The following is a 288,358-nucleotide window of genomic DNA, read 5'->3' as shown; positions in this document are numbered from 1 at the left end:
TATGCAAGCAGGGAGGAATACACTAATTTCCAGGCCACTTGTGTATGGAGAAATGCACTATTTTACCAATGACCATGTAATTAATACTGAAATTTTCTTTCTCTCTGATACCATGTTGTTGAGTATTGAGTTTGCATTAACCATGTGACCTTGAGCAAAAAGAAAACAGATGCATAAGGAAAAGGACAAGCAGCAGGAGAAGTAAAACACTCCCAGTCTGGACTGGATTATTTTAATTATCTGAAAAGCTGAAATGCAAAGGGTATAAAGAACTGACTAAAAACATCTAGAGAGCCGGAAATCTGATAGCTGCATGAAGCAGAACTTGTGAACTGAGGCAGAACAATCCCTCTTCTGTGTGAGGAATATAATCTTGCCTCCCAACAATGACATTCACAAAGTAGCAGAGCTTCATAAAACCTAAGTGAAATCATGTGACAATTTAGATTGGTAATCTCAGATTCCAACATACAATTCAGCCAGTCTAAGCTAAAGTGTGTTTAGGCAAGGTGGATAGATCATCAACACTAGGGGAAAGCTACAGATTCAGGGTTGGGTTTAGCACCCAGAAGGGAATAATCATTCCCACCAAGGGACATTTGTAATGGAAAGAGTCATGAAGTCGATGCTAAGGCCTAGAGACATGGTGATGGACGGAATGCAATATTCTACTTTGCTATTCACTACGTCTCATTTTCCCGTGACCAGTGGCTACTATATGCAGGTGTATTTGATTAGAAGAAACATCATAACCCTGAAGCATAGCTGGGATAGAGTCAACTGAATTGTGTTTGCAGCCTTCCTGACAATACAGAAAAGAAATCAGAAAGTTATCGTGCTACATGCCAAGTACTCCAAGTGTCAGCATCTGCTGCTGGTCCAGCTAAGGAAGAGAAAAAACAAAGATCATCCTTTACTGTGTGCAAGGCCCTGTTCTCAAGTCCTAAGTTCATATAATCCATCACACCACTGCAAAAACACCCATGTAAGAACAACTTATCCTTTTAAAATAGATAACAAAGAACAAAATGTTCGAAAAGAACAGGACCCTGTGGACCCCAGTGTGGCTCATGCACAAGAGTAGGGATCTTTTCCAACTTGGAAGGGAGTGTGCAATTGAAAATCCTCCCTGCTAAGTGGTCCAAATAAGCTTATTTTGTTGGCTGTGGTAAATGAGTAGACTGTATTCTAGAATTTGAATCCAACGTAGAATTCAGCTTTTTCTTTTCTAGGACATAATTTGGACTGTTCAGATTGGATATGCTGTTCAATAGTGAGAAAATCAATGTAGCTCTTTCTATCTCTTCCAATTTAGCTTTTTTGCTTTACTGACATAAGAAACCAGGGTCTCAGCAGAATAACATTGTTAGAGACAGTCAAGAGACGTTGTGTGTGATTCCTGACTTCATCAAGATCATTGGATGCATTGAAATGACATGTGGTTATCATTGGCCAGAAAAGAGAGAAACTGATGAGAGAGTCAACTGAGCATGTTATATTCAGGACGATACTTGTATGTACTTATAACAGATATTTATTTAACAACGATTAATAAAAAAGAGATGGTGTATTTGAAAGAAGGCAACAAGTGATATATAGGAGAACACATTCCAGGGTGTATTTCCTCGATTTACTAGAACAGGGGTAGCTGTCCTTTCTTTTTGATGTTTTTATTATCTGCTTCTGATGTGAAACCTTCGTCTTCTGAAGTCTAGATTGTTGGAATACATATGTCAGTTATTTTACTGAGCAACGCCATTCTTCAAATGCTAATAGGGTTTCATCTTTGGACTTCCTGAGGATAAAGGTGCTTCTAAGGGCATGCCTGAAGAAAGCTTTGCTCTGGATATTCTTTCCCTCTGTTGGTTCTATGTAGTGATGGATACCACTGACAAGAGTATTCAATACATTCTTCCTCCATTTTATGCAGGAACAAACTTCAAAATAGCACAGATTTATTTACATGGGAGCCTTATGTGTTTACTCCTTAGACAGGAGTTCCTCTGTTTAAACTTACTTTGTTACTTTCCTTCTATACAATGTGAAATGATTAAAAAATGATAAATACAAATGTTCAGATCAGGAAGAAGAGAAAAGATATTAAAAATAGCATAGGAGAAACTGTAAAAAATTGTTAAGGTAACAAAATTTTGTTTCCTGTTCAACATATAAACAGGAAGGTATTCTATTACAGCATCCATGTAACATTTTACTAATCTACCATGCATTGACTTAAATAAATACATCTGATCTAAATCAAAATGTGTTCCAAGGGAGTATAATTTGAGAATCATTTGGTTAGGAAGCCCATCAACCATGGGATATTTATAACAAATATTTTCATGGTGATAGCAAAGCGACATCTTAAGGCACAGATGGGAGAAAGATTATGTTGCTTTCCAAAAATGCCTAAGAGCCTCCAACAGGTAGCTCAAATGCTTTAAAGGACAGGTATTTCCCCTGTGGTGCTGTATTATTCCCTAAGCCCCATTTATTATACAGCAAGATAGTTTGTATGTGTTCTTTTTTTTTTATTTTAAAGATACAATATTAAGGTTCAAACTCAAGGCCTTGGATACCACTGATCTGTAGTCCAAGTGTCACCTATTCGTTGATTTCTTTTAGCCACAGAGTTGTATTGTATCTCAGATTTTTCCTAAACTCTCTAGAACAGAGTGTATAACACACACTGTGCCCTAGAAATCCCCATTCTCCTGGCTAGGTCTCTCCAGTGCCCACAGTAACAGCTATGAATTGTCCCAGCTGGTATTACTGATCTAAGCAGATTTTTATTCTTTCTTGGTCAGCTTCATTGTGCCACACAATATTGTGTCAACATAAATAAAGAATGGTAGTGATGGAGGTTGCTTTGAGGGAATTTTAGAATCTTTATGTGTTTGTGACACAAATACATTTCCAATCTAGGCTCTATATTTTATAACTAAATAAGTCGTTCATAAAAGTCCGAAGCATCTTACTTTTTCTACATCTGTAGAGCTGGTGATAGCACACGTAAACTGCCAATTTGGATCAGATATGTTACGGGAAGAATTTGAGTCACAAAATGAGGAAATTAGAGTATAAGCTGAGATGAAGGGAGATCTACCTCTTCCGTCTCAACACTCCATGTCTAGAATGATTTCCAAGTCCTGATTAGAAAGACAGAGTGTGTACTTTTTTTCTAGAAACAGAAATATAAAAATGCCAGGACAAAGCTGTTTGGAGTATGACACCATTTCACTGGCAGCTCTCTGAATGGTAGCCAATACAACAGGCTATCAGTGTTCACCCTCCTCATTACAGAGGTAGAAAATATTGATTACTTGCTTTTCAAGAAAATTACATAATAAATCCAATTGGATTCACTCTTTCCTTTCTTCACATCTGTTCTGACTTGCTGTTGAATCCATTTTTTACACGTTTAAATCAGTCTGTTTTCCCCATAATGGAATGTGGACTTCATATGAGGATCAGGGCCAAATTTGTATCCTGATTATTAATAGATCAGTAATGACGGTTACTGTCTCATGCCTCTCCCCACAGCTGTTTATATTTTATTTAAAATCTGTAAAAACATTTCTATGTAGCACCTTGATCTGTGTAATAATTTCCTTTTGTTCCAAGCTGCTGAAAGTGTCTTTGAACCACCACACGTAGCTATTCATCTATTCCTTCAAGACGGCTTCACTTTCATCATAAAAAAAATGAACATCATGAAAAATGAGCTCTGAAATCAAAGTGAGAAAACAAAGGTGAGCAAGTGGACCCTGTGAGGCAATAGAGAAAGAATTGAGGCAGCTGCTGGAAAACACCAGTCACTATTGCTCTAAACTGCTCTTGTTTGTACCAGGCAGCAGCTCCTAGCTCCACACCAAAGCCTTTCAGAACAATCCTTGCATCCCTAGTCCACTTACAGCCTCTCTCAGAATTCTGATCACTGTTTGCCTCAGTCAGGAACAAGTGTGTTACATTGCCTCTGGTTGATAAGTAGGTAGTTTTACTCCTGGGTATCCTGCTGTGCTTGTCTCCTTTAGTCTTGAATTTTCTTATTGTTCTAGTCACAGAGATCTCAGACCAGCATTCTTGGTAAAATGCAATGTCTACTTTAAAACTTGTCACTGTGCTTGCAAAAATAACTTGGATATGAATCAGAATAGTCATCCTCTGTGCATGCTTCATCGTGATTAAAGTAAAAACTGGGGAAGAGAAGTCTTGAAAATAGAAAATGGAGAGAGAGTACTATTCTGCAAATTGCTCTATCTCCTGTGAATTGCCAGGGAAGGACTCTCCTTTCCCGCTCTGGAAATGATGAATAAGAATAAAAATAAAATGAATGATGGAGACTTCTTATAGTGGTGTCAATGAAGGATGAGGGTAGGTTGGGTTGGGGAGCACTGGGGTCACATATAAGGAAGATGAGAAAGACTGAGAGGAGATAAAATAAACGAGGGGCTGCTGGAGGAAAAAGAGGATTTGATGCAAAGTCAATATATATATAGCAGCCCCTGTCTTATAGACAACTCTAAAATGAAGTTACAAGGAATTTCCCACATCATATTTAATGTAACTTTCCTATCTTGTCCTAGATAAAAGGAAAAGTACAGGTACTTACTGAGATCATGTGTGCTCTTCTGTGACATGGAACAGCTTCTTGTATTTTTTTTTTTTTTATACAATGTGAATTCCTGCAAATAAGGATTACTGCAGGGTTCTTAGTGGAGGAAAAGTAAGACCGTCTTCACGCTGTAATATGTTGTATCTATATGTCTCTACAACCTAAAAAAAAATATAAAAAAATAAAAAAAGAGAAAAGTATTTCAACGTGAGTATGTTTATTTTCATCCCAGGAGAGCCAATTTGTGTGCCAAAATTTTATCTTGGTTTTATGTGCCCATTATTTTCTATTCAATTAAACAATGTGTATATACCCTGGCAACACCCATCTCTCCTGATCCACAGGCTAATCACAAAGTACAGGGTGCACCTTCTTAAAGCAAAGCAGAAACAAGCCATCTGGTTCCTACAGAGAAAGATTCCACTAACATATACCATCAAAACTGATGTGCATCAGAGGCTTCTAATATTTATTCCTTAGAGATCCATTTTTGTGTTTCACAAGTGCTAACAGTAATTCTGAGCTCTTGAAAGGGCTCCTTGAAAATCAAGTTGAAAAATAGTAAGCACCCCAAAAGGGATCATTAAGGGAGATATATTTCCATGTATTAAAGGATCAATTTCCAAAGTCGATTATCCTATTGGTTATGCATCAGTTACCTTATCTTCAGATTTCTTTAAAATAATTTGCTTCTTTATTTTCTGTGCTCTATTACTCCCAAAATACTGAGAGAAGATAAGGTTTGCTCGATAGTTTTTTGTTAACTTGACACAATCTAGAGTCATCAGGAAGAGGGTATTTGCATTGAGAAAATGCCTCCACCTTAGTGGACTTTAGGTAACTTATGGTGCATTTCCTTGATTAATGGTTGACGTAGGAGGGCCTAGACTACTGGGGGAGGTTCTGCCTCTGGAAAGGTGGGTCTGAGTTGTTTACAAAAGCATGCTGTAGTGATTTCCTTCTGGTCTGTTTCAAAGAGAAGTTTTCTTCATGAGGGGTGAAGACTACATTTATCAGTGTTTATAAGGAGAGAAGTTAGATTATTGTTAGAAATTGTGCTGATTTAGTATGTTAGCAGTTGTAGGCCATTATCCATGACTGTCTTAGAATTAAGAAGTTAGCCAAGGGTCCCGTGGCATGCGTAGATTCTCTTCTGTTCAGATTATCTTAAATTCAATTAGAAAGGTATTGTTTACACCATGTGTGCCAGTGCTATACCCTGAGAGTTACTGGGCATGCTCTTCATTGTTGCTGTTCAAAGATGTCATAACTACAACCAATCCAAATGCAGGGTTGTGAAGCTCCATTCAAACAAAACATCTACAAAGTACTCTTTTGCCTAACACTCAGGAAATATCGCAAAACAAGAGGTCAGTCCTGAAAACAAATATATGAGTAACACTATACAGACTGATGAAGCTCTATTTCGAATTACCATCCCCCACTCTCCAACACATACACTTGTAACACAACAATTAATAAGCAGTGAGTCCCTGGTTTGAAAGAGAGTAAGGAAGTTATATCAGAGGTTTTGGAGGGATGAAAGGAAAATGAGAATAAAAATGCAAAATTATGAAAGCTTATTAAGCTATAAGGCAAGGTATAAGAGCCTTCCCCCATAACCTCTGCTTCTGTTGCTTTCTCCATGTCTCTCCTTGAGTCTCTGCTCTGACTTAGTTTCTTTTATACTCTATAGAATGATGTAAACAATTATCTCCTCCTTATGATTTTTTCACAGTAACTGAGAAGCAAATTCACACAGAGTTTTTTTTTCTCATTTCAATTGACTTTATTTTGAAATTCAAACCCAGTAACTATTCTTGTCATAAAATTATCTTGTTATAAATAATATTTACAAGTTTTATAAAACTTATCAAAAGATGTTCAGGTGGTTTATGACAAGTTGGTTGATTTTTCTATTTTAAATTACTCGCATTGCATGTACGTTTTATATAAAGCGTGTGTTGACTGTCACATGCATCTGTTGGGAAAACAGTTAAATCGCTTAGCAGCTTTGTTCACGATCTCGACATTCTAACTGTTTGCTCATCAATTCTGTAATGTTTGTAGAATTTATAGGCTTTATACTCTAGGCAGATTATTTTTCTTTTGTGCTCTATCCAGATTGCTTGGGATAACCAACCTTATAGATCTGTTCTAAACAGATGCACATTTGTATATAACTAATGTATAATACATTATAATAAATTTAGATATTAAGTTTATGACCAGAGGGGATGGTAAGTGGAATTAATGGTTAATGTGTTTTCTGTACAAAGATGTGTTTCTCAGTTCAGATAAGGATCACTTATGTAAATAAGGCAGGTGTGGTAGCACATACTTGAAACCCTATCATTGTGGTTTCCAATTCCAATTCCAGAAGACTCAGGCCCTTCTAGCCAAAATGATGGTGCTCCTTGGGGTAAGATAGAAACCCTCCTTCAAAAAATAAGCAGAGCAAAAGGTATATGCTGCCCAAACCAACCCGAGAGCTGCCTCCTGCACTGACGTGCTTTAACAGTTCTAACAGCTGAGGAAGCTATTAGCAACTGATGGCTTCCGGAGAAACTTTCTTAAGGATTTGACTTGTGAAAGGCTACCCTGCAATAGTCTTACACCTAACAGACAGCATCAAGGATATGCAGTTTTTATTACAAAAGAAAGGAAACTTGAAGCAGGGATTGGAACCTGGTAGGGGATAAGAGAATTATGGTGGTAATGGGTATATTTGAACAAAACACTATATATATATATATATATATATATATTATATATTATATATTATATATTAATTATATATTATATATTATATATTATATATTATATATTATATATTATATATTATATATTATATATTATATATTATATATTATATATTATATATTATATATTATATATTATATATTATATATTATATATTATATATTATATATTATATATTATATATTATATATTATATATTATATATTATATATTATATATTATATATTATATATTATATATTATATATTATATATTATATATTATATATTATATATTATATATTATATATTATATATTATATATTATATATTATATATATATAATTTTCAAACAAAAATTAGTGTAATAATAATGACTAAGAGTATAGGATTATTAAGAGAAGGCAGTAAATGGTCAAGTGTTTCCTCAGTAGAAGGCCTATGATACCCATTGGATAAATAGTGCTTTCCTTAAAACTTTAACAGGATTTTCCAGTATTAGGTATATTCTAAAATTGAATTGAAGTTATTCATGTCCCTAAATAATATCTAATCTGGAGAAAATTTCAAAAATTTTAACAGAAATCAATGAAATTTAAAACACAAAATTCATACAAAAAATCAATGAACCAATAAGATTGTTGAATGAAACAAACTGCTGAAATCAATATGTATTTAGTCAGACCAACAGCAACAACTACTACAACTACTACTACTAGAACAAAACCTGATGTATAATTAATTAACTTCAGAATAAGAGATGATATCTCTACAGACCCCACAGACTCTGAAAGTACATTATATGAAACTCCTAAAACAGCCTGAGGGTAACAAGTGTCAATACTTTAATATGTTTAGAAGTTTTTCTAACAAATGGATACTTAATTTTATAAAATAATCCTAATAAGCTAAGGGTGCTTGGATTGAATTTTAACAATTTATAGATAAGGCTTTGAATACTTTTATCAAAATTTTCACAGGTATAAACAAAAAACACAGTATGTATGTGAAAAGCTTTCTTTGGCTTAACAGTTTTCTTATTGTTGGAAGTTTAGAATCTAAAATCAGGGTGTGAGCATGGTTAAGCTCTGGTTAAGGCTCTTCAGTATTTTTTAATGTAGTTTTTCATGGTATGAAGATATTCCCACAAGCATTTATGCACACACATTCATGTGCACACATGTGCGTGTGTGCATGCGTGCGCACGCACACGCACACACACACACACACACACACACACACACACACACACACACATTTTAGGTGCCCTGTTCTCATTATGCCCTCTAATCAGATGAAATTTGCCTCTGTCTTTAATACTGTTCCGTTTGAGGTCAGGGTTTCAAAATTTGAATTTGGGGCATAAGTGTAGAACATCAACATTTCATTCTTTTATAAGGAATATAAAATTTTAATATACAGAGAAATTGAAAACAAATTCCCAAGAACAATGTCTGGCACTGAAAAGTCTGTCCAACCAGGGGAACTCGTCTAGGCCTTGTTTCAAGCTTTGTTATGGCCATGAGGCAATCCAATTAGGTTTCCCTGTGATTGACATCAGATATTAAGACCCCAAACTCTCATCTTTTCCTTAGACCGTGCTAAGCAAAAACAGATATTCACCATAAATAGCATTGTTAGCATAAACTATCTGCTCAACCTGTACAGAGGCCAATGTCCTTAAGACACAATCACCAGGCAGAATATTCCAGTGCACTGGAACTTCCTCCCAGGAACTGGCTAAGGGAAGATCTGATTTCAGTGTTTTCTTGAGGAAGTGAGTTCTCCCATTCCCTAACCTCCAACACTCTAGTACTTCTAAGACTGGGAACCCACAGGTAGCTGGGGTAGAATTTCATCCAACTTAAGTGGAAATGAAGGAGAGAGGAGCTGAGAGGGCTGATGACCATCCTGACCCCACTGTCTATGAGATAATGATAAAGGTTCAGGTTTGAGTCTCACTGGACTAGCAGCAATGAAGGTGGAACTTCAGGAATGCCCAGAGAACAGAATTTTCTAACAGCCTGTAAAATGATAAACAAATTAAATGTGCTTGGTATCTTTTTATTGGATGTTCTACTACTAGAAATTTTAGCTAATTTTATACAGCAGCAAAAGGTCATAGGAGACATAAAAACTATAATTATATTTATTCAGACACTATGCAAGTAGAAAATCAAGGGGGAATTTACAAAATAAAACTGGTTGTAATTTAAATTGTTAAAATTAAAGTATAGATCACAGTACTAGAATAAATTGAGTTTTATTATTTATCAATAAACAACCAAAGTATATACAAGTAATATTTAAAGCAAGATGAGTCAGTACACAGACCTAGATAAATATCATGAAGATAAGTTGAAGATCATCTACATTGGTGAGAAACTATGTAGTTTCCATAATTTACAGTATGAAACATGATAAATTCTTCTAAATTTCTCTGGAGACTTTTTGACCTGAGATTTTTCACTGATAGTTATAAATAGTTCTAATACATAAAAAAATGCTTAGAGTTGTAAAAAAAAAAATAAAGACAAAATAAAATGAAAGAAATCCTGGAAACAACACTTTTCCTAAAAGAAAAAACAAAACCTGGGGTCACTACTGTGAATACCACAGTGTCTAATGAAAAAGAAATATATATTGGCATTAGAGCAATGAGTTTACATCATAAAATATAACCCGGTAAGTACATCAGAAGAGGGTGAAAAGGTCAGCCTAGAAACTCACAGAAACTCATTATCAGCAGGTCACAACCCATGTATACTGTCAAGTGCTGCAAGAAAGTATGCATTCATACGTAACAGAGTGAGTTTGCTCTGTAAATCACACCATGTTCCAAAATTGGTTTGGATGCAGAAGAGATGACTCAGAAAGTAATGATACTTGGGGCAAAGCAAGACCTTCTGAGTTCAATACCTGGAACCCACAGTAGCCCAGAAGCTCCCCACTGTCCACAATACACTGCGGATCACATCTGTGTGTTCACATGGACAATACAGAAGTTAAAGTAAAAACAAAGTACAGAAATTAAAAATGGGTGTGATGGTGCATTCCTATAGTACTGGTATTTAATCTGTTTAACATCATAATTGTCTACACAGCAAGTTTGATGCCAGTCAAAGCTACATCAAATACTCTTTCATAACACAAGCAAAACCAAAATGGACTCAAATAGTATCATGGAGATAAATATGAAATGTAAAATCTGCTTATATGTGTAACAATCTTACCAATCCTCATCCTAAACCTAACTCCTACTGGAAGTCATCTAAGTACAGCGTGATGGTAGAGTCAGTAAATATGTCATGTCCAGCCTTGATATGATGGGTTGGACCCAGTATCTTGTTAGGTATGTTCAGTGGATAATTCGGGGAAACATCCTTTCCCCCATGTTCTCTTATGCCCTCTTCTCTCCTCTAAAAAACAACCACCAAGGAAATAAAACAAAATCAAAGGATGAAAATAAAACAAACTAAAACCCAAACAAATCAATAAGATAAAAAAACAAACAAATGAAACATGGATACCATTTTGTGTGGGCTAACTGTCTAGGCACAGGTTCTTGGTCCTGATACTATTGCCATACACTGATTCTTTCTCATGGAGTGAGCCTTAAAGCAAATCAAAAGTTGTTCACTTGCAGCAACAATTGTGCCACTATTTCATTAGTACATCTTGCACGTAGGTCTCTGTTGTAAGGTACAGAGTTTACGGGTGAGTGAAATTTGTGATTACTTTTTTCCCCCTTTGTTAGCAAAGTACCATCAAGCACCATGAATGCTAGACAGTAGGGGTGAAACTTCTTTTGGGCTACCAGTTAGATTAAACTATGTCGGATGTTATAAGCAAGTTGTATCTTTGTCAATAGGGATTTACCATTAGGTTATAGAGAGTAACTATTGCCTTGCCAACAGCCCGTGATGTGTGTGGGGCTCTAATGGATCTGTTAGGACAATGACTCAATAAGATGTAACTGCTTTCAACCACTGGAGCTTTTACTTGGTGGCTTAAGCTGTCTAGTTGGGGCATTCTCTCACCCCATTATATAATCCATTTAAATTCCTTTCACATGTATGTATATCTGAGACACTTCTACAGTGGTAAGTTTACCTACTCCAATCCAGACGGCTTTGACTGCTGATTGTTCCCTCACATAGTCCCTCCTCTGCCCTGCACCACGCCTGTAATCCTGCTACTCCAGCTTCTCACTTGTCTCTTTTAGGACCTTACTCCATTTACTCTGCCCTGGAAGATCCCGTCTGTCTCATAACTTTCACTATAGCGTACGTAAGACAGTGCATAGCTGAGGTTTTGGATTTCTGTTCTTGGATGAAAGGTGATATTGAGCAGCTTCGCTTTTTCTTGATCATTAGCTTAGTAGGGATTTTGGCATAGAGCCTTTTCATTCTTTGCCCTTGTTCTCATTGATTTATTTGTCATTATATTATTTACATGCAGAAGTAATTTTAACAATGGTTTCTGGACAAAAACTTTTGGCAGGTTTATATGACTGAATAAAAATTCAAAACCAAACAAAAAATAAGATAAAGCCATGTGTGGCTTGAATTTTGAATTTCTCTCTCTCTCTCTCTCTCTCTCTCTCTCTCTCTCTCTCTCTTACTTTCTTACTTTGTCTGTCTGCTATCTTTTTAAAAAATTTGCTTTACATCCTTATTGCTGCATTCTCTCCTTGTCACTCCCTCCCACAACCATCCCTCCCCCTACCCTTCTCCTTTGAGAAAATGGAGGCTCCCCTGGGTATCCTCTCCCTACCCTGACACATCGGAGTCTCTGAAATACCAAGTGCATCCTTTCCCACTGAGACCAGACAAAGCATCCCAGCCAGAAGAACATATGCCACATACAGGCAGCAGCTTTTATGATAGCCCCCACTCCAGTTGTTTGGGAACAACATGAGCTTCAACAAGAGCGTCTGCTACATATGTAAGAGAAGGCCTAGTTCTCTTGTATGTGTGCTTTTGGGGTGGTTGTTCAGTCTCTGACAGCCCCAGGAGTGCAGGTTGTCAACTCTGTTGGTCTTCCTGTGGAGTTCCTATCCCCATTGGTGCCCTAAATCCTTCCCCTAACTCTTCCATAAGAGTTCCCATGCTCTGCAAATGCTGGTGAGGATGTGGAGAAGGAGGAACACTCCTCCATTGTTGGTGGAATTGCAAGCTGGTACAACCACTCTGGAAATCAGTCTGGTGGTTCCTCAGAAAATTGGACATAGCATTACCTGAGGACCCAGCAGATACAATTCACAGACCACATGAAGGTCAAGAAGAATTAAGAATTAAATCAAAGTTTGAGTGTTTCAATCCTTCTTAGAAGGGGGAACAAAATACTCATGGAAGCAAATATGGAGACAAAGTGTGGAGCAGAGACTGAAGGAAAGATCATCTAGAGACTGCCCTACCTGGGGATCCATCCCATCTTTAGACACCAAAACCAGATACTATTGTAGATGCCAATAAGTGGTTGCTGACAGGAGCTTGATACAGCCGTCTCCTGAGAGGCTCTTCCAGAGTCTGACAAATACAGAGGTGGAACTCCAGGCAATCATTAGTCTGAGCATGGGACCCCCAATAGAGGAGAGAGGGGAAGGACTGAAGGAGCTGAAGGGGTTTGCAAACCCATAGTTAGAACAACAATATCAACCAACTAGACTCTCCAGATCTTCCAGAGACTAAACCACCAGCCACGGAGTATACATAGAGGGACCCATGGCTCCAGCCACATATGTAGCAGAAGATGGCCTTGTTGGCATCACTGGGATAAAAGGCTTTTGGTCCTGTGAAGGCTCGATGTCCCAGTGTAGGGGAATGCAAGGGCGGGGAGGCAGGAGTGGATGAGTGTGTGCATGGGTGAGTGGATGAGTGAGTGAGTGAGTGAGTGACTGAGTGACTGAGAGAACACCCTTATAGAAGCAGGAGATGGGGGATGTGGTAGGGAGTTTCAGGGGTGGATAAACCAGGAAATGGGATAACATTTGAAATGTAAATAAAGAAAATAGCCAACAACAAAAAATAGAATCCCTATGTTCCATCCACTGTTTGGCTCTGGGTCTCTGCATTCATCTGTGTCAGCTGCTGGGTGGAGCCTCTCAGAGGACAGTCTGGGTAGACTCCTGTCTACAAGCATAACTGAGCATCATTAATAGTGTCAGGTATTGGGGCTTCCCCATGGAGGGGCCCAAGTTGGGCTGGTATTGTTTGGCCATTCCCTCAGTCTCTGTTCTTTACCCCTTCCTTGTACCCTTGTATACAGGATAAATTTTGCGTCAAAAGTTTTGTGGGTGGTTTGTTATTCCTATCTTTCCTATGGGTTTCTTGTCTGACTCCAAACGGTAGCCTCTTAAGTTTTATATTACCAATGCTGTGAGTCGTGGCTAAAGTCACTCCCATTGATTCTTTGGCATCTTCTCTATCTCAGATAGCTGCCGTGCTCTTGAGATAACCCCCATCTCCATAACCCCCCAAGGTGCAAATTTCTATTCATTCTCATGGCCATCTGGCCATCTCTCCTGTCTCTCCCCAAACCTGATCCAGAACCCCACTCTAGTCCCCTCACCATTCCCTCTCCCATGCAGATCCCTCTCTCCCTCTGCCTCCTATGACTATTTTATTCTCCTCTTCTAAGTGAGATTTGAGCATAGTATTTTGGTCCTTTGTTTAGCCTCTTTTGTTCTAGAGCATAGCATGAGTATCTTGTATTTTATAAATTGCACCCACTTATAAGTGAGTAAAAATCATGCACGTCCTTTCAGGCCTGGGTTACCTCACTTGGGATGATAGTCTCAAGTTCTACCCATTTGTCTACAAAATTCACGATGTCTTTGGTTTTAGTAACTAAGTACTATTCCATTATGTCGGCGTTCCTTATCCATTCTTTATCCATTCTTCAGCTGAGAGACATCTAAGGTTTGTTTCCAGTTCCTAGCTATTAGGAATAAAGCTTCTATGAACATAGTTAAGCAAGTGTCCTTGTAGTGTGGTATATGCCCAGGAGTGGTACAGCTGTGTCTTGAGGTAGAACTATTCCCATTTTTCTTTGCTTCTTTGTTTCATTTTTCTCTATGAAGTCACAACAAGCAAAGAAACCACCCAAATTGATTTTCAAACTGGTTGTACAAGTTTTTACTCCTGCCAGCAATGCTCACATCTTCTCCAGCATGTGCTATCACTTAAGTTTTTGATCTTAACAGCCATTCTGTCCTGTGGAAGATGAAATCTCAGAGGTGTTTTGATTTGCATTTCCCTGATGACTAAGGATGTTGAACATTCTTTAAGTGTTTTTCAGTCTTTCAAGATTCTTTGTTGAGAATTTTTTGTTTAGCTCTGATCTCCATTTTTTAATGGAGGGTTATTTAATGGGTTATTTAGGTTGTTGGTGTCTAAGTTCTTGAGTTCTTAATAAATTTTGGATATTAGCCCTTGGTTGGATGCTGGGTCGGTGAAGATACTTTTCCAATTTGTAGACTGCTATTTTGTCCTATTGATGGTGTCCTTTGTTTTTATAGATTTTTTTTTTTTTTTTAGTTTCATGAGGTCCCATTCATCAATTGTCAGTCATAAAGCCTGAGCCATTGGTGTTCTGTTCTGGAAGTTGCCTCCTATACAAATTAGTACAAGGCCATTCCCCAATCTCTGTTCTATTAAATTTAGTGTATCTTGGTTTATGTCGTGGTCTATGATCCACTTGGATATGTGTAGGCTAAGATTTTTCAAAACCTACTTTAATTTTGTTCTTTAATGTTCAACCTTGCTTTTAGCCCACCACCCACCAGAGGTAGGAAAAAAATGAAGAATAACAGAAAACAAGTTTTGGGGACCTGTTTAAAAATAGTTCTCTGGAGCTATCCCAGTCTTCATTTTTAGCAGGCCAGTCCACTAACAATACATCAAATATGATTCAGTAGCAGTGGTTTGATCCAGAAAAAACCTTGAGGCTCCACTGATTGGCAAGAGTCAGGGGAAGTGGCAAGAGCAACCAAATAATACCAGTAGTTCTTTGGTGTTTTTCTCTCTATGAAGTCACAGCAAGAAAAGATCAGCTAAGAAAGGAAGGTGAACCACTGTAGGGGTATCACCAGTGAAGACAAGCATCAGTGGAGCCCAATAATGACCAGCAAAGACTTGCAAGGCAAAGAAATACAAGAGCATCATCCACTGTCTTTTGACTGGTGGGTTATATATACTCTCTTTCCAAATATCATGTGTCCTCTCAAGTGTCTACTCCAGCAAGACATGCCATGCCCTTTCACCAGGCAGCTTCCAGTAAAACACTACACGTCTGTTCTCAGCAGAATATCCTTTCCTGTGTCTGCCTTAGCAAACATCCTCTCATAAGACAGTTTCCAGAAAAACATCACATGACACAACTGACTCTCCAATGAAACCAGAAAAATCCCACTTCAGACTTGATTTTGTACAGGGTGACAGACATAGATCTATTTTCATTCTTTTACATTCAGACATCCATTTAGACCAGCATCGTTTGCTGAAGATGCTTTCTTTTATTCATTGTATGGTTTTTACCTTCTTTGTCAAAAATGAAATGTCCATAAATGAGTGGGTTTATTTCAGTGCCTTTGATTCAATCCATTGATCAACCTCTCTGTTCTTGCACCAATACCATGCAGTTTTATTACTATTGCTCTGTAGTGTAGTTTAAGTACTTCCTGCAGTACTTTTAGTGCTCAGGGTTGCTTTAGCTATTCTGGGTTTTTATCTTCTATAAGAAGTTGAAAATTTCTCTGCCAATGTCTGTAAAGAATTGTGTTGCAATTTTGATGGTAATTGTACTGAATCTTTAAATTTCTTTGGTAAGATGGTTATTTTTCACTATGTTAATTCCACCAATCAATGAGCACGGGCACTCTTTCCACATTCTGATATTCTCCTCGGTTTCTTCAGCAAGATATCTTCCTCAACTTCTTTCTTTAGTGACTTGAAGTTCTTGTCATATAGGTCTTTCACTTGCTTTGTTAATGTTATACCAAGATATTTTATATAATTCATGTCCATTTTAATGGGTGTTGTTTCCATACTTTCTTTGTCAGCCATTTATCATTCATTTAAAGAAGGGTTACTGACTGTTTTTGAGTTAATTTTGTATTCAGCCACTTTGGTGAAGTCATTTATTAGCTGTAGAAGTTCTTTGGTAAAAATGTTTTGGGTCACTTATGTATACTTTTATATTATCCTTAACTAGGATACTTTGACATCTTCCTTTCCAGTTTGTATCTCCTTAATATTCTTTAGTTGTTTTATTTCTCTGGCTAGAAATTCAAGCACTACATTGAATAGATAGGGACAGAGTGGGCAGCCTAGACTTCCTCCTAATTTTAATGGAATTGCTTTATGTTTTTCTTTACGTAGTTTGATGCTTGCCAATTGCCAGCTTTGGCATCCATGTGATGGGTAAACTGAGGCAGGCAGCCTTTGGGAGTCAGTGCTAGAGCCACTGACAGGGGTGAATTTAGATACTACAGGGATAGTGCCAAAGTCAGCCATCAGTTAGAGAATTTACTTAGTAGACTTTTTTTTCTGAGGGAAGAAAGCTTAATTAACTGAGGCTGGCAGTAAAATTACAATGTGATTTCACATTAGTTTTTGTATAGTAAATGATCATAGAAAACAGTGTGTTCCACAATACCTTTATAAGAAATAGCATTATGTAGTACAGGTAAAGAAAACAAATTATTCCCCCAAACCCATGTATATTCATAACTAAGCAACATGTTATGGATTAACAAAGTATAAGCAAGCAAACAAGGTAGTTTTCTCAGACAATTTCTTTTACTGACAGGCAACAAATTGCAGTTACAAAGAAATGAGTAATTATTTTATTATTTATCTTTGAAGGTGACCTTGTAAGAATCTTAAAAGAATCACAGATCTAAACTTTTATATAAAAACCAGCCATATCTACCTTATATCCTCAGAACACATATCTTCTCATCAGCAATTTGTAATAAATCATGTAGGAAGCTGAGGACAAAAAGGTATAAGAAATCAATTATCACCAGTCCAGCTTCAGTGACAATCATCTCAGCAAGCAAAGCCATAGTTCTTGTTCTCTGACAATAAAAGGTCCCTAGCTTAACTACCAAGAGTGTGCCTTTCTGAACTTTAAATTGTTTCCTAAGATTTTGTACATGAGAGCCAATAGTAAAAACATCTCAACCTAGCTTCACTAACAATTTATTTTTCCAAGTGTTTACTAAGGTTGTGGTCATTGCTGATAATCTACATCTCTACATTATTTCCTATGGTAGTGATTGAATCACCAATTTGCTCCGCAACTCCTGAAGCATTATTATTGTGAATGCCAGAGATACTGCCCTGTGGTGGACTAGAAGCTCCCTTAAAGTTTCATAAAATTCATAGATTAAGAGGGATGTGAGGGCAGTAAGCAGAATAGAGCTCCATAACAGCATGAAGAATCTCAGGACACCTAGTTCTCAGGGCTGTGACACATGGAGGCTCACCCACTTGGCTGTGGTAACACATGGGCTACATTTCATGATTTCTAAAGCCATTTGCAGTTCTTCCTGCAGGGATCTCAACAGATGCTGGCTATTGGCTTGCTATATATGTACCTTGGAACCCTGATCACTCTAAAATTTTTAACATAAAAAGCTGTTGGATTTTGTCAAAGGCTACTTTAGCACATAAAAAATGATTATATGATTTTTCTTTGTTTGTTTATATAGTGAATTACATTGTTAGATCACATATACTGAATCATCCCTGCAACCCTGGGATGAAGACTAATTGATTGTGTTGGATGATGACTTTGATGTGTTGCTGGGTTCATTTTGTGAGTATTTTATTGAGTGTTTTTCCATTAAAGTTCATAAGAGAAATTGGTCTAAATTCTCTTTCTTTGTTGAGTCTTTGTGTGGTTGAGATATCAGAGTGATTGTTACTTCATAGAATGAGTTTGGCAGTGTTCCTTCTGCTTTTATTTTGTGGAATAGTTTGAGAAATATTGGTATTAGCTCTTGTTTGAAACTCTGGTAGTTTGGCACTAAAAACATCTGGTCCTAGGCTTTTATTGTTGGGTTAATTTTAATGACTGCTTCTATTTCCTTAGGGGTTGTAGGGTTGTTTAGTAGTATACCTGATCTTAATGTAAATTTGGTAAGAGGTATCTGTCTAGAAAAACCATCCATGTCATTAAGACTATCCAATTTTGTGCAGTACAAGCTTTTAAAGTAAGACCTACTGAGGAATTGAAATCTCTTAGTGTCTGTTGTTATGTCTCCCTTTTCAGTTCTCATTTTCTTAATTTAGATACTGCCTCTATGTCTTTTGGTTAGATTAGCCATTTGTCTATCTTGCTGATCTTTTCAAATAGCCTGTTCTAGGTTTCGTTGATTCATTGTCTTGTTTTTTTTTTTTAATTTTTATTTTTAACTGATTGATTTCAGCCATGATTTTGATTATTTCCTGACTTGTACTCCTCTTCTGTGTATTTGCTTCTTTTTTCTATAGCTTTCAGGTGAACTATTTTTGTTTGGTTCAATTTTTATTGGATATTTTATTTATTTACATTTCAAATGTCATCCCCTTTCCCCTCCTTAGAACCCCACTATCTGATCCCCATATCCCTTTTGGTTTTATACTATTTTATTTACATGCAAGTATCAAGGTCAGTTCTAGGTTGAAGAATTAGCAATACAATAGATGCGAATAGTCAAGGAATAAACAAGACAATATACACAAATAGTCAAAGAACAAGCAAGGCAATAATCAAAGTCCCTTGATCATTCCTCCCAAGATCACTGTTTCTAAGGGCTTAACAGAATGACTAAAATATCCGAGCCAACTTCCCGTTCTAGCCCAAAGTCATTTTCATGTCTAAAGCCTACCTCTTTGTTCTAGCCTAAGATTCAAACCCCTGTCAAATTGCTTGTGTGAGAACTTTCTAATTTCTTTATAGATTTATATAGTGCTATGGACTTTCCTCTTAACACTGCTTTGATTGTGTTCCATAAATTTGGGTTGCTTCTACATTTTCATGAAGTCTAGAAAGTCTTTCATTTTGTTCTTTATTTTTCCCCTGACCCAGAGATAATTGAGTAGAGAGTTGTTCAATTTCCATGAATGTGTAGGCTTTCTGATGTTTCTGCTTTTGAAGTCCAGCTTTGATCCATGGTGGTCTTATAAGATACAAGGTGTTATTTTAATTTTCTTGTATCTGTTGAAGCTTGCATTGTGACAGACTATATGGTTAATTTTGGAGGAGGATGCATGAGATGCTGAGAAGAAGGTATATCCTTTCGTGTTTCGGTGAAATATTCTGTTATATCCTTTGATTCATAATGACTGTTAGTTTCATTATATCCCTGTTTAGCTTCTGTTTTGAATGATCTATTCATTGGTGAGAGTGGAGTGCCGAAGTATCCCAGTATTAATGTGCAGGGTCCGATGTGTGAGTTTAACTTTAGCAATGTTTCTTTTACAAATGTGGGTGCCCTTGTGTTTGAGGCATAGCTGTTCAGAATTGAGATATCATCTTGGTAGATTTTTCCTTTGATGAGTATCAAATGTCCTTCCTTGTCTTCTTTGATCAATTTTGTTTAAAAACTTATTTTATTAGGCATTAGAATGTCTACTACAGTTTGCTTCTTGGATCTGTTTGCTTGTAAAACTTCTCTCCAGTCCTTTACTCTGAGGTTATATCTATCTTTATGGCTTAGGTGTATTTTTTTTTTGTGTGTGTGTATGGTAGAGTGATGGATCTTGTTTTTATACCAATTGTGTTAGCCTGTGTCTTTTTATTGGGTAATTGAGTCCATTAATGTAGAGAAATATTACTGACCAGTGATTATTATTTCTCATTGTTTGATGTTCATAGTATCAGTGTGTGTATGTTTGTGTGTGTTTCTTTTGTTTTGGCTGGTAAGAAATTCCTTATTTCCTGTGTTTTCTTGGATGTAGTTATCCTCCTTGGTTTGGTGTTTTTCTTCTAGTATTTTCTGTAGTGCTGGATATATGGATAGATATAGTCTGAATTTGTTTTTTTTTAATATCGTGTGTCTACCATCTATGATTATTGAGGGTTTTTCTGGGTCTGTAGTCTACATTGGCATCTGTGGTTGATTAGAAGTTGTATGATATCTATCTGTCCAGTCTCTTCCAGATTTTAGAGCTCTGTTGAGAAGTTAGGTGTAATTTGGATAGGTCTGCCTTTGTATATTACCTGGCATATTTTCCCTTGGTGCTTTTACTATTCCTTCTTTTTCTGTAGATTTTGGGTTTTGATTATGTAACAGGAAGATTTTCTTTTCTGGTTCAGTCTAATTGGTGTTCTATAAGTTTCTTCTATGTTTATAGGCATCTCTTCCTTTAGGTTGGGGAAGTTTTCTTCTATGATTTGGTGAAAATATTTTCTCATCCTTGTAACTGGGACCCATCACTTTCTTCTATTTCTATTATTCTTAACTCCTAAGTCTTCTTTCTTCAGGATTACCTCGGTTTTTTCTTTCTTTATTGCTTCTATTTCCATTTTCAGGTTTTGGATAGGTTTATTTATTTCCTTCACCTATTTAATTTCATTTTCCTGTATTTTTAAAGGATTTATTTGTTTCCTTTTAAAAGAACTGTACCTAGTTGCATTTTCTTGTATTTCCTTAAGGGATTTATTAATTTTGTCTCTAAAGGCCTCTATCATCTTTATAAGATTCATTGTAAGGTCATTTTCTTGTTATTTAGTTACTTTAGGATACCCATGGTTTGGTGTAGTAGGATAGCTGTGCTCTGAAGACATCATATTGCCCTGGCTTTTGTTGGCTGTGTTTTTTTGAGGGCCTTTAGCTATTTGGATAGCTTTGGTTCCTGTATATTCCTGTTGTAGTTGGTATTGGGATTAGCCTCAATGGTTCTTATGTGTCAGGCCTCTGGGTATCCTTGGGCTATATGCTTCTTGATCAACAGATCTGTATGGATCCAGATCCTCATCTGATGAAGGTGGGCAGAAAGATGCTGAGATAATGGTGGTCCTCCCTGTATAGCAGACTTCTCAGTGCAGCTTAGGGTGCCCCCAAAAACACATCAGGTAGGGAAGAAAGGTAGGGGAAGTGAATCTGAATTTCAATTTCTTAATGATTTGTAATTGGAAGATGCCAAGCTAATGAATTTAGATTTGTAAATTAGTTTTATCTCATGCTTTTCCTTTAGTTTTAAAAAATATTAAATCAACAGTTATTTTTCATCCAATAAATTTTTTAATTTATTCTTTACAGTTCTGTGCAAAGGGCTATGGTTTATTGTGCCAAGTGATTAGCCTGTTGTTTTGTCACATTTTTGTTTTTTGAGGTTGAATTTTTATTTCCCATTGACTTATCTTAGACCATTTGCCAGTGAAATCAATCAGCTATGTAAGAAGGGCTCTACTTGTAAATTTTCAAATTTTTTACTTTGATCTATATGTTAATTTATGTAGGAATCCTGAAGGATGAAAGCATTTATATTAGGACTAAGAGAAAGACATCACTATCAGCCCTACTATTTAGTGCTTATTGGAATGTGACAAATTGATGGGTACTCAGAAAATCATTTTACTTAAGCATAAAATATGTCCACACACACACACACACACACACACACACAGAGAGAGAGAGAGAGAGAGAGAGAGAGAGAGAGAGAGAGAGAGAGAGGTATTCTAACATAGTTTTCCAATATGGAATAATCACTGTTCTCACCTATACTTCACATGTACATTTTAGTTCTTGTATTTTGTTATAAATGTACGAATGTAATAAGTACTTTTTAAATCATATTTTTGTAATGAGAAGGGAAAGTGTATTTAAAACTACTGAGAATTCAGTGAGTTAAAAGGTTTGATAAAGGGTTAAAGTGGTAGACGATATGTATGAACAGTAGATAGATTGATGGACAGGTGATAGGTGTATGACAGATAAACGGGTGATGGATAGTTAACTAGAGATAGAAAGATGAGTGATGGCTGATATACAAGCAGGCAGATAGATGATAGATAGGTGATAAATAAAAGGCAGAAAAGAAAAATATGTACTTGAAAAGGAAGTTTTAGAAACTGTTTAAGCATGATCTTTAGAAACCAACCAAATCTGATTATGACAAAGGCATTTATTTATCTGCAAGCCTGCTTAGAGAAGTCTGTATTCATGCCTAGTGTTTTTTATTTTCTTTCTCCTAAATCTTCTCTCTCCATTAAGGCCTGCACTTAGCTTCATGTTTAAAAGTATTCTTAATAAACCCTAGTTACTCTAGTATGCTTACAGACAGAAGCCTAGCATAACTGTCTTATGAGAGGCTTCATCCAGTAGGCTATGGAAACAGATGTAGAGACACACAGCCAAACATCAGGCAGAGCTCAGGGATTCACATGGGAAAGTGAGGAACAGGATTGAGTGAGCTGGAGGAGTCAAGGATACTACAGAGTCATCTAATCTGGGCCTATGGGACTCACAGACTAGTCCACCAAACAAAGAGGATGTGGAAATGTCCTCTTACACATTTGTAGCAGATATGTGTCTTGGACCGCTCTGTCAATGTTGGAACCCACACTGCCAAAAGCCTTGGGGGCTAAATTGTTAGAGCCCGCACTGCCCCAAGCTGCTCCGGTTCAAGGATCAGGGGTTCAGCAAGAGAGAGAGTGAAGACAGGCATGAAGAATGGAGACCGACAGAGTGTGATTCAATCCCATTCATTCTTCAGTCTCTCTTCTTCTCTCCAAGTCCCTAGTTCCAAGTCCCTAGTTCCTAGCACCAAGTTTCAAGTCCTAATTCCTGTTCTAAGTTGCTAGTCTCTTTCCCAGTTCCAAGTTCCAAGTTTCAAGTCTCAAGTACCTAGTACCAAGTCTCAAGTCCTAATCCTAGATCCTTGTTCCTAGTTCCTAGTACCAAGTTGCTAGTCTCCTTCCCAGTTCCAAGTTTCCAAGCCACTAAGTCTCAAGTTCTCTAGTCCAAGTGTCTGTCTTCTGTCTGCCTCTTGCCTTTTATATGTCTCACTTCTAAGTCACGCCTTTAAGTCACACACCTTTAAGTCTCATACACCCAAGGGAAAATCCTGGGTATCTAAAACAAGATGTTATCAGAGTGTGCTCAGCTGTTGTAAGCTGTTGTAAATAAGTCTCTTGCCAGGGTATATGGCTCAAGATGGCTGCAAGGATGATAGCCACCTACTGTTGGTTCCCCACAGATGTGCAGCTTGGTCTTCATATGGGCCCCCTAATGATTGATTAGGGGCTGTCTTGGACTCTGTTCCCTGCCATTGGATCCCCTACTCCTAGCTAAACTGCCTGGCTGGGCCTCAGTGTGAGAGGATGTGCTTAGTTCTGCTGAGACTCAATGCCCCAGGGCCAGATGGTACCCAAGTGGGGATTCCCCTTCTCTGAGGAGGAGAGAGGTTACCAGAGGGGAGGGGAAGGGATTTGTAAGGGTAAGATTGGGTGGAAAATAATAGGGATGGGGACTGTGACCATGATGTAAAGTGAATAAATATTATAATATATAGTATTATATAATTATATGTTTATATATAAAGCATTTATCTATAAATATAAATTTTAAATATAATGTATAATATATACTATACTATTAATAAACAAATTACTGAAAGACAATCAAACTAGCAAACAACAACAAAAACAAACAAAACACCTTTTTCCCCTATTGACCCATCTTAAAATCCCTTTCTGGAGGATGGCTAAGAGTATCAGCATTACCTGAGTAGAGAGCATGCGTGTTTGAAAGGAACTCTCAAGTTCTTACGGACAGCAACTTGCAGCTTTGTCTCTGCTTCTGTTGTCACAGGTCTATGTCTACTGTGAACTACAAGACAGAGCAGGGTAAACACAGAAACCTGCATGTGCTACAGCAGGGCAGGGTGGGGTGGCCTGGGATACTAGAGGCTGTAAAATGACAAGAATACAAAACAACCAACCAACAATTCACAGATTAAACAGTAAGTTCAAATGTCCATGTGCAATATAGGTGAGAACAGTGACTGATGAAAAGCTAAGAGATTTGCAAGACAAAGGGCATTCTTGTGTGTAACTGTACATAACACTTGAAAACAGACCCTTTACTAAAGTCACATGATGCTGCTAGTGAAATCCCAGGCATATGCTGTCATGAGATGCTGAGACTAAATGGAATCTTTTCTGCATAGCTGAATGAATAAAGAACAAAAATTGAGCACATTACATCAAAAATAAATCACACTTCAATTAGAAGTGCTAATTTTATGCCTCAGTCAAAGACTCTTTAAAATGACGAAGGCGTCAGCAAAATGGGCTGTTTGAACTTCACCCTCTGTCATTACATCCATCTTTCCTTAGAAGCACTAATATACAAAGGACCTGAAAGTGGCCCATAGACCTCTCGTTGGAAGAATAAAGTGAGGATAATGAGGTTAAATTGGATAAATTGCATCTGGAAAAATCAGAAGTTATTTGAGAACTCAATAGGACTCTGCAGGTCTCCTGTATTTAAACCACCACTTACATTTAAACTATTATTTAGTCTAACTTTCCTATGTAAAATGAATGAACCAGAAATTATGACAAGTTAGGATGGAATATAAAATGGTAAAGCAGATAGATTTAGCCACAATGTGAAATCCGTTTTCAGACATAGCTAAATCCCAACACTCAAGCTTCTGCATAGTTATTATTTTATAGTAAGAAAATATAACTGTGATTTGCCGTCCATAGACTTTTATAATGCTATGATAGTGTAGGCTGGACTTTTATAGGATATTTCATGTTTTACTTTTATTGCATTAGTAAAATTGTTACTGATCAAATGCACTATTTCTCATTTTAAAGATCATGATTGATGTGCTACATTTTTAAGTCTAGTCAGTTATTACAAGTTTTTTTTCTGTAGTAGAGAATTTTTAACATGCCAAACCTAAGAATGGTCTTTAAATGATGTTTGGTTCCCTGCTTCCCTATTGAACATGGATTTGGATGCCATAGGTGTTATCAGTTAAGACCAATGCTGTGTTCTAATCCCATTTTTCCACCAAAGACTTCTCTAGAGAATATTAAGCAATTTCATTTAGCTTCTTTTCTTAAATTTTTTAAATCAGAAACGGTGCTATACTAAATTGTACCAATCACATGTGGCTACTATAAATATATAATGATAGTAAAAAGAAAGTGAATTCATGCTTTGCACATAGATTTTTCTCAATACATACTTATTAGTTTGCATTTCTTCAGAATGAGCAAGTGTTAGAGGGACACAGACAGGGTAAATTAAAGTGGGCTCCGTGAGTTGGTAGCTTCTTAGTCTGTAGAAGACACTGAAATGCAAGGCTCAGCTGCTGTCTGAACAGGGCCATTAGGAGGAAAGGACAAAGGCTTTACAAATCAGCCAACCCAGAGTCCCTCTAGCTGACACCCACGTTAGGGACCTGCCACCTTAAAGTGGGTTTGTTATTTTCACCATCTCCACGGATCTTCAGTCATTCTTGGACCTTCCTTTGCGAATGTCATTACAAGAACATTTTGAAACCATTGTCTATGATAAGATGATGATACATCTGCCATTTTGTTAACTGAAATATTACCTCCAGGAGTCCAGGCCTATTCAAACCATATGGGTTTCCTAAGGTGGGTTTATGCCACCTCTAATATGAAATGAGCTGCGATCTCTTCTGTACCCTGAGAGTCTTTTAACAACAAATCCCTTTTCTTCATAATTAGTCACTACTCTGCAACTGAGCACCTCTTGTGTCTCCATAATACACACTGTTTTCTTGCTATACAAGGACTGGTGACTAGAATCAAATGTATTTGTTTATTTATATCTGCCACATGCTACTACATCATTGATTATGCACAAATATAATTTTACTCATACCTGCTTTCTACTAACATTGTTGACATAGGTGGTACTGTTATCTTGTGTGGTAAATGTGGAAGCCAAGGCTTGGAGTTACATTTCCAAGTTTCTATGGTTTAAAAAGAGTATGGCTGGACAGAGTCATATCTACTCAGGCTTCCATGTCCTCGGGTCCCCTTGCAAATATTTTATTTCTGCTTCGTGGATTTGAACAATATGAGTGAGTAACGGGTAAGCATTTTGGACCACTAGTTGTAAGTTTACATATATTTATGTGTATATGTATATGTGTATGTGTATGTGTATGTACGTGAATACATGCATAAAATATATACTTACATATACATCATATATAGTCTATTCATATATGTTATATATAATATATATTCATATGGTATTAGTAACAGTTTCTGCTATGTGCAATGTTCAACAAATCTCCTGACTCTATTTAATGATGATAATTGAGAACTTCAAATCAGACATTCATTCTGAAACTTGCTCCCTTCTTCAACATTATATTCACCGCATCTTATTGTCTCTCTGCTGTGAATATTGAAGCAACCTGCTGGGTTATGAGACTGTTTAATCTCCTATAACCAAGGCCAACTGAAACCTAAGTGCAGTTCTTGCCATTAATGAGCCCATGAAGAGAACTAGAAGAATTAGCTAAATTGAAATAAGCAGTCATAGATGACAAATGTCACTAAGCCTCACACATATATGGTTCCTTAAAAGCTAATTTCTAGGAGAGGGGAATAGAAATGTGGAAACCAGAGGTTGGGGAGTTCTTCAGGAAGAGGTTATAAAGGGAGGCTGGTTGTCAAGCAGTAAATTGTAGTGAAACAGGGAAAATAAGCCTTTGTTGGCTACTAGTGGTTATAGATACCACTGATGTAATATTGAAGCTGCCACAAAGGATATTAAATGATTTCTTCATAAAAGTAACACATACTTAAGAAGAGATGCTCAGCCTACTGTAAGCATCATGTAGTATGTATGTCACTTAGAACCACCAATCAATAAATATTGCTTAGTGTCTATCAAACAGTAGTCATCTTTTCAAAAATTAATTACTTTTAAAATTAGGCAGATAAAATTGTATGTATGTTTCCTGTGTGACACAAAGTGTTAGAGTATAAACACACACAATACACACACACAAACATGTATGAATAAATTAACCTCACTAAGTAGCAAACATATTACATATTTACATGTTTAGAAGAGAGTGCATGCCATTCACTTGCTTTTCATTTTCTACAGTATTATTTATGAGTGATCATATATATTTGTGAAATCAACAGCAGTACCCTGTTCATTTGCATAAAATGTATCAAGTAGATATTCTTAACCTCCTAATCAAGGTCTTTTCCATCAGCATACATTCCACCACTCCCAAAGCACCAAGAGGTCATATAAAAATATAATTTGGTACTTCACATACTTTTTACTATATACCTAAGTAACAGTAAGATGGTCAATATGCCCATTATACACCCCAACATTTTGTATCTTTAAACTAAGTTGCTTTTACCACTTATGAACAATTGTCCATGTGGACAATGGAATCTTTCAAAGAGAGTAATTGTAATCTAGTTCCCAACATAGAATAGGTAGTAAATTTGGAGACACAAATTTATTTTCATGATCTGGAATTTATGTATAATATACAAATTATTGTCCCTGTTTGAAATAGAGAAAACACAGGACAACATTATCAACTACTTTATAAATTTCAAACTCTTTAAGTTGTAATGAATAATCTTCCACCTTGACCCTGAGAAAACAAAACAAAACATCAACAACAACATCATCATCAACAACAACAATACCCAAAGAAAACTCTAATTTGTATCCATCATCTTAGTTTTCTGGCTGGTGCCAAATTTGTTATACATCTAACACTTAAGAGTGGCAAATACCCACCATCCATTTACACTGCTCGTCCTAAGGTTGAGATGGCAGGCATTGATTCTTTTTATTCCTTAAGCCCACCCTTGACAGTATTATGGTGGAACTATGGAAAGATTTGAAAGACAGAATACATCTGTACTCACCATGGATTTTAGAGCATGATTTCCTTTTCAAAGTTAGCTCATCCTGAAGCTAGTCTGGCCATGTGAAATTTCAAAAACAATTTTTAGAGTTTGGATTCAATTTGTCATAATCTGAAACTGTGTTAGATCTCATCAACTTTTTCTACACTTGAAATTTTCTTCTCTCTGAAGTACTGTCTTAGTAAGAGGTATAGCATACATGATATTTTAAGTATAAAGACTGCTTTTAATAAGTTGTATCTTCCTGTTTGATTGTGCTGGAATGGAGAAAAGATAGGATTCCCTCTTCTTCCAGTCAAAAGAGAGGAAGTCCCTCTGTCTCGTGGCAGACATGAGTGATCTTCCAGAACTAGTGAAACTTTTCTTTCCAGAAAAAAGTTAAGCACACAAACTGTAATACTCCACACCTGGATAACGTTACATTGCTGTGGTATTCACAAGCCTCAGAGTGCTGGACATCAAGCAGAGAATGTAAGAGAATGATGAAATGAATCACTGACTTGTGCTCAGTTTCAATAACACAAATATATTCCTCACCATCTTTTCTCTTCAGAAATCATATTTGGGGATATGAAAAGGTAGTACTTTAGTGAAACTTAAAAATGTGTGTATCCTCCTATTATATGAACTAAACAAACAAACATCAGCAAGCAGTCAGCATGCCATAGGAGGGAGAGCATATAGATCAAATACTTTTACCATCTGGTATAAAACATGAACATGTATGAAGTGACATGCTCCGGATTAGACGCTTCTTCACAGCATGTAGCAACACATCCCAACAATTACATTTCTGAGGGAGAAGAAAAATGTGTTGTCAATTAGGAAATGCTATCATAAGATGAAAAAAAAAATTCTGTGCCAACCTTCTTGCTAGGCAATCTGTAAAAACACAAATATCAAAGCTGTTTGTACCTGAGTCACTAATTATTGATGTGATTCAGAGAAAAAGACACCCCATCTTTGTAAGTTTGTGCCTTTGCCTGTAAAACAATAAAGTATCAGGACAGTCAACACAGTAGAATTGACCCTAGAATCCTAGAGTTCACAGATGGTAGGCATCAGTAAGGAAGCCACTGCAAAAGACATCACATTGTCCCATTAGTGTTTTTTGTTATCCCAAGCAATCTATATGTCCTAGCTGTTGCTATACTAGGGCAGAACATTTACACATATTTTATCTATTAAGGAAATTTGATTATTGTACCAAAATAGTGTGAAACATGACTAGTGGTCTTGAAATTGACACAGGACCTTCATGTTTATCTTTGTATGTATTTCTGAGGGAGACAATCCATTAAGGACTGTCATTAAATAAACAGATGCAATGAGCCCACCTGCAAAATTAGTTTATACGCACACTGCTGGCAATAGTAAAGAGAAACTGAACATTGACGTACTAGCTGGGGTGTTTTTTCATAGACTCATCTTTGTAATAGCAAAAACAAACCATCCTGCACACATACTTTGCCATTCATTTATTTATGAACCCTGTTTTTTTCCTTATTGAAACAGTGTGAATGGCTACAATCTTTTATAGAGTGAACAAGTTTTTGAGATCAAAAATGACACTGTGTTTTACATGTTTTACAGACCAGTTTGCATGCCTGCATTCCTGATTTTAATTTAACAGTGTCATGAATGCTTACTTTTTCAATTTCAACCAAGGTAACCAGGTAAGAAATCCAAATGATTGAAAGCAGTGATTGATGCAAAGAGTGGGTTTTGAAGCATTTAAGATACATTTCCGGGCTTGATTTTTGTGCTGGGAAGTAATTTCAGTCTATCTTGAATGTTTTACTTTCTTTGGCTTAGGTACACATAATGTGGAAATGCTTTTCAAAATGTAAAAACTAAAAAAAAAAACATAGCTTGGTTGAACACTAAAAGCATGTACTTGTTAAACGAAGGCAAGCTGATCCCTGTAAATGGGATTGATAGAAAATTTTAACAGGTGTTATAGAACAATTAAATATAAAGCCGGCAAAACATATCTTCAAGAAAAGCCTGTTGTCAGCCTCTTACATTCAACAATATTGATGATCAGAGACGCAAAGCTCCCTCCTAGAGCTTGACAGTGGAGAAGGCTGTGGTCAATTTTATGGCAGGTCCTGTTACCTCTCTACCCAACAGAGTGCTACAATAGTTCCAAGTACTGCACAGGTTACCGGGGAATATTTTCATTTCCATTATTTTGATGATCCAGATCCTGGAATTTGCAATTTTATGAGAAAAATAAAGGATGTGTTTGAAAACGAAAGATGTGAATGTTATTGCTGGGGTTTTACCAGTGTTTGCTTGTGTAGGTTCGAGGACAAGCATCCATGCTTTCTGCAGCTCGCTGGAAGACTGACCTGGAAAGGATGTGGTACAATTGCACTATGGAGAGGTTTTGGAAATGCCTTAGCTGGCCGTCCTTACTAATGTGTGCCAGTTCAAATCAGTGTCTAAAATGGCAGAGGAAGCAACATGGAAGAAATATAAGCTTTCTCACAAGCAAAATCTTCTACTAGTTAGGTCCCATGAAAATTAGTTATGCCTTCTGAAGGATCTACTCTAAAATTCCATTTCTTTTTTTATTGGTTATTTTATTTATTTACATTTCAGATGTCATCCCCTTTCCCCATTTCCCCTCCCTAGAAGCCCCCTATCCTATCACCACTCTGTAGGGCTCTGAAAGGGGTCTTGGTTTTGGTTGAAATGCTGGCTGGAAAGCCTGGAGACCCTACAGGTGTCCATTGCCTGTAAGGGACAGGCATCTATTCCACCGTACTCCCAGAAAACAGGCTCCTAATGCGTGGCATGGAGCTCCATTGACCTGCACTGTTCAGTCAAGTTCAGGGCAAGGCAGTCCCACCAAAAGAGCACAGGTAGACCCCAGGACTATAGGCCTCAGGCCCTAGAGAGATTTACATACTAATGAGATGCCTGAAGGCCAGAGGGCACAGCCAATTAAGCATTCTTCCCCAGCCCCTCTCCCCTCTCTCCCTCCCTATTTAACTCAGGTCTGCCCTGAGTTTCATGGGCGTGCACATCCAGATTCACCCATCATCCTTCATACCAATAAAGCCATTTTGGAAACCCGAAGACTTTCTCGTGTCTTTGGGGACACACTGTGAGGAACCTTGGAGAAGGCCTTTAATGAGATGCTGTAGCCACAACCTCCGTGGCTAACTTCCTGCCTGGAGGAACTTTCAGCATTCCTGCCACCCTCCCCACATCCCTCCTTCTTTTTGCTTTTATACAATTTAATTACATGCAAGTATCAAGGTCAGTTCTGGGTTGACAAACTAGCAATACAGTAGATGAAAATAGTCAAGGAACAAGCAAGACAATATATACAAATAGTCAAAGAACAAGCAAGGCAATAAACAAAGTTCCATGAACATTCACGTGATCACTGTTTCTAAGGTCTCATTGTGACCAAAATATCTGAGACTACTTCCCTGTCCTAGCCCAAAGTCATTTTCATGTCTGAAGCCTAATTCCTTGTTCTAGCCTAGGATTTAGATTTCTGCCCCAGGTTACTTCTTTGTTCTAGCCTAATGTCAGAATCCTGCCAGAATCCCACTTCCTTGTCCTTGGACAATGTCATATTTCTTCGAAGCAGCCCATTTCCTTATCCTTGGCCCATGTCAGATTCCTGTCAAGCAGCCCCAAAAGCTCTCCACATCTCCCCTTCTTTTATTTCATAAACAAGACTGAGCCTGTCTTAGGTCATTCTGACAAGAATGCCTTCCTTACCCATTGTGGAATATGCATTATCAAAAGCAATGCTCTTCTGTCTTAGGTTGGTAAGGCTCTGTGCAGAATCATGCCTGTCCTTGGCTTGCCAGCCTGTTAAATTAATAACTCTGTCTGGGGGTCCATTTTCAGGTTCAAACCATGTACTTTGGGTGCCAACCTGTTGATGATGTTAAAGACAAGCTTTAACAAGATGGACAGGAATAAAAGAATTCCCAGGACAAAAAGGGCTAACATAATCAAGCTGTCTATGCCATTCTTGAAGCCTGACCAAAATAAAAATACTGATCTCAGGCCATGGGTAACTTTATGAGTAGTATCTGCTCCATCAACGTTCAGCAGAGCAGCATTCTTTAAATCCATAAGCTCACTATGCAAAGTCAAAACATACAGTGAGGTGTTAGAATTATAACAAATACACTGCAAGTGTCTTTAAGCTTTTTCCTAATTATAATGACCATCATTGTAAATCTTAGAAGTAACACAAATCCACTGGTATTTGATGTGTCACTCAAGGTGGCTCCTTACTCTGAAACTCTGAACTTCCTTTCAATAATTTGAATAGAATAAAGAGCATCAATCCCTTGTTCCAAACACCTATCTAAATTCTCTTGTATACTCAACACATTAGTAACATTTTTTGCTAAATGATTAACAGAAGTAGCTGTCTTTACTTCTTGTGTCAAAGTCATTGCAGAAGCAGTGATGCTAGCAATTAATGTAATTAACGCTGCTATACCAGCAATAATCAAGCCCACAACCCTCTTGCTTCTGCTTAAAGCCCGACTCACTTCTTCCAGTACTTGCAAGCTGTTTTTCAGAATACCAAGGTTCTGTGATAATCAGGACAATAAAACAAAAGCTGCTTGATAGATTTCCATAATAGATAAACCAGGTTTCAACACACTAACACAATTAGAAAGTGTACAATCAATGCAACTTACATAAAATACTGTAGAAAAGACAAAAGTAATTTTTAACATAAACTTCCAGTTCTAACAGAGCACCAACACCGGTCATTTCTCTCCACTAGAAATTATTCTGGATTAGAGAATTTGAAGAATTTAAGAATATATATTTGTTTAGACATTTTACCAGAATTAGTACATTGTTTTTTTTTTTTTCCTGAAATATCTTTAGTGTGGCCTCAATATTTTCTCCTGACTCCTGCTCTCCTGTGACAAGCCATGGGCTGAGTATGACATAATTTCTGCCAGCCAATGTTATTTAATGGGGAAAAGTAAGATGCTGAATGTGCTTTGCAGTCCTGGGACTTTATATGTTTTTGCAGGTGGCTTCTTCAGGAATTTCCTAAAATTATATTTCTTTTTATAAATTCTTAACAAATGTTTCAATATTTATTAAAATAGTAACAGGGGCTCTTTTACAGGTCAACTTTACCACTTTCATTATTTAGGAGTCTAAGCATGGGGAATATCATGTGATATTCCCATGTGACTAGATCCCTCAGCTTCAGATAATGGAGTCCCCGTTGTAAAGAGGACCCAAAGTGTTGGAAGAAAATTTTACAATATTTGGTATTTGTCCTTTGCTGATTTCCAAGGATCTTATAAACTTTATAAAAATGTCCTCATTAGCCAATATGCTATTTTTTTTTTCAGAAGAAGACACAAAATAAAGTAATTAAACTTCTATTTGAAACCAACTTCCAGAATGTTTTTCTTTGAGGATTTTTCTTTTCTTAACTCCCTCAGGTTGGTTTGTGTAAAGAGTGAAGTGTCCACCTCCAGGATGGGGTGAGTTTATATTAGGTTTAGATAGAATGAGAAATGGTTGCCTTTTAAAAGACATTTGTTGGGAATTATAAAGCTAACAAAAGATTTTGGGAAAAATGTGGAAATCTATTTATAAATAGAAATCTGTGTAGAAAAAGTTTACATCACAATTTAGATAGCAGATTCTCTGAGAAAGGATGATACTCATCGTAGCCTGTCCCTGAATCCCTTGATGTTTGCTGAACACATGATCTCATGGATGGGTAGTAGAAGTTAACACGTACTACCGTGTTCTTGATACTGCATTTGAAGCATTTTCTGCATTTCTGTGTATTTAATTATCAGGGGATAATAACCCTAAGGATAATTAATTGGAAAGAGGTGATGTATAAATGTTAATTTAAATGGTCAAAATTATTGTTAGGAAAGTTTCCATCTCCTTATGTTCAATTCTTTTCATCTTCTTTCTCTGACAAAGACTGAGGTACTGCCTTAAATATTTCAGGACTCTAAGGAAAAAAATTAATATAGGCACTTTGGGAATTTTATACAAATGCATTTTTTACAAAAACACAGAAAATGTAGACATAAAATAATATTAAAATTATTTTGCATAGAAATACCTTGCATATGTTATAAAAAGGCATGCCAATTTTAGATCCATCCTTCTATTTAATTTCCTTTCTAAAAAGACTAGCAGTTTGTGAGCACAGCAGTGGACATTAAAAGATAATTGGGAAAATAAAATTTATATTCAAAATAAAAAAATGTGCATCCTAAAACTCTATGAAAGTCTCAGGTAAATAATTGAATAGCAGTGAATATTCTGATATCCCATGCTTAGACACACATCTGACATCTATTTTTGCTACATAAATTATTTTCAAAATTGCTAAGGATGAAGTGTATAATAGCTTAAACATGTGTTTAACATGTGACCCATGCATTCCTCTACTTAAATGTGCAGGGTACCTAGTGTCTCAGAGATGGCTAATTGTGCATTTTTTATGTAAAATTCATTGCCTCAAAACATGTTACAGTCTTGGTTGTTATTTTCTTTGTGAGACTGAGTGATGAGTAAATTATTGGGAACAAAAATTAGTTTGCACTACTGAATAGTCATTTTTCTTTTGAAAATCATGGCACACTTTACCTTTGTGTCCAGGAGCAAGAAACTTTCTGCCTTTGAAATTATTCCCACCTCAGCTGCTTTTCTTTTAGACCCATGTAAAGGGGACATGCAGAGTCACCCTTCTGTATGTCCCCTCCCTGTCAGCTGACCTGTTGAATTGGACACTCTTAACATTTCCCTAGTTTCAGTCACTGCATTTGCATTTTGATGAAGAACACGGCTAGCAGAGATATGGGTTTCTTTAATAAATGATTGTCTTATGCCTGCAAGCCATTGATGAAATTTTAACAAATTTAGAAATAAAAGATGAGAATTGCTTATAAATGAAAAAAACAGTGTTTGTAGAAGATGAAGCTCTATGTATGTGTCAACAGCCTATGAACCTACCTGGCCTTGAACTGGTTCTAGTCTGACATCCTAGAATTTCTACATTTTGTCAGCTTAATATTACTTTTCAAAATACTTCAATGCTGTTTGGGTTTTTCAGGTGGCATCTTAAGGTGCTTGAACATCGATCATCCTGTAAATCAGTAGCTGTGAAACCCTTACATGAAGCAGGCATGTTTTCAACGTTTCCATGCTATCTGATTAACAAAGCTCACGCCCATACACTTTATGTGCTTCCCTTTTCCAATAAAACCGAAGACACTAACATCTTGCGTCACCTTAGCTGTTTGTCTGTGATAAGTCTGCTACTTTACCGAGTGATGTCACCACCCAGTTTAAGACGAAGACTGCTGGAAGTGCAGACACACATGGGAAAAGGTACCTTGTGGTTATATGTTTATAACCACATTCTACCAATTTAATAATTTTGATAAAATAATTCTTTAATGTTGGAATCATTACAGGACTTTAAATAAAACAGAAATGAATAACTGCCCCTTGGATCTCTTAATAGTTGGGAAATTGCTGTTATTATATCAGAATGGGTCATGTTTTTTGAAACTCTATGACATCCATTCTGAAGTCCTATAAATGTTTGCAGGGCTCTCTGGCTCTATTTTAAGGAGATTTTTGTTTAGGTTTGAAGTATTAAGGTCACGGCGGTCAATTTTCGAAATCTGCAGAAGCTCAAAAGCTCATTTCTATTAAATTTTCAGATCAGAATCACAGAAGGCACATTTTAAATAAAGTTTAACAATAGGTCAGATTTCTCTGCTTTTCTGTATCACTAACAAAAGCAACATCACCATCTAGAATTCAGCTGAAGAAGCTGTCAGTAATACATTCATATATTCTAATCTTTAAAGGTTAGGTCTTCCACGGAGATCAAGGTGTTCAATGACCATGTACATAATGGTTGATTTCCAGAGTGTTATTACTAACTATTTCCAAGAGAGAGCAGTAGTGAATTGCAGTATCTGCCACAGCTATACAGTTTTACTCAAAAGTACTGATTTCCATTTTCAACTTTGTAACCTTTCAACCTATTGACCATGAATAGTGCTCTGCCTCGGTGTGACACATATAAATGTTTAAAGTCTAAAGGGTAATTATCTCTATTCATAGTTAAAACTGTGCCTTGATTCACAATAGAAACCATATGTTCCCTCAAAACACTTCCAATAGGTTAAATAACACCCAGATTAACCTTGAGTTAGTTTACTGGTTAAAATAACAGCAGCATCGTCTTCCAATTCAGTAGTTCATTTATCATCTCTGATCGAGGTACCAGGCCCGGACTTTCAAGATTTAAAAGCTTAAGCTTAAAAAGAAACCAGAAAAAAAAAAAAAAGCTTACAGATGCTTAAATAGACCTTTTGCTGACCGTATCACAGTCTTATCTATTCAGGTATTTAGGGAAGCTTTGGAAACTATTATTGAAAACTATATTCACTTTTCTATAATAGTTAATACCCAAAAGTAGTTTCTTTCTCAAGTCAGGAAGTCATTAACTTGTTGATGTTTCTTAGCATTGTGCATTTGAAGGGTAACTCATAGCAATAGTGGGATTTTTAAAAAAAATGCAAATTGCCTTACTACTTGGATCAACCTAGGGATATAAACTGGAGAAAGAAGCAGCGCTCTGCTAGGATGCAGCCAGCACATCTTGATGCACTGTTAGAATGAGAAATGTCTGTAACTGAGCTAAATGAATTGAACACTAATATAGTTTTCAAATAGGCCAGTCCTCTATATATCCTTACCCTGCTTACAATAATAGATTATTCTCAAAGTTTGGAATCACAATAGCAGAAAATTACAAAGAGAAAAAAAATGTGTGTGGTGGAGTAATATAAAGTTTGGGGTAGGCATTAGGAAAAGACTCTGAATTGCTGGGAGGAAGAGGAAGAGAAGGAGGAGGAGGAGGAGAAGGAAGAGGAAGAGGAGGAGGAGGAGGAGGAGGAGGAGGAGGAGGAGGAGGAGGAGGAGAGGGAGAAAAAGAAAAGAAGAAAAAGAAGAAGGTGGGAAAAAGAGACAAGACACATGGGAAGCTGAATGCCAGCTCACCCTACCCTGCTTTGTAAGGTCACAGATACTTGCGCATTCATAGAACATGTCACCTTCATGCATGAACAAAAAAATGACCTTAATCAAAAGGGGTCTGTGAGTCTCAAAAAGTGGTGAGGTTTTTGTGTGAATATTATCTGTCCATCCAGTTGAAAGTAGAGGATCACTGTAATGCAGACAGAACCTGGAGACCTGGGCTCCAAGGTGATACATTACTATTTTTATGACCCTGTAGAGTTACCTGGGATTAACATTTCTTTCTAGGAACACCATGTGGGGACCATGGGACATGGGAGCGAGAATGTGCTCTGTGGATATGAATGAGTTTTTCCTCCAGAGGAAGCTTTGACAGAACGCACATTCCCTGGTGGCAAGAGAAAGGTATCCTTCCTGCTGTAGAAGTCAGAGGCTCCATTTGTTAGAGAGTGGCCTCTCCTTTACCTTGAAACAAACTGCATTTGGAGATGTTACAATTTTGCATCCATCACTGGCTGAGACTATTTAGAAGTAAGCAGAACCATTCACCCTTAGCAATGCTGGCGCTCACCCAATTTATGCCTGCTTTGTGATTTTTCATATATTCGCCATATCCACCTTCACCATTATTTATGTATCATTTACCATAAAGATGGGACTTAGTAATAAATCTCCTCTACAGGGTGCTATAAAGAAATCCGTAAGGTCTATCTTATTTCATATCTCTGCAGCTGCATCGACTTCCCTTTGCCATTGTGCAGATTACTCTCGGACCCATTTGCCTGAGCGTCGGTGTTATTTATCAATGAGGCCCTGAGTATGTGAATAGGAAGGGAACAATTTTAGCGCCTGTATTAGAGGGATGTGAGCCTCTTGTCTCAGTTCCAGATATTGAAAGTTAACACAGAGGCGGCAGGGCTTTAAAGCTCCCGATACCCAGAGTAAGTTGCTGAAAGTTCCTGCTAAAGCCCTCGAATCCAGAGGTGGCCAAAGGCGCTTATGTAGCATTATCAGCTCAAAGTGAATAAAGGCCCATGACAGTACCAGGGCTTCATTAAATTTTCCAGTCAGCGAGTCAGCTTTTGGATGGGCAAAGGGACACATGGCTAATGTTCATATGTGAAAGGTTGTAGTTCCGTAGATCTGGGAGATTCTCAAACAAGCGCTGTCTCTATCAGTGGAAGAAGGGGCCAGACTGAACAGGAGGCAACCGTGTGTTTATAAGGGTGGAAACAATCAAACTACCTGCGGTATGGACACGGCGAGGGTTGTCAAAGTGTGCTCCTCCGATCTGGCTTGCGCAGTAGTGGGGAGTTAAAACATCTCATTGTAACGTAAGGGATAGCAATGAGAGTTATGTCCACTCAAACAAGACAAAGTATGTCCACACCTCTGCTCACCTTTAATATGCTGACTCTGGTGCAGATACCAAGTGGCCCCTCATAGAATCATTTGGTTGCTAATGATAATGGTTAAAAAAAAAAGTTACACCATTGCCACCTCCACTGCTCCTTGTTCCAACTCAGCATCCTGATGGGCTAGCTCCAAGGGGTCACTCACTTCATCTTCTCCTGAGGATCCTAGGATAACTCCTCCTCAGTGCAGTGGAATCTCTCATCTTGGGTTGTTCTGGTGACTGCTTTCTGGAACTTTTCTGAGCTAATTTCTTGACTATTTGCTTCTGGAGTCTTAGTCTGTGCAAGACAAATGCTCAGAGCCAACTTTAAATTCAGTCAGTTAAACAGCCGTGTTCCTTTCTAAGAATCTCAGAAAGAGCGTTGTCTACTGGCTTTCCTTGTTAAACGGGGAGCTGGTTTTTATCTCTAATGTTGACTGAAGACTTTTCCCTTCAGCCTGCTCTTGTCTGTGTGTTCTGTCTTCCACACAGAGGAAAGAAAGCAGTGATCTGATGTCTGTGGTGGAAGAAACACTTCCTTGCTGGAGACAAATGAAAACAGATCTCCCACGGAGGGAGGGGTCCCTGTCAGTTTCTATGCAGCAACATTAAACATGCTCCTGGGTTAAGGAGCTTGGGGGATTACTGCTTAACCACTTCTTCCTTCAGATCCTGTGGGACACAGAGCTGCAGCAGGAAGCATAGTGTTAGGGAGAGGTGGTGACAGCAATGAGGCTGTGCAGGAACTTCTAGAAGTACTTGCTTTTCTTGCATCCATTTCCTCCATGTTTATTGAACAACTACTTCTTTTGTGTGTAATTTGACTCACTCTTGCAGAGAATTAAAGATTTTTTTTATAAAACCTATGTTTATAAAGCTAAGAATTGAAAGTGGGAGGGGAAGCTTCAGAGTACTAATAAATTTTGTCCTGAATAGAAAAACACACTCAAAGTCATCATTAAAGACCCAGTTGGTTCCAGCTGGGGTGGAGGGTAATAAGCAAAGGCTTCCTGGAAGATTATGTTTTTGATGGCATCTTCAAAGGAAGAAACTTGAAAATATAGTGAAAGGATTGGGAAATGCTAGCTAGCTGTCTTAGTGTTACAGTGCGATGCTTGCTAAGTAATAGATAATTCATTTGTCTAGAGGACTATTGTATAGAAAAAGAGGACAGGGAACAGGTACGAAAAGGTAATTCTGAGTGATTTCATAAAGCTTTGAATACCTAGGGGCACCCCCAGCTTTGTTTTTATTACAATGCTTTCTTAACTTTGGGATGTGTCCAGTGTAATCCCCCAGCATGTTTCACTAAGAATCATATGCATATTCAAAGGCCTTGAACAACACGTCCCAATTACCATTCCAGTAAGTAGTGTTGGTATTCTGTACTCTTAGTTTTTACAATAAAAGTTATTATGTCTTTTAAGGATTAATAGTTACTGATCTAAGAAATACGGACAGACCTATTATTTCATGCCATAGACAGTGAATGCCTCTTATAAATCAACTTTGTCTGGAGTTGTAATGCTGAACAACATGTAGAATATACATTAAAGCATCAGCCTATAGACTGCTGCAAGTGACAAAAGCAGAAAGCAGGCAAAGAAAAGATTGCAGTTCATCAGAATTGGCAGTGGTAATCAGTTAGACCTCATGATATTTTTTGTTATAATTACTCTAGCAATAATGTGGAAAATGTGTGAACTGAGTTAAGCCCATTACACATTTTGAATAGTAAATGGTTTGGAATTTGAAAGAAGAAGGATATTAGTGAAGGTAGAGTGATCTGATGAAGCACTGTCGAGTGTCAGGATTTAAGGTCAGCTGAGACATATCTTATGGGCAGGTCCTTCATAAGAAAGTTTTCTTTCCTGTTTTTTTCTCAATAAAATAATACATTTTTGTGGTCTTTCTTTTATTAAACTCATAGAAGAAAAATGAGTTTCCATAAAAGTACCATTGAATAATATAATAGTGAATATTCTAATCAATGATTTGTTTCAGAGACAGTGGTGTGTGTGTGTGTGTGCATTTGCTTGTTTGAATGTGTGCACATGATTTAGGTGCCTGTGTGCATGCACATTGGTACACACATATGTGTGTGTACCACCATGTATATGTGTTTTTATATGTGTCCATCTGTGTGTCTATTATTATGACTTTTGATGAACATCTTGACAAATACTAAGTCAAAGCAGAGCAAAGGGCTGTGCAGGTCAACAGTACTCCTCTTCAAGGATGCCACTCTCTTGTGACCTTCGGAGGACCCAGAACTGACTTCTTTGGTGAGTATGCAATAAGAAATCCTTTGTGTTATCCTTTTCAGAATGATCGATATCCTTAAGACATTAAAATATCACACCACAGCACCAACCTGTTTGTAGCTCACCTAGGAACCTGCTTGCTTATCTACAATCAAATCTGAAATGATTTCATAGTCTAAAAAATTAATTCATCAGCCCAGGCTAATGGGTGCAGAAAAACATAGATGTGCCTAAAACATTTTGAGAGCATAATACATTTTCCAAAAAATCTCAGCATTGTATTTAATTTTGAGTGGAAAGACTATTCAATTGCCCCCCACACCCTCCATAAGCTAACTAACAAGCCTTCTAAGTAATAAAATGAATTGGCATGTTGGAAGGAGTTACTTAGTGCTGTTCATTTTAACACCTGAAAACTTCTGCCAAAGACAACAATATTAAATTCAGTGGAATTGATTTTAAGCTGTTGTGTCTGACAGGAATTAGCTGAAAGAGTTCATGGCTTTTTGAAGGTTTGTCTAGCACAGATGTAAAACTATGTCCACACTAAGAGGATGGCTTCCTTCCTTTTGACTGACAGGGACCTTGTTCCAAAGAATCTAGAAGTGGAACCCAGTAATTTTTAATAAGATAAAGATAAGAGAGACTGCAGCACAGTCCAAAAAATATACCATTTATAAGAGGCATATCATCAGTCCAGACAGACGTTTTTCTCACTGTGCTTCTGGCTCTAATATTGTAATATGGAAAGTGAAGAAGCATAAATATTCAAGGTTCTATGCTGAGATCAACATTTCGGCCTCAAGGCAATTCCTGCTTGCTTTCCGATGGCTTCAGAAGCTGGCGCTGCTAAGAAGACAACTGCTTGTCAGACACTAATGCTTCTCTAACCTTCCGTGGTCCTGATACAACAACCCTTATCAAGGACATGGATGCGTATCTGCAAGATAGTCTAATGAGAGATCATTGAAGCCTCTAGGAATCTTCACTGTTGTTAACTTAGGAAGATAGGAGTAGCCGTGAAAGTTCTCCGATAATATCGTGGAAGGAAGGTAAAACGTCTGAACTCAAGACGAAGGTAAACTAGCATCTGGAAGGAAGATTTGAGAAAGAAAACACAGTGCTACCTGTATTTGAGGGTAAAACATGGCATCCTTGTTGGAAGGTAGTCCTGATCTTCTATAGCCTGGTGTCTGCCTTTCTCAAAACTGCATGTTGAAAGCTAGGTTGTGCTGTGCTAGTGTTTCTCTGATGACTTTACATGAAGACTCTACCCTCATAAGTGGTAGTTTGCTTTATAAAATAAATGTAGATCTCTTGCCCCTTTCCTTGTGAAGATATGAAAAGTATAATCTCTGAAGCAAGGAAAAACTTCACAAGATAACATACCCACCCCTAGCAGCTACAGAGACTCAGATATTTTGGGAGAGCAGTCCAAGTGAACTGTAGTTTGAATCTTTAGCTATTTTGGATTTATATAGATCTAGTTTGAATTTTTCCAAGGGAAGTAGACATGAAGAATTAATTAGAGCAAATAGTCTGGGAAAAAGCTGGAACCTTCTGCTCAACACGCAGTCTGCAGCATTTGGCAGTTAACATTCTCACGATGCTGTGTTAGCTTAAACTGACTGACCAAATGTTTCAGAGTTTTTATAAGGAGAAGAAAATAAATCTGAGCTCTATGTAATAGGTCAAATGTCACACAGGGAAAAATAATATTTGCCTTGGTTATTAATAATAACTGAGATTTAAAATTTTTCTCTCATGTAATCATGTCATACAGCACCATGCTAAGATATACACTTGTTTGTCTTTGGTGGTCTCAAAACTCTCCATCGAAATTTAATAATAATCTTAGAAATTAAGTCTTTTAGGCTGTTGTGTTGAAAAACTATTACTTCCTCTGATTTGTAGCTGAAACACTATTTTCTTACCCTTGCAGTGCTGCTCAACTTCTGAGCAAATTTTATTGAAGTTAATCAATCCTCCTCAGCTGAAGAAGGTTTTCTGTCTTTACTTTGGGTTAGAGTTGTATTAAATGGGAAAAATCCGCGGCCAGAGAACAATAGTACTTTCTAAACTTGTATTTTTTTTTACATAGGTCCCAGGAAACCATAATGCTTGTCTTCATATACCAATGCCAATGCTGGAGAACTTAAAAGGTTAATTTTATTTATGGATATAGACACTTTTTGAAAAAAGATAGATGGTGATTTCTTCTCATTAAATAAAGCTGATTTGTTAATAAGAGAACATTAGGAATGCCCACCCCTTATTCCCTATCCTTCTACCTGTTAATTGGTTGCCATTTAATAAAATGAGTTTGTAATTATAAATGGATTTGGCCCAATCCTTTTTCCTTATATTTTGATTAACCTTATTAACCTATAGAATAAGCCATACTGAAGCAATCTTTTAATTGAAGGTTTTCTATCAATAAGAATTTGATAGAATTTACATTCTTGGTATTTAGGTTAGAACTCGATTTTATTAAAAATAACAAAACATTAATCTATAAGGTGTCACAAGAACAATTCAAACTTTAATCAGGCCTTGAAGGAAATAGGAAATAATAGTGGCCATATCAAGAAAAAATCTGTTGAAATAACAAAGGAACCTATCATGAATATTTCAACAAATACAAATTATTGATTACCTGTGCTGGTAATCTTATTGCCAACTCAATGTGATCTATAGTCACGTAGGAAATGAGCCTCTGGGCATATCTGTAAGGAATTATCTTGGTTAACTGAGATGAGGATTCCTTCTAAGGATGGATGGCACCATTACCTGGGCCTGGATCTTATGTGACATTGGCAGGATAGAGTAAGCTAAGCACAATCTTTCTCTGCTTCTCCATTGTAGATGCACCGTGACCAGCTGCCTCCAGCTCCTGCTGCCGTGCTCTCCCACCATGGGGATTTTATTCTGGAATTGTGAACATAACCAGTCCCCATTTCTTTAAGTTGCTTTTATCAGACCCATAAGACAGGCAAATGATACAGTAGCTTTCCCCATCATCAAAATCAAGACTTGACATTTGTCCCGGTGCTCAGTTGGGATACAAAGCACTGTAAACTTAAACACTGATTAATGGGCCAAGCAATTTGTCATAACTGACCTACCCACTGAACAGAGATTTACCATTTTGCCCTAGGGGTACAGAGTTAGGTCCTAAACTGCCTGCTAGTCAGGTTAGGAATTTGACCATCTGTTGTACTTTAGAGCTTGGTATGACTCATTTCTTTGGTGATGTGTTTGTTGGGCTTAAACACTGCTCTACTTAGGTATAGTACGAATAGTTTTCTTCAGAAAGTCACTTGGTAAGGTACATCAAGATATGTCTGCAGTAGTAAAGAATAATAAAGCTTCCACAGTAGTAAAGAGAAAGTTTTAGAAAAGTTGTGTTATAAAAATTTCCTCCCAAGAGAAATTGGATAAATTCTGTAGTCTCTCTATTTTCCTATACTTACAAGGAGCTAAACAATAATCTGTAACATCAGACAGATCTCCCATCGCTCTGTTTTGTGCTGCTGAAGTTCTGCAAACCTGTAGGTTTGCTTTGCCAGCAGGATATCTCTGGAACTTTATGAATAAAAGATGCTGGGAGGAGATAGCAAGACTTGAGAAGAGACACAATCCTTCTCACTGCGTTTGCATGTTTCCATTTCCTGGTCTTGTTATGTCGTCCGAGAATGGAAATACTTGTCGGTAGGAAAAGCAGCAGCCCTCAGGCTTTTCAGAGTTCCCTCAAGCACAGGAAATGACAGGACTCCTCAAAAGTGAGAGGTATGAGCTTTTATACCTCTATCTCCAAGCAGAGATATCAGCACCAGCCAGGCATCAGACACTGTTGGAGAGCTATATCTAAGTGATAGGGGCTTATTTTTCTAGATGGCATGTCTATTTTCTGTACTAGTTGCTTCTCTGTCTCTGTGATGAGACACTCAAACAAAAGGCAACTTGGGGGCTGAAAGGGTTACTTTGCCTCACAACCTTAGGTCGCCATCCATCACTGAGTGAAGTCAGGGCAGACACTCAGGAAAGGAGCTAAGCAGAAACCTGAGAAGAATGGTGCTTACTGGATGGCTCTCTGGATCTCTCAAGTTAGCTTTTATATATAACCTACCAAAGGAATGGTGCCACCCACAGAGGGCTGCACCCTCCCACATAAAACATAAGTCACGACAATTTCTTAGTGCATGGCCACAGACCAATCTAATGTTTTAAATGATACTTTATTAATTCTTTGAAAATTTCATACATTATATTTTGAACATATTTGTTATCTATTGCAACTCTTCCTATAAACACCACCTACTCTACATATTCATCAGGTCCCATTTATTGTTGATACGTTTCTATTGCTGTGAAGGCACACCACGACCAAGGAAGCCTATAGAAGACAGAGGTAATTAAGGGATTGTTGTTTCAGAGGGTGCTTCTATGACCATCAAGCAGGCAGTCTTGGTGCTAACACAGTGGTTTAGAGCTTACGTCTTTAGACACAGCCAGTCAGGGGAGAGAGAGAACAAATTGAGAATGGCACGACATTTGAGTTTTGAAGTCTTAAAGCTCATATCCGGTGACACATTTCTTTTCTTTTTTTTTTTTTTTTGTCTTTTTTTTATTGGATATTTTATTTATTTACCTTTCAAATGTTATCCCCTTTCCTGGTTTCCCTTCTGGAAACCCCCTATCACATCCCTCACTGCCCTACAACTATGAAGGTGCTCCCCACCCCCACCCACTTCCACCTCACTGCCTTGGCATTCCCATACACTGGGGCATCGAGCCTTCATAGGACCAAGGGCCTCTCCTCCCATTGATGCCAGACAAGGCTATTCCTGGCTACATAAGTACCCTTTGGTTGGTGGTTTAGTTCCTGAGAGCTCTGGGTGGTCTGGTTGGTTGATATTGTTGTTCTTCCTATGGGTTTGCAAACCCCTTCAGTTCCTTCAGTCCTTTCTCTAACTCCTCCATTGGGGATCCCATGCTCAATTCAGTGGTTGGCCGTGAGCATCCACATCTGAATTTGTCACACTCTGGAAGAGCCTCCTAGGAGACAGCTATATTAGGCTCCTGTCAGGAAGCACTTCTTGGATCCACAGTAGTGTTTGGGTTTAGTGAATGTATATGGGATGGATTCCCAGGTGGGGCAGTCTCTGCTTCACACTTTGTCCCTGTATTTTCTTTAGAAAGGAGCAATTCTGGGTTAAAAATTTGGAAGGCCAAACTGTCTTATCCTTCCCAGAGAGTTCCAGCAACTGAGGACTAACCATTCAAATATTTATGTGGGTGATTTCAGTTTAAGCCAGTATACCTCTCAACTCTGAGATTTTATTTCCTAATTTTCCTATTTAATCTCAACAATTACTCAATTGGTGCTGTCTCTCCTCAAGTGACTCCAGGCTGTATCAAGTTGACAATAAACTAACCAGCCTAATTTAAATCACTGAATATAATACCTACATCCTTAAATTTCCACTTCAATAATAGGTAAAGTTTTATTTTTTTGCATTTTCATTTCTAATCTCTAAGATTTTTAATGGATTAAATATTATTCATGTAAGTTGCTGTGATTTCCATTCTGTAGGTAGAACTTGGTGATTTGAGATATGTCATCGGTAAACACAGTGGTTTGTCTTTAAATGTGTATCCTTTCTTTTTTTGATTTAAGAGTAAAATCTGAAGAGCATGGCAAAAAACGTAATGTGTTTGAGGAAAAACAAATACAATTATATAATTTCCTCAGAAACCATGCTAATACAAAGGTTCAAATTCATATATTTTAATACAATTACAAAAGCAGATTATATTCATTATTAAATGTCTATGTGCATATGTTTTATGTGTATTTATGCATACATAAAGACCTGGAAAACATTATGAGTTGTGATTTATTTTTTTAAGAATTTAGATATTTGGGGGGTAATGCTAATAATCTCAAAGTAAGACCATTCATATTAAGCTGGTTAGGATGGGATCACACAAGTACAAAGACATTATTTAAGAATAAGAACATCATAAATTTAATAAGGTGAGATATGATAGTGGAGAAGAAAAGTGGCTCTCTGGTTCAATATGGTTGTCAGATTTATAAATGGGGCAAATTTGGATATAGGCTTGAGCACAAGAGAACACCATGTCTACTTGAAAGGAAGAGATGAAACAATTAATCTGTGAGACGCAGAACATTTACAATCACCGGGAAGTGACCAGACTAAGAGAAAGTGTGGAACAGATTCTTTCCTACCCAACCTTACCAACACCTAGCCATTTAATCTGAAAAAAAAAAAAAAAACACACTTCTACTGATAAATTTACCCAATTTATGGTATTGTATTAGAGAACCTTGGGAAACTCAAATATGTTATCATACACATACCACACATGCACATATGTTCTATTGGAAACTAATATTATGCTTCAAAGTTTATAGACAAGCTAGCAGAGAAGAATATGATTTGGACACACACACACACACACACACACACACACACACACACACACACACACACACCAGAATTGAAAACTGATTTGATTCCAATGATATTATCTATTTGTGCATGTGCTGTGACTTTGTTAGTCTTACTAACTTAATCATGCACAAGGTGGTGATTCAGTTAAGAGACTGGCTTGTGTCTCAAAGCTTGGATATTTACGAACAATGATTAGAACTTCACTATATCTAGGTTAAAAGTTTGTGCTTTAAATAAAACCACCAAGAATCATTTTATAATCATTATTTTATGATTATATAATGTGTGTGTATGCATGTACACATGTGTGTTATTATATGTATCTACAAGTAGTGGATACTGGACAATAGGAAGGTAGCTTTAAGAAATAATGCTGTATACTTTCTTCTAGTAGACAGAATAAATTTACTCTGATTCATTCTTAAATGTAATTCAGAGACAGTTACTTTTTTATGACTTCATAAAACTGTGAAATACTGTCCCATCCCAGATGGAAGTGACATTTATAACTATGGCCTCATTAACACCTTCCCAATTGAGTTCACAATCCAAAAGGGGTGAGAAATTTTCCTAAAAAGCAAGAAAATAGATTCAGATCAGAGAATATGAACATATTCAGATAGGAAGAGCACTTATTGATGTTATTGAATCTTCAGCCATGTGCGGGAGGTTCCCTGAAGGTCTGAGTACCAGTCAAGAGGTAACATCGATTTCCTGCTAGCTCTCATATGTTTACCACTGCACACACGACAAATATCATCAATATGATGTCTTGAACTTTAAATAAGTGGGTGCAGAAGTATTTTACATTTTCTATGATTTTCCTCTCCATCTTAAATGCTGTTGAAATGCCAAAATTTTTCGAGAGCAATGTGTCTTACTGCAAGAAAAGAAAGTAAGAGTGTAACCTCTCAAACCTTTGCTGATCACGCCTTACTAAGAATTATGAGAAGTCTCTTAGAATTTTCTTTTTAGCCAGAGGGAAAAATGGAAAATAACATAACTACCACAAAAGAAAACAAACAAAGCAGGCTTGGCATCAGTAAACACAGGTATCTTATTAGACACAATCATTTGCACAATTATAATTTTCTTTAGAAATTAGCAAACTGGAAGTGGAGTGCTGTTATAAACTCTTGGGGCTTGCCTTTAATAGTGTAATTCCTCAACCAAGGCCCACATGCTCAAACACTGTTACCATCTGGGGACCAAGGATTCAAGTACCAATTCCCATGGGAGACATTTCATATCAAAACCACCACAGTAAGTGGAGAAGAAATAATTTATAACCACAGTTTCCTTGTTTGTAACATGGAAAAGAGGGTGGAATTAAGGGAGCCTCATGACCACATCCAGATGTAGAATTTAAGAGCAAACGTTACGCCATTGCAACAGATTTGATACATTGACTTAAGACTCAAGTTTACTACAGGGTGCAGATTTTATTCATTTTGAGCATAGAAGAAGGAGAAAGAGAAGAGAAGGAGAAATGTAGGAGGAACAGTGGAGCCTCCTCTGCATAAACCCGGGGGCAGTACAGCTGCAGAAGCATCTCCTGGAGGAGGACCTAATTGAGGACTGTCTGAGAGATGCATCATTGTCTGATGCAGACAATGCCAGACAATCAGGAATGCTGTTTGGAAGAGAAGATTTCTTGGGACCAATGGGACACGGGTGGAGGTTGTTAAAGGAGCTTGCAGGGCATTCAGATGAGCGTGCTGCAGCCTTCTTACCTGCTCTAGGAGTCTGTGTCTTTGATTCCACAGCACATCACCTCCAGACCCCAAGGGCAAGTGGGGTCCGGTGGCAGGTTAGGTCACAGGCAAGAGAGGAGGAGAGAGGGAAAAGGAAAAGGAAAAGGAGGAGAGACAAGACGGAGGAGAAGACAAAGGAATCTTTGAGACATACATTATTTGAATTCAGGACAACACACTTGATTAAATTTTCAGGATTTTGCCTTCTCAGTATGTTCGATGTAGAGAAAAATGGAGATCAGCTCAAGGGGCATTTTTTGAAGAAAGAAGATGCCGGGAGCAACCATAGTGAAATGTCTGTTCAAATGAGTATCTTCTAGTCAACTTTCATGTGTCTCCAGTGTCTACCAACGCAAGAAGACGTAGCTACGAGAGTGCCAATGCTTCTTGAATGAACATTCTGTGATTAATCACGTGAGTTGTTTACAGTGTAAAGTCCTAAACAAATCTGTAAATTACCTGGTTTCTTTGATCTCAGCTATGTCCTTATTAAAAAGTTCTACATTTCTCCGAATCTTTCATTAACTTTTACCATCTTTCAAGATATAAAACATATTCTCATGTTAATGAAAATAATTATTCGTTAGTTGTAATGACAGTGTACACAGCTGACAAAATCAAAACCAATCGAGAATAAAAGCCAATAAACTGACTCGATCTGTACATGTAGGGGAGGATGGGCTTGTCGGGCATAGGTGGGAGAGGAGATCCCTGGTCCCATGAAGGCTGAACACCAAGGGGGGGGGAATTCGAGGGTGGGGAGGTGGGGGGGTAGGTGGGGGCACATCCTCATAGAAGCATGAGGAAGGGGGATGATTTGAGGTTCCTGGGTGGTCGAGGGAAGAGGGTAAGGGGATAAAATCTGAAATATAAATATAGTATCCAATAAAAAACAAAACAAAACAAAAAACCCCAAAACAAACAAAAGCCAGTAAACTACTCTTCTTACCTGTGCACCTGCATCTCTTCTCTCTCTCTCTCTCTCTCTCTCTCTCTCTCTCTCTCTCTCTCTCGTCTTATAAATACATATGTCTGCCATTAAAGTATGTATGTAAAATGTCTCCCACAAGCATAGATGTTTGAACATACAGTCCCCCAGCTTGTGATACTTTTTGGGAATTTGTGGATCACTAAAGTTGGGCCTTGAGGGTTATAGCCAACCATTTCTGACCTAATTCTGACCTAATCCTCCGGCTATCATGCATTGCCTGGTATGAGGAGTATCTTCTAGCCAAATTTCATGTCTTTATGATAATTTTAATTGACTAAAATTTTTCTTCTTATGATTATAAATATTTTGAGATATTTCTTTCATACCGTGTTTTGTGCTTTCCTAAAAGTTCTAGACTATCATGTGGAGTGTCTATACATTAATATAGATAAATATATTTATAAAATTGCATAGTTTGTCAACAACATGTAGAAATTTTATTGACCATTTAATTGACAGAGTTTTTGATTGGTTAATTGTAAAATATTAGATTTGTAATTAATCTGTACCTTTGGTTTCTACATAAGCAATGGTATTTATTGTCAGCCAAGTACCTTTTCTACTACTGATTTTTTTATTCATTTCTATTTTGTTTTATGTTGCTGAATATTGAATTCCTGGACTTATGCATAGATTCTTTACTTACTTTAATCAAATTGAACTAAGTACATTCTTTAGTTTAATATAATTGAAATTATATAAACACATTTTGAAGAAAATGTTTTGTACAGTTTTCAGTTGTCTTCACAGTAAAATGATGTTGGTTCCAGTTTCTTTACAGCTATGTTTTCCACTTTTAAGGGAATGTGTTAGCAAGTCTACTCTGATGGTAGATGAGTGATAGATGAGTGGTAGATGTAAGTGAGTGCTTGTTTCACAGACATTCTTTCTACAACTTTTGAGCTGGGTAGCTCATCTTCAATTATCAAAATGATAAACAATATTAATGCATTTTGATGAAAACACTTTGATTCTGAAACACAGCAGTGTGTTTATGAAATGTGTGCACGCAGTACTTTATTAGGCTTAGCATTTTGAGAATTTTTATTTTGTCTTGTAATTTTATTTTGTTGGTTTATTTTAAACCAACCTGATTGTTTCACTAGAAGGACTTGCTGAAAACCATGATGAACTGAATTTGATCCCTCAAGTTCGTAATAGGAGACGTATGCCTCCTGAAGCTTGGACTCTTATCTCATCATTCACTGTACCAAATGTGTGCCTGCCTCACAGATGCCCACATAAACACAAATGCACACATAAACACACACACACACACACACACACACACACACACACACACACACACACACACACACACATACCACTTTATACAATATTTTTAATAAAAAATATTTTATCAAGTTTTAGTCACTACTACTGTTGTCTATTTTGTTCCTATTTCAATTTCGTTTTTCCTAATATATATGTATATATTAACAATAATAGGATTACCTCATAATTTAAAATACATAATTGAGGGAAAATGTAGAGTCATCAACAACCTTCCTTAGTTGTAGAGTCATCAAAAATTATTATCAGCAATTTCTGATAGTTTATATTATCCATATGGTCTTCATTATAACTAGTATTTATATTTAACATAGTAATAATCTTTCAGATCCATGTCCTTAGATTTAAATATTTACCACTGTTGTCACTTATAAATATTCTCAGATCTCCATTTATAATCTACATCTAAAATGCAGGGCTCTTAGTTCTCTGTGATACAGCTCTGATTTTGTTTGCTTGCTTGTTTATTCTTTTTGCTAGCATCTTTATCATTCTGACATCCTTTAAAAGGGACATCAGTAGACAAAATACTCTAGAGTAACCTTTCTTCGTTAGACAAATGAACCTGAGTGGTTCTGTCATTTACTTTAGTGTATTTAAACACCACTTTGTTTTCCTCTGTCTTTCTTTTAAGTTCTCTATCATTTTGTTGGCTATATGGTTTCAATATGTTGGAAATAGATATGGGATTCTCTTTTGCTCAGCCAGCAAGGTATTTGGGACTTTTGCATCTGACAAAGGTTTATTTCAACCATGGTTTTAATCCTTTATCTCTGTAAGTGCCATTCCTTCCCTTCACATTTTGTGAAAATCCCTCTCTTGAAATTTCCTGTGTTAGAAGTTTTCATTCTGAAAAATGTCTCAACATAGGCAACTTAAAACTAAGAAAGCTTTCTTTTGCTGAAGGTTTTGTCTATGATCACCTTGCTCCATGTCTGAGCTGTCGTGAAGCTGAACATCTTAGCCCAGAGGGAGTGGTGGAATACAGTGTATAGTGGAGCTGCTCCTGGTGGTGGACAGGAAACAGAGACAGGAAGGAAGTGACTCACAGCACATTGTGAACGCAAAGATGCACCATGGTGAACTCAAACCTTCACATGTAGGCCTGTTCATCCTTCTAAATGTCTCTTGATTCATGTTACTACTTCATATTGTTAATGTTTGAGTTCCAGCTTGAATGATCTTATACACACACACACACACACACACACACACACACACACACACACACACACAATTTCTCTATCTTTCAAGCTGTTTATTGTTGTGCCATCTGATCTACCATCTGGCTTCCTTTTTATTTCTGAGCTTTCATTTCTAGAAATTCTACCTGTACCTTTTGAATCTCTCTCTCTCTCTCTCTCTCTCTCTCTCTCTCTCTCTCGTATATGTGCTGCATGCATGTGCATGTGTGCATGTACAGTCATATGTTCCTATGTATACTCTCTGTGCATGTGTGCATGTATATGTAGAGTAATATGTCCCTATGTACTCTGTGTGTTGCATGCCTGTGCATGTGTGCATGTACAGTTATATGTCTCTATGCACTCTCCATGTGTGTATGTGCATGTACAGTAATATGTCCCTATTCCCCAGGTGTGCCGGGTGTATTCCTCTATCATTTTCTGCTATACTCAGTGGAGACAAAGGTTCTCTCTGAACCTGGACCTTGCTCTTTGTTTATTATCATGAATGATCACCAAATTCTAGCAACCCTTTTGTCTCTGCTACTTGCTTCCCAACAGTGAGGTAATAGGTATACATGATTACGTCATGCTTATTTCAAGTATGTTTTGAGATCTGCACTTATGACCTCATACTTAAAGAGCAAATACTTCATCTGCTGAGCTACCTTTCCAGCTCTCACTGTTTTTCTTTAAATACTTATCTTTATAAATTTAATTAGGTTATACTATATCTTACGTTTAGTATCGTGGATATCATCAGCTCTCATTATGTAGTTCATGCAGTCCTTGCAGTTGTGACCATTTTGTCTCTGTCTCCAGAGTGCTGTGATGGCAGATGATAAAATTCTACCTTGGAGATCACTTTGTTATCTTCTCTACTGTATGTGACACCGCCCCCTTCTTTATTCTATATCTTGTCACTGAGACGTCTAATTCATATGTTGTGAGTCTTTTTCTATATAGTGTACAAATGTTTACCGCTGAAATCTTATCAAGAACGTGGTAGCTTTGGGGAAGGAAATGTAATAAAATATAAAAGTTTGCAATTTGTTTTTGCATGTTACATGTTCACAACATGACAAAAATAATCACATTGCCACTGAAGTTTACATTGCCTTGATAAATATAACTCATTGCATAGACTCGTTTCCAGGAGCTGAGGTTCAAATATTGTTTGCAAACAAGGTATCAATAAAATTTGTCTATTTTCAACTCTAGGAAAAAACTTGTTTTATAGTATCAAAGGAAAAATATAGTTATGTGAATTGCAAATGTGCTGCCCTCTTCTGAATGACATCATCTGAGATGACAAACTTAGCCTAATGGCTGGCTTGTAACATCTAGAAACCTGTGGACCCTACAGTGTTCTTATCTGTACTTGCCTTCTACCTTCCTGGCCTTACCATTGTCCTCTTTTCAGTGATCTGGAAGGAAAATAGCAGCTGGTACCAACAAATGCATTCATAATTTCTTTTTTGCCTACAAATTGGGAAAAAGGTCTTAGGTTTTAATTAATTATCTAGCTCACTGATTTTTTATTCTGAATATGAACTTCTGAATATGATTCAGCAGGTAGACTCTTGCCTGTAATCATGACTGCAAGTTGAGTATTATATTAATGTCATGCTCAGCCCTTGATCCCAAAGAAGTAGGGAGAAGAGGGAACTTTCCTTGGTCTAAGGTTAAGGCAAAGATATTGAGAGCATGTTGTCAAATTTTGGGCAGAATATTTTTCCTTTTGAGAAATCACTTAACCTCTGCTTTGGTTTATCTAGCTGTGAAGTGGGGTGTTAAAGAGGTTATACAATTAATATTTCTAAAGTACTCTTTCAATGAGAAATGTTGTGCAGGTGTTAATTATCTTGTCATACTATTATTAACAGTAATTTCAGTGATAAATTTAGAAAGAAACCATCATGACAACGTTTTTTCCTTTTGCAATATAGCTGATTATTTTTACAAAATAGCACACGTGTTGATATAATATAATTTCAAAGTTTATAAAGCATCTTGTCTATGAGCACCAAGGTAGTCACTTTACAGTTTTACCCTATGCTGAATGGAAATTATGATGTGCAAGAAAGCATGCAAAACAGTGATGTTATACTGCTCAGTTGGTTGTGTGTCCTGTGGCTCACATTTTTACTCTTCCAAGTGATCATGAGTGTTAATGGTTGAATATTACTGCTCTGTATTAAGCAGATTGGTTGTCCTCAGTCATTCTCATAGACTCTGATTTCTTCTCTCAATTCAGATGCTCAGAGGCCTTTTACAAATAAATCTTGAGCCAGCATTCTCAGATTGAGCTGGCATAGAAGAAAAGATGTACAAAGAATGTACCTAAAGCAACTTGAACAAGTTTTGTCATCTTCCCATTCCTCACTTTTGATCAAATACATGAGAAGAAGCAACTTAAGAAGGAATGGGTTTTTCTTCCTATGGGGTTGCAAACACCTTCAGCTTCTTCAGTCCTTCCTCTGACTCCTCCATTGAGATGCCCCTGCTCAATCTGATGGTTGACTGCAAGCATCAGCATCTGTGTTGGTCAGGCTCTGGCAAAGCTTCTCAGGAAACAGTTATATCAGGCTCCTGTCAGCAAGTGGTTCTTGGCATCAGCAGTAGTGTCTGGGTTTGGTGTCTACAGACAGGATGGATCCCCAGGCGGGACAGTCTCTGGATGGCTTTTCTTTCGGTCTCTGCTCCACTCTTTGTCTCTGCATTTCCTTTAGACAGGAGTAATTCTGGGTTAATATTTCTGAGATAGGTGGGTGGCCCCGTCTCTCAACCAGTGGCCATGCCTAACCTCTGGGTATGGTCTCTACAGGTTATTTCCCCCAACCCACCAGAGCTCCCAAGAAGTATACCACCAACCAAAGAGTACACATGGAGCAATCCATGGCTTGGCTGGATATATAGCAAAAGATGGCCTTGTCTGACATCAATGGGAGAGGAGGCCCTTGGTCCTGTGAAGGCTTGATATCCCACCATAGGGATGCTAGCTAGGGTGGTAAGGCAAGAGCAGATAGGTGGGTGGGGAGCACCCTCATAAAAGCGGGGGGGAAGGGTGCATGGGATAGGAGGTTTGTGGAGGGGAAACTGGGAAGGGAGATTACATTTGAAATGTAAATAAATAAAATAACAAATAAAAATTTTTTGAAAACTAGGGGAAAAAATGGAATGGGTTTATTGTGGATTACAATTTAAGGAGGGTTACAATGCGTTATGTTGGGGCAAGCTCAATGGCAGGGAAGACATGGTGCCCCGAACATGAGATGGTTAGCTATACAACTATATCTGCAATTAGAAGCGAATACTGACCAGAAACAGGAATCATGTTGTAAAAATCTCAAGACCTGATGAGATCTGTTTATTGCTCTCCTTCATCCTGATGGCTGGGACTTTGTCTCTCAGGGTTCTCCTTCTTTTGTTTTTGGTCACTCTTTATGACATTTGCTATTTAACTGGGATTCCGTTTGTTTACCTCTCCCTTTTCTGTCAATTACAGCCATTATCTTTATTTCCAGTGACCCTACAGAGCCCTATGACCCTTTTGGGCCTGAAGAGCTTTACTGACTATCCAACAGAGGCCTGGACATCAGACATGGACAGTAAGCTAAGAAGTCCGAGAAGTTAAAGAGTGAAGAATTGAATTGCAGGTCTTTGTTCTAGTGTAGCGTTTCTCAACTTTCCTGATGCTGTGACCCTTTAACAAAGTTCCTCATGTTGTGCTGACCCCAACCCTAAAATGATTTCATTGCTACTTCCTAACTGTAATTTTTACTACTGTTAAAAAATGAAACGTAAATATCTGTGTTTTCTAATGGTCTTAGGAACTCCCTATAAAAGAGTAGTTTGATACCCAAACAGGCCAAGAACCACAGGTTGAGAATTATTGTTTAATTTGGAAGCCCAATGTACAGAGATAAATATAGCTCAAGTGGCCACCAGAGGGTGTGATTTATTAAGCATGTATTGTCTGGATTTGGGCTATTGATTATTATGGTAGATCTGACCTATATGATCCAAGTATGGACATTCCAGATTTGTGCACATACTTCAGATCTAATTTCCCAGTCTAGAGCTCATGGTATTATCATTAACAAATAAAATGCCAGTTTTGCTAAAGAAAAATTAAAAATGAAGACTGTCGTAAGCCAAAAGAATAATCCGATGGCTAATTACCAGCTACTCTGTGATGCCTGCTGAGTGTCTGAAAAGAAAATGCTCCCACATATATACATTTTTTTTGATTTTTCAAAAAGAAAGTAAAAATTCAATCTTAAACATCCTCTGCATATTTAAGATAATTAGGATAAATTTTTTCTTCTAATGGTAGCTCTCTTTTATAGTAAAATTGTGGTATAGTAAAATTTTACTAAATTTCAAGGTCTGCTGTGTCAGCTAGACATAACGGTAATCTGTTTCAATTATAGATGTTAAAATTTAATTATATAGATTTTTCAACAGCCAAAACATTCAAATATGCAATTTATAAATATTATACAATAGAATTATGTTTTATTGCCAGTTTTTTTAATCCAATAATGGGATAATATTTGGAGACTATTAACCTGAATTATTCGGCATTCTAAATAATTTCCTCCTATAGACTTCTTTTAAGGCCAAGCCAAGAGGCTTAACTCTGAGAGACATGGATATATCCACTGGAGCAATAAAATACTCACAAGATTTTGACTGTCAAATTAGTCATTAAAGTCACTAAGAATTTCTGAGTCTTTTGTGAGACAATATTTTGGAAAGCATAGCATTAGGGAGAGAGGATTTTCTAAATTCCTTAAGCTCCATTAACATCAAGAGCCTGTTCTAATGGAGTCAAGCTTGAACAACCAGTTTTATTCTAAGGAAGGTGGAGCACTGTAGAGATACATGATGGAATTCTATTTGCCAAAATGAGATACAGAAGCCTACTAAGCTGAAAGGAACACAGATTATGGTACAGAATGTTGGAGTGGAAGAAAACAGTGAGTAGCTTATCTTTTTCCTGGAAGGCAGTCGACAGGATGGTATGTACAGAAATAGGGCAATATGGTGGGGGCTACAAAAGACCCAGGGGTCTGAATATCTGTTATCCACACACGTGTTAGAGGCTGTGATGGTTAATGCTCATTGAAAACTTGATTGGACCAGCCCATGTATGCTCTTTGTTTGGTGACTCAGTCTCTGGGAGCTTCCAGGAGTCCATATTAGTTGACATTGCTGGTCTTTCTGTGTGATTGCCAAGTTTTTGAGGGCCTCAGTCTTTCCTCTATGTCTTCAACAAGGTCACTGACTTCTTTCCAATGTTTGTTTGCAAACTGCAGTCAGCTGCTGGGTAAATCCTCTCAAAGGGCTGCTATGCTAGGTTCCTGTCTGCAGGCACAGCATAGATAGCATCATTAATAGTGTGAGAATTAGAGCCTGCTCATGGGATGAATCTCAAAATGGGCTGGTTACTGCTGGGCCATTTGCTCAGTCTCTGCTCCATCATTGTGCCTGCTTTTCTTTTAGATAGGACCAATTTTGGGTGAAAAGTTTTCTAAGTAGTTTAGTGTCCCCCAATCTCCAGTGGGCATTGTCTGGCTACTAGAGGTGGTCTCTTCAGGTTCCATATCCCAACTGTTGGGCATTTCTGCCAGTGTCATCTGCATTTACATTTCCCTGCATTGATTCCTGGGAGCCTCTCTCATCCTGAGTCTTTGGGACTTCCTAGAGAATCCTCCCATGCCCGATGCCTGGTACCTGCATATTTCCAATTATTCTCCTGGCCCTCTGGGATTCTCTCTTGTCTTTCCACATGACTGATTCTGCCCCCTATTGCTCTAGCCCTCCCCTTACTTACCAAGGTCCCTCCCTCTGCCTGCCATGTTTTGTTACCCCTTCTAAGTGGGATTCAAGTATCCACACTTGAGCCTTTCTTCTTGTTTAACTTATTTGGATCTTTGGGGTATATCATGGGTATTCTGAACTGTTTGACTAATATTCACTTATCAGTAGTATTTTTCATGCAAGTCCTTTTGGGATTAGAAAATCTCACTCAGGATGATATTTTTTAGTTACATTCATATGTAAAATTCATGATGTTCTTTTTTAAAGAACTATATAGTATTCCATTGTACAAACATATCACACTTTTTGTATCCATTTTTTTTTTTTTTTTTGGTTGAGGGACATCTGGGTTCCTTCTACTGATTTTGACAAAGAAGCCAAAACCATACAATGGAACAGGGAGAGTATCTTCAACAAATGGTGCTGTTCTGACTGGATGCCTGTGTGTAGAAAAATGCAAATAAATCCATATTTATCACCTTCACAAAACTCAAGTCTAAATGGATCAAAGACCTCAACATAAACCAGACACACTGACTCTAATAGCAGAGAAAATGGGAAACAGCCTTGAATGCATTGGCATAGAAGAAAATTTCCTGAACAGAACACCAATGGCTCAGGCACTAAGATCAAGAATTAATAAATGGGACATCATGAAACAATAAGGCTTCTATAAGGCAAAGGGTGCTGTCAATAGGGCAAAATGGTTGCCTACAGATTGGGAAAAGATCTTCACTAACCCTTCATCTAACGGAGGGTTAATTTCAAAAAATGTACAGAACTCAAGACGTTAGACTAAAAAAAAAAATTGGATACAGAACTAAGCAGAAAATTCTCAACAGAGGAATCTTGAATGGCTGAGCAGCAGTTAAAGGAAAGGCCATCCAAAGACTGCTCCATCTGGGGATCCACCCCATACAGAGTCACCAAGCCCAGACACTATTGTGGATGCCAAGAAGTACATGCTGACAGGAGTCTGATATAGCTGTCTTCTGAGAGGCTCTGCCACATCCTGACAAATACAGAGGTGGATGCTTGGAGCCAACCATTGGACTGAGAATGGTGTTCCCAATGGAGCTCCCAGTGGAGGAGTTAAAGAAAGGACTGAAGGAGCTGAAGGGATTTGTAACTCCATAGGGAGAACTATAATATCAACTAACCAGACCCCCCAGAGCTCCCATGGACTAAACCACCAACCAAGGAGTACACATGGAGAGACCCATGGCTCCAGTAGCATATGTAGCCTAGGATGGCCTTGTCTGGCATCAACGGGAAGAGAGCCCCTTGGTTCTGTGAAGGCTTGAGGCCCCAGTATAGAGAAAGGCAGGAGTGGATGGGTAGGGAAGGGAACACCCTCACAGAAGTAGGGGAGGGAGGATGGGATAGGGGAGTTGGGGGGGGTTACTGGGAAAGGGGATAACATTTGAAATGTAAATAAAGAAAACATCCAATAAAATAATTTAAAAAAAGAAATGTTAATCATTATTAGTCATCAAGTAAATCTAAATCAAAACAACCCTGGGATTCCAACTTACACCAATCAGAATGGCTAAGATCAAAAACTGAAGTAATGGGCTGGAGAGATGGGTCAGTGGTTAAGAGCACTGACTGCTCTTCCAGAGGTCCTGAGTTCAATTTCCAACAACCACATGGTGGCTCACAACCATCTGTGATGGGATCCAATACTCTATTCTGGTGTGTCAGCAACATCATAATCATGTACATAAAAATCAAAACCAACCAACCAACCAACCAACCAAACAAACAAACAAACAACCAACCCTCAAGCAACTGCACATGGTAGCAAAGATATGGTGAAAGAGGAACACTCTTCCATTACTGGTGGAATTACAAACTTATAAACCCATTCTGGAAATCTATCTGGTGGTTTCTCAGAAAACTGTAAATAATTCTACCCAGCTATACCAGTCCTGGGCATATAACCAAAAGATAGATGCTCCAGCATGCCTGCAGTACATGAGCTCCCCTACCTTCATACCAGCTTTATTCATAATAGCCTTTTTATAATTTTGTAGTTTTTAAAGAGTCTGGTTGCCTTCATTCATGGAGGATTGAGTTTAGGGATTAATTCATATTTTCTGTCTCATTACGGTGTTCCTCTTAACTGTGAATACTATCTCACTGCATGGGTGCTGACAATTGTTGTCAGATATTTACCTATTGCTAAATACTTGAGTTTCTTCTACTTCGAGCTAATATTATGCTTCACGGATGAACTGTGAATACTGGTATAAACAGTTTCACGGGAACTTGGGCTTTCACTCATCTTGAGCAGGCGGCTTGAAATAAAATGGCTGGAACCTATGTTGTGTTTTTAACTTTTTCAGATTTCTACACCATTTTCCAGAGATGATTAATCCTACATTCCCACTGGCAAAGAGTTTCCCAACCTTTAGTGTCAGGGTTTTTTTTGATTATTTATGTTATTGGAGTACATTTGATGTGCATTTAAGGTATTCAACATGAAAATCTGAGAAGATAAATCTTTGAAGTGCTTACCACAATCCAGCTAATTGATATTTCTGAACAAATTTCAAGGATAAGGTGAAATATTGATATGTTTAATGTTCTACTTATGAGATTTCTAGAATTTTATTCATTAGCTATGAATATAGCTCTTCTCACATTGAAGAATATCTCTACAATTTCTCCATTATCTATCCCTTACATCACCACTAGATATTCCGCATATGCGTGGACAAGTGGTTCTCTGTTTAATTTCACATGTATTTGTGATTGTGTAGCATGTTCTGTCTTGCTTTGCTTAGCACAGTGTCCCTGTGTGTGTGTGTGTGTGTGCTACTGCATATAAAAAGATATTCTTCTTCTAAGGTTAAGTAGCACTCTATTATATCGATTATCTGAAAAATATGGTCTATGAGACCTAGCCAAAGGCAGCTAATGCTGAAAGGCCAAAGAAAGATCGCCAAGACAAAATTGCACAGTTAGGTGTGTAAAAGCCTTAAGAACAGAAGTGTATTTTGGCAGCAGCGAATACATGTTTCCTGAATCCTAAAAGAGAAGGATCCGTGAAACACAAAAGAAAGATGAACCCTGATCCACCATAATGCACACACTTACTTTTCAAATCTAGAAAGTTGTCAAATGTCAGTTAAGAGACACTCGATATATAATTATACTATATGAAATACTGGCTCACTATATTGATGTTATGTTTTATTTTAAGTAATTTGTCTTATGAGTCAGGGTCACCTGAGAGTAAATGGTGGCTAACACCACAATGGCTACAGTAGATCAAGCCAAATTCCTGAAGAACTGGCCAGATATTCCTTGTTTTTTTTTTTTTTTTTTTTTTTTTTTTTTTTTTTTTTTTTTTTGTAAATGCAGTTTGAATGTGCCAAGTTGCCAGTGTTTGAACACAGGGTCCCCAGTTGTTGGTGCTGTTTGGGAAGCCTATCGAACCTTTAGAAGGAAAGTCCTGCTAGAGGAAGAAAATCACTAGAGACTGACACTGGAGTCCTGCAGCCTGTCTCCATCTGCTGTATTCTCTCTTCCTGAGTGTGACTGCACTGTGGTCAGTCAGCTGTTTTCTCCTATCCGATGCCCTCCCTGCCTTCCACTATGCCTTTCTAACTGGCTTAGGTTCTATGTTTCTGGAGTTGTAAGCCAAAAATAAACTGCCTCTCTCCTAAGTTGTTTTTGTCAGGGTATTTTATTATAGGAGTTAAACTGGAGCAAATATATTCATGAATTTGTCCATGGGTGTTGAGACACGATTCTTTGTCTTGGCTATTACATACCATGCTACAATGACCACTGCATGTAGATAGCCCATTTACACAATGCGTTTATATCCTTTGGATATATACCTAGAAGTGGAGTGGTCCTTTTATCCTTAAATTTCTGAAGAATATTTACACTGTTCTCCACAGTGGTAAAGTCGTCTTATATCTCATAAGGAGTGTACAGTCTTAATCTTTTCTCTGGGTTTGCATCAACAGTTGCTAGCCATTATCATTCTGATACAGTCGTTCTAACAGGTTTGAAATGGTACACTTCACTGTGGTTCTGATTTGCATTTCCCTGATGGTTATTGATGTTGAACACATGTTCATATACTTGTTTGCTACTTGTACTCTTTTTGATAAATTGTCTATTCAGATCTTTGTTCATCTTTAATTGGGTTATTTGTTTTCTTCCCTTTGAATTGTTTGAGTTCCTTATATACTTTGGATTTGAATTGCTTATCAGATGAAAGGCTAACAAATATTTATTTTATTCTATTCTGTTGACTATTTCTTCGGTGTGTAATAGCTTATTGTTTGATTCATTCAATACCCACTTGTCTACTTTGAGTTTTGATATGTATACTTTTACAATATTAAGAGACTATTTTGAAGAATTATACACCAGCAATATGGATGACCAAGAGTAAATACATAAACAGAAAGTACTACACAGAGTCATAGAGAAATAGAAAATCTAAATAGATAACTAATGAGTAATGAGAAAGAAATAGGAATTCAAACCTGACTATATCTCCTGTGTGTGTGTGTGTGTGTGCATAATTATATATATTAGGTGTTATTTTGCTGGATGTAAAGTTTAAATGATGCTAAATATATTTATACCCTCAAGTATTTTTTAATTCTCTATGGTTAGGTGGTTAGGGATTTCATAATGGACAGGGATTTTGTCTTCTGGTTCTTTGCTGTTAGTTTTGTTTTTTTTTTTTTTTTTTTTTTTTTTTTCAGTCTTGGTGTTTAGACACTAGGCCTCAATCTTGCTAGGCAAATGCTATGCCACCAAGGTGTAAATATAGTCTCTTTAGTTGTTTGTTTTGAATCAGGGTCTTAATAATTTGCTCTACCTGCTCATGAAAGCACTGTATACAGTTCAGAGAGATACTGAGAGTATGATCTTTTAGCTAGCCTCAGCCCCAAAAGAATCTGGATTCATAGTTCTGAGGCACCAGATACTGTGTCATTGCATAGCATTTTGAAATATAGGATTTATTGTTGTTTGTTGTTATCATTACTATTATTATAGTTGCCCTAATATGAAGAAGTATTCAAAAACATTTGGCTTCTGTCTAACTACAATTTAACATCTGGTAGTCCACCTTTGTTTTCTCCATATTTCTATTTCCCAGCCTTTGTAACCATGATACAATTGTGCACTTCTATAAGGACAACTCTTAATTTTTTTTACATGAATGACTTACATAGCTTACTAATGATATCTGTGGTGGCATGATCTCCATAGACTCATGTGTCTGTGTGCTTCGCCATAGGTAATGGAACAATTGGGGGTTGTGTCCTTATTGGAGTAGGTGTGACTTTGTTGAAGGAAGTATGTCATGAGGTAGGTTTCGAGGTCTAAGAGGCTCAAAATATCCAATGTGACATCCTCTTCTTGCTGCCTGTGTATTCAGATGTAGAATTCTAAGCTTCTTATCTAGTATCATGACTTCTTGCATACCACTGTGCTTCCCAGCAGGATAATACTGGGCTATACCTCTGTGTAAGCCAGCCCCAGTTAAGTTTTTTAAATAAGAGTTAATATGGTCATGACATCTCCTCACAGCAAGAGAAACCCTAAAGAACCCAATATTCAATACTCCTCATGTTGCTCATAATCATTAGGCCTGTTTTACAGGGTACATATCTCATGATCTACTCTCCATTCACAAGCTGATTCACACTTTGACCGTTTCATATAATCACTACAGTTAGGAGCACTACAGTGAAAAAGGGAGCACCTAGCTCTGACATACTGTTATCATGCTTTAAGTACATACCCACTAGTGAGACCTGCTGAAAATAATATTTTAGACATTATAATAAAGTTAGTGTGTATATAAAATGCAGGCATTAAGAATTTCATAGTTAATAATTTTGCTTCACTGTATTTATTATAGCAAAAATGTTTTCTAATTTCAATTTTTAAATTTATTAGTCTCTCTCTCTCTCTCTCTCTCTCTCTCTCTCTCTCTCTCTGTGTGTGTGTGTGTGTGTGTGTAAGAAGGGGTTGAGAGACTAAATATATATCATGTGTGGAGGTCAGAGGATGACTCATGGGAGTCAAGTCTCTCCTTTAACCATATGGGTTTTTAAGAAGAAACTCAAGACATCAAGCTTTGTGACTAGTGCCTTTACCATCTGAGCAATTCAGTGGTAAAATGAATATTCTATTTTAAAAGGTACTTTCTGCTTCTAATGAAGTGTGACTCTTCTTACTACCTGGCTTATGAGTAGCTTTTATTCAGTTCTTCATACATGTTTGATTATTTTTCTTAGTTATCTGAAAGCATCACCACATCTTCTAGATACAATGCCCCTTTTAATCACAGATTTTTGTCACATTCCTCTTGATGAATTGTTGGAATAATGTAGCCATTTTGTTGTATTGATAATTTATTACCTTGCGATCCTGCCTTTGATAAATTTTGATTTATCTATTTTGTGTTTTATTAAATTATTTCTATTATAAAATTTAAAAACATAACTAAAACAGCTAAATTCTCATTAAACATTTGAGTGTCCTTCCTCACTTAGGTCATTAATTTGTTGGGGGAATTATCCTATATTTTCTACGTGTTTGGCTGATTTGCTGAGCTAGACATTGGAGGGTCCTTTCCATTGACTTTATGTCCCCTCACTCACTGAACAAGATAGGTATTGTGCATATACCTGTTTCTTTAAATTATGATGCTTTTGTTTATGTAACTTGTTCATCTTTGTACTTGTAGTAATTACCATGGACTAGCTTTCCATCAAAGACCTTAGCAAGAGGTGTCATTGGAACTGTAGTTTTCCATACAACCAGTAGATTACCTTCCTCAAGTTTGGCATTACCAATTTGCCTGAACATGCATATAAGAAGGAAAACACCCTTTAGCTACTACTTCACTCCATGTCCACAAGGGATGAACTTTACATTTAATAATTGTATAGATACTGTTAGTATTCTGTCTAAACTCCACCTCCCCAGTTACCTGGCAACAGCCAGGTATGCTCCTCCCCACAGTTACCTGGCAACCGCCAGGTAGGCCGATCCATGATAAAAGGGGCTGCTTGCCCCCTCCTCTTACTCTCTTATCCTGTTACTCTCTTACTCTCTCTCTCTTACCCTCTTGCCTCTCTGTCCCCTCCCCACCTTCCTCTCTCTCCACATGGTCATGGCCGACCTCTACTTCTCTTCTCTCTTATCTCTTCCACCTTCCTCTCCCCACCTTTGCCCTTTCCCCTGAATAAACCTCCCCCTTGGAACCGCGTGGTCCAGAGTGGTCTATTTTGAACTGCGGTCGGATTTCTTACAGATATCAGCTATAAGATTGTCACATTAGAATTAATTTTATATATTCATTTTTAAAACAAAATTGCAAGAAAAATTGAGTATCTAATGGCAATAAGCTATCACTCAGGAAGGGAAGTACAAAAGCAGGTAATACTCCCTGGCCTCAAGAAGCTCATAGCTCATCCAGATGTAGGGTAAGTACATTGTAATTAAGGGGTGGGAAGGGCTTAGTGGGAAGGGACATGGAAACCAAGAAAGAAGTCTTGGACAAAAGCAGCCAGAGAAGGCTGCACAGAGCTGATCAGGACTGAGCTGAATCTCAATAAGAAAATTTAAAGTTCACCAGGCCGAAAACAGAAATGCATTTTCTTAGCAGTGGGAATGACAGGCACAAAGGCACAGAGGCATGATGGAGCATGGTGTGCTAGGGAAATAACAGCTGACCTTTCATAGCAAAAGCAGAAACGTCAGGGGTGGAGAAAGGACTTGGAGATTAGTCTGGAAAAATAGATTGGGGTCAGATTTTGAAGACATTTGTACTGGGAAGCTGTACATAATTCTGTAGGCAACAAGCCACCAACGAAATTTTGAAACGGGCAAGTCACATGTTCAAAGTTGTATTTCAGAAAACAACTGATGTCAGGATGATGGATGGACTGAAAGCTGTAAAGACCAGGAGGTAATAAAGCTTATTTTTATCGAAAAACAAGAAACAGATTTTGAGGTGTCTAGAATAAACTCAACAAGCCTTTGCCTGTCTACTGTTGCCCCTTGCAGTATAGTTCCAGAATGGCTTCTCCATTAAGCTCTTCCTAGTGACTCTACACACTTCTCAGTGAAATATCAACTCCCTAGAGTACATGTCACACAATGAATGACATATCACCTGTCTGACTTCTGTCCTTGCTCTTCTATCCCATTTGCCCCCTTCATTCCACAACCCTCTCTGCTGATTCTCTTCTCCTATTTTACTAACTTTGTCTTAGGTTAATTTCATCATCACTGTCAAATCTTGGCTCAAATATCATCTTTTAATGAAGATGCTGGTCACTCTGATATTACAAATCTACCATCTATGTCTTCTGATCCATTGCATCTGCTCTGCATTTTCATGCCAGGGCACTTGCATCTCTTTTTGATGTTTTGTTGTTCTGCTTCTTTCCCCATGATAATTTAAGACAGAAATCGTTTATTATGTCAATTTATATATGCAGAATTGTCTAGGACATAGTCTGGCATCTTACAAGTACACAATCATTACTGTCTTTAATGAATGTAATGGCAAAGTCCTGGATGTGGCAATATACTGACTGAGAGATTGACTGATAGCAAAGCTTTAACATGAAGTCAATGGTGTTATGGGCAGGACCTAGTCTGGATATTGGGTGAGGTAAAATAGTGAACCTATTTGCTATACGTGTGTTGTCAGGAAACTGGAGTGCTTTACATGCTTTCACAAACACTGACTGACACTCATTAGGTATCTTCTAGATATTTTTTGCTTTCCTTAAGAGAGAAAGATATACAGAAATAAATAGAGAAAGAAAAAAAAGACCCAGAAAGAGAAAAGGATTAGAAAAGTGGTTCTCAATGTCTATAATGCTGTGCGGCACATGTAATAGTTACTCAGGTGGTTGTGACTCCCAGCCACAAAATTATTTTTATTGCTACCTAATAACTATAGTTTTGCTATTATTATAAAATTTAGTGTAAATATCTGTGTTTTCCAATGGTATTAGAAAATGCGTGTAAAAACGTATTTCAACCCCAAAAGGGTTGTTATGCATACATTGAGAACCCTTGAATTAGAGGGAGAATCTTTCAGACCATTTTTAATTCCAACAAATATTATTAGGTGGGTACCAACAAATATTATGTGTTGAATAAACAGAAAAATGTATTATTTTCTGATTTGTGTGTAGTTCAAATAATATTCTACTCTTCTTATTTATCTTCCTTACTCTGGGCTGCCAACCTTGTAGCTGTGGCTTCTGTAGTCTTCAGCTGTTTCTTGGTGTCTTTGGATTACTGTTTCAGAGGCCATCCATACAGAGATACTAGGTTGCCACTGATAGACACTCAGAGATGGAATGGTCATTATTTGTAATTTTGTTCCTTGAATGAGTCTGGATAATGGACATTCAGAGATGATACTTAGCCCCACATTTTAACAAACCAGGATATTTCATGGCAAGTGGATGTTTTAGAAACCAGAATCTGAGTCTCTGAAGTCCCTCAAAAATGTTCAGTCAAAATTCATTCTCTAATATTTTCAAATAACATTTTCTTGAATACACAGATGCAGAAGCCATGGTCACAGAGGGCTGGCAGTAGTTGCTTTTGCAACAGTTTCAGCATTTCCATAAGAACCAATGTGTCTAAACTGTATATTCTGAAATGTACCTGCTAGGAGAAAAAACAAACGCTAATAGCTCAGTAAAGCTATGATCAACTTGCAGTTCTATTTATTTATCACCAGTGTCCCCTAATCCAGGTCTATTTAACTCTACTAGGAATCATTTTTTTTTTCATTTGAGAAATGACGTCACTGCGCAATAATTTGCTATGACAAAATGCACTGACATTGAACACTATGACTTACAGTCATACAGCTAAAATACTATCACTGTTTTACAAAGGAAGGAAGGATGGAAGACAGAGACTGTAGTGAAGAAAGAGGTGCTATTTCATTCTCAGAAAACTGGGCCTACTGATCTAATAACTAGTTTTGCCTATAAATACTGAATGGATTGCCCCATTGACATTTTTGACCCATGAAAGGGTTGAATCATAAACACTCAAAGATTAAATTCACCTCTGTAATGATGTGTATATGCGCATTCCAGGGAGTGGCAGGATTAGAAGGTGTGGCCCTGTTGGAGTAGGTGTGTCACTGTGGGTGTGGCTACAAAACCCTCATGCTAGCTGCCTGGGAGCCAGTATTCTGCTAGCAGCCTTCAGATGATGTACAACTCTCAGCTCCTCTTTCAACATGGATGCTGCCATGTTCCCACCTTGAGGATAATGGACTGAACCTCTAAAGTGTAAACAAGCCCGTTTAAATGTTGTTCTTATAAGAGTTGCCTTGGTCATAGTATCTGTTCACAGCAGTAATACCCCAACTAAGACAACCTCTAGGTCTGTCTTGAGTAGAAATGCCAACGAATTTTGGTATGTTTTAAAATGTGTTGATAAGTCTATCTTCATCTTAATAGTATTTGCTAGAATCTGTGATGTGATGCCATTAGCATAGCAGTATAGATTATATTCTTTCTATTTTAGTCATAAATTTGGTTTTTATTTCAATTACATGTTTGGAAATTTTACATAGGTGACAATATATTTATTGTCATATTCCCACCCCAATAGTATCAAAATAAAGTATGAATAGACACATAAAGCATAAGTTACAGAGACTAGGTTTTATCATTTTAGCAAATGTCCCACCCTAAATTTAGTGAGAAAATGAAGTTGGAGGTTTCTAACACATGGACTTCAGAAAGCACATTTTAAACACAGCAGAGGTTGTACTTCACAGTAGAAACTTTCAAACCTTTCATCAAGACTGGACTTCACCCACCTGCACAAAAATGATTTAGTATTGGAGTCTGATATTTTCAAGTCAGTTGCATCAAAGCTATGAATTATACTTATTTAAATATTGACTGTGATTTCAATCCACAATTAACCCTTTGTGGTAAGAATGCTATGAATTCTGTGCTGGGATCTTTTTGTATATTTCTCAAAGAGTTGGATTTCCTCTTGATAGTTTTGTTTGTAAAAATGTGTCTGGCCTTTTGTAATTATTGTTAAGTCTTCAAAAGCGTGTCTATCTATATTTTTTTGACAAGTTACTACAGGTTCCTAAAAGAGATTGGAGAGTTTTATGGTGATCAGTAAATTGGATATATTTATATTATTCTTCCTCTGCTGGATAGATTAGTCACTTCAGTATCCATTTTTTTCTCCTGATTCTACCAAGAACTACATGAATTTCCAGACATGAAATATGAAATAGTTTTGAAGCTTTGATCTAATAAAATATGTGTATAGTGATCACAACAAGCTGGTAAAATCAAGCCAGAAAAGGTGATTCACTATTTTGAAACACTTGTCAGGAATATAAAAGAAACAATGATATCCACCTGCTATACAATGTAAGAGTTTAGCGTGTTTTAAAATGTATTTTTTCTATGGATCCAAATATCAAAAAATTAGCAAGTGTTGGGCTGTTGTTATTTCAAGATATTTAACAGATGTAGTAAATAGGCAATTCACTGTAATGTATGCTATTTTAATAAATCATACTTCCCCCTATGATGTGGTGGTTTGGGTGATGATGATCAAATACACGTTTATAAAATGACAGCATAGTTAAAACTAGATTCTATATATTTTCTTGTTTTTTTTTGCTATTTTGATTTTAGTTTTGTTTGTTTTTTTTTAGATGTTGGACAATCTTAGGAACTTCAGCTTCTTACAATATTTTAATTTTTGTTTGCATGTCCATTGCTATTTATTTCAAAGGCAAGAAGCTATGGATAGTATAATCTTCTCTTAGGTAAATTTTAGGTTTCTACAATTTCATCAGAATTTTCAGAAGCTTAATCATTCTTTATCACTTTGATAAAAACACAGTGTGTTAAAAAATGACACATTGCAAAGAAAATATCACAAATGTGATCATTTTGTGAAAACTTTATATATCTCACAGCCCTCATTGGTGTTAGGAGGCATGTGATAAGAAGATTGGCAAGAACCAGTGTTCCTAAGAGGCATCCATTTACTGTCCATAAAACTGATGGACTATTTTCACTTCCTATTTGGGGTGAGAGCCAAATGTGTTGCTGGGCTTCATCTTCTCTGTGGCACCATCTTGTTTGCATTCAGTGGGTATACTAACTATAGATATACCTTTGTATGATTAGAAAATGAAGGAAAAATACTTTGTAAATTTTCTTCTTGGCTTCTAGATGGAGAACTTGCTTTATTTAAATAAAAGTTGAACATAATGCTGACTGAATCAACAGTAAACCACGTTATAGATTAAGTTGCTGAGAGTATTTTTAAGATGCTGTCAAGTAAGGAACAAGTATGTGGGATGATTAGTTTCATAACTGTATTTCTCTACACATTCTACAATATAAACCTGTATCAAAAGAGTGTAACCTATACATAAATGCAAGATTCATCTTTTAATTGGAATGAAAATTTTATAGAATAATACAACTAAATACCACCTATGTAAAAGTGCTTCAGTGTTTCTAGTTTTATAATAAAGAATAAATATTAATAAGAAGAGATTGTCCCAGGACAGGGTATCTAAAGATCTCTTTTGTTCTTCTCAGACACATACAAGTAACCCACAGAGGCACATTATGCTCATTCATATGATTAAAAAGAAAAAAAAAACAAATGGAAAAGTTAAAAATAAATCACTCTTTGGTCAATAGATTCATTGTATGCCTTATCATTTTACATTTAATGGTTTTAGATACACAATTATTTGGAAATAACCAACTGGATCAAATTGGTCTGAATGATTTGAGCTAGATACTTTTAATTGCCTAATATGCTACAAATGTAATAACTGATAAACTGAAAGCCTTTTTACTTAAATATTGCTTTTAATTTAAACATCACTGTGTTAATTAACTCTGGAGTCTAAAGTAACTTCCTCTCTTCTCTCTCTCTCCTACCTACCTCTGTTTTGTATGAGAAAATAATTTTGCCTCCTGTAGAACAGCAAGATATAATGTTGTGGGTATGATTTCGTTTCTCTTGAAGAGACATCCTGATAGATTTACAGTGTTCTTTGCAGCTATTTGTGGCCCAGATCTAAAGGATATTTATTTTTTTCAAAGAAATGATATCTGTTCTGCTCCATGAGACCTGTTAGTTGTTCAACATAAAGCCAAAGGCATTTATTTAAAGAAAGTGAAGCAGATGCCCTCAGCTTATCAGTTTCACTGCCATTAGTGGTCCAAAGTATTATATAGTTTTCCTTGGGTCGTTAGGCAACGTTGTAGTAAGGAAGAAAAGAATGTTAATGTTGGGAATAATTTGTTCCTAACTGGAAGCCTGCAACCATGGTGGGGAGAGCTCCCCAGTGGCCAAGAAGTTTCAGAATTCCCATGTGATGCACAGTGCAGCAATGTGGTCTATGAACATTTCTGCAGATGGCTGCTTAACGTGTAAATTAATCTGACTCGGTAAGGATCATGCCAGTCACTGGCAGCTATAATTATAGATCAGAATAAAATCTTGCTCTACAAATTTGTTCAACCAGAGAACTGTAGCACAGACACAACTTTATTTAAATACGTTAATTATTGACTGTCAGGAATTATGACACATGTGTGCCTCAACCTGTGAACACTAATAGGAATGATACAGCTTCCTGTTAGTGGCATAAAACAAACACGGTAATTAAGAAATACAAGAAAAATGAAACTACGATAAACTCACAAAACTACATATCCATTTCCATGCAATGAACTTGCAAAGTAAATGAATGGATCAAATAACAGACATCATCCAGCAAGGGCATTTGAATGAACCTATTAAATACAAGGCTGATACATTATTACCTGTTTTTTTGGTATCCTTAAAATCAAAATAAAATCCATGGAGCTCTAATACAATCCTTGCCAACTAGCTCAATTCAGAGCCTGTTTGAATTTCAAGGTAACTGCTATGACTGTGTGTGTTTAACAGTAGCATATTTGCACTTAATGAGACACGTATGAATTTCTAGCCTTTATTTGAGTTTAAGAAAGCATCAACCTTGAAAGGCACATCTGTTGTCTTCTTAGAACTAGAAATTCTTCCCTCCCTGTTATCAACTCTAGGAGCAGAATTCTGTAGGGGAAACAATAAGCCCACTGTGCTTCATGAAGTATCTTTGATTATTTTCTTTTTCTTTGGAAGGTAAGCTTTAATCTAGTATTTGCTCAGCTAAAATAAATTCCAATTAAATAGCAGATTAAAAAGCTAATTGAAATATTCATTCATAGAGGAAAGTACAATGGGCTGAGATGCTAGCTTTGCTTCAAATGGTCCTCATTTCCTTTGGTGACAACTGCTGAAGAATATATTAATTAATCTCTTTCCTATGGAATAATGGAGCTTCTCCTCCCTCAGACTGCCAGTCTTTGAAATGAAGGAGGGTGGAACTATACTCCACTCTTGTCACAAGCTATCAAGAGCTGGGGAGGCGACTCCATTAGTAAAGCCCATTCGCACAGGCATATGGGCATGTGTTCTAGTCCCAGGATGCATGCAAAAAAAGTTGGGTGTACTTCTGTGTGATTATAAACACAGCCCCAGGTAGGTGGGGATAGACACATCTGGCCAATCAATATATCTGCCCTGGTGAATTTAAGATTCAGTGAGAGATTTGTCTCACAAATGAAACAAAAACTACAAACGTGCAGAGTGGCTGAGGAACAAGAGCTGACCTTGAGCCCTGTCCTCTGTATGTCGTCCTACATAGACTCATGTAGATATGAGCACATCCATGCACATATAGTAGAATGTAAAGTATGTAAGATAGCAAGCCCTTGGCTTCCGTGAGATAAAGTAATTGTCAGCAAAGCAGTTAACAACGGTGACCCTATAATCTCTAATGTAATAATCTTGGACTAGAACACATGTAAGGAGTCTCTTTCAGTTACAATAGCAAATCATTCTGCAGAACTCTACATCCAAGTGTAGAAGAAATCGTACTGGGTTCTCTAGAAATGTCTGCATGTCGCAGCAAAGCTTATCTCAGTGACATGGATGAATGAAGCAAATTATTTGGCCTTAAACTTTCCTTCTCACTTTAAAGATATGAAAGCTGTACACTGAGATCAATGTTCCTCAACCTTCCTAATGCTGTGACCCTTTAATACAATGTCTCATGTTGGGGTGATCTGCAACCATAAAATTCTTTCATTGCCATTTCATAACTGTAATTTTGGTACTGTTATGAATTGTGAATATCTGATATGTGACCCCTATGTAATGGTCCTTCTACTCCTCAAAAAATTGCAATCTACAGATTGAAAGCTGTTGATCAAGAGAGATGGTGTATATACTTTCATGGCTGGTTATCAGATACTCGAGACTCATTTGAATGTCTGGAGGTTACTTTCTTCTCTCATTGTCATAGGCAGTATCTTTTGGTAGGCTTCGAACTCAAAGTTGATTTACTATAGTGTCATTAATTCTTCTATACTGCAAGTACATTGCTTTTTTCTCATTTTTATTTTTTGTGGATTTTGTACATTTTTGGTAATATTCATCTCTTCATCTTCTCCCAGATTCATGCTACTTATCCTCCGAAATCTTTCTCTCCCTCTCCCCCCTCCCTTCCTCCATCCCTCTTGTTCTCTCTCTGTCTCTCTTTCTCTGTCTCTCTTCTCCTCTCCTCTCTTTTTTCTCCTCCTCCTCTTCTTTTTTTCCTCCATCCAGTACAGTGTGTGTTACCAATATGCTTTTGGATGTTTCTCTTTGTTGCCTGCACTGAAGTTTGATCTAGTGCAGACAATTACTAAAAACAGAAAAGCATGAAGCGGAAGTCTGCATCCCAAGGTAGTGAGGACACACACAAATTATCATATTACATAGGGACATCTGTTATTCATTTACTCAGAGGAAAATCCTAGTTCTGTTCTACCAATCTTAATGGGGTCTCACATGCCCTGCTTTGATTGTGTTGTTTAGTCATTTAATTAAAACAAGAGTAGAAAACTGAATGAAACAAACACAAATGGCCGAGTAGAGATTTGTCTTTCTTTTTTTTATTCTTATAAAAGCAATAAGGCAAAAATAAAAGAAATTCATCCATCATTTCTGTCCTTTGTGTTTGCTTCAAGCAGGAAAAAGATTAGCAGAGATAATCAGAATGACCATTCCAAATGAGAACTGATCCCCAGAGTTCTCACAAGATTGCAAAATCACTGAGGAGTGAATTCTGAGCTTTTAAATATGTATTTTAAAGATTTATTTGTATTTATGTGTCTTTGTATGTTTCTTTCTCTGTGTGTATTACATATGTATGTAGATTTCTGCAGAGTCTCAAAGAATGCTTTGTGTCCCCTGTTCCTGTGGAGCTGAAGTTACAGGCTCTTACTGAGTTGATCTATGCAACATGGGTTCTGGGACCTGAACTTAAGTCCTCTGCAAGAGCAGTAAGCACATTTAATTGCTGAGACATTTCATGAGTTCTGCACTCTTATAAGACTTCTGTAATACTTGGAAAGTACATTTTAAATGTTTCAAATAATAGCCATGTCAAAGAAGCACATCTGTATACTGTACTTGGCTTCAAAGCCATCTCTATTTATTTTAATTTGTTTTTAATGTATTTAATCAGCAACAACAATACCTTTTGATGTCTATAATGTAAAGATATATTTATATGTATTCAATGTACACAAATTCACTGTGATATAAACATTAAGGGCACTAACTAAAATGTGTACTTTTATGAGTTACAGTGATCGATTTATTATCCTTAACCACAATCCCATCCTCTGTATCTATTTATAGATCATAGCTTGTATGTGTATATTTATGTGGGAGTCACTGTGTGTAAAAGCCAGTAACCTAGATTGGGGCTCATGAAACAAGGGTGGAGGAATATTTAAAGAAAAAAGACTGTGGAGGGTAATTGAATACATGTTATGTTAAAGTAAAAGAAGAAGTGATATATGTAGGAAAACTTAACTAGCTTAGAGGGAAAGAGATAGGAGTTAGAATATGAAAGGTGGTGCAACCAATTAGAATTAAAACATAGAGAAGCTGAGAAACCAAAGATTCCCCAAAGATGCATAAACTGAGGGAAGTTTTCCCATTTTTCAAACAAGTTTTGCGTATTCAAACTTGTAATTATCAGTTCCTAAGATGGCACTGAACTCCAATCTGTAGAAAATAAATTTAGTATCCTTGCTGTTTTAGAGTGTGATGGTGTAGTCAGATTCCCATGAGTAGGGCAGGATGAGAACTCACAGAGACAGATGAACACAACCTAGCTCTTTTCTTGATATGTACTAGGTTTATAGTTATAGTTATGGTTAAAGGTTATAGTCAACATTATGGCTTAGAAAGGATGGATTCTGTTAGAGATTCTGCTATAAGCTGAAATTTTAAATAAAAGTCTTGAAATACTTCACAAAAAAACCAAGATGTGGATACTGATATGTTTTCCCAAACAAAATTAAAGACATTTAGATGATAATAAAATGAGTTGTATCATTCAACAGACAATGGTTTTATATTTTGGCTCATAGGGTTTTACTCAACCATCTATTAGAACATTCACAGTGTGCTTTCCCCTTGTAATTGGCATGAGAAGGAGACTTTGAATTGTCTTTCTTCTTTGGTCTTATAAGGGTACATGCTAAGACATTGTTGGGAGACAGTGAGCAGTCAGATTGGAGCATCTTCACCCCTATTAAAGCCAATGTGTAGAGTTATTTACTTTGCCTGTTATTTGCTCTCTAGAAAACAAATAATTTTCTGTTTATCAAAGTAAAGATATCATTTATGAAGCACAAAGATGTGATGCTAAACAATTTTAGTGATTTCACCAATTTATCTCTGAGCAGTTAGAAGAAACCTTCTAATTTTATGGTCTATAAATGTGTCCATGATGAAACTACCTGGCTGATGGAAAGTAACCCACCCAAGATTAGCTTGGTGTAAGAAGAACTTTCCTAGCACTTAAACATTTTGATCTTAGACCCTTGGATTGTGTTTATAAAGTATTTTAATTATTTTTATATGTAGTTAGACATAATTTTAAAATACCATTGAATATTTTAATACAATTTTATAACTAAAGAAGAACTATGTTTCCCGCTGATAAAATCAGAAGATAGTATAATTTAAGAGTTTCTTTTACTTGGCTCACAGTCAATATTTCAAGTGAAGTGAAGTGAAATAAGTTTTCAACAATTTCATTATTTCAAAGAGAAAAAATAGATGTAACTGGAAAATGATTTTTAAAACATTGGCAAAATATTCTTCTGGTTTGAATATTTCTTCATGCAAATTGTCTTGGAACCTCAATCACTTCTGAAATAGTCTGGGGAAGTGAACAAAACAGAAAGTTCTGAGACCTGAAGAGTTTCACCCTCACAAATGGATTAATGCCCATATAAAGTGTTGGAGGCTACAAGTTTGATGGTTCCTTAGCATCTGTCTCCCAACCATCCTAAAGTTGTAAAGAAGGACACCTACCTAGAAAGGGAACGATTCCATCATTGATGATGCCCTAGAAACACTCTTTCAATGATACCTTAGCAGCCATATCAGTGATTCCCTGGTCACGGCTCCATCAGTGCTGTCCTGGCCTCCACAATAATGAACAATATTTCTATTTTCATTATGATTCACCTGGTCTGAGACTTTGTATTATTATAGACTTTTGATAGTTTGAAGTTTTCTGTAGGAAATAAAATATTTTTTTCTGATCTGGGAGAAAATAAATCAAGAAATAACAATATTCATATTACTCTCTCTTTGAATCATCCCCTCAAACGGAATGATAGGAAATGTAAAATGAACAATAATGACAAAATTTTTTCTATTTTGTTTTTTGAGTGATCAATTGAATTCAGTGTAATCATTTAATAACAGATGATCAACCCACTGGCATGGGTAAGCATTATTTACTTATTGTTAGAAATAGTCCTAAAAGACTGACAAATACATGAGATGTGCTATATGAAACTATTGGGAGAAAATAATAGAAAGTGAACTTCTTTCATCTGTAGCTGAGGCCTGAATTTTGTCTCTACTCTGCCTCTACAGTGACCCACAGTTTGGCTCCCATGTCATCACCAAGCATGCCCACTTTCTAAATAATCTGTTTGATCATTTTTAAAGAGGGAGGATTTAACTGTATAATACTAAAAATATAATAAACAGAGAAAGTACTAACAGTTGTTAGTACTTTTGGACTACTATTTGGTCACATATTACTTTTATTTTTATTCCTTCATAACATGCTTCAATTTCTTTAAAATTTTCTAAGCAATGTGGAAAGAAGCTCACAGAGAGTCATACTTTTGTAGGGCAATAATTCTCCTAAAAGAGTCTATTACTTGTTTCTCTATATTATATCCTGTCTCCATTTTCATGATCTAAATGGATATCATCATATTTTGATATATTTATGTACAGTTTATTGACTTAATGAATTGTGAGTGGAGATTACGTCCCATTAATCTCTATATACCCAACCCTTAATACAATGTCTCATTTGTGAGATTTTAATATTATATGCTTAATAAACAAATGAATCACTAGAATATTTATTTTTAGGAATGTGCATACACATGAATGCATGTCTAGCAATACCACGAGAGAGTTTTGATTGCTCTAGAGCTAGACACGCAGGCAGTTATGAACCACGTGTGTGCTGGGAACAAAACTCACATTCTTTAGAAGGTCAGCAAACGTTTTTAAGCCTTGAGCTGTCTCTGTACTCCCTGCACAATCTTACTTGCACTTGTTTCCAGGGTATACATCCAAGGGCTTAACAAAAAATTCATTTATAATGGATAATTAAGAGTAGAGAAAAAATTTCCTGTAGCAATCTATAGTCTGAGGCAGTTCTCATTTCAATGGACAAACACAAGAAAAGGCAAGAAACAAAACAAGTCCCAAATACAGTTTATCTTAAATAAAACTATGGAAGAATTAAACCACATCACAGAGATTCACTCATCAAATTGTAAACTCTGAGAACACTAAGGGAGAAGCAACACAGTTCCATCATAAACAACCCCTAAAATGAATACAGGCAGAAGGACTCACAAAATAAAGGAGGCCAGAGACAAACAGCAGTCTAAAGAAAACAGTGGACCTGGACCCACTCGAGATTCTTTTTCCTACTTGTGTGTGTATAAAATACTATCCAAGAAAGTTAGAGCTCTTTATGATGCTGTTAGAGGCTAAATGCTTTCATTTGAACAGTGATAGTCAGATAGTCAGATGATGGCTATTTTTTGTTTTAGACATATACATAGATATAATCATGGTAGTAAGATGTCTACATTAGTGAGAAAATGGAAGGAGATTACATAGATGGATGGATAAATAGATGATGATAAATATAGATAGATGATATATAGATAGATAATAGATAAATGATAGATATAGATGAATAGATCATAGACAGGCAGACAGAGTATAGACAGATAGATGATAGATTAGCCCATAATTATTATCTCATTATGGTCTTGATGCTTTATTACAATTACTTTTGTATGTTTATTTTTTTCCACAATGAGCCACTTAAAGAAAATTTTTAAAAATTTAAAACAAATGAAAACATCCTAGAAAATTATACATAAGTAAGTAGTTACTCTCTGATAACTTGGATAATAAAGCATTTCATTGTCTTGAACAAGTTTCAATGAAACTTTCTTAAGTTTCATTGAAATCTAGGACAATGGAAACTTCCAGGAATCTATGGGATGACCCTAGCTAAGACTTCTGGCAATAGGGGAATTGGAACAAGAATAATTTGGGAATAAAAGTACAAAATATAATAAAGAATCTTTAAACTTACTGTAACAGCTAATAAGCTTCTGGATAAGAATAATAATTAATGTTGATTTATCTGTTATTAAACTATCTGTGGCTCATATGTCCCCCACAACATTTAAACATTATTTCTGTTGCCCTAGATTTTAATGAAACCATGTTAAGCAACCATGGGCAAGATAATGAAATGCTTTATTATCCAAGTTATCAGATAGTAACTACTTACTTCAAAAGATTCCTATGAAAGGCTTCCTGCAGGTAAGTCTGAAGTAAAAACTGGAATTGAATAGTTGACTCAAGCAGAATAGGGCTTAGTGTAAGTCTGTGTCTACCATAAGCTGTGTGAATGGAGAAACATGCACGTAGGAAACTCATGTTTGTGGACAGAAAAAGAAGACTTACACTAACTAGAAGAAGAAAAATTTTCACAGCTCATTTCAGAGGGAACTACCGTGTAGGCTCTTTGCTGGGATTTGAGCCTGCCATCCCTTTGTGGAGATACTGGACTTGACATAATCCATACAATTATGAGACAATTCTTCAAAATGGATGGCTTACAGATACATGAGTGGACACACATGTCCATATTCTACTTACACTATTACCCCTGAGAACACTAATATAATTCATACAACATTCCTTACGTGATAAACATGCCACTTCATGATTAAACATGAGAAACTAGTTTGCAATATTAATTACTGTGAATACTAGTGGAGTTCCTTAGATAATACACAGAGTTTCCTGCACTCTTTGGAGTTGATTTTGCCTCCAAATATACGTGGAGTATTAGAGTGTCCTGTGACTGATGATTAATGTAAAAATTTCCTAGTTTTTTTTTTCAGTTGATTTTGCGATGTACTGTCCTGTTGTGGTAGGTGTTAGAAATGAAGGTGGGCTGTCCAGCTAGCTCCTGTCATCCTCCATGTTCCCACTCTATGTCCCTGCTCTAACTGCAGCTCTGGTTGGAGGAGCACTGGCTCAGAGTCCACTAAACATTGGCATGACTGTTGCCTCCAACAGTCAGCTCTGTGGAGTCCATGGCTCTAAGCTGACTCTGCCACCCTCATAGTGCTCGGCTCAACCCCAGACAATAACCGCCATTCTCGTGGTACCCAGTAGCAATAGACTCTTAATTCTTAAGATTAACGAAATAGATTTATATGTCAGCAAATACTCAATACACATGATGCCCACACAACCAGAATTGTTGACCCAATAACCTAAACTTGATAAGAATAATTACCTTAGACTGCTAGAGACACGTGTACATTCATGGCCAACTTCTCTCTTCTTTTCTCCTTCTTCCTTCCTCCTCCCAACTCCCAGCTCCACCTACCTCTTCGACTGCCAAATCACCATGCTCCACTGCAAATACAACAGGCAGGAAAAATCCTGCCATACTATCCTCTTTTAAATGTAAGGCATATTTTTGTTTCATTACAAATTATTGAGAAGTTAAATTTGATTATGCCATAGGAAAAATTGTAACAGGTAAGAAAGACATAATATGTCACAAATGATAATCTTAGTTTACTGCACTTTTGAATTAATAAAGGCAAGTTATTTTAAAAATATCATAGATATCTTAGTTCAAGCTGTTAATATAAACTACCATGTTGACATTTTATATGCTTAAATAAAAAATATTTATTCTTTATGGTTCTGAAATAAATAATTCAAGATCTAGATGCTTAAAGATGAGTGTCAATGAAGGACTTCTTCAGAGATTGTGGGGGGAGAAGTAGCAGATTATTTTAGCAGGGCTTTTATTTAATCCAATCATTAAGGGATTCAGGATTTTCCTTCATGACTTAACCTAAATATTCTCCAGAGATTTCATCCAAGAGTATTGGATTTAGGACTTCAACATATGAAGTTAATGGCTATTTATTTGCAAATATCCAGTCCATAATAGAAGCAAACAAAAAATTCTAGATACCCAAGATAGATCAGTAAACAGACTGCTAAGTCTTTCCTAGTGGAACTGGAGAGATGGATCATCTCTTAAGAGTATTTATTATTGTTACAGAAGCCCTGGGTTCTCATCTCAGCTCCCACAGAGCAGCTTAGAACTTCCTGTTACTCAAGTTACAGGATATCTGGTACTCTCTTCTGGTCTCTGTAGGATCCTACACACACATAGCTGCTAGCACACATAATAAATAAATAAATAAATAAATAAATAAATAAATAAATAAATCTTAAATATATATTAGTTATACTAGTTCCTTTTCTGGCATACTTATTAACGGTGACAAAAATGAATCCATACTTATATATTTAGCATATTCATGTTTATTACTAATGCTGGGCATAAAATCTGATATATGTGTCATTAGATAATTAGCCACTTAGCAAGAATCATAGAGAATGTATGCAGACTCTGAGATAATACAGATCAATTTTCCAAGATACAATTACGATAGAGTAAACAGGAAATGTACAACCCTGACCTTGTCTTATCAGGCCATACTCTTGACAGTAGGCAGTCTAGTTTATAGGAACAGACTTTAAAATAATTAACAACAGAAGGGAGAATGCATGTATTCATGATGCTACTTAGACTTATCATGTATTTTGTGCAATAGATGATACAAAGTGTTGCACTCCACATGACTGGAATAACACAATGTTTGTTATAGTGTCACTACCAACAAACAAATGCTGTGCCTTGTGCTGTTTGTCATATATAAAGAGCTAGTGTATCATTAGACAATATGACAATTTCTATGTCGTTTTAATCATATGAAACTACAGGCAATAATATATACACACACACACACTAACTGTAACTATCTTAAATATGTGTATTTGAATTTTCAATTATTGTATACACATCATACATTATTTCTATATATTATTATACACAGACCATGCCTGTAAGAAATATTTAAAATCTATAAAAATCAATTGTAATGACAAACTATGTTTTTGTAGGTAATTTAAAAATGACATTAGTACTTAGGTTGAGATATTATAGATCATATTCATGATATCAAATATTTTAGAAGTACGTGTTCTATGGAATTAAAATAATTCTTTGAGATTTATAGGACATGCCCATAGCCTTATAAAGGAATAAACTGAAGCACTGATGTCAGAAGGAAGTTCACCCTGCCCATAGTGGTCTTCCACAACTATCTCTGAGAAAATGCTCCTATGTTTGCTATATTTCTACATTTATTTTATGTTTCACTTAGCATGTGAATGGTGAATCCATGGGAGTGGTCCTTAAACTAGAGCTTTTTTCTTCCCTACCTGCAATCTCAGGAGCAACCACACCCCTGTTAACCTTGGGGATCTAATGACTCTAGGTTTGATGGTTTGATGCCTAGTTCTACAAAAGCACAGAGACCTTCCCTAGGTATAACTACCACTGGGTCAATAATTTTATGATTTAGAGTGTCCAGTACATTGTTCTAATTTTGTTAGCTCATTTCCTTGTTTTCCTATATAAAACTTGCTTTCTACTGTGATTTCAGGAAAAGTAAAAAGCTTCACTGACTGACGTATAGTTCTTTATAATGTTTGTTAAACCACAGTAGAGATGAGACATGAAAGAAGTCGCTTCATAGAATTCCTAGACAGAGCAAGATTCTGTTCATATGTCTCAGGCTGTTACTCCACAAGGAATTTCATGTTTCTTCATCATCTGACTTTTGACAATACTTAATTTAGCAAATAATAACTATCACTTCCTCTTTGTTTTTTTTCACCTTCAGTTACTACTCAGACATGAGGTCCTATGCTTTATTTGTTACCAGGGCTATCGCCATTCTCATACCTATTCCCATAGGGTATTTTAAATTCTTATTTCTGCAACTCAAAAATGAGTTACTTTTATAAGTAGAATTCTAGTACTAGCTATTGAGATTGAAATTAAATCTCACACCATTACTCAAACAGTAGCAGAACTGCTTTTCTCACAGGATGATGGTGAGTACTTTTTAATGAGGGGATGCTCATAAGGAAATTAGCACTATGATTGTGATGAAGTCAGCTCTCAGTTCAGATTAATTATGTTTCTTTTGGCATTTTTACTTTATAAATAAATAAATTTGACTAAATGGTAAAACTGAAAACAGGAGAAACAGACACCAGCATAGACACACAGATAAACACACACACACACACACACACACACACACACACAGACAGAGAGAGAGAGAGAGAGAGAGAGAGAGAGAGGAGAGAGAGAGAGAATGAATAGACTGATAGTAAGAACTTAACTCAAATAAGGCAGGTGTGCACCGTGCACCTTTGGTCTGTCTCTGAAACAGGAGTTTCATTAGTCTGTATTCCCTAAGACTAAAATAGCAAACTGTTTTCATTGCCCCAGCAATTCATAACTTTATACTCATAGGTTGGTGTATCTTTCAGCCCTCATTAAAGAAGCTTCTTTTGATAGTCATGATAATTCCCACAGACATACATAACTGGTCATTGTGCAGAGAATAAGATGTTGTTTAATGCTTGATACAAATTGAAAACATCTGTATCACAGGCTTTCCTCCCTGTGTGCAGGGATCATTGTATAATAGAGGGTAGAAAGATTTTAAGTACCAAATGTAGTGGGGATCTTTAGTTTCGTTTTGCAGAAAACTACAACAGAAACATTTGTATAACAATACGGAAGAAACTAAACAATAGGTGCCATGAAGAATTAAACACCAGCGACACAAATGTGAAATGCTCATCCAAGGACTGTTTCACACACACAATAAATAGATAAACAAATCAAGTTCGAATTTATTACTTTATTAAATGGTAACTTCCAAGTTATTCCACTGGAATTCAACAGAAAGTCTTTGTTGTCACTACTGAAACATTGTTGTCATCCTGTGGCTGTAATTGTCAACATTGAGACACTGTTCCATCATCATCTTGCTATAATAGATTTTACTGAGGCATTTCATTTCTCTTCTTTCATTTCAGATCATTCCTTTTGTTGCCTGCCAGATTTAGGTCAGCTTTCCTCTACTTTCTTCTATTTATCTGGTCTTGAGACTGGCAGGCATGCTTCTTAATTCTGTCCTGCCCCATCTTTCAATATGTCCAAAGCTTTCACAGATCAGTTTTTGTCTGAGCACTTCATACTTTCATCCTCTGCTCCCGAGAATCTGAGATCCATTGCTATTTTTGCTCCCAGTTATCACACCTTCTCCATTTCAGTCAGACCATTTCACTTTGCTTCTCTCCTCTCCACCCCCTCCCCTCCCCTCCCCTCCCCTCTCCTCTTCTTCCTTCTCCCTCCTCCTATCCCCTCTCCTTCTCCCCTCTCCTTTCCTCTCCTCTTCCTTTCTCTTTTCCCTTTACTGAGTTTTAGAGACTTTCTCTCAATTTCAATAGTAATCAGGGAACTTACATGAATTTAACTTGTGACTTTATTTCACAGAGACTTCCACTTCACCTGTTAAGTTCTGCTTTTTAGTGTTTTCTATCCATTTTATTTAACATCAATGTAATACAACTTATGGTTAAACTAAACTAGAATTCAACTAAATTCTCAACATTTAAGTGCTTGTGGCTGCAACTTAACTCTTAATTTTTCTTCTTTTCCCCCTAGTTCAGGGTTTCTTCCTTGTATTATTTCTTTATGTTTTGCTTATAAGCTGTCCTTGGGAGACCACTGCAACCTAAGGATATGTGTTTACATTACTTTTGACTGTGATAGAAACTTTGTTTATTTTGGTTGAGTTTCCTTGATTTCCTAGTTCTAAACTTATTTGGATACAGTTCTCTGAGTCATCTATTTTACACATATAATACCATCTACCATGAGAAGTTTCTTTGTGGATGAGAATCAACCCTATCTTTAAACAATCATTGGGAATATTTAGCATTTCAAAGCTTCTGTGATATCTAAAATGTTGGAATTATTCTTTCAGTACCCCCATATTGAACTGGAATTCTGACAGGTATAAGAGATAAAGAAGAGGTTTGAATTACATTTGCCTGATATCATAGTACATTATACAATGTACATAGTAGATACTATGCAGTACATTGAAATATAGAAAAATTTATGGATCAAATAATTTATCCTACTTTTGGGAAAGTGGAATAAAAACAGAGTACTATTAACTTGGGAAAAATAACAGAATAAATATCCTTCAGTGAAGTGAAAATCTCTGGTTTCTTTGGAAACTCAGTTGTGTCATGCAATTTTTTATGAGAGAATTTTTTCATGATGCAGACATGTGAGTGGACACTTTATTGAGAACAGACACACAGTTGTTTTTTTTTTTTTTTAACCTGCCTGGAAAAGGTCATGTGATGTTTTTGTAAACAAGACACTTGAGAGAACATGTGATATTTGTAAATGGTATAAATATAACCCAATAGACAGTGGATGATACTGACTGGTATTGGTTCACCTTGCCACGCTTTGCTGATTGACAGCTCTGGTGCTGCCCGCAGTACTAAACTCAGGCGTAGGCCTGGGGGATTAAAGAAAAACTCAGACTTGGATTATTCGTTGTGAGAGAATGCCAATGCCTTTACTGGGCTGGTTCAATGTATACACCAAGCCAGGGAAGGAAAAACACAAACTCAGGAAAAAACAGGAACTCAACTGTGGAGGTGGGGGGTGGGGTGGGCAATAGAATGTCAAGTGTAAATTCCCTTCCTGGGGCATCATCCTTCAACAGGATGTTTTGTTCTTAGAAAAACTGCAGAATGTTACTTTGCAGACAGCAGCACACGAAAAGTCTCAGCCAGGGCAGAGCAGCCCTTTGGGGTCCTACACTGATTATTGTTTGTACTGACTTCACAGAGAGAAACATACAAAAGAACTTCTGGTGGAGTTGCAGCAGCTTCTTGCTGCTTCTGTGGACTAAGATCAATTGGTAGAATCTTATAATTTCTTCTAGATCTAACTAAGTTCCATTGCTAATTTATGAATGGTGTTTGCTAGTGAATCAAGCAATTGCTATTGATTTGTGTGAACTGAACAGCTGATGTTCTGACAACACAGATTGGATTCACCCCAAAGAAATTATTTCTAAACAGATCCACATCCTCCTTTGCCCTATTAACCTTTCCTTTCCACTACCTCTGGTGGGTGGTGGGCTAGAGGATGCCTATGTACCCAAACCATAGTCAACTGTGGGCATGATTAGTAGTGTTTACCAATATCAAGAAGAAAACAATCTTCTTTGTTGGTCTCATGGTATTGGCAGAGATTTTATGAAATGATATGGGGTATAGGAGCAGCTCACTCACCCTTTCACTCCAGAGTCTGAAAAACTAAAAAACTAACTAACTAACTAACTAACTAACTAACTAACTAACTAAATAACTAAATAACTAAATAACTAACTAAATAAAATGCATACTGCTTGAGACAAATGATTTCATTAGGATTCTGTCCAGAAAACAAAGGCCCTCCTGGGTTTCATTCTTGGAATAACTAAGTATAGAGAAGTAAAAGCCAAAGGAATTTCTGCATAGTTAGATAATGAAAATTATTTAAAGTCCACAATACAACATAAAGCAAAGATGGTGTTAATCAGGGGGTAGGCTAACACTTGAGCAATTGTCTCTAAATCAAGAAAACTGGTGCTCTCCTTGGCTGCTGCTGCTGCCCAGGCAAAACAGCTGTCCAAATATTTCTCCAGGTCAATACTGATGGCATCAGGACCTGAGGATAGGAACTCTTGGATTTCATGCTTTAAGATACATGTCGGACCACAGAGGGGAGCAATAACCTTTTGAGGATCAACTGAAAATTTATTATGTCACTATGTATTCACAACAGCACTGTGGATATTTGTCTGAGTGTTCATAATATTAATGAACTGAGTGTTCATAGTACTAATAAAATCATGAAATGTGTGTGAATGTGGACAGCTTGATTATTTTCATACTTATGATCAAGAAAAAGGTATAGAAAATCAATTCTATACAAAAAGCAGAGGCTTATTTGAAATACAACATAACATATAGCATTGGAAAATGTGAAGTGTTTAGCTCTATCTACATCTGTTGCTCCAGTATTTGATCCCTCATCATAGTTGTAACATCACAATACAAATTATGAAAAGAAACATTATGGAAATGAGGTACAATCATCCCTTTATATTAGGATACAAATAACTTGAGCATTTTAAATAAAATATGTAGTCCACGAAATAAAACATGTTTAGTCAAGTGCATTGATGAATATACATTCACTTGTACAACAAAATATGTAACATAAAACTCCTAAATAATTTATTCTAATGGAATACAACTGGTATGCGAACATAAGTGCTATCTACTATGCAAAGTTGGTAAATACTTTCCATAAACTCAGTGCTATTGATTGTGTGTGTGTTTGTGTGTGTGTTTGTGTGTTCTTTTTCACATGCATTGGTGGTGGTAGCATGTACACATGTGTGTAGGCTAGATGTTTACTGGCTGACTTTTGCCACTGTTCTCCAATTTACTATTTGAGTCAGGATCTGGAACTCACTGCTTATGCTTCTCTGTCTAATGAGAGAACACAACGTGTCCTCCTGCTTTTGCTCCTCAGGACTGGGTTCCACTTACATCAGTTTATTAATTTGATGTTGAGGGTTTGAACTCAGTTCTTTACCCCTGTGCAGTAACTGAGCTCCATCCCCACCCTCTGGATTCTTTGAATATAATCCTGTCCTTTCCATGCATTCTAGTCTGCCACCAGGAGCCTCCTTAAGTCCATAAATTCATGAGACTTTAAGAGAAAATGTATTTTACCTTTTTAATTCAGGATTTTTTGACTAAACATGCTTTATTACAGATACTAAAAGAAATATATGTTTAATTACATTTTAAATGCACAGGCTGATTTAACCCTATTTCTATGCTAAAATAACGTATGTTTCATTTTTATGTTCTTGCTTATTACAAGAATCACTCCTTATCTCTGGCTTCACTTTCTGTGGTTTCAGCTACCCAAGATCAATTACAGTCTGAAAATGATAAATGGAAAATTACAGAAATTAATAATTCATAAGTTTCAGTTGTGCAGTGGTCTGAGTAGTGTGCAGAAATATTGTATGCTCAGGATTTGAGTCACTCCTTTGTGGAGCACACAAACACTGTGTGTAACACCTCACAATTGTCTCACTGTAGTGTTTCTGTTATCAGATAAACTGTCAAGCACCCTCTCAAAACTATACCACTGATCACATTCTCTCTTTTTTTTTTTTTTTGTCATGTAGGCATTGCGGTTTCTTATACTATCCCAAGGGTAAGGGTGAATACAGTGTAGTATTTTGAGAGAGAGAATATGTCCACTTAGCTTCTATCACAGCACCATGGCATAATTGCTATGCTTTATTGTTAATTGTTGGTGGCTTCTTGCCTAGCATAGAAGCCAATTTTTATAATCACTCTAGATTGGAAAAATATTGTCTACACTATGTTTAGGATATGCTTCTATGTTGGTATCTACTGACATTTCTGGAGGTAAGAGGAAGCATCTGAATAATCTTAAATATTGCAGACAAAGTGACTCCTTAAACAAATAGTTTGGCTGGAAAGAAGCTTCAGTATTAAATGGACACCTATCTATAAATGAATGATGAAATCAGAATAAAATATTTATCACTTTACTGCATATTCTAAATATTGGCAACTTCAGGGATATTGTGGGCTATGCATTACAGGAAAGCAAAAATTGCAGTAAAACAGATCACAGGCCTTCCCTGCTAGTCAGGTGCATATTAAAGTTTTGTTTATTTTATATTAAATGTGCTGAATGCATTATTTCAAAACAAAAGACAATGATGTGCACACCTTCATTAAATAAAATACTGCCACAAGATGATAGTGAGCATGCAGATTGTTAAGATAGTGGTGCTGGCAGACACCATATAAAAAAGCACTTTAAACAAGAAGAAACTCAAATGTCTTACATGGCTGCAGTATGGAGTGGAGGATCTACCTCTCCTTTGAATGCATCTCATTTGATAATGTCAGCTGAATTTCAGGCAGAAACAACTGGGTACAGCATAACTGAGAGACTGGAGAGTAAATAATAACTCAGCAGGAGCATATCAGAGCACCAGAGATTACATGTTTGTATCATGCCTTGATCTCTTTCCCCTTCTCCAATATTCCTACAATCACAAGTAAGTGCAAAATGAATATATTCATTTCATTATCTGACTGACTACCTGACCTCAATTTATAACTGCATCCAAATTTGTGATCCATAAAACCATTTTTAAGAGACACAAGCCAAGCATTTCTTTTGATAGGTTAATGCAAGCAGTCCATTTGTATAAAGGGAACTTTACAAGTCCTAAACGAAATACATTAAAGAGGTTCAAGGATGTTACCCTGAAGCTTCCATAAAGAAAAAAAATAAAAGTTCTAGAATGCCTCAGGCAGCTCCAGAAGTCTCAAAAACATTATAAATGAGGGAAATACTGGTTATCAGGTTTTAGCTGAATAAATATTTAAATGACACGTTTTACTTACTGGCAACAATCTACAATTCCCGTAGTGAATGCAAAATGTGACCAAATATCCCCCATTGCTTCAATAGTACCTTGGTTTTCCCATAAATTTCAATAAGAAGAATGTTCTTAACATTTAAGTCTTGCTGCCTCACCTCTATGGTTCTCAGAAACGGTTATTTATGGAAGATCAAGGGGGGATGTGCACTAGTAATTCTGTCACAAGGGGGGATGTGCACTAGTAATTCTGTCACAAGGGGGGATGTGCACTAGTAATTCTGTCACAAGGGGGGATGTGCACTAGTAATTCTGTCACAAGGGGGGATGTGCACTAGTAATTCTGTCACAAGGGGGGATGTGCACTAGTAATTCTGTCACAAGGGGGGATGTGCACTAGTAATTCTGTCACAAGGGGGGATGTGCACTAGTAATTCTGTCACAAGGGGGGATGTGCACTAGTACTTCTGTCACAAGGGCTTTTGAAGCTTAGTTATGTTTGCATGCACCTGTTTCTGTTCTTAAAATTCCGGTTTCCAACAGCCCGTAGAGAATTCACACAGTATACTTCTCAGAGCTGTGTGATTTACTTTTCTTTTAAAAAATAATTTTTAGTATCTCTGCCTTCGTTCCTGAAGAGAAACTGAAATTATATATCTTAAGATCACACAAATAGAGAAATGAAAGTTTCTTCTAGATAATTAAATTCCCAGTATTTCACCTTTCAAAGATAAGATGGGGATAGAAAGTCATCATTGTATGAATGTATGTCTGTCAGGTTTCTCATTTTTTTGACAAAATGCCTGACAAGATCAGTGTAAGAAGCGAAGGATTTACAGTCTATCAGAACAGAGAAAGCATGGGAGTGTGAGTGTGTGGTGCTGGTCATGTTACATCTGGTTTCAAGAAGCAGACAGAGATTAATGCTAGCACCCAGCCCATTTCATCTACTTTATTCTTTTCAGGATCCTAATCCTTGGTGTGTGGGACTCATGGTTAGGGCAGAGATTCTTTCCTGGGTGATTCTAGATCCTGTCAGAGAGTCAACATTAATCATCCTGGAGTATAAAAAAAAAAAAGCTTAAAACCTGTCATTAATTTTGTCCTCAGAAAGAGTTATTCTCATTCCCCTCCATCAGTATATCTGATAAGCATAAAAGGAGCAAATAATATCATTAGATCGTCACAAGAAATGGTGTCGTCACTTTCTAATCAGGTAAAAATTAGCTTTGGGGCTTAAAGATGGCTAGGGGTGCAAAGTGCCTACTGTATAAGCATGGAGACTGGGTTTTGATCCTTAGAATGCACATAAAGTTGCATGCCACAGCACATCTATAATCTTAGCATTCCTAGTGTGAGTCGAGAGTTAAGAGAAGAATCTTTGGAAACTCACAGGGTGGCTAGCTTGTCATGTGCACATGGGAACAAGAGATCTGTCATCAAATTAGGTACAAAGTTAGGGACAATATTGAAGGTTATCTGTGTATAACCATATTTTTACACATGAATATTATTACATGAATATATTATTATATTTTATATATTATATATGTGATATAGTGTCATATATATATATATATATATATATATATATATATATATATCACATATACACACATTAATATTGTTCTTGTAATGTACAACCTCTCACAGGAAATTTACAATCAGCAGGGGTTGTTTGTATGGGTTACACATTTTAGTTAAGTTCTGGGCCATTGTATTTTGTTTTTATAAAACTATGATAAGGTGGTATTATTTCAACTCACTCTTGTATAATGAGAGATGTTGTGCCAAACTGTTATCAGTACCTTCAAGACTCTAAGAGGCTCAAGCAAAAATGACAATCTATTAAAATATGAATTTGGCCCACTCTCTGAATGCGTAGAGGAAATAGGTTGAAAAGCATATAAACAGTGGTTAGAAGCCCAAAACACCCAAATCTTTTCTTTAGAGTACTTTCAAAGACTTCATATTTCAATTTTTTAAAGATCAAAAGAACTCCACAAGATAAATTACTTTTTGTGCTTCCGTTTTAATTGCTATTTGCTTTTATCTTCAGAGTTTAAAGAAAGAGAAGGCTATCTCAAATCATGTACCTATTACCTTCTGTGAGTACTTCCTGGAGTGCTTCATAAAAGTTTTGAGTAGATGTTATAATAGCAAATGGACATGGATATGAAACAAATCTTTTATTAATATATTAAAAACAATCTTGAAACAAACACACATATTCAGATCTGAAGTATTGCTTAGAAAAGTATCCAATATTATATTATATAAGAGTGTTTATGTCTTTGAAGATGAGAAAGTATTTTAAAATTCTGATATTAAAAGAAATAATTTTAAAAACGTATTTTTCATACTGACTATCTCAACACTCAGAAGTGTAGTGTGGTAGTTTGGATAGACATATCAACATTTTTTTTCTATTCTATTTTTGCTTTGTCTTTGATAAAGGGCTATGGATCATTAGTGTTTGTAGTTACTGTACCTTGTTGGCTGAATATACTATACGTGTGAGAACTCCAACTTTGGAAGTCTTTTTACATGGAAATATGGGAGTCAATGACATTTATCAGTCTGCAGAAGGGAGGGGATGAATTACCACCATGAGAGCCCTGCCCTGCGCCTGCCCACTCACTGCCTCTCTCTCAGATTTCCTTTCTCTCTTTGTTCCTTTGGAATAATGATTATCTTATCATTTCTTCTTTGACAGTTGGCATGAAAATAAACTCATGTCATGGGGTAATGGACGGACCCTAAAAGAGTCTGGGTCCTGGATATCTGTGACAGATAGAGTCAGAACAGCACACTGCATGCATACACAGTGGCATCCTGGTGTTTTGTGGCATCCAGGTGGGTAGATTCTCAGTGAGTCATGCTGGCAGTGCAGAAGACAGCTTTGTGTTTGGCATTTCTGTCAATCTCCTCCTATCATAGAGACAGTCTGTCTACCAAGAATACTAGGAGTAGAAATGAGGCTGTTCTCTTCTGTGTACTTCTTGTCTAGACTTCAGCCTGAACCCCAGTACTGCAGCTGACTCCTTTGGAGATGAATCCTTCATCCGTGGTGTTATTTTCTACATGCACATTTCCTTCTCCAAATAACTAGTGTAGTTTATTTCCCTCAAATTGATGCCAAATGCTCCTTGTCCTATCTACTCTGTGCTTGTGATGGAAAGATCTCATTAGAGCTTTATATTCCCTGAAAAAAAAAATAGTTTTTTAATTTTTTTAATTCAACGTGCCACTATCTTATTTAAATTTCAAAATTTACCACTATATTTGGTAAAATTTTGTATCCTGCTGTGTATCAATGGTTAAGAAGATAGACATACAATCAAAGAGTGAGTTGGAAGGTTGGGAAAGTGCTCCACAGAAATGGCCCAGTAAATAGACAGTTTGGGTGCTTCTCTGTCTTACCGTTTCTCCTTTGGGTGTGGCACTTCAGTTGGATTTTCTTAAGATGGCTTTAGGAGCAAGGCCCACTCTTAGCTGAGGAGTGACTGCGAATATCTTCTGGCAGAGGGAGCGTCAGTTTTCTTGCATAGTATGTCCCCTGGTAGATCCACCATGTTCTAGTGAAAGCACATATACAAGAGTGTATGGCAGCAGAAATTGGATTCAGTGGGTTGTCGCAATAAGAAAAGAAGAAACAAAGGAAAGTAGGAAGGAAAGGGTCATAATTCTTGGAGGAGTTTGGGATGCGTATAAATAATATCAAAATACCTGGTATGAGATTCATAAATCACCAATATAGGAGAGAAAATGGACCTTTCATTTTCTTTCCCCTTCTCCCTTTCTATCCTAAAGCAAATTACAAACACTATAAACTTTGTGAGCAAGTGTTCCTGCAAGCGAGGCTATACACACTATTTAAGCAGGAGATGAAATTAAGTTATTTGAAGCTTGAATGATCCATGAAAATGAAAATAATTTCCCACTCCAGTTTAGTATGAGGAGAATCTTCAGACTGTTTGATTTTTAAAGGTTAAATGTGCGATTTTTCTTTGAGGTTAATTTTTTTTAAACAATTTTAGAAAGGTATAGAAATAGCAAGAAATTTCAAATGCATCTATTATGTTTTGAGCTACACAAAAATGTTAAACGATTTAATCATTTCCCATGATCTAATTGTGTACTCAGGAATTCAAGTCAGTTGCAAGGCTCTGCTCTATTTTTAGATCTCTTTTTTTTTTTTTCACATTAGAAACTGAGAACAAAGGGGGCAGCAGGTGAACAGTGTCTGCTAATCTAGATACTGGCCACTCAGCCTTGACACAATGGTTCAGTAAAGAAGGCTGAATATTCGAGCAGCTTAGCACACAGAAATGTAGGGTCAGAACATCTCTATTTTTCATCAAGGCAGCTGGGCAGAAAATTAGCCAATTGAACTCCATCTGTCTTTATCTTTCCTCATTAGGTTTCTGAGTGTGTGTGTATAGGTGTGTGTGTGTACACATATGTGTGTGAGTGTTTCATGTGAATGTCTGTAGATGTGTGTTTTTGTGTAGATGTGTGTAGTTTGTGTTTCTTAATTTTTAAAAACTAGATGAATTGTACTAAAGCATATAACATTGAAAAAAAAAGTTATATTATCACATCAAGAGACATTCCCTTAATCCTGCATTGCCATCTGCCATTTGAGCATAGAAACACCAGTCTGAACAATATTATTACTTGCAATACAATCGGTATAGCATCAATAGTGACTGCAAATGGGCAAAATGTTGACTCTCAAGCCTGTATCTAAAATGTATTCTGTATGAAGCAAAATCACCGCCAAAAAGACAAAATCCTTACAGTCTAAGATCCCTGCCTCCTTTTACTGGGATTGAAAACCGTAAGTCTGACCAATCTCAATCTATCTTAGATGACAATCCTTGTAAGAGAAAGCAAAGCAAACGACTGGGTACTCACATAACAACATTGGACAAAGTAGCGATTCAATTAGTCACTGAAAGAAAATCACCTAAGAAAGGAGAAGAGTATTTATAGATAGCTGGTGATGTGTTTGAACATTGTTAAAATTTACCAAATGAGTAAAGAACATGCATCCTCGTATATATTGCTTGTGATCTGAAATTTCACTGCAGGTAAATGGTGTTTCTGATGGTCATGTTTCCAAGTCATGTGACACTCATATTTATGTGCTTTAGTTTTTATTTTATTTTCGTTTAGTTTATACAATAACTGGTCACCTATTTCTTACATGGTTTTGGTTGTCTATCCCTCCTGTCCCCCATGGGCCTTCTCCTCTATCTCCCAGACCTCTGTCTGTACTTACCCTCCTCTATACCCAATACCTCTTTCTCTTTTATATTTCATGTGTGCTTTTGCCTTCTTCACTGATCTAATTACAGCCATGCTTTGAAAGAATAATGTTAGCAACGTTTAAAGTGTATGTACTAGGAGAGAGGACAGCCCAGTTCCCAGGAACTTAGAAAACAGGGTCTCGTGTTATAACGGAGGTCTTTTACACATTATGTCTTGAATGGGGGAGGAGCAAGAACTGGGAATCAGAGAACAAACTCCAAAAACTTCTCAAAGTCAAACTCGAGCAGACTTAGTTGATTGGCTTTAGAGATTCAGTTGAGGTCAAGAGAGAAAGGTGACTGGAGTTTGTTGGCCTGTGTGATGGGGAGGAGCTTGGCCCCATTATTGGAGCAAGGGACCAGAGAGGAGCTGCACCAGGGCGGGAAAGGAAACATAATGAGGCCCATTTGGACCATCTTGGGTTTGGAGTGTCTCTGGGCCAGGCATGCTTCATGTTTTCTAAAAATAAAAGGGCACTGAGGGCAATCGTCTAAAATAATTGTGATATTAAAATATAATTTATAAATGTCATGCCAATGTAAAAATATTTAGCCACGCACATCATTAACTCAAAGCATGCTATTTTCAAGAGGCCTGTGTATACACATTAGGTCTAAGGTGTAAAAGTCTGTCCATTAGAGAATGCAGTGCAGACAATTACATTTGATTTGACCTACCTCCTTGTCCATTTTGGAGACATAGATTAAAGAAAGAAAATGATTTTTGCCCTATTTTACTAACAAATATTTTGGATAATTCTCACATACAGATAATTGGATTTTTAATGTAAGAATCAGTCAGTCAGAAATTGAAGGGAAGAATAAAGAGCGATGAAATAATGAAAATAGAAAGTACTACTTGTTATATTTAATCAGGACTTTTTCTGTTAAAATGTCCAAAATCAAACAAAGGGCTCATTTATTCTTTCCATTGAATTAATATATTAAAATTTCTTATTTTGACTACTAAGTATTTGTATTGGAATTTAGGAGTAAGAATAATACTAAATTTGAATTGTATTTTATATAAATCTATTTAATTTGATTAAATTAAGATTTTATAAATTAGAAATGCCTGCGAAATATTATTATATAAACAGATTGCAAGTCATCCTAGCAGGCTTTTAAAATTCTGGCAACAACAAGAAGCATTGGCTGACAGTATTTTAGGTATCCCTCATATTTTTCCCTATCCAAGGACAAAGTTCTGTAGAATATTAAGCTAATTTTATAGAATTATTAACCAGTTCCTAATCCTAGTTGATCAGTTTACTTAGCTCTCTTGGTTAACACATTCAGTGGAATGCTGGGAGTGAGCACCGTCTCTGTGGTTGCATGGGCTACTTTAACATTGGAGATTCTTCTTTGTAAAGCTGACTTCTCCAAATTACATCTGAGCTTTCAGGGTAGTCATCTGATCTTAGCTACATGCTCACAGGTCACATTGGAGAGAAAGGTTACAGAAATCTTAACTCAGATATAAGTTGGCTCTAGATAATTACCCTCATGTTTTTATGCATATGCTTAATAACAATATCTCATGGAATATTTCCCTTTTATCTCATTTGATATTTGTAGTGACCACAAAAATATTATCATACAGTATGGTCTGGCCAATTTTCCCCAAAAGGAAACAGGATCATTGTTTGCCTAAATTTACCTTGCTGGTAAATAATCTTATAAAATCCAAGATAAGAATCCAGATTCTTTACCTTTATCAAATGTATTTGTTATAGACATACAGAATAAGGACTATTGAGTAGACAATAGAGAGGATTGAAATACTGCAGAAAGAGGAGGGTCACTGCTCATCTCCACTATCATAAAAAAAATCCTAGCACACTGCCTTAGTAAATCTAAGGATTTTTAGTTCAATAGATAAAAGAATTCAAGTTCTTGAAGTCATTATAAAATGTGCTATTTTGATTCATAAGCACAGCTTTTCTATTTTGTTAGTCTTGTTTACATTCAATGGCCAAACTCATTGAAAATTAAAACTGTTTAGATTTATTTATTTTATTTTGTCTGTGAGAGTGTTTTGCTTGTGTATTTGTGAATGTACATGTGTGTGTGCCTGGCATTCAGAGATTTCAAAGGATGTCCCTGGACTCCCTGGAAATGGAGTTACAGATGGTTGTGAGGTGTCATGTGGGTGCTGAGAATTGAACCCAGGTCCTTCGGGAGAACAAGCAGAATGCTTTACCATATCTCCAGCTCCTAAATTTTGACTCATTAAAAAGCAATACCTGTTGGCAGATAGAATCAGCCCATGTGTCAACAACTTTATATAAGAGAATATTGGATTACTCTTGTAACATGAAGCTTAGTGATGCAGAAAAGCGCAGGGTGAGAAACAGGAATCTAAGTGACAGAAAGGGAGAGGCTACTCTGGACAACCCAACTGTGTTTTATTATAGACAAACTCCAGTATTGGGAGATTAAGAGGCTGTGCTCATTTCTCTTTCTTTCCTTCTGTTCTGCTTTCTTGTATGCTATTGCTTTCACAGATGAGCCATTGTGGGAATAGAAAACCACAATGAAATTTAAAAGGCAGAAGCAACGTCCTGTATCACCAGCACTGTTCAGCATAAACAGCTAGAACTTATGGAACATCGTGGTGTTACAGCCTGATCTCTATGCTCAACAATACAATTTTGAAAGGTGTTTAGTGTCATTGGTTCAGAGCGGAGATAAACTAAGCTTCCCTAAAACGAATAATTAAGAGTATCTGCTCCAAACAAGGATTCTTCACATACCCGTTTTAAAATAGTTGCTATGGTATTTCAAATGTTTTTTTTTATATGTTTTGTTTTTGTTTAGCAGAATTTGTGCAAACTGATGAGAAATCATACATTTTTAAAGCTGGATTCAAATGTTACCAGGTTTTTGTTGTAAGCTGGTTTTGTTTTTAACCATCAGCCTCAGTTTATCGTGAGTAAAGTTATAAGTGTGTCTGCACCACAGGGCTCTGGTCGTTTATCCATGAAATGACTAATGTAAATCAAAGTTAGACACAGCTAGATGGTGTTGCCCCTTTGAACATTCTCATTCACTTTATAAATTCCAATTTCAGTTGTTATTCTGTGACATTTGGGGACTCCAGCACATATGCTAATATTGACCCTTCTCATAAATGGCAGTGAAGGAGCATTACAGCTGACCATGCTGCCACATATCACTGTAATTAATTGTATGTAAGGCTCAATACATTCTGACTCTGACACCGATTCCAATAGTAGCACAAAAGATTTGAGGTATCACCTCTGTTTCCTTTTACCTTTGTGGACACCAAAGGCTATGTATAAAGAGTTGGTCACTGGGGCTTTGAGCCATTCTTTCTTAATCAACTCAAGAACTCTAAGTAAATATAAAAAATTAAAATACAAAGAGGTAAATATTTTTATTTTTTTATAGCTCACTATGTCACACTCAAGTGAAGACAGAGAAATGATGTCTTGAAGCAACAGGAAAGATGTATGCATATTCCTTATATAACTCATCTTTGTTGCTTCCTGGACACTACAGTGCCTGCTTCCTTATCTGAACCAGGAGAGGGCAAAGGAGACCCTAGCATTGATATGGTTGTTTCTGAGTTCTGTCACACTTGTTGACATTATAAGAAATGCTTATTGTTGAACTATAGAACTTGCATGATGTTTTATGAAATTATCCACAACAAAGCGGTCTCTATCTTCACCTTATTACTAAATTATAGCTTAGCAGAGACTGAACTACCTAACATTCTTATTGGTTCTTTATTATAGGAATACTATTTAATGAGACGATGTTAACAGAAAAATACAGATTTTATACTAAATAGTTTATAAAATAATAAAATTTTTAAAATAAGGGTACAACTTATCTACCAGGCCTGCCTTATGTTCTGGATCCCTTTCTTCCTTTGCTCATTCCCTTTTTCATTTAAAAGTATAAGAAATATAAGGTTGTCGTATGAGAAATAAAGAAAGAAATAGTTTCAGGTACTGGGTTCAGAAGTGGCTGAACACAGCACAGGCTCAGCTCAGCCTCAGCTCCTCATCATTTAACAGTTATTGCATATGGTTTTCTGCATACAAATGTCTGTAGATACCCTAATTATACTAAAGAAATTATTGATTATTATTACCAGAGTTATTATGGCCAAATTTAAATAACTAATAAGATTGGGGAAATATCCAGATGTAATCCAGATGAGATTTCCCCTTGCGTTATCATGCTGAGCTATCTTTCCTTTGTGTTTGCGATGAGGCAGAGTGAAGCTGATAAGTGGAGAGTTTCTGACAGGTCTCAGATATAGAAGAGCTTAAGTTAGAAAAGAGACTATGCAACTCCAGGAAGCTATGCACTGGAAACTGATAAATTTAGTGCATGGTCAAGGGCACCCTCCTAATGGAAGGTCATCTCTTCCCTGAATTTCTCATACTGCAGATATTGATGCAAGAAAGGGAATCTTTTCTGAAACGTGTGCTGTTGATTGTAGAGAAAAATGAGACTGCAGATGAGTCAGCAAATTCTGGACAACTAAACTGCAACTCAGTGTCACAAGTGTAGGCAAGCACGGACAGCATTTGAAGAATATAAATTATAATACTTGATGTTTATGCTCTTGGTCTTTAAGCCATCTATATTATATGACCCATTTTGCCTATTAACTTCTGTGTGTCAGAGAGTTAATGTTAAGATGTTTTTCTGTTAAAGTGTGAGAGATTTTGATATATATATATATATATATATATATATATATATATATACCAAAGAACTGATGTAGGTCAGAGAATGCATTTGTTTATGTGTGCCTTGACCACTGCTCAAGGAGGAGCCCATTCATCGTGATCATAGAGAAATTGCTGCAGTTCTGAGTCACACTGCTGTCACAGGATAGTGACTAAACTACAGACCGCCCTTTACTGTTTCTTTTATAAGGAATAAAGAACATTTTCCTAAAGACCTGGAACAAATTTCTCTTGATATCTTTTTGCCAGAAGTGTGTCACATCACTCAATCAATGACAAGGAGAATAAAATTATCATAATTGACTAACTTAATCATTACTTGGTCCTGAGGAGCCTAAAATGAATAATATACATAGCTTGTCCCTTAGCACAAAGTTAAGACTTTACATATACAGATGGTATCCATCAGTCAACATACAGGCCCAGCAACACAGTCTGTGGAATTAGGAACAACTCAAACTCAGCCCATTATGACAACTCAAACTGAGCCCAGTTTTAAAATACAATTTCCTATGTGAATTGAAACTATTTTAGAAACAAACAAACAAAAAAGACATGAGTTTCTCTGTAATTTTGCTCAAATGCATCCTTAGAATTGTTTTATAAATATGCCACTATTAATTTTATCAGAACTAATACATTAGCTAATAATATAAAATTAAATAATATAAAACAGAACTAAACAAAGAATTCTCAACTGAGGAAACATGAATGGCCGAGAAGCACCTAAACAAATGTTCAACATCCTTAGTCATCAGGGAAATGCAAATCAAAAAACCCTGAGATTCCACCTCACACCAGTCAGAATGGCTAAGATGAAAAACTCAGGTGACAGCAGATGCTGGAGAGGATGTGTAGAAAGAGGAACACTCCTCCATTGTTGGTGGGATTGCAAGCTGGTACAGTCACTCTGAAAACCAGTCTTGAGGTTCCTCAGAAAATTGGACATAGCATTATCTAAGGATCCAGCTATACCACTCCTGGGCACATACCCAAAAGATGCTCCAACATATAACAAGGACACATGCTCCACTATGCTCATAGCAGCCTTATTTATAATATAAAATTATATAAGTAATAGTTCATACTAGTATAAATAGTAGACTATATATATTTAAATGTGCATTACAAAGACAGAAATTATTGGCTGTACTGTTATGTGGCTGAGTCTTCTATACTGCATCAGAGATTGTCACAATTTTCTCTATGTTGTGGATTGCTGTCTCTATGCTCTGATCCCTCACGAGTGCCCATAATCAGGTAAAATCTTAATAGGTCAGATAAGGCTAGAGCCTGTGACTGGGCAGTAGAAGGAAAGGCCAAACTGAGAGTTTTAGAAAAGAAAATGGGAGAGATGGAAAAGAGAGTGGGATGGAGGACAGAAGAAGATACAAGAAGGAGAAGATGGAGCTGAACCACATGGCCCTAGGAGCCATAAGTAATTGGGGTTTCATAGATGAGAAATAGAGTAATGTAGAGTACATTTGCCTGATCTAGGTATGTGTTGGGGGCCGACTTTTAGCAGAAAGCAGCTATCAGCTTTGTAGCCATCTTGAGCCATATACCCTGACATGAGACTTGTATTACAACAGCCTACAACAGCTGAGCACACTCTGATAACATCTTGCTTTGGATACCCAGGACTTTCCTTGGGTGTGTGAGATTAAAGGTGTGTGAGATTAAAGGTGTGTGAGATTAAAGGTGTGTGACTTAAGAGTGTGACCTAGAGATCAGATTTAGAGACAAGACCTAAGGGCATGATTAAAGGTGTAACTTAGAGGCGTGGCTTAGAAGTGAGACATATAAAAGGCAGAGGCAGATGGCAGAGAGATATACTCTTTAGGGAGACTCTTTAGAGAGTACAGCTAGACTTGGGACTTGGACTAGGAAGAGCGACTGAAGAATAAACGAGATTGAATCACACTCTGTCTGGTCTCCATTCTTCGAGTCCATCCTCACTCTCTCTCTTGCTGAACCCCGACCCGCTGACTGGAGCGGCAGCTTGGGCTGGGATACAGTGGCCGCCAAACACAGGGCAGCCCGGGCCTCAACATTTTGCTTGGCCAACAGGTATGCAGCTTGTACAAAGCTCAATTGCACAAAACTCAATTGAATTTTGTGTTCTTTGCATGGGCATTTGGGGGTTGGAAATTTACCGTTATAAATCTGGTATATTGCAAGTCCTTGGTGTTATCATTTTACAGGGCTAAGGGGAAGAGCAAGTGGCAACAGGCTTTTTGTAGGCTTGCCACAGGTGGCAGATGGCCAGGGAAGTGAGCAACCTAGCAGCAGCTAACTGTGGAAACCAGGGCAAGACTGCTGCATGGGGCTGGCCACGGCGGCTTGGCAAGACTGCAGGTGCTGGTGCCTAGCCGGTTTAGTGTGGGTTGTTATTATTATTATTATTATTATTATTATTATTATTTTAACTACACGATACAACTCTAAACATTTACCAAGGTCTTCTGTTAAGCTAATGGCAATTTCTCTTCTTATACTATCCTGTCCTAAATATAGCTCTTAAAAAAAAATGAGAGCTGGAGAGCTGGCCCCACCCCTCACTGGGGCTGCTGCTCTCTAGAGGAGAGCAGTGCTGCACTTTGCCTGGACACCACCATAGAGCTGGCCCTGGTGCTGTGGGCACCAGTGAGCTGCCCCTAAGTCAAAAGAGCAGGAAAGCTTGCCTCATCCTTTGCTTGCTGCTACTGTGGCTGAGCTAACCTGAGCAGTGCTGGAGAGCTGATCCCTGCACATGCAGGAAAGCTGGTGGACTGACCAACTCAGCTTCCACGCATGCCTCAACATCCACCCCCTCTATGAACTGCTGGAACATGTGAAGGGGCTGATCCTGCAGATCTAAAGCTCCAGAATCTCTGTAACACAGGATGTCTAAGAGGAGTCCTCGTGAAGATCCAGTATTGATAGTGTAACAGAGACCTCAAGCCTTGAACCAGACCAATGACTCACTGAAATGAGTGTGCAAGTAAAGATGTTTGGACAAAAGGGTGTATACTGTGGGACACACTGTTCCACACTGTACTATAATACAATCTTTCACAACAAGATAGTTTTTGTTTGTTTTGTTTTACATTGGGGAGGGGAGTGGGATTGGGGTGCATGAGGAAAATTCACAAAGGATCAATAGAATGTTTTAAAAAATCTATCAAGATTATTAGTTTTGGGATGCTTTACTTTAAAAAGACACAACAATGAATTCTATTAAACCATCTTACACAAGGTCATAAAGATGTACTTAGCTTTTCGTATACATTTATTGGTTGTTCAGTTTGATCTCTGTATAGTAAAATAAATAACCAGGTTTGGGAGAAAAAAAGGAAAGCATTAGCTTCTATAGTAAAGTACCTGGTAATAAAAATATTCTTTAAAATTTACTAAATTATTATTGAGAATTTATATTTTAATATACTCAATACTAGCCTCCCACCTGCCTCAGCCTCTTAAAGGCGATACTTGTAGGAATATGCCAGTATCTTGGCTTCTTTAACTTACGTAGCTCTGGATGGTTTTAACCATATTTCAGTAGAACACAGTGATAAATAGTACCCTGGCATGGCAAGCTGCTTCCATGTCCTTTCATTGCTACTTAATGGATTCTTTTTTTTCCATCCTTTCTCCTTGTTTCACTCCTAAACACTAGATAGGATAGAAAAAAAAAAAACCTAGAGGGGAGAGAGGAATTAGGAAAATCCCTGAATCTAATTTCTTTCTTTTTGTTTCTTCTTTGACCAAGGCTACTAACAAATCAAAATCAACCTCTCTAATAGACCAACAACCACCCACCCTCCTCTCAGGGTCCTCATATTTATGTCCCCTCTGAAAAACATCACACAATTGGAGAAATTATCTGCAGCTGGCAAAACTATACTTCTACTAGAGCAAGAGGCAAACCACAGTCAGCTGCTATGGACAGTACAAAGTAGCCCTACACCACTGCACCTAGGATTATAATGAAAGCACATTCTTATAATATTTCTGTGCTTTTTAAGGAAACCAGAATTCCTGAATTCTCAGAAGTGTCAATACAACACTTAGTCTTTTCATGGCTTGAAGTATAGGACTAATTTCTCTAAGTCTCATTAATAGCATCTGCATAAATGGATCCTATGGTCCTTTTTAGATTGGGTTGTTGTGAAGGGTAAGGGAGAGAGAAAAAGAGAGAGACAGAGAGACACAGAGAGAAACAGAGAGAGACAGAGAGAGACAGAGACACAGAGACACAGAAAGAGACAGAGACAAAGAGACAGAGGGACAGAGAGACAGAGAGATAGAGTTAGAGGAGACAGAGGTGAGAGAAATGGAGAAAAAGAAGGGGGGGAGGAGAGATCCATAAATTTATCATTAAGCTTTACACATTCATTACTGACATCCATTCAGTAGTAACTGAGACTTTCTGTGCAGGTGTCTTAGGAATTGTGTCTAAGTAGTTAGTTCTCTTCAGTGGATTTTATTCTTATAGAAACCAAGTTCCAAAAGTTGTTCTTTCTTAAGTAATCCAAAAACATCAGTGCAATAAAAACACAACAGTGCACATTTTGATTTCCACGTATTAGCTCTTAAATGCAGTCTTGTCTGAATGGAAACATACTTCGTTTTAGCCAAAGAACAAAGAAGATTGGAGCAAGGAAGAGAAGGAAGGAAAAGGTAAGAAGTCTCTGTGCTCTTCCCGCTGGGCCATCTTACTCTCTTGCCTTGCTTAATTTACTAATTTGGAAAAAACTTTCAAACCTCTTGTAAGAAGAGCATTTTAGAGTCATTTTATCAATGCAGGAAATAACAAGCAACCTGCCTACATGGGTGTTACTTGCAATGTTCTTGGGAGGCAAGTTCAAAGCCTGCCTGGGCTACAAAAGGACTCGGAACAGTGTAGCACATCTCAGAATAATACAAAGGGATAGAGATACGGCTCAGTGGTGAAGTGGGTGCATAGTATATATACTTAGTATATCTGAGGTTGTATGCTGGTTTGACAGTACTCCAAAATAATATAAAAATAATTAACAATAAGCAAATGATAATTTAACTGACTTCTGAGGGTAGAACACATACCTATAAGAAGATATTCAATTATTTCTATAGAAATTTTATATAGGAAAATTTATTCTATGAATCTGCTGGCACAGAAAGAGATAAAGCATGTGACTTACAACCCGAACATAGAGAGGAATCCATGGAAATGGACAGGTCTCCGGATGACTTTGAGAAGTTCTGCACATGAAGTGCTTTCTTTCCTCAAGTGTTGTCTGGAGTCAATATTCCACCCTGAATCCATCCCTTCCACACTTGAATTCTATTTACTAGATTTAATATATGTCTGTTTTCCAGGGTTGGGAAAAGAGAGAGAGATTAACTTATTCAAATCAATTCTTTTCCTTCCTAGATCTTCTTTAGAGTTACCTGTTTTGTTTGTTTTGTTTTTGTTTTTTGGTTATTGTTTTTCTTTAATTTTTTTCTGAATAGCAGCAACTATTCCCTCAAGACCACTATGGACTACTTTCAGATAAGACCCCAGTAGAGGCTCATCTTGCCAAGGATAGAGATTACTTTTTGTTTTAACCCTACAGGGCTCCTCCTTTCCCTCAGTACATATCAGTTTGTATTGTATATTAGGAGGTTAAGAGACACTTCTGATCTGATAAGATGGCCTAGCATATAAAAGTGCTTGCTGCTCAAACCAGAAGACAACAGTTATATCCTTAGAAGACACATGGAAAAACTGCATTTAATGACCCATGCTTCCACAGAGAGACAGTGGTTAAAGAAAGGATAATCACTCAGAGGCTAAATGATAAACAAACCAGAACTGATTGATGACAGACACAAGAGAGACATACTGCTTCAACAAGTTGGAAGGACACAACCAAGTCCTGAAAATTGTCCACTGAACTGCACATGTGTATGGCATTTAGCATGTAGACACTCCTCCATCCTCCTACCCTCACCCCTCACACACACCCACCAACACACACACACACACACATCCATCAACTCACACACACACACATATCCATCAACACACACACATCTACCAACACACACACACACACACACACACACACACACAAATACATCTTCCCACCCCAGATGCACACATGCACCAACACAACACACACATCACACACAGCCACACACACTCACACACACACACACACACACACACACACACACACACACACACAGCCCCCCTTCCTCTCCCTAGGCCATATACATCCAGAGGTAGGGGACAGAAAAGAAGAGCAAGCATGCAACAGATTCATCCAAGAAGGATTGTTGAAGACCCAAAGAGATCAAGGCTTCAGGTCTCAGTGGACATATCTTTTCTCTAAAGACTGTTCCTTTGAAAACTGGAAGAAACTGACAAATACAGTTGGAGGAAAGCACCTAGAAACACATTCTTGATTTCTAAATTCTATGATGCAAAATTCTACCCATAAGTTCTTAAGACAAAAATCTAACTTGGGCATATGAAATACTCTTGTTTGATTTATTCCAAGAATTAACCTTTTCCTCACAGAGAGCTGGGGTATCTCTCAGCTCTGCTAATCTGAAGGATTTTGTACATAATTGCTGCATTGCCCTACTCAGGTAAGAGACAAATCAGCTCACTCTGTAGCCTCCAGTTGTTTCTGACACAAAAATAGGACCCTTGGCTGCTTTTGTGTCTTTTTAACAAGTATTTGTTAATTTTTATAATTTGCAGAGTTTAAAGAACAGCAGTTCTGTTTGTGTAAATCACAAGATTTAATTAGAGAAGAAGAATCCAAATGGTGCGAATAAAAGTCTTTGCATAATAAAATATTAATTGCCTTTTAAAATACAACTGTGATCCAGTATTCTATTACACTCTGGTGGAAAGTGCTGCAGGCAGTGCTGTTCAGGACCACAGCTCCTCTGCAGTCATGGCTGCCTCAGAAGACACTAGAAGGCTACAACAGTGTCTTTGCTGCATTGTTGATGAGGAACCTTCAAATCTTTTTTGGCAGCACTTGTACCATTTTCCATAAGCTGGTGAGTTAGGCTTTAGAACCTTGTGGTCTTTTGTACGTGTTCCTTCATACTGGTAAAGTCTAGATTATGGTGAAGATGAGGATTTCTTAGCACTTGTAAGCAAGAGTTGATTTGGCTTACATAAGTTAAAGGAGTTATCTTGTCCTGCCATCAAGGAGCACTGATGCTCAGAAGGCCTTCCACTCTGCAGATTGCACTGCATGTGAGACCTCTCTGTGCATTCTCCATAGAATACGCAGGGGCATCCTGCTCACATCTAAGTGGATTTCTTTGATTTCCAGTCATCCAAGTGTTTCCGTGTCTATTTTCAAATCAAATTTCATGGAGAAATTCAGTTGTGAGTGAACATTGTGCTATGTTATTTGTTAATATGATGTTCTTTCCAAACAGAGTGAAAAATGAATACATGTAAGTTCTCAAGTAAAACCTTGAAATTTTGCACAGTGTTTTATAATGTGAAAAATGTACTTCAGATATATTTTGTACTTGATCATAGCAATTGTCCTAAGAATCTCCAGGAGCAAGTAGTACTTGACATTGGAAAGGAATTCATAAAGCTTAGTGCTGAACAATTACTGTCATCAGTACTGTTGAAATTGATAAATTTAATTCTCACAAATATAAAATAATTGAAATTAAAACCTTTATTAGATATTTCTGTAATCTCATAGTTTTATTCTAACTTAAAACTTTCATTTTAAGTTTAGCCATCATCCAATTATGTATACATCAATTTACTAAGGAAATACAATGGTACAAGTATTCATTGTCTGAAGTCATTATACAGGTCATGGAATACGGAGCAAAGATCAAAGGAGCCATTAGTACCAAACTCCTAGAGCATTCCAGCATTTCAGGTAGGTATTTTGAGATGTAATTTTACTAATATGTAATTATTATAATGTTGGGGATGAAGAAATATGTGTGTGTGTGTGTATATATATACATATATATATATGTGTGTGTGTGTGTATGTATACATATATATATAATTTTAACAAACCACTTATAATAACTAATTTTCATTTATTGATAGAAAACGACAAATATTATTTTCACAGAAAAAATTAAAAAGGTTTATAAGTCTTACTACAATATCTAAGAATTTGCATCAGAATTGACTCCTTTGGATATAAATTTTAATCAGTTTATATCATTAAGTACCCATATAGGAGAGTCATTCTTGGGAAAAAAAATATAAAACCATGCCTCTGACTCCAGCTAGCATAACTCCTATAGCAGATATTTGTTTCCAATAACATTTATTTATTTTTATTTTATGCATACTTTATTTTTTCTATTAATTAATTATTTTATTTATTTACATTTCAAATATTACCCTCTAGTCCCTCCTCCCAGAGCTCTTTCCTCATCCTCCATCCCCTTCCCCTTCCAGTTCTGAGAGGTCTGCACCCCTAGCATCCCCCCTCCCTGGAGCATCAAGTCTTTACAGATTAGGTGCATCCTCTCCCAGTGAGGACAAACAAGGCAGTTCTCTGCTATCTATGTGCTGGCCTCAGACCAGTCCCTGTATGCTTTTTGGTTGGAGGCTTAGTCTCTGGGAGCTCCCAGGGATCCGGGCAACTTGACACTGTTGTTCTTCCTATGGGGTTGCCATCCACTTTGGTTCCTTCAATCCTTCCCCTAATTCTTCCCTGACCTCAGTCTAATTCTTGGCTGTGAGTATCTGTATTTGTCCCAGTCAGCTGCTTGTAGAGCCTCTCAGAATACAGCTATGCTTAGGCTTCTGTCTTCAAACACAACATAGCATTAGTAATTGGTGTCTGCTCATGGGATGGATCCCAATTTGGGCCAGTCAATGGCTCAGTGGTTAAGAGCATTGACTGATCTTACAAAGGTCCTGAATACAATTCCCAGCAAAGACATGATAGCTCACAACCATCAGTAAAGGGATCCAATGCCCTATTCTGGTGTGTCTGAAAGATCAACAGTGTATTCATATACATAAAGTAAATACATAAATATTTAAAAATGACGTGTTTTTAATCATATCTATTCTTCTATAGATACAATTTATACTTACTGTGGATTATGTGATATGATCATATTTGCCTTTATGTGTTGCCGAGAATAAATGTAATTGCATCTAAAACTATGAAATAGAATAAAGCCCACAGTAAAGTACATAAGGATCAGATGAGATCAGACTCATCCAGGACTTCAGAATTAAGGCCAAGTGACAGAAGAGACATCACAAAACTTAAGAGCTACTGTCCAGTGAAAAGAGCAATAAATCCAGTGAAGAAGCAGCATACAAACTGGAAAAGAATTTCTGCCAGTCACATATCTGAGGGAGGATTAGTATCCAAAATGTACAAAGAAGTCAAAATATAATAATAATAATAATAATAACAGAATCTAATTAGAAACAGGGATTGTTACTGAGCAGTCAGTTCTCAAAAGAAAAAATAAAAATGACTAAGAAATATCCTTAGTGTTCAATTTCCTTAACGGCCAATGAAGTACTAACCAAAATCACTCAGAGCACTCCTGAAAGTTTCTGTTTGTGTCCTTTCCCTACCTTGTCCTGCTCGCCTAACCCTCCACTCTTTTCTCTTCACTCCCTCATTCTTCCCTCATTCCTTTTCTTCCTATTCCTTTCTTCACTTTGCGGTATTCTCTGCTTGTCTTCTTTTCTCCTGCCTTCATTGTACCTGCCCTCCTCTTCTGTTCCTGAATAGAAACCTATCCTGTCACCTGTAAACTGACAAGCTCTTTCAGATTCGTCACCTGACATCGTTCCTCGTGTCTGTGGTAACTGTATTCCAAACACCCTCTGTCTTAGGATTTCTATTGCTGTTGAGAGAAACCATGACCATAGCAACTCTTGATATTTACTTGGGTGTGGTTTAGAGCTAAGAGCTTTAGTTCATTATTGTCATGGTGAGAAATATGGCAGTTTGCTTGCAGTCAGACATGGTGCTGCAGAAGCAGCCAAGAATTCTCAACTGGATTGGCAAGCAGCAATGAGAAGTTATAAAATGTTCTTCATTCCGATTGGTAAGCAGCATAGGGTGAAAGTTGCTATTAGGGACACCTAATGAAATCAATCCCTTCCTAAGTGTGGCTTTTAACAGCCTCATAAACTAACTGGCCTCCTTACCCTCTGCTAATGGCACTTCCTGTTGTTGTTTGCTTGCTTGTTTATTTTCCCATTTCCTTCATTTTTTTTAAATCCACTGATGAATTACTTGGGGACTACCAATTATGAGTTTGTCATAGGCTGCATATAAAAGGAAGCACTTTCACTTAAGGATGTGTGAAGCGTTTCTTAACAGCATTTCCATGAAATATTTTGGATCGGGTAAAATGTGGAAAATATCCTTACACAAGTTAGAATAGTTAACATTCAATTAAATATGTCCTAGACCTTTCCAACAATTCATATCACCAAAACAGGAACTGTGTCACACTTCTTCCAACAAGGCCACACCTGCTAATAGTGCAACTCCCTATGAGCCTCTGGGCCATTTTCTTTCAAATCACAACACACTCTTTTAATAATGTTGAACTTTTCAGTGGAATCTGTTAATTATAGTCACCGTTCTGTACTCAAAGAATAGGATGTGTTTTGTTTAACTGTAAGTTACTGATCATGTTCTTCTAGAAAGCTACTGTGAGTTTCTGATGACTAGTCTCTAGTTCAAGGGAATCAACTTCAGACTTGACATAAAATGAGTGGTACTTATCATTCCATAACCTTGATTTATTAAACATGATGTCTTCCAGATTTATCCATGTCACCTGGACAAGATTTTTATCAATTTATTAAATTATATGGCTAAATGTTATTCATATGTGTTTGTATGTATCATCTTGACTACTGTGCATAACAGTTCAATACACATGGGAGTGATGAAATATCTCATTTTAATTCTTCATTTTAATATCAAATATTCCCTAAGTGCTTTCAGATATTGGCCAGTTATTATAGTCTTTGAATGTTAGAAAAGTTAATTATTCTGATCCTGCATACGTTTGATTTCTTGATTTCTTGTAAAACCTGAATTGTAGAGTCATCAACCCTAGAATTGAAGACATTTTGCCTTCTGGACACTGTAGAATTAGAAAGGAGCTCCAATTCTTCCCTTATCTTCAGGAATCTGTTGATGAACCTTTGTCTTTCTTACTTAGGAAAATAATTAAAATGTTTTTTAGACCCCCTGGGCAGATTTACAGTGTGTTACATCCTATGGAGCAGGTCTTAAATCCCAGAAAGTGGCTGGTTACTTCCATGAGGTTAGTGACACTATAGCAGCCATGGGCATATCTTGCCAGACTGCATATTTTTGCAATCCAACTCTAGTTCACGTATGAGAACTTGATGCTTTCTTTCCAGAAGCTTGCATAGCACCTTCCCATGCAACTGGAAGCTAACAAGTAGGGAGGAAGCTTCCCTCTAGGAATCCCAACTAGATACCTGTGTCCTGTGGCCAATGTGTGTAGTATCATCAGCAGTAAGGTACTACCCTCATGCTCTGATGGGAAACCAAGAGCAGATCAATAGCCTGTGTTACTTGGGGGTTTTTATAGGCACTCCTGTCCAATAGTTCAAGGGAAAGTATCACACAGCTGACTGTAGGGATTTTTATTTACCAACCTATGGATTCTGGGATGAGGAAAATCCTAATATAAGTATGGATGATTGTAATTAATATTATGACTCCAATTGAGTTCTTTAATATCAATACAAACACACACAGAGACATACACACAAACAGACACACAAACACTCACATACACACACAAACATATATATGTATATATCTGTAATTGTCAAATATGTTGCAGAAAAAAATAAAGAGCCTTACATGTCTAAAAAGACAATTCCCTAATGAGAAGGCTTTCCAGAGATGTAATAGAAGATAGAGAACTATTTTCTCTGGATAGACAAAGACATAAGCAAGGTGGAAGTAATGAAACCTTATTTTTACTGTTACAGTTTCCCTTGGTAATGACTGGGCATCCATCTAGACTTCACAGGCAGTCTAATCACAACCCCTCCTCCAGAGGCCATTTCTATCTGTCTCTGTTTCTCTCTAAAAGGCTTCATGGAGGTCACCAGATACCAGATATTGGAATGTAACAGCTCAGACAAATTGTTTCTGTGGAAGCTAGGTCATGTGGGTTACCTGAGACTGGAAACGAGGTATCTGACACTGCAGACAGTTTTAGATGGATCTCCAGCTCAAAATGACCTTTGACATCTAGCCTCCATTTTCATTTGATATTTTATATCATATTTTCAAAAAAGTAGCTAATAAGATTGTTATTTTTCCTAACCCCTTTGCTTGGTACGACTTACTCAACAGGTAAGCTATGGTTTCCAGTTACATTAGACAAAACTCTTCCCCCATGGTTTTCTGGGCCCAGAGTCTGTGGTTTTCCAATTCCCGATGTTAATACTGACTAATTTTTGCCTATGTTTGCTACAGACTTTTAGGTAGCAGTTTCGTAATCATCTAGAGCACATTAAGAATCATCCCATTTCTATTTGGAAGCACAACTCTCTCATCTCAGTGTGTCCTGGACCATGTCCCAATTAGACTGTGTTCTTGCTGTCATATTCTGAGGGTCCACACTACCACATGATTACATTATCATCCTACATCTTTAGGAGATCTGGAAATAAAGTCTAGCCATGTGCTGGGGAGAAGAAAACACCAGTCTTCCAGCTGTCCAAGGCAAATAGCCACAATTCTGTGTTAGGTTGTTAATGTGTGTCATTTAAAAAATATTGCCAGGAAAGCATTTATACTACATATCTGCCATACAGTTTGCCTACAGTGTAATCAGGGTCAGTGGATAGCCAGTGCTCTAAAAGATAATAAATGGCCCCTGTCCTCAAATATATACATTCTCTCCAATAGATTCACTTTAGTCTCTTCTTTCTAATACCTCTCAACAGTTTTTTACAAAGAATTTTGCCTTAAATTAAAACTTAAGAGTTAAAGCAGGCACCAGCACATGGTTGCTGTAATGCCCAGTTTTAGAGCCACCCCCCCCCAGCTTCAAATTCCATCCCGTCTCTAATTCCATATTGCCAGAGTATTTCAGAGGCAATATAATCTTCAGTTCATTTCAAATTTCTAAGCTTCCCTAGGGCACCCATCTCTCTACAGGGTGAAAGTAACTAGGAACTTTGGTCCAATGCCATCCACAGTTAAAGTTCACAGAGGGAGAAATTGCCCGTGTAGAAACCACACTTTCAGTACTGGTTGCTGAACATAAAATAACTCGGGCCTCCAGGGTTAATGGTAACATTAGAATCACTTGAGGCTCAGGTAAGAAACTTGTAATTAAAAAGGAAATAGAGTTTGAGATACAGCTGAATGTTATTCTAGAGAAGCACACTGCTGTATTTCCTTCTTAGCCTTGGAGCCAAGACTCTGAACGTGCTGGAGTTTTTGATACCCAGAAAACGTCTTTTGGAGGGTAAGGAAAAAGGGGGGTTATTAAATAGGGTATTGTAAAAAAAAAAATCTGCCCTAAATTTTTTGAAATAATTGCAGCTGGCTTGTCGCCTATTTAATTCCTCTACTTTTGTTGCATCTTATCCAGATTTTTCTCTTCTCAGTTTCTTGGGCAAGGTGATTTTGACCTTAGGTTTTTTTTCTACAACATACCAGTCTTCCTTTCCCTAAACTTTATGGGTCTTTCTCCTCCATTTCTAAATCTTGGAGTTTAACTACTCTGGAAATATAACTTTCATTTTTAAAATTCTTTTAATAAGTAAAATGTTTTGGGCTAGTCACAATATTTTTTTATTTCTTCTTGCAATAGACAGAAATAAATGCACTGTCATCTGATAAAGATGCAGTTTGAAACACAGCTGTCTGCTCTGCTCTGTGCAGACCACAGTGCATCCCAACCCCTTCCTGACTACTAATACAATTTAAAATCCAATTAAAACCCTCACCCTCCTCTTTAAGTCAGTAAAGGCTTAGGGATCTCATCTCTTCAGAAACAGCCTGCTCCAGTCAACTTGAATCAACACTTAACTCCACAATTGTTTATTCCTAGGTTTAAATTGAAAAGAGCTCAATGGAGTCATTGGGGGAATGAAAACTCAGGAGCACAGACCTCCTACTTTTCACAGAGCCACTGAGGCCTTCTCTGTTAAGCCCAGCATGGCACAGGAAACTTCCTTCCAGAATGTACCCACTAGTGCAGAGTCTGCCAATATTCATTTTCCCAACTTACATCCATATGGTGTAAATGAAGAGGAGAACTTGACCTCCCTCTGCTTCTTATGCTCACATGTTTCTCTGATCTCATAACTATGCTGAGCACTTTGAACAGTGATAACTTTAATAAACACCTCAGAGTTCTGTCTTAGGTGCCTGCAACTGCTAAAGACAGGCACCCTAGGTGACAGAAACACAAGGACACTTGAGAACTCACTCATGACATAGGAGATCAGGTGATGTCCCTCTCACCCAAGAACCTAATTTCATTCTGACATTGGGCTAGAACAAAGAACTAATTTCAGGCAGGAATCTAAATCTTAGGCTAGAACAAGGAAGTAGGCTTCAGACATGGAAGTGACTTTGGACTAGGACAGGGAAGTAGGCTCAGATACTTTGGTCATCCTGATAGTCCCTTAGAAATAGTGATCACTAGAGTCTTCACAGAACTTTGTTTAATGCCTTGCTTATTGTTTGACTATTTCTGTTTATTGTCTTGCTTGTTTCTTGACTATTTACATCTATTGTATTGCTAGTTCCTCAACCTAGAACTGTCCTTAATATTTGCATGTAATTAAAATGGTATAAAAGCAAAAAGGAGGAGGGAGGATGAGATAGGGAGTTTCTAGGGAGGAAAAAATGGGGAAAGGGGATGATATCTGAAATGTAAATAATGAAAATATCAAAAAGAAAACCCTATTTTCAGGAATGATTTGCATTTCTCCTGTTTAATTGCTGTCCCTCTTGATAATTCAGCTCTGCCAAGTACTCACTGGTCCAGAACCAGTCATTCTTTGAGTTTGTGCACACCGTGTTAAGGGATTAAGAAACAGAGAGGATTATTTACCATTTAGAAAGGTAAATCCTGGAAGAGAGTCCTGGCACCAAGCAGCATTCAGTTGCTAGCTGGGGAGTTTCTTCCCACTCAGATGGTTTAGAAGCTAGAAAAATCACAAATGTGGCTTCAACCCTTGACTGTGAACCCAACCCACCACTGCATCTGTCCTCTCCGTGCTTTTGTTTGGAGGCTAATATATAGAGCAATCCCTTTGCAGAAAATTTACATGTCAGGAAAATTTGCAAAGCACCAAGAGGAGTTTCAAGTCCTTTCACTAAGTCCACAGGGTTCAGTGAAAATAGAATCTAATCAACCTGTAAAAATTGAAATCCCACAACTACTGCAAGACTTGATTTGATTTGAGGTATCTTCATTTTGATCCCCAAGCAATAAAATGAATTGACTCTCTTTCCATGGACATTATTTGCATCTGTGTCTGCTCTGTGCAGCCTCCATCTTTTCCTTCTTTGACTTACTCCTTTATATGTCAGTTTCTACCTTCACTCTGGTTACAGCTTCTTTCCACATTAAATAGAAAGGAAATTTCTCCTCTTATAGGTGTTATTTCGGTTTCTATGGCCGTCATTTTAGAATACTCTTGCCCTTGAGTTTCATGATATTCGACCTAGTTTCCATGGTTTTATGTAGTCTTTGTGAAGAACCATTAACCATTACTCCAATTAACTTGGAATCAGAACATTTTCTGAATTCTTAACAGTATCTGACCAAGGTTCTCCTGTGTTGAAAACAATCCAGCACAGCTTGAAAACTGGTCTTCAGTTATCATGGTCACAATCACTGTTTTCCAACATGAAAATGTTGCAAATCGATGCAATGCTTTACATTTGGATAAAAGTATTAACAATATTCAGTTTAGCTTTAGAGCCTAACTGGGAAATGGAGTGACATACTTTGTTGTTTAAAAAGCTAAAATTCAAAAGAATCCAGGGTATAGAGTTTGGATTATTGCTTACATGGCATAGTATATGTCTCTGCTTTCCCACATAATATGTAGCCCACAGAACTACCTAGAAAATATGTAAACTAACAGTGAATATTATTCAATTATATCAGATGAGGTCATATAAATTTAGTTTTGAGATAAATATTTTGAGGAAGTGTGTTATTTTAGGAGGGTTTTGGGAGTCTTCCTGTAGGAGAGTTTTTGTTTGACATGACACAAATATGAAGGTACCTGTTGAAGATACATTTGAAGAATGGGAGATCTCTCATTATGATATTCAATTAAATTTATGCATATATTTATATGTATATGTTTAAATATACACATATAGTATATGCAATAAAGATTTGTACAAAATTTGAACATGTTATATTTATTCATCTTTGAAAGATTTTACAAATTTGATTTATCAAGCTCACATATGCCTCTGCACTGATACCACTTTCGGCATGGCGCTTTGTCTTACTGTGCTATGACAACCATATCTTTGTTATAACAGTACTATATGTTCCCTAATATGCCAATGCAAATATCTCTGAATTCTAAGGAAATCTATGGCTACATATAATGTACAAATTTATTACAGGAGAAAAAGATGAAATCTTTCTCTAATGAAGAATATGTGAATACGATGATTAGACTTCAATGTTCTTTTTTAAAATTTTTTTACAAGAATCCTAAATAACTAAAAAAAAGTACATGGGTATATATAATTTATTGTCATGTTCCTGTGACAATATGAATAGCAGGCATACCCTCTGGCGTTCTGGTTGCCCACAGGTTCAGTTATGAATAAGGAAAGCATCAGGGAACTCCCTCCTACCCATGCCTGTTCCTGCTCTCTGTGTCAACTCTTACAGTGGGAGGTTCACTTGGGTTTCATCTTCTCACTTAACAATAGAGGAGCAAGGGGAGAAGAGGAAACTGCTTAATGTGGAAGAATTTGAATTGATCCATTGTCCAACCCAGCAGATCCTACTAGCTTCGTCTCTACTCATCCTGAAACCAAACATGGCTTTCATTATTTCTCTTTTTCAGCCCCCTCCCCACCTTTTCATGGTCAGTAGTTGTAGCTTCACAAAAGGAAATCATAACGTTGTATTTATATAGGGTAATGTATTTGGGTGTTGTGCATGTTTGATGCTATGTCAATAGGTCAGTTTCATTATTGCACAGTTCTGGGAGATTTGTTTGAACACTTTTATTTTCTAGTTTACTCCTATATGCTGCTGTATACCGGGATACTTCCTATAACCTAAATTCTGAGGAGACATCACAGAGCAGATTTCCAAATTGCCTATCCCCATCTTAATCACACCATACTGCATGAGAGTCATTACTTTGAGTGATTCTGTTTCCTGGTCTTGTTTCTCATCCCAGAGCAAATATTTGCTTAAATGGTAAGAACCATCTGTTGCTTATAAAAAAATAAAATAAAATAAAAAAAACCTTTAAGCTATTGTTTTAAAGTTTCATGCCTTTTAATGTTTTTCTATTTATTTCCTGCTGGTATGACCATATACACTGGCAGGAGAATTCTTCGGTGGATACTAACATATTCATATTCAACATTGGATCCAGAAAGCATGCCATAATAAACAGAATTAACATCTGTAAAAAAAAAAAAGAGAGTTTTAAATATTTATGGAGAGTTCATTCCTGGGCTGAATCCACCTGATGACTCCAGTTATTCCTGATGTGGTACCATGTGAGTCTTTGAATAGATTTTATTATGGGAGAAGTCTGGAGATGGAGCATTAAACAGATTATTACTTTGTATTTCAGATGTGTGGAAGAATATTACTCATGACAATTTCAGCACCATGCAAGGTATTCATAGAAAAGTGATGGTCTTGTTTTAAATTGGATACTTGTCAGGTGCATTGTGAGAATAATGTTTCCATCGTAGAAGTATCCACCCATAGAATTTTAATTGATACTTTACTGTTTTACATTAATGTTTAGTTAAAAGTTAATTGAAACTGATAATTGTGAACCAGAACAGTATCACATTTATCCCCTAGAAATAATTATACATGAGCCCATGTTTCCTCTGAATATACTGGTTGGTCAGGAAGCTGTGCTGAAGTGTTAACTTTTTTAAAAAAACATTTTAAAGTGTTCAGCTGGCCTGTTACAGGCAGTAACCTTGAGGTCATATAAGGTTAGCACAGGAAGATGCCAAAATATTTCATGTTAACATAAATTGGTAAATAAATTATGGATAAGATTTAGATAGGCACCTGAAAGTGTCTTAGAGGTCGTAGGGTCTCATCTGTCATTGCTTTGGGAACTGAATCCATTTTTAAAATCTAGTGATATAGCTTAGTGATTTCACTGCCCCAAATTCACAAAGTCCTAGGTTCAATCCATATCACCAACAAACAAATAAGCCAGAGGATAAAGTGCTTACACGATGATGTAACTTGTGTTGAAGCAGGTCCAATACTAAGGCCCTTTTTCAGAAAGTGCTCAGAGCAGTTTGAAAAATGGCTGAACAGGCAGAAGCTAAACAGTGCAACCAAGCCTCTTAAAGGACGCTTGTTGACAGATACCAATTCTTCCCATTCTTCTCATGAACAGTAAGAGTGTTGAAAGAGTGATCATATGCAAAATATTTTCATTTGTTAGGAAAATTATTGTTATTGTGTGCTTAAAAAGTTTATAGGAAGAGAGGCTTTAGGCTTTAAAAAAATTTAAATTATGATGGGTACATATAATTGTCCAATGTACTGCGATTATATTCATTCCCTTTACAGTCTGATATCCTCCCTCCTTTCCTGCTGAACCCCTCTTCACTACTTTGTTGCCCAGTAGTTAAGCCATTGGATCCACAGGAAATGGTGTGACCTCATTGGTTACTCATGGGGAAGGAATTGGCCTCATGGGCTCCTCCTCTAGAAAATATAGGGCCTCATATGCTCCTGCTATATCTGCTTTATATTCTCTGTCTCACATTTATTGCTTTACAATTTCCACTAGGTCCTAAAATCAGTATTGGACGATCTGTTGTCTAGCTGATGAAGCTCTATTCTCGGGTATCATTAAAGAAGGACTTGAAAGATGTCGTCTCAGTACTATTTTGTTTTGTGAGAGTTTCAGATCCTTATATGTATCTATGACAATAGTACTATAAATTCCCAGTGCATGTTTAACTTTTTACTGCTCAGAAAAATCATCGTTTGTTTCTTGTTGAATGAGGAGGTAATGATCCTGTTGAAGACATTAATGATACATGGGTAGAGTTACCCAGCACATAAGTGCTCTGCTGTCAAGAAAATCCCCTAAGAGAATAAATCCAATAAGCAAATAAGTAACTTGCCTCATGGGACATTTTGGTTTTCCCAATACCAAAATAAGAAGTAAATTAAGATTTTATCATTCACAGACTTGCTATAAACAAGAAAATACAAAAATGTATTCAAAAAACAGAGAAATCATCTTTAGAATGATTTCCTTTTCTCTAGATATATGACCATGAAAGCTACAGCCTGAGTAGAGTTCCACAAGAAAAAGACAGAAAGTTTTGTTGTGGATAATAGGCACTTTTGTTCCTCTCCATTATTCATGTTTAATAATAATTATTGGCTTAATTAGCTGATTAGGTAGTTCAATATTCAGTTAAACTTATAGTACTACTTTTTTAGTATGCATGCAAAGTGCAAAGTTCTAACGGTATGTGTGTGTGTGTGTGTGTATACATAAGTGTGCATGCAAATGGCTATGCAATTATGGTGACCAGTGTTAGATGTCACATGTATTCTTCTATTGTTCTTTACCGTAGTTTTGGAAACAATGGTTCTTCCATAACCACAGCTCTCTGATTGGCTATATTTGTTGTCTGGAAAGCTGGAAGACTCATACCTCCTTTCTAACTCTGCCAAGCTTTGCATGTAGGTGCTTGGGTCTAAACCCATGCCCCCTTGCATGTATAACAGGTATGTTTGAGGATGAGCCATGTCTTCACCTTCATTTTAAAATTATCTAACAGTAAAATAATATGATCAAAATATGATCAATGAAGGATTTAGTATTTCCAATTATTCAAACAAATTCAGAGAGTTGCCAAGGGCTATGTGTCCTCTAGCTGACCGTGGTGAGATAAAGAATCTAATACTGTGGGTGGATAATGCATCTAAAATCTATAAAATATAGGTAAATAGAAGGCTCAAATGCCATATGACGATAACTATATTTTTCTACTTCATTTGACCCTATGAAGAAAATTTAATGACTATTTTATAGAATGCTTTCTATACTTTAAGTACTGCATAGGGTAGGGTATCAGTTTGATTTACCATGAAACATTCAAAGGAATATGTTAAAACTAATTGGACTAATGTCAGTCTTAGATGGTGCTCTCTAACAGAATGCCATTAGCCCTGATGCCACGCTGACAAGCATTGCCCAAGGGCATCTTTTATTGTAAACTTTTGCTAACCTGGGTTTTTGATGTATGAATGAGTTCACATTAGAAAAAAAAAATCTCAGGTTTAGTGTGATTGTGTCCAGTCTATGTTGAGATTTTCAGAATTCTAACTCTAAAAAATTTTAATGTTATCATCTCTTTAGTCATTTTCTCTTGTTCTAGTGATCATGATTTGAACATTTATTGGTGATTTTGTTTTTATTTTATCAGTTATTTCTCTCATTGTTGGGACAAAATCACTGACAAAGGCTGCCTTAGGATAGAGTTGGACTTCTCAGGCATGAAGGGCATCAAGTTCCCTCTGCACTTAGAAAGCAAAAGATGGCCAATGCCCATATTCAACTTGCTTTCTTCCAATTTTGAAGTCTCAGATCCCACCAATGGAATGATGCTCCCTACCTTCATGGTAAACCATCCATCCTCAGTTAACCCTTTGTTCAAAAACAGTCATAGATACCTAGAGGTATGTCTCTCGTGCTATTCTAAATCCTATCATATTGACAATCAAGATTGGCAATTCCAGAGGTCATCTGATTGTTACAGTATGTAGATGTTAGTCTAGGAGTTAGAAGCTTGCAATTTCTCACCACACAGCTTTATTCTAATGTATTTTCCATTTTATTGCTATTTATTCATCCTCCTATGTCTGTGTAACTATCTGGTCTCATCCTGTGATACTTTTATTAATGTATGTAAATGTTTGTACACATAAACATGAATAAATACATACCCAAACACATGTGGTCAGCGAATGGAGGTAGTCTTGCCATGTTTTCTTGTAAAGAGCAAAGAATCTGCTCTTATCCTGCTACCCTCTCCTTTATAGAATCATCCTGTCTTTCTGTCTTTCAGTAATAAATGTCTCAAGTGTTGTTGAAGACATTTCTGTTCCTGATGAATTTACTGTAAACTCTAGTTTACATATACACATAGGCAGGACCTAGTTTTACTATTGCACTACAAATTATGGAGCTTATGTACCATAGGTGCCAAAACACTGAAATCTACTGATAATTCTGCCTTGAGTTTTGTCTAAGTATGTGTGTATATATGGTGTGCATGCATGCATATGTGTATGGTTGTTAAAAATCAGTTTATGTGTTTCTAATTACAGCTACATGTAATTAGAATACAGCTACATGTATGCTGAATAGACAAACATATTATACACGCCAAGGCCCTAAATTGGTGGTGGCATGTGGGTTTTTTATTGTTTTTTTCCCTTTGGTTCATTTTGTTTGTTTGTTTGTTTTTTATTAAGTCACTATATCTCATTGAATCTAGACTAGAGCTCTTGATTTCTGATCAATTAATCAGTTTGTCCCACAGGTCTTCTAGCTCTGCCTCCTGAGTGCTGCTTTTACAGGCTACTGCTAGGCCTCGTTTTTCTTTGCATGCTGGGTATTCAAACTCAGGTCCTCATAGTTGGAGGAAAGTGATTTTATCCACCAAGCCACCAACCAATATTGGTAATGGCTCTCCATTAGCACAGCTTCATGACACTGGGTAGAATAAACTGAAGTAGTGCATTAAACCACATATTTCTCTGAAGAGGAAAACAATAGGTAAACTCTGAGGAAAATGAGAGGGCATATTTAATTTGGGGAAGAAATATTCACAAGGATACAAATGTCAACCAGGTGTGTCAGAACTTAGAGCATGTATCCTCACCTTAGCTGGCCACTCCCCACAGTCATGGGGAATCATGGGAATAATGGTAACATGGCTGCCATTCACTTGCCACTTCCAACTTTGGGCAACAATTCTGCTACAAATTACTTATAGTACTTTTAATAGCTAAAAATTTCTTTTGCTTTGAAAATTATTTTTCTTATATATTCAGACTTATTTCTTACTTTATATTCTCAGAACCTTCAACTATGCCATTAATCAGAAAGAACAGATATACTCTGGTTGACAAACTACTGATATCTTTGAAGTCACACCTTTGATTTCAGTAACTATGTTTTTTTTTAATGGCCTACAATGATTAGATCCATTCTCATGGTAAATACAGATAACAAAGTCTATTTAATCTTAATTTTCTCAACTCTTTCAAAGTTAAGAAAAGATCTTATCATTTCTGACACTGGTTAGAAATTATATTTCACATGGTAAAGCAGTTATAGGCACAAACTACTCTATATATGAAAATAATACTTTGTGAAATAGTTCTCTGTTTTGTATTTAGTTTATTTCTGAGGTTTTTGTCCCACTGTGTTCTCATGCTTTGATTCCTCAAGAGCTTCATTCAGAATTTCTGAATTATAAAGATCTCAAAACAGCTGTGGTATGAAATCTGACCCTAAAAACCAGGGTAAAAGGAGAGGGCCCATCACAGGCACACTGGAAACATCTATTTAATCAGTGGCAAGGAAGTTTACAATTAACTTTAAAGGGAAGCGGCGACATTATAGTGCACTTTGATGGACAAAGGCTTCATGGCTTCTCTCCTCAAGCTGAATGCAAAGTTAAACATCCACACAGATGTAAAAATAGCTGTCTATGAAATGCCATCTCTATGGTAGTGAGGGGAAGAGGAGCAAGGTTACATAAACCACCATGTGGGAGAGATGAACACAAACTGAAGCAGGCAGAATGAAAGCCTTCACTACAGTTCTGTGGTACAGACAGTAACAGAGAACACAGAAAGAAACCCTCTGCTCATAAACATAGGACAAAAATGCATCTGACTGAATGTCTTTATGTAAAGCTTGGAGAAGCAAGGCTGCTTAATACTGCTGCAATTATTACCACAACTACCATTTTTCTGGGAGTGGAAAGGTTGTTTTTGTTTTCTTAGGTTATTGTAAAGTGTATATTAGTAAGCAGAGCCAGTCCCCTTAGGTAAACACCAATCTCATCATGTACGTATAAACATAGATTTAGCCATTTGTAGAAGTAAGTTTATTATCCAGCTAAATAGGGAATGTGCTGCTCCTATCAGTACATCCTGAGGAGTACTCGCCTGGTGTTTGGGAGGTTCTCAGTAAAGATGATATGCAGTGAAGAAAGGATCAATGTGTAAGATTCATTAAAGGTGGGCATTCAAGAAAGAATACTCCTGTTCTCAATCAGAACAAAATGCTAGAGGGGTGAAGTGGGAGTGGGTGGAGGGGTGGAGGAGCGCCTTCTTAGAGGAAAACAGGAGAGGGCTGGGGTGGTGGGGTTGTGGAGGCGGGACCTGGAAAGGAGACAATATTTGAAATGTAAATAAATAAAATATTTTTAAAAATTAAAATAAAACAGCAACAACAACAAAAGTGACAATGTTTTCTCTGTATTTATGGATGAACTTAATCTTACCTCACTGGCATTAATAATTCCATTTCTTACTTGTGAAAGCAGAAAAAGAAAATAGTGATATGACATTAATAATAGAACTTGATGATAATGCTTGGAAACAATTTCTGTCCATTGTTCATATTTAAAATGTGTATTACTTACTTTTATATTGCTGTGAGAAATCACCCTGACCAAGTGAACTTATAAAAGAAAGCATAATTTGGGTTTACATTCCAGAAGGTGCATGCATAGACACCATGGTGGAGAGCAGGGAAGAAGGCATGATCCTGAGGCAGAAAGACAAGACAGAGAGAGAGAGAGAGAGAGAGAGAGAGAGAGAGAGAGAGAGAGAGAGAGAAGAGAAGAGAGGGGACAGGGGAGAGGGGAGAGGGGAGAGGGGGAGAGGGGGAGGGGGGAGGGGGGAGGGGGAGGGGGAGGGGGAGGGGGGAGAGAGGAGAGGGGAGAGGGGAGAGGGGAGAGGGGAGAGGGGAGGGGGAGGGGGAGGGGGGAGAGGAGAGGGGAGGAGAGGGGAGAGGGGAGAGGAGAGGGGAGGAGAGGGGAGAGGGGAGAGAGGGGAGAGAGGGGAGAGAGGGGAGAGAGGGGAGAGGGGAGGAGAGGGGAGGAGAGGGGAGGAGAGGGGAGGAGAGGGGAGGAGAGGGGAGGAGAGGGGAGGAGAGGGGAGGAGAGGGGAGGAGAGGGGAGGAGAGGGGAGGAGAGGGGAGGAGAGGAGGGGAGGAGAGGGGAGGAGAGGGGAGAGGGGGGAGAGGGGAGGAGAGGGGAGGAGAGGGGAGGAGAGGGGAGAGGGGAGGAGAGGGGAGGAGAGGGGAGAGGGGAGAGGGGAGAGGGAGAGAGGGAGAGAGGGAGAGAGGGAGAGAGGGGAGAGGAGAGAGAGGGGAGAGAGAGAGAGAGAGAGAGAGAGAGAGAGAGAGAGAGAGAGAAACACACAGAGAGAAACACACAGAGAGAAACACACAGAGGAAGAGAGAAACAAAGAGAGGAAGAGACACAGAGACAGACACACACAGAGACAAAGACAGAAACAGATGAAAACAGAGACAGAGATAGAAAGGCAGAGAAAGACAGAAAGAAATAAAGAGGCAGAGATAGACAAAGAGACAGAGACAAAGGGACACAAACAGAAACAGAGACAGAGATAGAGAGACAGAAACAGAAAAACAAAGAGACCGATATAGAGACAGACAGACAAAGGGAGAGGAAGACAGAAATGCAGCAAGTGCTATCTGTGAAATTTAGTGGCTTTTAAATCCTCATAGCCAGTCTCCACTGACACACAACAAAAGCACACCTACTAATCCTTCCTAACCAGTTCCATCAATTGGGGCATGAGTATTCAGGTACATGAGCCTACCCCAGGCAGGACACTCCCATTTGAAGTACCACATTCTACTCCCTGCCTCCCATAGGCTTATGACCATATCATAATGCAATAAGCACCTAATCCAATTTCAAGAATCCCCATAGCTGTAGATTCTCCTGTTTTGATAAATTCTCCCCCTTCCCCCCATGCATTGACTTCCCCATGGATTTTGCCAGTTGTGTATGTTAGATCTGGATCTCGAGATATTTACCTGTATTCAGATGTTTCATTCATTAACTCCCTCTTGATGTTTACACATATGCAACCTTTACAATAATGATGATCTTTCTCATCTTTTTCTACTGTTATAATCTGAAATCTTTGCTCCATACTTTTATTCCATTATTTTGTTTTTGTAAAACCAAGTTCAATTCTGTCCTTTCATTTCACTCTTGATTTTATGGGGGATACCCTCAGTGTTCAGTCTATAAAGATAATGTGGTAAATTTTTAAAAAAAAGTCAAAAAGTCTCTTCTGAGACTCAAAGCAATCTCTTAAGTATAATCTCCTGTAACATTAACCAAAAACTTAAATATTTCCAACATACAATGGTACAGAATATACATTAGCATTTTGAAAGGGAGAAATCCTAGACAAAGTGAGTCTGAAACCCAGCAGGGTAAACTCCAAATCCTGTGGCGTTCCTTCCTAAGGGCTTGATAGCTCTTAGGATCTCCCAATCCTTCCACCTTGCTGACTGTAACAGGTTTATCTCTCCTGGGCTGGGTCCTTTGTGCAGATCTCCTTGGCAGATATCCCATGGCACCAGCACCATCCCTGTCCTAGGGACTCCAACACAACCCAGGTTTTCCTAGCACAGCTTCAGACAGTATCCACCCCAGGGTTCCATGCAGGGACTTCTCTGTCGTAAGCCTGGCCTCAGCCACTTTCCTCAATCATAAAGGAAGATTCCACAACACAGCCTGTTGTGGGCCTCTCTACTCCATGCTTGGTGGCCACTGTTTCCCGGCCCAAGCTGCCGCTCTGGTCTGCGGGTCAGGGGAGAGAGAGAGAGAGAGAGAGAGAGAGAGAGAGAGAGAGAGAGAGAGAGAGAGAGAGAGAGAGAGAGAGAGAGAAGGGGAGGGGAGGGGAGGGGAGGGGAGGGGAGGAGGAGAGGGGAGGGGAGGGGAGGGGAGGGGAGGGGAGGGGAGGGGAGGGGAGGGGAGGGGAGGGGAGAGGAGAGGAGAGGAGAGGAGAGGAGAGGAGAAGAGAAGAGAAGAGAAGAGAAGAGAAGAGAAGAGAAGAGAAGAGAAGAGAAAAGAATGGAGACAAGACAGAGGTTCTGATCAAGTCTCATTTATTGAAGGGAAATCTGGGGTTTTTATACACTTTTGCTATGTGCCTTGTAGGCCCGTGGATACCACATGCCTTGCAGGTGTGGATATGACGTAAGTCTTACAGTCGTCTATAGCGTGGATAATATGTGCACCGATACCACGTGCGCCTTACAGGCATGTATGGCGTGGATAGCACGTGGATAGCACATGAACCGCATGCCTTGCAGGCATGGATACCACGTGTGCCTTGCAGCTGGGGGCAGTAAACAGCAAAACAAAATATGTGGGATATCAGAGTGTGCTTCAGCTGTTGTAGGCTGTTAAAAAACAAGTCTCATGTCAGGGTATATGGCTCGAGATGGCTGCAAAGCTGATAGCTGCTTTCTGCTACAAGTCGGCTCCCAACAACAGCCCTCTTGCCCTTGTATTCTTCATGACTCTAAAGCCAGAATCACATGGCCAATACTGTGGGGTTTAGCTGTCTGTTTGGAATGGGACCTGGTCCCTCCCTGAATTACATTTGCCTACGTTTTGTTTTGTTGTTGGTTTTAGGAACAGATAATTCCTTAGGTTTTTTTTCTTTTCACAAATTTCAGAATTAACTGAGCAGGATCTTAGCCTCAGGGGACCACGCTATTTATTCCATTTTCCCTCCCTTCTTTCCACATAAGCCAAGGCTCCAACGTTAAATTTCCTGGTGCACTCTCTCTCTTCAAACTGTGCGTTTTGTATTTCTTTTTCCTATTTGCTTTTTTCTTTGTAGATTTCATATGATCTACAGAAGTGCTACACATGTGCTAGTAACCAAGTTAGAGACCTCATAGTAGGGGATCTTGAAATCTCCTTTATCAATGAAATTAGTCCAAAGCTCTTCAGTTTATCCTCAGGCAGATTCTTAGGACAGGAGCAAAAGAACAGCCACATTATTTAGCAAAATATCACAAGAATGTTCTGTAGCCCAGCTGTTAATACTGTTCTTCTCTGAAACTTCTTAAGCTAGGCTTCAGTAGTCCACATTGCGTTACTGTCATCAGATTTGAAGCCTTCTAGACTTGGGCCTTCTAGAAAGGCCTAAAGTTCCAAAGTTTTCCACATTTCTCCACAAAACACAGCATGTTGTAGTTAGAATATTCACAGCGATATCTCCACTCTTGGTAACAACTTCAGTCTTAGTTAATTTTCAACTGCCATGACAAAACATTTTGCCCAAGTCAGCTTAGAAAAGAAGACATTTCATTAGAAGTTTGCATTTCAGAAGGTGATTTCATGACCATCATGGTAGGAAGCACCTGGAGGCAGCTTGGTTGGTTGGCATGGTGTTGGATCAGCAGCCAAGAGCTTACAACTGACCCACACTCAGGATGAAGAGAGAGAGCTAATTGGGAAGGGTGTAGGCTTGTAAAACCTCAAAAACTGCTCCTAAGGAACACCTACTCCAATGTGGTCATACCTTCTAATCCTCTCCCACAGTCTAACCTACTGAGGACCCAGTATTCAAACATAAGAGCACAAACTTAAGTGAGCAAGTGAGCTGAGGGAAGTCATCCCCTTGAGGAAAGACTTCATGCTCTAGATGGCTTGGGATGGATCCTACAGGTAAGATCTGAAGTTAAACAACAAACTAAAACAAAACCATAAAATAAACACTGCTTACACTAAAACTGTACAATGAACTTAGAAAGATTTAATAAATAAAAGGGAAAATTACAGGTGGATTTTCTGTTTAAAAATATTCTAAACACTTTTAGGGCATTGAGTTACTCTTAACAATGAATCTAGGGATATAAAAGAATTGAAGTACGATGTTGAAGTTCAGAAAGACAAATTAAAATAATCTGAAAGTTGGATCAAAAGGAGCTGACATTGAAAATAAAAATAAGATTCTTTTCACATGTTTTTTCTCTTAGATGCCTTTGAAATTCAGAATGTTGCTCTGGTAGACAAGAATATTAACAATTGGAATGCAAACTGTGTTGGTATAATAAGAAATATCAAAACTCTCATTTTGGTAATCAGAACCAGAGTCGCAGAGGACAGCCCGGCTTGAAGCCCATTAACACATCGTAATAACAGCCACCTGATGTAATGAAAACAAATGAATTTCAACAAAACAGCAAGTGTAAGGGTAGGTCATTACGGTTGTAGCTAACGAGGAGCAGACTTTCCCTGTTGTCCTAGGTTCCAAGGTTTTTAGTCCACGGAGGGTATTTTATACTAGGAACTATTTCATTCCTGTTCAGAATTTCTCCTTGGAACAGGTTATAGAATGCTTTTCTTGCCTTAAGCTTTTTGTTTGTTTGTTTTATTTGAGCAAGCTGAAATATCATTGGGTTACTCATTACTTTATTTCTAATTTCATAGAAAATAGGGACATGAGAGGGTTGGGCGGGTGAAATAGAAGTCTCCACAACGTTTCCTTCCTCAGTTGAATTGATCCACAATGATCAAGAGAAACAGTACTAACAGGGTCTTTCAGCCTTATTTATTTATTTATTTATTTATTTAGGATCTTAGTATGTAGCTCAGGCTGGCTACAAACTAATGATCCTCCTTCATCTTCCTGATGGCTGGCAAGAGTCTCCATACCAGCTCATTTAGCACATTTTTATTGTTATATTTTATATAGTCACAACTTTTGACAACCATACCAACAGTATTGCCGAAAGGGATGATCACAAAGTGAAATTTATATTGTCTCTGGGATTCTGATATTCACATTGTTGTTGTTGTTGTGCAGTCCAGGAGTTCCCACTTTAATTCCATGTTTGTTATTAGGATACATACAGCCTTGTCTTTTTGTAAAACTCTTCCCAACTCTCTTTGCCATTGGTATTTTAGATCAGTGCAAACATTAACAACTTTAGAGACCCCCCCCACTCTCTCTGTATCCTTCTTTTGTTAATTCACACACCCTCCACTGCATCCTGAAGACCTCTTCTGCATTCACAATTGGGTAATTCTCTTCCTCCTCTCCTCTGACTAGTCACGCAGCTATTTCTCAATCAAGGGAATATGCTCACTCATATAATTCACACCTAGTTTTTGTGTTGACATGTGGACTCATCAGGCCATACATTCCTCTACTGCTTGTGAACCCATTATATTCTTTTGCAAGGATTATCTTGATGTCTAGAACCTTCTAGAAGACTAAAATATAAACAATGAAATAAAATAACATGGAAATTCAGAAATATCTAAAAATACTTTAATATATTCTTTTAAAATTAAAAGAATAATTACATTAAAATGTCTATCCATTGTTGACAGTCTGGAGGATCACAAGCAAGTGATTCTGATGTGGAAAGGTAGGGATTCAAGCTCTAATTATTGCTCTTATAAAACTTACACCCTTAGACAAACTAGTGCTTTGATTCAAACAAAAGCATTTTCTCTATAAAGTAGAAGAATAACTGAATGTACCACAAGTGGTAACATTAGTGACTTTCTAGGATAAGCTACTAGGACAAAACAATGTTTAGTAGATCAGTAACTGGCTTAGAGTAAGAATCCAACAGACCTTACTTGCATAGTTAGATGAGCCTTGCGGCCAAGAGTGTCATACTATAAAATCTTTTAAAATCTTTCATTTGACTGGAAAATATAAGCCATATACTCTTTGTTATAGTTGTTGGGTGGGTTAATCTTACTTGTTACCAAATTGTTATTTTAAAATTTCTACACAATTTAAAGCTATACAAAACACATATGCCCACATGCTTAAAACACCCCCTAGTGGTTTCACCCAAGTAAAAAAAAAAATCTTAAAAGTTAATTGTTAAGCAATCCGTTGTCTTGTAAATATATCCCAGAAAGGCAAGGTATTGGATTGATATTGGCACATCAATGTAACAGAATAATGCCAAATAAACTCAGATTTGGGAGAGACTTTAAGTAGTGACAGAACATACATTTTTCTTTGCTTAGTGTTCTAATTTCCTGGTCCCATTGCTAATATATTTTCTCCTTTTCTTTGATCCCTCTTTGGAGGATGAATATATAGTCAGTGTGTGTGTGTGTGTGTGTGTGTGTGTGTGTGTATGTATAATTTTCTGGAATATTCCTAGCACATTGAATAGGGTGAAGCTTTTTTGTTTTTCTTGACACAGAACATAGTACTACATCCTAAGGCCACCCAATACACTGTAGTTTGTTTCTGATAGATCTTTCATAAGTAGAAAAAATCAGAAAATTAGGCCCGGCTTTTGCTGCTACCCATTGCTCCTTACTCTACCCTAAGGTTATACAGAGAACATCTAATTCTTTTCCCTCATGACTGCTCCTAAGATATTTGAAAACCACCATCATAATACAGCCTGAGGGTGCTCATTTCCTGACCTTGCTTGTATAGCTTGGTACTATATTTCCTCAGCATTCTAAGCTCTCTTCTCTGACTGCAATGCTGTTTGTCTTTGTGTATGCCTAAGAGAATTGCCCAGGACAAAGCAACATAATAGCAATATGGTGAGTTGTATAAAATGCAAGTCATAGACAATGTGAGTCTATCGGTGAAGTGGAAATCCAGTAGGTGTTACTCTCACCCTCACAATATTAATTTTTAAACCAAGGAAAGCCATTCTCCTTCCATTTTATCTTTTCCTGGAGTTTTTGTTTGCTATTCATAGTCCAAGAGAGCTGAACATTATGGACATAATGCCATGAAACAGAGTTATAAAGAAGGGAGAATACTGGCTAGTCAAGTTCTCAAACACAGAAGATACGGATATTTCCAAGGGTAGTGATCTAGCAGCACTGAAATTAGTCAAACAGAGATCAAGCACAAACAGATTTTGGGTAGAAGATAGTGTTAGTAAAAGCTAATGCTTTTGATTTTTCTCTCTTTTTCTAGAACAACAGAATTTCAACTTTTTAAATACCTTTGTCATAGAACAGATGCATGAACTAGTGATATAAAATTGGCTTTGAGAAGAGATGAGGAAGACCATTAATATGTTGGAGTATCCAAAGTAAGCTATGAAATTTCCATATTTTCACCTGTTCTCTCTCTCTCTCTGTCTCTCTCTCTGTCTCTCTCTCTCTCTCTTTCTCTCTCTCTCACTCACACACATACACACACACACATACACACACATTCATCATCTTCATCATGTTCATATAGACTGTGCAGTATAATCACAAATACTGTCTTTTAAAATCTGTCCCAGTTACCTTGTAGGTAAAGCTCTTTTAGTTATTAAGAATTTCATTGATGACATAATTGTCACTGAAGGACTTCATAGCTCAAACATGAAAGAGCGAGTATATTAATATACATTTTATACAGCAATGGTTAAATAGCTTTAATTTCATAGTAACTTGCAATACAAAAGTACTGATGAAGCATAGATTTTTTTCCCTGACCTTTTTCCAATGCATGTATGCCTTCCATGTTGCCTATAATGGATTGACAAGAAACAAAGGTGAAGTGAGTTCTTATCCATTTTAAACATGGGCCTATAGACTTTCATTCTCTGTATTCTTGCTATTTCAGTATGCTGCTCTTACATATTTTGGTGTCCTGCTGTCAAGTTAAATGTGATTATTTGAAATTGTAAAAGAGAACACATTAATAATTCATCCAACAGTTCAATCTTTCTTTCAATAAGTTTTTACTGAGCAGTGATTTTCAACAAAGCTCAAAGCTGGATGCCCCATATTAAAACAACGAAATCATGGCCCCTGCCCTACCTTTCTTCTTTTCCTTTTCCATTGTCTCTATTTTACTGGGAGAAACTCATTGCCAATGTCAAATAGTTGGAGTCAATTTAATTTCTGTAACTATAGGCCACTGTACGGTCTTCCTGTTTACTTGGGAAGGGTGGAATAATGTATCGATTTGAGGAAAGTACTCAAAACATCATTCTTAGGAAGAAACCTGACTTCTTCTGATATATTTTACTGTTTTCTTTCTTACTAGTTTCCATTTTTAGAAGGCCTGCTATAATCTCTATTTCTTGTGGTTTTAGAGATCAGTCTACAAAACCCATTCATTGTGCCCTACCTCCAGCCTTGAGCAGGCCTGAAAGAACTTGTTTACCACAATAGACCAAATAATAGGACCTAGGTGGAAAAGAATAAACTGTCCACTAAGCTTGCCTTGAGACATCTCCTGTAGTGACTAAGGATGCGTTTCCCATACTGGAAGTATGAATTTCTGTACCAGGTGTCAGCTGGAGTCTGCTATCAGCATTTGGTACATGGCCTCTTCATCTCCAAGTTAGCAATAGCAAATTGAATCCTTCCTATGTTTAAATAGCAGGCTTGTGTGACCAACCCAAGAAAGCAACTACTTAGAAAGGGCTCCTATGATTATGGCAGACTCTCATATACAATCTCCCAATCTTAAGGTCAACTTGCTAAATGACAAAATCTAATTGTAGAAGTGAGATCCTTTATGTTTACCACTGCAGGGATTAATGCAATGCACATAAGCTAGGAAAGTGGGGGACCTGAAGGTCAGCTTAGATTTCTGCCTATTGCTGTTTCCATATGATTTTTCCATTCTATTTCCTGTATTATACAGAATTAGTGTAAGAAGGATGGGTTTTGATTATTGGAGTTTTTTTTTTTTTGTCTCCAATAGTTTTATCCTTCCATACTTTCAGTTGTATATGTCTTTATTTTTCTTCTCATAGTAAACAAAGGTTAGAAACTTGGACATGTGGTGTCAAAAAGGTGAGCACATAACTTTCTCTCTGTGTGGCATTCTAATCTGAAGGCAAGGGCATTCTAGAGTTGAGTTATTATCAGAGAAGTGGTTCATTGTCTTTGGAAACAGGAATATAGAAGAACTGTAGAGACTCCCAGAGGTGTGTGTGTGTGTGTGTGTGTGTGTGTGTGTGTGTGTGTGTTATGTGTAGGGATAGTGTGCCTGTCTTCATATTCCTAGAATTAGAAGCACATCCTTATTCAGAGTGTGTTAATACTCTATATATACATGGAGTCATTTTGTAGTTGTCAAATGAACATCTCTTACCACAACATATACTAGAAACTACTGTTTTATAGTCAGAATCTGCCCTCAAGAATTTATTCTAAGCTTTCTAAGAATTAAATTTCCAGTGTTCAAAGACATTGTGAACTGTTGCAATTTTTCTCTGTTTATTATATTACTGGTTAATATATCTACATGTGATTTTAAAATACATACACATACATACATAATATTGAAGATATATATATATATATATATATATATATATATATATGTGTGTGTGTGTGTGTGTGTGTGTTCATAGAAGTGTGTGTGTTGTGTGTGTATGCAAGCACATATTTTTCAGCTTGACAGAGAAAATGAATTATTTATTTTACTCTCATATATGAATAGTATTTCTACCAATATAAACTACTATGTATACTTTCCTATCGTATCTAAGATTGTGCAGTACAATCTCATTATAATATATGGTGAAAGGTTACCAGAAATTATGATAAATAAAAAGGAAAAAAAGTGGTGACTTGATATATATTTCCTTTTGTCAGAACAACCTTTTTCATTACGAAGCTGAATATACACAATAAATTGCTATTAAATAAGCTCTATCTATTTATCTATCTATCTATCCATCTATCTATCATCTATCTATCTATCAATCATTTATTTACTCTTTAGAGGCAATCTCATGTAGACTAGTCTTTTTACCCCATTATAGGGTTACAGGCATGGAACTTCTCAATTGGCTAACACTTTCATTGTTCATCAGTTGTTTACTGCACTGCAATGATTTAATCAAGGGCTTCACACACAACAGACAGTTATTTTGCAACTAACCTATGACCCCGCAACCCAAGAGTTTAATTAAGAACATAATTGTCTTTGTTTATCAAATACCAGCTTTACATACATATAAATTTATATAATCTATTAGGTGTTTGTTGAAAAGATTCACTTCCCAAACAGGAAAGATTTGGCTGAACAAAGTTTTGATAACTACAATGAGTTAGGGCATCCTTATTTAGCTCATAATATAACAAATGCCAGCATAAAATGATTGAAGTATATGAATTTTCTGTAAAAATAATCATGTAAGAAAAATTGAATGATGATGTGAAATCAACTGTGGATACAGGAATAATATTAGAAAACAGTATGCTTCCAGGCTGGTGACCAGCATTCCTGATCTCTAGACTACAGACATTGCCCAGTGGTGAGCTGCCAATCAGCTTCTGGGTTGAGTGGCAGATTTGATAACTGGAAACCACAGAGCCATAAAATCAGCACAGTGCTGGAGATCTTCTACTCTAGACCTCTTGAAAAACCAATGGAGACTTGCTTTCTTTTTCATGTATTCTGTGTTGATGTTTAAGAACTGCAACTATTATACCCAACTGGATCTTGTCAGAATTCCTGGATTGATTCTCCATGGCTATGACTCTTCCTGCTGTGTCATGTCTGTCATGCTACAGAACAGAGTGTGACGTGACATGCTTCTCACCAGAGACTGGGCATAAAAGCTCTGGCTTCGTTCCAGTATTAACAAAACGATTCCTCACACCGCCAGGAAATTTCACCACCTCTTTATGCTTGGTGAAGTTTCTTAAATAGGAATTTAATTTATTCATTGTAGCAGTTGTTTTTGTTCAATAAATACTAACTGCTTATTAGAAACCCATTTATTGAAGATGAGAAGCTATATCATAGACACATATCAAATTTATGGAGGCTAAATCTCACTTAATATGCTTTGAATATTCTATTGGTCTTTAGCATGCTATGTTAAGATGACTATATTTATTCCAACCCTTCAAATAAAAATAGCTGTTATTGAATAACTACGTACATATTTTCTATTCTCTGGCTTATTTACAGAATGTTGAAAACTATGTGATATTTACATGCTCTATCTTCTGTTTAGTTACTTAAAATTTCAATAAATAAATTTTGAATACTAAGTTGATATAAAATCAGCAGATATTTAACACCTTATTAAAACAAAGTTAAAACTGGGTAAGTATTTATGACATGCACTATAAATTGTTACCCAAATTGCTTTTAATCTCCTTGTAGCTCCCCTGAGAAGAGAGTAAGATTTTGTGCACAGGAAAAATGGATCACTGGATTTGGTCCAGAGCAAAACACAGCAACAAAACCAGAGTGTTTGGTCAGTGACTAGGTTGACAAGCAGTAGCCAAGATTTTTGTTGAAAGAGCAAGGGGAATGAGAAAGGGCAGCATATGTTCAGTGTGGCATGCTTGCTCATCCAGGATGCTGAAGCTGATCTACATGCCTACACTTCACTAAGGAATGGCTGATTTCTAGGACGCCACATGGCCACTGTTCTACTACATTACACTTGCTCTTAGCTGCCAGTACTCTTCCTATATGGAGGTCAAAGGGAATTTAAGTGAGCAGCCAAGATTTCTAATCTCTATTCCAGGAAAACACTGCATAAGAGCTGGTGTTTTCTACTAAGGGGATCTATGAACTTATACATTTGTTTTATACATTGATTTATATTTATTGCCTGTTTTTTGATTTTTAAAAGTACCGGGGATTTACTTTTAAATTCCACTCATTTAGCCTCCCTTTTATACTACAGTTGTAAGAACAGCCACACAATATATGAGTACAGAATACAAATGGGTTCCAGTTGTTCAAAATCATCTTTTCAATTTAAGAAACTTTTTAAGACTTTACCTTTCCCTACTGAAGTCCTCTCTCTTTACAAAAGAATCATATTTAGAATGCAAGTTAAAACTGAATTATGAACAAGAAGAACAATGGAGTGAAAATAATGAAGTCAGTTTAGAGTCCCATCTGCTCCCCGTACTCTCCATGTGAACATACTTATCCCACAACAGGCAATCGATGTATTAAAGAGGTCATTCAACAACAAGACATCGCAGTTCATAGTGCTCTGGATGTTTTCCATGCAAATTATTTCACTGCTGCAAACATTTGTATGACTAATTTTTTCCCCAAAGAGCCCTGAAGAGCTCATTAAGATATTTTCCTTATCCTCAGACTGATTTCTGTCTCCTCAAGACAGCAGGCAGGCATGTGAGAAGCATTGTCTGGGGAATTAAGCGTTTTCCTGGCAAACCACTTTACAAAGGTCCATAGAGCAAGAGATTATCTCCTGTTGGTTAGGTAGAAGTCTTCTGGACACTTCAAAAGAGCCAACAGCTCCTTTTACTCTTTGTGAATCAAGTTATAATCAATGGGATGTAAAGATTATATCCCTGCCTCTAGTCACAGACGGCTTTTTCTTTGCATTCTTATTGATTTAGCCATGAGTCTATTTAACTATTAAAGGCATTATTGCATTCCCCAATCCTGCACTTAAAGAAATCTAGAGTGTCCTTTTAAGAACTAAGAAAACAGATGGGTTTACCTCTCTTGTGCTATTTTGGGTTGAATTACTATGGGGGGAAATCATTGAGTAGTTATTTATGCACAAGGAAAAATTACCCAAATTACTCAACAGTGATTTTTGAATAAGCACAATCGACTATTTTAGTTTTGAGGTAATAACAATGATAACAAGCATGCTAATACAGTTATGGATTATAGAAAGTAGGCCTATGAATACTTTATTTGTTTTCTTTTATTTAATTCTTATAGCAAAATGTCTAGATTCTTCTTTACTGGTAATAAAATTTACACAAACCAGTGAAATAATTTATGTAAGGTTACACAGTTATTATGTGTTAAGCCTAATATTTGAACCTGAATCTGTCTACAAACTGATGTTTTCTTTTTTATATGTAATTTATTTTTATTCATATTACATCCAAATTGCATCCTTGCCTCCCTCCTCTCTTCCCAGTATCTTACAAATCCCTCCCCCCATTACTCCCTTCCCTTCTCCTCAGGGAATAGGAAGCCCCCTTAGGTTATCACCCCACCCTGGGACATATAGGTGTAGCAGGACTAATCACCTCCTCTCCTACTGAAGCTCAACCAGGCAGTTCAGATAATGGTTAGGGAATCCAATGGCACAAAACAGAGTCTGAGACAACCTCCTCACCAACTGTTAGGGGACCCACATAAAGACCTAGCTGAATGTCTGCTACAAATGAGGGGCAGGGCTAGGTCTAGCACCTGCATGCTCTTTTGTTGCTAGTTCAATCTCTGTGAGCTCACATGGGCCCAGGTAAGTTGGCTTCATAGTTTTGCTTGTAAGATTCTTTACTCCTCTGTCTTCCTCAGTCTTGTCCCCTTTCTCTTCTGCAAGCCTCCATGAGCTCTGCCTGATGTTTGGCTATGCGTGTGTGCATCTGTTTCCATCTGCTGTTGGGTGAAGCCTCTCATAAAACAGTTTATGCTAGGCTTCTGTCTGCAAGTATAGCAGAGTATCATTATTAGTGTCAGGGGTTGGCTCTGTCTCTTGGGGTAAGTATGAAGTCAGGCCAGTCATTGATAAACCAATGTTTTCCCCTGCTATATTATTTCTAATGGGGTCCTGGAAATTTGATTTCATGTGACCACAGAAAGTTGTTTGAAATGATGGGGTTTTTTTGCTTTAATTTTCACCTAATGTTTCATTTGATTTTGGCCTGATACATGTTCTAAGAAGCATTTATGGGCTAGCACAATCTACTGGACCATACTTTTTGGCAAAAAGTTTTAGTATTATGAATAAAATATATTTACTATAACTTTTATCACATTGGACAAATAATAACCATCTGCTTCTCTCTTTTTTTTAGGTTTGCATGCATCAGTGCTCACACCTGTGCTTAACAGAAACAAAATGGAATAGAAGAAGGGAGGGGAAGGGATGAGGGAACAAAGAAAGGAGACAGGAAAGGCAATCTATAGCATAGAGCAAAGGTGAGAAAGAGGATAGCATAATCTGGGATACCATTGCTCTCTAGAGCTTTTCTAAACTCTTCTCATTCTTTGATATATGATTGACTGATCATGTCTACCTATCTTCATCAGCATGCATACAAATGAGCAGAAATATTTAGAAATATGTAACATAAAATCTCATATGGAATATGTCTTTGCTATTGTTAGAGGAATATATTAATAGCTGATTTTTAGACTGTGTGTGTATTACCTTGAATATTTATTAAATGCACACGAATAACTCCATCGCAGAAAATATGAGCTGATAAAGTATCCACAAAATTACCTTATGGGTATTTTATAAGTTTAAAGGGAAATACATAGATGCACAGACAGTGACATGCCTCTGTATTGACAACAAAACTTCCTATTCTGAAAGAATTACAGACATAAGCTACTTATTAGCCCCTTTAAACTTGGGGACAAAGTGAAAATTTTTAAGAAAGCAAAGCTTGAAAAATCAGAGAAAGACAATTTATTTGGGAAGTATATGTGGAGTTCATCCTTGTTCAAGTTTTGTAGTAGAATTTACCCTAGTTTCTCTGCTCAGATCCAGATGGCCCCTCCTTAATTAAAGGGAGATCATAGCTCTGAGGCCTGCACTGCTGTCTCCTCCTGGGCTCTGTTGTGCCACAAAGGACTCACACTTCTGGGAAAATACATTGTCTTCCTGCTATAGCTAGAACCTTTGCAACAACCTTTAATTTCAACTCTGTCTCTCTCTTTTAAAGTCTAATTATCTTTTTAAAATAATCAGAATTGTAATTTAAATATTACAGTACATAATTAATCACACTGGTTGACAGAGAATGAGGAATTTTGGCTCCCAGCAAGCATCAAAATTAATATGTACTGTGGGGAATACATCCTGTTGTAAAGGTGTGTCATGTGGCTAGTGTGCAGGGAAGAGAACAGAACAGGCTGGCTCTCCTCTGACTAGACAGCTGCCTTAGGTAAGATGCTAAAACTCCATGAACCTTTAATCTGATCTCTGTTCTTCTGATGTTCTGTTTATTGGTGTCTGTCAATGAAAGTTATCTCCAGCTCCCCAGTGGAACTCTCTTCTACCATGTTGAAATTATGGCCCCCTGAATGGTAGCATTTTCATAAGCTTTCAATGTTTTGTTTTGTTTATTTATTTTTATTTATTTATTATGTTTTGGCTTGATGTCCCACATTTCAGAGTTCTCAGACCCATCTGCCACGCAGACACCCTCTAGGAAGGTGACTGAGTTGTGAGTCTTGTGCTTAATGCACTGGGGAGGAGTTAATGAAAAACAGCTGTAATTAAGTCCCTCTGAGTCATAGAACCAGTATCATCTTAAGGCTGTTAAATTGTGAAAAGAGAGTAAAAGTGTTTTTGATTCTTAGAGAAGAAAGAAGCATGCATCCCAATCATAGCAAGGATACTTGTATTTTAACCAAGATTTGCAAGATTTGAGTCTCTCTCTCTCTCTCTCTCTCTCTCTCTCTCTCTCTCTCTCTCTCTCTCTCTGTTAGTTGAAGAGGCCACAGAGGATCCATATGAGAATATTCCAAATGTCAGTAATTACCAAGCATGTCCTTTGAAATTTGTTTTAAAGGAAAACTTGTCATGTCTCCATCTTTCCAGCGTATGAAAAGCAATGTTCATTGGTTTGTCCTAGCTTCCATGAAAAGCAAAAGGAATAAGCTAAAGCATACATTAAAAATGGGAGGAAAAGAAAACAAGGAAAGCCAAAGAAAACTAGTGATGGTTTGACAATCAAAAAGTATCTTTGGGTTGGCCTTGTTAACTAGGTGAACTTTACAATGACCTTCTGTCCACATTTGCAGATTCCCTGCTGGTGTATCAGGCTTGCTCTCATGAACATGATCCATTTTGCTGGTGGTTGTTATTTCTGTTATTCCCTTGTGTTCTATTGTTGTCTTTTTAGCTCTAGAAAGTGTATAACATAATGGAACATACCACCTTTTTTTTTTTTAATTGGGTTCACGAATCTGCCAAAAAAAAAAAAAAAAAAAAAAAAAAAAAAAAAAAAAACAGATGCTGACGTTTTTTCACTTGAATCCTCTGCATCTTTATGGAAAATTAAGGAAAGATGCTAGCTCAGGAAGACCTAATAAGGTCCCTGCCCCATTGACCTTGAAAAGTATATTAGATGACACGGTTGTAGCTGGCAGTTGTTCATTGGGCCCATTCCTTGTGCCTGGCTAATGCAAATGCTGGCCAGCATACTCATTTGCCCATCCTTTCTGTCTGTAGGCACTGGATTTCCTGAACCTTTTTCTGTAAACTGCATAAGAATGTAGATGCTGCATTTGAAGGTACAGGCTCAACAGGTGACAGGAGGGGGTGGGGAGAGGGGCGGGGCAGGACCACCGTTTGTAATGTGCATCTTGATTGAAAAAGATGATGAACATCTTCTCCTCCAATGTTTTCTTAAAATGAAGATTTATTTACTACTGGCTGTCCATGCATTTAGTGTTTCTTTTTGCAGAAACAATTATAATAGACTACTATTTTTCTAGTATTTAGCAACCAATTTTACAGACAATTAAGTCATCCTAAAAGAAGATTAATCAACTTTTAATGTGAAATTGTATTATTGATTTTACTGTATATATACTTTATGCTACCATCAAATATGTCATCTCAAAGTTTATGTATATTAAAATACCTATACTCATTTGCACCCATGGCTATTAAACAATTAACCCACTTTTCATGGGTAATCAACCCAAAATAATTTGGTTTGAGTCTTCATTACCCAGATTAATTCAAATAAAAAAGACACTGTGAGGCAAAAATTGGATAAGTGGATACTGTCTAGTCCCAACTGTCTTAAATTTCCATAGGGATGTCTGAATTGGATTTTGACAAAATACCTTTCTTGATCATAACCCCTTTAATCAAATACAATGTGATTTTTCTCTATTTCTTAAATTGTTCTTTCATGAATTGTGTTAATGTACTTTGATATTTCAAGGCTCAAGTTGCAAAAGACTTTACTTGTGTACTCCAAAAGATACACAATTTAATTATATATATGCAACCTAACAGTGTAAGCAAGTGTTCTTAGATTAATAGTCAATAAATCTTGGATTTTAAACAAAATTGTAAAATCCATTTTTCTTTATTTATAGACTATTGGTTAATAGTTCAATGATTAAGAGAATTAAGTCTCACCTGAGTAAAATCTGACTATTAAATAATTTGGTTCCTTCTCAGAAGTCATGTACTAACAACTATCTAGGAAGGCGTGGTTTCAAATATCTTTTTTTATCTAATATCTGTTAGTGGATAGCAGAAGGATCCATGAATAATCAGCACTAAATGACTGGCAAATGTTTAATGACATAAAGTTATTTAAAACAATGTTTATGGCAGCTATTTAATAACATATGTCTTTGTTCCATTAGTGATTCTTTTTCTAGCTAGTTTTTTCAGTATCATCTGAGGTGCACCTTGAAAAACAAGCTAAACTCAGCCCAACTCTAAGGAGTTGGCCTACACTGGTATCATTGGTATCACTGGTATCATTGGTATCATTGGCCTACACTACTGGTATCATTGGTATCACTGGTATCATTGGCCTACACTGATATCAGAGAACAAGTTTATTTTAAAATCTTGGTACATTATTATTTTCTTAAATGTCCATGATGCCCAGTTGTAAATGTACAATAACTAAATGAAATCGAAATTCTACCAAATCATGCTGAAGGAAATAAAGATGTGTACAACTAAATTAGGTTTTAAACAATACATAGTTGGGTTCAGTGATGTAATTGTAGATGATATTTGTTGTTTGTCTTGAATCTATCCTGTATATAGCAATGAGCTTATATTTCATTAAAATAGTAAAGGTCAACAATGTATACAGAAATGGAGAAAGGAAGCCCTTAAATATTCATAACATAAATTCATGGACAATATAATGGCAGAAAGAATTCTTACTTGATATAAATTCCCTTCCACATAAACACAAACATAATTACAAAACATTTTCTGCTTAGATTATTGACTTGCAGATGAAATATGGTGTTGTTTCTTTGAACACTGAGTTGTACACTTTTGCTTGTCTCCTATATTTACAAACCTAAACACAAGAGAACATGTCATGGCGAAGTATAAAAAGATGGCTGGGCCATCAAATAGATGGCTTTTCATCATGCCTGAGATATCCAGATGAAATATCATCTAGTAAGACTCAGGAAACATTCCAAGAAAAAGGCTGAGAAGTATGAGGAAAATCTGTTTTCAGCTTAGCTATATACTTCCTCCTCTGCCTTTCTTTTCTTTATGAAGAGTTCCACAATGCAATGTGCTGCAGGGCCACTTGCTGGCAGTCATTATGTTCTTGGACACCAATTAAGCATTCTCGATTCTATTTATAAACTTAAAATACAAAGTCTTTATGTTGTGATGATTCTTGATTTTGTATGCCAACACAACTACACCAGAGGGCACTTACAATCCTGGTCAAAGCTTATGGGAGGAAGTTTATAGGTGAGAGGAACACTGGGAATCAATGGACTGTATAAAGCATATCTTCTACCCTAGTATTGGTGAGCCTCCTTCAACTGAGAATACAAATAGAGCAAAAAGCAGAGAAAGTTGAAAACCCTATTAAGGGTTTTGACTTGGGACAACAGACTTTTCTGGCCCTTTCTAACTCATATTGAAATTCCTGATTATCTTCAATTTCAAGTGTTCTTCTAGAGACTCAGCCATCTTGCGTCTCCAGACTTCTCAGTTTTGACTCACATTAGATCTATTTGTTGGTTTTTAATTTTAATTTTTTATAAACACACACGCACACATACACACACATGCACTTGCATACACACAATTAAATTTTCTAAAGTACAAACTAATGACTAATATCATAATTATATTCATGTAAAACTTGTATACTCTCTAGCTAAGTTGTAAAATTGAATGTTTTATTGAAATGATTTTTTTTCATCTTTTAAAAACATAATAAAATTAAATATAAGATAAAAGGAAAGCCATCAGGTAAACGTTGGACAAAAGAAGCAAGCAGAAAAATAAAAGAGAAGACAAAAGAATTAGAGACCCACTCATTTGTACATTCACTAAGTTCCATAAAAGTACTAACTGAAAGCTGTAATGCACACACAGAGGCCCTGGTGCAGACCCTTGAAGACCCTGTGCTTGCTGCTTGAGTCCCTATGAGTTCCTATGAGCTTTACTCAGTTGTGTTAGAGTGTCTTCTTCTGGTGTTTTCTTTCCCCTCTGTTCCCCTTGCTGCTTCTATCTACCTCCTCTTTCTCAGGGCTGCCTGAGCTCTGAGGGGAGGGACTTAATGAAGATATCTCACTTAGAGTTGTGTCTCTGAACCCTCCTTTTCTCCCTCTCCCATTGAGTAATGTCTGAATGTAGATCCTTGTATTCGTTGCCATCTGCTCCAGGAGGAAGCATCTCTGATGATAGCTGAATAAAGTACTGCTCTATGATTCCAGTAGCAAATCATTAAGAGTCATTTCATTGTTACTTTAGAAAGCAAGAAAGCAAGTAAGCAAAGCAAGCAAACAAACAAAAACTAGTAGCATTTGGTTTTACCCTAGGTCTCTATTTGGACTCTGGTTCTTGGTCACCCAAGCAATGTCATATATGGGTTCCGTATCATGGAGTGGCCCTTATGTCAAATCAGAAATCAGTTGGTTATTCCACACAGTCTGTGACACATTGCCTTAGCATATTTTGCAGGCAGGCAGGACAAATTACAGTTCAAAGGGTTTTTTTTTGGGGGGGAGGGGGTTGGTGGTTATTGGTAGCTTGTATAGTTCTTTGCCATGTCATATTCACATAAAATGGGGGAGAAGGTTGTGAAGAGCAATCTCTTGTTTTGACAATGGTCTAGGCTGTTTGAAGATTTCATGGGACCCACTTTGGCCAGCAACTCAATTGGATAAAACCCAGTACCTGTACTGGAAGCTTATTTCATGTTAACAGACAACTAGTACTTGTTCTGTCTCCTCCATTATTTGGAGACTTTATTAGTATCACTTTCATATATTGTAGGAAGTTTCCATTTCACTAGCTTTCCAAAGGATGAGAACAGGAGGACCAGGTAGGATGGGGTAGAGGGTTAGGATTAAGCATTTTTTCCCCTGGACTGTTACCATTCAATATTTTTTAAAAGTCTACCTAGCATATACATCCATTTTCTCCCAGCATGGTTCAGGTGACTCCCTCCATGGCCCAAGAACTGAAAAAACACTAAAGACAGATTATGGGAAAACATAAAAACAACACATGGTCGCTACTTTTTTTTTCTCTCTCATTTGGGTATGGAAAGTCTACACTTCTCCTGTGATTATATGACATTTGTATTGGCTTCAAATGCATGGTGTGTGTGTGTGTGTGTGTGTGTGTGTGTGTGTGTGTGTCTGTGTGTGTATGTGTGTGGTGTGTAAGAAAAACTTAACTTTACTAATTTCAGATTTGTAAAGTGGATTTTGTAATTTGAATGTCACATGTTGATATTCATTTTTACTAAGCCTTGTCCTGCTGGTTCTAACACACTGCCAGTTTACTTTGTTATCACAGGAGTCTATGTCTACCTTATTTGTGATCATGCCCCATTTAAGAATTTAAAGAATGCTAAAATTCTGCTATAGTTTTTTTCAGTTAAATTTATTTCACGTGAGTCATACTTATTTGGCTTTTTGTTTCAATTTTCTACCACCAACGGTTTTTATAATGTCTCTGCATGTGCAGTCTTTTGTTCTAATTATAGAACATAGAAGATACAATATTGAAACAAAGGAATAATTTGCTTTTTAGGACATAAACATATAAGAAATAAGATATCATGTAAATGTAGACACAGAAGTCTAAATAAAAATTCAAATTGGATTTAAATTTTGTAATCACAGAAAAACATGTGTGAGGATGGCTGAAAAAATACATTTAATTACTTTTATGTAACATTAAAGGAGTCTGAAAACACATGATACTGAGGAGGGGACTTGTAAACTTTTCTTCATTTTAAATAAATTGTAAAAGTGTCTTTTTATCACTACTCTAATTTAATTGCCCATTAATTTTAGCTCATGGAAGAATGTTTGAACCAAAGCACAGTTCCCTTACTTTTATTTTTTTTAACAGGATCTCATTTTGTAGCCAAAAGTGTCCTCACACTTGTGAGTTTCCTTGTTCATTCTCCTGGGTATTTCCCACCAGGACCAGTTTATTTTAGATGATTATATGAAGAAAATACTTTTATCAAATGAAAGAAATACAATACTATTTGTTCCCCAATTACATTGCTATTTATTGAGCATTTTGGTATATTCTGGTATTGTTTGAGTGCTTTAAATGCAGCCTTAGAAACACTTAGTATTCCAGATAAAATGATATGAGGATTTTAGTAAACAATCCTTGAAGGTGATGGACTCTGATTTTAAATTAACTGCTCATATATTCTCTAAAAGACAGTAACTTTCAAGTAAAGATGCATAAGAAAATATTCAACATATGCACACACACATGCACACATACACACACATACACATATACACACACATACATACATATTTTCGAAGCCTTTTGGCATGAACATATACAGAGTGTGTCAGGGTGACTGGATGGGCTAGACAAGATTATTATGTAAAGTTGTAATGTCACCTGACCAGATTTAGGTCAAATTAGAATGAAAATAAGCACACACCCACTCTACCTGGCCAGGGTGTGTGTCACACAACTGAATGCAGGACATCAGACAGAGCCACAGTGAGTATTCCGTAAATGGGTGTAAAATTGAAGAATACTTTTTTCTTTCTTTTGTTCAATGTATTCAGCTAAAAGGAATTATGGAAGGTAGGCATCACTGAATACATTTGTTAATACCTCAAATTGGGAAACTTCAGCAGGAGAATTACAAATTTGAGGCCAACTTCAAGAACACAGGAAGATTCTGTTTAGAAAGAAGCATGTGTTTTTACTGAGAGAATTGATTAGCCACAGCAGCTCTTGGTCAAGCCCTGGCAATTTTGGAGTGACTGTAGAATAGAATGTTGGGAGACAGCTACACTGGTTGAAGAAGATAGGTTTAACTTAGTTAACCAGGCTGAGCTTCATATGCCTATCTCATACAGAAAAGGCATCAGGTTAGCAGCAACATTCCCAGCCCTGAAATTTAGGATCACAAGTTAGAAGTCATGACATATCTACCGAAAATTTAATAGTTTAAGAGTGTGATTTATTGTTAATCTTCAGAGCTGTGGATATTTTCTGACTTGTCTGAGTGGTTCTCTCTGAAGGCCTCTCATAGCATTCCAGACTAAGGTTGTGAGCAAGGTTGTTTGAAGGCTTGAGTTAGTATGTGAAGGCTCTACAACAGAACATGACACAGGCACAGTTCTAGTTGTTTCTTATGAGCTCACCCAGTATCATGTATTGAGCTTCCATTATAGTCTTTCCTTGTGATTGTGGTCTACATGTTAGCTGAGTTCTACTAAAGCGATCCCAGTAACATCACTGTAAAGGCAACATGATTTCTTGTATAACTATGTCTGAGTGAAGACTGAGTTCTGGTCAGATCAGATTCTAGGGAAGAGATATTCATGAAGACACAGCTGACAAGTGCAGTGGGTTAGACTGGGTGTTATAAAGCATATTGATACTATTACAAATGGCGTAATGCCACCACAATGAGTGTCAGGATACTAAGACTTAGATATTGCACAAAGAAACGAAGACAGGATCAAATAAAAGCAAACCATTAGGAGAAAAGCTAAGTGAGTGCAGAAATCTGATTGTAGAGTGACAAGAAAGAAGTCACAGATTGTGTAAAATGCTGCTGATAATTGAAGGGTTAAACCATGGAAGTGGCACAGAAGGCCTGAGGAAGAAGTGTTGGTAGAGTTTGGTGTAGAATTACTTCCTGAGCCACCCAGGACAGAACAAGAAGTTTCAAGCAAAGAACTGATTTGAAAATATTAATACCACAGAGAAGGAAGAAAGCACACTATTTAATTATGAAGATTAACAATTTAAAGTGTTTTGTTTTGTTTTCTGGTTCCCGTGAGAGTGTATCTTTATGTTAAAGAGAATGTTGTACAGAGGAGGTCCTGGATAGAAATCTCAGTTAGTCAATAAGAACTGGGGCTTCTTTGTTCTTTAGCAGGTGAGATGACAGAACTGGTAGATTTGTCATGGGGAACATGAACCCATAGCCATAAGCATGAATACAGGCAGTAAGGAAGCTGATATAGACTGGCTTGGTGTTAGTGTAAGCCCTGGGATCTAGGAGCTCTGCAATGTATGTTCAGAGTGGAATGGCCAGCAATATCAACAGAGAAACAGAATATGGGAGGAAATTCTGCAGTCTTCACACTAAAAAGAACTTTACAAAATTTGAGTCAGTAAGGGGGGAGAGAGAGTTAGAGAAAGAGAGCAGATTAGAGAGAGCAGTGTAAGGCTCTAGATAGTACATGATGTCTGTACACTTAAAATAAGACCAGTCCTACTATGTGATATGTAGGAAGAATGACACAAACAATTGGTGACATAGATCATGGTAGAGACAGAGGCCAGAAGAAGAAACGTTTTCTTTCTAAGAAATAAAAAGAATAGTGGCAACACTTTGGTCTTGGACCTTGGAGATATATATATATATATATATATATATATATATATATATATATATATATATATGGAGAATCAGATGGAGTGTCCTTCCTAAGTAATCAAAAATACATGGTCTGCTTTTTATGATTTACATTCCATAACCTTAAAAGCATTTAAAAGAAGATTTTGAAAGGGAATAGCCTGAAATGTATTTGAAAAAGTAGTTATTATGGCCAGGAATATCAGCTTTTGCCTCAAACTATGAAATCATAGATCCACGAATGAACTGCTAACCTTCTCTGTATTGAATGACTTATACATAAGTAAGACCCCTGATTCCAAAGTGCACATTCTTAGAGACATAAAGTGGATAAAATTTCCATAACAAAAACATTTAGGTGCTTCCTTTTCAGAGATGAAATTAAATTTTAAAAGATGTCAAAGTCTGGAGATACGGGAGCATGAGGACATTAAAGGAAAATTTACCTAGAAGCATAGAAATTATTCAGAGTACTTTGGTCTGAATATTTAGTTTCTGTTACAATTTTGGGGCTGAAAAATATTTTCTAAGTGTGTAGTACTTGTATTTAACTCACAGAGTTGTTTTAAAGTATAATATTGGGAAAATACATGAATTCATTTGAATTTATGTACTCAATACCATTATTAAAAGCCTACCAAAAACAGGCATTGCATGTGCTAGTGGATATTAGTGAGTGTGAAGCCAAGATTAATTCCTCCTCCTTGGAGGCAAAATTCACAGAAGAATGGGAAATGTGCTTTCTCCTTTGAGTCAAAGACCAACCAAAATGAACTGCTGTGTTATATCAGGATAGAACTAATCACTGGACTGATGACAGTGTTATGATAAATACTTGGTAAGAAAATATTAAGATTTGTTGCACAGCTGTAAATTCAGGAAGCTTACTGGTTCAGTTTGAGACCCTGACAACTGGCCATGCCTTTGTGTGGTAGTATTTCGCACATGCAGACAAATATAAAAGGAGATGGCTTGACCTTCATTCAGGAGAGAGTCTGGACCCCACCAGCAGAATTATTTGGTACTCTATAGGAGTGTCAGTTAAGTCACCACAGAATGCTCACATGACTCTTAACTCTTTTTACATGGGCTTTGGAATTAACTGCTCACTTATGAAGAGGGCACAAGGGTAAGGCTCTCATCAAGGATGTCCTGGCTTTCCTTGTCGTATGTCCTGACTTTATTCATCTTAAACAATATAAGCCTTATATTTTCAGTTTATACTTTGGAGGCACTCTTGGATGATCCATATTTGTTAAATTAAATTGCCAATGTATTACTTATTGTATATACATACATTGTAAATACATATACACAGTTACATGCATGCATATACATAGGTGCATACCTATGTAAAATGGGAAATATATGCAAATACATACTTATGTAACTGTGTATAAATGTTCATGTTTACTGATTCCATATTATACTAGGACCTTATATCATATGGACTTCTAATGTCTTTATCAGTTGATTTTTTAATTTAATTTTCATTATGGAAAAAATGTAGACACCTCATGAAGCCCTGTTTTTAAAAAGTATGATTTCATCATAAATAGTATTGCAACTAAAATTATGACTATGCTTATACTAACATAGTATAAAACTGAATTTTATATATTTATATGAATAGTTCAAAATCTTAGGGGAACTTCTATTTGCATAAATTTTGACTTTTGTTTTCTTGTTCTCTGTCCTTGCTTGAATTCATGCCATGAGTTGCCATTTTAGGGAGGCTATGATGAGGGTGCCTCTGACATTAATCAGGGAGAGAAAGTAAATTTTACCAACTGTGACATGAATTTAGCAATGGGACTTGCTCTTCCCAGGCTCTCAGAGATCACAGACCTAGCAACAACGTGATCTTAATTTTCACTTGCGGTTCCAGATAGGCTAAGCCCAAAGCCTGATCAGTAGAAATAGGAAAGTAATCTGCAAGCCGTCATTTATACAAATCTGTTATTATCTGTTAATTCTCAGTTACTAACTCATGAATACTATTAAAGAAGTTTGGAGGTGGCCAAGGCTCTTCTTGGAAAGGTAATATAGACAGCTCTCGTTAGGACAAGGACTGATGAGTTGGGTTCCCACATGGCAAGACCTGTGGAAATATTCCTGCAGAATCTCCTGGCCTTTCTCATGGAGTGCTTGATTCACTTTTGCCTTGTGTTTGCATTATTTGCTTTGTATTAGCAGTTTTTGCCTTCACTTTGTCTGCGACTGACATTTCTTCAGGGTCAGAAAAAGAAAGCTAAGGCTGTGATTCATTCTTGCTTGTCTCTGAGGATCATGGGAACAGAACAGATCACCACTCCTCTGTTTGTTAATAATGGTGATGTGGTTAAGACAACACAAGGCCCTGGTGTAGGTACATCAGCTAATGTCTGGATATTCTCTCTCAATCAGAACTTAGTTCTGACAAAAATTTGCCCACCAATTTGTTCCAAACAATAGCTAGACGTTTATTAAAATATTAGGAAGGTCTTGCTGGATTGTTGGTTCCAAGATTGAATAGAAATATTCAGAAGTGAGCCAAGAAAGTGTGAGGAACTGACTGAGGTTTGCCAAGAGCCCTGGGAGTTAGGGGCATTATCTCCTGATTAAGATATAAGGAGATGGTAGGTGCCAATAATTAAATAAGAATTTCCTGGGAATGTAGTCTATCACCTCTTTACACCGTAACTGCAATTGCTGCCAACCATGGTCACTTGGTTAGGTACCAATGTGCTGGATTAGATATTACCTGTTTTCTGAAGTTATGTTTCCTCTTTCCTGGATACCGTTCACAGGTTAGCAGGAAACCGTAGAAAGTGAGGTGGAAAAGAAAGGGGGAAAAGTACATTGTGCACATTATTGTTAAACGTAGAAAGTTCTTTAAAAGGATTGTACATGAAAAAAAAATGAGAAAGCCAGTGTAAAACGTTTTTAGCTGTGAAAAAGTAGATGTATAAATAAAGGTGGCCTGAGTTGTCTCGGTGCCAGCGAGTATGAGCTACATCTCTTGATCCAAGTCTTCTTTTGCTGATTCTACACATCCCCCTTCCGGTGTTGAACATGCCCAGGCAGTTTTTATGACTACTCATTATCTCATTTGTTCAAAGTTTTCTTCCTCCGATTTTAACATATAAGGTATTATTTTGTGTGTATGTTTGTTTTTACATAGTCTAGTAGCCCTTTAATTAATCTGAAGGTTCTTTTTTGTTTTGTTGATATTTTTTCTTTTGTTCTTTTCTTCTCTGTTGCATGGAGTAGCCAATGTTGGCCTTAATTCCCCATTCTTCCTTCCTCATTCTCATTGTTTTGTTTGGTTGGGTGATTTTGTTTGTTTTTATGGCAGAAACTGGTTGTTAGTTTGTAACTACAGGGTCCCTGGAATTATGTGGGCTTCAAATCCATGGCAAACTTCTTCCTGTTTCAACTGAGATTACAGATGATCTATGCCCAAGTTTTTGATAGAATTTATTATTATTTATTATGCTCAAGCATATTTTGACATCTCAGTGTCTTTATAAAGAGTTTAGTATTTCCCTAATGGCTACAGATATTAAACACTCTTCAAGTATTTATTGGATATTTATTCTTCTTGTTTTGAGAACTATATTATTCATTTGATTATCACATTTCTAATTAGATTATTTGGTTTATTGGTGTTTATTTATTTATTTATTTGGTTCTTTATATATTTTAAATATTAATTCTTTATCTAATGTTAAGTTGGCAATGGTCTTTGCCCATTCCATAAGCTCTCGCTCTCTGGTAACATTTTCTTCTGCTACACAGAAGATTTTGAATTTCATTTGTCAGTTCTGAGAAAACAAAGACAACATGTGCTAGTGATGATGTGGAGAATTAGGAATGATTCTTCACTATGGTGAACAGCTAAAGTTGTCCTCTGGCAGAAAAGTTCCTCAGAAAAAGACAGAAACAAAATCACCTCATGATTTAGCTGTAGCATTCTTTGAAATACACCTGATGGACTCTAGGTAGACACACCACGGAGACTATGCTTGCCCATTGTTATTGCTTCACTATTCCTGATAATAATGAGATGAAACAACCCGAAATGTCAATCAGTAGGTGAATGCATGGTATATATATATAAATTTTATTCAACTGTGAAAGTTGAAATTTTTAAAGTTATAGGAGAATTATGTGATATTAGTAAATAATATTAAATAAAGTGAGAAATACTCTTTTCTTTTTCAGACCAAGTCATGGAAATTGACTCTGTAGGTTTACAGTTGAAAAGTAAACATATACATGAGTAGGAATTATTTAGGTGAATTATTTAGACTGACTTGAAGAGTTTGTAACACTTGAAGAATATTTAAAAGTCTATATTAAAAAGTAGCATTTAAGAATAACTATTGTACCAAGTAGGGACCTGATCTTTAATCCATACTACTACAATTTTGCAAAAGTTTTAGTTTTTCACTTGCTGACACATGATAGAGCTGTTAATTTTGTTCTTTGGTGTGCACCTGCTGTATTGAATGAGGTCTTTTATTATTTTTAATCTCCTCTCCTTGCAGGTAGCCATATATTTGTTAATAATGATAATTTCTGCATTTTGTTCCAGAAGAAATCAGTCCTCATGTCAAGCTCATTACAGATTCCATAGCACTGAAGAAAGAGTAAAATATATTACATAAAAATTAACATTTTTACCATGATTAAGTGGCAACAATCTTGTTCAAAACATTATACACTCATTAACACTATTCAGCCCTTGAAGTATTTCTCCTTCTAACCAGCTTCTAATCTATCATATAACTTGAAAAGTTTGCCTATTCTTGATAATGCATATAAATGGACCTAGTATTTGTCCTTTTGTCGCTAGTAACTGGACCTAATGTTTTCAAAGTTTATCTATGTGAACCTTATTTGTTTAATTACTGGAGTGTGTGTGTGTGTGTGGTGGGGGGGGGTATCACATTTTGTTTATCTATCTATTCAACTCTTCAGGGAACACTGAAGTAGTTTTCACCTTTTGGCTATTGTGATTAGCACATCTAAAATCACTGTCACAGGGTCTGCTTCCTATGTGCCAGGCTTGTCTTTCCTGGGATAGAGTTGGGAGCTACTAGGACAATTATACATTTAGCTTTCTGATAAGTCTTCAAACTCTTTTCTGCCATATTCAGACAACTTACCAGTTTCCAACAGGAAGATGTCAATGCTCTATCTTATACATGCTCAACAGTATTTGCTATTTTCTGATATATTTATTACAGCCTCTGAATTCCCGGAGGTGGAATTATAAGCTCATGATGCAATAATCAGTTTTTTAAATATGATGCTGGGAATCTGAATTCAGATCCTCCTGATTACTGAGTCATCTTTCCAGTTCTCTCGTTCACAGTTTTTCACACATCTAAAATGACAATTTGAAAAAAATTCATAAAGTAATTCTAGTCATAATATCCTATATAAAAACATGTAGGAGTAAAGGTGCCAAGAGATTTAAGTCTTGCATGCTAAAAGACACATGGATAAATTTTTAAAAACTCAGACCATAGTAAATAAAAAGTAATTCCTGATCATAGATAAATCATACACAATTTTTAAGATGGTAAATACTCAAAACTTCTTAGACGTTTAATGAAGTCTTACTTCAAACACCAGCATTTTCCAAGGTAACCTTAAAATTATTGAGTTATATATTATTACAACTAACAAAGCAATATTGAACAAGAAAACCAAATTTAGAGAACTCATACATTAGATTTCACACTACCACAAAAATAACTATTTAAAATAGAAATTAGGCTAGACTTGTAAACCAGCATCAAATAGAATAGAATTAATAGTCTACAAGAGAAATTTTGTCTATAGTTAGTGGATAATAGAACAGAGTACTGAATACTATCAATAATCAAAAATAAACTTTTCAACAGGTGATCCTGGGTAAACCAGATTCTCACATGCAGACAAACAGGACGGAACCCAACCTCACTATACATAAAAATTCACTCCAAATGCACCAATGATGTGAACTGAAGAGCTTCCTGCTCAGCCATCATAATTGATTTCGGGAACTCCAGATTAAAAGAGAAAACCTGCCTCTGGAGATACTGAGGTAGATGATCTCTTTATTTCTGCCAGCAAGGGGGGGTCATTATTTTTGATCCTGTCAAAGAATTGGGTCTTAGATTTTTTTCTTTTATTGAAAATAGATTCTTTTCTCATACAAAACACGTTGATTATGGTGTCCCTTCCTTCCCCTCATCCAAGTTACTTTCCACTACAGTTTCCTGTATCAATTTTCCTGTACCAATTGATACAGTTTCTGTATCAATTTTCTTTCTGTCTCTCATTAAAGAAGAACAGGCTTCTAAGTGATAACAACCAAACGTGACAAAATAAAATATAACAAGAGGCAAAAACTATCATATTGAAGTTGAACCCTGCAAGTCAGCAGGAGGAAAAGAGTCCCAAGACGAGGCAAAAGAGTCAGAGATCCACTTGTTCTCAGTCTCAGGAGTCCAGTAAAAATACTAGGCTGATAGAGATGTACTATGTACACAGAAGACCTTGTGCAGACCCTTATAAGTGCTATGCTTGCTGCGTCAGTCACTGTGAGCTCCTGTGTCATGCTTTGTTGATTCAAAGGCCATTGTTCTCCGGGCATTCCCCATCCCCTTACTCCTACTATCTTTCTGCCTCCTCTTCTGGAATATTCCCTGAGCTCTGTGGGAAGGGATTTGATGGAGACCTTCAAATCACATACTTTCTCCACATGCTGTTTAGCTGTCAGACTCTGCATCTTGTCCCATTTGCTCCTGGTGGAAGTCTCTCTGTTGAAGGCCAACAGGCACTGATTCTATCATTAGGAATGATTTTATTGATTTTTATTTTGTAGACCCCATATCTCTGGTTCTTGATTACCTAAGCAATGTCAGATGTGGGTTCATTCTTATGAAGTGGGCATAATAATAACATAGTCATTGGCTACTTGCACAAGTTCTATGCCACCATTGCCCTAGCATATTTTGCAGGAAGGGGGAGATGGTAGGTCAAAGGTTTTGTGGCAGGGGTGGTGTTCACACTTCTCTTTCAATAACTGGCAGAATACCTTCCAGCACCAAAGAGACTAGAACATAGGGGTGAGTATTCCATGTAGGCATCAGCTCAACTTCTCCATGCTCAGTGTGTTAAGTGGGAGTTGTCCTCAGCAACAGGCCTCATTGTCCAGTTGTGTTGAGCAATCTTTTGTCTTAACAACAGCCTATGTTGTTTGGGGATTTCCATGGAGTTTTCTTGCCAAACTAATCAACTGAAGACTACCTATTATCACCACAGGAAGCTTTGCCTAGCTACAAGAGATGTCCAATTGAGATTCTGTATCCCCTATAGTGAGTCCTCACTAGGATCACCTTGACAGATTCCAGGAATTTTCTACTGCACTAGATTTCCACATCATCCTTCCCATTCTTCCTCCCCCAATTCCAGCTGTCTCTCTACCTCATCTCCTTCTCCATCTTTTTCCTCCATGTTCCCATCCTGATCTGTCCAATGTCTTCCCATAAAATATATTCTGTTTTCCCCTCTGAGGGAGAGCTCTGTGTCCCCAAAGTACCCTCCTCTTTAATCAACCCCTCTGGGTAAATGGATTGTAACTTAGTTGTCACTTACTCAATGTCTAATATCCCCTTATGAGTGAATACACACCATATGAGTCTTTCTAAGTTGCCTTACTCAGGATAATTTGTTTTTCTAGTTCAATTCATTTGCCTGCACATTTGATGATGTTATATTTTTAACAGTTGAGTAATATTCCATTGTGTACATGTATCATATTTTCTTTATCTATTCTTCTGTTGAGGAACATCTACAGTGTTTCCAGGTTCTGATTATTATGAATAAAGCCTTAATGAACATGGATGAGCAAGTGTCTGTGTGATAGGATGGAACATCCTTTAGGAATATGCCCAGGAGGATAAAACTAGGTCCTCAAAAAATTTTTCTTAGAAACTACATTCATTTCCGTAATGCCTATACAAGTTTGCATTACCCCCAGCAATGCAGAAGATTACCCTTGCTCCACATCCTCACCAGTATGAGCTGTTACTCGTGTCATTGATCTTAGCCATTCTGACAAGTGTAAAAATAGAATATCAAAATAGGTTTGACATGTATATCTTTGATGGCTAAGAACAATGAGCTTTTCTTTAAGTGTTTCTCAGTCTCTATTGAGAATTCTCTGATTAGATCTGTGCCCCATTTTTAAATTGGACTATCTGCTATTTTGATATCTAGTTTCTTGAGTTCTTTATATATTTTGGATGTTAATCCTCTCTGGGAAGTAAAATTGGTGAAACATTTTTTCCATTTTTGTGGGCTGTCATTTTGTCTGATTGACAGTGTCCTTTTCCTTAGAGACATTTTCAGTTGTTGACCTTAGTGCTACATTATTGCTGTTCTGTTCACAAAGTAGTCTCCTATGATAATGTGTTCAAGCCTGTTCTCCTCTCTCACTTCTATCAGGTTAAGTGCATCAAGTTTTATATTGAGGTCTTCAATCAACTAGGATTATAGGATTATGTGCAGGCTGATAAATGTGAATCTGTTTGTGGTCTTCTACATCCAGACATCCAGTTGGACCAGCTTCATTTGTTGAAGATGCTTTTTGTTTCTAGTTTATATGTCTGCTTTCTTTATCAAAACACAGGTGTTCATATGTATGTGGATGTATGCTTGGGTCATCGATTGACTCCATTGATCAATGTGTCTATTTTTTATTTTTTTATTACTATGGTTCTGTGGTACAACTTGTAATCAGGAATGGTGAGACTATTCTGAAAGATTGTTTTTAAATTTTTTCTCAGTCCTTATACCATTTGTATATGGGGAGGGGTCTAATGAATTTTTGAGTTAATCTTTTATCCAGCCACTTTGCTAAAAGTTTGGTTTTCAGCTGTAGGAGTTTCCTAGTGAAATTTTGGAGTCACTTAGGATGTAGAGACAGATTAGTTTTAGATTAATTTGATATATATAGCAAGAAAGTAGATTATTTTCATAATCTACCACTACAGCAGCAAAACAAAATATAAAGAAATCTAGATATGTTAAATAATTAAAAATTCAATGCTATAATATACATTTAAATTGCTCCAGTATATACATTTTTTGGACATGCTGTTTATACCATGATTGTTTCTTTTTGCACTCATTCTTGGAAAGCAGACTCATTTCTTCATTTTGTTCTGACTATATGGTGGTTGGCCCAAGGTGACACCAGACCTGTATACACTTAACTTGAAATCTTACCACATGATTTTGCATAATTTTTTTATGGAAGGGCTTCTTTTCTTTACTGGTTAACTTCCTATTTATCACCAAAAGGTTAAACTAGACATCTTAATTTATGCCACAATTTGACACTGGTAACTTAAATCACTCTCTGACATCTTCAGGACACACACAAGCATTAGTAAATAATACTTAATAATATTATTTATTGAGATAATAACTTTTGACTGAACATTTATTAAGGGGTAGCTACTGGTATCCTACCCCCTTTCTGACTATTTATTTGGGTCAGAGGGCCTTCAAGAAGAGTCTTTGCTTCTCAGGTAAGTGTTTTATAGGGCCATATATTTTGATTTTGAAAATGGTCATGGAAGGTAAACACTATCCCATTTTTATTCAAATGTGAAAATTCAGCTGTATTGAGATAAGACCTCTGGTTTAAGCCAGATATAGTAAAAGCCATGCTTTAAAGCCTTACCATACATGACAGCTGACTCGTTGCTCTGTAATCAATTTGTACAGGTTTTAAAGTCAGAAACTTTCACATGAACTGAAAAAGAGAAACAAAATGATATCACCATGTATCTTGGCTCATAAACTCTGCTCTAGGAGTGTTACCATTCTCCTTCTCTACCAAACATTAATTACAAAGCTATTATTTCTATGATATGCATTGTCAGCCTTTATCTTGGCTAAAGGAAGTGTTATAAAACCAATAAGAGCACTTATTTTTATGATACCTACACCATGACTAATGTTCTGAAAAAAAACCCAGTGGTCAGTAAATTCTTGTTCTGACATAGACTGCAGGAATGTATCCAAGTCAGCCTGGCAGAGTCTGGTGCCATGGCTGCTCTCCAGATTCCTTAGCAGTGACCCAGTGTCTGTGAAATGCAAGCTGATTTAGGCATCTTCACACCAAATACAGTGAGGAGGAAAGCTTGAGAATGTATGAGCTTTTCCAAAATCACTACCAAATTAAATTTCAAATTTTTCATATTTCCCACTGATTATATACACCACTGACTTTTTCTCTTGTGATACTGAGGTCTGATTTTACAGAAGTAACCAATTCCTGCAGTCAAAGGTGAAGTGTGTCAGAAAAGCAGAGATGACACCGAACTGTCATCTTAAATGGGCGTGTCTCTATCAGTAAATATCTGGAGTTATCAGTCCATGAAATTAAAATTCCAATTTCTTATGCAGGTAACTTTGTTGGTGCTCTCTGATGAGTACATTCAGGTCTTAAGTAAATGTTATTGATCTCATATTGTTCTTTACTTGTGTGTTAAAGATGCTATTACAGATCAGTTAAAACCCACTGGAAACAGTAGCACACTATTTTCAAGTTGTTCTGATCTCAAAACTGTTTGACACAATCTCTGAGCAACTGAACTGTACTGAACAAATCCATCTTTTAGCCTTTAAACACATCCATCACCATATTTCAAAGGGAAGATCAGCTTATTCCATTAACAAATTCCTTAGTAGTATATGCACACTTCTCTTTGAAAATTATACTCTAATTTTATGTCTTTAAATAGCTATAATAAATTTGGGGGTTCTAAATTTGATGACATGGTCTATTACAGCTTTAATGGTCTTGTTAAAAGCTAATAGTCTATGCTATTATTAATGGATAAATGGTACCATTCATGCTGATGTCATATGCCACTATCTAGAAATACATTAATAAGGATTTTTACACAATTTTTTAAATTAGTGCTAAAAATTGACGTGCAGATATTATGACCCAAAACAGTCTAATTGAATGTGAGGAACTAAGTTGAACAGCAGTTATTGCTCAACCCCAGTACTGACCATGAAGCTATACAATGAGCTTCTTGTCAAAGAAAAAAAAACATATAGGACAATAAAACAGTGCAGAGAACCCAGAAATGACCCGTGGAAATACTATCACCTGATTTTGTCAAAGGAGAGAACAATATATAATGGAGAAAGAGGATACTTGAACAAATTAACCAGACATTTTGGATTTGCATATATACAAAAATGAGTCTAGATAAATTTTACACATTATAAAAATTAACTGAAAACATACAACAAGCCATGATGATGGGACCTTATGAAATAACTAGATGTGACCCAGACTACACTGAGCTAACACCAAAGATGCATATAAAAAAATAATAAAAACCATAGATTCTTCACAATGTTAAAATAAACTTGGTATATGAAAGAGATTGTCAAAAGATAAAAGACTCGACAGACTGAAATTATATATCTGTCCCGAATCTGGCAAAAGACTATCTAGTTGAATATATAAGGAAATATAAAGATGCACACACCTTTTTATGAATGTCTCCATACATGTGGATACCAATAACTGGTCATAGGCATTGTTCATTTGAGATAAGTTCTGTCACTTGGCCCTAGATTCACCAAGTATTGTTGGTTAGCTGGCAAGGCCCAAGAATTTCTAACTCCCTTTTGGCAGCACTGAGATTACAAGAATATCCAATAACTCTGGCTGTTTTACACAGATTCTGGAGATCAAATTCAGGACCTTGTGCATGCAAGGCAAGGGCTTTACTAATTGAGTTATCTTTGTGAGTTTTGAACACATCATTAAAAGGATGTAACTAGAGATCTCCCAACTCAAATGCACATTAGTAAGTAAAAATTGTCAATCTGTAAAGGCAAAATAGGTTTAAACCCAGCATATGACATTTTAGAAGAACTAAAATTTGGAGACAGTGAAAAGTTCCATTTTTTTTAAGGGTAAGAATGGTTGAGTTGATGGAATTCAGAATATTTTTTCAAACAATGAAATTATTCTGTATGACAAAATTATTATACTGACAAATAATAGATATATATTTAAACACAAATGGTGAACAATATCTTCTACAAGATCTATTGTTAGGTATGCCATTGATGATGACTCTTTGTCTGTGAAGGATCATAAGCTGTGAGAAATCATCTGTTTTCCCAGGGTTGGTGGAATACAGGGCGTTGAATTTAAGTCCTCTCTGTGCTCTATCTGCCATGTGTGTTCCTGAGAACATGAATTGTAGCTTTGACACCACTGGCTTTATATCAAAGGAAGCTGTGCTTGCCTATCAATTTTGCTGTGAACATAAAATTAATCTAAAAATTAAGTATTTTACATAAAACTATGACCTAAAATAGTCCACAATTAGGAAAAATGTTGGCATACAGAAACCATAGATCCTTTTGGAATTTTAGCTGGCTTAAATACTTAAACATTGTATTAAATATTAAAGTATCATTTATTATGAGGGTGTATATGCATGGATGGAATATACAGGTAAAACCTTAACATGAAATTCAGCAACCTATTTTTGAAGGGATTGACATAGTGTTCAAAAGAAAACTAATTTGAGTGAAAACAAGTAGTTTAGTAGCTATTAGAAAATATCAAAATGCCACTGAATGCATAGATTCAGAATATATGTACTGGCCAATGTCCAGAGTACAATAGATGCAAATTAGTGAAGATGAAAAGAAACAATTGACTCAAGGTTTAAAATGATAACATTACAGTATGCTAAATGTCAGAAAATCATTACCCAATAACTGAAAACTAATGTGCTAGAAAATATCATATGAAATACCAGTTACACAAAATTACTGTTGTCTTTGGCTAATATATTTTTTTATTTACTTGTTTAGTTGACAAGGTATATAATAAGTGTATATACTCATTATAACTAGTAAATGACATCTTAAAGTGCTATTACATGAAACTTATAATATTAGAATGCTAAAAATCATTTTAATCAGTGCAAAAATACATTTTTTTGCATTGGAGAAAAAATACATTTAAGCATTTTTTCCTTTTTACATACTATGCTGTAGTAGAGAATATCCATGTGTAATCTGAACATACTTGTTTGTTTTTTTACATGTTCGTTATATTTTACAGTTTAGTAAAAGTTGATATCCATGACAGAATGTTAGTAATGTTTCTTTTTTTTTTCATTTTCAAATTTTCTGACAATATACTAATTAGACTAATTGGATATCTTAAAGGAAGAAATATGAAATCAAATCACGGAGATTTGGGTCAATATTTTACATATTTGTGAAAAAATTGAATGAAAATTCAAAACCAAGGGGAATATATACTCTATAGGGCAAATGACATGCCACGCAATTACAGCATTAACTGAGGAAATTTCCTATAGGCTTCACTGTACGTTGACTTCATGCTACTTAGGCCATGCAAATGTCCAATATTTAATTGATTCTTATTGTTTTAAAATAATTAGTATTCTGATAGATTCGTATACATTTTTTTTGTATCATAGTCATTTCATGCAGCTATTCTTGGATTCACCCCATTCTCTACCGTGAAACTTTTTGGGGTTTTGTATTGTTTGTTTGTCTGTCTGTTTTAAAACACATCAAGATCAGCTTGTGCTGTCTAGGTATTCTAGGATGTATATATTTATTACAGGAGAGTGGTCAACTTGCTAAGGGTTACACCCTTAAAAACAATGCTCTTTCCCTCTCCTTGGCTTGCCCATGTCTTGTGCATCCTGTCACAACCACTGTGATTTTGTATGTTTAGCTTCCTTGAAGTGTCCAGAGGACAATCTTTCCGTGTAGTCATCTACCACCTTTGGCTCTCATACGCTTTCTTCCTCCTTCTTCAGCAATGCATTACTGAGCCTTGAGAAGAAGGGATGCAATACGTATGTTTCATTTCAGGATGTACATTATGTAGTCACATTCCTTGCATCCTTGAGCAGTTGTGAGTCTCTGTGTTCATCACATCTACAGCAAATAGAAGCTTGTCATGTAAGACTTAGGAGATGCGTCCATCTAAACATATAAATCATTCAGAGTGGGATTAGCTGTAGGACTGAAAACTGTGCTAGGCATGGGTTTTATCATGTTGAGTAGGATTTAACTTCAATCAGGAAGTAGTTATTTCCATGATAAATGTGGAACTATTGCACCACTGGGATTTAACTGATTTTCAAAATAATTTTTGGAAGAGTCACAGAAGATGACTCAAGTGGTTAAGGATAATTGCAACCAAAACTAAAACCCTTGGGGGTGTGGTCAGACTCTGGGAATTGGGCAAGTGACAAAAGCAAACTCTTACTGCAGGGACTGGGCAACCTTTTTATCTCTCTCCCAGCATCTCACTGGTTCTAAAGAACCCAGATATAATGCTGTCTTTTTTCTCAATGGCTTGGTCCATCATCTGATCCAGCCTCAGCTGGCTCTAGCTATTCTGGCAGATTCTAGGTTGGCTCAGGCAGGAAGTATCAGTAGCACATATGCCTGCTTGGCTGAGTTCCTCCTACAGAATACCTGCTTCTCTTGCAAAGGACTCAAGTCATGTAGGTTCTTCCATGTCAGCTTACAATTATCCATGAATGCAGTTCCAGTAAATCTGACAAACTTTTCTGGCTTCAGGAGCAGCAGGCACATACATTGTGCACATACATATACATAGATAAAACACTCATACACATAAAATAAAATAAAATAAATAAAAAATAAATCTTAAAACTATTCATAAGCCATTAAACTTAATATGTTACTGTTGTTAATTTCATTTTCTATTTTTCTCAATTCTTTTTCTTTTTTTAATTTTGAAGGAGATTTGAAGATAGAAGACTAGCTCCGGTATACATTTCCTGAAAAGAAAAATATTTACCTTTTCTCTGTATTTCTGTTTTTACTTCAGTGAACAGGATATGAGAAAAACATTTTCTTTGTGAGGATAATCACGGACTCCTGTTCAGAAGTAGAGTCGCTTAGCTTTAACACAATCAATATACATTAAGTGAACATTTTCTGACTGCTAATAATTGCCCATGTTCCAGAAATAAAGGTAACACTAGTAAATAAGATCAATAAAAGGGAACGCCGGTCCATTCATAATAACTTTAATGCAACTTGAAATATCCTACAATAAAGAATTAAAATGACTACAATAACCTGAGAAACCAGTAAGTTTAATAGGGTAATACTCTTGCCACAGTACAGTAAATGGTGTCAACTGGTTATTTTACTAGTTGTGTTGAAAGTTGTTCCGTTGTTCATACTTCTATAAAGCTGAAGCCTATGAAGTCCATGTATGATGCATTACATGTTAGATTAGATCGGAGACCACAAGGTTATCTATTCTCACCCTGCCCACTTGTTTCTTTGGAAAGAAAGCACAGTTCTTCATTTTCCTTTTGATTTTTTAAATATACATTCAGTAATGTCACAGTTCATACAGACTTGTTTTACAAATCAAGATGACACACTTGTGCATGGATATGTTTATAAAGGGTACCTTAGAGCAATTTACAACTACAGATTATTTTATTCATTTTAATATGGCACTGATGAAGGGAGATGGGATGTGTACCCTAGGGAAGCACATGATAGATATGTAGTGAAAAAGAAGCATGCTCAGTTTGGTGTAAAACGAACATAACTGAATATGCCTGTAAATCCAGGCACAAGCTTGGATTTAAAATTTAAAAAGGGTGAAATCAACAGATAGATCAGAAATAAGTATTATGGAAACAACTTTCTACAAGATGAATCGGCAATTATGTCTTCAGAAAATTTAGTCCTGAGGCTGAATACACACATACTAACAATTAAAACACAAGGCAAAATGTCCTCCATTAGATAACATGTTATGCATCCTCTATTAGATAAAATGTTTTTGTATTGTACATTAGATAACATGTTATCTATCATTCATTAGGTAACATATTTTGTGTCATTCATTAGATTTTCTAGAAGTTGAATTATATGAAAATGGAATTTTAATTTTATTGAAAAGCTTGTTTTATATGATGTCACTTAACAAACCACTCTTAGGGCTTGGAGAGAAGATGGCTCAGTGGCCCAGGGTGCAGGATGCTTTCCCTCGGACTCAAGTTTGATTCCAAACATCCACATGCCAATTGATATTTATACCTACACCTAACTGCCTCTAACCTCAGCCCAGGAAAACACAATGCCATTTTCTGACCTCCACAGATTATTAGTCACAGTGATTATACACACAGTCAAAGCATGCATGCATACACATAAAATAAGTAAGCAAGATTTTCAAGAAAATTGTCAGAAAGTTCCTTTGAAGGTGTGGTTCCTGGGCATGTCTGAAGCAGTTGGTTCTCATAGTTCATAACAAGGCTTGAGAAATGGTTTGTTATGTGATGAACTCTTGCCAGTCCTCAGAAAGGACTTACGACACTAATGGGTTTAGGGGTGTTTGGCTGAAGCCCAGTTCATCTCCTTTCATGAAGCAAAGGTACATAAGTGGAAGGGTGAGATCCCAGCATGCAGATTTGGGTTCATGATGTAGGTTTTTTTTCCTGTGTATATCTGAGGTCTCATGTGTTTGTTTTTCTTCAAATTTCATTATGGGAAATACCAGAATTCCTTTCATAGTAATTTTAAGCTGTATCCACTAGAATAAATTCAAATAACCCACTTCCGGTTTTTATAGGCACATTACCAGTGAAGGTTTCAGGTTATCTCAAAGAAATATGAAACACAGAACAAGGAGATTTTATGGTCCAAACTTTTATAGTTTCTGTCATTTTTTATTGCTGCACTTTTATGCAGCTGGGTTTATGTCTGGTTTGTTGTTGCAGGGCAATGTATTTTTTCAGTTTGTATTTCTGGAGCTAGTGTTTTTTAAAGATCTTATTTAAGGATATCTAAAGTGTTTTTACCCCTTCTATTTACATTGTGGTTTTGTGATTTAATGACAGCAGAGGGAGCTATATTGTTTGGGAGTTTATAAAATTCATATGGCTTAGAGACTTAAATATGTGTGATTTGGGGAAGTCACAACTCACCTATCAGAGGCACCAAGGGACTAACATAGACACAGAAGTTGGACCAATCTGAGTTTATAATATGCTCATACTTGGTTTGATTGCAAGGCATGAATCTTTATGATCATAAGACCATTTTATTGTTATCTTATATTCTACTATTTCTATAACAGCTAGTCTTAGATGTTCATAGTCTTTCTCTCAATATACATTACAAAGAAAAAAAGATCACAAGAAAATAAACTATATTTCTCTGTGCCAAGGAAAGAATAAACCCATCAATGCTTTGAGAAATTGTTAAATTTGTCCTGAGCATGCATGTTCCCCTGAATAGTTTATTCGGTACATTAACTGTACGTGGACACTTATATTTTATGTTTCCAAGAACGGGCTATGAAATGATTGTAGTGGTCTTTGGGAATTGAGCAGAATATTTTGCCTAAAGGAGAGAAATTGATCCCTGATGATAAAAATTAGATTTTAATGTAGAGGATTTTTCTTATGAAGGTCACAAATGAGATTCTTGGGGATAACAATCTCCAGATATCACACTGATTCCTGATGCCCCCATAATTTTATAACTTTAGAACTAGACTTCTTCTGAGTATGGTATTAGGGAGTTTTAATAGTAAAACAGAGACTCAATTCCTTTTGTGCATCACTCTGTAGTGGGCTTTAACTTGGGGAAAGTAGAAACCTATTGAATGGGTAGCACAGTGAGGGATTTGGAAAAAAAATATCTACTAAAGGTCAGTCAGACATTTTGAGAGTCTCAAGATTAAGTAGCAGCAAGTTATGAATATTTTATAAGTTGTGTTCATGTACATAGACCTAAGACCTTTCTAGCTTGTTTTCTGAGAAGTTGAAATACCCCAGCAGACCACAGACAACTGTTAATTATAGTCTTTCCTGAGGAGTGCCTCCTTAGTCTAGGATACTCCATTCTTTTGCATCTTGTGATGTTTTCATTCTTATTTGATCTTCAAGACTAACTGACATGATCTTGGTGGCAACTGTCACTATTTTACTATTTTATGTTCAAATAATAGATACTTTCTAAAATAATTTGCATTTCCTTGGTGACTAAAAATATTAATGGTTGTTATTGTTTTCTAACTTCCTATCTAAAGCACATTGACACTGATTTTGCCTCAGTTCATTAATGTTCCATGAGCCTCCATTGTGGTTTTCCTTCTCTACATGTCCAGGCTGTCTCCATACAGATCTGTCAAGGAGCAGCTGATTTTCAGAAGAAAAACATGGTTCAGCCTTTGCAACTCAGTGGGTGCAAAGCAGAGAGATTATCATTGAGGAATGTGAAAGACACCTCATTTTGCTTAATTTTTCTTGTAGACCCTTTTCAATTTTCAGTCTGAAAACAGAATAGACTAACTTGAATTGACAGTGCATCAAAGGAGGAGTGGGGTGACTCCCAGAATTATGGGCATTGATCAGGAACGTCTGTATTTATGGATATTATTGCTTTCTGTCCTCTGGAAATGTATAGAAATCTCATAAATCCCATGTATTATGTGACCTAGAGAATACTAAGTGCTCTCCATGTGTTGTTACTGTGTCACATGAAGATGCATGAGCAATGAAGCCACACTCTGTATTGTCCTGTAAGGTCCTGGTGACGGTATGGCTGATACTGTGTTCTTGAAACTCATCAGTATGCTTCTCCTAGTGCCTATGATTAGAAGGACAGATGGCATGAAATAAAGAGACCATTCTCTCGATTTGTTACAACTTCAGATGCCCAAATCACTAAGATAAACAAGTTTGAATCAAATAAAAATTCATATGGGGTCCAGGAAGACAGCTCAGTAGATCAAAACACTTGCCAACAAGCCTGTGGATGTGAGTTTTATCTAAAGACCCTGCATGATGGAAGAAAGAGAATTCACTCCCTTAAGTTGTCCTCTGATCTCCACATGTGCACCATTGGGTCCTTTGCCCTCCCGTTCTCCAGCTCCCACCCCTCCTCAAAACACACACACACACACACACACACACACACACACACGCACGCACGCACGCACGCGCACACACACACACACCAATAAATAACCTTAATTCTTAAAAGTGACAGATAATCTCATATAAATAACAAATGACAGCCACTGTACATGATTTATACTTTCCAAATTCAGAGTGAGAAAGCCAGAATCTTTTCTAAAGCCTCTGGGATAAAACCTCGACTTCGCACTTTTCTTTTTGCCAATTGCAAAAACTTTGTGGAACAGAACCATTCTCCTTTTTGTTGCTGCTTTATTGTTTCTATGAATCTTTGGCTTGACAAGTAATATAGAAGGAAAATCATGCAGGGCAGGCGCTCAACACAGAACTTGCGGCGAAGAAAGGAGAAATAAGAAGCATAAAAGCATTGAGGTAATTTTTTGAGAAATGACTTGAGGAGGGGAAACTCTCTCATCTTCATGTCATACTGGCTCTCACATGACTCGTAAATATTTCTAACCATGGCTAGAAGCACAATTTCAAACAGGTAAACTATAATCTAGCCAATGTTGTCGGGGATGCGAGTGTCAACCGAGGGGCATGTGTGGCTCAGCCTGTCAAGAGCTGCAAAGGCAGTGCACAGTGTTACATACTTTACTGAAGTGCCTAGCATTTAAGTTTCTGGATTGGTTTTCGACTGTGACGTTAACAGAGCTTAAACCCCTCCATTTTCCCACCGAGTCATTTCTGATACTTAAGAACATGCTCTCAAGCTATAATGGCATCAGCCCCTGTGGTTGTACTTTCTATTGAAAAGAAAAGTGCTTTTTGCTTTCCTTCCCAACCTGTCAAAATTTTTCATTCTCAAGAGTTTATCTTGGAAAAGTAGGTGCAGTCATGTTACCTACAGGAGGTCCTCCATTTCGCATTCTGTGCCAATATAATGTTGCTGAGGTTTGTAGAATTTATGCAGAAAACACACATCTTAGGCTGTTCTCTGTAGGTATTTGGCAAGGCAAAATGAATATCTCATCTGATACGTGATTAGAAAAGTTAGAGACCACAGCCTTTTAAATGAATTGCAATTTGTTTATCAAGTGTCCACTAACCAAGGGTGCTTTGCTATGTTCCTGGTGGATGAGCAATTTCTCAGGAAATTGAACATTTCACTGGAGCACTTGCCCTGCATGGTACCGCTTCCTGCCTGTAATAGATAAGACAGTCAATTAGTCAATAAGCATCGTCTAATCCCATTCAGCCTATTTCATGGAGGCCTCAGTCTTTAACATTAATGTTATAGCTTGTCTTTCTGGCCAGAAATTATTTCCCACAATCATTCTTTGCACAAACTTATAGAATAAACTTCTCAATAAAATTTTTATGTTTCTGTCAGATAATGGGAACAGATGCATAGTCCAAACTTCCGTTCCCCACATGGCACAGGCAACTGTGTTTATTACATATCTCATCTCTGTATGTTGGGATGCTGACAAATGTTAGCAAATCCTTGTTAGTAACTGGAGATTTACTGCTTCTCTTTAAAAAGTATATTATATTGAGTAATTTTAAAACAATAAAATATAATGTACTAATATGAAATTACTTGGTAAGTAATGAACATAATATAGCAGTATTATTCTCTGACATCCAGTTTGATTTGAATATTGGATCTGTTGGTGGCCAGAACTTTACCATTTCTCACAGTATTTTTTTTACAAAGTAACATCTAAACTTGCTCATTCTTGCTCAAACATATGTGTCATTTGTTATTTTGTTTAATAAAAAATAGGGGTGATTCTGATGACTTTTTGGGATACTTATTGATTAATATTGTATCTGTAATCTCCAAATCCATAACCCTCCAAATCAGGGTCATTTATAAATGTGAGGATCTTGCCAAAAAATTGAAAGTCAAACATATTTAACATGCATATTCCAAAGCAAATTTGGTCTACATGATTCTTTGCCTTTTCATATAACATGAGTTTATTTTAGGTTTATTTACTGTCTCTCTTATTTTATTTCTGTGGCTGTGTATTTTTCTCATTGTAATTGTCCTCTAGTATGTTCAAAGAAAAGTTGATACAGTCTGAATTCTCTTTATACAGCTACATTGTCCTTCAATAAAATAAAAGCCACAATACACCCTAGAAGGAAAACTCAGGTTTTAAGTTTTCTTTATTCAGGTGTGAGTTAAAGTGCTCTTGACCATGGGTTCAGTAGTAATGAAGCAAAAACATTGATAGCAAAAGACATATTGTGATGTATGGTATTGTCTTACAGAGTAGCTTTGTATTTTATTTTGTAAGTAAATTTGATTAAAAAGTGAATGAATAGAAAGTATTTTGTATAGGTCAAAGGGTAGTTAAATATTTCTAAGAGTGTTCATCAGTGCAGTATTCCAAATCAGATAATTTTGGAGTTTAATATTAATGAATAAGCTTAACAAATGTCAAGATATGCCTTGCTCAGGGGATTCATATACACATGGGAAAATTATAAAAAAATATACCAGTCTCATGGTGAATGCTTTGGTGTTCATTTCTGTTGACGAGATCACAAAAGAAATTACAGAAACATCTCTAGAAATATTTTGAGAAAGTAGTATAGATATTGATCCTTGATACATTTGAGAAATCTCTTGTTAGTCACAGCCATGCTTTTTGGTAAATGTCTTCCTTTTTTGGTTAAACATTTTGGTTAAACAATAATTTCTAAAACTCTAGTATATTGTTTCCCTGATTTCTGGTCTTTGCTCCTTATTAACTGCTAGTCATGGGGGATATTTCTTGGTCATTTGACATTCTTTAATCTACCACACACCTAATTTCCCTAGCTACCTCTATCAATGGCTATTGAAGGCCAAAGAAGGACATTTTTTTCAATTTCCTTCTTTGCACATTTCTTCCTCAGGCAGTAAGAAGACTCCAGGCTCTGCTTTTTTACACTAGAGACCTACTGTGCCAGATTTACCCAAACAGGCTCTTCCACCATTGAGACTCTTGTTTCTCTGTCTGCCCATCCTCTTCACTCATCTTAGTTCTCTATTTCGCTCATGCATTATACATGAACTTGGAGCTTCAAACATGAACTGTAAGGAGGAATAAGGAAGTAAATGAAAGTGCCATTACAATGCTCACACTAGATTCGGTACTAATTTTTTTTTTTTGTCTAATCAGAAAAGAAGAATATAAGGTAAATGACCAGCGTGTTTCTTGAAGAATGCAGGGGAATAGCAGAAATGAATATTCATAGAAAAATATGTACATTCACAAAACCACAAACATATATATATGTATATATATATATCTGATGTAATGAAATATATTCTATGAAAAATATAAGATTTATAAAATTAAATAAGGCTTGAAACTCTTCTTAGTTCTACTAGAACACTGAAAAGTTCTTTGAATATATCATTTTTGCATTCTCTCTTTAATCCTTAAAAATCCTTAGATTTACTTGAATTGTAATATATTGCTTCTCGTTTATTCTTTCATTATGTGTCATAATTTTGAAGTCTTTGTCCAAATTTTCTTCTTCTATTCATAATTATTTAATAAAAATAAAATTCAACAAATATTTAAGGAGTAATCAGAATCTCAATGCTGTCCAACCTAGGGAATTTACTGCCATTGCAGAGTTCCTAATATCCCAGCTAGCTTGTCTTATCTAGAGATTGTTAATAAGTGGGATTTCAATGCCCAACACTTACAGGGTATGTAAGGTCCACAGAGCTATAGGCAACAGAGTTGTAAGAAACTTTGCAAGTAAAAACAAAAAAAGAAATTCTACTGTGAGAGTAAAAACTCAAAGAACCTGAACAGCAGGACATTTTAGCTGTGATTTTAGTCTAAGAGCCCCTCAGCCAAAAAAGCAACATGAAGAGAAAGTTAAACAGCAGGGGTGTGCAGAGAAAACGTAAATGCTGTGGTCTCTAAACCAGAATAGGGAAGGAAAACAAAAACCTAGATGAGGGAAGAAAAAATCAAAATAGAAACAGTGAAGAACCTAAGGAACAGTCAGCAGATTACCCTGAGAAGTTAAGTAGCTGTTGTTTTCATCAAGGAACCAAGAGTCAGGAAAGGAAGTTATACAAGAAGTAAATGGTGAGTAGGTATTTCATGGATGCTTTACGCGGACTGATACAACTGATACTCGAGAAGTGGTATCAAGAAGTCGAAGGAGTTAGACTGTATGAGATCACATAGACGATCGCAAATAAGTGATTCTACCATTAGAAAGGTTTCCATTGTTTCTACAAGTTTTATGTATTACCAGGTAGAGATAGATAATGAACTGTAGGCATGGTCTCTGCTGCCATTTTCTTCAGCAGCATAGCCACTGACACTTGGTTAATATACCTCCCACCCATGCTTATGCAGGAACCCTAAGATGCTCCATGGGTCAAACTGGAAAAGATAGTAGGACATTAGGAGGGGCATGCTGGGAAGACAGGTCTTTGTTAAGAGAACAGGCTGTGATGAGGTAAGGTAATGGGGATGGAAATGTCTAAAATCCATTATATAGATATATAAAGCTATCAAAGAACTTAAAACTAATGAAAACAGAACTAGATAAATCGATGGAAATATAGACAACTGTGTCCCCACAGCTCTCAGGATACATTCTGAATGATGGCAAAAGACATTAATAAAAGGAAACCAAGCAAAAGTTAATCAAAGTTTGTATTTCATATGCTACATAGGATTTAATAACTTCTTGAAGAAGTGACTTTGAACTCTAGCTTATACAATATTTCAACTTCAAACAGAGCATTTTTAGAGAGTCGTGACCACCTGGGGAAATAAACCAAACAACAAACCAAACAATAACAACAAACCCTCTGAGTGTCAGGTTTTGGAGATGTGCTATATGAAAGTTCCATGGAAACGAAGTCCTAACCTAAGGGAAGGTCTCTTCTCTTTATTTTCTGTTTTTAACTCTCATTGACATTAGCAGTGCTATCCACAGCAGAGATGTTAGCAGCTACACAACAGGGACCTTCCTCTGTTGATATTACCCTTGATTCTGTATTATACACATCTGTGTGTTTTCAACCCCTCCCAGTAATGGCTAGCAGCTTGCAGATGTATACAGTCTGTAGGCAAATATTCTGTGGTTGATTTTAATTGAATCAGATTAAACATTAGTGCCCTCAAAATAAACATGAGTACACAAAATTAAATTAGCATTTGCTTCCATTTATATAGTTGGATGTGAAGTACTTTCTTCTTTAAAATCTGACAAAACACCTAGGGCTATGGTGTAAAACTTCAAGGCTGTAGTAACCTCTGACAGACAGCAGTGCTCAACCTGAGAGCGATCCTCAAAAGGAGGGTTTGGCAAAGGACGCAGATCAATGGGATGCTGGAAACTGCCTCGGACTGAATTCTCCTGAATAGAATGTTACTGCAGGCTGTTATAAAATTCTGGATTCTCTTTTTCTAATTAATAAATACTCTATGTATTTTGTCACATTTCTGTGTGTCCTCAAAAAACTTCCATTCTGAATACTAAGTCTTGATTTTTAATCCATTTTTTGTTTAAAATTATATAGGGATGGTTGTGGTAGGTTTCACCACGTAATATCACTATTACTTGCCTGTCTTATAATTATTGTGAGGATGTGGTCAAGTTTGAGGAACTTTTTGAGACCAATTCTGACAGCCCACACAGTATGTTTACAATGGAGAGACCCCAAAGATTAGGGATAGGAAGGAGAGTAAGAGTTTTGCTCTTACAGAACTAGGAGGTACAGTTTCTTTCTATGGAATGTATTTGAAGGACAGCAAAAGTGCTAGACTCTGAATTTTAAGCTTCTAGATATGCTAAAGGAAGTAAGATGGCTATGGTGACTAGTGTTGGCCACTTGACACAATCTAAAATCACATGAGAGATGAGCCTCTGGCCTTACCTATAGGGACTATTTTGATTATGCTCATTTAAAAGCAAAAACCTGCCTATGGCAGTTGTCAGAATCTGATATGCATTGGATCCCAGACGTTATGAGAGTTAAGAAGTGAGCTGAGCAGTACCATACAAATGCTCAATACTCTTCTCATCTGACTTCATATGTAAAGTAGCTCTTCTGTAAGAAATGATTTATCATAGTAACGGAAAAAGAAACTAAGGCAATGACTTCCTGAGTCATCTCTACTTGATCAGGAGATTGAGAGACAGCATATTGCATATAGTGATCCTTTACACAGACGTGCATACGTGCGAATAGTGGTTTTTTTTTTTTTTTTTTTTTTTTACAAAGAAAGGGATGAAAGTTTAAACAGGAGAAAACAATGCATACAGAAAAAAGATGAAAGAATATAAACACAGGAATAAATAAGAAATAGAAGAAAACCTGACTCTCTGCCCATTTCTCTCTTCTTGCCACAAAAATTGAACATAGATGCTAGTGTCCAATGTCTTCATGATAGCTGAACTCTGGAAGAAGTTCTTTCAAAGCCTTGGATGTTAATCTGAAACTAATTCAAGCTTTTTGAGTTCAAAAATGGGATTGGAAATCTTTGAAGAGCAGGCTTCCTCATGAGATTTCCATTACCTCTATTCTTACTGATAAGCCACAGGTATCAGAGAAACATCCATTTGTGTGCTATCTTTGGACCCTTCAGTACAAGAGAAGAGGTACAGAAAGAAAAGATGGGGTTTGCTTTGATTCAGGTTTCAGAGGAAAGTTTCAATCAATTCGAATTTTGTCTGAAGCCACTCCACTATAGTAGCTTAAAGTCTTTATTAGATACGCGTATGATGTTACCTTCAGTGTAATATGCCAACTTCAGGAGAGAGTGTTGATCTGATCTGATGGATAAGGTCTCACTCTGGCTCGGTGCCTGACCTATGGAATTGACCTTGGGTAAAAAATCCATTTTCTTTTTCTCTCAGTTTTCTTGCTTCTATTATGAAGGGAGCTACTGAAGAAGCATAACAAGATTTTACTTACTTAGCTCATGTTAACACATATGGATATATTGTTTTCAATGGTATGTGGAATGTTTTGTGTATGCATACTAATTCTGACTTGCCAAATCAGATGGATTAGCTGTTATAACAGATTTTGTTAGGGTTATATATTTGGGCTGTGTATACATTACCACAAGAACATGTGTATCAGCATCTTATGGTTAACATATATGCACTTTTCTCATGGAAATATTGAAATATCAATATTTTCATTCCTCTTCCCAATTCTACACACATGGCTCTGTTAGTAACAACTGATTGCTTATCAGCAAAGAGCTTTCTTCTGTCATTAATGGGACATAGTGCCCATAATGGGGCAAAGAGTGTGTCAATGATCTGTTATTAGCCACCCATGACTTAGTGCAAAACTCTAGATAAAATTACAGTGACAAGGGGGACAGTATTATAACTTTTGTCAAGTCTAGGATAAACAGCAAATCCAGAAAGAAAGAACTCACACTAGTTTCTAGGTTAGCATCACTGACTTATCTTGAAAGCCACCACAGCAGTATTAAATACTATTTTTGAAAATATTAATATTTTAAAAATACAAATATATATTTATATTATCAAATCAGTTATGAATATGAAAATTCAGAGTAATCATAAATATCTTGATTTACCTATATAGATGGAAATGTTTACAAATCATTTCCTAAGTCTTAATTTGTAAAACCTACAGGTTATAGAAGTATCTCCCAGGAGCACTGTTTCTTTAGCAGAGCTTAATAAGTCTGTATATAGTACAGGCACTGAGTAACTAACAAGGTGATTATGTGTACAGGTTTATTGCATAGTCTGCAGTATTATTAAGAAGCATCTAGTATAAAAATAATACAGAACTGTAGGTTATCTCCTTTGTAATTTCTTTTTGAAAAATCTATTTGGACTGTATCCAGTTTTTCTATACCACTTCTATTTTATTTCAAGCAATGCTTTGCTCTCCTAAGCTGCTGCTCCACATACATAACAGAAAACAGAGCAAAGTCAAATAAATGCTAAAGTGTTAGCATTTTAGCCACATGCTTAGGAGGTCATGGTTTTGTTATTGTTGTTGTTTGTTTTTCTCTTCATTTTTTAAAGTTGTGACATATTGGAGACTGGGTGTCAGTGGTAAATATCTGTGGTGTGTGGTAAGAACAATTAATTTATGTATAAAGAAGACAGATTTTGAACTGTATTCCCTGCATCATTCATCACATCTAATGAGCAGTATGTTGAAATAAAATAAAAAGTGTCCCCATCCTCCTCTCATAGTTTTCTTTGTGCCTTTTCTATTATTTTACCCTGATTAAACCACACAGCTGTCTTCATCATCATTTCTATGATGGAAATAATCAGATCACAAATGTGAAATGTTTAAGCTCCTTATATTGATTCTATTGATTAAATATTATGATCATCATATAGTAAAACCCACTCATCATCCGAGTAGTAGTTAAATATAAATGTGTTACAAATTAAAGCTTCTCTCTCTCTCTCTCTCTCTCACACACACACACACACACACACACACACACACACACACACACACACTAGCCTAGCTATTGATTATGCTGTGCAAAGACAAGATCTTCATACATATAATCATTGAATACAAATAATATATACAGATGAAATTAGCAAGTCTGAATTTATCACTTTTTAAAATACTTTCTGAAGATCAATTAGGTGTGTGTTGTGTTCTATGTTCTGGCCTATAGATAGAGTAGTATGTAACAGAAGTGTGTCATCCCTGCACTTACAGAAGTCACATTTTAATATAGATCATTAAAAACATGTTAGATGGTTCTGTCTATGCTAGCTTATATAGCAAGAGGTGTGCATAAGAAGAGCAAGAAGAGAATTTAACAAAGGATCTAGTCTCAAAAGCCTCAGGTCAGAGAATCAATGGGAAGGCATATTAGCCTTTTGGAGATCTATTACAAATGAACAGACAATTCAGAAGCTTTGAACTACACAGACTTACTCATAAAACCATAAATCTCAAATCAAAATGGTAACAGCATTTTCCTTTTCTAATCTGCATGGAAAAATTGATTTTCTTGTTCTTCAGCCTCCAGGCCTGCTTTCATTTTGGGCTTGTGTCCTCTTCTTTACCTTATTCCAACCCCCTCCTCCTTTTGACCCATTTTTATTACTTATGCTGCTGCTACTCCTTTCTTAACAACAGTACCGATGACTAGATCAGGTCCTCTTATGTAATCTAGGTACTCTCTTCACCTACAGATCCTTAAGTCATTCACATTTGCATCATTGTGATTGGCAAAATACTTGCAGCATTCATAACCATTTCATGGTTAGGATGATGGCATCATTGGAGGAGCATCCTTACTAAACCTACCTCAGAAAGGAAAAAAATTAAGAAAATGACATATCTAGTAGGGCTATAATCTAACAGAACTATTGTGTAAAGGCAGAGTGCATAAAAGATCCCCCATTCTGATTTGTTAAGGCAACAGAAAGTCAACCAGTGAAAGGTGGAGTCAACTCAGAGGTGCCTTTGTTGGGGTTGCAGATCTTGGAGAGACACAAACCACCTAGAAACCAACAGCAGACTCAGGAGAGCAAGCAGAAAATACTAAAAAAAAAAAGTTGAGAATTAAGGTATTATAAACAGAGCTTTTGTCAGCAATGAGGGAGGAGACTATGCGTGGTTGGAATTTGATGGTATAAAATTGATAGAAGTGCTACATATAAGAAACTTTAGTAATGACACCATAGTGATAGGTCTGAGAGACTGAAGGAAACTTTAAAAATAAGATTGAGGGCGATCAGTTGCAGATGTATGGGAATTTAACCTAGGAATGTTGAATTTGAAATGTTTATTATTCATTCAAAAATAAAAGTCACTACATAGTTTTAGTATGTGGATGTAAATTTAGAAATCATCAACATATCACTGAATCTTAAACCTGCAATACTATAAATGATCACCTAGGGACCAGCAAGAAGAAGGTATAACAGATGTAGATAGAAAAATAGAATAGAATAGATAGATAGATAGATAGATAGATAGATAGATAGATAGATAGATATCTCCAAGGTTTAAGGACTAAAGCCACAGAGGATTCTCACAGACTCTGAGAATAGCCAATATCTTGAACTTGAGACCTGTATAATTACAGACACCCAGTTTTTAGAAGACCCCAGTAATATTTATTTCATTGCTCTATTCTTGCCTTGTGACTCATTATATTTGACCAAGGGCGATCACTGTTACCATCTGGTTCTGCATCTTACAAGTGATGTAGTGATTCTAGATGAGAATAAAGAAATAATTAAGAGTCTATAGTAACTATAAAGGTAAAACAAATTCTAGCAAAGCACAGGTTACTTTAAACAAAATTATAATATTAATAATATCTGAGACTAGAAAACAAAAATATTATAAATGGCTATTATTAGTAAAAGTAATGAAAGACAGAGAGGAGCACTGGATTTACTAGTGAACACATCTTTGCATCCTTAAGAAGATCAACTTAATAGAATTTAAGGGATAAAGGACAGTCAGTGATCATTTATTTAAAGTTTGTCTACATGGTTGTATGTTTGAGCTTCCAAATTTAGATGGTATCAAGGAAAATATTCTGACATAAGAAGAATTGTGGTTTCACTCAGGAAGTGTTAAAATGCTTGAGGAAGGTAAAGAAGATGCTGTTTTTTTAATCTTTTAGACAGTCATCCTAATAAAGTTGATTAATAAATGTAACATGTATGTGAAGGAGTAGACAAAAGCAGGAATAAGGTCAAATTTATGAATCCATGCTGCAGAAGGCTTAATGAAACAATAGAAGAGATAGAGAGAAATGATAGAAATGATGTTAGGTTGGATATTTAAAACTGAAATTGAGAGTGGTTGCAGCTATATGCAAGTATCAAATTGACTAGATGAGTTTGCAAATGTAGAGCTGAAGTTGAGACTAACTTAGTGAAGGAATGAAAAGGATCTGAAGAATAGCCAATGGTGTAAGAGGTGGCCAGGCCATGAAGGGATAATCTATGAAAATAATATAATCACCCAAATCAATCACGGGTGTAATGTGAAGACGTAGTTAGCACCTAAGAGTCTAGAAGGAGACTGTAGCACAGAAAGCAGCAAAGCTTTCGATGTGGAATTCAGTTCAGAGCAGAGTCACATTTCCTTGAATATTCATTCTTGTCCCCACAGATAAGTGGTTTTTGTCACTCCACATTAAGTAACATTCTTTTTGCAGAGGATGGAGACAATGACAAAACAACCACAACTAGTTAAACCAATTACTTATTATTTGTACACCAGTTGTTGCATGTCCATGCACTACATATATACCTACAACACAACTCTTGAATATAAAACTAAAGGAACATCACCAAAGAAGAGGCAGAACAGTTTTAAGAGGCAAAGGACCATGAAGTCTGCTGTAACAGTGTGTCTCCTTGAAGTGACAGAAAAGCTACATCCATGACAATCAGTTATATAGATATCTAGATAAGACCTGAACAAATGACAATCCCATGTACATGCTGTTCCTGAAAAGAGAAATGGAATGTGGCTTCACCCCTAGACAACAAACTCTAGGAAACTAAGGCTGTCTATAATCTGCACAGACATGGTTATCCAATACTAACGGTCAGCCTGAATACACTCAAGCAACACTAAATGGACTCACTAGAGTGAATATATAGTTTCATTTTCAGACATGTAAATAATAATAATAATAATAATAATAATAATAATAATAATAGAACAAGAGCCCACAAATTTGCAAGAGATATAATGGAGTGGATACGAAAGGGGCTGAAGAGTGGGAAGCGCAAGAGCATTGTGTAATTGTGTATTAGTTTTACAACATTTAAAATTAGTGATAAAGAATAAAAGCATAATCTGGCAAATAATACTGTCAAAGCCTTTAATTTCCTTCTGGTTCTTACTAAATAACTAGAGTTCTAAAATGTCATAATTATTAAAAAAATCATTTTGTCATTGAAAAATACATAATGGCTTTGTTTCACAACAGAAAAGGAAAATTACATTTCAGAAAAAGAAACTAAATGCTCTTTTTGCCAAAAAAATTACTTTATAATTTATAATTGTATTCATCTGCATAATTAAATTAAAATAAAGTGAAAATTATGGTAAAACAATAATAATGAGGAGACAAAAATATTACCATAAACAGCAAACAATGATCAAGAAAATGTTTTATAAGTGACCTATAGGAGACCAGCAAACATTTAAAAGCATAAGTAAGTAAATGTATATTATGCATATGTGGATGGATGGCTAAGTAACTGCATAGTTGAGCAATATGAATTGTTAACAAGGATGGAAATTAGGAGAGTTCATTGTTGAAGAGAATGTAAAATTCTGCAAACAAGTCTGAAGAACGTTGAACTGCCACATATAAAATTCAGCCTACACTGAGCACACAACCCATAATGAGACTGGACGCTTGTCTATGATTTATTTGTAAGGAGACATCTGTAGAGGGCTATTTGTTTTGCTCTTTGTAGTGGCAACACAACAAAAAGGCTTACTCACACCAGGCAAAGTACAACTGAGCCACGCCCCTCACAGAGAGAAAAATTAAAAATAAAACAAAACATGATAACCAACATCGTAACACCCACAGGACTACAGAATATTAATAAGAGGTGGAACTATGTCTTTCTGAAAAAGTACCAATTAGTGCTGCATATACAAAAATGAAAGAACCATAAGAACAAGGGCTCTAACACCAGTGAATTTAATTTATGCTAATAGACATCAGAGCAGTAGTTGCTAAGAGAGGGGAAGGGGTGTCATTAGCATTGAAAGGGTTACTAGGCAACTTTGGGGAGACAGAGATGCCTGTATGTTGTTCAAGACAATGGTTGATACCAGAAGCAATGTACAACTTGTCACACATTGGTTCATTACATTTCAATAAAATACTAAAACGAACCATTTACTCTGTTAAGTTTTGCATAATTGTAATAAAAGTTGTTTTTGTCTTAAAAATGCAAAAAAAAAAGAGAGTACTGTTTTGCTTTGTGTTTTTACAATTCCATTTGAGGAGTTTGAAATAGAACAATTGTTTATGTTGTTCTAAATGCCATTTTTGGCACTTTCACAATTAACTCCTTGACAACAATTTTATTAACTAGATGAAACAGATTTCTTAAAATTGCTTTTTAAGAAAAACACATAATTTTGTTCTAAAGGTGTCTATAGGAAAATGTCCACTGTCAGAAAGTAGCTAGGGATTTTAAGGAAGTTCAACTGTTTATCATTATTACCCCAAATATGCTTCTCTGTTATTCATCTCAACATCTCATCCAACGTTTTAATACATAGAGGATAGAGGAAGATTCAAAATGAAGCCCAATGCTCAAGCTAACGTTTTTGGTACACATATATTTAAATTAGGAAGCCTCTGGTAATTTTGTAAAATTAAGATTGATTTTTTTTATTCTGTTTCTTAAACTATCATTACTTTCAACAAACTGTCTGCTAATCTATTAGCCTGTTTTTTGTTTGTTTTTATGTTTGTTTTTTGGTTTTCCTAGAAACGGGCTCTCAGCCATTGGGTCACAAGACTTTAGGTTACATATCAGATATTCCCATTATGATTCATGACAGTAGAAAAATTACAGTTGTTATTGGGCTGTGGGTGCAAGAGTGGGCATAGGTCCTGTTAGGCTGAATTGTGGATCTCGCTTGTCTGCAGCCCCAAGGGGCTGGGGGCGCGGTTGGGGGTGGGGGGAGAAGCACAGGAAGTTGATTGAGTTTACTCCAAGCAGTATTGGGCTAAAGTCAGGCTGTGGGAAGCCATGTGACTTTGCTCCAGGCTTGGGGAGAACACAGTCTGAGACCCCCTGCAGGCCCGGAGCTCTTGGGTTAGGGATCCCTGGGCCAAGGGGTGGCTGGGGACCAACTGGTCTCAATCCCTTGGACTCTCAGGTATTGCTGAGAGGCTGCGGAAGGACCAAGACAGGGCATACGGGCTGGATTGACCTGCAGCTGAAAGGGGTGAGGGGGAGAAGATGCGCTCCAGCGGTGCCCTGCAGGGAATGAGACTCTTGTTCATGGCAATTCGATTGGTGGGGTCATGGCTGAGTCTCTATGGCTAGATTGTAAAGAGGTCTTGGGCAGGAGATTAGATGGCGGCTCTTTAGTTGAAGACCTCCACAATTCCCCAAGGTCAGACCCAAAGACAAGAGGTAATCGAGGTCTTAAAATGTTTATTGTCATGGTGGAAGATGGATGAATCTGTACCCTGTATTCTCAGGGCAGGCCTGAGGTTAAATACCTTTTTTGTGGCCAGTGCTTGACCAGAAACCATGCTGTTCTTTCACGGTCCTACAATGAAGTAGCAACAAAATAATTTTGTGGTTGGGTGTCACCACAACACAAGGAACTGTATTAAAGGGTCACAGTGATAAGAAAATTGAGAATCACTGGTCTAGATTCTTCCAGTCTCTACCTGCCGGTAGAAATCTACCATTTCTTCTCGTCCTTAAGGGCTTCCAGATACACTTGACATACATAATGTCTTGTTTCTACTATCTTATCATGAAGCCATTTCTTTCATGTTATTCATTTTCATAATCTTAAGTAGATGAGATAGTGGCAAGCCCTACATGCTTTCAGTAGTAAGTGGTTTTCAATTCTTCTTTTGAAATCTTTTTCTTTAATTTCCAAATTTAGCTCATGAACTTTTTTTTCTGTAGTGTATTAGAATAAACACTGACCAGACAAAATTTATCTTTACTGTTAGGATAGTGAGGTTGTGGTTTTTATATAACATTAATGTTCAATGAGGTTTAATTGCATGGCAGATATTAGAGAGAATAAATGAAAACCATCAATGGAAATTGACTTGTAGAGAGTTGTAATGGTTTGAATGAGATGGCCCACTCCCACAGGCTCATATATCTGAATGCTCAGTCATCAGGAAGAATCACTATTGAAACGGACTAGTAGGTGTGGTCTTGGAGGAGGTATGTCTCTGGGGTTGGGCTTTGAGGCTTCAAAAGCCCCCACCAGGCATAGTGCCATTCTCTAAGCCTGAGGATCAGGGTATAAAGGACTCAGCTGTCTCTAGCACCACACCTGACACTATGCTTCCAGTGCTGATGATAATGAAATGATTCTCTGAAACTGTAAGCATGCCTCCAATGGAATGTTGTATTTTATAAGAGTGTCCTTGGTCATGGTGTCTGTCATAGAACAGTGACTGAGACAAAATATGATTCGTCCCTCATCTGCACTGAAGTGAGTTTCAATGTATGGGCATAGTGAAGTCTTGTTTTAAAGGTACTTTGATATATCCTTAAGGTTGGCTAGGTTCTTTCCCTGCCACAAGCCCACAGGTGAAATCTCCATTTAGTCCCCTGGCCCTCTTCCCTCTTTCAGACTCTTGGCCCCTTTTCCTCCTTGCTCTCTTTACCTCTGATTCCTTCCCCTGCCTTGTACCTCACCCTCTCCCCTCTTTCACACAGTTACCTCCATTTGTTTCCAATATCTATTTTATTTCCCCTTCTAAGTGAGATTCAATCATACTCTCTTGGTCCTCCTTGTTATGTCTTCCTTGGGCCTGAGGATTGTAGCATGAATATACTGTATTTTATGGCTAATATCCACTTATAAAGGAGAGTACATACCATGTCTGGGTTACATCACTCAGGATGATAGTTCCATCATTTGCCTACAAAATTTATGCTGTTATTCTTTTAATAGCTGTATAGTACCACCTGCTCTTTAGCTGAGGGACAACTGGGTTGTTTCCAGAGACTTGGGATAGGGGAAGCTCCCAGGAGTCTATGGGGATGACTCTAGCTGAGACTCTTAGCAGTAGGTGAATATGGAGCCTGAAGTGGCTACCTCTCATAGCCAGGCAGGACCACTAGTGGAGGGATGAGGACAACAATCCACCCACAAAACCTCCAACCAAAATTCGCCTTGCCTACAAGACTTTCAGGGAAAAAGATGGAGCAGAGACAGAGGAAATGGCTAACCACTGACCTGCTCACCTTGAGACACAGCCCATGGTAAGAACCAATTCCTAACCTTATTAATGATACTCTCTTAGGTTTGCAGACATGAGCCTAGTATAATAGTTCTCTGAGAGACTCCACCTCTCATCTGATGGAAACAGATACAAAAACCCACAGCCAAACATTAGACAGAGCTCAGGAGACTTATGGGAGAGTTCAGGGGATGATTGAATGACCTGGAGGGGATAGGAACTCCAGAGAAAGAGCAACAGAATCAATTAACCTGTAACTTTGGGGGCTCTCAGAGATTGAATACCAATCAAAGAGCATAGACAGGCTGGACCTAGGGTGCCTCACATATGTAGAAAGTGTGCAGATTGGTCTTCAGGAGGTTCCTACAACAACTGGAGAAGAGGGACTCTGTTGACTGCCTATGGATCCTGTTCCCCTAACTAATCTGCTTTATCTCAGCTGGAGAGGGTGTGCCTGGTCCTGCAGTGACTTGATTTAAGAGGGTGGGTGGGTACCCAGAGGAAACCTCCAGCTTCTTCAAGGAGAAGAGGGGTGATGAGTAAGGGGCTCTATAATAGGAATGATGGGAAGAGAGGGCAGGCTGCAATTGGGATGTAAAATGAATAAAAAAATGAATAAATGGTGGAATGACAACTTGAAAGAGTACCATGGAGATGCGAACAAAATCCAATTCAATAAAACTACTAATATTTGAAGTAGGATGACTGTACAGATTTTTCCTCCTTTTAAACAGTCACTATATTTAAATATATGAATTGCAACATACTACTCTGAAGAGATAACAAAAATATCTGCTCTTTACAACAGAGATGAAGAAAAAAGAAAAGGGAAGTAGAAAGGAAGACAGACAGACAGACAGACAGAAAGAGAAAAAGAAAGAAAGAAAGAAAGAAAGAAAGAAAGAAAGAAAGAAAGAAAGAAAAGAAATTTATTTTTCAATGAACCCAATTTAAGCATGACTTCAGAGTCAGGATACCATTTTATTAAAATATTTTTAAAAGGAGCAGCAGGAGAACCTACCAGCTCAGCAGAGTGCACTGTTCCTTTATATGTAACTACAAAATGTAGTTTTTAACAGTTACTTTTCTTCTGCCTTTTTATTTTCATTGGAATACAGAAATCACCTTTCTGAATAAAAGACCTTTGGCAAACTTGGTGGAAAATCTGAACAAGTTGATTTCAATAGCTATGGTCATTGGGGTCCTAATTAAATCAAGCTAAAACCAGACACAGATACATGTTTATTTTTTTTTTCTTCTGAAAGCTAAACAAGTAAACTATGCATCTGGCCGTTGTAATTCTCATTTAAAATAATGTTTCATAAAATTATTTATAGTAGTCACAATAAAAATTCTGTGACAAAATAGAGGTTTAAAATTTATTTTAAAGACTCATTGCCCACTGATATGTGGGACCCAATTATTGTTCTTGGTTCATACCCTGGTGAGGTTAGCATGAGAAGATGTTATGCAGGAGATTGTCTTGCTCATGTTATGGTGCACATTTGGCTTTTCATAGATTGCCCTAACCTGTCTAAGAAATACTGACATGTGTCTGGAATATATAGAGATCATTTGTGTGTTTTGGAGACTACCTCACTTATTTACCATCGTCTGCAGAGAGTATGTAAACACTATAGGTGGAATATCTTTAGTGTATTGGGAATTGAGGAACAGATCTGGATATGGTGGGACACGCTTATAATCATAGTATACAACTGTCAGAGAGAGAAAGATTGTGAATTATAGCTAATTGTTTTACATTACAAATTGTGAACCATGTTAATAATTGTTGCAGAACTTCTTTTTTAAATCTTTCAATGACACTTTAATAGATATTTTTTGTTATATGCATTAACTCTTATGCAATTTTGTCTGTGGATGCTTTTTTTTGGCTGAGATATTTTAAGGAATACTAACAGGAATCCTGTCACTGCCTGTCACTTAGAATGAAGGTAACATTTCTTTAGTCTGTGCCTGACATCACTGCCCTCGAGGGAAGCTTGTTGGCAAGGAGTAGAACTGAAGCTTCCTCAAGGATTTTTGGTATGTCAAAGGGTTGTTTCTCTGGGATTATATTCAGGCCAATGACCACCACACCTGAGGGCTGGAATGCAGTGTACTTTATTAACACATGCCATTCAGATATGCAAAAGTCATTTTCAAGTGACCATAAATGGATTTAGTACTAAGTACTGAGACATAGGGTCTCTATTTGACCTTGACACCGTCTTGTTTTATTGGCATAAAAGAAGATATGCTATAGTAATCAAACCCTATAGAGCACCTTAAATTTGTGTTGACAACTAAGGAAGGCAAATTAAAATTATCCCATCTACTATTCAAAATATGTCTCTAAACAGATGCTTTGTTTTTATTATAGATATTTCAAGTTTTCTATTAGAATATATATGGCTACTTTTTTGCCCCTACCAAATTAATAAACACTGAGAGCTGTATGTGGGTACAGGCTGTTTCCCTGTGATGGTGGCATTAGTGGAACAATTTATAGATACAAGAAAAGAATCAGTGTTACTAAAGGAGAAGAACCTATAGGTTGATGCATTTGATCTATGTGTGAAGGAGAATGTGGGTGTCCATAGGAAACCCTTCCTAAATTGATCGTGATTGTTCTGTGGCACTTTGATAACTACGATTTGCAGACAACTGATAAAATGTAAAGTAACTTTGTGAGTACACATGAATATTAATATTAGCTGGTAGAATGGAAACTCACTCTGGAAAATACCACTCTGCCTGTTTGTGCTTGCATTTTAATATTCCTGTGATAAGAGTTCATATCCTTTATTTCTCCTTTGAACTGATTATAACACCTCATGTTCGTTTTAAATTGAGAGATCAAATCTTTTAAGTTCAGACTCCATTTTAAGAGAACTTGACCCAAGTTTGAACTCAGGTAAACTCCAAGTAACCCCCAACAAACCCAAGCCTAGCTCCGGTTTTAGGCTAACCTCAACAAGCCCTACAGGACCTAACTCTCCAGATTAATCTTCCCCAACAAATCCAGGTTTTCCAGGTTAATCCCCAACCAGCTTGCCCCCTGCCTAACAACCACCAGTGCAGAGGGTAGCAGAAGTTAAGCTTATGGTTTGACTCTCAGCACCAGCCAATTATGCTAAAGGCCATAGTAACACTCCAATTAGATGCTGCCCAGGCTAGAAACTCTTACTGCTCAATTGCCACTTTCTATAAAATGTGCCACTTTCTTTTTTTTCTGGAGCTTGAATAAAGGCCCTAGTGTGATTGCACTGAATTGACTCCCGATTGGTCTTTCAGAGTTTACTAACACTTCCTTGGCATTATGTAATGAATTGTATAAAATTCTTAAATATATAAACATCTTTATATTTGTATGAGAGTCATGATTTTTTACTTTTATATATATTTAAATTATATATATATATATATTTGCCTGTTCTTGAGTTTGTTCATTGCATATATCCCTAATAGCTGAACTTTGAAGTATTATATGGCACTAAAGTCTGTCCTAGCTAAGAAAGGAAGTCCTTACAGTTTAGAAATAGATTGAATATGTCTCCCAAGGGATCTTCTTTCCAGTCTGAAAATATAAAGAAATGTGAAACCTGTAGACCATGGGACTTTGAAGGACATGGGTATAGGCAGGTCAATAGAGGTAGTGTCCTTGGGAGGAGATTCATAGAGTTTTATAAAACCCCGACTAGTTGACCTAAGTGTAAGTTATTACAGAGGGGCAAAATGGTCTCTCAGCTTCCCTCTGGCTTCTTGTCTGTATTATTCATTTAAAACCTGTTCTGCTGCCATGGCTCTTTATACAATAATAATTTTACCAAGGCCAATACAAGAATCCCTGCTCTCAAGTCTCTAATACTGCAAGCTAAAAACTCAATGTACTTTCTCTAAAAGTGATTCATCCTTGGGTATTTGGTTATAGCAATGGAAAATGAAATAATTCAATCACTAAACTTTGTGTCTACTCAGAAGAAGGAGACTGGATATCTCAGAAATGTAATTTCCTTTTTTGCTTTTTTGGAATCTTCTCAACCTCATTTTTCTTTCTTTCTGTCTTATAAAATAAAATAAATGAGATAATTATTTCTTTGTGATGAATGATATGAGCATAGGTAGATTGTCTCTCATTTATAAGAAAATTAAATAATTAAAATCATTACTTTTCAGTGCTCCAAAATTAAATCTCTTTCCCTTTTCTAAAGGAGATAGATGTGATATATTACATGATTCTAATGGGGATTTTCCCTTTAAAAATATCAAGAAATAAATTCAGGGAGACAGTAAGAAGGATGTGGTGACTTGTTCTGTGCCAATAGGAAGGTAGTACATTTGAAAGTAACCATGGAACAGAACTGCCAATAATAGGTTCACTCACCATTGCCTGGGCTGACAGGTGAATTAAATTGAAAGATACGCCTGCCAGGTATTTGGAAGACTTTCTCCTCACCCCATTATATGCTCTGAACTTTATGTTGTGTCATTGTGATAAAATAAGAAATTGCAGTGTAAGAAGCCAGCCTTTAGCTCAACAATTTAAGCCGTTTCCTACGTGTTTGTAACACTCTATGTATTTTCTCGCTATAAAGAGGGATAAAAACCATCTCAGGTTGGACACATTCAATAATTTCTATTACAGTGGACATGACCCATTGCTTTAACTGTAGCCTTTAGTTTTCTTCATCTTCAGATTTAATTTTATGGGAATTGTAAAATGACAATTGCGATATGGTACTTAAAAAAAAATAGAAGTTTCCAACCTGGGTCTATATAAGTAAAGCAAAGACAGGATTCGTCATTATTATCCTGAATTTGCTATCCCCATTTTAACCTTACATATATAATTGATCTAATTCAGTGCTTAGTTTTCTAAGGTTACAGTATAGTGGTGAATAAGAGAAGTGGAAACATTAAATTTATTCATTTATCTTGTAACAATTGATTTGAATCTCATTGTAAATATAATAATTTGAAGTTAAAATAAATTTACCACAAGCAAGTATGAAATTTATTTAGAAACATACATAAGCAAACAACCAAAATAACTTAAGAACATGGTTGTCATGATGCAGATAATTAAAACAAGATGATGCTTTGCAGACAAATAGGGCAATTATCCTCTATTATACCAATCAGAAGATGCGTCTTTCAATAGTTTTTCCACATTCTGCAATTTGATTGGTTCAGAATATAGCACTAATAATTTTTGAGAGGAAATAGTCTCTAAGACAAAGAAAAACCAGAGAGACATGGTCTCTCTAGTAGGAAAATTATTTATCATTCAGAGATAAGTATATGTTTAATGCATATTAGTATATTCATATACATATATTTCATGTAATTTTTGCTTGTATGTGTGTTTTATTGTTATTGTTGTTGTTGTATTTGTTGTTGTTGTTGTTGCTATAGGTGGTGGTGGTGGTGGTGATGATGGTGTGTGTGTGCATGCACTCTGTTAGGCATAGAAGCCAATCTACCTAATCAGCCTCCAAGGGTAGAGTAAGGAAGAGGGGTAGGTATTATTTAGTGCATAAAGAGCTCCAGCTTAACCTAAACAATTTACTATGACTCTAGGGGTCACAGAGATGCAGTAAGGAGAACTTATCACTGCCTTTTTCTTCTACCTACCTTAAACATGTATCCTTATATCTATGGATAAGCATATCTCATACATTGCCAAAGAATCTTCTTTTGGTGGAAGAAAGAGAACTTTATAAAAAGCTGCAACTGATCATATTGTAGAGAACAGCTAACTGGCTGTGGGCTATCCAGCTCCAACTGTTACATATATAACACGATCCCTTCATGAAAGATGTAGAGAAAATTATGGTAAAGTGGACAGAAAGATATAATAGCCAGAGGCCCAGGATACTTCAAGCTGGACAGTTTCTTGAAAACACAACAGGCAAGCTTCAACCATGAAATATCAGCATTATGGCTACCTAAACATGACTTGTACAATGTCAGCACCAATGTCAGTGCTTGGGGAAGTTTTCACAAAGGCCCACTCCTAGATGAAGAACTGTACACAGCCAATGGATGACAAGAGAAGGAATTAGTCTTCTTCAATAACGAGATTTTTAATAGAGTAACCAGTATCAGTGGAACTGTGAGGGAGGGGCATGTGAGCAGCTGGAAGGAGATGAGGAGGAGTTAAAATGGTGTAAATGCAGTACACATGCCTGAGTTTAAAATAGGAAAAGAAAAAAAATTCCAGTTCAGAGGCTGGAGAACTGGTTTACTGAGTAAAAGCACTGGCTCTGTAAGCATGAACCTCAACACCCAGGTTAAAGATCTGGGTATGGCTGGAGAGGTTTGTAATCCCAGCAATGTGGTAATGAGGAGACTGGACGATGGATAAGTAGGAATGCTGGTTGCTAGGAATTCTAGGTTCAGTGATAGATCTTGTCTCAAAGGAATGCATCGGAGAGGGATGACACCTGATGACCTGCTCCGAATCTGCCTGTACAGACACTTGAGCACACATAGCATGATTCCCATGTGCCCCACATACACTTCCCAGTTTTGCAAGATGAAAAGAGATAGTGAGATTGAACACAAAACAAGGTAAATTTCATCTTAACTGACCACTCGATACTTTGGTCATGCCATCTTTCTAGTATGAAACACAGTGAGGCCAAGAAAGATGCTAGGTCCTAAATCACTCCATATTCACTTTTATTTCCCCCAAAACTAAATACTATCCATCATGTGAGCCATCTATAAGTATGCTAGTATGGTGAGAACGATGTGAATATACCCATCACTAAAACTATGCAAGGGTGGCTTGTGGAGGCCTCGTGACATTAGAAGTAGAGCACACGAGTGTAGTTGTGATGTTCGGTGTTCATTCTTTTAAGGTCACTGTGTGGAAATCCAATGGGGCTCTATGGAGAGCTGGAAATTTGCCCAGCTTTATTATGAACAGATAAAATCACACTGAGCTAAGGAATAAAGCTAGAAATTAGAAACATAACTGTTCAAGAGTGTTTCTGGGGACACAGAGGGGTACTGGGATGCTTAATGAGGAGTAAGGTTGAGTAACTAGATGGGTATGTGATGTACAACGGGTTGAAAAGCCGAGTTCTGTGCTTTGAATGAGTCCAGTAAAGAACTTCTTTCTTTACAGCATAATTAAATGACAAGGAGCTCCAGGATGTGTGAATCCACTTTCCAGTGGTCAAGGTTACTTGACATTAGACTTGCCTCCTCTGGTCAAGGAGTCCTCAACAAGGGCCATTTTCTCCCCTTGAGAGGCAGAAGGGCTAAAGATACCTGGTGACAGTTTTGCTTGCCAGAACTCAAGGCACTGCTGTCACTTGATAGATAGAGGCCAGAGGTCATGCTAAATGTATCATATTTCATAGGATACTCTAAGATCCATAGTGAAGAATCTGCTCAGTGTGCCAATATTGCTGATCTGAAACTACATGTGAGTTGTGGTTATTTATTAGAGTTTTAATCATGAGGGCATGAGGTGATCCATCGAATGTAATATTTGAGCCAGAGTTATCTGTAACAGAAACTATGTTAAGAAAAATGAGAGAGGTTTTTAAATATATCTGTCATTCACTGAAAGTCACATACTGTATGTGACATATTGATCATATCCACCTATTAACTTCCCTACAACTTCTCATGTGTTCCCCAAACCATTTCCTCCCCAGAACCATGCATTTTATTTTTATGCTTCTAATTATAATTTTTATCATTCATTTAAGCAAAATGGCTTCTGATTTTCATTTAAAGAAGTGATGTTCTCCACAGTAAAGTCGTCTAGAGCATCTTTATAGCCCAATGCAGAAAGGCTACAATGCTCATGCATTTTCGCAGGGAATCACACAACTATTTAAATTAAAGTCAATGCAGAGTAAACCTGAGCCTCTTCTAAAAGGGAGCCTCTCTCAGTTTTAAAGTTTGCAAAACCAGTTTTGAGCTCTGTCAAAACTAATTGGGAAGAATTATGCCTTTCCTCTGCATGTTTTATAGTCTTTTCCCTTCTGGAGCAGAAGAGCCCATGCTGGCTTCTAACACTGTTCTCCTGCTGTTTCATTAATGCCAGACTAATGAAGAAATGATTATTGACCAGCAATTTTTTTTTCTCTCTTCTGCATTATTTAAACTTTTGGACTCTGGGGCATAGATTGAGATGTTTACAATATAGATTGTTTTATGAAACAACATCTACACTGAATAGGGATTATTTGAATGAACAATTTGTTTTATTAATTTAAGCTTATATTTTGTCAAAGAGACAATATTTTAAATTAAATAAGGTTTTTATACCATGAGCAAAGGATCCGAGATCCAGAAACTGTTGTAAAGCATATGAAGAGCTGGTCTCTGCACCTGTACCTAAATGATATTGTTTACTGTGCAAACTAGTTGAACACTCTAAGTCAGAGCTCCTAAAATATCCCTCTATCATTGTTAAATAATAATTTATATCAGTACCAAAATTAAGTTTAGTTGTCATCCTAAATTTCTTTCTAGCTTTTACTAATGGAATTGCATTATTATTTGGGCTACATTTCTCCTATAAATACTTTTTGTCTCCGTCTCTCTTAGATGGATAGATACGACCATGTCACTAGATTTTATACAGAGAGGGACAGGTACATTAATTTCTAACTAATTATAATGTATTTGTTTGTAGTGTTTGTTTATTCATTTGCATTCTTAGTTCTTATTGTTTATTAGGATGTAGCCCAGGATAGCCTTGAAACTAATTAGTAGCTGGGATAGCTTGAAATACTTATTCTCCTGCTTCTTGTTCTCAAGTGCTCAGAACATAGATAAAGCATGCCTTCTAGCATCTTCTGATATTTTTATCTTATGAAATGCAATGGTAAGTCAGACTGAGTACATTCCCTGTGGGCTGTAATGAGACATTAGGAATGTTGAAGGAATTTGAATAGTTACTATGGATTTGCCACAAAACCTAAGCTGACAGTCTTTAGTCATATTTGTGCAATAAAAATGTATTCCTATCACGTTAAGTTACTACTTTCTTTCAGTAGTGCTTCACATACACAGCTGAATATAACCCGTTTCCTCAAACTCCACATGGCCATCACAAAAACTGAGTAACATTCTTGAGGTAGTTTTTGTGTTTGATGAAAACAATCAAACAATACATATATTGGTTATTCCCATAGCTTATGAAAGAAAATTTTGGCAAAAAGAAATTAAGAAATATTGTATTTATTATTTAGTAAAGTGAAAGAAATTTGGATATTGTTTGTTTTCAGTCAGCCAAACTTATTTGGGAAGAAACTTGAAAATTTAGATAAATATCTTTGATGTTTTTAATTATGTAAAACATCAGATTTATAGAAATATACTTTGTATAGCAGTGCTATTGGTGTAATCCTCTTAACAATGAAAAGAACAAATTTTATGTTATGTAATATGGAAGTGATTAACTTACATTACTATTGGTAATATTGATTCTGTTTAAAGGTAATAACATGAGTTACAAGTCAATGGCTGATTAATTAGTGACAATTTAGAACAAATGTAATAACAAAAAATTATAATGGGCTAGATATCTGTAATTATGGAATAAATGCACACAAACATTATGAGTCACAATAATACAATTTGATTTTGGATAAAATTAAGTGTTCTATACAAAATAGAGCAGTTGATGAGATGACCCCATAGTTGTGAGTTTTGTTCCATGTGATGATTCTAGAAGTCTAGATCCTCTTTTAACAACAAACAAAAAATGGGCCATAAAGGATTTTCATACACATGGACTTTTATTTGCTGAAAGAGAAAAACATAAACTAATTTCCACAGATCAACTGATATACCTTCATTTATTAAGCACTTTAGAGAACACTGGAGAATTATAGACTTGGAACAAACAACACAGTAGTGAATGGCTCCATGTATAGATTTATTTAGACAATGGATTGGTGCTCATTTTGAGGGAACTTGGGCCTGATACCGTAAAATTAGACCCTACAGAGAAACTACTATTAACATTTTACTAAACTAATCTATTTCTAACTAGATTCTTTCTACTTACTCTTAAGCCAACACCCTAGAACTTTGTTTTAGGAGCAGGTTGTGATTACAACATAGATCCATTAGTCAACAACCAGATTACAAGTCAAGAGTGCCATGATCAGCTCCCACTGGTACAAGTTCAACACACTTTCTCCCCCTCTGCTTGGGGAAGATTGTGTAAAAGGGGACAGGTCTGTAAGGGCCTGAGAAACAGGACTGCTGTACTAGATGGTGTATTCTAGGCATGGCAGGGATGCTACACCCATGAAATCTTTTATTATTTTTTTTATTGTGAGCCTAACTTTTAAATCATTGAACCATGTTTCCAACCTTCATCCATGAAATCTCAAAAGCATGCCTGCCTAAATAAAACCTACATAATGATATACAGTATGGATATTGACATGCCAGTACAGAGGAGGGGGCACATTTCATAGAGCCACCAACTCTAGATGAAGAGATACAGACAAATATGGCTGCTGATAATTTGCTTTATCCAGTGACAAGTCACATAATACATTACCCTTACCAAACTGATCAGCCATAAGTGTTCCTGTGTGTATAGTTATTTTACACACACACACACACACACACACTTACTCTCTCTCTCTCTCTCTCACACACACACACACACACACACACGTAAAACAATTATAATTATAGAAGAAAAAGTCATGAGTTTGAAGGTTATGCGAGGAGTTAGAGGAGACAAAGGGAAAGGCATAAGTAATATAAATACAGTATCCTTGTGCAAAATATCCCCAAATTAAAAGAAATCACAAAAAATCAGAGTTCAGGACCTGGAGAGATGGCTCAGGGAGTAAGAGTGTTTGATGTTCTTGAAGATCATCAGAATGCAGTTCCCATGATCCATATGTGGTGGCTCACAACCACCTATGACTCCAGCCCCATGGGATCCAAAGTATCTAACAGGTGAAAGCACATGAGTTCACAGGGACACACACACACACACACACACACACACACACACACACACACACACACTACAATAGCAACAACAATAGCAAACTTAAAAGAAATCTCAGAATTCAAATAGAACTCAAATGTAATGCACAATCATAGTATTATGTATCATACAAAGGGTTTTAATACCCCTGACATTTAATTTTATTTGTTTTGTCATGAAGCATTGTTTATGTAGTTAGTGGCATTAATGTAAAAAAAATATACCTTTCCACATGGCTATAAATGTCTTTTATATATTGGTGAAAAGCTGGCTCAGTATTACAATATAAAATTGGTACCTTTGCATTTGCACCCGTAACTTCTCTTCTTAGAGATGAAATTATGTAGGTGCCTCTCAAAATTCTTATTTTAGAGAGAGTCTCATATTTAGTATACCCAATAATGACTTCACTGCCATTTTCCTATTATTCTTATGATCAGTGCAACTCGATTTTGAGACACAAGCTTAGTGTTTTTATTCTTCAAATGACCAATGTAATTTCTGGGGCTGTAGGAACAGGGTGTTTCTGAATGACTACAGTTTCCACTATGACCAAAGAATATCCTCTCAGGGGATTATAAAAGCTGTAATTTCATATCAGAATTCCTATCACTAAACTGCTTGAGTTTGTTTCTACAATTTATGATATCATATGCAGCCTTAAAGGAATCATAATCTTATAATACCCCTTTAGATGTATTATTATTTTTATAGTTTTTTTTTCTTTTGGTTATGTCTAAAACCGTTCCGCTAGTGGCAGTTGATGGAAGAGCAGATTGTGTGGTAACCTCTCCAGTGATTTTAGCAATTTAAAAGACAACTGTATCAAAAATACATTTCTACAGCTAGCAATTCATGCAAAATAAAGTGCAAAATTTCCAAAGTTCTAACTTGAAAGGAAATTCAGAGTTCTTGACTGCTTTTCAAGTGCATACCCTTAAATGAAGGTAATTGCCAGGTAATGGATTTAAAAAGCACTCAATAGTTTTCAATGCATTGTGTTCCTTCATTAAATTATACTAACCAAGGATATGTCTCTAGATAGAGACATACAGATGTGAATTTTTATTTTAGAAACTTTATTCTGGAAACATGACCTGTCTTCTCTATTCACTTGTGGACCCATGAAAGCTTCATCTTTAATGCTGTTTTCACACACACTAGGCATTCATTTGTAACTCTAAAAATCAAGGGCAATAAAAACAGGCTTTTAAATCTTTCTTTCATTCCTTTTCTTCTTTTGTTTCATATCGAACTAGGATTTACTTATGTAAGAATTCTTATATATTATGCTGGATTTCAATCATACTTGGCCCGCCTCTTTATGAGAGTCAATTACTAATGTTAGCAATCACCAAACATTGCCAAGTACATTCTCATGAAGAGTTGCCTCCAGTTGAGAATCACTGCAAAAATCCATTCAGCTTTATCTAATAGGTTGTAATCAACCATTTGCTTCCACTCTAAAAGGAGTGCTGTCAGTATACTATATTTTCAGTCTCGGTGGTTTATATTTTCATATGCATACCTCTATTCCTCTATGTGTATCAAGATGCTATAGGCACAGTTATAAGGGGATTTATACCCTCTCCATTAGTTCTTAACCAATGTACAAATATTCTAAAAATAAGTTTATAAAGTTGTGTGCTACCAAGATATAGATTTGAATAATTCATGTCCTTGTAAACATCAATCTATATGTATTTTTATTAGTTATTATATTTACATCTCAGATTTTATCCTCTTACCCCATTACCCCCTTTACCCAGGAACCCCCTATCCCATCCCCCTTCCTGCTTCTATGAGGATGTGCTTCCACCTACCCCCACCACTCCCACCTCCCCACGCTCAAATTCCCCCCAACTCAGTGTTCAGCCTTCATGGGACCAAGGATCTCCTCTCCCACCTATGCTGACAAGCCCATCCACCCTACATATACAGCTGGAGTCATGGGTCCTTCCCTAATGTGCTCCCAGGCTGGTGGTTTAGACCCTGGGGAGCTTTGGTTGGTTGGTATTGTTGTTCTTCTCATGGTGCCACAAACCCTTTCAGCTCCTTCATTTTTCTCTCTAACTTCTCCATTGGGAACACCTTGATCAGATCAGTGGTTAGCTGTGAGCATCTGCCTCTGAATTATGTCAGACTCTGGCAGACCTCTAAGAAGACAGCTATATCAGGCTCTTGTCAGCATGAACTTCCTGACATTCACATTAGTGTCTACCTTTGGTGACTGCAAATGGGATGGATACCCAGGTGGAATGGTCTCCAGACAGCCCCTCCTTCAGTCTCTATCTCACACCCCCCTGAGCATTCCGTCACTCCCTCCAAGTAGGATCGAGGCACCCACAGTTGGTCCTGCTACCTCATGAGCTCCATGTGGTCTGTAAGTTGAATCTTGGCTATTTCAAGCTTTTCAGCTAGTATCCACTTATCAGTGTGTAAATACCATGTGTGTTCTTTTATGATTGGGTTACCTCACTCAAGATTATATTTTCTAGTTCCATCCATTTACCTAAGAATTTCTTTAATTCATTATTTTTAATAACTGAGTAATATTCCATTGTGTAAATATACCACTTTTTGTATCCATTCCTCTGTTGAAGGACATCTGGGTTATTTCCAGCTTCTGGCTATTATAAATAAGGCTGCTATAAATAAATATAGAGGATCATATGTCTTTGTTATATGTTGGAGCATCTTCTGGGTATATGCCCAGAAGTGGTATAGCTGGGTCCTCAGGTAATGCTATGTCCAATTTTCTGAGGAAGTACCAGACCGATTTCCAGAGTGGTTGTACCAGCTTGCAATCACACCAACAATGGAGGAGTGTCCCTCTTTCTTCCCATCCTCGCCAGCATCTACTATTACCTGAGTTTTTGATCTTAGCCATTCTGACTGGTGTGAGTATCTCAGGGTTCTTTTTTCATTTTCCTTTCCCTGATGACTAAGGATGTTTAACATTTCTTAATTAAGGTGCTTCTTGGCCATTCAAGTTTCCTCAGTTGAGAATTCTTTGTTTAGCTCTGTACCCCATTTTAATAAGGTTATTTGGTTGTCTGGAGTCTAATTTCTTGAGTTCTTTGTATATATTGGATATTAGCCCTCTATCGGATGTAGGATTGGTAAAGATCTTTTCCCAATCTGTTGGTTGCCATTTTGTCCTATTGACAGTGTCCTTTGCCTTGCAGAAACTTTGCAATTTGATGAGGTCCCTTTTGTCAACTCTTGATATTAGAACATAAGCCATTGGTGTTTGGTTCAGAAACATTTCCCCTGTGCCTAGGTATTCAACGGTCTTCCCATCTTCTCTTCTATTAGTTTCAGTGTATCTGGTTTTATGTGAAGGTCCTTTTTCCACTGGGACTTGAGCTTTGTACAAGGGGATAAGAATGGATTGATTTGCATTTTTCTATATGCTGACCTCCAGTTGAACCAGCACCATTTGTTGAAAATGCTATCTTTTGTCCACTGGATGATATTAGCTCCTTTGTCAAAGATCAAGTGACCATAGGTTTGTGGGTTCATTTCTGGATCTTCAATTCTATTCCATTGATCTTCCTGCCTGTTTCTGTACCAGTACCATGAAGTTTTTATCACTATTGCTCTGTAGTACAGTTTGAGGTCAGGGATGGTGATTCACCCAGAAGTTCTTTTATTGTTGAGAATAGTTCTCTCTATCCTGTTTTTTTTTTTTTGTTATTCCAAATAAATTTGCAAATTGCTCTTTCTATATCTATGAAGAATTGATTTGGAATTTTGAAGGGATTACATTGAATTTGTAGATTGCTTTTGGCAATATGGCCATTTTTCCTAAATTAATCCTGCCACTTCACGAGCATGGGAGATCTTTCCATCTTCTGAGATCCTTTTGAATTTCTTTCTTCAGAGGTTGAAGTTCTTGTCATACAGATCTTTCACTTGCTTGGTTAAATTCACTCCAAGATAGTTTATATTATTAGTGACTATTGGGAAGGGTGTCATTTCCATAATTTCTTTCTCTGCCTGTTTATCCTTTGAGTAGAGGAAGGCTACTGATTTGTTAGAGTTGATTTTATATCCAGCCACTTTGCTGAAGTTGTTTATCAGGTTTAGGAGTTCTCTAGTGGAAGTTTTAGGGTTACTTAAGTATACTATCATATCATCTGCAAATAATGAAATTTTGACTTCTTCCTTTCCTATTTGTATTTGTTTGACTTCCTTTTGTTGTCTAATTGCTCTGGCTAGAACTTCCAGTACTATATTGAATAGGTAGGGTGAGAGTGGACAGCCTTGTCTAGTCCCTGATCTTAGTGGGATTGCTTCAAGTTTCTCTCCATTTAGTTTGATGTTGGCTACTGGCTTGCTATATATTGCTTTTACTAAGTTTAGGTATAGGCCTTGGATTCCTGATCTTTCTAAGACTTGTAACATGAAGGGATGTTGAATTTTGTCAAATGTTTTCTCAGCATCTAGTGAGATGATCATGTGTTTTTCTTTTCTTTGAGTTCGTTTATATAGTGGATTCGATTGATGGATTTCTGAATATTGAACCATCCCTGCATTCCTGGGATAAAGCCTACTTGATCATGGTGGGTGATTATTTTGATGTGTTCTTAGATTCAATTTGCGAGAATTTTATTGAGTGTTTTTGCATAGATATTCATAAGAGAGATTGATCTGAAGTTCTGTTTCTTGGGTCTTTGTGAGGTTTAGGTATGAGCGTGGTTGTAGCTTCATAGAACGAATTGGGTAGTGTTCCTTCTGTTTCTATTCTGTGGAGTAGTTTGAAGAGAATTGGTAATAGGTCTTCCTTGAAGGTCTGATAGAATTCTGCACTAAAACAGTTTGGTCCCAGACGTTTTTTGATTGGGAAGCTTTTAATGATTGCTTCTATTTCTTTAGGGGTTATGGGACTGTTTAGATGGTTTATCTGCTCCTGATTTAATTTTGGTACCTGTTATCTGTCTAGAAAATTGTCCATTTCATCCAGATTTTCCAATTTTATTGAGTATAGGCCTTTGTAGTAGGATCTGATTTTTTTTAACTTCCTCAGTTTCTGTTGTTATGTTTCCCTTTTCAGTTCTGAGTTTATTAATTTGAATACTGTCTCTGTGCCCTTTGGATAGTCTGGCTAAGGATTTATCTATCTTGTTGATTTTCTCAAAGAACCAGCTCCTGGTTTTGTTGATATTTTGTATAGTTCTTTCTATTTCTACTTGGTTGATTTCAGCCCTGAATTTGATTATTTCCTCCTGACTACTCCTCTTGGGTGTATTTGCTTCTTTTTGTTCTAAAGCTTCCAGGTATGCTGTCAAGTTATTAGTGTATGGTCTCTCCAGTTTCTTTTTGTAGGCATTTAGAGCCATGAGTTTTCCTCTTAGTACTGCTTTCATGGAGTCTTACAAGTTTTGGTATGACATGTCCTCATTTTCATTAAATTCTAAAAAGTCTTTAATTTCTTTATTTCTTCCTTTACCAAGTCATCATTGAGTAGAGCATTATTCAGTTTCCATGTGTATGTGGGCTTTCCATTATTTTTGTCGTTATTAAAGACCAGCCTTAGTACATGGTGATCTGATAGGGTGCAAGGGATTATTTCAATCTTTTTGTATCTGTTGAGGCCTGTTTTGTGACTAATTATATGATCTATTTTGGAGAAGATACCATGAGGTGCTGAGAGAAAGGTAATTCTTTTGTTTCATGATGAAATGTTCTATAAATAGCTGTTAAATCCATTTGGTTCATAACTTTTGTTAGTTTCATTATACCTCTGTCTATTTTCTGTTTCCATGATCTATCTTTTGGTGAGAATGGGGTGTTGAAATCCCCCACTATTATTTTGTGACGAGCAATGTATGCTTTTTGAGCTTTAGTAAAGTTTCTTTTATATATGTGGGTACCCTTGCATTTGGGGCATAGATGTTCAGAATTGAGAGTTCATCTTGGGCGATTTTTCCTTTGATGAGTATAAAGTGTCCTTCCTTATCTTTTTTGATTACTTTTGGTTGAAAGTCGATTTTATTTGATATTAGAATTGCTTCTCCAGCTTGTTTCTTGGGACCATTTGCTTGGCAGATTGCTTTCCATCCTTAGACTCTGAAGTAGTTTCTGTCTTTTTTACTGAGGTGCGTTTCCTGTATGCAGCAAAATTCTGGGTCCTGTTTATGTATCCAGTCTGATAGTCCACATCTTGTTATTAGAGAATTGAGTCCATTGATATTAAGAGATATTAAGGAAAAATGATTATTGCTTCCTGTTATTTTTGTTATTAGAGGTGTAATTATGTTTGCATAACTATCTTCTTTGGGGTTTTTTGGAAGATTACTTCCTTGCTTTTTCTAGGTTGTAGTTTCCCTCCTTGTGTTAGAGTTGCCATCAATTATCCTTTGAAGTGCTGAATTTGTGGGAAGATATTGTGTAAATTTGGTTTTGTCATGGAATATCTTTGTTTCTCCATCAATAGTGATTGAGAGTTTTGCTAGGTAGTCTGGGTTGGCATTTGTGTTCTCTTAGGGTCTGTATGATATCAGTTCAGGATCATCTGGCCTTTATAGTCTCTGGTGAGAAGTCTGGTGTAATTCTTATAGGTCTGTTTTTATATGTTACTTTACCTTTTTTTCCTTACTGCTTTTAGTATTTTTCTTTGTTTTGTACATTTGATGATTTGATTATTATGTGATAGGAGGTATTTCTTTTTTGGTCTAGTCTACTTGGAGTTCTGTAGGCTTCTTCTATATTCATGGATATCTCTTTCTTTAGGTTAGGGAAGTTTTCCTCTATCATTTTGTTGAAGATGTTTACTGGCCCTTTAAGTTGGGAATCTTCACCTTCGTCTATAACTATTATCCTTAGTTTTGGCCTTCTCATTGTGTCCTACATTTCCTGGATGTTTTAGGTTAGGAGCATTTTGCATTTTGCATTTTCTTTGACAGTTGTGTCAATGTTTTCCATGGTACTTCCACACATGAGATTCTCTCTTCTATCTCTTGTATTCTGTTTGTGATGTTTGCATCTATGACTCCTGATATCTTTCCTAGGTTTTCTATCTCTAGGGTAGTTTCCCTTTGAGATTTCTTTATTGTTTCTATTTCCATTTTTAAATCCTGGATGGTTTTGTTTAATTTCTTCACTTGTTTGGTTGTGATTTCTTGAAAATTTTTAAGGGATTTTTGTGTTTCCTCTTTAAGGGCTTCTACCTGTTTACATGTGTTCTCCTGTATTTCTTCAAGGGAGTTATTTATGTCCTTCTTAAAGTCCTCTGTCATCATCATGAGAAGCGATTTTAATTTTGAATCCTACTTTTTTGATGTGAATGGGTGTCCAGGGCTTGCTATGTTGGGAGAACTGGGTTCTGATGATGCCATGTAACTTTGGTTTCTATTGCTTATATTTTTGTGCTTGCCTTTCGCTATCTGGTTAACTGTAGTGCTACCTGCACTCACTGTCTCTGATTGGAGACTTTCTTTCCAGTTATCTTGCTTGTGTCAGAACTCCTCAGGGTCCAGATGTCTCTGTGATCCTATGATCCTGAGCTCCAGCTGCTCTGAGTGCAGTGGCTCCTCTAGGATGTCTCAGGATATGGTGTCTCCACGGTTATCAGATCAGCTTGGTGTCCACTGCTCTGGGTGTAGTGTCTCCTCTAGGATGTCTCAAGATATGGTGTCCGCTGCTCTGAGTGCAGTGGTTCCTCTAGGATGTCTCAGGATATGGTGTCTTCATGGGAGCAGACCAGCTATGTGTCTACCCCAGCCACAAGAACCAAGTGAGGGCCAATCTATATGTATTAATGATGTCAAAGTCTATATACAAATGTACAACCCTCAAACTATAAAGAGCAAACAATTGAATAAATAAATGAGAACACACAGTGAAGTGAATCTCAAGAGCAAATGGCTGGAAAATGCATGAAATATGTTCAGCAACATTAGCCATTTGTGGAATGGTTGTCAGTAAGAAAACAAACAAACAAACAAACAAACAAAAACAATACAAGCAAACATTCGGGTAAAAGGAAATCCTCATTTACTGTTTTTATGATTACAATTGGGTCCAGCTACAATGGGGGTATATATGAATATAATTTTGTTAGTTGAATTTTTTTCTTATGAAATAATATAGATCATGTTTCTCCTCTTTCTACTCCTCCTAGATAATTCTGGAAGTCCCAGACACCCAAAAGCACATCGTTTCTTCAATTCTCTCCTTGGAAAGCAAATGATTGGATTTTAAAATATTTTTCTTAAAATCCAATGTAGAGCTACAACCTTATCCAGTTATGCCACTTTTAGTTATATGTTGGCAGAATGAAAATAATCATAGAGAAGAAATGCCTGCATGTCATGTTATCATGTCACTCTTCAAAGTTATAGAATCGACCTTCCTACTCATTGGGAGAAAATGTAGTCTATATACACAATAGGCTGCTTAGTCACAATGAGGGATCATATCATTTCCAACAAGATGATTATGTTAAGTAAAGTATGCCAGGCTTACTTACTTTATTATTATTCATATATATAATGTTCTCTTGCATGTGTAGAATCCAGATTTTAAAATTCAGGCATGATAGTAGATGATAAACATTTAGAATTGGGCCACCAAGAAGGAATTTGGTGAATAAAAGATTGTAAGGAGAAAAGATATGATCAAAGTATTAGTAAATATATTATGTACATGTATGAAGTATCATCAGAAAACTCATGTATTTTGCATGACTAATATATACTAGGAAAAAGAGGAAAAGAAAGATAGTTTTCATGCAGTAAATGTGGTTTTTGTGTAAATTAAATTTCTTTTATGATTTTTTTACTTTACGTTTTAAATTATATGTTTATGAATGTTGTACCTGCATGTATGTCTGTGTGTCAGATGAATTTACAGGTCAGAGAGGGCATCATAGTCTTTGGAATTACAAATGATTGTAAGCCTCCCTATACATAATAATAAGAATTGAATCCATGTTCTTAACCACTGAGCTATCCCTTCCACTATATACTGAAAATTTTAAGAATATAACTTCTATGTAAGAAGAATTATGAACAAATTCTACTGTAATCACAAAACCTACATAAATTGATGTTAATAAATATCAGTAAATATTTTAAAATAAATTTGACAACCTTTTTATTATTTGTCTCTACTTGTATTAGTTACTATATTTGTTTCCATTTTCCTTTATTATCTGACAGTTTTGACATCCATGGAGTAAATTTCAGTCATTTTTTCACCTCTATTACCCTATCTCTTACACCTTCCCTATTCTGATGAAGCTTTCTGTTCATCCAAAGTCCTTGTTCTACATTGAATTCTCTAATGTTACTCATTTGCCTTTTTTGCTAGCAGGGAACAGGGGTAACAGGTTACTTATTAGAGAATGGGATACTTTACAGTAGAAACACCAACCAAGAAAATGTTTAAACTAAATCTAAATAGGGTAGATATTATAAATAATTTGATAAAAGTAGGAAGTCTCATGGCTTTCATATAGATAGTTACTTTCCTCTGATAATAAAACTGGATTTAGCTTCAGTTTTCTTCCTTTAAAGTTAACAGTACTAACAGACAATGTCTTGAGAACCTACTCTACTGACTACCACATTGTTAGCCTACGATTTCCATCACTTTACTTATATTTCTTACCACAATGTCTTTATTACAGACTTAAACTCACAATGTAATATTTCCTTTGCCATCAGTATTTATGTCCTTTTAACAAAGGACATAAATATTATCCTATATATTTTCTAGTATATGCTGTCCCTGCATTGAGTCTTTGAACCTTTTTCTTATTTTCTGAATTTTAGTTCTCTTGAGAAGATTTTGCAGGAAAGCTCGAGCTTTATCCTTTCACAGCATTTCAGCTGCTTAGCTTGTCTGCAATGCTATTAATGTAATTGTTTTGCCCAAATAGAATAATACTTGAGCTAAATATGCTAGTTTACTACTGCTATCTTCTGGTCATATCAACCTTTTAGGAATTTAATTTCATCTGAGACTGGATAACCTAGGACTCCAGATCCTTAAACCTTAGTCTCTGAAGTACTGCTACAGCCAAGGGCTACTAGATTCTAAATTGGATTTTGTGTTCACTTAGAGAACACATAGTAAATTAGTTTCCTTGAATATCAATTCTATGATGATTTTTCTAAATTCTATTGAAAATGGGATATTTAAGATGTTTTCCTAAAATACTGTTTCAAATTCTCCTTTTGGGGCAGTAAAGTTATTTGTAGAGTTACAGTATCATATCTGACAAACATGGTAGGATATTCCTTTTCTTACTTTCTCAAATGAAGGTTTTTGTAATTTCAATTCATGACTAAGCAATTACTTTCAGCATTATGTTTATGACAAAAATGCTTTTAGTCACATCCAGCTGTAGATTTAGAAAGTTAATCATAGAAGTATAGGAGTGTTGAAAAATATATGTGACCTGATGATATATTATTGTCCTTAAACTATATATTAAGATGCTTCAATAGATTAAAAAAAAAAGCATGAATCACCACAAGTTAAACTGTTACTCTCCTCTTTATATCTCTTTAACTGAGCTTCAGTAGAGCTTTGGAATTATGAACTCTCCAGAGATTTCCATCACTCATCCATTTAATATAAATTGTATTTCAACAGGAAACACAAAGCCTACGTTCCTGAAAACATCTCCAATAGCACCTCGACTTTGCTCATCTCATGTCTCTCCTGTCTGGTAAAACATTTCTGTCACTGTTCAGGATACTTTGGAAATGGTAGGATCCATCTGAACATTTTGAAAACATACTCTGAAGTTTTGTTTTTATAGAGGCTTAGCAACTGTTTTTATGTCTATTTGCATTCACAAAAATGAAATATGTGAACCTGTTTTACTTTAATTACTATTGTCATCACATATAACTACAATCCTAAATCTTGAATCAATGACATTTTGAAAGAGCATAATTGCTTTCCTCAATGAGATGGCATGTTGAAGAGACTGCTGTGCTTGTGACAACTTTGTGACTACAGGAAGCCTAAGAATTTAAAGGTCATTTGAAAAACTCCCCTGAGGTGTAATCACCACTGCTGTTTCCTGTCATAGAGCATATCCTTTGTTGATCCCCTACTCATGTCCTTGGCCACCACTCAGACCATCTCAATTCAGTGCAGTTCAGTCAGTTGAGCTGAGTTGAGCTGAGTTGAGCTGAGTTCAGTGAGTCACTGCAGTGGAGTTAAGTTCATGAACTTCTGTGCAGGTCAGAAGATAGTGTTGAAACCAGAGAATAAGGAACCAGAAGATTAGAACAGATTGCCAGAGTTAGTTTGAGGTCAAACAGAGAAATTCATTTAGAAGCTGAGAGAAGCCAGTATAAATCAGTCAGCTTGGAGAGGAGTTTGAACTAGAACAGCTGAGTTTAATGAGCCAGCTAGAGATCAGAAAAAACTAGAAAGGGTAAGTTTAGTGGCTATTCTTGGTTTTCAACTTGACCATATCTGGAATGAATTCCAATCCAGAATTAGAGGGCACACCTGTGATCCAGATTTTGTGACTGGAAGACACAAGTTTCTAACCCAGATCTTGGCATGGAGATCTTGAGGCATAGTGGCCTTGAAAAGCTTAGACCCAGGCAAGATAGTACACACCTTTAATCCCAGGAGACTGAGGCAAGTAGACCTGTGACTCAAGAGAACGCTGACTAATACAGTGAGCTTATTCAGCAGTAATCCTCCAGGATGACAATTACATCTGGTGAATAAAAGGCACTTTTAATATCATAGAATAAAAATGTGGAAATAAAATAAATTGCATATTCATGATATGCAATCTCACATTCACTTTTGATGTGTTCTAATATTTCTATTGGATTACTTACTAAACATACTTAAATTATTAAAAGCTGTCTCTAATTTCAAGTATCTCTCTGTCTCAAAATTTTTTGTCTTGATCTCTTAACTTTCCTTTATTAACTTTTAAATTGTGGTGCACGAATGCCCCCTCCCCGTGTGTGTGTGTGTGTGTGTGTGTGTGTGTGTGTGCACGCGCGTGCGTGTAAACATGAATGGTGTATTAGTCAGGGTATTTTAGAGTCACAGAACTTATGGAATGTCTCTCTATATTAAGGAAATTTATTGTGATGACTTATAGTCTGTATTCCAACTAGTCCAACAATGGGCAGCTGTGGAGGGGAAATTCATTAAACTAGTAGTTGTTTAGTTCGCAAGGCTAGTTATTTAAGCTGATCTTCTGTAGAAGTAGGTTTCAAGAGGTGGGCTGGCAAGTATGTACAAGAAGTCAAAAAAGAGTGAATCTTTCTTCTTCCAATGTCCTTATGTGGGCCTCTAGCTGAAGATGTGGCCCAGATTAAAGGTATCTCCCACTGCCTGGATCTAAAACTTGCTTTGTTCCAGGCTGACCTTGAACTCAGAGATCTGCTTAACTCAGTCTCCTGGAAACAAAAGCAAGTACTACCTTGCCTGGGCCTAAGTTTTTCTGGCCACTCTGCCTCAAGATCTGCATGCCAAGATCCAGGTCAGAAACCTGTCTTTCAGTCTCAAGATCTAGGTCACCAGTATGCCATCCACTTCTGAATTGTAGTTCATTCCAGATGTTATCAAGTTGACAAGCAGCAATAGCCAGTCACACATGGGTACATGCAGAGTTCAGAAGAGAGACTAAGGTTCATTGTACATAGAATTATAGGCAATTATGAGATTTTGAATTGCTAGGAATTAGATAATAGGAACCAAATTCTGGTCCTTTGTACAAGGAACAAGTGCTATGAACCTTTGACACATCTTTCTAGCCCCATCTTTATTTTCAATATACATTCTCTTTTAATTCCTTTCTTTACTTTTAAAGAAAAAGTGACTCTAACTATCTAGACCATGTATTGAATTCTTATTGAATCTAAAGACTGTGTCATATATTTGGGCCATATATGTAAGTAAATAACAGTATTTGTTAAAACTATGTTCATAAATATTTCATGGATAGGTTATAATAAAATGCAGTAAATTTATAAACATAATTTTTAAATTCTTAGAAAACAAATTTATAGCTAATGTGATTATTTACATTTATGTTATTAGAAAGAAAAAATTTAAGTTTCCCAATTTGATGTTTACAAAAGTCAGCAGGAATCTATGTGTAAGTTATGGCAGGAAAATCTTTCTGACTTTTCTTTCTGAACCTACTATGCATTCTTATTTCTCAATTCTCTTCTCAGATACTGTGGAACTTATATCATCCAAACTGTGTCTTGAGGTTTAAATCATCCTGTCTTACATCATAACACCACACTGAAGGGGTACAGTCATTTGTTAACTGAAAAAAATATTTATTGAACATCTTGGTATCTGGGTGCCAGAGAATACATAGTTTGCTTATATGTATTCTTTGCACTGAATTAATGTTTGTTAATAAATATTAGACATTAAATAGAAACAGATAAAGATGATTATAATACCAGAAATGGTGAAATACATAGAGTTTTGACACATATGCCGGAGAGAATCAAAGCTACTTTGGTTCATGAACACTTCTCTGAGGACAAGATCAAGACATGGTGATTTGAAGGATCTGAGAGTCACAGGTATTAATGTCTTCAAGTCATCCCTTATGTGAGGGTAACGAGATGATGCCTTATTGAACCTAGCCTCTTTGAAGATAATTATAGCTTGCACTTTAGAGAAATGATTGAGAAATAACAGCAATGGAATCTGAAAAAAGAAGTTAAAAAAAATCTAAGAACTGAACAAGGGGAAAGTCACGATACTGGACAATGGGACTGCCAGACTTCCTAGTACCCAGCTTCCTTAAACCTCACAATTTTAATACTACTGTCCATCTGTTCTGTCATGGTGAAGTGTCTTCTCCCACTTCACTCTGTACCAGCCTTATAAACTACATAGTATTTACTATCCAAATTTAACATTCCACACCGATTAGTAATCTTTTCTCTTTTTTTTATTTTCCACCAAAATTAACATCAACATAGTTGAGTGTCACCAGGACAATTACATGTGTGTCACATCAGGAGAATATTGTGCTTCTTTTGTCCTTCTGACTGATTTCACTGTGTTCAAATTTAAATATTCACTCAATATAAACTGTAGTCTTTTTTGCTAATAAGAGCATAATTTTCTTCAAGATTAATCAGGGATCTCTGAGTTACTAAATACTTAACCTCTCCTATCAGTTCAATTCTACTCAGACTTCACCTTAGAATGGCTCTCTAACCTCTTTTATCAAATATAAGAACTGAGCAGGGGGATAAATCATGTGATACTGGGCAATGAGACTATCAGGCTTAGTAGTACTCAGCCTCCTTAAATGTCATAATTTTAGTACTACTATCCCAGGCATTTACACTTAAGCTTTCTTATTCCTGGATCCTTTCCCCATTAATTCAAGTCTTGACATTACTAGTGCCTCAGCATCTATACCTTCTTTCCTGATCACCTCAGATAAGCAAGAACACATATTTTTCTCAAGCACTGTTCTGTACCATTCTGCAAACACCTCTGAGCTAATTATGTTTTCTTTTCATGTAGATTGAATATAGGTCATGTATATACTACTCAAATGAGTCTACCCCTCATCTTTTCTCCTAGTCTCTTGTATTTTTATGTCTCTGTCCTATGTTATCCACAAATTGTTCAATGATTGAGTTAATTGGCATATCTTCCACTCACTGCTTTATGTCAACAACCTAAAATGTGGTCCTGGGTCACAATAGGAAGTTTTAGTGAAAGATTCACTGTCATTTTTTATAATTTCTTTTATCTATGTTTTTACACTCCAATCATTATCTCTCTCCCAGTCCGCCCTGCAACATTTTCTCACCCCATTCCTCCTCTTCCCTGTATCCAAGAGGATGTCCCCAACCACCCTTCCACCCCACTAGGCCTCCCCAATCTCTGGGGCCTCAAGTCTCTCTAGGGTTACGTGCTTCTCTCACTCAGGCCAGCTGGTGTATGCTGCCTGGTTGGTGGCTGTGTCTGAGATATCTTGGGGGTTAACATTAGTTGAGACTCCTGGTCATATTTTTATGCTTTGCTATCTTTCCCAGCAGACAAAAGATAATTCTGAGAGTTGGAGCAGGTGTAGTATTTACAATGGCATCTGCCATGTGGTGTATTCTCACTGAAGTTGGAAATGATGGTTAATATTAATACAGGAAAGATAAGGGATTTCAGAAAGGTGAAATATTTATTTACAAAAGATCAAGTGATATTTCATCAAAACCTTAGAGGAACTGTGAAAAGATATTTCAGAGGTTAGAAATATTAAGTAGGGAAGGGTAGAGAGCATGAAAGAGTATGGCTGTGGACAGCAAAGAAGGCATCTGATCACTGTGGAATTATAATAAAAGCTCACACTTCTCTGAAGTATGTCTCTTGTTTGTTAGTCCCTCAATGTTTATTCCTCCATAATCCCCACAGTGAAGCCCTAACTCTCAGTGTTATGGTAACTGCAGTTGGGTCCTTGGGAGTAATTAGGTCATGTGTGTGGAGACTTCATGGATGGCATCCTTGTACTCTCAAAAGAGACCTTAGAGAGCAATCTTCTCTCTTTACCCTATGAGCAAAAACTCTCCACATAATGTGGCCAGTCTGAGCTGTGAGATTATAATTTAGTACTTAAAAGCCCCTCAGAATTAAGATACACTTTATAGCAACCTGCCCCAGGCAAAATCCATTCCTAATTATACTGCTTAAAACTATGAGCTTGCATTTGTCAACAGTAAGTACAAAATATCTTTAAAAATTTTTTCAGCCTCTGGTCTCTTTCTGCCTCAGTTTATACAACTTGACACAGCTAGATGATTAGCCCACAAGCAAAAATCTGACTGTTCACTTCCCACTACAGCTGACAACTCCCCGGGTGTACTATTACTAAATGTAAATATTTCATATTCCTTACATTTCAATCATCAAGCACTCTGCTTTCCCTCCCCAAGCTACTTTTTCAGGTTCATCTCCCACCTTTCATTTCCTAATCCTGTGTTCTGAAGTCCAAATGGAATATCAATCAACACATCTCCATTCATTCCTTCTGTGGAAACCTGATGTCTGCTATACATTTAACTGGAGTGTGATGTTCCTTCTACCAACTTTCCAGCCTATGTGGCTTCTGGGCTTCTTATACCAGCTTAGTTGATATTGTTTTATACTGACTAAGTACCAACAGCCCTCTTCAGTTAATCATGCTGATTACACAGGTGGTTGCTGCCAACTGACAAGGAGGTTTTAGCACATTAGTCTTTCTTTTCCATTTTGTCCAGGCTGAATTATTAACAATATAATTTCTATTCCTCACAATCTACGTTTTTTTTCCTCAGAAAGTACTTAGTTGTTATGCAAAGATTAAAAACATATTATATGGAAATGTAATTATATTTAATCACTCCTCCAGGCCTGAATGCTGAAGAAACTTGTAATGCCCTTTATGAATTTTTTAGAAATCACATACTGTTGTCCTGGAAGATATAGGAGAGATGGAATTAATGGGAAGGGAAGGGGACAATGTAACTTTTCTCCAAAATTCTTTCTATGCTGTCCCTGTGGTCAATGTTTTATCAGCAGATCTCAGCTTGTCTTATCAGGTCCAGTTGTCAACAGAAGAAGTCAAGACTGCACATGACTAAGTGGTTACCATGTTGTGAATGAGACTCCTTTATTGGCAAGCCAGATGATTTAGTGGACAAAATTGCTTGCTGTGCCTTGTCTGACAACCTGACTTCAATCCTTGGAAAGCACACAGAGAAGGAGAGAACGCACTCCTAGATGTTGCCCACTGACCTCCACATACAAATACAAGTGCATATGTGTGTACACATACAAAAACACACAATGAAATAATGCGTATTAAAAAGAATTAGATCCATTTCAAGAAAAATTTAATGTTCATCTGTTTGCACAGATTTTAACAGCTTCTGGAGATCTCCTTAAATCTGAGGTTTAACATAGATGAGTAGTAGGTGTTTTGATACTGTGTTTTTGTGGACCCCAGCTTGAGTGTGATTTCTTCCTTTTGTAATGACATATTGGTTTTTCATATTGCTTATTCTTCTGTAAAATGACAATGAGGTAAGACTGATGCTCTTCCTCACCAGTGCAACAGCAACCATCCACTGTCTTATACCAGGAAGAACAGCATGGGTCCAGAGAGCATGTCTTTCCAATACTAATTTTTTCATTTAGACTAGATATTAAGTGTTCTGAACCAATCTATAACATAACTGAGAACTATTGAACAAACATCTGTTATGCCTTGAGCTTGAGTAATGACAGCTGATATTGAAAATATGTCAGCTTTCTTAACATTATCATGAACAGAATTCTCAATTAACCTACAGATGTTGTCAATTACAACAAATGCTTTTTCAGGGATGAGAGATGCATGGTCAATCTTAGATATTTCACTGTCGATAAAACTCCAATATGCCATTAGGAAAACACAGGAATATTATGAAATGAGTCAAAAATCACCAAAATGTAAACTGATGCCACATGGGCATACTCAGCAGCAAGAAAGAGCTCTATTACTGGTAAGTGTTCTCATTTCTTTGCTTCTATTTTAGGCACTTAAGTATGTGAGTAGCCGTAACCCATGATTGTCATCAAGTATATCTTGCAATTTTCCCTCTCCTCTCCTCTCCTCTCCTCTCCTCTCCTCTCCTCTCCTCTCCTCTCCTCTCCTCTCCTCTCCTCTCCTCTCCTCTCCTCTCCTCTCCTCTCCTCTCCTCTCCTCTCCTCTTCTTTCCTCTCCCCCTTTCTTCTCCTTTTCTCTTTTTCTCTCCTCTTCTTTGCTTTCCTCTCCTCTCCTTTTCTCTTCTCCTCTCTTCTTCTTGCCTTTCCTCTCATTTTCTTGTCTCTTCTCCCTTTCCATATGTGTCTTTCTTTCTGTCTCTCTATGTCTCTTTCTGTGAGTCCCTCTACCTCCTTCCCTTTTCTCTGTCTTCCCCTTTTCATCCCTCCCTCCCTCTTTCCACCTCTCCCTCTCTTCCTTCAAGAAGAGTCTAACAAGCATAATTCTGGTTACAAAGAAATCTGATCTTGAGATCAGTGGGATCTGATAAGTGGTATACTATTCAATATTTTTCAATATGCAATATATGTAAAAGATAAAAGTGCTATTTATATATTTTATACTTATATATGTATTTATACATTTATATTAAAATATAAAATATATTTATATATACATATTATTTAGTAAATACTGATTATTAAGTCAGTTAAGAAAGAAAGGTATAGATTTTATCTACAAATCTTCAGCTCTCTCCCTCTTAGACATCCTATTTCTCACTGTATCAAGGATTTAATATGTTCTATATATTCCACAGTTCTCAGCAGAGTGATCTGCTAGTAGATTTTAAACTTCTACTTCTTGCAGATATTCTGGTCTTAAGTCAGAATCCATAAGCAATGACATCAAGGGGATTCCCACAGATCTTATGCAGAGTAGCATCTTAAAATTAAGTTTGTGTACGTTAATATATTAATCTTTACAGACTACTAACAGATTTTTCTCTTTATCTTTAAATGATATCTTTACAATGATATTCAGATTCAGTTAAGGTAAAGAGGATCTGAAATGAAGCCAGAATTTAAATCTAACTCTAGGTGGCTACAAACTTGAAAAATGCTCTGAAATACAACTCTAACTGGTAACTGTCTTTATGTACCTTCAAAAGTTCAAATTTGGGTGACACTTGGACTTAAGCCAGACATCTCCTTGACATCTATCAGTGAAACTACCTACACATTCCCAAATAGACTTGCCTTGTACCCATGTTTTCCTAAGGATGTTAAGACTTAAAACAAACAAACAAACAAACAGGTCAGGACTTCCTTTTAAATTTGAATTGTATGCAGACAATAAATGAATATTTGGCCAAAGATGTCCTATAAATTGATGGCCACCGGTTAATGTTTGTTACATACTTGTTTCCAAATTGTTCATCTTCATTGCCCATCAAAATACATCATGCCTTGCAAAATGTGGACTTCAACATCACTTTTCTTGAGTTTTATTATTCTGCCTTCTGCAGAGCTTGTGTTAGTTGGCATTTTAGGAAAGACTTGAGTGCTTCTAAAGAGCACCAATATGAAGCTCAATCTTATAGTCTGCTCTCCTTTTTCTGTGCCTGATGTCATTGACATCCAGTGAGCACAAAAAAAGTTTGAATATAAAATATTATAAAGTAAAAATATTAATTTATAACACATCACCACTTAAGCTTATGAAGAGAGTCTCTAGGTAATGGTGTAGAGAAAATAATAGCTTTTGGTGAAAGCACTAAAAGAAATGTGATTTTTTTAATGTGTTTTAACTGTATAATAGTATTTAGAAAGGTAATTCTGGAGGATAACTCAAAGAATAGACATGGTATGTACATAATTTTATTGATTTGTGTATATTGCTTTTAAAAGTCAATAATAATGAGTTAGAAGAACGTTGAACACAGAGTGCCAAAATTTGTGTAATATTATTTTACTACAATTCTTAACTACATGTGTCTGGAAGAAATAAATAAACATGTTTGATAAATGCTAAATATTTGTTTCTCAACTAAAATTCTTCTTATAATTTGAGTATTTGTAAGTACTTTATAAATTTTCATTTGACTTTGAATTTTTGTACATTAACACATGATAAGATCTATTAAGAGGAAAAAATAAATAATTCAACTACAGACTTACTTAAATAAGTATAAAATAATCAGAAATATATTAAATCACTTCTAAATCTAATGATATTAATGAAATTCAATTTAACTTAAAATTTGACTTTCTATGCCTTTATTATATTTCAACTAATATATATATATTAGTTGAAATATATATATATATATATATATATATATATATATATATATATATATGACAACTATGATTCCATGACAACTGTCATCGTTTTTCTTTTCTTTAGACGTTTATTTATTTTTATTTTCTGTTTATGAGATTTTGCCTAAGTATAAGTTTGTTTTTCTTGCCACAAGGTGGCATTTTACAGCTTTTCTCCTCATCTTTTGCTCTTGCCTTGTTTCTGCCTCCACTTCCACAGTGTTCCTTAAGGCCAACAATGCATAGTGCAGTTATCCTCTTTAAGGTTGAACTCTCATCTATCACTTATTTTCTGTAGCTTCTCTGGCCAGGAATCTCTGCTTTTACTAATATTCACTGAAAAGAGGGGCTTCTGAATTAAGATTGAACATATATTTTTGTCTGAGTTTAAACATAAGTGTTTAAAAGGTAGTTTGAGGCCATGCCAATCTAGCTAAATAACAGTATTGCTTCCTCTGCCTAGGCTATCTCCTACACAAAGTCTTCAGCCAAGTTTATAGAACCAGACATGGGTTATCTCCTGCAGAGTATAAGGCAATCAGAGAGCAGGTGGTTATCCATATAACAGAAGTGCAACCATGACACAAGCGAGAGTGACCTACATGACAGGTTGGTCTTTGCAGTTTATTGAGTTCACAAGAAGTTATGAGCAGTGCATTGTCTCGTCTAGTATCCTGCATAGCACCACATAGGACTATGAAAGCTAGCTAGGTGCTCCAGGCTGCTTTTTCTACGTAACTGCAGTGTATAGTCTATTCAACAATAGAGGCCTGTTGTCTAGTTCTAATAGGCAGCCAAGAGAAATGACAAAAGCTGATTGTTTTAGGGTGTTGAAGATATAGCTAATCAACAACTCCAAGGAATGCATCCCACTCCTAACACTGGTGTTATTGTTTAACATCTTACAGGTTTTAGGTGAAATATTTTCCCAAGTTGCAAAGTAGCTCCTTTTATTTCTCTTTCTAATAAATTATACTGCATGGTCCATGGCCACAGGAAATGACAGAGTGGCACTAGACAGAAGTGCAGATGTCCTTGCAGAGGTGTGTTCTAAGTGAGTTTGAGGTGGCCATCCTGAAAATCTGTGATTTGGATAGGTCTTTTATGATAGATACTTATATAATTCATTTGTCCAAGAGAATCCTTTTTTTTTTCTGATGTACCATCCAGGCTTTAAAAAAAATTATGTTAGATTTGACACAAACAAATTTCCATTGATTCTGACAATTATCACAACATACCTGTGGTTGTTCCTAACCACATTACCAACAATCAAAGAGCTGAAGTCAGAAACTAAGCAAATGGAGCCCAGGCTCACTGGAAATGTCCCAACTTAGCATCCAGTATTTCCTTCCTCTACAGCTCTCTTGCCTAACTCAGTTGTCATTATCACTCTTCAACACTGCTAAGTGTTTTCTAAACTAACACAGCCTCTTTCCACTCTGGCTTAGTTCAAAGTGGTGAAAAGTTTATACACTAACTGATGCTTTTCTTCCCTTCTATGTAATAATATTGAAGCTTCATTTTTCAGTGATGCCCAGTTTCCATGTGAGATTAAGGTCCAGTTTTTAACTGAAGCTTCATCACTCACAGATTTCCCCGTGTGGCTTTTCCTTGGGAGGTTCAGCCAACAAGTGACCATTACAAATGTGGATGCTTGGAGCCAATTATCAGACTGAGCTCTGGGACCTCAGAGGGGGAGCTAGCAGAAGGACCGGAGGAACAGAAGGGGATTGCAACCTCATAGGAAGAACAACATTGGCTGGACTGACAATTCAGTGCTCCCAGGGAGTAGGCCCCAAACCAAGGAGTGTACAGGGAGGAATCCATGGCTCCAGATATGCATGTAGCAGAGGATATCCTTGCCTAACAGCAATGGGAGGGGAGGCCCTTGATCCTGTGGAGGTTCGATGCCCCAGTGTAGGGGAATATTGGAGTGGTGGGGCAGGAGAGGGTGGGTGAGTGGGGGAGCATGCTCATAAGGGCAAAGGGGAGGCTAGAGAGGGTACATATGAGATGGGAGGTTATGGAAGGGTATTGAGAGCTGCACTGCCCCACGCTTGGGGGCCAAAATGTCACGGACCTCTCTGTCAGTGTTGGAACCCACACTGCCAAAAGCCTTGGGGGCTAAATTGTTAGAGCCTGTGCTGCCCCAAGCTGCTCTGGTCTGTGGGTCAGTGTTCAGCAAGAGAGAGAGTGAGGACGGACATGAGGAATGGAGACCAGACAGAGTGTGATTCAATCCTGTTTATTCGTCAGTCTCTTTTCCTAGTCCAAGTCCCAAGTCTTGAGTTCCTAGTCCCTAGTTCCTAGTCCCTAGTGCTTCCAAGTTCCAAGTTACTTCTTCCAAGTGCTAAGTGCCTAATGTCTAATTCCAAGTTCTTCCTCCAAGTGCCAAGTGCCTAATACCTAATAATAATTTCTTCTGTCTGACTCTCGCCTTTTATATGTCTCACTTCTAAGCCACATCTTTAAATCACACCTTTAAGTCATGCCCTTAGGTTTTGTCTCTAAATCTGATCTCTAAGTCATGCCCTTAAGTCACACACCTTTAAATCTCACACACCCAAGGGAAAATCCTGGGTATCTAAAACAAGATGTTATCAGAGTGTGCTCAGCTGTTGTAGGCTATTGTAAACAAGCCTCGTGTGTCAGGGTATATGGCTCAAGATGGCTGCAAGGATGATAGCTGCCTTCTGTTGGCTCCCCACAGAGGGGTAACCTGGAAGTGGGATATCATTTGAGATGTAAATGAATGAAATGACTAATTTTTTTTTTTTTTTTACAAAAGAAGTTGTTTTCCTTTATCATAGCCATTCTCTTCTCTCTAATGTCCTTAAAGCTTTCCAATTAAAAAACAAAACAAAACAAAACAAAAAACAAAAAACAAACATGTGACTTAGAATTTTTGTTATTAGAATTGCCCCTAAGGAAAACAAAGTGGGGCATTCCTTTTTATGTGTATAGATGTCTTTCACATGGCTCTGCTTACTATTTTGAACTGAATGTCCCTACAGCTGTGAACACTTGAAAAAAATAAAGCTATAAGACTATGTTTAATATTAGCCTTTGTAACATACCATGTATGACTGAAATTTTTTATTTATTTTTAATTTATGTATTATGGTGGACAGATGTGACAGAGGGCAAAGGTCAGAGAACCATTTTGTAAAGTTGATTCTTTTTTTCTACAATTATGAGGGATTCAGGGCCCAGACACAGATCTGGCTTGCCTGTTACATATTTTGCCCACCAAGAAATATCTCCGATCATACGTGGCTTTTAATAATTCTATACATTCCCTCTCTTTCCATCTTCTCTTATAAATATTTCAAGAAATAAAAAAAAAACATAATTTTCTTAGAATATGAATGAATCTATTGCATCCAGCAGTGAGAACCACGGATGCACTAAGTAATTCTTGAAAAGGTCCTACATGTAGAAGGGAAGATGACAATTTTCTCAACTAATCCCAAGATATTTCAGGTGGAAGAAATCACACATATTTCATGTACTTTTTCATCCTCCTATTTTATCTTTCCTTTAGTATAAAATTTGATAGTTTCTCAAAATGTTCTAAATTGGTATCTTTTCAAACTGTAAAATTTTGCAGAGATGAACTCTTTCTTGAATGTTTAAAAAACGTTTTTTTTTTTTTTCTATATCCCAAGTGCAGATAGATAGAACTGTTATCTATAACTGTGAATGGCAATTCCTTCCTTCTCATGTCTGACACAGGCCATGACTCAATAGCAGGGTTGTGTTGCCGTTCCTAAACCAACAAGCCATGCTGGCTTATGTCAACAGCGTCAAACGTGAAAGTGAATTATAGCCTTGCACTCAATCTCTACAGTCTGCACAGCAATAGCCAGTGTTTCAGAATGTGCAATTTAGAGACTTGGGAACAGGAGACTTATAAAGTTTATTTCTTAAAACTTGTACCAGAGTCAAAGCTGTGAGATTTCAAAATAAAGATTGATATAGAATCAGTTTAAAATACACCTACGGCTTTGTGGACAACAGGGTTTTTGTTCATAGTCTAAAATTTTGGAAAGGAGTTCAGTCAACTTGTGAAAAATATGTGAATGCCTGAGAAGCACAAAAATAATGCAAAGTTGGATTTCCTCAACTGTAGTCTGCAAGATAATGACTTAGACATGTAGGTCTGTAGACTAACCTTTCTAGTCATGTGAAGTGATTCAATAACAACCTATGAAGAGTACTTTTAATCTAAAATCTATAAGAATTTTAAAAAATAAAAGAAAGCATAAATTCCTCCTTTAAATGTTTCTCAAAGAAGGATTTTTATATAATATTTAGTAATTATATATTATTAAAGTAATCCAGTATCTTGGTGTTAATGTAACCTGTAATATGTAATAATTTCAGTGCACAAATATCATGAATTTTTATATGAACACATTGGTGCTCAAAGTATTTTAAGCTCAAGTTGGACAATGTGTAAAGAAAATATATTTATTTAATTTATAGTTTTTGAGACTATAAGTACATGTACAAACAGTCCATATTTCTGGGCTGTGATGAAGATAACCACAACAGAAGCAGACTCAAGAACATGAGATCATGGGGAAGGTAGGAAACCCAGAGAGAATCATGGGTCAGCGTTACTCTTTATAAATACCCAGGCTCCCAGGAATTAAGTAGAGTCCCATAAAATTTATGGGAAAATTCTTTAATTTTTTCCCAGAGCAGAGCACTCTACAACATGTTCCCTCCCACTAGTCACAAGCACTTAAAAATACTATGCTGAGACTCTCCCTCATGTTGGACAAACTTTTGAAGAATAGCAGTTCCATTATTTTGGGATATGGTCAAAAAAACCCTGAGAGAAGCTTCACCCTTTGCATTAAATATTCATAGTTTATTTGGAAACAGCTCTTCTTATGAAACGGTATATTAATTCAGATAACTGTCATTATTTAAATTAGGGAAATAGAGTCAGACTAATATATTTTAAATTACATAGTATACTCTGTATCTCTCTTTCACTCTTGAATATGATGGTAAATTGTCATACATTATTTCAAGGGCTGTTATTGTGAGAAAATTTTCGTTGAAGAAAATAGGTATATTTCTATCCCCAGTGGGCCTCTATTTAACCAGAAGAGCATGAGCAGTCAGTGAAAATTAGGTAATATTTCAAGTGGTAATAATTGTTATCACAAGAGAAGAGCTAAGATAATTAAAGAGACGGTGAGAGGATGCTTTCTATAGGATTTAGAGAAGGCTCTTAGGAGAACAGGAACAGAAAGAATGACTGTTCTGAATGATTGAAAGCATGACATTCCAGTGGTGGGAAGAAACAGTAATTCTGTGAAAAGCTGAGATGTAGTGAGTGCAAAAGATGAGAAGGGACTGGATTAAAAAAAAAAAAAAAAACAAAAACAGGGAGTGGACACTGCATCATGTGCAGATCTTAGCTAACACAGATTTGACCAGGTAAACCAGGGTGGTGTAACTCTTCATGATGAGATGGGATAAAAAAAAAAAAAAAATTGGGAAGGGTACCAAGGACAGATCTCTGAAAACTCCTACTGAGAAATGTAACATGGTGAAGCAATGAGTTTATGTGGTTTCATTAGAGGATCACAGGTGACTCAAGGCAAGTTAGTTGCCAAAATGCCCACTTCAGCAAAGATGCCAACTCATGAAAACTTTCTCTGGAGCTCCTATGCTGATCTGGCTGTGTAATCTGCATCTAACTCTAATTTGTGGAGGAGACTCATGTGATGTTTCAGACTATTGAATCTTACCAGTTTCATAAACTTCGGAGTCTTATGTCAATGTGGAGAGCTATGTTCAATTCTGACTCCAGAGCTAAGATACCCAGGGATTCAAGTAAAGGCAAATGAGAAAAGATATAAGAGTTGATGTCTATTTTGTCAAGAGAATATACATTTGAGAGACAAAAGAAGAAGTAGGAAAACGAAATAATTTATTCAAGCAATCTTTCATGAAACTGATGGTAGAATGGTATAGCAGCAAGAAAAGATTATTTTCTGCATAAAAATTCAAAGTTTCCCAAAACTTCTGATGATAATATTAAATGTAAGATAGGAATATAAGAATCCCTGAAAACATACATACACCACACACATACACACACACACACACACACACACATGTACACATAGACACACACAACACACACATAGACACATGTGTCTCTTTGTGTATGTGTGTGTGTCTATGTGTGTGTGTGTACGTGTGTATATATACACATACACATGTACACACATACACACATAATATATATATGTATATATACAAATATATATATATATATATATATATATATATATATATATATATATGATTGTGATGGTATGTATATGCTCAGCCCAGCCCAAGCTGTGACACTATTAGAAGGTGTTGCTCTCTTGGAATAAATGTGGCTTTTTTGGAGGAAGTGTTTCACTGTGAGTATGGGCTTTAAGACCCTCATCCTAGTTGCCTGGAAGCCAGTATTCTGCTAGCAGCCTTCAGATGAAGATGTAGAACTCTCAGCTCCTCTTGCACCATCCTTGCCTAGATGCTGCCATGTTCCAGCCTTGATGATACTGGACTGTACCTATGAACTTGTAAGCCAGCCCCATTTATCTATCTATCTATCTATCTATCTATCTATCTATCTATCTATCTATCTATCTGTTTAATTAATTATTATTTATTTATTTGTTTATTAATAAACTTTCCTTGATATTTATTTTTTGGGAATTCAGTGTGCCTGTGGCATTCATTTCAGCCCCAGAGACGTAAGGCACAAATTTCTACCCAGGATATAAAGGGAAGAACTTCACAGCTCAATCCAACTCCACTTTACATTTGAGGGTCTCAGTATCTTTTAAAATATCAGAATCACATTGTAAGTAGTCATTAAATTTTGACTAAATTGAAGTAAGAGTCTTATACTTTTAAGAATTCTGACATTAGCAAAATATATTACATTTTAGTGGAAAAAATTATCCTTGACATTTTTGTTACTATTGCTTCTCATCTGACATTCTTTGCCAAAACAATTTTTCTCCTTGATAGTTGAAATAAAGTTATTATCATCATCATCATTATTATTATTATTATTATTATTATTATTATTATTATTATTTCCAGTCTATATCATTTTACATTGGTAAATAAGATGGTTTCAAACAAATGCTTAAACTTGGAAGTTTGCTCAAATCAAATGGGATATGGACAATGAGCTGAATGTGACATGATTTCTCAATAAATAAAAATAGGAAAATGAGACATATTATTGAAAACTAAAACCATGAAGTTCCCAATGCATATATACTGACTTATGTATAACTTATGTAAGTTATATTCATCTTTAAACATTATTAATTATACAGTTTAAAAGTGAGAAATACATGGAGAGAAAGCAACAACAGGTCAGATATTTCAATCATTGCCATCATTTTCTGATTGGTGGGTAGTTCTGATATCATGGATAGTTCAAAGAAGACCTCATATAAACTATTGAATATCTTCTAGTGTACAGATTGCTTAAAATTGCTATACAGGCTATTTCTTTTGAGGAGACAATGTCTGTAAGTTCAATTGGACTGTTGACTTTTGTTTAAAAGAGGGAAGGTAACCTAGTATGTATAATCCATCTTGTACAATTTTATATATTAACTGATCCATGGCTGTCAATTAATTCTTGGTTATGTTATTAGAAGTACAAATACAAAATGTTAGAGGAAAAAGAATAAAAATTGGGCTAGGAATGATAGTATATGAACTTGGATAGGAGGAAGTGGCTTCAGTAAAACATCTAAGGATGAGATACATTCCTGCAATCAGCCCAGGTTAGTGGTCAGGGTTCCAGGACCATCCCTTGACTGCTATCAGTAAGTACTCATCAGAGGGATCATCTAAGGCACACCTCAATGGAGAAATATCTTTCTTACTGGCATAGAAAAAGACAAATTACAGAACAATGAGCAAAGTGGTATTACATTAAAATTTCAGTTTGCTTACCCAAACAAGAATTGCTGAGTTTTCTGAGAAGCTAGATGTGTTGCTCCTGCTGTTAAATCAAGAAGAAAAAGAAAGAACTGAAGAGAGTGCCACTGGAAGTACAGCTCTCTCAATGACATTGAAGTTCTCAGGCTCAGCATTCTTAACAATGCCCAGTTTGTGTAAGCATTGGCTTAGCTGATGCAGATATATAGACCTACAGGGTGCTTCTCATTATACACTTACATTAGATGTTCATCATCCATTATTTGGGCACTGGATTGAACTTTTAGAAAATAACTGATTTAAAAATATTTTTATTGTTGAAATTTCATACGTTTTTGATTGAGAGCCCAACTTTTAAAAGCTGAGCCATTGATTCTAAAAATATCTCCTTCACTATACTGATAATGTTTTCCTAAAAATAGAATTGCATATAAAATTTAAAATATTTTATTTATAGTGGAAAAGATATTATTTTTTAATAAGAATTAATTTTCTACAATAAGTCTGGTTAAAGTCAATAAATGAGATGCCATGAATATAAATAACAAAGTTAACATAAATATGAATTAGAAACCACATTAAGCATTAAAAAGTTGAAAATGGCTCTTTTTTCAAATGTGGCAATATGGAAAAAAGAAAATTCCATGCTTCCATAAAATTGAATATAATTATTATCTATCTCCATTTCAATTTCTCAAGCTGCATTTATCACTGCCCAACACAGCTCTCTCCCCACTTCATGTCTATTTGATTTTTTTGCTTATAACACACTAAATATAGAAGTTATTGTAACTCATATGCATGATATAGATCTACCCACTGGTCCATGAGAACCCACCTACAGCCACATTCTCACAAAAGGATGACTCTCCCTCATGAAGTACCTATTCACTGCCAAAAGCTGTCAGTAGGCATGTGTAATGTTGATCTTTGATATTCAATTATATATATATATACATATATATAATATATATATGTATATATATATATTCAAAAATAGTAAATATGAAGTCGCCATTAACAGCAATGAGTCATGTAAGTTTGTATTTAGCAAAGAACTGGCAAAGCATGAATGGTAGATCTTTAGTACAATGATACAATGAACACAGCTCAAATCAATGAACAACCTTTTTTTAAAATTTCTTAATAGCCCTGAGAAGCAGAAATTATTCTGTGAACTATTTATCTATGAAGCTGAAGAGTCTGAATGCAAAGATGAGGGTTTACCTTTTAGCTTAAGGGCTTTGGAAATATGCAAATAAGATTTTCAGAGACTTATAGATAGCAAAACAGAGTAACATTCCAGATCATTTATATCAAGGCAAAGCCTGGGCCATGGTTATTCAAAGGGCAATGCTATATATGCCGTAGATGACCTTTCTACCATATATTGATTTAATTTTTTATGTTTCTAAAAATATTTTCGTCTGGTCGTCTTATGTATTCTTTATATTCAGGTCAAATCCCCTCCTGCCCCTGAAATCTCTGCTTAATGTTTGGAGCAGAGATTGTGCCAATCTGGTTACATTCTATATGCCATGATTCTTAAGCCATTAATTATGGCATGTTTAAAAATTTATCCTCAAATGTGGGTAACGAAGGCTTGTGGAATTTCTTCAGCTGAGAATAGCTCTGAAGGTGTCCCAAAACAAAACTATACACTTAAAACTTCAGAACATCAGAATATGTTTGTAATTTTTGGAAATATGTTGAACATTTTTGTGTGGTTCTTGGGAATGAATTTCATAGATGACAGTTTTCTCACTATACCAAAACTTGGACCTCCAAGTCTAAAATCAAGTGTGTGTTCATCTGTAGAGTATACAAGGTATTTTATAACGTGAATAAATATCAAATGAATGATTGTTGGGTTTATAGGTGAATGAATATATTTATGAGCCTGAAAGCATTTTACACTAAAAGATGAGTAATATTGACCCATAAACTATTTCTTAACATATAAAATCATAGAAATTTGACTTTTAGTTTTATAAACAGAGGGAAGGTACATGAATGTACATCTGTGAATATGTTCCAGAAAATAACAATCACTAAATGCTTTTTCAATGTAAATTTAACTTTATGACAGTGATAACATAGATGAAATATGAATTACAGAACCTATATATGAAAAATTCACTAATTACTTGTGGGTGTGGTCAAATTTAAAACTATCATTAGCTGAGAAAATCTATAAAGAGCAAGAAAAATAATGAATTACCTCCAAAAGTCAACACACAGGAAGACAAAATTTGTCAAAGCAAAAGAAGCCATAAGAAAAGTGCAACAGTGAAGTCAGCGTGGGCTTAAAGGATAGACGGTAATGAACAGTTGATCGGAGCTTGATAAGGGCTGAAAGCTTCCGTTGATTATGCGAATGGGGCTTAGGGCTTCCATTATTGAACGGTTTTCCGCAGCTTTCTTCAGCAGATATTAAGCTTGTAAAGAACAAAAAGACTTCAGGAACCTAGTCTTTAAAAGAAGCAATAATAGCATTTGGAAATTTTATTAAAATACAAAAGGATCAAAAATCTTTAGAGAGCTAATCTGTGCGGTGATCTTGCATTCTCTTTGTACAACTAAATTGAGTCTTTAGTATTAGACCTCAACTGTGGCACTGTAATTACACAACTAACTACCCACCTGCAGTTCAGAGAGTGTGGTGTGAACTGGGTCAGGCTGGAAAGAAGTCAAAATACTTAAACAAGGAATCAAATACTTCCATGGCACAGAGATTTGGCTTTTAGTGTGACAATGAAATAGTTGACACTTGGAATAGCAAAATTTTTAGGACTTCATACATTTGCACTTATAATCTCTTAAAAGCCTTTAAAAATTTACAAACAAAGGGACTGAACTTGGCAGAAAACCTCTAATATATGAAGGTCAAATGAGTTATTTTCTCAGATTTTATACAAAATGAGAATACTAACTCAAAGTTTCTAGCTGCTTTTCACAAGGTATAGTGAGAACTTTGGTTCCCTGAACCTGAACTATAGCATGATCTCAAATTTGTCTGATATAAGCTCATGTGACATTTCATGTATTTTCTCTGTAGCAACTTTAGTACATACTCTTGGTAAGACATGAAGAATTATTTACAGAACAGAGAATACGTTTTAAGTAACAGAGTAAAGAAGGCATCAACAAACAATGATTACAGCAGTAAACCATTCTCAGAATTCTGAAGCTATCATCGAAACTGCACTGTTTACCTACTGTTTTGGAGAGATTTCATTTCCAAGTATCAGTCATAAGCTGGCAGCCAGAGGAAAAATACACAGACTGATAGCGTTTCAATGATGGAAACAGCACTTTTTCATAAGTTTCAGATTCTGGGGAGAAAAACTCTACTCTCTTGATCAAATCCAATCTTGTAATTCAAATGAAGGCTTGTTGTTTCTGCACTGACAGCATGAACTTTTCAAGCACAGTACCTGGTGACAATATCAAGACATAAAGATTATTAGACATGGTATGAGCTCAGCTAAGTTGTTAGTCTTTTGTATAGAACACCTAGCAAATGGTTTCTTGCAGTTCATTTGAAATACAAAGGGAACTTTTTATTTGGTGTCACGTAGTATATGTGACAATAAAAATAAATACAAGTATGATCATTATGAACATTAGATAATACGTGATATTGTGAGAGAAGAGTTGTCCAGAAAATAGATTTGCCTAGTACAAATAAATAAGTATTTACAGTATTTTCTCTCTAAAATTTTATTACAAGTAACTTGGGAAAAGCAAGTATTTCTGACTTAGGGTGGTGGCTCCACACTTTCTGAAAAGCAAAGAGGTTTGCTTGGTTAATGAGTATAGCTTAACCACAGACAAACGTTTTCTTCTATGTGGATGCTGTACCTCAGTATTGCTATTGTAGCTGAATTAGAATATCTCTTACGATACATAGATCTTAGTTTTGCCCTGGCTCCAGTTTTTGTTAACTTAAAATTAATTCTCAATGTGAAAGAACATATTTAAGGTCTATAGTAGAATTTGTTTGAAAAAAGTTGCACATTTAACAAGTTGGATTCTTTTTTGTAAGTGGTTGAACACAAAGGAAAAGGTCTGTCAAGAGTGTATAGGTCTAGAGGACAGAAAACATGGCCTAGCAGATCAGAAAACATGCTCCTCTGCAGAATACCCAAGTTCAGTTTCCAGTGCCCATGTTATATGCTAACAAATACCTGTAACTGCAACTCCAAGAGGTCTGACATCTTTATCTTGATCTGTGGGTGTGGGGAGCCGACAGAAGGCGGCTATCATCCTTGCAGCCATCTTGAGCCATATACCCTGAAAAGAGACTTGATTACATTAGCCTACAACAGCTGAGCAACTCTGATAACATCTTGCTTTATATACCCAGGATTTTCCCTTGGGTGTGTGAGACTTAAAGATGTATGACTTAAGGGTGTGACTTAGAAATCAGATTTAGAGACAAGACCTAAGGGCATGATTAAAGGCGTGACTTAGAGGCATGGGTTAGAAGTGACACATATAAAAGGCGAGAGGCAGACAGGAGAGTTCAGAACAATTTGGAGTATCAGAGAATCAGACACTTCAGAGAGACACTATGAACAGAGAATCAGACACTTCAGAGAGTACAACTTGGAACTAGGAATTAGGTTAAAGAGTACAACTTGGAGAACAACTTGGAGTTAGTTATTAGACATTAGACAGTACAACTTGGAGTAGGAATTAGGCATTGAGGAAGAAGACACTTGAACTAGAGAACTTGGAAGAAGAATTATTAGTTATTAGGAACATAGCACTTGGAGGAAGAACAGAGAATTAGGTATTAGACATTAGGCACTTAACACTTGGAAGAAAGAACTTGGAACTTGGAGGCACTAAGGACTAGGAACTAGGGACTAGGAACTCAAGACTTGGGACTTGGAGAGAAGAAGAGAGACTGGAGAATAAACGGGATTGAATCACACTCTGTCTGGTCTCCATTCCTCATGTCCATCCTCACTCTCTCTCTTGCTGAACCCCAACCCACAGACCGGAGCAACTTGGGGCAGTGCAGGCTCTAACAGTTTAGCCCCCAAGGCTTTTGGCAGTGCGGGTTTCAAACACTGACAGAGCAGTCCGAGACATTTTGGCCCCCAAGTGTGGGCTAGAGCAATTCTCAACATTTTTGACGCCCAAGTGTGGGGCAGCTCAGACTGCAACATGTGGGCATCTTCATTTCACTTGCACTTGATCACACATGCATACACACACAAATAAAAATTATCTAGTTTTTAAAAATTACAGGTATAGTAGGTATGGTCACCCCACTTATAACTTCAGTTCTCTGCAGAGATACATGCAGGCAACCAAGAGGTCAAGACAAGAAACTGGTGAAATCTAGCCTAAGATACATAAGACACTTTCTCAAAAGACAAACATAAGCAAATACATCCCAAAATACAACAGAAACATAAAGAGTATGAATATGTCAAATGTTATCGTAGTGTTTTTTAATTATAAATATTTCGATGTGTTAAATGTATAAGTTTAACAAACACAGATGATAAATATTCTTACCAATATTATTATCACCAGAATATACATTGAGACAAAAGCCAAAGGCAAAATAAATTCACCAAAAATGTCAAAAGCAAATGTGTCTGAAGGCAGCTGACCCTCAGAAGGAGCTTATTCAGCACAGTCGATCCAATGCAGTATAGTAAAATGTTGGTGAGGGTTTTATAAGTTAATGGCTTATTGAGTCATCTGATACAAACAGAATCACATGGCAAGAGTATAGAGTATAAAGAAGAAGTTGTTTGCTCTGAGGACGTACAGAGAAAAAAGTGTGTTATGTACTAGAACCACTTTAAAATGAATACAAGTGGGACCATTGATGTTTCACAATGTATAAATGGAAAACTGTCTCTTATTTACTTCAGAGTACCTTTACTTATTTTCAGATATAAGGCCTTCTGGGTCTTTTTTGATAGACTAGGTTTTCAACACATCTATTGAAAACCTGGCTTTTATCACTTAGTGTCAAGAAGTTTTGAAGTCAAGAGGTTAACTTGATATTTGACCCTAATTTATAAAACAATAATTATGGTATTGCCATAATGCTGGGTATCTTAATTTATACATCTACTGGCTTATATATTTAAATAATTTTATATAAATCTAAAATCAGACACATGCCAGTGAATTATATGTCCAGAACAGTATTGGATATGTTTCAACTTAGTTTTATTTCAATAACACAACACAATAGAAACTACTTTTATCACCATTAAAGACCAAGAGCCAGACTTCAGGGGTCTGCTTATTTTGAGTTTAACTAATCTACTGGTTTCTGAGAAAACCCCCTTTGATGAAATTTAGAAAATTATTGTACAGTCATAAGAGGTAATTGAAAGCAAATACCATGGGGGAGGGATCACTCAGTAAGTGGAAGGAATGAGTACATACAGTTTATCACCCACTTGGGTCCTTATTTATCTTTCTTGTTATGTGGCCCCAAAAAATGTTCAACTTCTATGCCACATTTTCCTCAATATAAAATAGGGATAGTGACAAAAATTAACTCTAAGACATGATTTCAACATTAAATGCTTTGGGAATTAAAGAGAAAAAATATATAGAACAGCAGAGACACACAGTAAATATTATATATGTAATTGCAAGAAAAATTAAGATGTTTCCCTACCCCCCTTTTTTTGTCTGTTGGAAAACAGTTAAAAAAACAAAAACAAAAACAGCATGTACATATTTTCTGGTCCATAGTGAGCAAAAGTAAACTTTGAACCTCATGATGGTCCCTCTATTTTTCTTCTAAATGACTATCTGCTAATAAAGACTATATTCACTTGGAGAACTATTTGCTTTTTAAAAAATGTAATTAGAGAATTGAGCATGTAAATGTAGACCTGTAATCCTAGCACTTGGCAGGTAGATTTAGATGGATCATAAGTTGTGGGTTATCTTGCCTACATAATTAGTTTTAGGCCAGCCTTAGATCCAGAAGTCTCCCTCCACCCTCTCTTTTTTTCTTTGTCTCTCCCTCCCCTTCTCTCTCTCTCTCTCTCTCTCTCTCTCTCTCTCTTACACACCCACCCACACACACACACACACATCACCCAGAAAACCAACCAGTTCCTTATATGTATATGTATTTTTATTTCCTAGACACTACCGTCTTTTGCATGTCTGTTAACTGACTTAACAACATTTCAAGTACTATCTTAAAATATTTCTCTTCCTCTGTTCCTGGACTTCCCATTTGAGATTGCATTTAAATCTTCTTTGAGAATAATGGCGCCTTATATTTCACATGCTTCTAGCCAAAAATTTGGTATTGTGCCTTTTATAATGTTAACAACACTTATGGAAAGATCTAGTACTCAGATTGAGTATATATGCCACATCTATAAGCACTATTAGATTTAGCTAGCACATACTGATACTATTGCAAAGATCATGAGTCATTTTCACAGCTATATTTCTGAAAAGTTCTTGGTCTATTCTCATCTGAATTAAGCATCATTTGTTCTATTTAGTTTTTGTTAACCATCCTCAGAAAATCCCCAACTTCATGACCCAAGAGAAAGTTTTCTACCTGCTCCCTTGAAGCTCCTTCTCAGTATGGTGCCATTTTTTAAACTTTTCTATCATGCTTTGGACCTATTTTATAGAAATGACACAGCAGCACAATGATACAGATTCAGCGTCAGAGTCAGAAAGAACCATTTCATGCATACTTCATCTCCTTCTACAGTTTCCCCGGTATTGTTTTAAGCCCTTCTTTTCTGCTTTTTTGCTTTGTTTTGTTTTTATTTTTATTTAGTTTTTCTTTTCAGTCAGCAAAATTGTTCAGTTCTTACCACATAGACTTTATTGTCCTAGGTCTACAACTTAAAATATGTCAAAAAGATATTACTTTCATACCTTCTGCCAGAATGAGTCTATAATCTGATAGAAATTATAATCTGGTAGGGTATGGGTACAGAAACAAACAAAAAGTAATTTTAAGAACTGACATGGAGACTTTTTTTTCCAAATAATTTAGTGTTCATGTGTCAAAATTTTATTGCTATCTTCCTAGAGGGGAAATATTTTTAGTAAGAAAGCAGAAAGATTAGATTCAGATTTTTTTTATATAGCATAATAGAAATGGTTAATATTGTTGTACTAGGCAAAAGAGAAATCTGGGCAGAGATTATTAAATGAGAATTTCAAGACTAGATTCTCTTCCTAAATTGGCACTACACTTAAGAAGTGGTTGCTAAAGCTTTCAGTGGTGGGACTGGGACACCAGTCCATGCACAAAACCTGCGATCTACAATTCACCCTAGCTACAAACATGGTGGGGCAATGGTGGTACAGAATTTGTGGGAGTGGTGAACCAATTACTGGTATAAATTGAGGCTCATACCACTAGAGGCATTTCACGTCCAACATGCCCTAGAGGAATAGGATCTAGAAGCTAGATAGCTCAGAGACCTAGGGTAGGGAAAAATATCAATGAAATGATTTCTAATGTTATTCAACTTTACTAAAAGATCCATGTCTAGTCCAATCATGATCAAAAGAGGCTTCCCCTAGAAACTGATGGGACCCACAGCAACTATTAGGCAGGGGGCGGGGGAGGCTAAAAACCCAAATTGGCAATCTCCACTGGGATCCTTCCCTTGGAGCTCAGGGAAGCCAGTGGAAGAGGGGAAGGATAAATTTTAGGAGCTAGATGAGTTGCAAACACTAGGAAAACATGGCCCACATAATCAATTAAGCTAGGCTCATAGAGGCTCACAGAGACTGAAGTAGCATCCACAGACCCTGCATGGCTCTGTGCTAATTCTTCTGCATATACATTATGGTTATTTAATTTGCCTCCCTTGTGGGGGCTCCTAAAAGTAGGAGTAGGGGCTATCTCAGACTTTTCTGCCTTGTTTTGGGACCCTTATATCCCTATTGAGGTGCCTCATGAAGCCTTGATATGAGGGATGGTGCCTAGTCTTATTGTATCTTGTTATGTCATATTTGGTTGATATCCCTGGGTGATCTATTCTTTTCTGAAGGAAAACAGAGGAGTGGATCTGAGTTAGTGGGGAGATATAATGGGGGGCTTTCCCACCCATGTCTCAGTTCCTTAATAATGACTTGGAGGCATGTTATTTATTAAAAAGTGCCTAGGCCTTAATCTAGGCTTGATGCCACTAGCTTATAACTTATTTAACCTATATATACTTCCATCTTCCACATGGCAGGTATCCTCTCTTCAGCTTCAAACTTCTGACTCCCTCTGAGTTCAGATAGTAAGTACCTCCCACCTCTGACTATTTCCCAGAGTTTCTCTTTGCAGGATGCTCTACCTTCTAATCCAGTCTCAGCCTTTTGGCCATATTTACAGGTGCTGTTTCCACACAGTACACAAAAAACCATCCTTATGTCTCCCCATTTTAGTCCAATAAAAAGCTCTCTCACATCAATAAACTGCATACAATAAGAAAAATTATTAAAACTATCAGGTAAGAAGAATTGCATTCATAATAATGAATCCATATGCATTTAGCAACCTTGGATAATGTACTCAATTGTCCACTCCATCTTGGTGAGTCCAAAGTTCTGTACCTAAATCATTTTCTATCATAATTTGCATCACCTACCTAAAAATATCTTTTAGAGTTAAAACATTTTCTTAAGTCCTAAACAACTTAAGCTTAATTGTAAGACTATAACTATTAAGTCTTCAATTCCATCAGAGACCTGAGAAAGAATAAATATTACCTCAGTTAATAGGAAGCGCAGAGCAAGAAGCTTCCAAAAACTATAGATACGACAGGGGTAGCCATCTACCTTCATAGTTCCCATTTTCAGCTTTCTGGCCTAGAAATCTGACAGACATTTTGGTGAAGGGCCTCTTACCTTGTTTTGGCAAAGCTCAGCAGTCAACTTCCCTGTGTGATGTTTGTTCAATTTGGACAGCATAATGTCTGCAGTAACGGAAAGGTCAGTTTTATGCATAGTGATAGCTTTGCCGCATTTAAGGCAAACTCCACAAGGAGATTCTTCAATGCTCATCATCTTCTTTGAAGTAGAAGAGGGTGTTGCTAGAAGCAGACTTGGTTCATTGTCACGAAAAGCCTTATGTTAATAAAACATCTTTAATGCCATATTCTGCAGATCTCTGAGGTTTCTGAAAAAGATCTATCTATAATATATCTGAATAAGCAATTATTTTACCTACTATCCACTTAACTTTTAAAACATATATAGGAAGCTAAATAAAGTTTATTTCTGAAATTAACTAGTCTCTAAAGTGACTACACTTACATTTTTCATTAATCATTTTATTCATTTACATTTCAAATGATATCACCCTTCCCAGTTACCGCTCCATCAACCCCCCCATCATATACCTTCTCACCCTCCTCCTCTTTGCTTCTAAGGGTATGTTCCTCCACCCATTCACTCACTCCCACCTCACACCTCTAGAATCCTCCTACACTGGGTCATTAAGCCTCCCTTCCCTTCCATTGATGTCAGATAAAGCCATCTTCTGTAACATATGTATCTGGAGTCTGGTCCCCCTCCATATATACTCATTGGTCAGTGGTTTAGTCCCTGAGAGCTCTGGGTAGTCCATTTTTTTGATATTGTTCTTCATTTGTGGTTGCAATCCCCTTCAGGTCATTAATTTGTTTCCCCTAGCTTTCCAGTGGGATTCCTGGGCTCAGTCCAATGGTTGGCTGTACGTATCTTCATCTGTATTGGCCAGGTGTTGGTAGAACCTATAAGGGAAACAGCCATATCAGGCTCCTGTCAGAAAGTGCTTCTTGGCATCAGCAATAGTGTGAGGGTTTAGAATCTGCAGATGGGATGGATCCCTAGGTGAGGCAGTCTCTGGATGGCCTATCCTTAAGTCTCTGTTTCATTTTTTGTACCTGTTTTTCCTTTGGAGAGAAACATTTCTGGATTTAAAATTTTTGAGATGCATATGTGGCCCAAAGAAATTAATTTTCTCACAACAAACCCAAAATAAGAGAGCTGCACAAACATAATTCTACCGCTAGCAACAAAAATAACAGAAAGCAACAATCATTGGTCCTTAATATTTCTCAATATCAATGGACTCAATTGCCCAATAATAGAGTAAGACTGGATATGAAAACAGGACCTAGCATTTTGCAGCATACAGGAAACACACCTCATTGACAAAGACAGAAACTACCTCAAAGTAAAGGCTGGAAAAAAATTTTCTAAGCAAATGGTCCCAAGATACAAGCTGGAATAGCAATTCTAGTATCCAGTAAAATGGACTTTCAACCAAAAGTTATCAAAAAAGCCGAGGAAGGACAGTACATCCTCATCAGAGGAAAAATCCACTAAGAAAAACAGGGAAGGACACTACACCCTCATCAAAGGAAAAATCTACCAAGATGAACTCTCAGCTCTGAACATCGATGCCAAATGCAAGGGCATCCACATTTGTAAAATAAACATTACTAAAGCTCAAAGCACACACTGAACCTCACACAATAATACTGGAAGACCACAACACCTCACTCCCATCAATGGACAGATCACATAAACAGAAACTAAACCGGGACACAGTGAAACTAACAGAAATTATGAACAAAATGGATTAACTTACCTTTCTTCATTATCCTAAGTAGTTTGCAATATTAGCTTTTAAGAACTAGAACTTTACATTACTTTTTATCTTTTTTTAATCTGCTTTACATTTTGCTCACTGCCTCCCTCCTGTGTCACTCCCTCTAACAATCCTTCCCCCACTGCCTCCTCCCATTATCCTTGAGTTACATAGGTACAATACCTTAAATAAAAGTTCAAATATAAATACAGTATGTTGTAGCTAATTATAACCTTAGGTTTGTATCAATGTACAAAGATCCATAGCAATATGAAAGTATTTGCCTGGTTGATGATCATTAGTCTAAATGTAGATTCAATAGTCTATCCTTTCATCCCATCATTTCTCTATTCCCCTTTTATCTTGTCATCCCTTTTATACCTTCTTTCTCTAACATTAGATAAAAGACAAAGAAGGATAGAGGAGAAAGAAAAAAAGAAAAAATGAAAGAAAGAAAGAAAGAATGAAAGAAAGAAAGAAAGAAAGAAAGAAAGAAAGAAAGAAAGAAAGAAAGAAAGAAGACAGAAATGCTTGAAGTTAACCTCCTTTACTTTGTTTCCTTTCTGGCCAAGACCATTAATAACTTGTGACTGACCAACCTAAAACCACCACAAACATCTGCCACTCACAAAATCATCAAAAATCACCCACTTCATTTTGGGAGAATTGGACATTGTTACTGTAAGTTGCCCTTTGCTGTCTGGAGGGCAATATTTTTATCTGGATACCCTATGTATTTGGGATGTTGGCTAAGTCTTAGGAAAGCTAGCTATAACATTTGCTATCCAATCTCTGTGTGATGGCAAAGTGCTGGGCTTGACTGAAGTCATGACTGGAATGGTCTGAAAGACTGGATCAACTGGAGTCAGCCCTTTAGAAGCTATCCTGGAAGTAGGTTATGGAGTTTGAGGCAGTATGAGGTTGGATATGGATACAGGAATAAATATGTCTCAACATGTCAATATTATTCTCAGAATCCTGAAGAATGAACCTTGCCAAGGTTGCTTTAACGTTTTGGCATTTGGTTGCTTTCTCTGTGAACATGTAGACTTTCAAATGTAATATACATTTTTGCATTAATACATGTATGGAATGTGTAGCGTCCACAGATGAGTTAAAATGATCCTTTGCTCAATGTTTGACCAAGAAAATGGCATCAAACTTTAGATTGGACTGCATACACAAACTGTAATATAAATTTTCATCCATAACATGTACAAGGATGATGTAAGCCATGAGGACTCTGTAGTCAACAAGATTTATTGGCTATGCACAGACATTTTCATGTCTCAGCCAATCTCAGAGCTGGTCCCATAGAGATGGATCAGCATTTATGTTAGCTGTTTTCTTCTTCTTAGTTTTTTCCTTCATGTGTACAGCCTATATTTTCAGGAGGTTTCCTCTGGTCAAATATAATTTTTATTAATTTTGATGGAATCCATAGCTTTTCTTTTCCTTTTGAAATGAATATAAAACCACTTCCCCAATGCAACAATATCCTGCCTTCCATTGGATTGTTAAGGCATCCTGATGATAAAAGGCTGGCTTGTTTCAGCAGTTTTTTCCCATAGTCCAATGTTTCTCAGAGATGTTTTATTTTTTTTATTTTTTATTTTTTTTTTTGTTCAGTAGCATTTAATTCTTTTAGTTTAACAAAGCATTATGTGATCTAACTCTGGGAGTCTTTGTTATATGAGCATTTCCTTTAAAGTCCTGTTAGCTCTCTCTTTCTTGATCTGTGGGATTATAAGATATGTCTGTAACAATTTTTATGTCGCAATTTCTAAAAAATGTTATCTTATAATGGATACATATGTTGGATAATCATCAGTTTCAATTCACAAAACATTGCCAAGATAGCCACCATCTGTAATAAATGTGCAATCTCAGCACTTAATTTCAGAACTTAAGGCTAAAAACCCTTGGATTTCTGAACATAAAACAAATGTATGATGTAATTACACTTGTACACGTTTTAAATTTTCAAATTCTGCAAAATGAAATATATAGTTATTGTATGATATTTTTCTAAGGTAACTTCATTAAACAGAATCTGTATTTTTAACTCATTATATTGAATCCCTATGGGTTGCCTTTCTAATTCCTCAAACCTCTGTGGATTTCTATAATCTGGAACTATCTATTTTGCTATCATTGTAGGTTCTAGATTAAATTCTTCTGAAGATCTCCATTCTGATTTAAATAATACTTTAATCCCTGTTCTGTGTCCTCTAATATAGAATCTAATTTTCTAGTCTGTCTCCCTACAAGTCTGTTTTATTCTGATCTGTCTTAAGGAAGATATATGAAATTGTAATCTTTACTGAAAAAAATAATTATTTGTATGCTGAAAACTGCAGGAAAATCATTGGGTTGCAGATGCGTTGTGTTCCTGAATTTCCCTTTTTTCAACATAGAAAATATTTTTCTTTATTTTAGCTTCCAATTCTCTCTTTAAGGACTTCCCAAATTTCTTACCAAGTCCCATTGATTTTTCAACTTTGTTTTTCCTTGTCTACATGTCTGTAGCTGGCATGTGGACAGTCTCTCTGGGGCTCTACTAGTAAGACAAGCAGGCTAATGGCTCCTGGCTCCTCCCCACTCAGATCAGTCCCTCTCTCTGCCCTCTGGGCAGCACCAGGCTTTCATCTGCTGGCCTACAAGCCTTCCACACTGGGCTGGGCCTTCCCTCTGACTTCTGTTCACTCTGTGAAGGCAGATCTTGGTCTTAATATGCCTATGCCTATGCTATGCCTATGCCTATGCTATGCCTATGCTATGCCTATGCTATGCCTATGCTATGCCTATGCTATGCCTATGCTATGCCTATGCTATGCCTATGCTATGCCTATGCTATGTCTATGCTATGCCTATGCTATGCCTATGCTATGCCTATGCTATGCCTATGCTATGCCTATGCTATGCCTATGCTATGCCTATGCTATGCCTATGCCTATGCTATGCCTATGCTATGCCTATGCTATGCCTATGCTATGCCTATGCTATGTCTATGCCTATGCCTATGCTATGCCTATGCTATGCCTATGCTATGCCTATGCTATGCCTATGCCTATGCCTATGCCTATGCTATGCCTATGCTATGCCTATGCTATGCCTATGCTATGCCTATGCTATGCCTATGCTATGCCTATGCTATGCCTATGCCTATGCCTGTGCTATGCCTATGCTATGCCTGTGCTATGCCTATGCTATGCCTATGCTATGCCTATGCTATGCCTATGCCTATGCTATGCCTATGCCTATGCTATGCCTATGCTATGCCTATGCTATGCCTATGCTATGCCTATGCTATGCCTATGCTATGCCTATGCTATGCCTATGCTATGCCTATGCTATGCCTATGCTATGCCTATGCTATGCCTATGCTATGCCTATGCTATGCCTATGCTATGCCTATGCTATGCCTATGCTATGCCTATGCTATGCCTATGCTATGCCTATGTTATGCTTATGCCTATGCTATGCCTATGCTATGCCTATGCTATGCCTATGCTATGCCTATGCCTATGCCTGTGCTATGCCTGTGCTATGCCTATGCTATGCCTATGCTATGCCTATGCTATGCCTATGCTATGCCTATGCCTATGCTATGCCTATGCTATGCCTATGCTATGCCTATGTTATGCCTATGCTATGCCTATGCTATGCCTATGCCTATGCCTATGCTATGCCTGTGCTATGCCTATGCTATGCCTATGCTATGCCTATGCCTATGCTATGCCTATGCTATGCCTATGCTATGCCTATGCCTATGCCTATGCCTATGCTATGCCTATGCTATGCCTATGCTATGCCTATGTTATGCCTATGCTATGCCTATGCTATGCCTATGCTATGCCTGTGCTATGCCTGTGCTATGCCTATGCTATGCCTATGCTATGCCTGTGCTATGCCTATGCTATGCCTATGCCTATGCTATGCCTATGCTATGCCTATGCTATGCCTATGTTATGCCTATGCTATGCCTATGCTATGCCTATGCCTATGCCTATGCTATGCCTGTGCTATGCCTATGCTATGCCTATGCTATGCCTATGCCTATGCCTATGCTATGCCTATGCTATGCCTATGCTATGCCTATGCCTATGCTATGCCTATGCTATGCCTATGCTATGCCTATGTTATGCCTATGCTATGCCTATGCTATGCCTATGCCTATGCCTATGCTATGCCTATGCCTATGCCTATGCTATGCCTATGCTATGCCTATGCTATGCCTATGTTATGCCTATGCCTATGCCTATGCTATGCCTGTGCTATGCCTATGCTATGCCTATGCTATGCCTGTGCCTGTGCCTATGCCTATGCTATGCCTATGCTATGCCTATGCCTATGCTATGCCTATGCCTATGCCTATGCCTATGCTATGCCTATGCTATGCCTATGCCTATGCTATGCCTATGCCTATGCTATGCCTATGCTATGCCTATGCTATGCCTATGCTATGCCTATGCCTATGCCTATGCTATGCCTGTGCTATGCCTATGCTATGCCTATGCTATGCCTGTGCTATGCCTATGCTATGCCTATGCCTATGCTATGCCTATGCCTATGCCTATGCCTATGCTATGCCTATGCTATGCCTATGCCTATGCTATGCCTATGCCTATGCTATGCCTATGCTATGCCTATGCTATGCCTATGCTATGCCTATGCTATGCCTATGCTATGCCTATGCTATGCCTATGCCTATGCTATGCCTATGCTATGCCTATGCTATGCCTATGCTATGCCTATGCTATGCCTATGCTATGCCTATGCTATGCCTATGTTATGCCTATGCTATGCCTATGCTATGCCTATGCCTATGCCTATGCTATGCCTGTGCTATGCCTATGCTATGCCTATGCTATGCCTATGCCTATGCCTATGCTATGCCTATGCTATGCCTATGTTATGCCTATGCTATGCCTATGCTATGCCTATGCCTATGCCTATGCTATGCCTATGCTATGCCTATGCTATGCCTATGTTATGCCTATGCTATGCCTATGCTATGCCTATGCCTATGCCTATGCTATGCCTGTGCTATGCCTATGCTATGCCTATGCTATGCCTGTGCCTGTGCCTATGCCTATGCTATGCCTATGCTATGCCTATGCCTATGCTATGCCTATGCCTATGCCTATGCCTATGCTATGCCTATGCTATGCCTATGCCTATGCTATGCCTATGCCTATGCTATGCCTATGCTATGCCTATGCTATGCCTATGCTATGCCTATGCCTATGCCTATGCTATGCCTGTGCTATGCCTATGCTATGCCTATGCTATGCCTGTGCTATGCCTATGCTATGCCTATGCCTATGCTATGCCTATGCTATGCCTATGCCTATGCTATGCCTATGCTATGCCTGTGCTATGCCTATGCTATGCCTATGCCTATGCCTATGCTATGCCTATGCTATGCCTATGCCTATGCTATGCCTATGCCTATGCTATGCCTATGCTATGCCTATGCTATGCCTATGCTATGCCTATGCTATGCCTATGCTATGCCTATGCCTATGCTATGCCTATGCCTATGCTATGCCTATGCTATGCCTATGCTATGCCTATGCTATGCCTATGCTATGCCTATGTTATGCTTATGCCTATGCTATGCCTATGCTATGCCTATGCTATGCCTATGCCTATGCCTATGCCTATGCTATGCCTATGCCTATGCTATGCCTATGCTATGCCTATGCTATGCCTATGCTATGCCTATGCTATGCCTATGCTATGCCTATGCTATGCCTATGCTATGCCTATGCTATGCCTATGCTATGCCTATGCTATGCCTATGCCTATGCTATGCCTATGCTATGCCTATGTTATGCCTATGCTATGCCTATGCTATGCCTATGCCTATGCTATGCCTATGCCTATGCTATGCCTGTGCTATGCCTATGCTATGCCTATGCCTATGCTATGCCTATGCCTATGCTATGCCTATGCTATGCCTATGCCTATGCTATGCCTATGCTATGCCTATGCTATGCCTATGCCTATGCTATGCCTATGCTATGCCTATGCTATGCCTATGCCTATGCTATGCCTATGCTATGCCTATGCTATGCCTATGCCTATGCTATGCCTATGCCTATGCTATGCCTATGCCTATGCTATGCCTATGCTATGCCTATGCTATGCCTATGCTATGCCTATGCTATGCCTATGCTATGCCTATGCTATGCCTATGCTATGCCTATGCTATGCCTATGCTATGCCTATGCTATGCCTATGCTATGCCTATGCCTATGCTATGCCTATGCTATGCCTATGCTATGCCTATGCTATGCCTATGCTATGCCTATGCTATGCCTATGCTATGCCTATGCTATGCCTATGCTATGCCTATGCTATGCCTATGCTATGCCTATGCCTATGCCTATGCTATGCCTATGCTATGCCTATGCTATGCCTATGCTATGCCTATGCTATGCCTATGCCTATGCCTATGCTATGCCTATGCTATGCCTATGCTATGCCTATGCCTATGCTATGCCTATGCTATGCCTATGTTATGCCTATGCTATGCCTATGCTATGCCTATGCCTATGCCTATGCTATGCCTGTGCTATGCCTATGCTATGCCTATGCTATGCCTGTGCCTGTGCCTATGCCTATGCCTATGCTATGCCTGTGCTATGCCTATGCTATGCCTATGCCTATGCTATCCCTATGCCTATGCCTATGCCTATGCTATGCCTATGCCTATGCTATGCCTATGCTATGCCTATGCTATGCCTATGCTATGCCTATGCTATGCCTATGCCTATGCTATGCCTATGCCTATGCTATGCCTATGCTATGCCTATGCTATGCCTATGCTATGCCTATGCTATGCCTATGCTATGCCTATGCTATGCCTATGCTATGCCTATGCTATGCCTATGCTATGCTTATGCCTATGCTATGCCTATGCTATGCCTATGTTATGCCTATGCTATGCCTATGCTATGCCTATGCCTATGCTATGCCTATGCCTATGCTATGCCTATGCTATGCCTATGCTATGCCTATGCTATGCCTATGCTATGCCTATGCTATGCCTATGCTATGCCTATGCTATGCCTATGCTATGCCTATGCTATGCCTATGCTATGCCTATGCTATGCCTATGCTATGCCTATGCTATGCCTATGCCTATGCTATGCCTATGCTATGCCTATGCTATGCCTATGCTATGCCTATGCTATGCCTATGCTATGCCTATGCTATGCCTATGCTATGCCTATGCTATGCCTATGCTATGCCTATGCTATGCCTATGCCTATGCCTATGCTATGCCTATGCTATGCCTATGCTATGCCTATGCTATGCCTATGCTATGCCTATGCCTATGCCTATGCTATGCCTATGCTATGCCTATGCTATGCCTATGTTATGCCTATGCTATGCCTATGCTATGCCTATGCCTATGCCTATGCTATGCCTGTGCTATGCCTATGCTATGCCTATGCTATGCCTGTGCCTGTGCCTATGCCTATGCCTATGCTATGCCTGTGCTATGCCTATGCTATGCCTATGCCTATGCTATCCCTATGCCTATGCCTATGCCTATGCTATGCCTATGCCTATGCTATGCCTATGCTATGCCTATGCTATGCCTATGCTATGCCTATGCTATGCCTATGCCTATGCTATGCCTATGCCTATGCTATGCCTATGCTATGCCTATGCTATGCCTATGCTATGCCTATGCTATGCCTATGCTATGCCTATGCTATGCCTATGCTATGCCTATGCTATGCCTATGCTATGCTTATGCCTATGCTATGCCTATGCTATGCCTATGTTATGCCTATGCTATGCCTATGCTATGCCTATGCTATGCCTATGCTATGCCTATGCCTATGCTATGCCTATGCTATGCCTATGCTATGCCTATGCTATGCCTATGCTATGCCTATGCTATGCCTATGCTATGCCTATGCTATGCCTATGCTATGCCTATGCCTATGCCTATGCCTATGCTATGCCTATGCCTATGCTATGCCTATGCTATGCCTATGCTATGCCTATGCTATGCCTATGCTATGCCTATGCTATGCCTATGCTATGCCTATGCTATGCCTATGCCTATGCTATGCCTATGCTATGCCTATGCTATGCCTATGCTATGCCTGTGCCTATGCTATGCCTATGCTATGCCTATGCTATGCCTATGCTATGCCTGTGCTATGCCTATGCTATGCCTATGCCTATGCTATCCCTATGCCTATGCCTATGCCTATGCTATGCCTATGCTATGCCTATGCCTATGCTATGCCTATGCTATGCCTATGCCTATGCTATGCCTATGCCTATGCTATGCCTATGCTATGCCTATGCTATGCCTATGCCTATGCTATGCCTATGCTATGCCTATGCTATGCCTATGCCTATGCTATGCCTATGCTATGCCTATGCTATGCCTGTGCTATGCCTATGCTATGCCTATGCTATGCCTATGCTATGCCTATGCCTATGCTATGCCTATGCCTATGCTATGCCTATGCCTATGCTATGCCTATGCTATGCCTATGCTATGCCTATGCTATGCCTATGCTATGCCTATGCTATGCCTATGCTATGCCTATGCTATGCCTATGCTATGCCTATGCTATGCCTATGCTATGCCTATGCTATGCCTATGCTATGCCTATGTTATGCTTATGCCTATGCTATGCCTATGCTATGCCTATGCTATGCCTATGCTATGCCTGTGCTATGCCTATGCTATGCCTATGCTATGCCTATGCTATGCCTGTGCTATGCCTATGCTATGCCTATGCTATGCCTATGCCTATGCCTATGCTATGCCTGTGCTATGCCTATGCTATGCCTATGCTATGCCTATGCTATGCCTATGCTATGCCTATGCCTATGCTATGCCTATGCCTATGCTATGCCTATGCTATGCCTATGCTATGCCTATGCTATGCCTATGCTATGCCTATGCTATGCCTATGCTATGCCTATGCTATGCCTATGCTATGCCTATGCTATGCTTATGCCTATGCTATGCCTATGCTATGCCTATGTTATGCCTATGCTATGCCTATGCTATGCCTATGCTATGCCTATGCTATGCCTATGCCTATGCTATGCCTATGCTATGCCTATGCTATGCCTATGCTATGCCTATGCTATGCCTATGCTATGCCTATGCTATGCCTATGCTATGCCTATGCCTATGCCTATGCCTATGCTATGCCTATGCCTATGCTATGCCTATGCTATGCCTATGCTATGCCTATGCTATGCCTATGCTATGCCTATGCTATGCCTATGCTATGCCTATGCTATGCCTATGCTATGCCTATGCCTATGCTATGCCTATGCTATGCCTATGCTATGCCTATGCTATGCCTGTGCCTATGCTATGCCTATGCTATGCCTATGCTATGCCTATGCTATGCCTATGCTATGCCTGTGCTATGCCTATGCTATGCCTATGCCTATGCTATGCCTATGCTATGCCTATGCTATGCCTATGCTATGCCTATGCTATGCCTATGCTATGCCTATGCTATGCCTATGCTATGCCTATGCTATGCCTATGCTATGCCTATGCTATGCCTATGCTATGCCTATGCTATGCCTATGCTATGCCTATGCTATGCCTATGCTATGCCTATGCTATGCCTATGCCTATGCTATGCCTATGCTATGCCTATGCTATGCCTATGCTATGCCTATGCCTATGCCTATGCCTATGCCTATGCTATGCCTATGCTATGCCTATGCCTATGCTATGCCTATGCTATGCCTATGCTATGCCTATGCTATGCCTATGCTATGCCTATGCTATGCCTATGCTATGCCTATGTTATGCTTATGCCTATGCTATGCCTATGCTATGCCTATGCTATGCCTATGCTATGCCTATGCTATGCCTATGCTATGCCTATGCTATGCCTATGCTATGCCTATGCTATGCCTATGCTATGCCTATGCTATGCCTATGCTATGCCTATGCTATGCCTATGCTATGCCTATGCTATGCCTATGCCTATGCTATGCCTATGCTATGCCTATGCTATGCCTATGCTATGCCTATGCTATGCCTATGCTATGCCTATGCTATGCCTATGCTATGCCTATGCTATGCCTATGCCTATGCTATGCCTATGCTATGCCTATGCTATGCCTATGCTATGCCTATGCTTATGCCTATGCTATGCCTATGCTATGCCTATGCCTATGCTATGCCTATGCTATGCCTATGCTATGCCTATGCTATGCCTATGCTATGCCTATGCTATGCCTGTGCTATGCCTATGCTATGCCTATGCTATGCCTATGCCTATGCCTATGCTATGCCTGTGCTATGCCTATGCTATGCCTATGCTATGCCTATGCTATGCCTATGCTATGCCTATGCCTATGCTATGCCTATGCCTATGCTATGCCTATGCTATGCCTATGCTATGCCTATGCTATGCCTATGCTATGCCTATGCTATGCCTATGCTATGCCTATGCTATGCCTATGCTATGCCTATGCTATGCTTATGCCTATGCTATGCCTATGCTATGCCTATGTTATGCCTATGCTATGCCTATGCTATGCCTATGCTATGCCTATGCTATGCCTATGCCTATGCTATGCCTATGCTATGCCTATGCTATGCCTATGCTATGCCTATGCTATGCCTATGCTATGCCTATGCTATGCCTATGCTATGCCTATGCCTATGCCTATGCCTATGCTATGCCTATGCCTATGCTATGCCTATGCTATGCCTATGCTATGCCTATGCTATGCCTATGCTATGCCTATGCTATGCCTATGCTATGCCTATGCTATGCCTATGCTATGCCTATGCCTATGCTATGCCTATGCTATGCCTATGCTATGCCTATGCTATGCCTGTGCCTATGCTATGCCTATGCTATGCCTATGCTATGCCTATGCTATGCCTGTGCTATGCCTATGCTATGCCTATGCCTATGCTATGCCTATGCTATGCCTATGCTATGCCTATGCTATGCCTATGCTATGCCTATGCTATGCCTATGCTATGCCTATGCTATGCCTATGCTATGCCTATGCTATGCCTATGCTATGCCTATGCTATGCCTATGCCTATGCTATGCCTATGCTATGCCTATGCTATGCCTATGCTATGCCTATGCCTATGCCTATGCCTATGCCTATGCTATGCCTATGCTATGCCTATGCCTATGCTATGCCTATGCTATGCCTATGCTATGCCTATGCTATGCCTATGCTATGCCTATGCTATGCCTATGCTATGCCTATGTTATGCTTATGCCTATGCTATGCCTATGCTATGCCTATGCTATGCCTATGCTATGCCTATGCTATGCCTATGCTATGCCTATGCTATGCCTATGCTATGCCTATGCTATGCCTATGCTATGCCTATGCTATGCCTATGCTATGCCTATGCTATGCCTATGCTATGCCTATGCTATGCCTATGCTATGCCTATGCCTATGCTATGCCTATGCTATGCCTATGCTATGCCTATGCTATGCCTATGCTATGCCTATGCTATGCCTATGCTATGCCTGTGCCTATGCTATGCCTATGCTATGCCTATGCTATGCCTATGCTATGCCTGTGCTATGCCTATGCTATGCCTATGCCTATGCTATGCCTATGCTATGCCTATGCTATGCCTATGCTATGCCTATGCTATGCCTATGCTATGCCTATGCTATGCCTATGCTATGCCTATGCTATGCCTATGCTATGCCTATGCTATGCCTATGCTATGCCTATGCCTATGCTATGCCTATGCTATGCCTATGCTATGCCTATGCTATGCCTATGCCTATGCCTATGCCTATGCCTATGCTATGCCTATGCTATGCCTATGCCTATGCTATGCCTATGCTATGCCTATGCTATGCCTATGCTATGCCTATGCTATGCCTATGCTATGCCTATGCTATGCCTATGTTATGCTTATGCCTATGCTATGCCTATGCTATGCCTATGCTATGCCTATGCTATGCCTATGCTATGCCTATGCTATGCCTATGCTATGCCTATGCTATGCCTATGCTATGCCTATGCTATGCCTATGCTATGCCTATGCTATGCCTATGCTATGCCTATGCTATGCCTATGCTATGCCTATGCTATGCCTATGCCTATGCTATGCCTATGCTATGCCTATGCTATGCCTATGCTATGCCTATGCTATGCCTATGCTATGCCTATGCTATGCCTATGCCTATGCTATGCCTATGCTATGCCTATGCTATGCCTATGCTATGCCTATGCTATGCCTATGCTATGCCTATGCTATGCCTATGCTATGCCTATGCTATGCCTATGCCTATGCTATGCCTATGCTATGCCTATGCTATGCCTATGCTATGCCTATGCTATGCCTATGCTATGCCTATGCTATGCCTATGCTATGCCTATGCCTATGCTATGCCTATGCTATGCCTATGCTATGCCTATGCTATGCCTATGCCTATGCTATGCCTATGCTGAAACTCATGGAGTAGCAGGACACCCAGGCCTCGATGCTCTGTGGCTGCTCTTAAGCAGCCATGCTTCTTGGCCCAGTAGCACAGGCTGAACTCAGGATTAGGTTGCCCCATCTCTCGGGCAAAGTTGCAGGGTTTTCCAATGGGCACATGCTGGTGTCCCATGGTCCCATGTGCATTCTGAGATACCCAGTATACCTTTATTAAGTCTCTCTGCCACACCTGGGAAGTGCCTAAGGCTCTAGTTCATTGTTTCTTAAAGGAACTACCTTCTGCCAAGCTTGGAAATTGCTCTGGGAAGTTTATTCCAAGCCTTTATGAAGGGGCTTTTCTTATATCTGAATCTTTTGTTTTAGATTGGAGTTTTAGCTAAATTTGGATTACATGCCTACCGTGATGGGTACCATTTGTTATTACATATTTCATTCTATATATTACTTAGCGGTAGAAGTTTATTAGAAAAGGTTAATAGATAGTGTCTTAGTTACAATAAGACTTTATGGCAAAAACATGGATTCTTATGGTAAATACAAACAAAGAAAAAAATCAAGCCAAAACAAAATCTGATGGAAACCCCTAGCAGCATCCCACCTGTTTAATGTGGACATCTGAATTATTTACTTTCTGTTACAGAGCGATAAGATACTCTGATCAGAGCAATTTAAGGAAGATGACTTTCTTTTGTCTTATATTTTCAAAGGGATGAAGTCCAATGTGTCAGGCTTAAGGATCAGGAAGCATACTGATTGCATTTTATCCCTACAGAAGAAGCAGAAAATGGGGCATGATCATAAACACACAACGCCTGGCCATGCCTTTCCACTAAGATTCCATCGCTTAAAGGTTTCCTTCCTAAACAACACCAGCATCTTTGAATCAGAAGTGCAAATAAAAGAGCCTATGGGAGACCAGTACCATTCAAATCACCATGGCATCTCTGTCTTTTATTCTTTATCCAAGTAGTGAAGACACCTTCCAAATAATGATCTTACCTCCTTGTTCAGGAAAATGTGAGCAAACATCTTAACTCCAGACTTACAAATGAAGATACTTGAATTGAAGGACCATGTGGTTTGAGGAAACAATCATAACTTATTAGCTTTTTGGGTTGCATCTAACCAAAATCATCTTTTAAAATAAAGTTATCACTTAGCCAACAGATATGGACTATGAAACTGGCTTAGTAAGCTAGTTTAGACTCAGACAGTAACCAAATAGATGCAGTTTTGAGTTAATAATATGAAATTATACTTGCTAATCACCAAGCATTATGGAAACAAAAGGTTCATACTACTAATCTGGCACTACAATTAGAATTAAATCTCCTTAGAAAGAGCTTTATCAGAAAGGGTAGACGACTTTAAAATAAATACATTGTAATGTTCAGATTTTTTTCTTTAAAATTTTTAATGGAAGTACAAAGTGATTTTTCTCTTGTCAGTAGGTAGGCTAAGCAGTATGCAAACAGAACAAATTAGCATAGCCCTGGTCCATTCTACTAGATAAAGTTAAGGATGTTTGACTTCTGCAGAGAACAAGGAGGTGTTGTTTGTTCAGTTTTCTCTGGGTTTGTGTGCATACAAATCCTTAAAATAGAATTTTCATAAATAAGACAACTGAGAAAGATTTGGTATGGACTTTCTTTAACTCAGGCATATGTAATTTAAACCCTCTAAGCTTTCTTCTATATAGTCTTTTACTTATGTTCAGGTGAAATTATTCTATTATGATGATATTATGATTCTTAGAAGGTGCCATTAACAACCATGTGTTAGTTGTTGGATTTGAAGATCCATTGAACTATGAACAACTTGTGACATAACACAGAGACTATCTATTCAGTCTTCACTTCAGGTAAATTGAATAACACCTACAGTTGGGTGAGATCAGTCTACCAGAGACTCACAAAGCCTTTCAGGCAGATTTGCACACAACCATTTCTGGATTTAGAAGATTATGTTCTTTTTAGTTTCCACTCCACTCCATGATCTGACAGCACCACAGGTAGTTGAAAGCATAAATGACCCATAAATATACAAATTCTTCACATAAAAATCTAAAGGTAGACTAAAATTGAGAGTGCCAGCCCTACTGTACATTGAGGCAGAATGGAGTCCATAATCTAGTCATAATCTTAGCCTTTCAGTATGTTTGTTTGTATGGGTACTTCTAGCACAATACTTTCTCCGTTTCCATATCTACCTCTCCTTTAGCAATCAAAGACACACACAGCACTCAGACGACACTGTCCCTTCACAGTGCAATTGAGCGACATCATTTAGTGCAACATGAAATAGTAACACAAGCACTCTTTTTTACCATAACTGTGAGGATTATAAGCCTTATTCACAATACCATACCAGCTATTCTATGTCTAACAATGTTTTTAAAGTTATTTCTCACTGGCATGAGAGACCTGGGGCGAAACACTAGAGTAGGAAGAAGACATACACCAGAAAGAAAGGATTCAGCATTGATCATTTATACTATGTACTCTCTTTGTGGAGGTAGATGGATGCCAATTTATATTTCCTTTTTCTCTCTTGTTCTGCTAAATAGGGACTCCTACAACCTGAAGGAAAATTAGCAGTGTGCATGGAAAAGGTTATTAACCATTCTGAAGAAAGGTCAATTGCCTCAAACACAAGAAACTGCACATTCTTTCCCACACCCTTGTCTCAATTCCTCTGCCTCTGTACTTTATTTGTCAGATATTTACTTCTCAAATTATTTTCTTTTTAATATTTTTGTGCTGTAGATTTTGGCATGTATTTTAGTATTTTCCATACAAAATAAAATCTATGATATTCAAAGGCTATGAGTTTTTGCATCTTCATCTCCAACACCAAAGTGTATTTAAATGTAAACAATTGTCTTCTATTATGTTTCACTTGGTAAACATCATTTATGCATCCTGTAAAACAATTTAGGAAGAAGCTGCAGTACTTGTATTTTCTGACTCCAAATTTTATCTTTGATATTCTTTTCATTTTTATTGTAATTGCTTTTGCTTTTACATTGTTGGAAGTCCTAATACCAATGCTAAAAGAAAAACAAAACTATTTATCAATATTTGTATATCAAGAGAATTCTTCTTAGGCCGTTTTATCAGAAAAATGTACTGAATGTTGTAGTCAGTTCTCCACAAACACAAACATTTTTCTATATTTTTGACTGTGATAATGTGTCCATGACTTTTGTTTTGAAAACATTTTACCTTGGAATTAATTTTAACTCTATTTAATCCTCTGTTCTACGTTTTCCTCACTTCTCTAAGACACCATACAAAATAGTTTTAGCTCACCATTCATGCACGTAGCCACAATAGGTTCTGGACATAAACTGTTTCTCCATCGCATCCATGGATAAACTGCAGAGTGAGATTGGGAACCATCCTGATTCATGTTCTATGCATTCTCAACCACCTACATTTCTGTATCTGTAAAATTACCGGTTCTGGCATCATGAAGACAAAAATATCAGGAAAATACGCTGCATTTTTCAGATTTAATATAATCTCTAGTACCAATAAGTCTAACAATTAATATCAGTTATTGTTCCTAACCATGTAGTGACCACAGAATTGTCATTTCACTATGATGGGGATTATGGCTATATGCATTAGTGCAGATAGTATTTTTATTTAGGAAAAATCTATCTATCTATCATCTATCTATCTATCTATCTATCTATCTATCTATCTATCTTAGATGTTATTTTTACTGTTAGTTGTGATTTTGTGTCTGTGCCTGTGTATAGGTATGTATATGTGAAAGCAGATGTCATGAAGGTCAGAGAACACTGGATTTCTCAGAGCTGAACTTACAGGTGGCTATGATCTGCCCAGCTTTGCTGCTGAAAAATGAACTTGGGTTCTCTGAAAGAGCAGTAGATACTCTTAACCATGGAGCCATCTTTCCAGAGTTGGTATTCACATTTACTTTGGGACATTGACTATATTTCTATAGGAAAAGAAAATTCCTTTGCCTTTGGTGGGGTTAAAAAGCAAGATCCAAGTGGGTTGGTGGTGGTGCATGGCTTTAATCCCAGCTCCTTGGAGGCAGAGGCAGGTGATCTCTGAGTTTGAGCCCACTCTGGTCTACAGAGTGAGTTCCAGGACAGCCAAGGCCACACAGAGAAACTCAGTCTCAGAAAACAAACTGGCAGCCAACCAACCTACCTACAAATTTAAGAAAACATAGGCTACAGAACTGCAAAGACATCATCTGAGAACTCAGAAGTATCAGATTCCAGGTGATTGTTCTTAGAATATTAGATTAATTCACAAGCAGAACCTGATTTCCTGGGTATGCTTTTTCAGGCTTTCATACAACAAGCAGGGTAGGAAAAGAAGGTATGTGCTTAAGAACTCAGTGGATAAGGAAGGGTTATTTCCTCAACTCAGGGTACCTGACTCTCCATATAAAAGCTCTGGGTGAGAGGGGAAGCATCCTCCTTGATGACTTGGTTTTGTTCTGTAGGAAAGAGTTGTCATGACCTTGGGGCTCCTTGTTTGTCTACACATGGAGTAACAAGATCCTGCATCTCTCACCAAGAGCCTTCTGCTTTTTTCCAGCATCTGTGTAACTGAGACAGACATACTGGTTTGCTAAAAAGAATTGAAGAAAAAACACCACCAACAAGAACAATAATAACATAAACAACAGCACCAAAAACAACAGCAACAACAAAAACAAAAACAGCCCCTTCCTAATTCTTGTAAAGATTTTTCTTTTTCTTTCTTTTTTATTTCAAGAAAGCAATCAGATTGATTGATTAAGTTATTGTTAAGATTTTCTGAGGTATGGCAAATCCCTGGTCATAGATATCTTTCAGTTACCTAGATATGCCATGCTATTAAATCTCTAAGTGTAGGCATATGAGGTGGCGTTAGTATAATGTTTAACTAGCTATTTTTCTTGGAGGTTTTACATAATTAGACACATATACATAGAAGAAAAATAATTAATTTTGATAACATGCTTGATATTTCTATGTGACTTAGTTTATCCAAGTATAACACGTGATGACAAATTGCTTATTTGGTGCTTAGAGTTTTGAGAGATGGTAATTTTTCAGTTGGAAATCCTTATTGTAAATTAGATTTTTTTTCATATATTTATTCTCTGATGGATTTTTGGCAATTGGTGCTATGTTTCATCTTGTCTCTGCAGAGTGTGTACAACCCAGCCCCGAAATGATGGCAGCTAGTACCGAAGAGCACTGCCTGTTAAGAGATTTAATCAGGGGAGTGCTTATGTTCAATAAAAGTTATCAAAAGGCATTATCATAACGAGGAACTTCAGCAGTCCTCAAGTAGAGCACCTTATGAATTATGCGGAGCTATTTTTGAACTACAATGCACCACTAAATTAGGTTCCTCTTTCGTTAAAAAAATTTAAAGCATAATCAGTTACTATTCTCTGCATGTTTCTAATTCTACAATGCTGCCTTGATTTTGTAAACCTACAGAAATCATGTCTTTTCTTTACTCTTTTTTCTCCTGGTTTTAATGTCACCTTACATCAGTTTAGCTTTCTCTCTCCCTCCCTAGGGCTGACTGAAGAAACCAACTGGCACCCATAATGATTCCTGGAGGTAGAATCCCACAAATGCTATTGTCATTCCCTCAAGATAGACTAGTCTCCCAAACATGCTGCCTCCATTGAGAGAAAATAAAAGTGGGTAGAGCAGAAAGAGAAGACTGTGTGTGTCTTAAAATAACCGCAGCCATATGACAGTTTCAGGCCTGTGTAGAGACAATTTGCATATAGCCCATTAAGGCTGCCGGAGCTCCACTTTCAAATTTTGATGTTGCCAGTCAATTTGCAGAGGTCAATAATATCTTTTTCTAAATGCACACTTTCTTGTAATTGCCCCTCCATGACTGACAAGTGGCCCTCACAACACGACAAGAAAGGCACGTGTTTGTTGCAGAAAACTTCAATATAAGGCATTCTGAAGGCAGGGATATTCTAGAAGGACTCTGCTATTTTTGGACTGTTAGCATCAAGTCAAGGTTTCAAATGATAGATTCAATTAGAGGGGAGGTGACTGGGTGATCTATGGTAAGGTGCATTAGCTGCAGCATGCTGGCATGGAGTTCATTAAAGAGCAGTATCAACTCCATCACCTTTTAGTAACATAATCAATTTGCTGGTCTTTGAATAGTCGTGGTGGTCAGACTAAATTAGATTTAATGTACATTGACCAAGTGATTTGCAGTATCTAGGTTTACAGTATCTCAGAAGGAAGTGTATAGACTTTTCAGGCTTTCCTGGAGTACAGTGAGAAATAAGCCACAGAAAAGGCCAAATGAGACGAGGAATCAGATCTTTCATTTGCTTCTATATTTTTACAAGAGTTCTGTTGCAGAAGTATGCAAAAAGTGTTAGATTAATCGGAGTTTACCCCATAGATGGTACAGGCACGAGTACTGCATTGTCAAATTGGTATTCCCTTTGCATTCCCATCAAAACCTTTAAGGTTTGGATTGCTGAAGTCGTACTGACAGGTGCTATGTAAGCAGCCCCATTACTACATGCTGAATACAGAGCTGGATCCTAATAAGGCAAACTTGGAGTTTTAAAGATGGGACAAGCAGAATAGTTAAAATTTATTGAATGTGCTTCAGAACACTTCATCTTTCAACTCTTCCTTTAATGTATGACACGAATAGAAAATAATGATGGTGAAATTCCTATCTGGATGGTGTCACATTTAGATATAAATTTCAATAGTGTACAGTTTCCCCGAGAGAGGCTGCCTATTTGCATAAAGTTTGCCAATAACCAAAAGGCATGTCCTACATTTCTGCCTGTACTCTAAATGTCTGTCTGTTTGATGGTTTGAGGAGAAACATTTAGAGGACATGTGTAAATCTGTTCGACGTATTTATGCTAAAAAAAAAAAAAAACTTCTTTAGGAAAAAACAAAAATAAAATAACAACGAAACCTAAACCACTCTGCTCCCACATTAAGTATATAACAGCAGTGAAAACTATTAAGACTCAAAAACCTCATAAGCCGTAAGAAATCTGTGGCCATGTAAAACATGACGCCTTTCCATAGGGGGAAAATTTTTTTAATGTGCAGTTGTTTTAAAACCCGTTTCCTGCTTTTCAGAATGACTGCTGTTCTACAAAACAGGGCTAGGGGGCGCCAAAACCTTACAGCTGAAGCCTAAACAGACCTGAGAAGATGTTTTTTATCATTCTCTTATCAGGTGAAGTGGGATATACAAGTTCAGGGATGTACTCGTATACCTACTACCCATTTTGATAAGGTCCATGAAGAAAGAAATTTGAGTAAGAAGATTTCAAATGCTGATTTTTACATAGAATATGCTGACACTACAGATTTGTCTAAGCATAAAATATGCACATTCTGTATTTTTGTAACTACTAAAAGACATTTCCTCCCTTGAATACATTTTCAAAGTTTTCTAAAAATTTAAGGCCGATAATTTTAAAGAATAATTGGCATTCTAGGCAGTTAAACAAGCCAATTAAGAACCGTTGCATAATCAATTCTATAACAGCAATAGTGTCCTATGCCAATACACTATTATATGTTAGGAAAGGATAGAATCCAGCTTCACTGGGTAATCTTATGATTTTGTTTACACATTAGGGAGTTAAATATCCTTGTATTGATAAACATTTTTCCGTTATAAATATTAAAAGCAATAATGAGCACCTGTTGCTTTTTTTTTTTTTTTTTTTTTGTCTCTGCAGAACCACTGACAATATTACAGATTTTAATATTTACATAGATGTTTAGGTAATGCAGCTCTATCCAAGTGCCTGAAGAAAGTTACTCAATAAGGGCCATACAGAAGCAGACAACCTTTTTATATGTAAAGTGTTTTGTATGACTTTAGAACTAATTAAGAACCAGAGGTCATGCATCTTTATTACAGTGTATTCTGAAAAGGCTATTGCCCAAGAGAATCTGAAGTCATAAGGTCACCCTCTTGATTAGTCTTCTCATCTCCAAGCTTTGCTTTGTACAGAAGACTGGAAGAAGCAAAGCGTCTGTTATTTGTTTATTTTTTTAAATAACAACTGTAGAAAACGATAATCAACTTTAGTTCTGTATGGAACTGAATGTTCTGTATAGAATTCATGAAAATCAGTTCATATCCACAGAAAGCATAGTCTATTTTTTCTCATGTACAGGATGGAATGTGGTCCCAAGTAGATTCAATTTCTCAAATTTAAGAAAACCACTCATATAGTTGCCTTGACCATCAGTAAGGTATACAAGGCCGAAATGTGTAGAAAGAAAATAGATGACCCCTGTCTGAAATGTGGGCTGAGTACTTCTGGATACTCTTCTGTGCATAATTGTTCTAGTTTCTAAGGATGATGCCCCATAATCAGAATTTAATAAGTAATGATTTAATGAATTAAATCAGCAGATGGTGAAAAAAATTTAAACACGACACTCTCTGGGTATTAAGTCTTTAAAAGAGCCATATAAAATAGATGAAGTTGAAATATCTCAAGGTAAAATTCCACAGTCAATACCCTTTATAATGAGGGTGATGTCATCAGAAAGAGAGACTAGACATGTACTGAGTACAGCCAACAGCAAATTTTCATCTTTAGATATTTATCTTTATATGTCCCCAGATCTGGCTAGATATGTTTTGATTTCATTAAAAACAAAAAACTTTCTCTGTATGGCTCTCAAAATTATTGCATATGCAAAAGAGAAATAAAACATTGCCAGATAGTCATTTATACCTGATATAATGACTTGATGTTTTATTTTCCTGATTAGTATTTAAAATAAGCCCTTAAAAAAATAAAAAACAAATGTCAAGTATATAGACCTTTGTGGATTCCAGGCCATCTGCACTTGTTTTCCTTGATTCCAAGTGCCCTTTTGAAAACGTAACTTACTGGGTCATGTTGTTTGTGAATGGGAATGTGTATGGGTTGAACCCTGTGTGTGAAAGTGATTTAGGAGGTCGGGGAGGGGCCCCTGCCCCATTCTGAATCGTGACAGCTAGTCACCCCCTGCCAGTCTGCATGTGATGGATGAGTTCAGGAACTGAACTCTGACCCTCACTGTGGAGTGTGCCCCTTGTTAGATGACTTTCCGAAGACCCCACTGTGCTTTCCCATGGATGGTTCTACAAGTAGCATGAAATTTTGCTTTGGGTAATGACAATTTTCTTTTTAGTCTGTAAGTCAATAGCAAATTAGTGTATATTCCAAATGGCACACATTTAATATTCTCATGGCACAAAATTACTATCTGATTCAGATAGTATTAACATTATGACCTAAAGTACTAATTGCCACCCAGTTTGTATCAGCATAATTGAGCATATTTACCTAATGAATACAATTTTTGTGTAGTATTGAAAAATTCTTGAAGAACACAAAGCCAGTTGTGGTTAAAATATTCTGTTATTTTTATACTAATTTGTTTTCTAGCATATGTACAATCTCCATGTGTAATACTCTTTGAAAAGCATCAGCCACAGACACAAAACAAAACTCAGGCATAATTAGCATGTAATTAAGTGGTTAGAAATAACTGGATGTTTGATTATTTCTGTGTCATACCCATACTGTCCTCTGCTGCATTTTATTATGTTATAATGAAGCAAGCCAAATTAATGAATTACCACGCCCCATATATTCTTTGGAGCACAAAAAGATGCCTCCAAGTTAGTTTCCCAGTAAAGTAGATGCGTCTAATTCGAATAGACAAATGTAATAAATTGGAAAATATAAGCAAAATCTAAGTTATGGGCTATTCTCAGCACAATATGCATGCTGAATCTATGTTAATATAAGTATTTTTTCCTAAGATATGAAGCTCAAGTCACTAAAATCGACTTCTTTAACTAAGGCGATTATGTGATATTTAATAGCAGAGCCAGCGTTGTGTCTTATTTCACAGAATAGATCAGATATTAAATGCTTTCAGCACTATGTCTGGATGACCTGATTATGACAGATTTATTTTCCTTTTAAATTGTTTCTAAAGATAAATATAAGCCATTTGGAAGACTTATTCTTTGAAAACTCAAAAATGCCAACTCTGTAGAAAGTCTTGTGGCTGAAATAAAACTGTATTTAAGTCTTCAACATTCTGTGAAGCACACACCAAGCTAAGTCTCCGTATAATCAGAAAACTTAGAATATTGACCAAAGAAATATTTATGAGGCAAGGGAAGGTTACGGTAAGGGGAAAATGTGCAACTCTTATAAATTTAATCTCAGGAATAGCTCTCAAAAAGGGTTTGAATGATATGATGTCTTTTCCACATATTTCATGATATGTAGATCATTGCTGAAACATGAAATCAGTAGTTTAATATGATATTTCACTTGAAAATTATGGAGGATGTGAAATATGTTTTCTGACAGGATTCTTGTTGGCCATTCTTCATCAGTGAGTCAGTTACATCACCTCTGTCTTTGAGCTGAGTTCTTTCTCACTCTTTTAGCACGCGAGAATTTTCATAGATCTTCAACACTATATGAGTTGTTCATGTGATTTAATAAGGCTGTAAGTGTAACATTTTTTGCAGTATTTCTATGAAAGGCAGAGCCAGGTATGACACAGTGGGGGCAGGAAGGCTTTGGACCTTTGCTGAGGTCTTCAGGGCTGACACAGGATGCCCTGGTAGATACACCAGGTGAGAGCACTAGCCTTTGGAAGTTCTCAGCTAAACTTTATCAGACGAATGCAATTCTGCCCTTGAAGATTCAAGACTCTGCTCTCCTGAGCAGCTCCTTCAATGACAGTTACAATGCCGTCTTTGATTAATTTATATTTAATAAATTTTATATTACTATTGAAACCACATGACCTCTTGCATACTCAGTGGCCAGCCTCTCTGTCTAGGTTCCTGTTTTACATTGATAGATATTCTTGGTATTGCCACACGATTCCCAATTTTTCTATCATACTTATCTAACCCATTTTCATGTTGTTAATTTCTCTTTAAAATGGTGAAAGTATAATATTGAAGCCAGGGAGAATTTTGATGTAGCAAGAAAAACATATTTAATCTGACTGTCCCTTTCTCACAGAGAAAACCAACTCAAGATTTAGGAAACTCTCTAACACCCTGACTTAGTCATGTTCTCTTATTTGGCATTTACTACAATGATCCAACATTATTTTCAGTGATTACTCAAAGATTTTGTACCTGTTTCCATGAAATAAATGATGCTAAATATGGAAATGACACCAACATGCGTTCTTTGAATTTTTCTCTTTAAATATCATACAGAAATGGCATTTTCTTTTCTTCTAAGAAAAGAGTTTTCTTACAATGGTCACAAGACAGTAAGAAAGTTATTACTGAATGGACCAGTGAAATCCATTCCAACTGAAGGAAATAAAAGAAACAAAACGCAACACAGAACAAAAACAAAACAAAGCAACTAAGCAGAATGTGACAGATCTTAAACATTTCTCTCCAATACAGTCATTGAACAGTTCTTAGGACATGTCTAGGATGCATCAGGATTCACAATGACTTTGACAGAGCCAAATACCCAACCATGGTTATGATGCAGTGCTTGCCTACCAATATTCTGAAGTCCTTCACAGAGCAAGCAGGAGAGCCTCTCCCATTTCATTTTGAATTTGACAAATTATAGCCAGTACTTGCTCTGAGTTCTTTGGAAAACGCATTTTTATAGGAGTTTGGTTCTTTTCTGCACAGAAACTTAGAAAATCTCATCAACAGCCAAAATCTAGATTTTAAATGATGTGTTTAGTAATTGAGTGTGATGGGCATTGTTTTAGAAAAAAGAAGTAGAGACGTCTGGCCATTCTCTCTTTTAACTTCTGGAATTACAGTCTTACTGGGCTGAAATCACCAAGATGAAGTCTGACTAAAGGAAAGGCTTCTGATTTTGACAGGTTCAATACCAGCTCCTGTGGCTGCTCAGGCTTCTCCGTGGCTGTTCTCATTAGCTCTTGAAGAAAACAGGGAGATTAAGATGATTGATACTGTATGACTGACTGTAGGTGGTGCCATCCCTGGGCAGGTGGTTCTAGGTTCTATAAAAAAAGCATGCTGAGCAAGGCATGGGGAGAAAGATAGTAAAAGCACTTCGTGGCTTTTACGTCAGCTCCTGCCTCCAGGTTCCTGCCCATTTAGGTTCCTGTCCTGACTTCATGCATAAGTCTCATAATAATCTCTTTCCTCCCCAAAGTGCATTGGCCATGGTGTTTTGTAACCACAATTGAAACACTGACCAAACAGAGCGGACACTCTTCAGAAGCTTGGCAGTGGATATTAATGTTTTAGTTAAAATACCTCTTGAGGTAGTTAATGTTTGGGTTTTGTTTGTTGGTTGGTTTGTTTGTTTGATTTATGGCATTTTGGTTTCTTACACAACTTTTCCTAGTATTTTAATAGATAAATTAAAAAAAAATAATTTTAGTACAGCTTCTTTCTCTCCTGTGGTTACTAATAGAGACAATGCACATGAAATATCTAAAAGGTTTCTAGATAGCATTAAGTTTTCAGTATATTTCCTTGACTTCTTTTAATCATCAGTCATATGCACAGTTTTATTATGCATGCATATATTTTATTACCTGAAATGACTATATAGTACACAAATCTCAAAACCTAACGTAGATAATTTTTAGCAATCACCTTATTTTCCTGCCAACATTGCATGAAAGTTTCTCTCTTGTCTTATACACATATTAGAGGTCTTTGAATAAATTATATTTTATAATAAGTGTTTTACATGAACAGAACTTTTCTTAGCAGTTTTTTCTCTTTTTACATTTTTTCTTTTGCTTTTCAAGTAAAACATATAAAATGGGGCTAAAAGATGAAAACTATGCTTAATGGCTTTGCTATTCAGAGCCTGAAACTAAAGATAGTCCTAGCCTTCATATATTATATCAATCTGCTGATTCTTTCTCAGAATCATAAAACCAAAATTTAACGAATTCTACTTTCTATCAAAAAGAAATGGTCATATTTTCCTTCCAAAATGAGATTCACATCAACTGTTCTGAAGAACTGAATACAGAAAACAGAGTAGGAGAATGTGGTTCTCAGAGATTCATGGACAGACGCTGCATGCATTTCCTTTGGTCCCCAAAAGAAGCAATGTTAACAATAACCATCAGGTATCAGTGAACTCTTAATGAAGTCCATTTCCCAACAGTCAGAGAGATGGACACTTTAGGAGACACAGCAATCCATCAGCGGGCTTATTAAATATTAACACTCTTTCTCACTTTCTTCATTAGAGCTTTTGCAAAGTAACTAAGAAAGTGACTGTGCCAAATATTGGAACTCTTTCAAGTATCGAGACAGGCATCAGCAGACACGGTTGAGATTTAATTATAAAATAAGATACTTCATCTCAGAAATACCAGGACTGTCACTAGGAGAATGTTTCACAGAGTGACTCCCATACACTGTTCCACTTCCTTTCTGCACACACACACACACACACACACACACACACACACACACACTCATACAGTGACATATAGACACACATACACTCACACACTTACATACTCATTCTTTCTCTCTTTCACAAGCACATACACACACATCTATCAGAACAATGCAGTTAAAAAATAAACACTTTGCAGAGAATAGAAATATCAAATCTCTAGAGTCTTCATGCTCCTAGGCTATGTGATAACATAGCACTACTGTCCAGGTGCAGGCACAATGCATACTGTTGTAATGCTAGATATTAAGTGAATAGAGTACCTTGTGTGAACCACAGCTTTGTGCTACTTTTGAACATGAAATTCTGAATGGTTTTCAAATTTTCTGTTGATCCTTATCATGGTTAATATTGTCAACCTGAAAGGGTCTAGAATCACCTATTAGACAAAGCTGTGTGCCTGTATGTGAGGGATTGAAGTGGGAATCTGCACATTAACTGTCGGTAGTACCCTTTCATGAAGTGCTCCTGTCCTTAATGAGAATAGCTGAGTCCTGACATCAGCTTCTCTCTGCTACCTGACTGTGGATGAAATGTGATCAGCAGCCTTGTGTTTCTGCCAACACTGCTTTCCTAAACTTGATGGACTTACTGTAAGCCAAATAGAACCTATTATTCCCTAAGCTGATTTTGTGAGGTATAATTTTGTTAGGTAAGGAAAATAATGAATATAATCGGGAGTTTTATAATAATTTTATTGTCAAGTTTTATTGTCGAATGGCTACATGTTTGTTTAAATCAAACCAATCTCTCAAAATGTTTCAAACTATTTCACTGTGCTTACAGAATACTACCTTAGGTGTTCAGATACCAGTCTTTGCCCACTGGTCTTCAATTTTCAGAACAAAATTCGAAATGAGCACTCACTGACATCGTTTGTCTCCCTATCTCTTCAGACAATTGTGGGGTGAGACAATTGAAGACCAAAGTTTAATAAATATACTTATAAAATATTTGGGCTGAAGTAGACAATTCCTAGGAGAAAAAGAAGAACCCAATACTAAACAAAACAAATCTTCCCTCACCAGATTGAGCTTTTAAAATACTACTGGCATAGTGGTGCCCTTGATGAAACACATTAGCTCCAGAGACAATGTTCAAGACTTATAAGGAAGTTTTCAAAGCATGCTTAGTGTTGTCCTTGCTGTGTGTTCTCTCTGTCATGAAAACTAGCTCACTTCATAGATCTGATATATGCTGTGTTCTTTCTCCTTTGTTGTTTGCTTCATTCATTTTTTGAATGGAATTATCTTTTACATTTTAAAGGTTTCAACTCTCCTTATGCAATATTCTTGGATGCCTGCTGCCAGTCGGGCCTGTCCTTAATGTGGACTACAGAAACAGATCTTTGAAACAATGATTAATTTTAAAGATTCAGAAACTAATGTTCAGACACACTAAATTTCCTTCCTAAGGCACAATTTGTGGGAGACGGCAAAGGCAATAGTTCATATTCAAATTCATATACACTTCCTAAATTCCCAAAATAATATTGTCTGTGTAAGTAACTGGCAACTCAAGACATGTCCCATTTCCTCACAAGGTGCCCTTTCCTGTAACGCATGTGTTGATAAGTTTCTATTACTTCATAGTATTCTGCAAATGCTGCTCTTTTCACAGTGAATGGCATTGTTCAAGGTGAGAGAATTTGGTCATTACTTAAGCTTTAATCTGTATTTACAGATCACAGGGTGGGTTTTGCTCTTGAGAGTAGAAGGAAACAAAGTTCATTTCTCCACAAGAACAGCCTGTGCTTCTAACCACTCTCTTCTCTAGCTTGATCCATCTTATCAAAACATGCATTGTTGAACAGTTTTATAGTTTTTCTCTAGTAAAGTTCAGTTTTTTTGTTTGTTTGTTTGTTTTGGTTTTTTGTTTTGTTTTGTTTTTTTGTTTTTTGAGACAGGGTTTCTCTGTGTAGCCTTGGCTGTCCTGGAACTCACTCTGTAGACCAGGCTGGCCTCGAGCTCAAAAATCCTCCTGCCTCTGCCTCCCAAGTGCTGGGATTAAAGGCGTGCGCCACCACCGCCCAGCAATTTCAGTAATTTTTAACCCCTGCTTTTATTCATTTTAGGACTCTTCTGCTCAACAAACCCATTTCTACTTTCAGACCTTTTAATATGTTTACCACTGAATTTAGAATTTAAGTTCAGCTAGAAACATAAATATAATTATGTAGAGGGATCATTGTGTGGGGGAGCTTTAGGGTAATAGGACTAATTTAAAGATCTTTTGAAGATGATGAAAGACAGTTTTATGTGACATACAGATAAACACCCATGCATGCACAATACATACACACATTTATACAACACTCATGTAACATGCACATGCACTCACATGAACACATATGCATACATGTTCATATACATGAAGACCCACTGAAACATACAGAGTCACATGTACATAAACAAATGCACATATACACACATATGCACATATATACACATGTTGGGGTTAGCATTCAGTGAAATAGATAAAATTAAAGAAATATTGAGTATCTCGCATCACTGAGGGTAATCAGAGTCCAGCATTGGACTTCTACTCATGGCTTAGTGTTTTCTGTGTTAACTTTAGATTTGAAACCCAAAAATAGACTAATGGTAACAACCAAGGCAATCTCAGAAGTGTGATTAATCAGTTTTTCATTTACTATATTTTATTTTTCTCATTCTGGAAAACAGTATTCTTAAAATTTCACATTATAGCATTTCTTATTTGTTTGTGTAATATACCCTTCAAATAAATCCATAAAATATATAAATAAATACATATATAGTTTATAAATGAAATATATTATATGAATAAACAAATCACATAAATATATAAATATGTGAATTTATTTTAAAATTATATATAAATAAACTCAATAAATGAATTAGTTAAATATCTAAGAATAAATTCTAAAAAAATTTTGGAAATGTGGCACTATATTACAATAAATGCTTTCAGAACCAATGAGTGGTTGAATTTAACTAATCTGGAACAAGTACTAGATGTGTCTATTTAATATCACAGAGATCTGCACATGAGTACTAGGTATATTTATTTAATATCTCAGTCATAAAAATTTTAAGAGACCTTCTAAATTCATTTTTTAAAATTCAGAAATGGCATCTTCTTCTTTAGAACTATAGTAAGGAGAGATTTTATAAATACATCTTGTTGCCAGCGGATGCCCTACCAACTCTAGGGATAGTTGGTAATTTAACTTAAAAGGCTATCATTGATTTTTAAAAAAAATGGTTTTATATTTTAAAAGACCTCTTATTTGTAGTGACAGAGTCAGAACAGCCACTGTGTCAGGACATTTGGCATCCCAATGGTTGTGACCTGGTCCATCTTCTTGGGAAAAAATTTCTATCTTGATTAGGATTAATGTCAGAATTAAACATCTCAACTTAGACTTGAGGGACATCTAAAATATTTACAGGTGAATTCTAGCCATAACTAGTTATGAAATATTTAGTAAAGCAAATAATTAAGCAGAGATAAGCAGTGAAGTGGTATGTTTTGAAAAATGATGGGGTTGTGACTGCTATTCCAGTCACAATCGTGAAGGGAAGAAAGACCCACAAGCATATGTGATCCCAGCCACGCTCCTGGGGTAAAAATCTAAACTTCTGAGTTTTCACTCAATTACTTGAGTGGAAAGATAATAAGTGGTAACATTTAACTCATGTTCTTTCTCCAAAATTTTATAAGATTTAAAATTAAATGTTTACAACGAAAGAAGAAAAACATTGAAATAGAAGCAAAATAAAAAGGAAATGATTAAATGTCTAAAACTATGGAAACACAGACCAATGAACTACAGAGAAGTGTCCATTTTTCAGAGCATCACTGTGAAGAATAAGAAACATAACTCAACATAAACTAGAGAAGCAATCTTAAGACATCATATAAGAACTTGAAAATCTATCACAAATGATCAGATCTTGTAGAATCTATCACGAATCTTTAGGTTTTAAGCACACCGCGGATTCCAGAAACTTACAGGAAAATACCTTGTCTGAAAGTTCTATATAATACTCCTGTAATTCGTGGTTGTGTATCCATGTATAAGCTTTGTTATATCATCTTAAAGAATGGAAGCCTTGCAGATTATGAACATCTTCCGTCCTTACTACATGTCTCTTTATGATTGACAACTAAAGGTAAATGACTTCACAAGCAGACAAGAGTGTGGTGTGCCTCCTCTGGCAGCTAAACCTAGATCATTTATGTAGCTGCAGTACTGACAAGCAACCATGTTCTTCCTTTCTGTGACATAGATCAATAATAAACATTCCTATTTGAAATGATGTGCTACACTAATGCTCTAAGTAAATAGAAATGAATGACGATGATATTTTTTCCAGATCAAATTTGATAGCAGTGGGTTAAATGCTTTAAAGGTGATATTTGAGTGTAGGGTAACTTGAAGGAGAAATAGAATAAAAGGGGGTGAGTGAAGGACGCACAAAACATGAAACTCCTTTAGAGTTTCTCCGTGAATAGGCTATGTTACCAATTCTTTGAAAGAGCAAAGATGGATACTAGATCTCTCGGATTTAGCCAATTAAAGTGTTGAAGAAACTAAAACAGATTTTTAACATACCTCAGTCAATAAAGGAGCCCTGTGAATTAAATGACTGAGAAGTGACTTTCAATTAGGGGAATACAAAGATCCAACATGGCACCGAGAGGCAAACATTGAACCAAGATGAAGGAAGCTATGTCAGGGTGATCCTGGTGTCAAAGCATGCTTGCGATTTCTCAGAGGTGATGGTAGAAATTCCATTACGGTTGGTGGAGTCAAAAGTAAATCTCAGTCTTTGAGGAATGAGATCAACCTTAACCCCACCCCTGACTTCTCTCCAGTAACACCTGATGTTATTCTGCTATGGGTGACATGAAAGTTTGGAATATTATATGGGTACTCATTAAAAAATAACCCCTGATTCAAATTAATGCATTACTTTCTAAACTCAGCAGAAAACAAAAGATGATATAAAATTCAGTACATTTAGGCACTTTTCATGTATAGTATACATAGTTGAATATTTGTAAAGATTCATTTACTTATTATCTATGTGAATGTGTGTGCCTGAGTAAGTTTATGTAGACGATGTCGTGCAGTAGCCAAAGAGGACAGAAGAGAGCATTGGGTTCTGAGGATTTGATTTTTTAGTGTTTGTGAGCTGACATTATACGGAAACTATTCTCTGCAAAAGCCGTAAGTGCTCTTAACCACAGAGACAGCTTCCTCACCCTCATATTTGAATATACTAAATTTTTGTCCAGAGAGTATGTAGAATATAATACCTTCAGCGTGGCATTAGACTCAAGCAAATTAGATTTTATAATTAAGGTATAATGAATCTTCTTTATTCCTAATAAATATACAGTCAGAGATACACATGTGAATAAGAGACAGTTTTAGGTACTTAAAAGTAAATTCAGGAGAATATGAGATTCTTATGTTGTAGAATTTATGATATGAATTCTGCTATTCATGAATAAATTTCCTGTTTATTTTATGTATACATATCTGGGTACGAGACAGTAGACCATGCCAGAAAAGTTGGCAAACTGAACAGGTTCAGAGTCCCTGGCACCCAGGTGCTCACCTGAGATGGGAAGTGACTTCCTGCTCCCAACCAGATTCCTTGCCTGGAACACATGCCACACTTGCCACATAGGAAATGTGACCTGTGGTCACCTAGTTCAGAACAGAGTTCTCCATGCTAATGAGGTATCTAGAGGCCCTAAGGGTTTAGCCAATAAGTTTCCCTTCCAGGACATTCCCCACTACAAAATGTATTTAATCCTTAGTCCACCCCAAGGGGGTGGGTGGTATGTACCTATATTTTCCCACAATGAACAATCAATAAACAGTTTGGAACCAAGGACTGTCTCTTTCATCAAGAACGGCCATGAGGAGCATAATGAAAGCCTTCATCTACAGAGATGTATAACCTAAGTCTTCTGCAGAACCCCCTCTGTGCTCCTAGACAACCACTGCAAAGCCAAAGACAAACTAGCTAAGCCTGAGTTCCCCATCCCCCCCTGGCCCTAGACTCATTATCATCAGCCCGATGGCCCACTCTGTTCCCAACTACCCAAGGCCCAGCAGCATCTGGTTGTCCAGGAGTGTGGGAGCCCACAGCCCACTCTTCTCCTTACAGATCCATGGACCCCTGACTCTTCATTCTGGACCCATTGCGGTTTCCAGCAGTGACTTGATTCCCTAGACTCAGGATACTCCAGCCTTAACCTCCCTCACCAAGTGTTAATGTTATGGGTAATATTATGTTTTTGTTATAATACTAGAATGTTAAATATTTTATTATAAATAGTAAATTAACATAAATATAGTGATAATGAGTGAAATATTTTGGTATCTTAAAAAAAAAACTGTATACTAGGTAAGGCCAATATTAATATGTTATCTTAACAAAGGGAGAACTTGACCGAATATAAAGATAGAAAGAAGTTTCTAGATACTGATATTGTTCTTAATGCTCCAACCAAAGGTATTCTTACCCTTATTATAACATAGAAAAGTAAAGCTGATTTCAGATAGAATGGCAGATTTCTGGTCCATGAAAGATTGTCTATCTCAACTCTTGTATCTCAGAGTGATTTTTGTTCATTGTGCTCTCTCTCTCTCTTTAATATACAGCTGCCATCCTCTCCGAATAATTCTCATGAACCCCTCTCCTTTTGGGGAAAGCCATCTGTCTCTGGACTCCTGAGCATTCTTCTACATAGATCTCACCAGTTTCCTCTTCCTGTGTCCCTTTCTTAAAATTCATTATTTCAAGCCTTGGTCTTCTTTCTTTGTGTGTGTAATTTACAGGCAATCTTAGCCTCAAGCATAGTTCCAAATTATGAGATATAATCTATGGGTTCTAAAAGTCTATATACAATGCTGGCCATTCTCTTAAATTTGAAACCATATTTCTGACTGTCTATATGAAAACTCGTCTGATGTTCAAAAACAAAACTTCAGATTTCAGTCAGTAAATAGAATAAAGTTTATTTTTATATCCATATGCTGTTTTCCCTAAAACTCCAAAGCAGTGAGACTACATCCCAAATTATTTTATAATACAATGACATCTCTCTCTCTCTCTCTCTCTCTCTCTCTCTCTCTCTCTCTCTCTCTCTCTCTCTCTCTCTCTCTCTCTCTCTCTCTCCCTCTCTCTCTTTCTTCTTCTTCACCCAAAACTTCTACACAACAGAATCTTCTTTATTTAGGCTCTCTAATTTGAAGAATTTGGTTTTGTTATCCAGTTCCACTGTGTTTTTCTTGGGAAATCCTCACAAGCCTGGTGTTTGTCCTGGCTCACTATCATTGTCGTACCTTTTTATTGTAACAAATGCTTTCCTAAATGGAGTATTTTGTATAATATCTTGGACATGCCATTTCTTATAAAATACATTTTGTGTATGTTTCTGCAAATATAGAAGCCAAATAAATCTACTCAGATTTCCCAGCCTGTATTTCTGATTACATCAGCATGACTGGCTTTCAAAGTCAACAAACCTAATATAACTTTTCCCTGTAATGCTCATTTATTTCTGTAAGTTTTTAAGTGTGCTTCCATTTGTCTTGAACGTTTTCTATTTCTTTTCTGAAAAACACCAATCTGTCCTTTAGAATTTACCCTTAATGATGTGCTATGAAATGCTGTGTATTAGTTAAATTTTGATTCCTATGACAAAATACTTGACCAAAGTAAAACACGGGCAGGATTTCCTGTTGAAGCACAGTTTTAGCATCTAGCACATCATGGCAGAGAATTCCCACCACACTGGAGAAGCAGCTGTGCACATGTATCCATGGTCAGAAATAAGATGGGTGGACGTTGCTGTTCACTTCTATTTCTCTTTTTAATTCATTTTTGAAACCCAGAGCAAAGAATGATACTCCTATATTAAGTAAACCTTGTCACCTCAGTTAAACCTGTCTGCCAACATCCTTTTAGGTGCCTAGGGAGCCGGGTGACCACCTTGATTCAATAGCCTAGTAACATGAAGATTAACTGTCAACTGTCATACTTCCAATGAGACTAGTGGATTTTCCTCTCCATAATTCTACAGAATACTTTCCATACTTGACATACCCACAAAATTTCAATGGCCTAGTGTCTTTCTAAAAAGCTCTGCTCAGCTATGTTTATTTTTTATTACTGGGCACCCAGTAGTTTTGCTAAGAGTCTGTCATACATGACTAAGGTAAGATTTGAATCTTCTGTAGCTACATTTACAGCCATATCCTTCAAACATGTTCACAGCTCTGTCGTGATCCCTTTTGCTTCATGCTCTGTACTTTCATTATATAGTATTTCTCACTCACTTTATGCATGTTATTTCCTCACAGGAAAATGCCTTTTAATTCTTCATGGTTATTCTAGGTCTCCATTAAAATGGTGATGTTCTGTAAAGACATGGCTGTCCTATTAAATAACTCACTTGGCTTGATTGTTAGGTGCTGTGGAAGTCAGATAAATTCTTTGTACATATCAAGCATGATTCCGCACTCATCTAAACCTCAACATCTGCTCTTGTGTTTCTTCAGAGATGTGCTTGAGGGACTTCCTAACTAATGTGTATTTAGTTCTTTATTCTTTCTGTGACAGGGCTGAGGATGAAACTCAAGGCACTGTAAATGTTTAGTAAGCACTAGACTGCTGAGCTACAGCTGTGTCACCGTAATCATTCTTTACTATAGAAACAATTCTATAATTCTTTAGCCTTGAACTGTAGCATATTTTTTAGTTATTTGAAACACAGATAGTGTTAAAGAGAATTCACTACATAAGAAGCTCCTCTTTCTCCCTCTTCCTCACCTTGATGCCTCCGTGTGTGTGTGTGTGTGTGTGTGTGTGTGTGTGTGTGTGTGTGTGTGTAGATCTTGTTCCATTCATTTGCCTGCAACATTCATGATGGCCTTGTTTTTTAAAGGCTGAGTAGTATTTCATTATGTAAGTGAACAACATTTTCTTTATCCATTCTTCACTTGAGAGACATCTAGCTTATATCCTGTTCTGGGATACTATGAATAAAGCTGCTATGAACATAGTTGAGCAGGTGTCCTTGTGAGATGATAGACAATCTTTTGGGTATATGCACAGAAGTGGTTGGCTGGGTGTTGAGGTAAAACTATTCTCAATCTTCTGAGAAACAATCAAAATGATTTTCAAAGTGATTGTATAAGTTTGCAGTCTACCAGCAATGAGGAGTGTTTCCCTTGCTCTACATCCTCAGGAGCATATGCTGTCCTTGCAGTTTTTGTTCTCAGCCATTGTGCTTGGTGAATGGTGAAATGTCAGTCATTTCGATTTCATATCCCTAATGACTAAGAACATTGAACATTTCTTTAAATGTTTCTTAGCCATTAGAGATTTGTCTGCTGAAAATTCTCTGTTGACCTCTGTGCCTCATTTTTTAAATTGAGTTATTTGGTTTGTTGGTATCTAACTTTTTGAGTGTTTTATATTTTGGATATTAGCCCTCTGTCAGATATAGGGTTGGTGAATATCTTTTCCCAATCTGTAAGTCCATGGACAAAACCTTTGACACAAAATGTGGTCTGCCTATGAAATATGCAGCAACAAAGATAGTGCAGAGAAGGAGGGAATGGCCAATCAATGACTGGCCTAAATTGAGACCCATCACATGGGCAAGTACTGATCCTTGATACTCTTAATGATACTCTGTTATGCTTGTAGACAAGGATCTAACATAAAAGTCTTCTGAGAGACTCCAGCCAGCAGCCAATGGAAACAGGTGCAGACACCAACATCCAAACATTAGATGGAACTCAGAGACTCTTATGGAAGAGTTGGGGGAGGACTGAGGGACCAGAAGAGCACAGCGACTCCACAGAAAGACCAACAGCGTCAATTAACTAGGAGTCTTGGGGGCTCACAGAAACAGAACCACCAAACAAAGAGTTAGCATGGGCTGGGTCTAGCTCCTTTTACTCACAAACTTATGTAGTGGATGTGCATCTTGGTCTTCATGTGGGTCCCCAACAACTGGAGCAGGAGCAGTACCTAAATTTCTTGCCTGCCTTGGGTTGGTTATACATGATAGGGATGTTCCTCGTTCTCACAGAAGAGGGGGAAGGGAAATGGAGTGTGGATTTGTGTGAGGGGGTACTTGGAGGGGAGGTTGTACTGACATTGGGATGTAAAGTGAATAAATAAATGAATTAATAAAAAGATAGAAAATATGAAACTGGCTGATCTCACTTCCTATGGTTTTGCTTTCATCTCTTATATGAGAAAATGGAATGACATGGGCTAAAAATTCATCTTTAATATGTTATCACTAGATGAGAAAAAATCCCAACAATTTCTTAGTGAAAAAAATTCACATACCTTTTTGTCTGTAAGACACATCCATGACATTTTAAGAGTCCACCAAGAATTTTGCCTCTTAGTAAGATTTCAAATACAAGAGCTAGAAATGCAAAGGTTTGTTTGGCACAACATCTTTTCTTAATCCAAACTCGACATCCACAGATGTCTAAAGCTTCAAGTCCTTCAACATTCTTACTCACTAACTGAAGAAAAGAGCATTGGTAGATCATCAACTGAGAGGATGGCATTTAATTACTGAAGATAGACATGTGCCTGCTGCATAGAGACTTGATGTTGTTGCAATCTGGTTAAAGGAAGTCAATCCCCATTCACTCAATCTCTGAAAGTGAGCAGTCATGCCAGTTACCTTTAAAAGCTCTTGAAGGCTACACCAGCCTGATGAGTAACTAATTAACCAACTGGAAATGAAAACATTTCACTTACATCAGGCACAGATACGACCTTTGTCTTTGAACTTTTCAAATAGAATCGTGGTATGACAGACATTTGCTGTTTACATAGTCACACAGAAGTCTTAAAAATCTTATTAAAGTCGAGCAGGATGGAGAATAAAGTTAGCGCATTTGTTTTGAATTTCTGAATTTTCAATGTATATTTCATATTTTGTTTTATTGTTAAAATATAACCTGGTTGTGAGCCTTTTAGACATTACTTATAGCTACGATTAGTACTGTAATAAGTACTCACAGTCACTGCATGGCATCACATACTGCACATCTGTTTTCTTACTCAGTAGTCACTAAAGTCCTAAGAGAGATGCATCTTTAAAGATTTTACTCTTCATCTTAATGTGTGTTTGTGTGTTGTGTGTGTGTTTGTGTGTGTGTATGTATGTGTGTGTTTGTATATGTATGTGTGTGTGTGTGTGTGTGTGTGTGTGTGTGTTTGTGTGTAATTGGGGAGGATGCTCAGAACCAACTACATGTGTAGAGGTCAGAGGAAAATTTATGGAGTCAGTTCTCTCCTTCCCTTTTTAGGGGATCTAAAAACCAAACTCGGGTTGTGTCTGGGTTGAATGGAAAGAACTTACCATAGATCCTGGGGCATAGGACCATATCTGTAGGCTAGAAGTATACATTCTAATGTTGCTTTGTGGTTAGAAAGGAAAGTTTAGCTTGCTTTCTTTTCCCCTGAGGTTCCTCACCTATTTATATTGTTGCTACATATTGATACAAAATTTTTGGACTCAAATCTCTTTTTTTTTTCTCATGGTCACACATGGCTCAGTTGACCCACCACACTCTCTCACAAATGCAGTTTATGTTCTCTTCAAATGTATGATAAAAATGTAAAAACATGTGGCTTACAGTTCCAGTTACAAAAGTTAAAGTATCTTCCACAGTATGTTAAAGTTAGTTTTTTTAAATGTTGACTACATGATCATTTTTAATATGGCAATAGCACCTTTTCACATGTCTAATGGCACCTCCTTACAGCATTTTCTCTGATTTAATAGCTGAAGAGTAAAAACGGGGTTTGAAAGTAGTAACTAGACTGAATCTCATCTTTGTATGCCTCTTTTTCCCTTTCAGTTAAGAACAGGGCATAGATGTGTATTCTCCTTTATTTAGAAAAGTATGCACTCCTGAGCTGCTCAAAAGATTTGATATAAAAATCATTAAATTACCCAGTAAAAATGTAGAAGTATTTGTAACAGGGTTGCATGTTTTCTTCCTTGAGGTTTCACAGATGCTGTCCTGTGATACCAGTACATTTAACTTCAAACCACATAATTGCTCAGAATTTAAAAAAAAAAAATCATTAATCTGGTATTTTTCTCTTTAAGGCAAATGAATGAGGGGAGTTTGATTTTATAAAATTCAGACAATAAATTGCACTTATATTCTGAGTGGCTTTCTCTGGGAGTCCCTGAGGGCTTCACAAAAATTAAAAATTCTTGAGAGCAGCATCAAACATCAGTTACTTTGGTTTAGATCTTAAAACAGAAATTGATTTAGCATTTTAGATCTCCCGTGGGGATTGCTTTTGCATTCATGAAAGCTGCTGTTAGAGATAGCTATGCTGTTTGACCAACAGCTGCTGATCAAGGTAAAGACTTTTATAGTTTCTAGGAAATCACAACGCTGCTTCCATAACAACTGCAGGCATTGACCAAACCAATCTATAAGGATTGAAATGGGACTTTAAATACATGGTTATTAGTGCAAAGAGCATTTAGCCAAAGTATCCTGGGATAGTTCTTCTTCATGCTTTTTACTGTTATTGCTACTATGTCTGTAAAGCCCCAAGTGCCCAGAGTAGCAAGACATGATGGGAAACCCAATAACATAACAATGTATTGCAAATTCAACCTTGGAGCTATGATGGCTAGAGCTACACCTGTTCTAATCACCTAAGAGGCAGTTACATTGCCAGATAAAATGCTGGAGCAGTCACTTCCATTCTTAGTAAAATAATTGTGTTTACAACCCTGAAATAAAATACACTGAATTGAAGGTATTGTTTGTCTTTTAAATAAAACATACTGGGCATGAAAGAGAGGAAATGTAGCTAGGTTCCACTTGATCATCTTTGGACTTTAAGCTCCCACTTCTTTGTATTATATAAAATATGTCTTCCTTATTCCTCAAATCAGAGTGCCTATCAGTAGCAGAGAATTGGACCAATTAAACCATGGGAACTTTGGGTTAACAGAAAATAGTGATAAACAAGCTTTTGGAGACTATAGTTAAGTCTTGGAAAGTATCTTTCTTGTTTTTTATTGGTTATCAACATATGTAAATAAAATTTATAGCAAAATAAATGCTACTTTAAACAAGGCTCTAAAATAAAAAAAGAAAGAAACAGAGGAAATTATGTAAAAAGAAGCAGAAAAACATAAACAAATGGGAAGAAGTTAAAAAGAAAGAAAGCATGGAACATGATCAATAAAGAAAAATAGTCCAGTTTTTATATTCAGGGAATGCCAATATCTGAGGTTGTTGGGAAGAAAGTCAGAAATGTGGAGGAACTTAAATGAGACTGGAATCTTTATTCTAATACTTGTTATTAAATGGAGGATAGAGGAGGGAAGAAAAATAGAACCACAGAAAAAAGCAGAAAAAAAAGTTAGCAGGAACATAGATTATTAGAGATGAAGAGAGAAAATTACTATATGACCCCTGAAATGATTTACATTGACTTAGTAACTCACAGAGGAACTAAGGACACTATATTCCCTTGTGGTAGAGGGACTTTGATAACTACTAGCATATGGCCCAGCACATACTATGTCAAAGAGTTATATTAGTACTTGTTGAAAGAAATACAGGTAATTATTAGTTATTGAATTAATGTAAATATTCATAGGAAATATATCTAAACACTAAGATAAATGTGTTTTGAGAAATTGTATTGTTGCCAATGTTTCTAGAACATATTTAATAGAAGTAAGTAGTTTGACCACATTACACTATGTTAAAAGCAGCAAAAGCATATCAAATACCTAAATATAAGAATGAAAAGTTATGATATTCCTAGAAAAAATATAATCCTTTAAGCATCTTTGATTACGTAATGGTTTTTAGGGAAATAGTCAAAACAGCCATCACTCAAGGGATATTAATAATCAGACTTTATCCAAATTAAATTGCCTTTACTGAAAGACAGACATTTTCAAAGAAATTAAAAGCAAACCAAGTATGGGAGTTAAAATAGAGCATCTAGTAAGACTTTTGTATATAAAGCATATGAGTAATGAATAAAAGAACTATAATAATAAATTTTTATACTTGTAAACAACCTGAATAGTTTTCAAGCAAATATGGCAAAAGAATCATGACTCCATAATCAATAAACACATGGTTTTAGTAATTACAAATGGAAACAGCAATGGTATAATGTTTACAATTGCCAAATACCCATCTTCCTTTTTTCTTTCTTTCTTTCTTGCTTGCTTGATTACTTGCTTGCTTTTTGTTATTTCACAATATTAGTTAAAACATTAAAAATATTTTTAACTTTTGCATGTAATTTATTTTTGCAAATATTTTTATTAGTTCTTTGAGTTTTATACAGAATGTTTTGATACCTTTCCCAGCTCTTCTCAGATTGGACCCAACTTTGTATTTTGATTTATTTTATTTTCCTTTTTTATTGGATATTTTATTTATTTACATTTCAAATGTTATTCCCTTTCCTGGTTTTACCTCCTGAAATCCCCTATCATATCCTCCCTCCTCCTGATTCTATGAGGGTGATCACTCTCTCATCAACCCACTCTCACCTACTTGCCCTGGCATTCTCCTACACTCAGGCATCAAGCCTTCCCAGGACCAAGGGCCTCTCCTCCCATTGATGTCTGACAAGGCCAACCTCTGCTACATATGTGGCTGGAGACATGGGACCCTCCATGTGTAGTCTTTGATTAGTGGTTTAGTTTTATTTTATTTTATTTTTTTTAGAAACACAGCAACAAGCATAAAATCTGTACAGGTTCAAGACAGACAGACTCCAGTACTGAGTATGAGAAATGGACATAGGGTCCTACTCCTAACCTTGAAGCTATTTGCAATTGATGCCAAATGGCAAAGAGAAAATCAGTTTTCTTCCTTGGAATACCACTGGGTATATCACCTGCATTCCAAGACAGGGCCTGTGACCATATAGTATGGGCAAAGCTTTCTTGATTCTGTTTCTTTTGATTTGTTTAGGCATTTTCTTTCTTTCTTTCTTTCTTTCTTTCTTTCTTTCTTTCTTTCTTTCTTTCTCTCTTTCTTCCTCTCTTTCTTTCTTTCTTTCTTTCTCTTCTTTCTTTCTTTCTTTTGTTGTTTCTTTCTCTTTCTGTCTTATTGGTGTTTTGCTTATTAATTTTGCTTTGCATTTCTGTAGCTTTCTAGTTTTTATTTCATTTTTCAAATGGAGAAATAACATTAATTTGGGTGAAGGAAGAGTTGGGAAGAAAAATTATCAAGTTATACTGCATGAAAATTTTAAAATAAAAAATACATTTAAAAACACATGAGGACAAATTTGTGTTACCCCAATATTCCTAAATGTGTGACTTTCCCTAGAGCATGACATTGATTTATTAGGACCTACACTCTTCTAGAAAACTGTGTTTCCTTCCAACAGCAGTTACAAATAGCTCCTTAACTGTGGTTGGGACTTGCTAACAACTCTTCTCTCTATGATGGACTTTGGCCTTGCCTAGCCTTATTTATACTCCGTGAAAGCTGACACAACCACTGTGAAGTTTTATGTGTAGCTGTTCTGCTGTGCCTAGAATCATTCACTGTTTCTGGCTCTTACCTTTCCTACCCCATCTTCTTCAATGATGCCTGAGCTTTGAGGGTATGTTTAATTTAGGGAACAATACTTAAGTATCTTATTCTCTTCCCCATAGTCAGCTGTAAGTCTCCATGATAATCACCATCTAGTTGTAAAAGATGTTTCTCTCATAGTGGTTGAAAGATGCATTGATATACAAGTAAAAGGATAGATCATTAGGAATTGGTTTAATACAATGCTCACTTAACAGAATAATAATAGTAGGTAATTCATTAGGGCTGCAATCTAGCTATAGTTCGGTGACATAATGCTAACAGATATACATTTTGCATTGTGAGAAAGGCCATGTAAAGCCAACCAGACAGTTACTTCCAAAATATTCCTGCCACTATTGAACAAGTGGTTCTGTTTTGCTACCAATCATTATTGTATTTTAGAATTTGGAGCTGTGTGTCATTGGCAATTACATTTTGCATTCTGTAGCATACATAGCACATTTCATTGCTATGTAAGCTTGCGAGTATTTCAAGGTAGGTTTTTCAATGTTCTATGACTCAACTCTGTAGTGTCTTCAACAATAAAATCTTAATATGAAGTTCTAGAGGGTACATTTGGAATTGCATGTAATTGAAAGATAATTGAAAGTATTGAGTAAGATTTAGAGAAATTCTGCCCAACAAATACTGATTTTCAGAATCTTAAATGATGCAGTCACTTTATAGAGCTGCATGCAAACTGATTTATAAGGGTAAACAGAGTTACTATGTAATTCAGCATTGCTAACATAGATTCACTCTGCAAGGGAATGAAAGTAGTTACCCACATAAAAATATGGACATACTTGGGAGGAAAGGTAGTGAGAGATAAAAAGAAGTGGAGAAATGAAGAAATGAGTGGTAGAATTAACATTACAATATATATATATATTTAAAACCCTTGTATACATTCATTTTCTGTATTCTACTAATAAAAAGGAATAAACAAATTTGAAATAAAAATTAAATTTCATTGAAACATTTATTTTATTTTTTAATTAATTAATAATTTTATTTGTTTACATTTCAAATATTATTTCCCTTTCCAGTATCCTCTCCAACATTATTTTGAATAGCAAAAGTTTGCAAAATCCAGATGTTCATCCATTAATTAATGGGGAAAAATTGTATATATTTTCAGATTTAAATATTATTGGCAATAGAGAAGATATAGAAATAAGCTACATGTGTAAACATTCTAAACTCCATAAAATTACATATTTTAGGTGTGTCAGCACTTTAGTAAGTGGATTATGTTATTATTTAAATTATAATATCACAAATTAATGAACACATTGAAAATATTTATTTTAATAATCATGGTAGTTTAATAGTACTGAATCTGAAATTGAATGTTTGATAAGGAAAATCTTCATAGAAATCCTTAGAACCAAGCATGAGATCAGAATGTTGTTTGTCTCATACTGAGGAGACATGTAGAGTAACTGTTAAAATGTATGGCATTTCTGTTTAAGAGAATAAATGTTTTAATTAGGCCATTTTAACTAAGCTTTGAAAATATGCTAAACTCCATGAAATTGCATATTTTAAATTTTGTATCCCTTTATTACATGGATTATATTTCTTCAATTATAATATCAGAAAGGAATAAATATATGTATTGAAAATATTTCATTGATCATTTAATCTCCTCCATAACAAAAGGAATTAAAGTTATGTAAGGATTATTAACAGATAACATAAAATAGGAGGGTTATTATTATTCAATGATTATAGGAAACTCTTGAAGCTCCCTCTCAAAAAACATTCATTAACTAATAAATGACAGCATCTCCATTTTTCATATACTGAATACAGAATCAATGTATCATGATGTTAATCTGTCTTTTCTGGCCAACTTTTTATTACCTACACGTTGGTTTGGCAAAATCATTCAGACACTGAAAAGAAATCTTATTCCACTTGTATAAACACAGTTCAAATGTCACATTTGTCTTTATAGATCTTGAAGTCACCTGAATGTAGAATATGTATCCTAATGTTAAACATGATGACATACAAATGCCGAAGAACAAGAACCATTTGAAAAACATAGAAATAGAAAGAGATGGGCAAATACAAACTGAGCAGAACTTAAAAAAATCACAAAGGCAATATTCTATAAAAGATTATTCTATACATTACCCAGCCCAGACCAAAAGAGAAAATAGAAAAGTCTAGCCACTACTGGCAAGCTACAAATCACAAGGAAGAAACATATGTTCTAGCATACATATATTCATGAAAGACAATAACTCTAGCCCATCTGTGGCATATTATGTCATATTGCAGTCATGAAGTTATTCTGGATTCAGAGAGGTCTCCCAGCAGATGCATCTCCAACCTGTGCCTTTGAAGTTAGAAGCACATGGAAGCTCAGATAAGGCCCTCTTCAACATACAACCTGGTTCTGAAGAAGATATACCATAATGGAAAACTTGATGTGATAATGACATCAGATAATGACTGTCACTCGGATCATAAGGTACATTTATATAAGCATGCTTCATGCTCTAATACATCAAGGTATATTTATTGATTGTGTCTGACAACTAGCTGTAGGCTCTTTTTCAGTGTTCAGAATATTTCTACCAAGAGTAATTCTAACCAGGGCAATGAAGCCAACTGTTGGGAGCCTACTCCTAGCAGAAAGCGGCTATCATCTTTGCAGGCATCTTGAAACATATACCCTGACAAGAGACTTGTTTTTCAACAGCCTACAACATCTGAGCACACTCTGATAAACATCTTGTTTTCCCCAGATATCTTGTTTTGTTGTTTAATACCCGCAGCAGCAAGGTGCATGTGGTAAAGAGCTTTCAGCTGTGTTCCCCTGTTGTGCTTATAAATACCCAGGATTTCCTTTCAATAAACGAGACAGGAGACTAGAGACTTGACCACACACCCTGTCTTGTCTCCATTCTTCGTATCTCTTGCCCCTCGATCCCCACTCTCTCTCTCTTGAGAGACAACAGGGTCTATCCCTGTGGTCTGATCCCCTCGGACCAGAGCACTTAGCCTCAAAGCATGGGGCAGTGCGGCCTCAACATAGTGGCCCCCAAACGTAGGGCAGTGCAGTCCTCAACAGCCAACCATTTTATAAATCAAGCAAAGGAGGTTTGGAGCATGGGTTATTCTCTGGTACTAGAGAGGACATACTCCTGAGGGAGGAAATCTGTGTGCGTGAATAAAAACATAGGGAGTAAAGAGAAAAAATTCTCCTGGGTTTGAATCAGTACAAATGGGAACATAAATCAAATCTTGTCTTAGCTCAAGGTGTATTTCCTATGATGATAAATACAATTGACTGAATGATGATGATGATGATGATACCCCATACACACAAATACACACTCATAAAAACAATACCCCCCATGCACAAGTACATGCTCAGAGATCTCAAAGTTGTACCATGAGTCCCGAAGTTAAAAACAGGATTACTATGTGTCAGTGGATCCCTGCTTCTTAATTTGTTTCTCTGAAGAAAGCATGTTGCTCTTTGGAACTTGTAAATCAAAGGGTCGTGCATCATCCAGTGTCTTCCTATGTAGCTAAGAATCAAAATTAAAGTGTGAGATGAAGGACTATTTGACCTAAAGCCCTGACATGCTATAAGCTCAGGGCTATGTGACCTGAAGCCCTGTCATGTTATAAGCTCAGGGCTATGTGATCTGAAGCCCTGTCATGCTATAAGGTCAGGGCTATGTGATCTGAAGCCCTGTCATGCTATAAGCTCAGAGCTATGTGATCTGAAGCCCTGTCATGCTATAAGCTCAGCTTGTCTCCCCAGTCTTCATACAGCACAGGTCCTCTTCACTGTGCATCCTAAGCACTGACAACCTTTCCATTTCAGGGCCTTTGATGTCACATTTCACCCTGGATGTCCTTTTCCTTCATATGTATCTGGCTTTTGCTTGCAAATCAGAAGTGATTTCCTTTAATGCACTTCTCTGGACAGTGGGCAAGAAAAGTTAACTCAGATTCCTTACTCTGTTTTACTTATTTTGCTTGTTGCCATGTAAACCTTTATGTCCTCAAATGAAGGGCTTTGGCTTGCTTCCTCTTTTCCTTGTCTTTGTCTCCTGGAATTGAGTATAGAATAAGAAAGTATTCGGAACTGACTATGTGAACAGGTGCAAACACCATGCTGTTGACAGGATCTTCTCTCTCTGGCTTCACTGTGGAGCTGTTACAAATCCCGCCCCAGACAACTTAGGAGAAAAGAAGATTGTTTCCCTCATATTTCCAGGTCAGTGAAGTCTGTCCTTGAAAGAAGTCAGGGCAATAATCAGGAGTTCAAGCACTGGTTGTAGGAATGCACTTCCACTGAAAGGCTTGTCTCAAAAAACATTCCTTCTGCTAAGAAGACTGAAGCTGGTGTCAAGTTTACAGATGATTAGAAAGCACTTTTCATCAATGACTTAAGAGCTAACATCCACATATATGTAAAGGCAAACAATGTTTATGTTTCTGGGTCTGAGCTGCTAAGAATGAGTTTTTTTCTAGTTCTATCCATTTATCTGCATATTTGATGATGTCATTCTAATGGTACTATTGCATTGTGTAAATGTACCATGTTTTCTTTATGAACATTTAGCTTGTTTCCAGCTTCTGGCTGCTATGATTAGAACAGCCATGAACGTAGTGTTTTAGTTTCCTTGGGCCAAGTTATAATCAAGATTCAGGTTCATTTTTACATATTGCAACTTCATGAATTATTCCATTTTAAAGGTGCTGTTTCTAAGACATGTTGAAATATTTCATATGTATACCATATATGTGATTATATATATGTGATTATATATGTTTGTGTGATATATATACACACATACATGTATATATGTGTATATATATGTATGTATACATAAACACATATGTGAAGGGATAATGTCCAATTCACCATGTAATAACTTTAGCAATCATTATTTATTGCTAAACACAATGAGATAAATAGTAAACAGTTCATTATTTTAATCTTTTTTCCCAGTGAAGGTTTATTTTGCAAAACACCCTATGAAGATACAAGGCATATGCAAAGTTAAATAAAGCATGTACTTGTGAAGTACAAATGTAAAATATATTAGAAACAGCAACTGCATTTTTTCATGTTTCAACACAAGTTATGTTGAGATCAGGACATCAAACCTTAGCATGGTACAACCCAAAATGAAAAGAGGAATTTTTAAACCATCCAGGTATTTTTTACTTATAATTATTTTGCAGTAGCTGAGATTTTTATTTGTAAATAACATTCATTCTGCCACTTTGGGCTTAGAAACACTTAGGACTTAGGGACACTTAGGGCTTGGTCACCCATACTTGCTATAGAATCAGTTCTTTCTTTCTTTCTTTCTTTCTTTCTTTCTTTCTTTCTTTCTTTCTTTCTTTCTTTCTTTCTTTCTTTCCTTTCTTCCTTGCTACTTTTTTCCTTCTTTCCCTCCTTTCCTCCTTCCCTTCCTTTCATTTTCGACCTTCTTTCCTTCCTTCTACATTCCATTTCCTCCTTCCTCCTTTCCCTCCTTAGTTCCTTTGTATCTTCCCTTCACCTCTCTGTTTTCTTGTATTCTGTTCTCTCCTCTTTATTTCTCTTTTCTGTAATTTTCAATATTGTGCTGTTAGATGGCAGCATATTTAAAAGATAACAATAAAAGTGAATGGAGAATCCTAAATTAAATGTGTCTGAGGGGACTGCACATTCTGATGACCTTATAGTACTAAGAAATCAGAAAACAACCAAAACATTCACACATTAATGGAAGCACCTTAGGAAGGTAGTGTCTGTAAAGCAGGTTCTAGGAAAATACGTGTGTTTCATGCACAGGAACTCAATAGTTAACAGTATGTAGTTTGCTGAGTTGGAAAATAAAGAGGAAATGTTAATATTTGAAGATTTCTTATATAATTCAATTATTTTTGACTAAAATGGTTAAAGAAAATATAATTTTGGGGTAAGCATGAGTGTACTCATATACTAATAAATTCAAACATTCAAGGAAATATTTAATTGAATTAGTTTATTATATGTAGTTATAATAAATAGCCTATATTTTAATTCTGTAATGCATCATTTTATTGCTTTTATTTTCATGTTTACTTGGTAAAACTTTAAAATAATGGCCCAGTTAAGGTAATTAATGTTGAATTACAGAGGAAATCCAATAGAATTACTTGTGACATTCACATTAATACTAGATGAGTTCACCGTGATTAATGGTGTTAAATAGATACCAGAGGAATTAATATTGATTAGGCAATTATTTTAAAGTGTTGCTGTTTATTGCAATTTACACCAACTTCTTTTATTTGAGGAAACCTTTCTTCATTGCCACTGTCCAGGGCAAGCTGCTTAATTGCCTTGAGAACCTGAAAGAAGAGCCCACAGATTTCTTTGTTGTATTCTTACATTCTAAACATTACTGCATTTGAGAATAAGAAATGATACTTCAGGAGATGGAAAGGCATCTCAGAAGATAAGGTACATGCCATGCAAGAATCAGGATCAGGCTTCAAATCCCTTGAATCCAATAAAGCCAAGAGTGTGTGGCAGCCTCTTATTATTTCCATGCAGTCTCATGTACTGTCTCCATGCACTCTGCTCATCTCAGGCCGGCAGGACTAGCTGAAACAGTGCTCTCTAGATATAGAAGGAATGCTTTGTGCTTTCAAATGTACCACGATACACATGCATCCATAAAAACTGAACATCATGCATATATACAGACGCATATATACATGCACCAAAAATCTCCTGAGATTTTAAAATGATGGTCAAAATTTAAATATATATTTATAGAAGTGTTTCACACTCATATTTTCAATGATGGCTGCTTTTAAAGTCACAGAGTACTTTATTGTCAATTGCTAAGCCTTCTGCTATGACAGACTGGTTAGAGAGGTCACCTTAGCTGGAAAAAAAGGACAAGAATTCCCTGTTTTATCAGCCACCTGCTGTCACTGTCCTGGGAGATGGCTACAAAAATAAATTCAATTTTCATCATATCTGAACAGAAAGTTGGAAGGAAGGAAAAGAGCTGACCTGCAGCGCAATTTGAGAAAACGTGAAATTGATAATGCTGGGCAGTTACACAAAGTTTTGGCAGAGATTTTGAAAACAAAATGAGTAAATTCATGAAAACAAATCTGAGACAATAAGGCACTGTTTACGTGGACACAGATGTTATTTGTCAGTAGAAATTCCTCTCATATAAAGCTTTGTTTCCACAATGTCTTTATTCCAATGGTAACAGGAGAATGTCTAAAACATCCATGAGAGCATGGAAGGTTCCTTTCTACCATGCCTCAGTCAGAGTTCAAAACCAATTTTTATATATATATATATATATATATATATATATATATATATCATAGTCTATATATATATATATATATATATATATATATATATATATATCATAGTCTACACAGATGCATTGCATACAAAATACAATGTCCTATGTTTAGAATCAGTTAATGAACGATAAGAAATAAGGGACCCAGATATGATACTTTGGAGGCAGAATGGATAATAAGCCTTCTCTTCACCCTGAAACAGAGTGTCTTTTTGGGATATCTATGCTTTGAATTTGAACTCTTTAGATGAGGCTTGCCCTTATGATCCAAAGCTAACATCCTTTACTTAATTTAATTTATAGTAGAATATAACTACATCTACAATATATCTTCACAAAAGCTCTACATTGCTGTTTTGATAGCTGAGTCCTATAGACTTTGACAGATGTAACTGGCTAACCATAATTCCAGGAACAATCTGAGGGATATGGAAGGCCCTGGCCTCTGCCTGTCTGCCTGTTGGCCTGTCTGCCTCTCTGCCTCCCCACCAGTTTCTGCCTGTCTCTGCCTGTCTCTATCTCTGTCTGTCTCTGCCTCTCTGCCTCTCTGCCTCTCTGCCTCTCTATCTCTCTGCCTCTCTCTCTGTCAATTTTCATTACTATAATTAGAATATATTTCATTTATTTCCCATTTAAATGGCATTTGTAGATTTAAGATCTTAATAACTCATCAATCCTGAAGAATATTCTTTTATTGGCAAAGGCAATATGTTTCCCAAAGTAATTGTCTTTTCTCACACATTTCTTTTTATAACCAAAATGCACTGATGTTTTTCTGTAAATTGTTCTAGCCATTCCATATTGTAAAGGAAGGAGAAATCACTTTTTAAGACTGTGTTTTGTCATTAACATGAAGGGCATTCTTAATAATATTGGTGAATACTTGCAATAAATGATGACCAGCCATACAATGAAAAATGATGGGTGCTCTGATAGGAATGTGATAATAGACTGGGGGGGGGTACCTGAAGTGATTAATGCCAAAAGTTAATTGCTTTCTTCATAGTTGGAAGATGTTTCCTTATTAGAGTTTGCATGTGAGAACATGTTTCATATCAAAATATATTCCCAGGTTGAGTTGCATATATAGATTGATGTGAATTTTGTATTGATTCTTGTTTTCTCTAGGCTTTACCAGGTTTACTGAATTTAAATAGGTTTTCCAACTTCAAGGAGTTGATCTGGAAATTTTTGAAATACTCTTATTGTTCCCATGAGGGGAAATCCAAACACTCACACAAACACTATTTGTGCCCATGTATAATTCCTCAATTTACTTCAAGAAATGTTTAATGCATTGCAATAGGTAGCATGGTTTATTGTGTTTTTTAGCCAGGAGTATATTTAACCTGAAAGTAGTTTGTCTTTGTGTCACAACAGAAATAGTTATTTCCCTTGTCTTTACACGATCAAGACACAGTTCATAAAATGACTAGAAAGAAAACCATAGATGGTAAACCCCAGCAGAGATTGCCTCCTGGTCTTACACCATAATAATACTGTCTATAGACAAATCTCATCCAACAAGTATGTTCCACGCTCAGTTATAAAAGTAACCAGTGTCAAAAAGCAAAAATTAGTAATATGACTTTGACATCAGATAATGTTATAAACAATGTCTCTAAGATTGATATTATTGTACTGCATGATGGAAAATGAATAATTACAAGTTTTGAAAATAAAAAAGAATCGCCAAAGAACATTGAAACATCCAGTTCCCTATGACAGCCAGGGTTCTTATCTGTAAAATGAAATTGCTTTTGTTACAAGTCTCATAACATCTTCTAGCTCATGTGCATCAGCTGATCTTAAAATATATGTGGCATTATGTAGCTAGCCCAGGGAAGAGTCAGCTCTTAAATTTAAAATGTAATTTGAGGCTTATCAAGTGATATTTATATCATGTTAGACAGGAGAGTTAGCATGGCTTCCACTGGCAATTAGTGCACAATAATTTACTCTTTATATCTGACATAATTTGTTCTGCTTTTTACTGGGTTATGATGAATGACCTCCTTCCTTTCCTCACTCTATCTGTGTATTGACAACTTGCTGCTCTGCAAGTTCTTGTAGTGACTGCTATTATTACTCCCCCCCCCCATTTAGTGCTTAGATTGGAGTTTTCCCAAAAATCTCATAGTAACTGAGTAGATGTTTTCTCCTAGCTATTTCTTCTAAAGTAAGTGAAGGAGGGTTTGTAACATGTGCTTACATATTTTCTGTAGACTATGCAATTAGCCACAGATACATTTTTAAGAACACATAACTTAGGAATGTGTTCTTATATTATTACATATAGTAATAAACATATTATTATGTAAATAATGCTACCAGTGTGAGGCTTGTGGTATAGGCCATTATCCATTGTTATCTCCAGACTAATCTAATATCTATGTGACTTTAATATCTTATAAAAAAAATCTATCTTTAAAATGGATGGACCTAGAAAATATCCTGAGTGAAGTAACTCAGACCTAAAAGGACATGCATGGTATGTACTCATTAATAAGTGGATATTAGACATAAGAGTAGAGAATACTCAGGATTTAACTCAGGCCTCAGGGAGTGGGGAGGTCTGTTGGGGTGGGGGTGGGAATATCCTCCTCTTGAAGACAGAGGTCTTCGGGAGAGGTAGGGGATAGGAAATAGTCGGGAGGCAGACCAGGAGGGCCATAAAGTATGACTGTAAAAAAGAATTAAAGAATAAAAATAAATGAATTTTAAAATTCTGCCTTCTTTGGATGCCCTTTCCTTCAGTCTGTGTTCCATACCTTGTCTCCATATTTGCTCCCATGAGTAGTCTGTTCCATCTGAGTCACCATATACAGTTACCAAACCCAGACACTATTATGAATGCCAAGAAGAGCATGCTAACAGAAGCCTGATATAACTGTCTCCTGAGAGGCTCTGCCAGAGCCTGACAAATACAGAGGCAGATACAGACAACCATTGGACTGAGCACTGGGTCCCCAATGGGGTTCACAATGGAGGGGTTAGTAAAAGGACTGAAGGAACTGAAGGGGTTTGCACCTTTTAGGGAGAAGAACAACCATCCAGACCCCACAGACCTCTCAAGTACTAAACCACAATCCAAGGAGTACACATGGAGGGACCCATGGCTCCATCTGCATATGTAGCAGAGGACGGCCTTGTGTGTCATCAATGGTAGGAGAGGCCCTTGGTCCTGTGAAGAAAATATTCAATGAAAACAACACACACACACACACACACACACACACACACACACACCCCACACACAAATCTGCCTTCTGTTTTTCCTTAGAAAAATTTGACCTGGAATATTTTGTTTTATTATTAATAGGTTTTATCCTTTGGATATTTTATTATTTGCATAGAATGACAGGTTGATAGATACTATTAGAACAACCATTGAGTAATGTGATATTGTTAAATCATCCTTGTAAAAAGTAAGTATTCTTTGTAGTTTTAGAATTTTTTTATTTCAGATAGATGTCAAAATGGATTTTTTTCTAGCAATATACATCATTATTAATGTATAAATTTTTCTTGAAACAAATAAAAAACATATAACCAATTTAGATTTAATATATGTATTTTCCCAAAATACTGCATGGTGAGAGTTTTCTTATGTTGAGAAAAGTGAAATATTGTTTCAGGGTAAAATATGAATAAGAAGGAAAATGTAGATCTAATTTTGCAATTGAAGTTTGCATACGTAATGCTTTCCTGTTCGTTTTCAACACTACAGAGGAAAGGCTTATGTGCTTTGTTGTATTTTTAAAACAGTTGGAGTAGAGTTCTATTTAAAATGTAATCCATTCTCTGAAATCTTACAGGGGGACAGGGGAGTTGGCTCCACAGGTAAAAGTGCTTGCCTTGCAAGCCTGGTAACCTGGCTTTGGTTGCTGGGACTCAGGTACCAGTCAGGATGCTGTTTCTCTCATCTGTATTCAGAAGATGTGGGAGGTTGAGACAAGTGAGTCCACAGAATATCAGACTAATGCTTGGTGAAGCAATAGAAACAGAAGAAATCTTACAAGCATTTCTGTATTAATGTTCATTTTGATTAGAGACCTGTCTGCTCCTGACAGCTTCCTGTCTTGAATTCTAAGAAGAAATTGAGCATCTTTGGAGTTACTCCAGTTGTGGTGAGACAGCCACTAGGTAAGAATTGCCTCTTTCCTTCTACAGACAAATTACTGTCCAGAAAAGGACACACTTGCGGAATAGTTGACTGATTATATCTGCCAAGACAGAGTAATCAGCCCTTAATAATTCTGCATCACTATGTCTGTCAGATGATCCTGGGCCAGAAGGCTAAAGATCAGATGCTGCAACGTTTTGTAGTATAGGGCCTGTCCAGGTGTTCAGTGATCTCTATAAATTGGCTAAGTTTTAGAAGCTATGCTTTGTGCTTCCCATAATTTCAGTTATTTCAGTCATTCTGGATTTCTGATGGTGTTAAAGACTTATAGTCTCCTAGCCAATCCCGGCTATTTACTTTGAGAGAAAAGATTTGAGTGGTTGGTTTTCAGCTGACATTCATTCTAAAGCGAAGAAAAAAGCCAGGTTCAGAACTAAGTGTTTTAGTTAGGAGAGATGACAGAGGTTCTTCTTAGTCAAAAAAATGATGGACTGGGTATCAAGTCTATCTTGCACCTTACTGATACTAATTGGTATAGTTATGCTCTAAAGGTATTTTGAGAGAAAAGATTTATTTTAACAGGAAAGGTGATATGTAGGAGGAGCTAAGGTGAAAGGAGTAAGAAGAGGAAGAGGATGAGGAGAAGGAAAGGAGGAGCTAGGAGATAAGATTGAGAGAGAGACAGACAGAGAGAGAGAGAGAGAGAGAGAGAGAGAGAGAGAGAGAGAGAGAGAGAGAGAGAGAAACATGGAGGTGGATGTTTGTGTCTCTGCCAGTCAAAGATAGTTGCTATATCTAGATTGGGTATTGGGTTACACTTCTCATTGTATGGGCATCTTGTTATTGAGCATTACCAAACTTATAAAGCCTTTGATTAATATTTTAAAAGTTACTAATAAAAAATAAATTAAATAAAAGAGAAACAGAAGAAATCACTCATCCACAAGCTGTAGGGAAAAAGTAACACCAAAAGTTGTCCTTCAAGCTCTGCAAATATACTGTCATACCCAAACAAAGACAAATCAATAGTATAAACTTGTGATAGGATGCCATACATTTATGTAAGTAGGGCTCACTGTCATTCAGAGAGCTTCCATGTCTACTCACTAACTGCCTCTTGCTCTTACCTCTAGCATGCACTGTTGTCTTAATAGCAGATACCTGACTGTGGCGCAGGGATAATAGCAGATACCTGACTGTGGCGCAGGGATCAGCTGTCAGTTCTGAAGCTCTGTCTTCCCCCTGTCATCTAGCCTCTGTTCTTGTTATCCATCCAGACTGGGTTCATTGTCATAGAAGTGGCACTTCTTATGTACTTGTGAAGTTCTTCAAGCTGTGGTTAACACTTACCTCAGGGCCACAGATATTTTAGAGAAGGAAGAGTTGCTGAATGGTGAAAGACAAGCAGACTTGTTTTTCACATACAGTGTGACATTCACATGAGTAGACAATGTCCTTTGCTCTACCTGCTCGACACAAGGCCAAGACTTCCTTTCACTTCCATGCTTCTCCTCCATCATGATGTCGTTCAATGTTTTAAAGATGTGGCTGTGATAAATCTTTCTCTAATCTATGGCTGATCAATGATTTAAAAATATGCTTCATTATGATATGCTGCTATACTCATAGACTAGAGCCTAGTCTGATTGTCAGCAAGAGGCTTCATCCACCACCTGATGGGAGCAGATGAAGAGACCCACAGGCAAACGTTACTTAGAACTGGACAACCCTGCAGAAGAGGGAGAAGGAAAGACTGTAGGAGCGAGACAGTGGGTCTGGATACCAAAAGAACACAATCCACAGATTCAAACAACCAGAGGCACAGAACAACCAACCAATAATCACAGAGTCTGTATGGTTCTTAAGGCCCTCTGCATATATGTTATGGTCGTGTGAGTTGGTGTTCTTGTGGGACTCAGAACAATGTGAGTGGGGAGCCTCTGACTCCTTTGTCTGTTCTTGAGACCATTTTCTTCCTATTGCTTTGTCTTGTCCAGCCTTGATATGAAGGTATGTGGCTAGTCTTATTGTAATGCTTGGCCATGTTCAGTTAATATCCCTGGGAGGCCTCTCCATTTCTGAAGGGAAATGGAGAAGGAGTGAATATGGGGGAGAGGGCAGATAGAAGAGAAGGGACTTAGAGAAGTGGAGGAAGGGGAAACTGTACTTGGGATGTAATATATGAGAGACAAATAAAAAATAACAATAACTGAATAAAATATGTCCCAAAACCCAAACATTATTATTTGAAAATTTTATTCTCTTTTATCTAATTAATCAAGCATTTATATATATGGGCAACCCTTCAGGTAAAT

Source organism: Arvicanthis niloticus, chromosome 4 (genome assembly GCF_011762505.2).
Source record: "Arvicanthis niloticus isolate mArvNil1 chromosome 4, mArvNil1.pat.X, whole genome shotgun sequence".
Classification (NCBI taxonomy): Eukaryota; Metazoa; Chordata; class Mammalia; order Rodentia; family Muridae; genus Arvicanthis; species Arvicanthis niloticus.
This window is presented reverse-complemented; position numbering follows the sequence as displayed.